A 233,522-nucleotide genomic window follows, 5' to 3' on the forward strand; every position below is an offset into this window, starting at 1 on the left:
GTGTGTGTGCACCCTTGCCAACATGCACACACACACAAGAAGAAGAAGTTGGCTGGCTGCTTCAGGTAAGCCCACTCTGTTGCCCACACCTTTACGAGGCTAATCCAGAGTTCATTGCATTACAGGGCTAACCGTGGAACTTTGTCACAGGACTTTAGCTCCACTCTCTGGGCTGTCCCGCTCCAAAGGAAGCAGAACTCAGCTTCTGACAGTGCTCATGCCTGTTAACAGCAAGCCAGGTTACACAGGGTTCCCAGCTCAGCCTTCCTGGTAGGTGCAAGTCACAGGTACAAACCACAGTCAGCACACCGAGCAGGGGGTTAGGACAAGGCTGCAGTGGTGGTGCACACCCTTGATCCCAAGTGCTGGGATTGAAGGCACACACACCACCACCACCACCACCACCACCCAGCTAAAATCCCTGTTTCTTCGCATTTAGAGGACATACAACCTAGGGCTGGAGAGATGGCTCAGAAGTTAAGATACATACTGTTCCTGCAGAGGACCCAAGTCTGTTTCCCAGCACCCATATCAGGCAGCTCCCCTTGGCCTGTGACTCCAGCTCCAGGAGATTGACACCTTTGGCCTCTGAGGGCACCGGAACTCACCTGTACGTACACACACACAATTAAAAATTATATATGGAGCTGAGGATCAAACCCAGGACCTTGCGCTTGCTAGGCAAGCGTTCTACCACTGAGCTAAATCCCCAACCCCCAAAAATTATATATATTAAAAGCTACAACCTGCTCAGACACAGGTCAAATATGTTAGGCAGTCTGTTACTGTCTATGACATCATTTCCATCAGTGTATTCCAGGTTTATGGACAGTCACTGATATCTTTGAGGAATTTCTCCATCTACATACATATGCCCCTCAGAGCCTCAGTCCACTTATCTCTATGTATAAATTGACTTACGTTTGAACTATTTATCCAAGGACTCAAAATATTTGACTTTATTGATTTTGGTATGTTTAATTTGAGAGTAATTTTTTTCTTTCTGACTTCAAATTCAAAGGGAAAAGTATTTAATGAAACCCTTCTAATATGACCAAATTATGAAAATTATCAAATAACTTTTTTTAATTATAGATTTTTTAAATTTATTTATTTATTATGTATACAGCATATATGACTGCAGGCCAGAAGAGGGCACCAGATCTCATTACAGATGGTTGTGAGCTACCATGTGGTTGCTGGGAATTGAACTCAGGACCTCTGGAAGAGCAATCAGTTTTCTTAACCTCTGAGCCATCTCTCCGGCCCCAAATAACTCTTCTAAACCAGGTGTAGTAATTAGCTCTTATAACCACAGCACTCAGGAAGCTGAGGCAGGAGGGTTTCAGTGAGTTCAAAGTCAGATTTGGGTTACACAGTGAATTCTAGGACAGCTTGGATCACAGTATGAAGTACTCTCTGAAAAAAATAAACTCATAGAGGCCGAAGATGTAGCTCAGTTGGTAGACTGCTTGCCTAATATACACAAAGCACTGGATTTGATACCCAGGACCTTGAAAATCAGATACAATGGTATAGACCTATAATCCCAGCACTTTGGAGATAAAGGCAAGAGCATCATAAGTTCAAAGTCACCCTCAGCTACATAGCAAGTTCGAGCCTAGCCTGAGCTGCAGAAGACCCTGTCTCAGTTATAATTTTTATTACAAATGTGTTCACATACATATTGTGTATATGGATGAAAAGCTCTAGGGAGAGAGAATAATGGGGCAGAAAAAGCACAAACTTAAATTTTAAGAATTCCAGCTGGGCCTGGTGGCACAGACTGGTAATCCCAGCTACTGAGAAGTTGAGGCAAAGAGTAACAAGCTAGAGACCTGCCTGGGCTGCAGTGGGTTTGTGGAAACTGTCTCCAAATACAAACATAAAAAGGGCCGGGGCTGACCTCAGTGGTAGGCCGTATTGTTGCTTCATCTACACCAGGCCTGTGCTCGGTCCCCAGCATGCAAATAACTAAATGGCACAAACCCCAAAGCCCTGAGACACATGGCGGGAAAAGTAATGCTTCCCTGCATGATGGATCCTGAGAAGCCGATCTCTGTCCCCTCCCGCCCATCTGTCTTCTCTCAGGGGGCAGTCCTCTCCCTGCTGTTCCTCTGAGTCTCTCCCTTCCATATCTATCACTGAGGTTCTCCTGGCCATCCCTTGTCTGTGGCTCCTCACCTGGGCTCCCTGGGTCCCTCTCCTCCCCTCTTCCTGGTCTCAGGCTGCCAGCCAGTAGCACTGGAGCAGAGACATGCAAGGCCCAAGCATTGGCTGCATGGAGTCCCAGCTTCTGCCCCGAGATCGCTTCCTGTTCAGTTAGACTTCTGAGTCTGGAGGGTCTCCCTGGGCTGCGGTGTTCTCTTCCTCTTCGGTACAAGCTGGTCCTCCTGCAAGTCCCTCCACTTTGCTCTTTATCTTCCTCCACAGTGTTTCCAGTTTTTGATGCACTCCTCCTCTGCACCCTTTACCCTCCTATGGCTCTGTCCCCATCCATGAGTAAGAGTCAAGGTACCAGAGTCTGGAAGGCAGGAAAGCAAATCACAGACAGCAAGGACAGTTTGTGGAGCACTTACCATATGCTGCTGCCCACGGCACCGAGAGCACAGCTCATAGCAAGAGACCAACCTTCACCCTTAGGGAGCTTCTGCTATAGTGAGTTCAAGGACAGCCAGAGCAGATTTCTGGGAGTTCAGGCCAACTTGGTCTACAGAGTGAGTGCCAGGGCTACACAGAGAAACCTTGCCTCAGAGAGAGAGAGAGAGAGAGAGAGAGAGAGAGAGATGAAAAAAAAGATGAAGGGCATAGATGGGATGTCAGCTAGTAAAAAACGCTCTGGGTTGGCAAGACAGTGCAACATGTAAGTTGCCAAGCCTGACAACATGAGTTCAAATCCCAAGATCCCGTGAAGAAGAACAAACTCATTCCCTCTAGTTGTCTCTGACTTTCACACACACCCTGGCACAGGATAACACCCCCATAAATGAATGTAATAAAGTTATTTGTTAAAGTTCTAGAGAGATGACGTCAGGAGTGAGGATGGCTGGTGAGAGTCGGGGAAAGCTGTGAGTTGGGGTTCTGCACCCTGGCACGAAAGTCGGGAGCTCTGTGAGCCAAAGAGGTGACTGACAGGGTGACCACAAAGATGTGGGAAGAAGATCTCGGGTGCCCCGGGAGCCTGACGTTTGGGGAGGAGCTGGGGTCCAGGGTGCCTTAGAGGAAGGGGGAGGGGAGGGACGAGAGAGGCGTTCACCGAACAAAGGCTGCAGCCACAGAACATGTTCTTCCTTCAGCTTGTTTCTGGAAAGTGCTGGGACGTTAATGTGCTGTAGGTTGTAAAATTGGAAATAAATATAACCACACACAGCCCTTTTCTATTTTCTCCTCAATCACAAGAAAGCAGCAGGCTGACTCCTCTCACTCCCATCCCCCAGTTTGGATTCAGTCCCCCCCAACAACAGCAAGGTAGCGAGTGTGTGCATCTGCCCGGGGTCCCCCCACCAGCCCTGTCCTGTCCCTTTATCTCAGGGGACACCTGAATGAAGTGCCACAGCCATCTGCCTGGGACTCTCACCAGGGGTTTGGAAAGGTGGCCATGGCATGGGAAAGTTGATTAGCTTGTGGAAATAGGCTGGGGGATGATCCATCTGTCTGACCTGTTAAAACCAGAGAGAGGCTTCTGCCCTTTCCCACAGCCAGCCGGGGTTTCTATGGCACCCGAGTAGAAATGGCAGCTTAGTGCCGAATGGATGTTGAGAGCCGGCCACCTTTCCGTGACTGTGGCTGCCTTCCCTGAGCGCCAGCAGTGGCGATGACCTGGAGGGCCTGGCGTGTCCTGCTGCAGGCTTGCTTGTGCTGCAGTCACACGCGCAGCCTCACTGCGGTGTGCTGCACCTCTGACTTCATGCACCGCTCTGCTCTGAGCCCAGTGTCCGCTCTGCTGGGGGGCTGGGCCTGAGTCTGGCTGCGTCTCTGCCGCAGCCTCTTTCCCGCTGGCCAGCTCACATACTGGCAAAGGAAAAGGGAAGCCAGCCCTTCACATCCGCCGGGGAGGGACTCTGCTCACTTAGCGTTTGAGGGTCATCCCTGGTCCCTCCCCCAGCTCCTCTTAGTCACCCAATAGCTCTGTGCCCCCTCCAGAGCTTCCTTTCTGCCCCTCCCCCAGGTGACCCTCCGTGGTCTCCAAAGACCAGAATAGCAGCATCAGTTGCTTTGTTTCCTTTAGTTTGAACAGCTAGGTTGCAAAATAGGGAGACAAGCTATTGTTTTCCCCTCGGGAGAAATTTAACTCCAGACCTTGTGAGTCCCCACCAGGGTACGCTTTCTACCTTGGAAGACCTTCCATGAAATACCATGGGCACTGCTGAATACTGCTGGAGTTATTTCTCCAAACTGGGCACTGAAGCAAAAGCCTTTCACACTGGGAATATAGCTCAGTGATAGAGGGCTTGCCTGGCCTGCATGAGGCCTGGGTTCAAATCCCAGTACACACAGACACACAGACACACGGGGACAGAGACAGAGACCATGATCATGCTTTCATGAATTTGAATGGCAAACTTGAGTGCTGTCCACCCCAGGGCCCTGTGGTGGTTTAAATGAGAATGGCCCTCATAGGTCATATGTTTGAATACTTGATCCCCTGTTGGAACTGTTTAGGAAGGATTATTAGTAGGTGTGGACTTGGAGGAGGTGTGTTATTTGGGACAGGCTTTGAGGTGGCTCAGTGGTTATGAGCATGGGCTGCTATTCCAGAGAACCTGGGTTTGATTCCCAGTACCCTCAACCATCTGTAACTCCAGTTCTAGAGGAGCTAATGCCCTCTTCTGGACTCCCCAGGTACACATGTGCACACACATACATGCAGGCAAAAATACACATAAAATTTTAAAACAGCCTCCTGCCATCTCCAGTATGCTCTCCACCTCCTGCTTGTGGTTCAGGGTGCAAGCTCTCGGCCAGCCCTGCCACTTTGCCTTCCCTCTGCCATCCTGGACCCTAACCTCCGCAACCATAAGCCCCAGGAAGCATTTCCTTAATAGAGTGCCTTGGCTGTGATGTTTTGTCATTTGTTTGTTTCTTTTGTTTTGTTTTTTCGAGACAGGGTTTCTCTGTGTAGCTTTGCGCCTTTCCTGGAACTCACTCGGTAGCCCAGGCTGGTCTCGAACTCACAGAGATCCGCCTGGCTCTGCCTCCCGAGTGCTGGGATTAAAGGCGTGCGCCACCACCGCCTGACTGGCCGTGATTTTTTTTTACAGCCATAGAATGAAACGATTACAGCCCCAGCATGAGAAGCCGCTTGAGTGAAGATGGCACTCGAGGCCTCACTGAACTACAAAGGGCCACTCCCCTGTGCCTGCCTCCGTCCAGGTGGAGAGGAAGTCCTGGGTGCCTCTGTCTGTGTGCACACCCGCATGGAATTGATGTTTGAATTATGAATTTAATGTAGCCAGGTGTGGTGGCCCGTGCCTTTAATCCTAGCACCCCACTGAGGAGGATGGATCTCTCTGAATTTGAGGCCAACCTGGCCTACATGTTGAGCCCCAGGCCAGCTAAGGCTACATAGTGAGACTCTGTCTCAAAAATAAATCATTTTAACATGTATATATAACAGAAATTTCCACTACCACTGACAAACCGGGTATGACCCTTCAGCTCTTTGCATGTATATGTGAGTATGTGTCCAGGTGCACATGTGTGCTTAGGGTAAGACCAGAGGATCGGGTGCCTTCCTTGACGGCTCCACCTTAGAGACTGAAGCAGGCAGGGTCCTCTTGAACCCAGCACTCACTCACTCACCTGAGTGGACTGATCTAGCTAGCCAGCCTTCCCCAGGGTCGATCTTTTCCTCCTGTGTGCTGCTTTACAGGTGGGCTACACACCCACTGACGTCCATATGAGTGAGTGCTGAGGAGCCAAGGGCCGGCCATAGAGCACAAAAGAAGACAGCCACCAACAGCCTCTGCCCCCAACACCTATGTACACACACACACACACACACACACACACACACACACACACACACACACGTAGGAGAGGTTAATGCTTGTTTGGATTGCACAGCAGTAAACAGTCGGCAAACCGGTGCTTGGACCGGGCAGTGTAGCTTCAAAGCTGTGCTCTAACCACCAGGCTTGCTGCTGTCCAGCTCTGTTCTCAGTGTCGGTGAGACTAAACAAAAACAAAAGTTCAGTGCTTATGTAAGTGGACTGCCTCTGTCAAGGCCAGCCTCAGCCACAGCTCCCTTAAAACAGTGCCATCTTTGGCTGAGTGGGGTAATGAGGGGGGCATGGCGCACACCTTTCATCCCAGCACTGGGGAGGCAGGGGCAGTCGGGTCTCTGTGAGTTCAAGCCCAGCTTGGTCTAAATAGCAGGTTCCAGGCCAGCCAGAGACCCAGAGCCTCACAACTAAATGAAGTAACAGTACTGCCTTACCTGTGAACCCAGCCTTGGATATCAGAACCTGCCAGTGCTGCTGTCCATCTCTACATTTTGACCTTGTAGTTTTTGTGGCTAGAGAGTGGACTTGTTAAAGTTCTCAGCCCCTTTCCCTCATGCTTTGGTGGCCTTTTTTTTTTTTTTTAAAACAGGGTTTCTCTGTGTATCCCTGGCTGTCCTGGAACTCACTCTGTAGACCAGGCTGGCCTCAAACTCAGAGATCCACCTGCCTCAGCCTCCCAAGTCCTGAGATAAAAGTGTGCTCCACTACCACCTGGCACTTTGGTGGCTTTTATTCATTTTTCATGGCGTGCTTAGGTAACAGAGTTCTGAGACACCATCTCTGGAGATCAAGCCACAAGTATACAACCAAGAAAAGCGTGACATGCTGAACGGGATGGTGCAAGCCTCTAAGCTCAGCATTTGAGACGTAGAGGTGGTGGATCTCTGTGATTTCAAGGCCAGCCTGGGCCACATAGTGAGACCCTGTCTCCAAAAAGGGAAGAGCTTGTAGCAAGTGTTTCTTTGTGAAGGTGGCTGGTCAACCCTTTCTCTCTTGTAAAGGAGCCTTGGTTCTCAGACTTCATTTTCAAAATGATGATTAATTTGTATGGGGGTGTTGGGAGGGAGGGGGAAGGGAAGTGGGGGAGGGAAAGAGGAAAGGTGGAGAAGGAGGGAGAGAGAAGAGAGAGTGTGTTGGCTTGCATGCATGTCTGGTGCCCAGGTAGGCTTAGGAGAGGGCATGAGAGCCCCTGGAGCTTGAGTTATTGGCAGTTGTGAGCTGCCTGATGTGGGTGCTGGGAGCCAAACTCAGGACTTCTTCAAGAACTGCAAGCGATCTCAACCATTGAGCTATCTATACCCAGTAAACAGTGTCTTTCCTTTAGAGAGAAAAGATGCTGGAGGAGCCACTTTCTCCTGGAGGAGGAAAAAAGATCCGGAGAGATAAGCTCCTTTCCCGTCTAGTTACTGGTTTGGGGTTTGTTGCTGCTGTTTTGTGAGACAAGGTCTCTTGTAGCCCAGGCTGGCCTCAGACTTGCTATGTAGCTGAGGCGGATCTTGAACTGCTGTGCCTCCTGCCTCCACCTCCCAAGTGCTGAGATCACAGACATTCACCACACACTCACCTTAAAGAGGCAAATTCTGCACACAGAGGCAGAAGAGCAAAGAGTGAAGGGGCAAAGGTAGGTGAATTGAAAAACCTTCTCCCAGTGGCCCACCAGCTGGACGGAGCTGCAGGAAGGTGAATAGCAGGAGACTTTAAGACAGGACAGTCAGTCTGCAGAGCAGCGGTGGCCCTGGCGGCCTCTCTCTGCTGGGACCTGGAAAAACTACTGGGCGTTTAAGTGGTTTATTTTAACTTAAAGTGAAGTTTATTAAATGATTAATGCTTCGTCTTCAGTGTGTACCTTGAGACCTGAAACCTGCTCAGAACAGTGTCTGCTGGCTAGGGCCTTGGGGAGGTGGGGCTTTGGGGAGGTGGGGCCTTGGGGAGGTGCGGCCCTGCTCATCTCACGCACAGGTGGCCACCTGGTGCTGAAGAACAAAGGCATCTATCCGCACCTCAGAGCCTCCAGCAAGAACTTCCCCCACACCCACAATGCACAGCCCTTTATTGGACCACACACCACCCTCAAAACTTCAAAACCCATAACCGCAATATGAATCTGAAAGAAAGGCCAGCCCGAGCCAGATGTGGTAGTATAGGCCTGTACGCCCAGCTCCTGAGAGGTAGAAGCAGGCGGATCGGGAATTTGAGGTCAGCTACATAATGAGTTCAAGGCCAGCATAGGGCTGCAGGAGGCTGTAACAGAAGGGGAGGGGAGGAGGCTGAGCTTGAAAAATAGGTTGTTTTTGCTTGAGGGAGAAAAAGTTAATGCTGACATTGAAAGAGCTGGGGTGAGATGACTCCCACCCCACCCCCACCAAAGAGTCATGTTCAGAGATTTCAAAGAACAAAGTTCTTGAGTCAGACAAGTGTCCATTTCCCCATGGCTAAAACCAGGTCCGTGAACGTGATTGGGCCGTCCCTTGTGAGCCTCTGAAGATCATCCTTCACCCATCCTTTGGATAAGAAATCCCCTGAATACAGATACCGAATGAGGTAGCTGATGAAAGTTACCAAAGCTTGTTTGAGCAGCTCAGTCGCTCCCTGGAAGAACTGGCTACTTTCCCAACTTTTAGGAAAAAAAAAAAAAAGGAAGCGTCGCTTTGCCAGTGGAAAGGTTGTTGGAATCCCACTTCCGGTGCATTAGCGAGGCCTGGGGACACAGGCCTGGGGACAGAGAGGCTAGGGACTGGTCTTGTCATTCCTCTTCTCCCTGGCTTACCTTCTGATTGCCAGTTCAAATTCTACCTTTTTACTTCCTTCTTCCGGCTCTGGAGCTCGTTTCCTCGTTGTTGTTTTATACTTTTTATACTTGTAAATTTTTATTTATTTAGTATGTCTGGTCTTTTGTCTGCATGTATGTCTGTACATCACATGCCTGGTGCAGCAGAGGGCATCCGATCCCCTGGAACGGGCATTCCAGACAGGTGTGGGTGCTGGGAGTTAAACCCAGGACCCGTGGAAGAGCATCCAGTGCTTTTACCCATGAGCCACCTCTCCAGCCCAGCGGTTCTCACCTTCCTAAGGCTGCGGCCCTTTACTACAGTTCCTCATGCTGTGGTGACCCCCAACCATAAGTTTATTTTGTTGCTACTTCATAACTGGAATTTTGCTACTGTTATGAATCATAATGTAAATACATGATATGCGACCCCAAGGTGGTCACGACCCCAGATTGAGAAGCTCTGCTCCAGTCCCTCGTCGTCGTCCTTAGTTTATTTTAGGTCAGTTAATTCCAAGAGGTACCTGTGTTGTGGCTGGTGGTGGCAGAGGACAAGGGGTGTCTGCCCTGTTCCTCTGAGCTCGAGAGCATACCACCGGAGTGGCTGGCTCCCATTTGCTTCTCGGTGCAAGAAATGCCCTTGCAGATCTCAGCTAAGGAGAACCCTGGGGATGTGCACTCAACCCTGGATGCATAATAGAGTCGCCTGGGAAATGTAAAATATTCAAGCCTGGGGCCTACCCCAGTGACTGAGAAAAATTGATCTGGGATGGGTTCCAGCCATTAGTGTTTTTTAAAAAGCCCCACGGGCTTTAAAAATCTAATTTATAACAGACAGGAGTGAGAACCTCTGCATTGGTGTGTGCTTGCAAGAGGAATGAATTTTGAGGAGGCCATCCCCACACAGCCATAGAGATGGCCGCTGTCCTCAGCTCTCCTCTGAATACATTTGGATGGTTCAGTTGTGGACCTCCCCTGTGACAGTGATAAATACTGCTCTTAAGCAAGAAAGAAGACAGACAGCAGACAGGCCAGCGCATTTAAGAGTTATAATTGATGAGCTGGAGACACAGCTCAGTGGGAGAGCCCTTACCTGCATGTGTGAGGCCCTGGGTTCAATCCCTGGTATAGGCTGGGTGGCGGCAGCAGCGGCGGCCTTTTATCCCAGCATTCAGGAGGCAGAGGCAGGTGGATCTCTGTGAGTTCGAGCCCAGCCTGGTCTACAGACTAAGTTCCAGGACAGGCACCAAAAACTACCCAGAGAAACCCTGTCTTGAAAAACCAAAACAAACAAAACACAACCGAACAAAATATCCACTATAGCAAAACCCACCACCAACAAAACATTTGTACTCGGTGTCCAGGTAACATAAACCAAATGATCTGAGAGGTTGACTGCACACAGGGCTGTGTTTCATTAAGGTTGGGGGCCATTAAGGTCTGGGGAAGTGTGTGTGTGTGTGTGTGTGTGTGTGTGTGTGTGTGGACTTGCACATGGAGAAGGTTTATAACCCCCAAAGGAGAAAAGACCCTTGGGTGAGAAGACACTGCCATTGACATGAGTTTCTTTAGGGGAAGCTTCCTCCTGGGAGATTCTTGGAGCCTCTGATTAGCATGCCTCCGGCCTGGTTGTTTTCTCCACCATCATAAACTATCTGGGAAAAAGCAACCCCAGTGGAGAAAATGTCTGTCTCAGATTGCCTGTGAGGAAGTCTGTGAGGTGTGTTCTTGATTAATGATGATGTGGGGAGGCCCAGCCCATGGTGGGTGGTACTACTTCTGGGCAAGGAGTGTTTAAGAAAACAAACTGAGTGCAGGCCATGAGGAGCAAGCCAGTGTTTCTCCATGGCCTCTACAGCAGCTCCTGCCTCCCGGTTCCTGCCTTGAGTTCCTGCCCTGACTTTCTCAGTGACAGAGTGCGACCTGAGAGTTGTAAGCTGAAAGAAACCCTTTCCCCCAAGGTGCTTCTGTTCACGGTGTTTTATCACAGCAGTGGAAACCACAACTAAGTAAGACCCTGCCCATCCCTTGTCCCCGATCCCTATGAAACCGTGTGGGGAGGACACAGGGGCTCTGAGCCCTGTATGTACCAGCCAGCCCTGTGTCCTGTGGTTCTCACAGGTGCCTGAAGGGCTGCCACAGCTCTGCACATCCCCCTCCCCCAACCCCCTCAACCGTTTTTTTTCATATGGCCAACCATGAAGTGTTTCTGCTGCCGCCAAGTTCGAATCTGCACCTCTAGACTTCATAACTCTCATTGCAGACTGAGGTTTAGACACTTTTCTCACCCACCTGGTGTCAGCATAGGAGGCATGTATTTAAACTCCAAAATCTAACCATTTAAAAATGACTTTTTGGGCTGGTAAGACGGCTCAGCAGGTAAAGGGTGACTGCTACAGATGCTATGGATCTGAATTTGATCCTGGGGACCCACGTGATAGAAGGAGAGAACTCTCACAAGTTGTCCTCTGATCCACATGTGCCGTGGCATACCCACACCCACATACACAATAAATGAATAAAAATGTGTTAAAGAAAAAAAAATAAAGGAGCTAGAGAGATGGCTTAGTGGTTAAGAATATTTGCTGCTCTTTCAGAGGACCCAAGTCCGGTTCCCAGCACTGATATGGAAACTTAAACATTGAGCCATCTTTCCAGTCCTGAATTCATATAATTCAAAACAAAACAAAACAAAACAGAGAAATAGTCATAGATAATAGAGAAATGATAATTCAGAGCAGCAACTTTGTGTTCTGTATATTTATTCAACAATGCACACGAACATTCTGGAGTAATTGTGTTCTCTTCATGAGCATAATTTTTAGTAGCTGATTGATGATAGGTGATAACTGCCTTCTGGGGTTTTCCACGTTCATTTAGAAGAAGACAGAAAGGAAAGATGACTACACAAAACCTTTTCTCTTAGGGCTCAATTTAAGGGAAAAGGGAAAAAAAGCATCCCCAGGTTGTTTGGGGGTTGTCAGTCTGGTCTGACCTAATCCTGACCTTCAAGGATGCAGGAAAGCACCTGGCCACCAGCAGAGCAGAGGGTGCTTAATTTAAAACGTGTGCAGTTCCAATTCCCAAAGCCAGAGTTGCAACTGTAGCCAGGCAAGGTGTCCACAGGAGAGGTGAGCTACAAAAGAACGGGTTTGTGGGGAGTAGCCGCCTCTCTGGGCTCAAGGCACACACTCTGCACTTTGAGTTACTACTATGTAGCATTGTGACTTACACTGCCTTCAAGAGAAAGCAAGCCCTAGTAGAGGAAACAGAACATGCTGCTACAATTTGAGAGCCGTTTTAGATTGTTTTGATTTTTTTTGTTTTGTTTTGAGATGAGAGACTTATATTTCTCTGTGTAGCTTTGGAGCCTGTCCTGGAACTCGCTCTGTAGACTAGGCTGGCCTTGAACTCACAGAGATCTGCCTGCCTCTGCCTCCCGAGTCCTGGAACTAAAGGCATGTACCACCACTGCCCAACAAGTCTTTATTTTTTTTTTAATTATTTTTATTTATTTATTTATTTTGAGACAGGGTCTCTTTAGCTCTGGCTATCTTAGAATTCTCTAGGTAGACCAGGCTGGCCTCAAATTCACAAAGCTCTCCCTGCCTCTTCCTCCTGAATGCTGAGCTTAAAGGTGTGCACCACCACACCTGACTCAGGCTAGTCTTGAACTCACAGGGTCAAGAGATCCTTTTGCCTCAGCCTCTAAGCAGCTAGGACTGCAGGTCCATGCATCACTTTAGAAAGGTGTTTTAAAATAACTGTGTATTTGTTTTTTTCGTCGTTGTTTTTTGTTTTTGTTGTTGTTTTTCTGTATATGTTTGGGGTAGGGCTCCACAGCGGGGAGAAAATCCCTTCTTTTTCATTATTCTTCATCTTTCCATCAGCTGTGCCCACAGTGGGTGACACGATTACCTTCGGAAGCAGCACCGACATCGCTGCCCCCCTCAGCCCTCTGTTGCCTTATTCGCCTATCAGATAGCTTAGGTCTTGTTTCTAGTCCTTAGCACAAAATGCTGCCTATGACCGAGCTTCGCCACTAACAATGCTTGTAGCCTGTTAGACAACTCCAGAGTCACACATGATCGTCCCTAGCCACCTTCTGTTCACAGCAGCTAGACTCCATCAGCAGGCACAGCTGGAGTTCTTGGGATAAATGTCTTCTTTTCACCCAGGCCTCCCTTTGCCATTCCTGGTAGCTTTTCTTCTTGTTTAGAATGTTCTCCAGGGGCCTCTGTCTAACTCATTCTAGCTAACAGAGATCTCTCTTCTGATGTCCTTGACTCTGGAGACTGAGGCAGAAGGAGCGCCAAGAGTTTGGGCTAGCCTGGGCTACACAAAATACACCTTGCCTCATAAAAAGGCAGAAGGAAAGAAGGAAAATTTTCAATTATGAACTGCCTCTTGGGACAACTTGATTTCGCGAGCCGATTCATCTTCAATATGGACAAACTTCCACACGGTGGTAACTAGCCCGAGGCTGCTCTGCAGGCTTCCCAAATGTGTTAAATGAGTGTGGCACAAATTTTTTTTTTTTTTTTTTTTTTTTGGTTTTTTGAGACAGGGTTTCTCTGTGTAGCCTTGCACCTTTCCTTGAACTCGCTTTGTAGACCAGGCTGGCCTTGAACTCGCAGAGATCTGCCTGGCTCTGCCTCCCGAGTGCTGGGATTAACGGCGTACGCCAACACCCCTAACACTCTCCACCCCCACCACCTGGCGACACAAATCTTTTGAGCCAGATTGAGGGACTTAGTGTCTAGAACCTGTGCAAAAGCTGATTCAGCAACATTTGAATGCACATTTGTAAGTGACTGGGTATGGAATTAACCCTATTTCTAAATCCCCAGTGGTACATGGAGAGAAACTGCAGCCCCTTTACGACTTTCCAATGAAGGAATAAATGCAAACAGGGCCCCTCAAACTGGATGCTAATTCCTGCAAATCCTCCCTGCTACCACCAGCTTTACAAAGGGAAAGACGGTTTTTATCTGCCTGACTATATGGTCCTGCACATCAGAAAGGGACAGTTCACCACTTAGATTGGAGCAAAGCCAGTTGGTATAGGCAGAGTGCCGACGGTCCTTGTGGTGATATTGTGTTCCCCCAAATATTGTGTACCCTAATAAACTTATCTGGAGTCAGAGAACAGAACAGCCACTAGACACAGAGGCCAGAAAATGGTGGCACACACGCCTTTAATCCTATCACTTGGGAGGCAGAGATCCATCCGGTTTAAAGTTTAAAGCCACACTGGAAACAGCCAGGCATGGTGACTCACGCCTTTAATACCAGGAAGTGAGCCTTGAATCCCAGGAAGTGCTTACAGAAAGCAGAAAGGTATATAAGGCGTGAGACCCAGGAACTAGAGCTGGTTAAGCTTTTAGGCTTTTGCACAGTTCAGCAGAGAGGCATCCAGTCTAAGGATACAGGAATCAGGTGAGGAATTGGCAAAGTGAGGTAGCTATGGCTTGTTCTGCTTCTCTGATCTTCCAGCATTTCACCCCAATACCTGGCTCTGGGTTTGTTTTTATTAATAAGAACTTTTAAGATTCATGCTACAGGTCCTTAATGTGGCATTTGGGCCCACTGTTCCTGTGGAAGGTCTTAACTGACTGGCAAGGTTGTGCTGAGCCAGCCCCACCCTAGAGTCAGCAGAGAGACAAGAAAACTGCGGGTCATAGTTGGAGTCTTAGAAACTAACTAGCATGTGCTGTCCCTGGAGCAGCTGCAGGGAAGGGAATGTGTACACAGAGAAGTCAGGAAAGGGACAGAATTGGGCCTTTTCAAGATGGCTGTCCCAATCCTTGAGCATCTAAACATTTACAAGCAGACAGTTGGCAGACAATGACTGGTGCATTTTATCTAACCTATGGAATGTTTGTTTTCAACTTCTGAATCAGCTGCTAACACTTAAAAACGAAGAGATTCCACATACAGGTCTAGATTTCTGGCTTCCTCAAGCAGCTAAGCACCTGGCCATGCTAGGCCCTCCCACCAGAGGGAGATGAACCTCTGTGTGGAACATCTGCTCTCCAGGAGGCCACTGCACCTTTGTTTGGCTCTGCCAACTCCCTGCTTGCTTTCCTTGATCTAAAATGTTGTGTACTGCAACTCTGGGAGGGAGGAGGGGAGATCAAATAGATCCCTAAGACCCTGGCCCCTCCAGATTCTGGTGCCTCTTGGGGTGGCATGGTGGCCCTGGGCTCCTAGGATCTGTAACGGAATCAAGACAAGATATTGTTTGTTTATCGAAACACCAGCTGGAAAGCTGCCAGTCACTGACCATCAGGATGGCCATGACGCCACCTCAGGCGGAGGCTGACTATGTACGGACTCTCTCAACTACTCTGCAAATCTTGGAAGAGTCCTCTCCCTCATTTCTAGGAGGGAGACCTTGAGGTTTACTGTCACAGCCAGTGGCAGAACAAGCCGACAGACTCCTGAACAATTCTCTTTACCAAGCAAACACTTCTCTATCCCGGTATTTGCTGATGGCTATTGCCGGGCCCCTCAGATGGTCTGTAGCGCAACACACATGTCATTGTGGATTCAATAGCAGCCTTTCTGTGTTTTATTGATTTATTGTGGACCTATGTATCACTTGTGCGGAGGTCAGAGGACTTGTGGTAATTGCTTCTCCCCTTCCAACACGTGAGTCACAGAGACTGAACTCAAGTTTGACCCAAAGTGTCTTTACTTTCTGGGCCGTCTCAACAGCCTTTAAGAGCACACTCAGCCTTTAGTCCCAGCACTGGAGAAGCAGAGGCAGGAGGATCTCTGTGAGTTCCAGGCCATCCTGGTCTATAAAGAGAGTTCAAAGACAGCTGGGACTGTTAACACAGAGAAACCCTGTCTCAGCCCACTCTTTGGAGGCAGGGATAGCACACAGTGCTTACCATGGATGTGCAAAAGCTAGGGTTCATGCCCCATTGTTGAATAAACTGGGTGTGGTGGACCTCACCTGTCTCTTCTGAGTTAAAGGAAGAAGAATAAGAAGTTCAAGGTTATCCCCTTGGCTACATAGGAAGTTCAAGCGCCCATCCTGGGCTAGAGAGATCCTGTCTCAAAATAAATAACAAAACAAAGCAAACTCACTGTGAAGCCTTTAACCCATGCAGCGATGTCCCCCAAAGCAGGGTGACACATAGTGATTTTGTCTGTCAGGATGGGACAGGGTGCAGAGGTAAGCCAGGTGCTGTGGTCAAGTGACTGAGGGACTGTGGACAAGTCTGAGAGGACAGCTTCCAAACTTCAGCTCACATGCTTATGAAATGGTGTCACCTGGCCAAGTTATCTCTGACACTTGAAGGACACATTGTTTTTTTTTTTTTTTTTTTTTTTTTTTTTTTTTTTTTTTTGTTTTTTTGCTTTTTCGAGACAGGGTTTCTCTGTGTAGCTTTGCACCTTTCCTGGGACTCACTTGGTAGTCCAGGCTGGCCTCGAACTCACAGAGATCCACCTGGCTCTGCCTCCCGAGTGCTGGGATTAAAGGCAGTGCCCACCACCACCCGGCTGTTGTTTGGTTTTTTTGAGACAGGGTTTCTCTGTGTAGCCCTGGCTGTCCTGGAACTCACTCTGTAGACCAGGCTGGCCTGGAACTCAGAGATCAGCCTACCTCTGTGCTGGGATTAAAGGTGTGCACCACCGTTGCTAGCCCCATAAATTCATTTTTAAAACTAATCTTTAATTATCATTTCTCTTCAAGTTTCTCCGAGATGTAAAAGCTCCAGGTCTCCGGCTGGTTCTAACTCCTGCTGATAGCACCCTCCTCTCCTGAACCCTCTCCACCTCACCTCACCCAAGTCTAGCGCCAGCGTTCAGAGGCCTGGAAACTATTAGGGAGGATGTCAGATGGAAACTTAAGAGGTCGGGATGTCGGAAATAAAGGTGTGAAGGTGGGGAGGAAGAATTGTCTGGGCTTTGAGACCGGAATCTCCTAGGTTCCTGCTAGACCAATCTGCAGCTTTTGCAAACAGCCTTAATGTCATCAGCGCCCCGCTGCGGAATTCAAAGCTCAGCTTGTCACGACTGTTAACACCTTCTTTGACCAGCTTCTTTTTATTTGACAATTTTTCTCTTCTGTTCCTCTCTCTTGCCACCGGGAAGGTTCCAGAAGAACATTGGTTTAGAAGTCGGGGAAGATACACTCTGTGCTAGCCGCTTGCAGGGTAGGTTTTCAGACTTCGGGACCGGGGTGTGGGGACGGGGATGGACAGGAACGGTTTTGGAGGTCCCTACGGGTCATCTGGAAAGTTAACGACGCTTCAGGCTGGGGACAATGGCCGCCTTTCCAAGGCTACTGGCCCGGAGGTCGGCGCGGAGCCGCGGGGGCCTTGGGCTGCACTGGGGGTCCCCCGTTTCCCAGAGTGCGCAGAGGCTGCGACTCTAGAGCCGGAGGGGCTGCGTCCACGAGAGACCCCCGGATCTGGAGAGCAGCAGCCGGCGCTCGCGGGCTCCACTCTTGTCAACTTTCCCGGCGACGGCGGGCGGGAAGAGGGCACAATACTTAAGGAGGGCGGCGATCATCAGTCGGAGCGCGCGGCAGCACGGTGGAAGCAGCGCGCGGCGGCGGAGCCGGAGGAGGGGCATGGAGCCGCCGCGGGCCTGCTGAGCACCGGAGCGCGGGCAGCCGGCGGCACGGTGAGCGCATCCAAGGGGCGGGCCGTACGGGGCTGCTCCTCAGGCGCCTCTTGCCGCGCCCTGGGGACCCTAGGGTTCCGGATGGTCAGGGCTTGCGGCCGTTCTAGGATTCCCGGCGGCGGTCCATGCCGCGGCTTCCCCACCGGTCTCTCTTCCTTTCTTCCAACATCCTGGGCTCCTGCAGCCTCTCCTTCTCCCTTCCTCCCTTGCGGCTCGTGTTTTGTGAATGAATAAGGAGGCGGGGGGCGGGGGGTTGGGGAGACTGGTGCGGGGCGCAAGGCTAGTGTGCCCCTCCCCCCACTCGCGCCCGCAGGGGCTTCGCACCTGCGGGGACATCACGATTTCCAGCGATCCGATCCCCACAGCACGAGTCTGTTTGATGAGCTCCCACTCCTTGCCGGCTCAGAGGGGTCCGAGGGCGCCTAGGCTCGAGCGGGGGAGCCGCCGCCGCCAGTGCAAGTTTCCGTGCCGCCGCGCGTGGGCCCCGGCTGCAGGGCGCACCTGTCAGCGTAAGAGGCTCTGCGAACCTTGCAGCCCCTCAAAGTTTCCTGGCAGGGTAGGGAGGCGTGCGTCCTTGCCTGGAGGTTTTCATTTCTTTCCTTCCGTTGTCATACGGGACATCGATCTTGCAAAGCACCCCAGCCTCGTGTCCTTGAACCCGAGTGCGCCGTCGCTTGCCTCGTCCGGGCTTTCTCGGGATGGGGGAAGCGGCCCAGGATGTAAGAGCACACTCTCGTCTACCGGCTTGAGGAAATACAGTCCCCTGTCTAGGCAGCGGACCTCAACCAGAGCCCGCGCCAGAGCCTGACTGCACATAGGGTATCTAGCTGCAGAACCTTCTTGGGTCTTCTGTGGGGAGGTGGGTACAAAGGTGGTGCCTCTTAATTCCTGAGGGGGGAGGGGTCCGGCCCGCGGATGGAGGGGACTGGCAACAGCAGGGATGCCGCCTTTGTTTGCAGGCACTCTTTCGCCAAGGTACCTGGGGCCCTGGGGAGCTGAGTAGGGCCTGGTTTGGCTGTTATTTCTTGGTGTTTTCCGTTCCTTCCCGGCTGGGTCGTGGGAAACCGGCACGTGGGTGTGGCCGAGTGGCTTTAGCTAGCCGGACGAAGCTCAAGCCGGGTCCGGGTTGGAGCGTGGCGAGAGCTTCGGTCGCTGCCTTGGACCTGACCGATAGCCTCCGGAACTGCGCCGAAGCGGGGCGCCAGGGCGCAGGTTGCTGGGCTGGCCGGGGCACCTCTTGTCCTTTCCCAGAACAAGGCGGGCAGTGGGGTCCGCAGCGCCCCCCATGCGTCGGCTGGAGGGGGACCGGGCAGAGGACGTAGGCCTGGGGCGTCCTGGGCTGGGTGTGTGCAGGGAGGGCTGGGGGGTCCTACAGGGGAATCATGCGGTGGCTCCCGGGGCTGGTGGGGCAGAGAGCCCAGAGGCCAGGCTTCCCGGAGAGGCCAAGCTGCCAAGAGCTCTTTCTGATCTACACTGCTGGAAGAATGCTTTTGCGGATTGAAGCAGTGACTGTCTGTTCCTCACCCATCCTATGTGAGGGGTGTCCTTGGCAGCAAAGTCTGTTCCTGTTGGGATGGGGCCCAGTTTCAGGGAGACCAGAGTTGAAGCAGGCTTGGAAGTGAGAGGTCATTGTCTGAGACAAGGGTGGAAACGAATTCTCCAGATGGGGCAGGTAGCCGAGAGGGGAGGGCAGCCTCTCCCTCCCCCTCTGCTTCATACCCTCTCCCATCTGGGAAGCCCTTGCGGGCTAATGTGCATCCATTTTCTAGGAAATCACCTAGATTTGAGAAACAAGGAATCATTAGCACCACTCCTAGGGACAGGGACACTAAGTCTTTGGGCAAGGTCAGGTAGCCAGGAGGCAGTGAAGCTTGTCCAACCCTTGGTCTCTGATGCCAAGTCCTGGGCTCCTCTCATTAATGCACAGCTGTTCCCAACAGGGCAGGTGCTAGGAACCCCAACTTCGTTACAAACGGAAACCTGCATTGTTTGCCCGAGTGGCTGGGCAGGGGACGTGCCGTGCCGTGCCGGAGAGCCTGCCAGGGCACTAGGACCAAGAGGGCGGGGCTCCCCGCAGCCTCGGGTCTCTGCAGTGCCTGCAGCAGTTCCCTCTGGCCCTCGGGGCTGGACTTGCCGGAGAGCTGGCCCCACCCCAACTCTACCCCCCTTCCGCCCCTCCCCCGTCAGTTTCCCCCTGGCCTTTCCCCCTGCCTCTCAACTAAGTAAAGAAAAAAGTGAAAGCAAACACCGGGCAGTTTCTTGCTGAGCTGGTGGAGGGAAAGGGAAATGCTGTGTCTGTCTACCTCCCACAGCCTTTATGTTCCCTGCCTTCTCCATGGGCCCTTTTGCTGTTACACAGGACAGTCCCCTCCCGACTGCACTCACCCGTTATAGGCGATGGCTGTCGGCCGTGGGTTGACACCTGACCCGCTTCTCCCACCATGCCTGGGTTGCCTCTGTGCCCAGTGTCCCTGCTGAGGCTTACCGATTAGGAGCTTTGGGTCAGACAGGTCACTCTACCAATCCCAGGGGACTAGCCTTTGGTTTATCTATGATCAGTGCTACTCTACTTCCCTTACTCGTCACCTATTCGCTACTGGAACATGCTGTGAGGTTTGTAGTATAACACATTTTACAGACCACACAGTTAGAAAGGGAGTGGGTTAAACAGACAGAAACGGCGGAACTGGGACTTGAACCCCAGCAGTCTAGCTTCTGAGTTTCCATGTGGTCTTGGTCAAGTTCAATAAGCGATAATGGTTTTTATTAGTGGGTCATTTCTCCTGTTCTGAGCCTATCTCTGGGGATGTTCTAGCTCCTTCAACTGGGAATGCTGCCCCTGCTGACCAACTGTCTCTTCTGTTCCCAGATGCCGGTACAGCTGACTACAGCCCTGCGTGTGGTGGGCACCAGTCTGTTTGCCCTGGTGGTGCTTGGGGGCATCCTGGCAGCCTATGTGACAGGTTACCAGTTTATCCACACAGAAAAGCACTACCTGTCCTTCGGCCTCTACGGTGCCATCCTGGGTCTACATTTGCTCATCCAGAGCCTGTTTGCCTTCCTGGAGCACCGACGCATGCGCAGGGCAGGGCGCCCACTGAAGCGACGTTCGGTGGCACTCTGCATTGCTGCCTACCAAGAGGACCCTGAGTACTTGCGCAAGTGCCTGCGTTCAGCTCAGCGCATTGCCTTTCCGAACCTCAAGGTGGTCATGGTAGTGGATGGCAATCGCCAGGAAGATGCCTACATGCTGGACATCTTCCACGAGGTGCTGGGCGGCTCTGAGCAAGCTGGCTTCTTTGTGTGGCGTAGCAATTTCCATGAAGCAGGTGAAGGAGAGACAGAGGCCAGTCTGCAGGAAGGCATGGAGCGTGTGCGAGCCGTGGTGTGGGCCAGCACCTTCTCATGTATCATGCAGAAATGGGGAGGCAAGCGTGAGGTCATGTACACAGCCTTCAAGGCCCTTGGCAACTCAGTGGACTACATCCAGGTAAGTCTGCCTCCCTAGGAGTGTGTGCACATGGCACATGTGGCCAACCAGGCATACTCTCTTCCAGCAACTTTAAATGTTGCGTGGCTCTTGGTGTTCTGGCCATGCCTGCTTGCCCATAAACAAGGCATAACAGTGCTAAAGAAACCCTGGAGGTGACCAAACCCGGGCAGTGGTTCTGATGGTAACTGGGCAGCCCCCTGAACTGATGTCCTCATAACAACAGCAAACGGGTGCACAGCACTGACTTCATACAGGGCACTGTTGGGGTGCCTCAAATATATCCATTCTTTTAACACTTATAATAGCTCTGCTTATAATAGAACTGCTCTTCTGAGTTCCCAGGTCAAACAGAAGTTTGGAGAATAACTTGCCTCAGGTCAAACAACAGACCTATCAGGCGGTCGGTCTATCCACGGCTGCTTTTAGCCCTTGCGTCTGTCTCACTACTGGCAACAGGGTGACTGAACAGGGACTAGAGAAACAGCTCAGCAGTTCAGAGCACTGGCTGTTCTGGAGGACCCACCTTCCATTCCCAGAACCCACATAGCAGCTAACAACATCTGCCAGCTTCAGTTCCAGGGGATCTGACGCCCTCTTATGGCCTTTGTAGGCAATGCATGTATGTGGTGCAGGCTTACATGTAGACAAAACACCTGTATACACATAAAAATAAATCTTTTCTTTTTTATTTTGGTTGTTTTGTTATTTATTTATTTATTTATTTATTTACTTATTTATTTATTTTTCCTTCCTTCCTTCTTCCTTCCTTCCTTCCTTCCTTCCTTCCGTTCTTTCTTTCTTTCTTTCTTTCTTTCTTTCTTTCTTTCTTTCTTTTCTTTCTTTTTGAGACAAGGTTTCTCTCTGTGTAGCCCTGGCTGTCCTGGGACTCACTCTGCAGACAAGGCTGGCTTTGAACTCACAGAGACCCACCTGCCTCTGCCTCCCGAGTGCTAGGATTAAAGGCATGTGCCACCACCACCTGACATAAAAATAAATCTTAAAAAAAAAAAAAAAAAAAAAAAAAAAAAAAAAAAAAAAAAAAAAAAAAAAAAAAAAAAAAAAAAAAAAACCAAAAAAAAAAAAGCCGGGCGTTGGTGGCGCACGCCTTTATAATCCCAGCACTCGGGAGGCAGAGCCAGGCGGATCTCTGTGAGTTCGAGGCCAGCCTGGGCTACCAAGTGAGCTCCAGGAAAGGCGCAAAGCTACGCAGAGAAACCCTGTCTCGAAAAACCAAAAAAAAAAAAAAAAAAAAAAAATTAAGCAGCCGGACGATGGTGGTGCACACCTTTAATCCCAGCACTGGGGAGGCATAGTCAGGTGGATCTCTGTGAGTTCGAAGCCAGTCTGGGCTACAGAGCGAGATCCAGGACAGGCAAGGAGAAACCCTGTCTCAGGGGAAAAAAAAATTAAGTATATTGAGTAAAAGGATTCTGCTAAAAACCACTCAGCTTTGTTTGAGTTAGGACCACAAAGTCCCATTCTTCCTAGTGTTAAGTCATGTCTAACACAGCAGCTGGAGGGACTCGGGTCTATGAATGACCAACTTCCTTTATCCAGTGTTGGCAGGTCTGGAACTCTAAACAGACCCTGCTCAGACCAAGTGGTGACTGGCACCAGCCTGGACATTCCATTAGACTGGCAAGGTTTACACAGCTCAAAATTCCAAATACAAACTAGAGAGAGCAGAAAAGATTGAAAGTGTACATTTCAGTACCAACTAGAAACGGGCAACTCAGTTGCCCAGGCTCTGGTCCAGAATCCCTCACAGCCTCTCGTCTACTTTTGCCGATGGCTCCTGCCAATTGTTTATGAACACTTGGAAGAACAGTGGCTGATTTGGTAGCTCACTGTGTACTGATTCCGTCTTATAGGCATCATCTTCAGTCCTTGATTGCTATTAAATGTTCTTTTCCTAACTCCATGGACCCAAGCATGTAAGGAGGGATGTGCCTAGAAGGCTGTTTGATTCTGCAGTTTCCCTGAGGACTTGGGGTCTTTGTTAAACTTTTCTTAGAACCAAGAAATACAAGAAAAAGCCCTTGGTCTTGACAAATGCTCAGGCGACAATGACTTTGTCAGCCATTCCCTGAAGCAGAGGAGCCAACCTGCGTTGCCTCTCTTGACTGTGTGTGTGTGTGTGTGTGTGTGTGTTCTGGTGGACCTTCACAGACTCCCACTAAAGCAGCCATGCTCTACTCTTGATGGTCCTGAGCCCTACCTAAGGCATCCCTGAGTTACATTCAGTGTGTGTTTGCTGAGTTCCAGCCAGCCTTCCAACAGCCCTGCTAAAGAGTATCTGCTTCTCTGTGGGGAAACCCTTGCCCAGGCAGTGAGGGCACCAGGCAGGCAGACATTACTCTTCCTTCCTTAACTGCTTAGCTAGGCCTTCCTGAAGTGGATGAAGCAAAGCAGCATGGAGAAGGGGTTAGAAATGGTCACTGAGCCGAGACCAGCAGTATGGAGGAGAAGGGGTTAGAAATGGTCACTGAGCCGAGACCAGCAGTATGGAGGAGAAGGGGTTAGAAATGGTCACTGAGCCGAGACCAGCAGTATTGAGCAGTTGGCCTTTTAATTGAGGAGGCTCTGGGATTCTGGAAGGAGGCTCCCTGGGACCTTGCCCAGCTCCAGCAGGATGGAAGGACGTCTGGTGGGAGGGCAGAGGAAGCAGAACTGGTGCTGAAGGCTGTGCGTTTCCCCCTAGCATTCTGCTGCTTGCTTGTGCGAGCCTGTCTTCTAACATGAAGAGAACCGGGAAGACTGGGGTGTCAGAGGCAGCCTTATTTATTTTTGCTTCTGGGAATTTAATTGAATTTAAAGTTGCTTATGCCAGCAACTTTAGTAAAAGCTTCGATGGAACAGGGTTTAAGTTCATCTGCTCTGAGAACAGTGATCATAGAGTCCAGTCAACGGGTTAGTAAACCCAGTTTCCCTGCCCAATGGAATGCCAGGACCATTTCAGTAATTTCAAAAAACAGACAGAAACGGCTGGTCATGGTAGCTCACACCTTCAGTCCCAGCACTTGGGAGGCAGATCTCTGAGTTCGAGGTCTTCCTGTTCTACATAGCAGTCCAGCACAGCCAGGGCTACATAAAAAGACTATCTCAAAGTGAAAGGAAGGAAAGAAGGCAGGCAGGCAGGCAGGAAGTCAGCCACCGTGGTGTGTGTACTCAGAGTTCAGGTGCAACTAACAGTGTTAGACCGTGAGGGAAGGAGCTACATTTGCAGACAGGATTTGTTGCAGGGTGTGATTGTTGGCAACTGCTGCCAGCTTTCAGCTTATTCAGAGTAGATCAGACCAGAGGGGCTGCTGGCCACATAGACCTGTCATAAGGACTTGGCCAAGATTCCAAGCACAGAATGCTTGGGGAGCAGCTTCGTCTCATGGAGGGGCTCTTGGGCAGGTAGACTCCTTGTCACAGGCCATAGGTTCACCAGGAGGTCAGGGTTGAAATCAGAGCACTGGTAGCAAACTACTTATGAGATCACCTCAGCAGTAGCCCCTGACATCATCTCCTGGGGTGCTCTCCTTCGCCTCATGGCACCTGAACTCTCAGCTAGCTGTCCATCTTTCTTTCTTCCCTTTGTTCCCCCGCCCCTTCTACCTAGCATAGAGCAGTTTGCTGGCAGTAAATGTGGAGGGGCCAGGTTCCTCAGACAGGAGCAGCTTCCTGAAGCGGGGGTGGGGGGTGGGGGGGCACGACACGTACAGAGAACCTGACAGTGAGTGCACTTCCCGCAGGTGTGTGACTCTGACACTGTGCTGGATCCAGCCTGCACCATTGAGATGCTTCGAGTCTTGGAAGAAGATCCTCAAGTAGGGGGCGTTGGAGGAGATGTCCAAGTAAGGAGTAACCAGGAGTTCCTGGCGGTTGGGGTTGACCTTTTCTGTTTCTAAACCCAGTGGAATATGCGTGAGAAATGAATCTCTGGACTTACCAGAATCTGGGGAGCAGTTTCCCTCATAGCTTTTGCTGGCCTTCAAGGGCTCACTTCTCTGACTGCTCAACTCATTTCCTGCTCTTCGTGAACATGAGTAAGGGGAGGGAAGCATTAGAAAAGCTGAAGTGGGAGGCTGGGGAGATGGCTCAGCTGTTAAGATTACTGCTGCTCTTGCAGCCCAGGTTCGATCACCAGCATCTACATGAGGACTCACAAGAGTTCACTACTACAGTTCTAAGGGATCTGATGCCCTCTTCTGGCCTCCACAGGCATGCATGCCAGTGGTGCACAGACAAACATGTAGGCAATACCTACACACATAAAATAAATCAAAACATTTGTATTCGGAAGGACATAGGATTTGGATACTGCAGGTCTCAGAAACTACTTCCTTTTGGACTGATAGTGTAGCTGATAGCTCCCAAGTAGGTTCCTTGAAAAGCCCATGCTTTAGGGACCACAGGCTAAAGAGCTATAGGCAGTATGCTCAGCACGCAGAACCAGAGGACACTGCAGGCCATGTCATGTCCTCTTAAAGGCTTACCAGCCACCGAGGAGCAAGACAGGTAGAGGTTTTGCTTTCTGCTTCTTCCTGAAGCCTTTTCTCTGCCACCACCAATGCCTCCCCTGAGACAAGGCACTGACCACTGAGCATCTTACTTGGGAATCTGTGGAGGTGCTGGCGTAAAGGTGGAGCTGGTGCGGAGACTGAGGTTTTATATGACCACTCTGAGTTTCAGATTCCTCAGTTCTCCTAAGTCCAGAACTAATGCCCAGGAGTGTGAGCAGTACTACTCAGGGTAGAAAGGCCTCAGATGAACACAGCATCTTTGTTCCCTTACAGATCCTCAACAAGTATGACTCATGGATCTCCTTCCTGAGCAGTGTGAGGTACTGGATGGCCTTCAACGTGGAGCGGGCCTGCCAGTCCTACTTTGGCTGTGTACAGTGTATCAGTGGGCCTTTGGGCATGTACCGAAACAGCCTCCTTCAGCAGTTCCTGGAGGACTGGTACCATCAGAAGTTCCTAGGCAGCAAGTGCAGTTTTGGGGATGATCGACACCTGACCAATCGAGTCCTGAGTCTTGGCTACCGGACTAAGTACACAGCACGCTCTAAGTGCCTCACAGAGACCCCCACTAAGTACCTCCGATGGCTCAACCAGCAGACCCGCTGGAGCAAGTCATACTTCCGGGAATGGCTCTATAATTCTCTGTGGTTCCATAAGCACCACCTCTGGATGACCTATGAATCGGTGGTCACGGGCTTCTTCCCATTCTTCCTCATTGCCACAGTCATACAACTTTTCTACCGTGGTCGCATCTGGAACATTCTCCTCTTCCTGCTGACGGTGCAGCTGGTGGGCATTATCAAAGCTACCTATGCCTGCTTCCTTCGAGGCAATGCAGAGATGATCTTCATGTCTCTCTACTCCCTTCTCTATATGTCCAGCCTCCTGCCAGCCAAGATCTTTGCCATTGCTACCATCAACAAGTCTGGCTGGGGCACTTCTGGCCGAAAAACCATTGTAGTGAACTTCATTGGCTTAATCCCTGTGTCCATCTGGGTAGCAGTTCTTCTAGGGGGCCTAGCCTACACAGCTTATTGTCAGGACTTGTTCAGTGAGACTGAACTAGCCTTCCTAGTCTCTGGGGCCATCCTGTATGGCTGCTACTGGGTGGCCCTCCTCATGCTCTATCTGGCCATTATTGCCCGGAGGTGTGGGAAAAAGCCAGAGCAGTACAGCCTAGCTTTTGCTGAGGTGTGATATAACCCCGAGTAAAGTGGGAAAAGTGCAATGGGTAAGGGAGGGGAGGGGAATGGAAAAGACAGGGTGGGAGGGAGGAGGGAGTGTTGTGTTCTAGTTTCATGGCTGAAAGGACAAATCTGAAATGCAAAGAACGGTGACTGGTGTGGCCTGGGTAGGTAGCTCTGCTCTGGAAGTGCAGCACTGATTCTTCAGGCACAGGGCAGATGGACTTGTTTTCAGGCTACCTGTCTGCTTGCCCTTGCACAGGCAGTGATCTCTGAGAAAAGATTTTACTTCCTTCTGGGAACTACAGAGAACCCAGAAATGTGCTAAACCAAGTGCTAAATTCCATCCTGTGAAAACTGGTACAGAAGCAACGACAGTCTTTAGGAAAGTGTCCTCCTAGTCCACTTGAACATGATGAGATATAAGCAAAGTTCCCATCAAGTCTGGCCAGCTATTACCCCTTTCCCCAACCTCTAATTAGCCATCAATGCATTAAGTTTGTGCCTGAGATAACAAGGCTGGGAAACCTGATCTTTGGTCAGAAAACAGGGTCTAAGAAATGGTGCTTTATGTAATATACTCCATTCTACACCAAAACATCCCAGAGATGAGCCAAGCCACCAGGAGTAAGTACTAAGTTTGGTGGGGTTTTATTTGTGCATATTATAAAGGAAAGTTTGGCCAGGTGTCATGGGTGTAATCCCAGCACTTGGAAGGTAGATATGAGATCAGAGGTTCAAGGCCAGGCTGGGCCACATGAGCTCCTGTCTCTTACAAAAACAGTTTGAGAGGAGGGACAGAGATTGTCATGGTGCTAAAAACATGGAGGCCTTGGACTGCATGTGTTCCAACTGGAAACTGCTCAGACTTTTACAAGGATTCCAAAACTGTCAAGAGACCTTGCTGGGCAGATCAAATCTACCAGGAAATTCAAATGTGTTCAGGGAAGTCTTAGTTTTTTGGCTCATTCATACCTGATTACTCTCAAATTCAGCTCTGATCGGAGGCTAGACATCCTACTCAACATTTCATTTTCTTCAACGGCAAATAATTGTTCTTAGTTGTTGTTTTCTATGGGGGGGGGCAGCAGTCCCCTCTCCATTTTCATGGGTAAGTTTCTTCACGTGGCAGAGAACTAACTCTTACAAGACCTACAAGACTTACAAGGCTGCTCCCTACATGCATGGGAAAAATATCACTTCCGATCACACTGCCCCTCATCTTAGAACGGTCAGTACCTGGGCAGCTGGTTAGCATGTGTGACCTTCAGATACCTGTTCTCGACAATCATCCCCAGTGGAAAGCTTTCTGGTGTTGCCCAAACGAACCCTCAAGTCCAAGTTGGTCATCTTTGAGACCTCCCATTCTCCTCAGCGGCTTCTCCAAGGAATCCTATGGCCAGGTAATGGATACTCCACCATTTGCTGCTTTGGTCCAGAAATCAAGAGAGCCGGGACTGGTCCAGCAGTCTCCAGTCACTTCAGCACTCCCTCACACCCCCTCATAGCTGCTTGATTCCCCGCTTCTTCTGGGGAGTGAGGAGGAGCTTTTTGTATCGTTTTGAAATCCAGACCAGACTTAGCTTTTGGATCTAAAACCTGGGATCATGACTAAGCCTTTGACTTTAGGGGTTGCTTCTACATTTTCCAAACATTTGTTCTCACAGGGGTCAGCTAACCCCTCAGAACCAACCCTAAGGTGGAGAGCAGTGTACACAGGTGCTTCCTACAAAGGAATGATGTGCACTCTCAACCACAGATGGGCAAACCCTAGGATTTCCCTTCCTCTCATGAACACAAGGGTTTTCCATGTGTAGCTTACAGTTGCCACAGCACACAGACCTCAAGTTTCCAATAAAATTGCTGGCTCACGTCAATCCCAATTAATGGTGGCCGGGAAGCAGCAGCCGTTTGTTTTAAGGTGTTTGTTCTGGGCCCTTCCGCTAAGAAGTGAACTATTTTGAACACTACAATGGAGGCAGTCCAGTCAGCCAAGCACAGGGCTGACTCCACTAAGGGTGTATCTCCTCAGCTTCTACTTGAAGGTTAGTGCAGGACAATGGACTCGGGACGAGAACTGGTTGTCCGACCGTCGTCAGCTCCTCTGTCTTGTACTGTGCTCGGCTCTCCTCAGATTAAAGACGCAGAGATAGTAGTGAGCTTACAACATTTGACCTCGACTGGATTTTCTAATTTATTTTGTAGGTTCTTCAGCAGCAAATCTAAACTGGCTCTACAGCTGGATCCCTGTTCTTACAAGGGAGGAGCCTTTCTACAGTGAGACTCATTTTGGTTTTTCCTCATTGACAATTTCAGCCTCTTTTGTATTGTTTCTACAATTTGTAAACATATTTATTTTTACCTGCTTTTTTTAAATAAGGAGGGAACTTTATTTAACATTAAGGGCGGGAGGGAATCAGAAGGGAGGTGGCTTTACTTGGTGACAATGTTCATATTATGTTCTTGGCACAGCCACTGAGCACAATGCATGGGCCTTTTGCCTCTTAGGCAGAAGTGTGCAGCCAAAGCTCTCTTCATTTTGTCCAGGTCCTTCATATCGAAGCAGCGCTATGGCTTCTGGAAAAGCTCCTCGGATTTGAGTTTCTAGCCTACCTATCCATGTACACAACCTTAACATGAGACTTACAGCCATCCCTCTTGAAGTCTTAGATGAAGCCATGGCAGTCCTTCTGCTGTCTGTACTTAATGATCTTGTTCTCAATGCCGTACACGGCTAGGGCTGGCAGCATGCTGGGGCCATACTCTGTACTACGGGACCCAGCCGAGGGACTGTGACCAGCCAGCCCTCTTTACAAGAAGCTCCTTGTCCAGGATGGTGGAGGAGATTGAGAACTCTTGTTGCTGCTTATGCAGGCTGCTCATGCTCCAGCTCAAGTTTCCCCTGACTATTTAGAAAGCATTCTGACTAAGGATGTGATCCTTATTTAACTCAAATCCAGGAGCTGCTCCTGTTCCTCCAGGTGGTCAGACATATCATAGGTGGGAATTCCTCATAGAGTGCAGCAGAACTCTACCAGGACCCCCTTCTCAGGATGATCTTTCTCCTGCTTCACAAGCTCCTAGCATCTTTCTCGATGCTGTCTTACAGCTGCTGTAGTCATTGCAGGGACCACAACCAATGTCCCTCACCCACCCCACCCCAGCCGCTTTAACTCTGCCTTCTCCTTCTGTACCTGCGGGGCTGATAGCAGAGCTCCACCTCTGTCATTCTTGCTGATGTCCATGTTCTCTACTCCAGCATCATCAGGTGAGGATGCAGACTGAAGCTACTGGCTTCCTCTTTCTTTCTCCAGGACCACCTCTCCACTCTGGGTAGTTGGTGCTGACCTTTGCCCAGCAGTAAGGAACTTAAGTCCCCCTTGTGAGTCTACTGTTCAAGAGGCTAAACAGCATTTTCCTTTCTGCTTAGTCATCTCAAAGGTCACCATCTCCTTGAGTGTGGTATGAGTACTTCAGATGAGCTAAGGCGCTGCTGAACTTGTAGTTGCAGGCTGACCCAGTTCTCTGCAGTTCTCATTCATGAGACCACTGGAGTATCACTCTAGTTCCCATGGAAGGTGTCTAGCCAGTTCTTCTCCAATTCCCCATCTTATCTGGCCACCAAAGAGCAAAGATTTTGCTGTGTCAAAACACCTGCATGGTGAGGCTAGGTGCAAAAAAAGCAGGTGCTAGGGCTCCTTCCACAGTTCCACATTCTTCTCAGCCAACTTTTTATCCCCAGGTTCACACCACCAGCAGCACATCTCCTCTGGCAGCACACCTTTTGTCCTTAAAGGTAAACATCAGTCTCTCCTCGGAATTAATGCATGCTCTTCAGTGAGGTCCTGCAGGTCTCAAGCACTGTCCATCCTCTACCCAAACTCCTCCACCAGCAATGATGCCAATCTCTCTCTTTTTTTGGTTTTTCAAGACAGGGTTTCTCTGTGTAGCTTTGGAGCCTGTCCTGATCTCCCTCTGTAGCCCAGGCTGGCCTTGAACTCACAGAGATCCGCCTGCCTCTGCCTCCCAAGTGCGCCACTGCTGCCTGACTTGATGCCCATCTCCTGATCTAGCTCCTCCACCAGCTGTCCTCTTCTCTGGCAAGCCTTCCGTAGCTCCTCACCAGCCAAGCTGGGGTGTTCCCACGCAGGGCACACCCTCCCCCAACTTCTGGCTCAGGAAGGCCTTTCTTGTAGCTCTTCTCTAAAGGCCATGGGATTGAAACACTGGCTGCTTTAAGCTCTTTTTTTTTTTTTTTTTTTTTTTTCTTTTTTGGTTTTTTCAAGACAGGGTTTCTCTGTGTAGTTTTGGTGCCTGTCCTGGATCTCACTCTGGATCCACCACTGCCCGGCAAGCTCCTCTTTCTTAACACTGACCTTCAAGAGTTTCAACCCCAATTTGGCTGGACCTGGCTGCTCCAATGCCAAGTAATAGCATCTCCTGAGCTGGATGGGCCTCAGTAGTCTTCACACTTTCTAGCTTCTCCACTGCTTAGAGTACTGTGCAGCACCATTAGGGACCTGAGTTTCCACACACACACACACACACACACACACACACACACCCCTCTCCACCTCTTGCTCACTACAGGTGCCATTCTGGTGCTGTTTCTTGTACTCCTAATGTTGCTATGGCAGCTTGATGGTGCCTTGTGCCAGTCACCACTGGTCCTAGCCACCTTTCTCTCAGAGAAGCTTGATGACCCCATAGTTAGTGTTAAATTGGCCTTATTGGGCCCACCAAGCCCTGATGACACAAAATGCAAACAATTCCAGGTGACAAGGCAGCTGCCAACCTGTTGCTGGCAACCGCAAGCGGCTGCTTCTGGCATTGTCATTTTCATTGTCCTGGGAGATTGGCTTTTTTGTTGTTTTCAGGTCAACAATTTTTTTACTGCACTTAACAAAATAAAAACCCTTACATAATGCTAGTGTGTCCGTTGCTGTGACAAAGTACCAAAGTGAACTTCAGGAGGAAAGGTTCACTGGGGCTCACATTTTGGTATCCTATCAATTGACTCCGTTCTGGGTGCATGGTGAGGCAGAGTATCATAAAAGGAGCCTGTCCTCAAGTAAATTGACTCACCTAGAAGCTGCAGGGAAGCAGAGAGCTAGAGGAAGCCAGGGACAAAACACACTCCTCAGGCTATGCTCACAGTGACTGACTGCTTCCCGCAGTCTGCAGCACTTCCCAGTTAGCTCTTAAAGCATGACTATCAACAGAGCTGCTTCTCCAGTGATGTTCAAGAATCCACCTCCTACCTCCATCAAAGAGCCTCGCTGGAGATCAAGCCTTCAACACATGAGGTTAGAGGCACAGATCAGACGTAAAGAAACAGCTGGGATCTCAGAACTATGTCCTCTTGTACTTAATAAACCCGGCTCCTTTTCTCTCGTTTTAAAAGGACCAATGGTAGAAATGGCAGCAGTAGAATTCAAGAGCAGGGTAAGAGGCCAGCAAGATGGCTCAGAGTAAAAGGTACCTACTCCGAGCCTGATGACCTGAGTTCCATCCTTGGGATCCACTGCCCCACCCCTCAATTGTCCTCTGACTTCCACACGTACATCACCAGCATAAGTGCACACACACCACTCAAAAGTTAAAAGTGCTGATTTAAAAACATTTCACAAATAGGGTACAGTGTCACAGGTGCACCAATTTCAGAAATTAAGCCACTTAGACCACCCTGATACGACCCTGCTCATGAGCATTCATGCATGTGCAGCATCAGTGAGTCTGAGTCTCATGAAATATCAGGTGAAACCTCTCCCAACCAAACACTGCCAGCTCTCCTCCGGTTACTCCCCAAAACAGGAAGAGAAGAACGGAAGCTAGAGCCAAGCTGGCTCCTCCAGTGCAAGCATGCTGGACGGCGGGTGACACAGCGCTGCTGTCAGCCCAGCACAGACAAGCGGGGACTGAACGGGCCGCTGTGGGAGAGAACAGAATGCGGTGACAGCAGCAGCCCTCTCGTCCCGTTTATTAAAGAAACAGTAAGAAAAGATACAATGCAGGAAAACACCAATCATCCTTCACATCAGGCTGAACGAAGCACAGTGATTCTCCCTTTCATCCCTCCACCCCCACCCCAATTCCCCAATGCCCCTCCACATCAGTTTCAGTTTTGAGGTTCTTTGATTGGGAGTACCAGTGTGAGAGGGAGCTGGATGATCAGAGGAGCCTTAAATCTGGCCACCTAAGTCCCAGGAGAAAGGAGCTGCAGGCCCAGTCTAGCAGAAACGTGGTGGGTCTGTGACTTGAGTGTCCACCTCAACATTCTGTGTTCAAGCCCCCAGGGAAAGGTCTGGCAGTAGAACATGGCCAGGTGCAGGGTGCCCAGGTCAGTACTGAAGCATGGTCCGCTCACCAATGCAGCATCACCAGACAGCAAGTGAGCCAGTTCTCCAGTGGTGAGCGGGGGAATTAGGACCTGCAGGCCAATGTATCCCTGAGGAAAAGTCCACAAGAACAAGTCAGGAAACTAGGAAGAAACAAGGAGCAGACAGCTGGGGGACAAAAGCACAGCAGGCTCCCAGAAGGCCAGGATCATCCCTATCTGCCACAGTCCGTGTCTCACAAGTAACATTTGCCTTCAGTCAAGGAAAAAAGCAGAGTTTGAAAAAGGCGGCTCATTTGAACCTGAACCCCAGCTGTGTTCTTCAGACTGTATGTAGTTCCAGATCTACTCTTTCATCTAAGAGACAGCCCCAGCCCAGAGCCACGGTGCTGGAAAACAAAGTGGCCCTGGAAGAAACATGGTATTTAAGGGGGTAACATTCCATTTGGGTACATCGCAGCCATTGGACCCCCTGGTCTGGGGAAAGCAGCTGGATTTGAACCAGGGAGGCTGCCTACCCTAGGAAATGGGACCACACTCTTGGCTACAGGGCCATTCATCCTTGGAAAGGAAGCTGGGTTAAGACCCAGGGTCCCTGTCGGCCTTGCAAAAGGAGCTGGGTTGATACCCACAGGGCCTGCTGGAGAAGAGCCCAGGTGCCCAGCAGCTGACCTTGGGAAAGCAACTTGACCGGGGCCTAATGGACCAGCAGACCTCGGGAAGGCAGCTGGACCTGGACCCTGCAGGCCAGAGGCCCTTGGAAAGTTAGCTTGGTTGGGGCCTAGTGGCCCAGAGGCTCTTGGGAAAATTGCTGGATTTGAGCCCTGGAGACCAGCAGATCTCTGAAAGGTACCTGGATTTGAAGCCAATGTGCCAGAAGACTGAGAAAAGGCAGCTGGGTTCAGTCCTCCTGATCCTGTCCCCCTTGGAAAGGCTCCAGCATTTACCCCCATTGGGCCACCTGGCCTTGAGAAATGAGCTGAATTAGGGCCCATGGGGCCAGGAGCCCTTGACATGGCAGAGGGATTTGGGCCCGGAAGGCCAATTCCTCGAGAGCTAGGACCCGTGTTTGGGCCGATGGGGCCAGGTACTCTTGTCATGTTAGGTGGGTTTGTGCCCATGTTTCCAGAAGCCTGCGAGAAAGCAGCTGAATTTGCTCCTAAAAGACCTGCTGCCCTTAGAATAGGGGCAAGATCTAAGCCTTGAGGTCCAGCCATTCTTAAGTTAAGACCAGATCCTGTACCCAAGAGGCCACCTGCTCTGGTGTCCAGATTTGGGCCTGGGCCTAGGCCACCAGCTCTCGGGTTGGGTCCAAGGCCTGGACCTAAGCCACCAGCTCTCGGGTTGGGCCCCAGTCCTGGGCCTGGAAACATACCCGACCTAGGAGCTGGATTTGTACCTAAAAAGCCCGATCTCAGATTAGGATTTGGTCCAGGGCCCAGGCCGACTGGCCTAGGATTGGGAGGACCAGTACCAGAGGATAAAACACCTGCCCTCAGGTTGGGTACACATCCAGGGCCCACAGGGCCACCACTTCTGGGGTCAGGACTTACTCCCAGGAGCCCACCTGCCCTTGGGTTGGCCATAGGGCCAGGGCCAGGAAGCCCCCCTAATCTGGGATTAGACATAGGCCCTGGGCCTGGAAGAGCCCCTGTTCTAGGGTTTAAACCTGGTCCCGGTCCTGGTCCCGGTCCAGGTCCCAAAAGGCCACCTGGCCTTGGGAAAGAAACGGCACCTGTGCCAGTGGGGTTCATCCCTCTTGGAAAAGAAGCCATGCTTGGGTCACGAGCACCAGCAGGAAAATGTGCTGGATTTGAAGCCAATGAGCCTGATGAACTTGGAAAAGAAGTTGGATTCCTTGGAAACGGAGCCAGGTTTCCACCAAGAGATCCTGCTGCCATAAGGAAAGGATCTGAGTTCACACCCATTGGGTGGCCTGTGTTCATAACAGGCCCTCCCTGTGGTCCCAGAGAACCGTCCAGCCGTCCTCGAGGTGGCAACGGCGCACGAGTCCAAGGAGTTGGCCGCTCTCTAAGGAAAATCCGGGGTTCTTTCATACTTTCTTGGGAACGTTGGTGATAATAGGCTTAGGGCGAGTTTTGAAAAGAATCTTGTTTTTGATGAGTGCCGTCACCAAGTACCGAGTGCCAGTCTCTTGACCAAGCTCATCACAGTCCTGCTCCCCAAGAGTGCGTTTGACAAGGACTGCAAAAGGTTTCTCCAGGTGGATGATTTTCCCATACAGGATGTGATGCCCCACGATCAGCACAGGGATTCCCTTTGGCAGAACAAGAAGGAGATGCCTGAGGTTGAGGGCAACGCCATTCCTCTCAGGTGCCTTTAAAAGCTGCTCTTGGCAGGAATGCTGGCACCTCTCAGTCCCTAATCTGTCCCGTACTGGACAACCCACCCATGTCCCTTTCTATTCTTTCTAGCCCCATGTAAAGAGCATTTCCACTTTTAGGACCCTTGCAGATTCCCCAAGGCTCCATTTCCCTGCCACTGCAGAGGCGGGGAACAGCAAGCAGACAGCTCTGCAGACCGGCTGACCCTCGAGCGACAAACCCGAGGACAGTCCTCACACTGGGGCCTGGGAGCACCACCTTGGTGTAGCTTACTTTACTGAGGCATACGGCAGGGAAAAAAAGACCCCTCACCTCAGTGGTGTAATGTAGGTCTCCCAGGAGGTTTCCAGCTAATCCGGTGCTGTAGCGAGCCTCGATCTCCCCCTGTAGTTCCATCAGCACCCATTCTGCCAGGCCTCCAGCCCCCGTACTGCAAGCAAAGGGCTGGCGGTTACAATATTTTTGAGTGGTGAAGGATGAGTAGTGTCCTACACCTACACCACCGTCAGAGGCCCAAAGGAGCTCTTTGTTGAATACAAGTTCTTGGGAAACTGGGTAGGTAGTGCTGGGAACTGAAATAGAGATCTTAATGCAACTATTTATGTAAGATATACCTGGGGACCCTAATTCTTCCAGAGTAGTGTGAAACCAGGATAGCCCTTGACACTCAAGCTAAGTAAAAATTTAAAACATACTCACCTGGAAATAACAATTTGCACCATGAGCCTTCCTTCTTTAAAAAAGCAACTGAAAAACTGAAGAAAAAAGAAAAAAACACCTTTAGGGCAACAATAATTATAGCTAGTATTTACCACTTAACTGTGTGATAGGAACCTTTTCCTCTTGAGAGGGGATCTCTAGTTCAGGCTGTCCATGTCATCTTCATGGAGTTGAGGATGACCTTGAATTTCTGACTCTCCTGCCTCTACCTCCAGCTTATGTGTTGGGCTTCACACATGCCAGGCCAGCACTCTACCAACCGAGTTTTAAAGGTTTTACACTCCCCGCCCAATGTGTGACAGGCACTTTTCTAAGGGCTTTTGACACGTTCTCTGCCAGCAATCCCATAAGGGCTAGGTCTCCTTGCTGACAACAGCTGGACTGTGATACACTCAGGCACACTCCACTCCAGCAAATCATAAGGTGAGCTCCTTTTTTTTTCTTTTTGGTTTGGTTTTTTGCAGACAGAGTTTCTCTGTGTAGCTTTGGAGCCTGTTCTGAAACTCGCTCTACAGACCAGGCTGGACTCGAACTCACAGAGTCTGCCTGCCTCTGCCTCCTGAGTGCCACCAACGCCCAGAAATTTCTTTCCTTTTTTCTTTTTTCTTTTTTTGAGAGAGGGTTTCACTAAGTAACTCTGGCTACCCTGGAAGTGTGCAGAGAAGGTTCTGCCTCCTGAGTCATGGAATTAAAGACATATGCCATTCTAATGTGACTTTCAACCAGTGACCACCTTTCTCTTAGATGTGAAAAATACTTATATTTTCACACTATACAACAGTGCCACCTGGTGGCAATTTTGAGTACCCTAAAAGCTTGGTGATATCTGGTTTCATTTGCCCTTGTGCCTGCCATTCAGGGAGAGAGACTGAGATTGATTGGACTGGGGGACCAAAGCTAGTTTCTGGTTGTCTCTTGAATGAGACAACATACAGTGTTACCAACCAAGGTGTAAAAGGTATTATAATTGTACTCAAACGCAGCAAAAACACTAATCAGGATTCTCCCCCATTTTTTTGTTTTTTCCTCTTTAAGCCAAGGGCTTACAACACAACTAAGGCTGGCCTGGGACTCTAGATCTACTCTTGCCTCAGCCTCCAGAGTTAGGACTACAGCTGGTACCAGCATGCCATTTAATACGTTTCTTTACTGGTTATCAGCCCTCTGGACCTCCAGTAGGCTGGTATTATGACAGAACCTCTTTCCAGAGCACCAAAACACTGCATCAGCAGCTAGCCGATTTGAATCGTCACTATGGACCACATGCTATACACATGCAAACATGGTATTTTAATCAACATGGCAACTCTAATAAGAGGTACTCATTCCTACTCTGCAGTTGAGGATACTGGGTCATACACAGACAAAATCACTTATTGATATATGGTACATATTCAACTAGAGTATAGGTAGTAAAGCCAAGACAGGAAACTGGGCCATCTAGTTACTTAAAAATCACTACTTGATTTTCCCTTCCCAGAGGACAAAACCAAGTGCTAGCAAGAATGAAAAGCATTTAGGCACTCAGTGACAACATATTTAAGTGCTGTTCACAATAGCAAAAGGGCACCAAGGCTAGAACTTTGAGTAAGTTAGGCTTCTGCACCAAAATAGGTTGCGGCCCCACCCAAGAAAAGGCAATTTATCAGCTTCAAACAAGACCAGTGGAAGACCCTAACCTAAGTAGTTTTTTAAGACAAGGTCCATCTTTGAATTTGCAAACCTTCTGTTTTAACCTCCTGAGCACTGAATCAAAGGCTTGTGGCACTAAGGCCTACTTCCAAAGCACTTCTGAAGTGAAAGGACAGCAATCCAAATTCAAAAGGCTCAAGTTCAAGTTCCGGCTTGTATAGTGGAAAGCTACTGTATGATCTCACACAGGTCACTAAATGACTAGGGGCTAACACCTAGGTTATGACTCACTAGAGTCATGACTAAATATAACACATGCAAGACTGCTTAGACTCATAACCTATTGAGGACAGTTAATTTTTCAGATTGTAAAGTAAGCAATTCAGCTTATGTGAGGTGGGTTGTCAGGGCAAAGGCTGGAGGGGCAGGAAGAGGAAAGAGAGGGGGGAATCTGTGGTATCTAAAAATGAATAAAAAAATTCCTTAATAAAAAAGTCTCAATAATTCATCAAGTATGCAATACACAGAAAGGCCAGGTCTGCACAGATCAAGTTCTTTCAAACAAGCTTTTGATAATGATGATGCAGTCAGGGTATGATGAGAAGTGTAAGCTACAGCAAACTAAGGTGGTCTAAGGAAACTGACAGATAAGTCATGTAAATGAAGAGCAGAGTCTAAGAAGAGGAAAAAGATAACCAACCCACTTCCTGGGACTAGGGAGATGGCTCAGTAGGTTCAACCATGCAAGCATGAGCACCTGCGTTCACATCTGCAGAACTCATGAAAACACTAAACATGCAGCATTAGCACCTGAAATGGCAGTGGCCTTGTGAGATGGGAGCACAGGCAAACGAACCCTTGAAAACTTGAAGGTATGCAGTGAAACCACCACCAAGACACTGTCTCAAGGCAGAAGACAAGGACTGAATTTAACGTTGTCCTCCATATTCATATTTGCATACATACATCATACATATGTACCAAAATACCACACTTCCTGAAAACTAATTTCAATGTTTATGTGCTTTTTATTCACAGGAATGAGATAAGATTAGAGACAATGTGGATGCAAGGTATTTTCAATGCATTCCCTGCTTCCTGGGTAAGAACTAATAACAATGGACTAAGAAGTGGCACTTGCATATCTACCCATGGGGCTTCAGTTGAAAACATACATCTTTATACACAGATGCAGAAGGCCTTGCCTGAGCTATTTCTATTGATACTGGCAAACATCTGGCAATGCCCTGGAAAATAGTAATTCTATAGCACACACTTGGACATTCTGTGGCTGTACCCCATCAAGCCTGTAAAAGCTTATGATAAATCTACTTAGGTGCTTTACGTACATAGAAAAAGAAATGCAAGCTCTGTGGGTCAGTCTAGCTTGGATGCACCTATGTACTGATACATAGGTTATATTTATTGATTTGTGTATATGAGGTTATATTTACCAAATAAGAAACACTGGGGAATGTTTAAATTTTGAAATTCTACTTTCATGCCTTAACATTTCCTGCACCATCTAAATTCTATTACTCCTTTGCTTGCTCCTTGAGATCACTAGACAACTATGCACAGGGCTAAATTAAGTGCTGAACTGAGGATACAGCTGACGGAGCTGACAGGAGTGTGAACATGTACTCCAGTCAGCATGTATTTTATTCAAAAAGCTATGAAAAGCCAGCTGTGGTGGTACACATCTGTAATCCCTGCACTTGGGAGGCTAAGGTAGGAAGACTGAATTCCTACCCAGCTACACAGTAAGATCCTGTTTCTAAAAACAAAAATGAGTATGACAGTGAGCATCTTAATTTGTATCTATCTCCTTGAGACTAGGCAAGAGAAAAAACCTGCAAAAGAGGAGGTCAAGTATAGTAGGAGCAGAACACCTCTAATCTGAAAACATGAAATGCTACCAAATATGAAAAATTTAAAGCAGGTCAGGGCACTAGTCTCAAATTTCAGATTTTTCAGTTTTATTTCTGCTAAGTTGATGCAAATATTCCAAAATCTGAAGTACTTCTCATGTGAATTGAATAATGCTTAACCTGTAACAAGCCAAATTCTGCTAGTAGTAACAAAGAACAAAAACATTACAATGAAAATTCTCTGTAAGGCATCAATTTCTGAGTCTTACTTCATCCTAACACTAAGAGACAACTACCATTTCTAGGTTGTCTAAGATTTGGCTCATTTAGAAAAGCAGCAGTGTTATCCAATATAAAAACAGCTCTCATATCGCTAATCTTTTGGAACATTTACTGATTATCTCTTTTCATCCTGACATGGTCATTACAATCTCGATAGGTAAGCAGGATTAGAAAAGCCAAAGGTTAAGCAACTGGTCACATACTAGTAAGTAGTAAAGGTAATGTGACACTAACCACTCCACAGTATGGCCTTCTTCAGTCCTCTCACTAGCCCCTTCTCATACAGAACTTCTGAGATCCAGTTGCCTTGCAATTGGCCTCCTTCTACAAAACTGCAACCTTGTAACTTGTCTCAAATGTAGCTAATAATTCAAACTAATACAACAAAGTAGTTAACAGTTAAGCTAGCTATTATCCACGTTTAGGTTTCTGAAACCTTTAAAAGTCAAATTCAATGCCACTTTCAAGATTCAAAATTATACCCTAAACCTCTGGCCCTCATTGAGGAAAAGAAGCCATGAGGACTGAGGACATTTTTGTCATAGGTTCCTTTAGAGAACAGCCTGATCAATGACCCTCCATTAACTTCCCAAAATAAAATGTGATTATGATATATAGCTAATCATACAAATAGAAAAACAAAGGACTGTGACTTAATGATTTAACAACATGCAAAATTTTCTAGGACTAAACAATGTTTCATAAAGGTCCATTATATCAACCTGGTCTACAGAGCAAGTTCCAGGACAGCCAGGGCTACACAGAGAAACCCTGTCTGGAAACAAACAAAAAAGTCCATTATAACACATCTAAACATCTTGTGCTGTCTTTCACTTTTCTGCTGTGGATTAAACCAATGTACAAGATAGGCATTACCTCTACCAGTATTTTTGGGTTTTCCTGTTTTAAAGGGAATCTTGTAATTTTACAAAACTACACTCTAAAATTCATTTCTTCAAAAATTAGGGAAAAATGATTTAGCCATTTTAAAGTATAAAAAAGTTAAACATATTTCTTAGTATATGTCAATGTCACTAATACCACATTGATAATTATTGTCAATGTTTACAATGAATAAAAACAGCCTATAAAAACAGGCCATCAAAATCAACTTTATAACTGGATGACAATTCAAACACTATAGTCATGGTTTACCAAACTGCTTCAGTAATTAAGCTCTAGAAGGTCATTTCTCTAAATATGACAACTATTTCTCTATGTGCCTTTCTGCCAAATGAACAACCAAGGAAGTTGTATATATGACTGAATACAAATCACTTTTATTACCAGTGTCATGGTGGTTTTGTGACTGAAGGGAATGTTTGATTCTAATTTCTAAGGGGACCTTGATGGGGTTAAAGTCTAAACTACTTTAAGTGAGACACTTGCTCCCCTCCAAAAAGGGGCTGTGGAGGGGAAATGGAACTGAATGCTTCCGAACTTTTCATTAGTGAAGAATGTTTTCAAAACGTGTTTAGATACTATGCATACACGTGGTACGTTCCCATCACGTGGTAGGATTCCTCCATGGAGGGAATCAATTACTGTTATTTGTAGACAATGGGTAGAAAAGATGGCTTCGGTCGATTTGAGTTACTCCGGTTTTCTCCATCTTCTGCTACTCTGCCACCCCATCTCAACCTTTCCTCCACTTCCTGGCATTACAGTCTCTTCCTCCCAACCCTTTCTGGCCGCGCGGCAGTTGTGAGGGAGGTTCCCCTCTTTGCTAGATTCTTCTCTCATTTCTTCTATCTCCTCCACCCTTGTACTCCCTCCCATCAACTGGACAAACTCTTTCTACTTGTAAGCCACTTTCGGGAACTCCCTCTCCCCCTTTCAACTTCCTTCCAATTACCCCAGACTACTAGTGGAACTGTTTTACCAAGGTGTTTAACCCTCCACCTACCTCCCTAAGAAACTAACTCCCCCCCAACACTCTTGTTTAAGCTGCTTTCCTCCATAGCCCCCACCAGTCTTCAAATCCTTTATCCTCCTCCCAAAGATTCCTCTTTCAACTAACTACCTTCCTCTACTACCATTCAATACTACCTAAAATTGATCCCAGGCCCGCTTCTCTAGGACACCACCCTCCTCAACTCTAGGCTTCACTCCACCCACAAAGCACCCGAGATCACTCTGCCACTACCCTCCCAATAATGTCTCCCAGGAACTTCCTCCCCCCCCCAACCATGATTTAAAATAAATGTCCCCTGGAACCAGCCTCCCATTTCTGTCAGCTCCGCCCAACACCCATTTAAGTCTCCTTCTGCCATTCCCGCTTCTTTCTGGGTTCCAAGTCCACTCTACTCTCGGAGGCCTCCCGACCGGGGACTGAGCCCCTTTCCCCGCACATACCTCGAGGATCCGGCCCGCGCCGCCCCCTGCTCCGTCCTCCGCCCGCGCTCCGCCAGTCTTTCCACCTTTCTCCCACTCCGCCCAGCTCGCTCGCTCGCTCCCTTCCTTCGGTCCTTGCACAGCTCACCGTCCCCCAAGCTGCCCCGGCCTGCTGAGGGCTAGCCTCGGCCCCGCGGCCCTCAAGCTCCCTGGCCCGGCATGCGCCCCTCCCCCGCCCGCTCCCCGCCCCTCCGCTCGCCATTCTTCTCCCCGAGCCGCGCGCCCCGCCCGGCCCCGGCTCCCTAGCTGGCCGCTCCTCCGCGCTCTCGCCCCGGCTCCCGCCTCCGGCCTCATTCCCCGCGGCCCCCCGCGCCCCCCACCCGCGGCCTGACCTGCAATGGCGGCCGCCGAGCGCGGCGCCGCGCGGCCAACGGGCGACAACCGAACCTCCCGCCGCCGCCGCCGCCGCCGCGAGCATTGCCTGCGCACTTCCGGCCTCGCTCCGCCAAGTACTTCCGGGACAGAGCTGGCGAGCGCGCGCGCGCACGTGGGGCCGGGGCGGAGAGAGGCGAGGTCCCGGCTAGCGAGCGAGTGCCGGGCGGTAGGTAGGTGAGTTCGGGAAGAACCTCTGGCGGCAGCTGGAACAGTGGGTTCTGGGGGGGGGGCGGGGTGCTGCTCACCCGGGGTCGGGGGCCCGCGGGCCTTGTCAGATAGCCGGTTCCGAGGAGTGGAAGTCACTCGGTGGACTTAGGAGAGGGCAGGGGTGGGGGACACCTCTCGCTCATCAGAACGTGCCCGCACTGCCTGTGCCTTCCTAACCTCGAAGAGTAGACGAGTGAGGCTCGAACAAGTTCCACTCCCAGTGAGTGTGCACGGGATAGCTGCTAGATCAGGCAGGCAGGGAAAAAAATCACCCAGTCCTGTCGCTGCCCACTTGTGCTGTGGGTTTCCTTCCCCTCCCCCATCAGCCTCGAGTCGCTGCCTTAGAGTGGATCTGTCATTTGCAAACTTAGTCAAGTTAAGAGTTTAGCATTCTTGCTAAAATGCCCATTTTCAAACTCTCTTCCTCCTCCAATGGGTTAGAAAGATAAGGAATGGAGTAGGCCTTTGGGGGTTAATTTATTGAAGCATCCGTATTGAGTTTCTGGAGGTTGAGCCTTGCTGGGGCACAACAGCATTATTAGAAATGAACTTAAGTGAGAGATCTTTGAAATCTCCCATCCAACAGTGACGATAATAAAATTGAATGCATGGTAGATTCTCCAGTTAATATTTAACAATGTCTTTTTTGTCCCTCCAGGAATGGGTGAATTTAAGGTCCATCGAGTCCGTTTCTTTAATTATGTTCCATCAGGCATCCGCTGTGTGGCTTACAATAACCAGTCAAACAGATTGGCTGTTTCGCGAACAGATGGCACGGTGGAAATTTATAACTTGTCAGCAAACTACTTTCAGGAGAAAGTAAGTTTTTAGGGAGCCTGGTGTGGAGTTCCTGATGTTAATTTTAATTCAAGTCTACAACTCACATGTATGTCCTATCTTCAGGTAGATCAAGTGACTCTGCTTGCTATGGAATTGTTTAGAATTACAGAACTTCGGTAGCTTATATGAGACCCCTTGACTGGTGAAAGCAGCTCTGGAGTTTGTCTATCTGAAGTTGTTTAGAAAGATCCTACCGAGGAATTGTGTGTCACTATATGCCATTTGGGGACTGAAGTTTGCTGGGTCTTTTGGCCACTACAAGAAAGAAAGGAACTTGTTGAGATCATGAGATTTTGGTAAAATATATATCCTGCTGGGGATCTTCGTATGCATTCCATTGTCAATTTAAAGTCTTCAAACGTAATATCAGAAATCTCTAGTAACATGACAGCAAGTAGACTCCCAAGTTCACCTGTCTCCAAGGACTTAATTGTCTATATTTGGGAGTAGAGGAAGTTTTTAATTAGATGAAATGTCTTTGGGTACACATAAAGAATCATTTGTGTGTACCAGTATTTTGCCTACTTAGTAGTATGTGCACCTCAAGTGTGCCTAATTCCCATGGTAGTCCGTAGAGGGCATTAGATCCCCTAGAACTGGAGTTAGACGTGGTTATGAGCTACCATTGGGTGCTGGGCCCCTCTGCAAGAGCAACAAGTGCTCTTAACTGTTGAGCCATCTCTCCAGCTCCAGAGACTTTCCTCCCAAGGGCACTGGTTCCTAATTTTCTTCAGGTGCAAAATGCAACTCAGTTCAACAGAGAAGACATGGGTAAATTAGTGTTCAGTGTCCAGCAGCCTGGCATTTGTTGAGACTTAGGCATTCTGTAAATGTTTCTAGAAGAATGAGTGAGTGTCAAGTACTGGTATTAAGACAAGTGTTAGAGCTTTTACATTCAGGAAGAAAGATCCGTAACAGTTTCTGACCTGTAAAATAAAGCTGGCAGAAGTGGTCTTGACATTTAGGGATCCTTCTCAGAGTTGATGTACTGAAGAACTAATGTGTGTATAACAGTTGCAGGCCCTTTCCCACAAGTGGGTCGTTGCTAGAAATAGGACAGAAATGCTTGGGTGTATACTTGTTGCATGCTGTGACTTTTCTGTTTGTCATTTACAACCACTATACTTGCATAATTTGTATATTTGCTTAGTGGCCCCTTCACTGCTTAACTTCAAATTGTGTAAAATGGGGAACTACTATGTTTGACTGTATTCCAGCTCTTTATCTAGTGCAAAGGCGCTGCTAAGTTACTGTTGAGTGGTAAGTCCTCCATTTCTTACCTACCCTCCCTTGTGTTCTGTCATTCTCCTGTGGGTATTTTTAATAGCTAACTAATTCAGGCTCATCTTCTGTTTTCCCCATTCTCCTTTCCTATTCACTAAAATTAGGCCAGGCGGCGGTGGTGGTGGTACACACCTTTAATCCCAGCAGAGGCAGGGGGAATCTCTGAGTTCAGGGCCAGCGTGGTCTACAGAGTGGACTCCAGAACAGCCAGGGTTACACAGAGAAACCCTGTCTCAAAAAAACAAAAAAAGGATTACTAACCTCTGGCTGGGTAAGATGGCTCAGTGGGTAAAGGCGTTTGCTTCCAAGACTGACGGCCCAGTTTGATCTCTGCTACCCCTGGGTAGAGGGAGAGACCGGCCCCTGCCACTTGTCCTTTGACCTTTATATACACATGCACATGTATGCACGGATACATACACATTAAATAAAAAAAACAATAAAGGATTGCTGACCTCCGTCACATCATTAGAGAAAGAAAAGACTAGGAGTAAGGAGAGCTGTGTTCCCTTCGTTCCATTGACGTCAGCCTTTTGGACAAGCCGCTTAACCCATGTGTCTCTTGGCCTTGCAAATTCAGATAGGAAACATAGTCTCTTTGTGTCAAAGAGGCATAAAGTTAAAATGCCTTGATATATATGAAAATATGGAATATCCAGAAAAAAGTACTTAGAAATCTGAGATTATGGCCAGGTGGGTGTGGTGCTGGTACACACCTTTAATCCCAGGACTCAGAAGACAGAAGCAGGCTTATTTCTGTGAGTTCTGGGCCAACTGGATAGCCAGGCTCTGCCTCACAAGTGTTGGGATTAAAGGCGTATGCCACCCGGCCTATTTTGGACAACTTCAGACACATAAAGTGAACACACTGGCCTTCAGCCTGTGTACAGTCCTGCGTCTCTTGTGTTTTTGTCATCATGTTTGATAAGGTATGTTTTGAGAAATGTATTAGTAGTTGATCATTAGAGAGTTGGCTTGTACAAACCCACCATTGTATAGCCTTATTGTATAGACATCTAAATCTGTATTGGAATGCTCTAGACAGTTGTAACATAATGGATAATAATTTCTGCCTTTAATCCCAACACTTGTGAGGCAGAGCCTGGCTATCAGGTTGGCCCAGAACTCACAGAAATAATTTGTGTGTTTAAACACAGAACAAGTACAGTAGAAATAACTACAAAAGATTAGCAATAATAGGCCTACAAAAAGGCATTTAGTTTGGTGGTTGCAAAACTGGAAGTTACTGTTGGTTAGTAAGCAAGTGATCAGTGAATTCTAAGGTCGAGGATAGGAGAGTACACTACTTCCGATTTTCTTAACACTATCCATTAGGGTACACTAAATTTACTGGCATTTCTCCGGGTTTGTGTGTGTGTGTGCCATGCATCTCTATAAATCAGAGGCCAGCCTGGGGGAATCAGTTCTTTCCCACCATATGGGTCCTGGGTGTTGAATTTGGGTCCTCAGGCTTGGTAGCAGGCACCTTTACAAATTAAACCATCTTCCATTCTCCAAATACTTATTTTATGTCCTTGTTCCATATGCCATTTTATTTTACTTTTAAAACTTGGTTGGTTTTGTTGTTAAAAACTAAATCATCCATTGTATGGCATAACTGTGGCTGCCTGGTTAAGTAAGAAGACCAAAATCCTAGATAGGAAAGCTGGTTTTGTGGGGTGGGGGTGGGAACGAATTATTATCTCTGTGATCCCCACAACCTGCAGAGAGAGATGATCTTCGGACAGCAAGAAGGCAGTTTGGGGTATTGTTCAGACATCTGGAATCTGACCCCAAGTAGCTTATTTTTGGCATATTTAAGCACAGCACAATTTAGTGATGACTAATCAACCCTGCATATACAGCAAAGCACACATAAATCTCCTTGAGAAACAAAGTAAGCTAAATGCAGATCAGAAAACTACACAGAAACTTTGTAAAATCTATAAAGATGGATTCTATAGATTGACTGAGAGAACACAAGCTTACCATAGGGTCTGGGAGACGATTAGGTGCCTAAAAAGTCTAGCCACACAGATAGCACAAAGGCTAGTAAGCTCCCAGCCTTCTAGGTTGATAAGAGGTTATGCGTTCCATCACTTGAAAGGAACAGCCCTGTGTACTAACATTCCAGGTTCCCCTAGTGCTTATCTGTGAGCACAGAGACCTTTGTGTCTTTTACAATCAACCATTCAAGAAGTTTACAATAGTTTTTAAGAAATTATTTATCTCACATCTAATTAGACACATTAAACCAGCTTTTTTTATGCATGGAGGCTCACTGTAGCCTACACTGGCTTCAGATTTAAAGTAATCCTCCTGCCTCAGCTTCCTGAGTGCTAGGATTAGAGTCATAAGCCACCACACCTGGCTAAATCAATCTTGAATATCTTAATTCTTAAATATTAGTTGAAAAGCTTCTTCCGAATTAGTCCTAGTTTAAAAGAGAATCAAACATAACTAAAGTACAGTAATATTAAGTAGCTAAAATTTGAAGCTGAAAGAAAGAAAAGTCTAATAGACATAAATGTTTGATAGTGACAAACTCTACGATAGATATTTGTGGGTAAATACTCGGCAAGAGCTGTTGATTGATGAATTCATGGCAAGTTGGGGTGTTACAATGTTTCTGTAGTTTTGAATTCATGGCAGGTTGAAAAGTTACAATGTTTCTGTAGTTTTTCCCAGGTCATGAATCTCGAGCTACAGAAGCCCTGTGTTGGGCAGAAGGACAGCGGCTCTTCAGTGCTGGACTCAACGGAGAAATTCTTGAGTATGACCTCCAGGCACTAAGCATCAAGTATGCTCTGGATGCCTTTGGAGGACCTATTTGGAGTATGGCTGCCAGCCCCAGTGGCTCTCAACTTTTGGTCAGTAAGCAGCTATGGGTAATTCCAAATAGAGTACTTTTACTCTCAAACTTCCTTCCCCATGCTTATATCACGTAGAAATCCCAAGCTTAGCAAGGTATCAGGACTCATAAGACAAAATATTGAAATTGGCGATGAAGGTTAAAAATCCCTGGCTGGAGAGATAGCTCATCAGGTAAGAGCACTGACTGCTCTTGCACAGAATCTGGTTTTGATTTCCAGCACCCACATGGTGGTGGCTCACAACAGTCCTAACTCCAGTTCCAAGGGTTCTGACACCTAGCCTCCATGGGCACTATACATAAGTGGTGCAATACAGTCAAAGCTCACATAGATAGACAATAATAAACCACTGCTCACTTTGCCCTTAGGCTATTAGCTTGGTATTTTGGAATATTTGTACACTGTGAAGATGCGTTGCTGTGATTGGTGTAATAAAGAGCTAAATGGCTAAGAGCTAGACAGGAGGTATAGGCGGGACTTGCGGGCAGAGAGAGGAGGAAGTCAGAGGAGACACAGAGGAAGCAGGATGGGCAGTACATGACAGAATGCAGATTAATAGAAATGGGTAAATTTAAGTTATAACAGCTAGTTAAAAACAAGCCTAAGCTAAGGCCAAGTTTTCTTAATTAATAATAAGTCTTTGTCATTTGGGAGCTGGCTGGTGGGACAGAGAAAGACTTATTACAGATTGGACCTTGTTTTCACTTGTGAAATATCATGGTTAATTAATTTCAGAATTTTCTAAACTTCTTTGGAACTAAGAAATGTAGAGACTAGTTTTGTTTTGGTTTTTAGGGGGCGGGGGAGGGTGGTTTCAAGACAGGGTTTCTCTGTGTAGTTTTGGTGCCTGTCCTGGATCTCACTTTGTAGACCAGGCTGGCCTCGAACTCACAGATCCACCTGCCTCTGCCTTCGAGTGTGGGGATCAAAGGTGTGCACCACCACCTCCCTGTGGTCACTAGATCTTTTATCTAGGCCATAGGTCTCTGGCAGGTATGTGTGAAGCCCTACTTTTTTTTTTTTTTTTCCTGAAGAGTTTGTTGCCTTCTATGTTTCATGGAAAATGTAACATGTTTCTTCAGCACAAATCTGAAAGGCAGAGCAGAGCTGGGTGAAAAGCCCTGCTTCTGTTCTGTGTCATGTGTAGAAATTCGGCCACTGGTTAGAACTCTTTGGGCCTGCTTTCTGACTAGACTGGAGTCGGCCAGGAATGTGCTTCTTGATTGTAGGTCCCTCCCCCCTCTGACAGGCTGTTTGGTTTGTTTTGATTTTAGGGCAAGTGATAGCTTTTAGAGAAGAAACAATGTATACATTTGTGTATGGGGTATTAGTCCTAAAAAGGTTCATGTGTCTGTTTTCTACCTCTGTCTCTAAATAGGTTGGTTGTGAAGATGGCTCTGTGAAACTGTTTGAGGTCACTCCAGACAAAATCCAGTTTGCAAGAAATTTTGATCGGCAAAAAAGTAAGAGTTGTTTTTGGTAGGGTAATGAATAGTTTCACATATGTCTTAGTTAGGGTTTCTGTTATTGTGATAAACTCCATGACCAAAAGCAACTTGGAGAGGAAAGAGGTTATTGTATCTCATAGCTCCATGGCACGGTCCATCATCCAAGGTAGTCATGGCAGGAAGTCAAGCAGGGCAGGAACCTGGAGGCAGGAGCTGATGCAGAGGCCATGGAGGGGTGCTGCTTACTCCCTTGCTCAGACTGCTTGCTTGCTTTTTTTGTTTGTTTGTTTGTTTTTTGTTTTTCAATACAGAGTTTCTCTGTGTAGCTTTTTGGAGCCTGTCCTGGAACTCTCACTGTGTAGACTAGGCTGGCCTCGAACTCTGAGAGATCCACCTGCCTCTGCCTCCCAAGTGCTGGGATTAAAGGCTAGCTGTGGTTCTTAACCCTGCTAGCCAATTTAAGTGTCTTGGGGAGTATCATGAGCAACTGCTGGTGCCTGGGCTCTGGGTGGTATTGGCACTGAGGTGCTGAGCAGGGATTGACAAGCAGTTTCTGTAAAGTACTGAGCACAACGGTACTTGAGGCTTGAAGGCAATATAGTCTCTGCTAACTCTAGGTGTAGGACAGAGACAGCCAAAGACAGTGCATGACCATATGCATAACTGTATGCTGGTAGAACTTGATTTACAAAAGCCAGCAGTGGGCTGTAGTCTGTTGGTGCCTGTGTCCTTCAGTAATAGTTAGCCACTGTAATCAGATTTTTGTTATTTCTTAATTGGAAAGGTGATAGAATAGTTTTTTGTAAATGTCATAGAGTTACTCTAGTATATGTCAAGTTGACAGAACACTAACCAGCACAACCAAAGAAAGAAAGAAAGACACTTAATTATGGTTGGTTAACATCAGGGATCTGTTCTGAGAAATATGTTAGATTATCTCATCGTGTGAACATCATCAGGTATGCTTACACAAACTAAGGTGACTGATGTCACTGGATGATGGAATCTTATGAGGTCACCATCCTATATTCAATGCCTCTTTGTTTGTAATGTTAATATTTATGCATGACCGTACGTGTCTCTTTAGTCTGACGTCAATGTCTGTGCACACTGAAATTTTGTAGAATGTATTTATTTACACATTTTCCTCAACTGTTTATATATTATTAAAGCAAGTTGTCAAATACTCCACTGTGGGTCCCAGGACAGTTTATCAACTGTGGTGAGTGAGGAAACTACTATTGAATTACAGAGCCCTGTAGGAAGCTGTGGAAGGAGGGCTCAGTTTGCTTTGGCTGCATGTTTATCTGTCACCTTTTTTATTGTTTCATTACTCCTAAGGTCGGATCCTGAGTCTTAGCTGGCATCCTGCTGGTACCCACATTGCAGCTGGCTCCATAGACTACATTAGCGTGTTTGATGTCAAATCAGGTGACTGTTTTTCTACTTAGTGCATTTGGGTTGTGGGTGTTGTCAGATTTACATTTCTTAGTTCCCAAGAGTGTGACTTTGTCATGTTTCAATGACCCTGATGACCTAACTTTTCATTAATCCCTCCTCATGTACACCACAGATTTTGCCCCATGTTTTCCATGTGTGTGTTCTGTGTGTGTCTCTGTCTCTCTGTGTATTCTGTGTTATATCTTCGTATACATGCCTTCATAGGTGGTGACCAGAGGAAGACTCTAGATGTCCTCCTTTCTCTTTTTGAGGCACAGTCTCTTATGAACCCCAGGGGTGGAGTTTGCTTTTTTTTTTTTTTTTTTTAAGCATAGGTCATCAAGAAGCTAGTTCCGGTGATCCTCCAGTCCCCGGCCCTTCCATGTTGGGGTGACAGGTGTGAAGGGGCCATGTCCAATCTTTACACATGTCCTGGCATCCAGACTTCTCCCCCTTTTTGACTTGTGTAGCAAGCACTCTTTGCACTGGGCCGTCTCTCTAGCCTCTCGTTCCTGTTTTTGATCACCACTGCTGCATTTGGGGGAATCTCCGTTCTTCAGGGGGTACAGCACTTTCTTCATAAGAGGGTATGACAGTAACATGCACTCTCAAGTAATACTATGTATGTCCTAGGAAAAATGGAATATAAAGTAGAGAACCATGACTTTTTTCTGTTCTTGGCCTGGAAAATTGGCTACTAGACTCCTTCAGTGGAGAGGTTCCCTTTAACTTGTTAGATGAACGTGTTTGTACATATGTAAGATACAGAGACAAGCCAGGCGGTGGTGGTGGGTGCCTTTAATCCCAGCACTCAGAAGGCAAGGCAGGTGGATTCTTTGAGTTCGAGGCCAGCCTGCTTTACAGAGTTCCAGGACAGTCAGAGCTACACAGAGAAACCCTGTCTCAAAAAAACCAAAAAAAAAAAAAAAGCTGGGCAGTGGTGGCGCACGCCTTTAATCTCAGCACTCAGGAGGCAGAGGCAGGCGGATCTCTGTGAGTTCAAGGCCAGCCTGGGGCTACAGAGTGACTTCTAGGACAGGTTCCAAAGCTACACAGAGAAACCCTGTCTCAAAGAGAGAGAGAGAGAGAGAGAGAGAGAGAGAGAGAGAGAGAGAAATAGAGACAAAATGGATTGGACATGTCTTTTTGTTTTTCTTTTTCCTCAATGCCTGGCTTGTGAGTTTCTTTCTTTTGTTTGCCTTTAGTTACACATGTCTATAACCAAAGAATTCTTAAGGCTTACTAAAAAAAGTAGGAATCCCTCTGTATCCCTTCTCCTGATCCCCAAAATAAGCCACTTCAACCCTTAACTGATTCTTTTGGGGTTTATCTCTGCTGTAGACGGCATGTTTATAATTCTACATTGTGATTTTTTTTTTTTAATTTTGCATGTTATTGACTTCAACATCTGAGTCTTCCCTGTGTACTTCTGCCATAGTGTCCATCACGCTGTCTCTTGGTCTGTCTGCTTATTTGTAACCGAGTTCCCATCAGTAGTCAGGTGTTTTTGTCAAGGCCATGTGTACTGCTCCCATAGGAAGTTACTTTCCTTCCTTTCTGCTTCCTGGCAAATATTCCCATTCTCCCTACATTTCTGCCTCCTCATCCATAAAGTCTTTCAGTTGTATGAATTAGTACAAAACACATCTGAGTATTTTGGTGTTTTTGTTTGTTTGTTCCTGCCATTTCTATGTCCTTAAAAATACATCTCTCTGTTTTAACTTCTTCCTTCCGGTCTGGCTTAGCCACTTGGTCCCTGCTGCACAAGTGTGAGGTTGGAAGGCTGGTGTTTCAGGCTTTCTGGGGTCCCTTTTGCTTCTGTGTTGTTTAGGATTCTCCCTTTCCCTGTTGGGGAGTCTGGTGCCCTGCTGATGGCTGACCTGTGAGCGTGTGCCTCTTTCCCTTTCCCTTTTCTTTGTGGGGGTTTTCTTTGTTTCTCTGGCGGAGACCATCCCAGGCCCTTTATGCACTAGGTGAACCTCTGCCTCTGAGCCCTGTAACACTTGTTGATGTGAGAGTCTGTTGGTTGTAGGTTTGTTTTTTTCTCTTTTGTCAACTAGTTGTGCTAGATATGTAGGAGATTGTTTTAATTCAAACCCTGGGTTTGGGGGACATTCTTACAATTACTTGGTAGATCAGTTTCTGTTTTCTCTTTCTGGAATTTCGTTACTTCAGTGTTGGGTCTTCTAACTTTCTTAGTCACTCTTTTTTTTTTTTTTTCTTTGTTTGTTTTTTTCCGAGACAAGGTTTCACTTGTAGCTCTGGCTGTCCTGGAACTTGCTTTGTTTGAACTCACAGATCCTCCTGCCTCTGCCTCCCAAGTGCTGGGATGAAAGGCATATGCCAACACCACTGGGCTTTAAGATTTGTTTATTAGCTGGGCGGTGGTAGCCGGGCAGTAGTGGCGTATGCCTTTCATCCCAGCACTTGGGAGGCAGAGGATCTCTGTGAGTTCGAGGCCAGCCTGGGCTACAGAGTGAGTTCCAGGAAAGGCGCAAAGTTACACAGAGAAACCCTGTCTCAAAAAAACAAAAAACAACAAACAAACAACAAAAAGATTTATTTATTTATTTATTATGTATACATGCCAGAAGAGGGCATCAGGCCTCATGATGATTGTGAGCCACCATGTGGTTGCTGGGAATTGAACTCAGGACCTCTGGAAGAGCAGCCAGTGCTCTCAACCACTGAGCCATCTCTCCAGCCTTATCTTTTTTACTTTTTACTGTTCACCAGCATAAATTTGTCATCTTTATATCTTAAATGTTTGTAGTAAAATTTTCACTTAGCCACCTCCAAAGACCTTTTCTGTTTTTAGCTGCAATAAATAGCCTATGCTAAGTTTGTGTTCTGTGGTTATGCCTGCAGGCTCTGAGGCTGTTCTTTCTTTCTTTTTAAAAGTTGGACCCGGGCATTGGTGGCGCATACCTTTATAATCTTAGTAGCAGGCGGATCTCTGTGAGTTCAAGGCCAGCCTGGTCTACAGAGCAAGATCCAGGACAGGCACCAAAACTACACAGAGAAACCCTGTTCGAAACCCTCACAAAAAAGAGTTGGGGTTTTGTTTTTTGGTGGTGGTGGTGGTGGTGGTGGTGGTGGTGGTGGTGGTGGTGGTGGTGGTGTGGGTGTGGGTGTGCAGGAACCTGCTAGAGCTATAGTTAAATGCTGTTGTGGGTGCTGGTAACCACACTCCAGTCCTGCAAGAGCAGCAAGTACTCAACAACGGAGCCGTCTCTCCAGCCCCTCACTCTGAAGCTGTTGGTGATAGTATTTGGCATGTGTTCTGTACTCTTGCTGTCCTACTGTTCATTTGTTTGCCTCTTCTGTTTGTCTTGCTTTTCTTATTCGAGGAGGCTTTCTCTGAGTGTGTACTGTTTGTTCTTGTTCCATCAGTGAGACTCTTGAGCATGCTGACCACTGAGAGTCATCTGGGTGGCCTGTTGGGGAACTTCTGAAGTCAGGATCTTAGAAAAAATTTTTCCCTTCTTGTGTGACTTGGTTCCCAGAAATCAATCAATCAATCAATCAGTCAGTTGGTTTTTTGGTGCTGGGGATCAGGTCAGCCCTGGGTATTGTACATCCCCACCACTGAGCTGCTTTCTCAGACTCTTCCATTCTCCTCCCTGGTGAGTGCAGGCCTCGCTGTCACTGTTCTGAGGATAAGAAATCTGATGTCCCCACATCCCGTCAGCAGTTTTCACTTGACCCCGTTTCCCCTCTAGACACCCTTGTCCTATACTTGGTTCCCAGTCCCTTTTATAGAAGAGTCTTCAGTTAAGACAGTTTGGTTACTGTCTGCTGCTTACTCAGGCCTGCAGCCTCTTAGATTAACTTCCAGCCACCTCCTCCTTGGAGGTCCCTCGTCCTCTTGTTTCTGAAGTACTGCAGGGCCCCTAGCTCCCGGGGGTTCTGTGTATAAATCAGGTTTTCCCTAAGGCTAACCTGTCTTGGTTCCTAGGCTCTACTTAGTTACCACTCCCTGAGTTTTTGTCTCTGTCTTCTTGTCTCCCTTTCCTATATACAGAGTGTGGGAAAGAGAGAGTGTAATGTGCGTGTGCAGTGTGCCTGCTTTTAAGTGAACGTTACACCTTTCCATCCATCTCCCCAGAAGGGATTTCTGGTCTTCTCTGCCTCCCTCCCTCTCACTGAACTCTTTCCTCTTCAGGTACCCTTTTTGGAGTTTTAAAACAGTTCAACACAGCTGCCATTTAATGACTTTCTGTGTTCAGGCATCTAACTCGCCACATTCTGCTTGTCCATGTAGTTTTAGAAAACTGAAACTAAACACCATCTACATGTGTACCTTTCTTGTTTTTCAGGGAGCATTATTCGTAAGATGGTTTTAGATAGGCAGCACCTGGGAATAACTAAGTCGAGGTGTATCGTGTGGGGTGTTGCCTTCTTGTCCGACGGCACTGTCATAAGTGTGGACTCTGTTGGAAAGGTGCAGTTATGGGACTCAGCTACCGGGACGCTTGTTAAAAGTCATCTCATCGCAAATGCTGATGTGCAGTCTATTGCTGTTGCTGATGTGAGTATGGTCCCAGCCAGGTAGTCCTTGAACTTAGGATCCTCCTGCTGATCTCCTGAGTAGCTACGATTACAACCTTCTGTCACCAAGCTCAGCTTCCAAGTCATTCTTGGGGTCTATCTTTTCTCATGTGTTGCTTACATGGTTTAGAAGGATTCAATTTTTTCTCACAACTAACATGTTTCTTATTTAAATCTATTTTAGGTATTTCATTTCTTGTACCGAGCATAGTTTTCTTTTTCTAAATTATTTTTTTAAGATTTATTTATTTATTTATTATGTATTCAATGTTCTGCCTGCATGTATGCCTGCCCACCAGAAGAGGGCATCAGATCTCATTACAGATGGTTATGAGCACCATGTGGTTGCTAGGAATTGAACTCAGGACCTCTGGAAGAACAGCCAGTGCTCTTAACCTCTGAGCCATCTCTCCAGTCCGAGCATAGTTTTTATATAGTAACATGTCACCTAATAGCAGGAACTCATTCTGAGAAATACATCAGTATGAGATTTCAGCCTTGTATGAGCATCAGGGTATACTTATGTAAACAGGTAGTAGAGAAAGCTACTCCATTGCACCCTAATGTACCAATTGTATGTGCTACTCTTTTACACAACCAGCAGCAGAGAAATTTAATTCTTTCTAAACCACGTAAGCAATGACCTAGCACCTACCGTGTTCTTTAATGGAAATGTTTAACTTCATAAAGAAGTTATTGCTAAGCTGGCAAGACGGCTTAGCAGGTAATGACATTTGCCACCCAGTAAGGAGGGAACCGGGGCTGGAAAGGTGTCATCTGACCTCCACACACACACTGATGCATGTGTGTGTGTGCACACACACAACAAATAAGTATTTCTTTTTTAAAGATGCTATGCCGGATGATGGTGGCGCACTCCTTTAATCCCAGCACTCAGGAGGCAGGGGCAGGTGGAACTCTATGAGTTCAAGTCTAGCCTGGTCTATAGAGCTCATTCCAGAACATCCAGGGCTACACAAATGAGCCCCATCTCGAAAAACGAAAAAGAAAAAATTAGTAATACTAAGGAACATTATGTTTTATGCAATCAAATAAAAATTCCAAGTGCTTTACTTGAAACTGTAAGAAGTTTTTGCTTTTGTTTTTTTAAGATTTATACTCAGGCAAAGAGAAACTCCAATGTAAATATATATATATATATGTGTATGTATGTATGTTTTTTTTGTTTGTTTGTTTTGTTTTTGTGGTGGGAGGTTATTTTGTTTTTCAAAACAGGGTTTCTTTGTGTATGTAGTCCTGGCTGTCCTGGAACTCTATAGACCAGGCTGGCCTCAAACTTACAGAGATCTGCCTTCCTCTGCCTCCCGAGTGCTAGAATTAAAGGCATGTGCCACCACTGCCCACCTTTTTTTAAAATGTGCATTGGTATTTTGCATGTATGTGAGTCTGTTGGATCCCCTGGAACTAGGGTTGCAGACAGTTGTGAGCTGCCATGTGGGTGCTGGGAGCTGAACCTGGGTCCTCTGGAAGAGCAGGCAGTGCTCTTAACCACTGAGCCATCTTTTCAGCCTTTTTGTTGTTGTTTTTTCTAATTGTGTGTGGATGTGGGTATGTGCACTGGAGTATAGACGTCAGAGGCTTCAGATCCCTTTGGAGCCGGAGTTATAGGAGGTTGTAAGCTACATTATGTGTGTGCTAGGAACTGAGCTCAGGTCCTCTGAAAGAGCAGTAGTGCCCTTAACTGCTGAACCATCTCCAACCCAGTAATTCTTAAAATCTTAATACAAACTAAAAGTCTCCACCCAAATCAAACTTTGAGTACAGTTAAAAGGTGTGTTGGCTCTGCCCACACCAGCATCATTGCAAATGGTGAGTAATGTTTGGTGCTCCATTTTGACAGCTGTGGTGTCCCTGGGTAATAGGAACTTTGGTTCATTAGACTTTTATTGACCATATATTTGGTTTGTCGTTGAATGTGTAGCGTATGACTGCATAGCACTTGGTGATACTAATTGTTAGCGTTGTCAGTAGTGGGCGATTGTTGCCTATGTCTGAGCTTGCTCCTCTGATGGAACTGCCTTCCCCGGGAAGCTCCCTTCTTTCTCTCCCTCCCCAGACATGGTTTCTCTGGGTAGCCTTGGCTGCCCTGGAACTCTGTAGATCAGTATGGTTTCAAACTCACAGAGATCCACCTGTGTGCTAGGATTAAAGGCGGGTACCACCTCCGCCAGACAGGAACATCCCTTCTAATTCAAGGCATGATTTTTGTTTTCCCCTGAGCTTCCCAGATAGAAAACCTGAAAGAACATTTTTCCATCTGGCCCTTGTTATGTTGACGTCTCCCCCTCATGATTTGATTTCTCAGCAAGAAGACAGTTTTGTGGTGGGTACAGCCGAGGGCACGGTATTCCATTTTCAGCTGGTCTCCGTGACTTCCAACAGCAGTGAGAAGCAGTGGGTGCGGACAAAACCATTCCAGCATCACACTCATGATGTGCGCACTGTGGCCCACAGCCCGACAGCTCTGATATCAGGAGGTAAGTCCTCCCCCAGCCAGCTGCTCTTGACTCTGCCCAGCTCTGATTGTTTTCTCTTCATGAAGGATTTCTCTCATTGTATGCCTTTGTTTCAGGCACTGACACCCATCTAGTTATTCGTCCTCTCATGGAGAAAGTGGAGGTGAAGAATTATGATGCTGCCCTTCGAAAGATCACTTTCCCCCATGTGAGTATCCCCTCTTACCCTCAGCATCTCCCCATCCCTCTATCCAGTCAGACTGAACACAGCTCACACTTCTAAAACTGTCTTCATTCCTCTCTGAGGCAAGCTTCCTCTAATACACTTGCTCTGTGTATGTGCGTGTGTGCGCGTGCGTGCGTGCGCATGTGTGCATGTATATATATGTGTGTGTGTGTGTGTGTGTGTGTGTATATATATATATATATATATATATATATATATATATTATATATATATATATATATATACACATATTGTGATAATGAGGTTGACCCAGTTTAGTTACTGGGGAGGTCTACTCAACTTGTGGGGATGATACCATTTACCTTGAAAGGAACACTACAAGCCTAGCTTCTCCACCTGAATAATAGAGCCTACCCTTAAAAACAAGCTAACAAAATTCCTATAAAGTACATACAGTTACTAGGGGTGATGTTTGTATTTAAAACATACACAGTTTGGGGCTGGAGGAATGGGTCAGTGGTTAAGAGCACTTATTGCTCCTTCGTATGACCTGGGCTCATCTGGCAGTTAGTAACTCTCTGTACCACCAGTTCAAGAGGAACTAACACTCTGTTCTGGCCTCCTCGGGCACTGCATGAATGTGATGCACGGACATTTCATGCAGGCAAAACACCCATACACATACATTTAAAAATATTTTTTAAAATTACCCACATATTTCATGTATGTGGTTTGATGAAGTCAGACATAGTCCTCATTCTTTCCCCCACCTCTCACTTGTAGCACTGGCTGGCTTGGAACTCTCTGTGTGGACCAGACTAGTCTTGAACTCACCAGCCATCAGATGCCTCATTATCTCTTGAATTGAGTCATTTCTGTGCTACTGTTGGCCTACTTGGATCATTGTCTCTTCTCATGGATTCCTTTTCAGTGACTTTTTAAATGATTTCCCTTTTTGTTTGTTGGTTTGTTGTTTCTGAGAAAGGGTTTCTCTATGTAACAGCCCTGGCTGTCCTGGAACTCACTCTGTAGCCCAGGCTGGCCCAGAACTCAGAGATGCACCTGCCTCTGTCTCCTGAGCGCTGGGGTTGAAGGCGTGCGCCACTGTGACTTTTATTAACGGCTGTGTCGTTCTGACCTGTTCTCCACGGGTCATTGTTAAAAGCACCTTGTTCATTCCTCTGGCTTTCGTTGCTATTGTTGTCCTCAGCATAGATCCTAATTTCTTCATGTGGCTGTAGAAACCTGTGCTGATCTTGGACCGGCCCATCTCCCCCTGCCTTTCCATTCTGAAGTCTCCTTTCAAGTGCTTTTGCATTTGACCTGTTCTGCATGTTCTTTCCTCCCTGGAACTTCTTACCGTTCCTTCTCTGCTTGACTAATCTTTACCAGTGGGCCTCATCTGATCTGTCTGTTCTGCAAGGATAGGTTAGGTGTCCTTTCCGTTCATCTGTCTTTGTCCATGTTAAGTCTTGTGGCACACTGTAACATGACTGCCTACTCTGTGTCACTTCTTTAGAAGCATGGTGAGATGAGTGGCTATTTCAGTCACCTTTGTGTTCTTGAATTCTAGTACAGTGACTAGATTGTGGTAGCTATGACTTAGGCTATATCTATCAAATAAATGGATTTTTTTTTTTTTTTTTTTTTTTTTTTTTGAGGCTGGGTCTCACTATTGTAGCCTAGTCTATCTTGGAACCCACTATGTAGTCTGGCCTTGAACTCACAGAGATCCACCTGCCTCTGCCTCCCAGGGCCGGCCACCATGCCTGCTAAGTAAATGGGTTTCCGCAGTAGAGAAAGGATTGTGTTAGGATGCTGCTGTTGCCTCTGGAACTGAAGCAGCAGGTGACCAGGTTGACCTATTTATGAGTTTTCAATTCTTGGATGCAGCGTCGTCTGATTTCCTGTTCAAAAAAAAGGCAGCTGCTCCTCTTCCAGTTTGCTCATCACTTGGAACTTTGGAGACTAGGATCTACAGTTGCAACAGGTAAAGTCAGCAGAGGGTTTGCATTTGCTTGTTTTTTTTTTTTTTTTTTTTTTGTTTTTTGTTTTTTGTTTTTAAACTTACTTTTAAAAACTGGCAAAATTTTAAAAATAGAAAAAGGTGGCGGTGGGGGGGTGGGGATACCAAGATGGGCTGATGTAAACCTCAAAAGTAAAGTGCCTGCCTGGGAGCACAAGTCCCCAGGTCTGAGCTACAGTATCCAACACCCACACAAAAGAAAACTGGAAGCTAGCCATAGTAGCCATTAACCCAGCACATGGGAGGCGAAGACCTGAGCCAAGAAAAGAAAAGAAAACTGGAAAGAGAATGCAAACCATCAAAATTACAGTTGAAATTCTGCCTGTAGAAAATAAGTCAGGCATGGTAGCAAATACTTGGAAATGGAAACAAGAGAATGAGAAGAAGTTCAGGACCAGGTTAGCAGAGACAAGAGGATCCCTGGACTTACTGGCCAGCCCAGTCTAGCCTAATTGGTGAGCTCCTGTCTCAGAAAATACAGTGGAGCTGGCCGTGGTGGTATGCAGCTTTAGTCCCAGTGCCAGCACTCAGCAGGGAGGGGCAGGGAGATCTCTGATTTGGGTCACTGGTCTACATGGTGAGTTCCAGGGCTACGTAGTCAGACCCCCACTGGGAAAAAAATAAAGTGGAGAGCAATTGAAGAAACACCTAATGCCACCTCTGACCTGCACACAGAGATATACATACATATATTTAGAAGGATAGATTTTTTTCCTGTGTCTGTGGGAAATTATGGTTTTCCCATATACAAGAAAAAAAATTACTGAATGTTCAAGTGTTGTTTTGGTTTTCTGAAACAGGAGATCACTCTGCAGTTGATATTGTTGATATTGGCCTTGAACTCACCAATTCTAAGTGATGAGATTATAAACTATCTAAAAATCTTAACCAAATACCAATGTTGTTTTTTTTTTGTTGTTGTTGTTGTTGTTTTTGTTGTTGTTTTGTTTTTTGTTTTTTTGGACTGTCCTAGAACTCAATGTATAGACCAGGTTGGCCTGGAACTCACTATCTGCATAAGCAACCATCACCTGGCCTTTGTTGTTATTGTTTCTTAAGAGTTTAAGTTTTAGCCAGGCAGTGGTGGCACGTGTCTTTAATCCCAGCACCTGGGAGGCAGAACAGCCAGGGCTACACAGAAAAAACAATGTGTCAACCCCCACTCCCAAAAAAGAGTTTAGGCATCTGTAAGATGCATGTAAGAGGTAGTTGAGATGACACTTGTGGCCTGACTATATGAAAGCAGGCTACTGAGAATAAGAAGATGGAATGATGTGTAGTGGCGGTCCTACATGGCTCTGGAATGAGTCACCAGTTTAGGAAATGCTTGAATTCTCTTCTTTAGAATGTGTTAAGATCTGCCTCTGCCCACCTGCATGTCTATGGGGTGAAGCTCTGGCAGGCTGTGGGCCTTAGAGCCATGTTCCTTTGCTGTCCTTCACATAGCTCTCCAGATTGTGACTACGCACGTGGGTAATGTGGGTAAACCAGATTTGCCCCTGGGAGAAATCCTCTCTTACTCAGATTGACTTTCAAATGGAAAACTGCACTTTCGATGAAAAAAAAAACTCAGGGAAGTTTCTGTTTTTAGGCAAGAATGGAGATATTCTCCCGCTCTCTAAAAATGCAGACCATCTACTGCACCTCAAGACAAAGGTAAGAAGGATCGTGTTCCCACCCAAGGTCCAGAGCACTTCCGCATTCTGAATCTGAGTGTCACTCAGTGTTTATAAGTTAGCTATTGAGAATTTGGTAAGTGAGTGTAAGAAATGTATATTATAAGCATATGTGTACTTTTAATAATTAAGAGAGTGAAAGACTGTATAATCAAATTAAGCTGCAAGCTCACCCCACATTTTATTGTTCCACTGTTCAGAGATAAGCACTTCCACAGTTTCCTGTATATCCTCCAAAAAAACAAAAGAACTTATGCTCATTTGTATGTGTATGTTTCCTTTTTACATTAGCAACGTGCCATGTAAATTGCTTTGATCATTTTATCTCTAACAAAAATGTCTTAGCTGTTTGTAATAATCCTGACTGTGATCCCAGTACTTGGGGCATGGAGGCAGGAAGTTTAGAGTTCAAGGTCATTTGGTTAGTAGGGAATTTGAAACCACCTTGGGCTAAGTTAAATCCTGTCTCAAAAAAAAAAAAAAAAAAAAACTTTAAAAGAATAAAACTTGGTCATTTATGGTGACATGTGCCTGTAAGTTCCAGCACTCAGGAGACTCGGGGAGGGGGGTTGCCGAGTCTGAAGTCAGCCATGGCTAGGCTATGTAGAGAGACCCTGCCACCCCTCCCCTCCAAAAGAAGACTTTGAAGAGGAGCTTCCTCTGTCATCAGGATCAGCCTTGAAGTTCCAACCCCCACGTCAACCTCGGTGCTAGGATTACAGATACGTATTCCATACCTGGCTTTATTTTTAACTCTATGTAAATATTACACTGCATTATTTTCCTTCCCCTTCTCCAAATATTTTTCATTTTTTCTTAGAGATCTTTTGGTGGGGGCGGAGTTTCTGGACAGGGTTTCTTGTAGCCCTGGCTGTCCTGGAACTAGGCTGGCCTTGAACGCAAAGATCCGCCTGCCTCTGCCGCCTGAGTGCTAGGACTAAAGGTGTGCGCCACCAAGCCCAGCTCTTAGAGGTCTTAATGTAGGTCAGCATGGACAGAACAGAAAATCAGCACTCCCAATCTTCTCTCCCCAGCGTTTGCATTAATGCCTTCCTGCCCATCTTTCTCAGGTTGAGGTTTTCTAAGTTATCAAAGACCTAAGAAATTATTGTTATCTGCAGACCTATGTTGGATTTAGAAATCAGAGTGCACCAGTGAGGTGTTAAGAATATGTGTAGGCATTTGTGGAAATGTCTGAGCACCGAGAGCTGGAAGAGTCCTAGGAACCTGGTTTCAGGAAGCTTTGCCAGGCTTGATGACTCATTGCTGTGAGCCCGGTTTGCTGTCTAATGTAAGGAAATTTGAGTGAGACTGTCTGAAAACAATTGGTTGATTTGTTTTGTTTTGTTTTGGGTTTTTTGTTTTTGTTTTTGTTTTTTGAGACAGGGTTTCTCTGTGTAGCTTTAGAGCATGTCCTGGAACTTACTCTGTAGACCAGGCTGGCCTCGAAATCACGGAGATCCACCTGCCTCTGCCTCCTGAGTGCTGGGATTAAGGGTGTGTGCCACCACTGCCCAACTAACAGTTTTTTTTTCCCACTCCTGTTGCTTCCTCCAATTGCCAGGGCCCTGAGAACATTATCTGCAGTTGTGTGTCCCCGTGTGGAAGTTGGATAGCCTATTCTACAGCGTCTCGGTTTTTTCTATATCGATTGAAATATGAGCGTGACAACATAAGCCTCCAAAGAGTAAGTGAGGGCAAAGTGTGTTCCTGTAAAAGAAGAAACTTCCTGCATGTGTAATTTTGTTTAGAGTGGAAGTGAATTGGATAAGAATCCTTAGTGAGGGCTGGAGAGGTGGCTCAGCAATCAAGAGCACTGGCTGCTCTTCCAGAGGACCCGGGTTCAATTCCCAGCAACCACATGGCACCTCAGAACTGTCTGTAATCCAGCTTACAGTGATTTGATACCCTCATACAGACAGAAATGCAGGCAAAACACCAGTGCACATAAAATAAAAATAAACTAATCATTTTAAAAAAAGAATCCTTAGTAAAAAGTTAGATGGTCGTAGCTGTTACAGAGCAATCTTTTAGGGACCTGCTGCTAAGTCTGACAACCTAAGTTCTATCTCCAGGACCCACATGGTAGAGGAGAGGCTCCCACAAGTTAACCTCTGACCTCTACATACATGCACACACACGTACTTTATTTAAACATTTTATTTACTTATGTGTATTAATGTTTTTCATGTATGCATATATGTCTGTTCACCATGCGTGTGCCTGGTGCTTACAGAGGCCAGAAGTGGGCAGGTCCTCTGGACCTGGAGTTACAGGTGATTGTGAGCTGCCATATTAGTGCTGGGAATCAAACCCTTGTCCTCTGGAGAGCAGCCAGTGCTCTTAACCACTGAGCCATCTCTCAACTCCTACACACAATTTGTTTGTTTGTTTTGTTTTGTTTTGTTTTTAAGATAGGGTTTCTCTGTGTAACCTTAACTCACTCTGTAGACCAGGCTGGCCTCGAACTCACAGAGATCATCCTATCTCTCCCACTCCAGTGCTGGGATTAAAGGCCTGTGCCACCACCCGGCTTTGTTGTTATGTTTTTTTCTTTTCTTTTCAATTTATTTATTTATTATGTATAGTGTTGTGTCTGCGTGTTTGTCTATACACCAGAAGAGGGTGTCAGATCTCATTATACATGATTGTGAGCCACCATGTGGTTCCTGGGAATTGAACTCAGGATCACTGGAAGAGCAGCTAAGTGCTCTTAACCTCTGAGCCATCTCTCCAGCCCTCAACTTTGTTTTTAAATCTTATAGAAGACTCTAGGTTCAATCTTCAGCACTACCACTGCAATGCTAAGTATTTGGTTTTTGCTATTATTTTGTTTTTAATTGAAATAGAATTACGTTTCTTTCCTCCATTTCCTCAAGCCTCCTCTCTCTAACCCTCTCATACCTCCTCCACTCTCAAATAGGTAGCCTCTTTTTCTTGTTATTATTGGGTGTGTGTATATGCACAAATATGTAAATATGGCCTGTTGAGTGCTTTTGTTCTTAGTGTGTGTGTGATCTTCGGCTGATGTATTTATTAAACACATAAAAAGAAAAAGAAATAGAGAAACAGTCTTAGCAAAAATGGTATTTTATTCCTATTTTAAGTGATTTCCAAGGCAGAGAATTGAGCAGTTGCCATCTGGATGAAGAGGCTAGGTAGGTTATAGGAAGCATGGCAGTGTTCCAGGCCCTCTGTGGGTCCTTGCCTGGAAGTTCCAAGAGTTAGTCTAACTTAAGCTGGCTGTGTCGCTTGTGGTGTGCTGCTTTCTCTCACTGGCTTTCACTGTTGATTTACCCAAAGGTTTCCAAAATGCCAGCATTCCTTCGCTCAGCCCTCCATATTTTGTTTTCTGAAGATTCAGCAAAGCTCTTTGTAGCATCCAGTCAAGGGTCTCTGCATGTCATCCGTCTGCTAGAAGGAAGCTTCAAGCACCTGCACACTTTCCAGCCTCAATCAGGTGGGATTTCTGACTGAACGGGGGATTCTCCGTGTCTCTGGTGACTTTTCCTCGGTAGACCTCAGTGCCGGTCGGGTGCCTGCTGCTCTTCTCACCTGGCAGATTCTCTCGCTCACATGTTTGCCATTTCAAGTAGGAGGAGATATCTGGCAGATGAAGACTCTCGATGAGGTCTGAAATGTTCCTCACACCTACTCCTTTCTCGCTGGGTTTTTGATTCCTTATTTGGGCCGGAGAAGTTTCATCATCCTTAGTTTTGTTAGCAGAGTTGGGGCGAAGGTAAAAGTCATCTGCAGTCCTGACATCTGATAGCTCCCCTTAGTGTTTGGTGTTTTCTGGGTATCTGGGTAGAGATTTTGGGAACCCGATACTTTGTTGTTGTTGTTGTTTATTCCTGTGAAATGTTTATATAAGATGAAAATGCTGTTACACATATAGTTTTGGGGGGTCATTTGTGCTTGTGCTGTTTTTCCTGCTCCGTGAGAACATAACATTGCCTCAGTAGGTGACTATATGTACTAGCTAATGCTGACTTAACTGTTGACTTTGACTTCTCCTCCAGTTTACGTTGGTACTTGGATACATTCCATGAACCTGTCCCTTGTCCCTTGCGCTGGCATTTAGCTACTTCATTGCCGTTTTAGACTCCCATCAGCCTGGGTTGTAAACGTTTAACATTAACTCATTGAAAAGCTGCTTCAAGCCAGACGTGGTGGCGCACAACTTTAGTCCCAGCACTGGGAGGCAGAGGCCAGCGAGTCTCTGTGTGTTTGAGGCCAGCCTGGGCTAAAGCGTGACTTCCATAATAGCCAGAGCTACAGAGAGAGAGAGAGAGAGATCCTGTCTTATACACCCACTGTGCGCGCGTGCGCGCGCGCGCACATATACACACACACACAAAAGGAGAAATAAAGAAAAGCAGCACACAGAAAGAAGCATTCAGAAGAGGCCTACCATTTAGGAGTCAGATATTCTAACCTGACAGTATTTTTTATTGTCAATCTTAGACTATCTTCCCTTAACATCTTTATCTACTCTTCAACAGATGGTTTATGACTTGTTGTAAAGCTTTTTTTATTATTTGGGATTGTTAAATGCAGCACATATTTTAGCATATAATGTTGGTGGCTGATTTTTATTCCACGTTCTTGTTGCGAATTGATTCGAACCCTTTGACAGAGGTAGCTCCTCTCTGGCCCGCACTGTTAAACAGACAGCAGGCACTCGGTAAATTAAAGCTGTGCTTCAAGTCTGTTGCACTTGCTGTGTCCATAACTAATCTGAAAGCATTAAGAGGGAAAAGGTAGTTTGAAAGCATTAGCTTAAGGTATGGTTTCAGTGCTTTACTCGGGTCTGAACCAGTGATCCCTCTAGTTTGACCTGTCTGGCCTCTCTTCACATGAGGGACAATAGTTTTTATATTTATTTATAATATATTTATTTGCACCATGTCTCATAATGTAGACCTAACGGCCCTTAAATTGCTATATAGACCATGCTGGCCTTGAACTCATAGTCTCTGCCTCCTGAGTCCTAGGATTAAAAACTTGTGCACCATGCCCAACAATAGCTAATTAAATTTAAACATCGGGAAAAGCATAGCTACCTAACATTTGGGAGGCTGAGGCACATGGATCCTAAGTTTAAAGCTGTCTTGCGCTACAAGAGTAATTTCCTGTCTCCAAAAAAAATTTAGGCCAGGCGGTGGTGGTGCACGCCTTTAGTCCCAGCACTTGTGAGGCAGGGGCAGCAGGATCTCTTTGAGTTCAAGGCCAGCCTGGTTTACAAAGTGAGTTCCAGGACAGACTCCAAAGCTACACAGAGAAACTCTGTCTTGAAAAAAAACAAAACAAAACAAAAATTAAAAATAGGTTAGCATTTAGAACTAATTTGTAAAACTCCAGTAAGGTCTCCTCTAAATGATTTATAGTCGTGTGGGTCTCATTGGTTTCTGCATATCTCCAGGGTAGGGCAGGCCCTGCAGCCTAATTCAAGAACTTGTTTCTTCTGTCCTCGCAGGGACAGTGGAGGCCATGTGTCTTTTGGCAGTCAGTCCAGATGGGAATTGGCTAGCTGCATCAGGTACCAGTGCTGGAGTCCACGTATATGATCTGAACCATCTAAAGGTGAGCATCAGATTTCATCCAGCAGTTTGAGTCATACAGGAAGGAGGCTCCTAGTCATGTTAAGATTCCAGGCCGATTAGAGTGACCTGGAAATTTACTAGACATTTTTTTTTTTTTAAGCAAGAATTTTTCCTGCTTTCGATTTCTGCTTTAGAATTCTTTAGAGCCTCAAAGCTGTACTAATATAATATTAAAATCACAAAATATTAAAAAATTAAAAGAATGGTATAATACTCAAAATTAGGGATTTGTGAGTGATGAATCCATTTTGTTGCTAGAAGATAGCTTAGTGGTAGAGTACTTGCCTAGTATTCATGGCACCCTAAGGTCAGTTCCCAGTACTACAAAGCAGACAAAATGATAAAAAAAAAGACAAAAATACACAGGTGTCTCTGCTTTGAGGAGGGAGGGAAAATTCTGTACATAGGTACCAAGCTGGAGATCATACCAGGTTTCCTTCCGTCACTTGCCTTATAAATCAGTGTGGTTTTAAATTAGATAGGAAATAAGAACGTAGTTGGGGAACCCTTCTGACCGATGAGCAATAATACTGCCAGCTATATGTTGAGTCTGTTGATGGTTTTAATGAGGCGCTGCAATGTGCGAGAAAGGCCACAAGGCACCACAAAACCCACTATCAGAGTTTTATTAGGAGAAGGGAGGGACAGGAGAGGGTGTGATTAGGCCTGTGGAAGACACGTGCAGGGGTGGGAAGAGAAGGAGGGAGGAGTCTGGGATCCGCTTCTTATGGATTCCCCTGCACATGTGCATATGGGTTTGTGGAGCTGCGCCACGCATGTGCACAGATTGCGTGATCACGCTGCCCAAGGCCCCTTACTTGGCTACTGAACTGTGCATGTGTGGTCATGTAGCTGGGGGAGTGGCCAGGAATTCCAACATCTGTCCCTAGCACCACCAAAAAGAATGTTTCTGTGTAGTGCCCAGATGCCTTAGAGTTGAACCCAAAGGTCCATTCTTAGGCAATCATTTTTTTAGGCACGGGGTAGAGCTTTGTGTTCTCAGTACAGTGGTATATTTGAGTGATTCATAGTGACACATTTACTCAGAGAAAACTGCTCTTGGGTTTTCTGGTAATGCTCCACTATATAAGCAGTTAAGCATAATTAGTTCATTTGTTTCTTTGAGAAAGGGTCTTATTGGCCTGGAACTCACTATGTAGTACAGGTTGACCTCAAACTCAAAGATCTGCCTGACTCTGCCTTCAGAGTAAGAGCATTAAAGGCATGCACCACCACACCCAGACATTTAATTTCATTTTTTTTTTTAAATGAAATTAATGTTCTTTGTTGTTGGAATGCCTGAACTTCCATAGAATGCTTTTGAATTCCAAAGAACCTTATTTTAAACTGAGTAGGCTTAGTAGTAGTAGAGCACATGTTAAGAATATTCAAAGCCCAGTACCAAGAAAACAACAAAATAATAATAATAATAAACTACCAAAAAATCACTGACATCTAGTTTTCTTTGTTTTGTTTTTGTCTCTCTCTGTGTGTGTGTGTGTGTGTGTGTGTGTGTGTGTGTGTGTGTGTGTGTGTCTGTGTGTGTGTGTGTGTCTGTCTGTGTGTGTGTGTCTGTCTGTGTGTGTGTGGTGGTGGTTTTGAGGTAGGTTCTCACTGTATAGACCTGGGACTGGCAGAGCCCGCCCCTGTCCCTGGAGTGCTGCGATTGAAGTTGTGCGGCACCACGTCCAGCCCATCTAACCTTTCTTGAAGGAAGATGGCTATAGAGTTGTCCCTTGTCTTTTTCCCCCAGCTTCACTGCACAGTACCTGCTTACAATTTCCCAGTGACTGCTCTGGCCATCGCCCCCAGTACCAACAACCTTGTCATTGCTCATTCTGACCAACAGGTAAGAGATTCTAGTGCTTTCCAGATCCCTTCTGCTAGATAGTGACCTGGAGCCTGAGATGATGGACAGTTTAGAGGAACTTTCCCTTGAAGATGTTGGAGGATACATAGGCAGGTTTGGTTTGTGCAAGTGAAGCTTTCATATGTGGCCTGTGCCCACCATAGGTCCACAGTATCCATTGGTTTGATGGGGCACAGTTTACAATGCAGCTCTAGAGCTAAGAAGTACAAAGGGATGGAAGAATTTTGAAGCATTCTGCTAATCCCAGCTGCCGCCGCCACCACTACAGCCTTGGCTGTCCTGGAACTAACTCTGTAGACCAGGCTGTCCTTGAACAAAGACATCTGCCTGCTTCTGCCTCCTGAGTGCTGGGACTAAAGGCATTTGCCACTACCACCTGGCTATACTCTGCTAATTTAAACTAGAGATGACACGGGCCCGGGTATTAAACTAAAAATGAAATACAATAAAATTTTGAAAACAACCTAAAAATGTGTGGCTTACTTTCATGAGGAAATTAGGCCTTACTAAAATTTAGGTATCTAATCTCAGCCAAATGAGAGCTAACTCCACAGCATTTTTTATGCCAAATTGTAAAGAGATAGTCTTTAGAAACTTGGGTTATAGAGCACATTATGAACTCATCAATGCTTGTATATCCTCATCTGTAAAATGGAGTTGATGACATCAACTACACCCCACTGAGCTGTTGGAAAGAGTCTAGATGTCTGGGAAGCACATTTGTTTAGATTGCTAAGCAAATGATGCTTACTGTTTTGAACAGTTTTTACACTCTCGTGCACACACACAGTATCCCAAAAATGCTCTCTCACTTTCATGGGTTTTCATTCTTGAACAAGACTATTCAAAGGTGTTACCTTAAGTGTGTTTGTCATTGAAACTGGTGCCCCCTGAATTTAATGGCAGTGACCTAAATCCCATGGTGTGGGATATTGAGACAGGAGGATCACAAGTTTCAGGCCAGCCAGAACTGAAATGTAAAGCTTATTTTAGGTGGTTGTAAAATGTAATGCTAAGCTGTGCAGTGGTGCATACCTTTAATCCCAGCACTTGGAAGGCAGGGGCAGGAGGTGGATCTCTGTGAGCTCGAGGCCAGCCTGGTCTACAAATCGAGTTCCAGGACAGCCAAGACTACACAGAGAAACCCTGTCTTGAAAAACAACAACGCCGGGTGGTCGTGGCAGTGGTGGCGCACACCTTTAATCCCAGCACTCGGGAGGCAGAGGCAGGCTGATCTCTGTGAGTTCGAGGATAGCCTGGGCTACAGAGCAAGTTCTAGGACAGGCTCCAAAGCTACACAGAGAAACCCTGTCTGGAAAAACCAAAAAGAGAAAAAGAAAAACAACAACAACAAAAATGTAATGCTAAATATGGTGCCTCAAGGTTTGCTACTATTTGTGGTTAGGAGAAGATAAAACCCAGAAGGAATAGGGGCCTCTGAACTCCATGGATACACATGTCCACTTGCCTGGTGTTGTGTTCTTCAGGTGTTTGAGTTCAGTATCCCAGACAAGCAGTATACAGAGTGGAGCCGAAATGTCCAGAAGCAGGGATTTCACCAGCTATGGCTCCAAAGGGATACTCCCATCACACACATCAGCTTTCATCCCAAGAGACCGATGCACATCCTCCTCCACGATGCCTACATGTTCTGCATCATTGACAAGTCCTTGGTGAGTTCTGTGATTTCTTTACTTAGGAATCTTGTGTGTATGCATCCCAACATTGATGTTGGGAACAGAACGCACATCCTCTGCAAATGCTCTTAACTGCTAGGCTGTCTTTTCCAATTCCGTTTTGTTTTGGGTTATTTGAGACAGGATGTTGTTATGTAGCCTGGCTAGCCTGACATTATATTCACAGCAATCCTTCTGCCTCTACTTCCTGAGTGCTACTGGAGTTAGTTACCACATCCTACTTTTACTTATGAATTTTTAAGTATAAATAATGACTGATTAGATAAAGGCAGGAGGCTCAGAATAAAACTTGCTGGTATGTACTTCAGAAGACAGGTGCTTTTGTTTGGTACTCTGCCTAACTTGGATTACTACTGTCAGGTAAGGGCTAGCCTTTGCTGCTGTGATCAGTTCTCTACCTGGCTGTTCAGCACATAAACCAAAGTAGAAAAGTGATGAAGTTGGTCTTCAGAAGATGTCCCTCATCAGGGAATACCTTTGAGCTGACTTTGAACTTTCATTCTTGGGTTACTGAGTAAAGTAGCTTCATTAAAGGAGACACCCACGGATATTTTGGCCACCCTGTCCCTTAACTGAAGACAATTTAAGAAGTTGATCTTTGTGTTTTAAGAGAAGTCTAGTGAGGAAAATTCCATTGTCAATGACTGTTATTTAGGTAGGGACACAACTGTTTTCTTTAGTTTGAGATACTAGCGTCTGTTTGGTTCTTCCCAAATATGCGTGTCTTTTCTGGGTAGGGGCTTTCTTTCCTAGGAGGCCTATGGACCACAGCCATGGCTGTCCTGCACTCTGGGTTTCAGTTATACCCAACACCAGCTGTTCTGTGGATCTGTGAGGGTGGGGGTGGAACGTGCGTGGGTAAGGCAGCAGATGGCTCTAAAGGAGGTGTGCACAGGGATGTGTCACTGAATCTCATCTCCTGGGTCCTGGGTCCGGGAATGTGGGAAGCAGAGCTGGCTGGCAAGTGACTTCTGTGAGATGAGTGGTACAGGAAGGGCCCCCTCCCACTCACTCGTCTCTCTGTAACTCAGCCCAGAAGGCTTTCTCCCAAGTGCTGATGATAAGTCCCTCATGTCCTTGTACTAAGTAGAGCTAGTTCCCAAGGAAGTGAGAGGTGAAGTGTATCATTTATCTGGCCATCTCTTGAGTGTCAGTGACATCAGTGGGGGTGGTTTGTTATTTTCCCTGGGGGAGAGAGAACCTTAGCCACTTGGCCAGTGTGTTAGAGATGGCCATGAGGGGGAGGTGTAGAAAGTACAGTGCCTGTGTGGGCTGAGATCCTGCACATGCCCATTTGTTCTTTTCTTACAAAGTATTACTGACAAGACTGACCAAAGGCTTGTGTGTCTTTAATCTTGCCATGGAATATGAAGCCCTTTCTTGCTTCATCCTGCCCATGAAGACCCCGTTTTTTTGCCTAAGACATTTTTACAGGACCTTAGGTATATTGATACCTAAGATAGGTATACAGATGAAATATTACCAACAATAAATGTTTTTTTAATGTATGTATGTGTGTACCTGCAAGAGTTTACATGCACCATGTAAGTGCAGTGCCTGTGGACACCAGAAGAAGATAGCAGATTTCCTAGAATTGGAGTTACAGGCAGTTATGAGCCATCTGGTGTGGGTGCTGGGAACTGAACCTGGGTCCTGTGCAATATCGGAAAGCAGCCGGGCGGTAGTGGCACACACCTTTAATACACCTTTAATCCCAGCACTTGCTCAGGAGGCTGAGGCAGGTGGATCTTTGTGAGTTTGAGGCCAGATTGATCTACAGAGTGAGTCCAGGACAGTCAGGGCTATTATACAGAGAAACCCTGTCTTGGGAGGGTGAAAAAAAAAAAACGGTTTTGGGGGGGTTGGGTTTTAGCTCAGTGGTAGAGCGCTTGCCTAGCAAGTGCAAGGCCCTGGGTTCTGTCCTCAGCTGGGGGGTGGGGTGGGAGTGGGGGATGGTTTTTGGGAGTGGCTGGGATGATGGCTTAGTAAATAATAATTACTTTTTAAAAGATTTTCTGTGTGTGTGTGTGTGTGTGTGTGTGTGTGTGTGTGTGTGTGTGTGTAGTTTTTGTTGTTGATTTTTGAGACAGGGTTTCTTTATAGACCTGTCTGTTCTGGAACTCAATCCGTAGATCAGGCTGGCCTCAAACTCAGAGATCCACCTGCCTCTGCCTCCCAAGTGCTGGGATTAAAGGTGTGCGCCACCACCACTACCACCACACGGAAAAAGTTTTTCTTTATACGTGTAATTTTCCATTTATTGAAGACTAAAGTAGAGGGGCTGTTGTTCCCAGCACCCATGTGATGGTTTATAGCCATCCTTAACTCCAGCACCAGGCACGCACATGTAAGCAAAACATTATTTTTTTAAATTTATTTATTTATTATGTATACAGTGTTCCGCCTGCATGCCAGAAGAGGGCACCAGATCTCATAGATGGTTGTGAGCCACCATGTGGTTGCTGGGAATTGAACTTAGGACCTCTGGAAGAACAGCCAATGCTCTTAACCACTGAGGCCATCTTTCCAGCCCCAGAAAAACATTATTACACATAAATCTGTTTTTAAAAGTGGGCTGGTGAGGGGCTGGAGAGATGGCTCAGTGGTTAAGAACACTGACTGCTCTTCCAGAGGACCCAGGTTCAGTTCCCAGCACCCACATGGCAGCTCACAACTGTCTGTAACTCCAAGATCTGACATCTTCACACAGACATCCATGTAGTCAGAACACCAATGCACATAAAATAAAAATAAATTTAAAAAAATTTTTTTTTCTTTTTTTGGTTTTTCAAGACAGGGTTTCTCTGTGTAGTTTTGGTGCCTGTCCTGGATCTCACTCTGTAGACCAGGCTGGCTCTGTCTCGGAAGTGATGGGATTAAAGGCATGCACCACCACCACCACCACCACCACCACCACCACCACCACCTGGCTATAAATTATTTTAAAAAAAGAATTTTTTTTAAAAGAGGGCTGGTGAGGTGGCCTTTTGGGTAATGGTACTTGCCTCCAAACCTAACAACCTTAGTTTGACCCCTTGAACCCAAATGGAGGAAAGAGAAAACTGACATGGTCCTACATTGGTTTCTATGACCCTCCCATGGGATGGATAGTGACCCATAGTTGAAGAACCTGGGGGCCTTAGACGTGCACAGTTATGCACATCTGTAACTCTAGCACTCTTGAAGATCAGGAGAACTACAGTGATACCTTGTCCCCAAACCAAAGCAAACAAAGAATGGATATGAGCCAGGTCCATAAAGGGCAATGCAAGTAACTTTTCGCTGTTTTGTTTTTATGGTGCTAGGGATCAAACCCCAGGTCTTAAAATGCTAGACAATAAAGTAGTAGTTGAAATGGTATATGTCTTGTTGGACCTAGTGGTTCAGGCCTGTAATCTCAGTCACACAGAAGACTGGAGCAGAAGCAACATAATTTCAAGGGCTGAGAGTGAATTCATGGCCAGCCTGGGCAACTTAGTGAAACTCTCTCAAGAAGTTCCAAAAAACTAAAAGATTGAAGACATTGTTCAGAGTACGTCTGTGTGTGAGTTCCTAGGCTTGGTCCCTTTATACTACCCCAGTAAATAAAATAATATATCTTTGTCTTTTTAGCCACTTCCAAATGACAAAACTGTGCTCTATAATCCACTTCCTCCCAAAAATGAATCAGATGTCTTCCTGAGGCGCACAGCCCATGCATTTAAAATGTCTAAGAAATATAAGGTAAAAACCTCTATTTGTATCCTGGATGGTTGCTTCCCTGTGGTGTTATCAAAATGTAATAACTAACAATTGGAAGACTAGTGTATCTTCCTTTTGCATGTAGAGACCCTGGCTTAGGGGAGACTAGTGACCTTGAAGTTATCTCTATCTGTACCTCTGTTTCGTTGTTTTTGACTCAGTGGGTTAGAGGCAGGCAAATCATACTACCCTGTGTGAGGGAAATTTATGGTAATCTTGGTGCTCACGTGGGGTCTTTGTTAGTATGAATATTCTTCTCAACTTCTCATTAAAGAATGTTTTGAGGAATAAAAGTAATGGAAGATTGAACTTACATGATTTTCTTTTTTCTGACTAATCTTCTCACCATCTACAAAACCAGTTGATTATTGAGCTTATGCTACCGCAGCTGTCTGGCCTACCTCAAGTTCCCCAGTCACACCCCTTAGGAGCCAGCTCCACTCCGGAGTCCTAGGGCAGGGAAGTCGTCAGGGATTTCTGTCCTTTGAGTCTTGGCTGACGCCCTAGGTAGTGTATCGAGTGGTAGAGAACGACTGCTGGTGATGTCCTGTCCTCTCTCTGCAGCCCTTACTCTTCATGGATCTTTTGGATGAAAGGACACTTGTGGCAGTAGAACGACCTCTGGACGACATCATTGCTCAGCTCCCACCACCCATCAAAAAGAAGAAATTTGGAACTTAAAAACAGGGCACTGTGTGTGTGTGTGTGTGTGTGTCCTTCCTTGAACTGTCTACCTGCCCTGGTTTTTGTTGTTGTTTGTTTGTTTGTTTGTTTCTCCAGAATCATGGTAATAAAACAAAGTTATTCTTTAAGACTAGTCACTATAAACATTATTTTCCAAAATAATGGACAGGAATATCCTTTCATTGAGTGAAACGGAATGGAAGGTCACTATAAATCTCCAAAGTAGGTGCAGCAGCATGGCCCTGGGTAAAAGCCCTGACCACTCAAGCCTGATACAGCACTTGATCCCCAGAACCCATGGTTGAAGGAAAGAACCTTCTCTGGAAAGTTGTCCTCTGACTTTTGATGTGTACTATACACAAGCACACAATAGTAATGAACTAGAACTCCAAGGTATTTGTAGCTGCAGTAATGAGCTGAACTCATACTGCCTTTTTGGAATCTTGTCTGTTCTTGGACTATAGTCTCAGGAAAGAAGATAGTCCAGGCTCTCTGTTCTCTTGTCTGTTCTGAGGTATCAAAGAACTGGGGCATCACTGTCGACTAGTCTGTAGCCTTCCAAATTACCCTGGAGGGTGCTACCTATAGCCATAATTCACTTCATAGTTCAAGGAAGAATTTCAACAGCACCATCATAAGGGATCATAAGGGATCAAACCCCAGGTCTTAAAAATGCTAGACAAGGGCTGGAGAGATGGCTCAGCGGTTAAGAGCACCAACTGCTCTTCCAGAGGTCCTGAGTTCAATTCCCAGCAACCACATGGTGGCTCACAACCATCCGTAATCAGATCTGGTGCCCTCTTCTGGCCTGCAGTCATATATGCTGTATACTTGATAGATAAATAAATCTTTAAAAAAAAAAAAATGCTAGACAATAAAGTAGTAGTTGAAATGGTATATGTCTTGTTGGACCTAGTGGTTCAGGCCTGTAATCTCAGTCAAACAGAAGACTGGAGCAGAAGCAACATAATTTCAAGGGCTGAGAGTGAATTCATGGCCAGCCTGGGCAACTTAATGAAACTCTCTCAAGAAGTTCCAAAAAACTAAAAGATTGGAGACACCGTTCACACTAACAAAGACCCCACATGAGCACCAAGATTACTATAAATTTCTCTCACACATCATAATCTATCTGAAAATTAGATGCCTGTGGCAATCAGAGAGCTGGAGATAGACAGGTAGACTACATGTATAGCATGTACAAGGCCAGGTTCAATCCTTCTGCCGGACATATGCCAGCTCTGGAGGGTAAGAAAGCCCTGGGCACGGAGTTTGCTAGAGAGGAGAAGTCGGGGTGGGGACCAGAGAGGCAGCCTAGTGTGTATGTCACCCTTTCTGCTGTATCTGCTCTGACATTGTTATTCCCAGGGGTGTTCTCAAATAACTAGTTTTGAGTGTGATCTTTAAATTGGACCATGAAAAGCAGTAGTTAACTTGAACCAAGCAGATGGATTTCTTTACCATCTCAGTGGTTGTATTCTGTTGCATGCTCTGGAAATCCAGTGTGTGGAGTTTTGTGTGGTTAGGAAAGGAGGGAGGGGTGAGGATGTGGGTTCTGACAGCATCGTGTAAAGTGCTGGGGGAAAGCATTTTGCTGCAGTGAACCCCACTCTAGTCTGGAGAGGCAAAAGTGAGAATTGAAGGCAGATCTGTGGGGAAGAGTCTAGCAGTGGTTGGAAGAGATCACTTACAATGGACAGTGTGTCTCGGGTTTGATGCAGTGAGGTTTACAGTAGTCACCCATTTCCGCTTTGCCCGTTTCGGTTTTACAGTACAGGACTAGTTGAAGCACAGTTGCAACTTCATGTTTCACTCTGTCTCTTCTTGAGTGAGTTTCCTTCTGCAAAAGGCGCTTGCCCGGTGTGTATTACACTGCACTGCTGGTCTTCAGCAGAGCAGTCTCATCCCGGCCTCCCTAGAAACAGGTTTTGAAACGTGGTGGGGCGCGCCTATGAGTCCTGGCACTTGGGAAGCAGAGGCAGGAGGATTGCAAATTCAAGGCTAATGCAGGCTGCAGGGTGAGCTCCTGTCCCGTAAAACAAGAGATACGTGGGTATTCCAGGCTAGCCAGGCTTTGCAGTGAGACACTGTCCCCATCCTCCCCAAAAAATGTGGTTAAGGTCAAAGTTCAAGGCCGATTGTAGTGGCACATGGCCTTAAGTGGAGGCAGAGACAGATGGATCTTTGAGTTCGAGGCTAGCCTGGTCTACAGAGTAAGTTCCAGGACAACCAAGGATACACAGAGAAACCCTGTCTCAAAAAACAAGACAGACCAAAGTTGAAGTTACTAGTCTGCACTGAATGCGAGCAGAGTCAGCCTAGGATGCCACAAGACTTAACTTCACTTGGTTCTCACTGGCTGGAGAGCTATAAAGTCAAGGAGTCCTTGTTAACTGGATTAGTTTATGACTCTACTTACTTAACTGTTCTTGTAGTGCTGGGGATGGAACCGAGAGCCTGAACAGCTCTAAATATGTAGTAAGTGCTGTGCCACTGAGCTCTACACCAGCCCGCCTGACTGTGGCTTGAAACCTCTCAGATTGTGGAGGATAATTTTCTGACAGAGGGCTCAGAGTGAAGTAATACTTCTGAAACTGTCAAGCATTCCTTTGCAAGGTTTCCAGCCAGCGATTTGGACTTCCATAAATGGTATGGGAAATAAGAGCTTTAGGCCTTGAAAATCTTCCTAAGTAGAAAACTGGATACAAACACATGAAGCCCAAACGGATTGGGGCAAGTCAGAGAAATTAGGGAAGATAAAGCAGTGTTAAACACCATTTCGGTGCATAGTTCCCACATGGGTTTTGTGTAACCCGGCTGTTGGGGGAGTTTCTCCTTTGGCATCATTTCTAACTTGGTGCTTTTACTTGAGTTCTCCAGAAAAATTTTGACTCGAGACTGGCCTAGACATGGTCCTTTTTGCCAACACTACTCAGAAGGTTTAATAACTCATTTCTCCCATATAATGGCAGGTAATATGATCCCTTTACCATGGAAATACCAAAACTTAGACTAAATATAACTAAAACTTTGGAATACTGAAAGTTAGAAACCATCCAGTCCTGGGGTTTTAGGAAGCATATTTTTTAGCATCAAAACTTTGTTCAGGCCAGGCGTGGTGGTCCACCTGAAGGGTACAAAAGGGCAGGTGGGGGGTTCAAGGCCAGCTTCTGCTATGTACTGAGTTTGAGGCCTGCTTTTGAACTCCTAGAGATCTGCCTGTTTCTGCCATCTGAGTGTTAGGATTTTTTTCCCTTTAGTGTGTAAGGGGGTACACATCATGTAGATGATCCCCCAAAGAGACCTGTGATTCTATTTTGTTTTTTATAAGTGCTTAAAACCTAATAAATTTTATATTTATTTTACCTGTATGTCTGCACCACATGCATGCTCAGTGCCCATGGAGGCCAGAAGAGGGTGTTGGATCCCCCGGAACTAGAGTTACAAGCAGCTATGCGCTGCCTTGTGGGTGCTGAGAATTGAATCAGGGTCTTTTGGAAGACCAGTTGGTGCTCTTAACTCTCTCTAGCCCCATGATCCTGTTTTAATCTTATTTTCCTATGATGCCATTCTATTTGCTTTGACAAATACCTTGGAAAAACAACCTAAAGGAGGAAAGACTTCTTGTGGCCCATACTATTCAGTCCTTGGTCAGCTGACTCCACTACGGGGCAGGGGGTGGGGGTTGGGGGGGGCTGTGGTGAGGAAGAATATAATGCAGGCAAGAGTGGGTTTGTGAGCAAACATGTTCACTTTATCATGACCAGGAAGCAGAAGACAGGAAGAAAGTCAAGTATGTCTTTCCAAGTCACACCCCAGTGATCTGCTTCCATCCCAGCTCATTGAAGAGCTTGGCAGTCTCATGATCCCATCCCCTAACAGCACCACCAGTTGGGGACCATTCCTCTAGCACATGAACTCATGTGGGGTACACTTAACATTCAAGCCATAACTCCCAACAGCACTAACTGAGACACCACAGGCACCACTAGGTATGGCGGCACATTTCTACACTTATAATCCCAGCGCTCGGGAGCTGAAGACAAGTTCAAAGTCATTCTCAGCATAATGGCAAGTTCAAAGCCAGCCAGGAACACTGAGAACCCTATTTTAAAACACTTTGGTGCTAGCAAGATGGCTCAGTGGGTAGAGGTGCTGGCCGACAGTCTTGATGACATGAGTTCAATCCCTATGATGGGAGGAGAGGACAAACTCTCCTGTGTGGTCTCTGACTTCCACATGCCTGGTGTGGCATATATATGACCCCCCACACACATAAATAAGTAAAAATTTGAAGTTGTAAAAAAAAAAAATCCAGTCGAGTGACTCACACGTGTGAAAACAGCGCAAAGTATCATCACCACAAGTTCAAGGCCCGAGGGGTCTACATAGTGAGTGCTAAATACATAGCTGGATTGTGGAGGTTTTTGTTGAATTTTTTTGTTTTGTTGTTTTGAGATAGGCGCTCACTATGTAGACCAGGCTGGCCTCAAACTTACTGAGATTCCCCTTCCTCTCAGGTGCTGAGATTGAAGGCGTGTGTCACTATGCTCTTATGGTTTTACAACAACAACAACAAAAAAAAAAAAAAAAAAAAAACAGGCTGTCAAGATAGCTCAAGAGCAAGGTGGTGGTAGAGAATCATTTTAATCCCCGCAGAGGCAGGCAGATCTCTGTGAGGTCCAGACCAGCCTGGTTTACAGAGCCAGTTCTGGGACAGCCAAGGCTACACAAAGAAACCCTGTCTTGAAAAACAACAAAATGCTCCGGAGGTAAAATAAAGCATTCATGTTGATTCAGTGGCTCCTGGGGAAATGAGAACTTACTAAGTATACAGGCTGCAGAGCAGTATGTGAGACACTGAAAACTTAGAACTGATGAGGACCAGGAAAGTGGACATTTATTTTTAGATCTTATTTGAATTTCATGGCAAATTATGTAATTTCCATAATTGTCAATAAAAAGCACTGGTGATTTTCCATAACTAAGTGGATTCAACGAAACTAAATTGCTTAGCCTGTCCTTGCTAATATTTTCCTATAAAGCAAGTCACAGAGTTACAACACTGTCCCCAGCTGCTTCCCATTAGGAATGTGGTTAGCAGATGTGGGTTTTCATAGTCCTAATGCAGGAGATAGTTAATCCATTTTTGTGGGTTTCAGATGGGTAGTGATTCATCTTGGTGGGATGGATCTTAAAAAAATGTGCCTGCATTGGCTGAAGGGTATTTTCTCTTAGTGTGTTTGTGTTGGATGAGAACTATATTGTAGAATAGTTCTAACGAAGGGCAAAGTGAAACTACCTCAAATGGGACACTGGCCTCTTGTGAGGAACATTTACCTGTGGAGGATGTTGGGATGGTAATATTACAAGCTCATTTCTCCCTTGGCGTCTTCCTTGGTAAGACTTAGGTTACTTTTGTGTGGCTTTCGCTTTTGTTCCCCTGACTTGGGGGAAGTGACCTTCAGGCTTGCTAAAAAGCTGCGATTTAGCCTGGGGCCCTCCTTTCTGATGAAATTACACAACACTCGAGCCTTGGAAGCAGCCCCAGATCCACTAATTCTTTTCTTTGACGGCTCTTGGCAACGTGTGTTTCCTTCCAGCCAAAGTGTAGCTTTATACCAGATCTGTTTGTCACCAAAATTAATTTGGCCATTTGTCCTTTATGCCTGGAATCAAACGGTGTTATGGCAGACTCATTCCTAAAGAAAGCAGAGACTCTGGGCTGGAGAGTTTCGACCATGGGTTTTATTTTTTGCCATTGCTGAAGGCCAACAGTTCACACCAGCTGGTGCTTTTTAATGCTCTGTGCTCCCCATTCATGTACACCTCTCAACCTTGGAGGCAGAAGCTATCTGAAGAAAAAAAAAACTAAGGTTCATGACCTCAACCCCGTTTGACCATGGTAAGCAACCAAACTGGGCTTTGGTTTTGTTTGTTTTTTGAGGCAGTCTCACCATGTGGTCCTGGCTAGCCTAGAACTCAAACTAAACTGGCCTTGAACTCACAGAGATCTGTCCGTCTTCGATTCTTGAGTGCTGGGATTGGAGGAATATGTTACCACCACCTGGTCCAAACTGGGCTTCAGGTTCTTTTTAAGAATTTTTTTTTCTTTATTTTACATACCAACCACAGATCCCCCTCTCACCCCTCCTCCATTATCAAGCTCTGCACAATCATTAGGGTTTGAAGCATAGAATCAGAGCCTGCCTCGGAATGTTAGGGTGAGATTACAGAACCCAAGGAGCTAGTGACATGCCCTCATTTTGAAGTAGTAGTGAGCTCTGCCTGTTCTGAGAAACAGTAAGATAACAATTGCTAGCAGAGAAGAGCTATTGATGTGACGGGAAGGAAAGGCTATAGGAATTACCTCAGCCATTTCCTCTTTTAGAGGTAGGTAAAATAATATGCTTGCCAGAAGAATTCTCCAAGCTTGTCTCCCTGTCCTTAGGAAGCCTTGGGAACAGATGTGTACCTATTTCAGATTTCATTATCCACAGTAAGTAGAGTTCACCGACTACTTGAGGTTTCCTAGATGGTAATTTTTACCCTGCAAGGAACCCATAACTTTCATAGGGATTATTTGAAAAGATGGCAGCACAGGAAACTCGGATGCCAATCACTCCCGTGTTTAATGAGTTTCCTCTCTGCAAGGCAGTATTTTTCAAATAGTGGGGAGCAAAAATAATTGATAAGTGGTCTATGCCTTCCTGGAATGTATAACTTAGCTAGGCACTCCAGCCTAGGCATAGAATTACATTGTTCAAAGGAAAAGTCCCAAAGAATTCAGGAGTCACAGAAAGCTGGAATGAGGTCTTGCTGGGTGGGAAAGAAGTTAAAAGTACCAGGAGTATCCTGAAGGCCTTGGGTGTGAATGTGTGAGGCATCACTGGAAGATACTGCCTGGGTGAGTAGCTGAGCTGCAAGTTGTAAAAAGAATGTGGAAATGCAACTATGAAGGGCGACTTTACGTTGGAAGCAGAAAATCAACTCAAGGTCATTCTTGGCTACACAGCAAATTTGGAGCTAGCTTGGGTTACATTGTCTGGGGCCAGGGGGCATTTTAGTGGCTTTGGGGGATGGGCCTGTAGGTAAAGTTCTTGCTGCATAAATAGGAGAACATGAGTTGGAATCTCTAGAACCCAAATTAAGCGCAGCGAGGTAGCTCATGCCTGTAATCCCAGGGCTCCTATAGCAAACTGGGAGGCAGAAAGACCTCCGGGAAGCTCATGGGGCAGCTAGCCAGCAGCAAACAAGAAACTGGCCCCAAACATGGTGGAAAGAAGACTGACATCTGAGGTTGTTCTCTGCCCACTGTGTGTGCGCCATGTCTTCTGTGGTCCTGCACGCACACATATGCACACACACACACACACACACACACACACACACACACACACACTATACTCAGTAGGTAGAGCCAAAAGGATTCAGTGTCAACCAGGCCTATGTAGTGAGGTCTAGGCCAAAGACATTGCTTCAAAATATTTTTTTTTTTTTAAGGAAATACTCTCAAGTAATCTCTATTACCTTCCCTGTTCCCAGGTTTAAATATTTTGTTATATAACTTGCTATCTTACATAAGTGTCCTCACCAATAATTTGTGACTTCCTCCAACTCCATTGACAAAAAGTTCTTCATACTCTTGGAAAGAATTTCCAGAACTTCCCTTTTGCTAATAAAGGTGTCCTCCGTCGCCCAACCCCCTGGTGATCACATATGCAAACGTGTTAAATGAGCGCTCGGACTCTGAGGACTCAGCTGCCAAGTGCTCTCTAACAAGCAGAAATTTCACATAACTCAGGCCTCTGGGGGCTCTGGCTCAGCTGGAGGACAGCCAGAAATGCCTGTGACTGCAGGTGCACTTGGGCACATTGGGACGTGCTGGAACAACAAGCCAGCCTTGCGTTACTGCAAGTTGATTTAGGAGAAGGCTAGAGGGTTGAGCTTGCGCAGACATTTGCAGCTTGGAAAATCATGCCCCACTTACTGCAAAGACCTGTTGTAACGATCTTTTTTTCTTGCTAAAAGAGATGTATTTCTCTTTTTGAATTCTTTATTCATTCGGGCTCTGAACGCTTAGCCCCTGTTCAAATGACTCGTTGGAAGTTTCTGTCCGCATGTGAATGCACTTTGATAGAGTGATGCATGGCTACAGCTTAGGCTCTGCAGCGTGTATTTCCTGAGGAATCCTTTGAACTTCCCCCTTTACAGGAATTGATGCACACTCCCTCTATTTGCCCCTGTCTCTACCCAAATGAGAGCGTGGGAATTTTACTTCAACTAATTAAGGAAAGTTAGAGGGCATCTTCGTCCTAATGGTTTTGCTGAGAACTTACCTTCTCAGCAGCGTGGTTTCTGGATTTTTTTTTTTAAGACACCATCTTACTGTGTTGTCCTGGCTGGCCTGGAAGTCACTTACAGTAAAACTCCTTCTTAGCGTTCTGAGTACCCTGAGTAACTGGGATTTCAAGTGTGAGCCACAATTCCTGACCAAACTCTTCTTTTTGAGGTGTGAGGTGGATAGTAAACAGAACACTAAACCAGGAGAACCAAATTTGTCTTTTTTTTTTTTTTGTGGACATTATGTCAGAGTCTTTAAGTTGGAGTCTTTCCTCAGTACCCCACAGGGCTGGAAGAAACCACGGATTATATATAGTCTTTGGTTATTGGCTCTGCAGTTAGGCAATATTGCAACTCCCCCCCAGACAAGGTTTCTCTGTGTAGTTTTGGTGGCAGTCCTGCACTCACTCTGTGGACCAGGCTGGCCTTGAACTCACAGAGATCCACCTGCCTCTGCATCCAGAGTGCTGGGATTAAAGGCATGCACCACCACCGCCTGGCAATCGAAGACTCTTTAGATAACAAATCTTTATAGTTTCTGAGATGTTCATCTACATATGCTCAAAAAAAAAAAAAAAAAAAAAAAGAAAACAGAAAGATGGACTCCAGACTATTGGCAAGCCTACAAAATCAAGAGTAAACTTTTCAGTATTTGGCTATATGAAGCTTTCCATACACACTACCCCTTCCTAAGTAACCATCATAGTTGGTTCCTTTTTTTTGTTCACTTGATTGGGCTGAAAGATGCCTGGATAGACAGATGTAAAACATTTTTGGGTGTGTCATTTGCAGGTGACCTGAGTAACTGAAGCCTGTCCTCACCAGTGTGAACAGATGAGGATTACAGTGGAACAATAAGGCACTGGGTAAATTCACTCTGAAAACTGGGACATCTCCCTTCGCCACACTCCAGTGCCCCTGTTTTCCACGGACTGGGCCAGCTTTCTTACATCATAGCTTTCCACTCTCATCCCCTCCTCAGGCCGCAGTCTCTGACCTTCAGACTCTACCACTGGCTCCGCTGCTTCTCCAAAGCATACCAACCAACTTTCCTGGGGCTGCAGATGACAGATTGTGGGGTTTAGCCTCCATAATCGTGTGGCTCCTTCTGTACAATCTATGTTTCTCTGGGGAACTCTAAAACATCACCACACTGCAAATCACCGCACACTGTGGCTTCCAGGTGCTTAAGAAGACATGGTCCCCTCTAATTACAGGCCAGTAAACAGGTGATTTAAAAAAAGCAGTGATCGGCCATCCTGGTCTACAAAGTGAGTTCCAGGACAGCCAGGGCGGTTACACGGAAACCCTGTCTCCAACACCCTCCCCTCCACCACGCACACAAAAGTAAGCAGTGACGGGCTGGAGAGATGGCTCGGCGGTTAAGAGCACTGGCTACTTTTCCAGAGGATCAGGGTTCATTCCCAGCATCCACATGATACCTCATAACTGTAACTCCAGTTCCAGAGGCTCTGATGCCAATACGTGTTAAATAAGAAAAATAAAAAGCAGTGACAAAGCCTTGGATTCACGCCTTTGGACCTATCCTCCGCTTGTGCTTTTCTCTCCACCGTCGTCTCTGTGCTACTCACCCAAGGCTAAACCAAATGTTCTTTTCACCCTGTCCTAGGGACGTTTGTACAGTCTTTTAACCACAGAGCATCACACCTAGTTAGTTGCCTCTGTTTTTCTTTCCCACTAGACCACAAGCTCTCTCAGCTGTGGTGCATTTTATTCAGCGTGTCCCCAGGGCCTTAAAGGGAGCCCCAGCACACCTCTGCGCGCCTAGAGCATTTGCAAAGAACCAATCAATGCGAGAATGAATGCGCCACCCGGCCCTGTAGGGTCGCGAAGTGCCTCTCCATCCTGACTTTGCTCTCTGTGCCCAGGCAGCTCTCGCAGACGAGGTCGGGAGTTCGAGGGGGTCGCAGAGAACCATCGCGAAAGACTGTGCGGAGCCCGCTGCGCTGGGTGCTTGCCCACCTACCGAGAAGAGCTTTACCCTGAACCAGGCTAACTTCACCTCCCGGAAGCCGCCGGGCCGGCCGGCCTCGCCCCGCCCCTCCGGAAAGTGGGCGTGGCCCTCATGAATAATGAATCGCCGGGGGGGAGGGGAGGGGCCCGCCCCCCTCGGGCGGGAAGGGGGAAGCGCCGAGGCTGCCTGACTGGAATCCAGGGAGCTGCAGCGACGGCGGCCGCGGGAGCAGGGCCGGCCATGGCGGTGTGGACGCGGGCCACCAAAGCGGGGCTGGTGGAGCTGCTTCTCAGGGAGCGCTGGGTGCGGGTGGTGGCCGAACTCAGCGGCGAGAGCCTGAGCCTGACGGGCGACGCGGCGGCGATCGAGCCCGAGCCGCCGGCTGCCGCCTTCAACGGTCTTCCGAACGGCGGCGGCGGCGGCGGCGGCGACTCGCTGCCCGGGAGCCCGAACCGCGGCCTGGGGCCGCCCAGCCCGCCCGCCCCGCACCGCGACCCCGCGGGGCAGGCGGGCGCCTCGCCGCCCGTGCGCCGAGTGCGAGTGGTGAAGCAGGAGGCGGGCGGCCTGGGCATCAGCATCAAGGGCGGCCGCGAGAACCGGATGCCGATCCTCATCTCCAAGATCTTCCCGGGGCTGGCGGCCGACCAGAGCCGGGCGCTGCGGCTGGGCGACGCCATCCTGTCGGTGAACGGCACCGACCTGCGCCAGGCCACCCACGACCAGGCCGTGCAGGCGCTGAAGCGCGCGGGCAAGGAGGTGCTGCTGGAGGGTGAGCGGGGCCGGCCGGGCGAGCGGGCGGCGGGCGGCGGGCGGGCGGGGGGCGGTGGCGGTCTGGGCTCGCCAGCGCGCACTTTGTTTCTGCCAGCCTGACGCCTGTGCAGGGCGAGCCGGTTCCCCTCCGCCTCAGCCACCAGACCTCTTCTTCTGGGGCTCCGGAGGGTGGAAACACTGATGCGTCCTGCGAGGAGAAAGTTGGGTAGTCTCCGAAGAGTGCCTTTGCCTCCCCACAGCGAGACTCAGAGGTTTAAGGGGGAGCAGCGGCAGGAGCGAGCGTGCGGAGCTCACCACCCCTCTTGCACGATAAGCTGACACTAAGTACTGAGTGCGGGGAGGGCGATCCGGCTCGAGTTCTGAAGTCTCCTTTTTGCCTGCTGGGAAGCGTCGGTTGGGCGCTTTCTTCAGTCACCTCGGGCTTCCCCGGGGCGGGCGGGTCTATTAAATCCATCCACACCGATGCCAGCAGTTTGCTTGGGCAAACCACCAAAGCACTGGTTAATTTATGGGAATTTAACCCATCATTGGCTCTCAACAATAACCAGAGGAGATCATAGCACTTCGTGGAAGGCAGAGAGCTGAAACAGCAAGTTTGTGTGGTTAATGAGCCTTGTTTAACAGGGGAGGCTCACGTGTTTGAGCATTTTACTGCCAACTAGAGTTTCGCCCCTTTTGCAAGAGACTGGTGCCAGCTTCCTACCGCTCGCGGGCGTTGCTGCCCCAAGACCAGTAGGCATTTATAAGAATCACGAAACCGTACCCTCACACGCTATGTGTGAATAGCCAGTTTTTTTTTTTTTTTTACCTTAAATGTAAATGTGATCTGTGTGTTACGTTTCATATGAATTGATGCAACTGAAATAGAGTTAAATCTCATCTCCAAAGACTCATGCATGTTGAAGATGATGGAGTATTGTAAATGAAAAGCCAGTTGCTTGCTTTAGAAATAATTGCACGACCAGCTTCATTTCCGCTGTTGAGTCAGTCATTCCAGGAGCATTCATTGCTGCCAGCTGTATAATAGAGAATAGGAAAGGTGCTGTCCCTCCTGTTCTCTCTCCGTGGGGAAATGATAGAAAACGCAAAACAACTTCTAGGGAGGAAAAACACTGAGTCCTTGATTCTCTAGTACAGACTACAAGGGGTTAAGGGATTACAAATTGAAGTCATGGTAGTTCTCACCTTTAATCCCAGCACTCAAGAGGCAGAGGCAGGCAGATCCTCTGTGAGTTGGAGGCCAGCCTGGGCTACAGAGTGAGTTCCAGACCAGCCAGGACTACACAGTGGGACTCTGTCTCAAAAAAAAGGATTTGATGGAAATGAGCTTAATCTGGGAGGGTTTCCCAAGGAGCCAGTTTTTGAGCCTGATATTCAAGGAAGTAATGGTCATAAATGTGCAGAGATGAGTCAGAAAGGGAAAGGCTTACTGGCCGGAGAACCAAAGGGAAGGATTGGGGTTGGGTAGAAGATCATCAAACTAGGAAGCCCCAACCAAGTCTAACTTGGCAAAATAATTTTCATCTGTTTGTTGTTGTTGACGTGGAATTCACAGAGATTGGTCTGCTTTTCTACTCCGTGTGGGGGCCGGGACACAGAGACAGCCTGGCCTCAAAGTGGTCATCTCACTGATTCAGCCTCATGAGTGCTGGGATTTACAGGCATGTACGTCCATATCCAGTTCAGTTTTCATTTAAAAATTTTAAATTATTATACCCATGTGCATACCTGGTGCCCTTGGAGGCCAGAAGAGAGTGTCAGATCTCCTGGGACTAGAGTTACAGGTGGTTGTGAACCACCTAATGTGGGTAATAGGAATCAAATCCAGGTCCTCTGTAAGAGCAGCCAGTGTACTTTCCCAGCCCTAGTTTTCACCTTTTTATAAACCTGTGATACTTGGAAAAAAAATAGCTTATAAAGAAATAATATGGGGCAAGGTGATGGCTCACCCCTTTAATCTCAGAGGCAGGTAGAAATCTGAGTTCCAGGACAGCCAGAGCTATACAGAGAAAGCCTGTCTCAAAAAACAAAACAAGAAGTAACATGGGCTGGAGAGATGGCCCAGTGGGTAAGACCCTGTGTTTCTTCTGTCAAGAGGACCCCAGGTCAGTTCCCAGCATGCACATCAGGGGCTCACAACCACCTGGAACTCTAGTTCCAGGGCATCTGACACTTTCTGTCCTCCAAGGGCACCTAAACACACATGTACATACTCACACACAGACATGTACACATAATTAAAGATAGTTAAAATTTTGTGGTTTTTTTTTAAGTGCTCTAATTGTGAAATTGCAGTGCCCCACTTTTATAATGTCTTATTTATGAGTCTAGTTTATATCCCAATTTTAGGTAGGGCCAGACACTGCCCAGAAATTAGTGTTAATGAAAGGAGTAAAAATACAGAAATATTGGCATAGGTTTGTAAAAATAAAGTACCTTGACACTGGTCTAGGTAAGTATTCAGGTATAAATTCTTAGAGCCAGAATATTGAATTTTATTCAGTTTTGTGGTATGCAGTAGTGATGAGTAGACAGTTCAACCCTTTATGCTATATTAAGATGCAAAATAAAAGGTGTTTGTTTACCAGACATTTGAATCTGGTATTCATAGCTGTAAATGACAACCATCTAGTAAATGCTTCCCAATATTCATTAGTTCACTCACAGGCCTTGTGTGCTTCTAGAAACAGTTTTACAGATAGTGGCATAGTGACATTTATTAGAAGCCTTTTTACCTAGCCTGTACACTTGTTTTCCCATTTTGTGTAGGACAAGCAGTTTTTGTCTGTATAGGTGTGGGTAGGTCAGTATGGTGAGTTTGTGGTGTTCCCTTTTTAAGCCAAGGGTTGTAAAAATAAATTACTCAAGTACAAAATCCCTAAAAGAGTCATTTAGTGATCCAGTCAAATTATTTTAAATTGAGAGCTGGTGTCTCCTCCAAGACAGGCTTTTTTTTTTTTTTTTTTTTTTTTTTTTTTGTTTTTTGAGACAGGGTTTCTCTGTGTAGCTTTGAGTCTTTCCTGGAACTCACTTTGGAAACCAGGCTGGCCTTGAACTCACAGAGATCCGCCTGCCTCTGCCTCCTGAGTGCTGGGATTAAACCACCACCGCCATCAAGACAGGCTTTTTCCCCCCCTTAAGCCAGAGTTTCGTGATTTCATGTAGTCATGCACGCTCTCTCTCTCTCCCTCCCTCGCTCTCTTCCTCTCTCTCCCTCTCTCCCTCCTCTCTCTCTCTCTCCCCCTCCTTCCCCCCCCCTCTCTTTTAGACATAAGTATGTGGTGAGTCTGATCTTGAACTTGTGATCCTCTACTTCCAAAGGGTCATAGTTATAGGCCTGAGCTACCATGCTTGGCTCCAGTAGGCCACTTGTAAAAGATATGATTTTAAAGCCCAGTACAATGGCATGAACCTTTAAGCCCAACACTTGTAAGGTAGAGGCAGGAGGATCTCTGAGTTCTAGGCCAGCCTGGTCTACATAGTGAGCTCCAGGATAGCCAGGGCTATGTAAAAAGACCCTGTCTCAAAAATCAACGAAAAAGAGTTTAGCCTGCTACATGGGAGGTTAAAACAGGAAGAAGGGTTGCTTCAAGGACAACATTGGCATCCTGATGAAACCACTCCTCTCGGGGCGCTGCTGTATGCTCAGAATCCCCACATTTGATGGGTGGGGCCAGGAGGATTGACAGTTGAAGAACAGCCTAGGTCACAAAATCGGAGGGAATATGAGTTGAGGGACATTACTCCTTAAACATAATGATTTGTCCCTCTGTTAGATGCCCGAAACCTTGCCTTCACATAGCATAATAATGTTCTTCTGGTGGTGTGGGCAGGGAATTTCAGGCATATTCTTGCCACCCACATATCAACAGCAGCCTTAGTGTCTTGTTGCCTGAGGTTAGTGTAGTGGGTAGCTGTTCTGTCTATGATCTTGAAGTACATGCCCCTGGAGCGTGGCCTCTCAGCATCTGAGATATACCTACTCTGTTTCCCCCGACCCCCTCCATTCAGTGGATTTCTTGTGTTATCTGGTGCCCAACGCAGAGAACTTTCACTCAAGCTAGTCTTTTACCCCTACCGGCCCAGATCTTGCTCACACCTCCAAGGGAGACAGAACACTGTATACAAAATAAGTGGATGGATGGATGGATGGATGGATGGGCTGGGAGATGGCTCAGAGGTTAAGAGCACTGGCTGCTCTTCAGAGGACCCGGGTTCAATTCCCAGCACCCATATGGCAGCACGCCTTTAATCCCAGCACTCGGGAGGCAGAGGCAGGCGGATCTCTGTAAGTTCGAGGCCAGCCTGGTCTACAGAGCGAGATCTAGGACAGGCACCAAAGCTACACAGAGAAACCCTGTCAAAGACAAAAACAAGAACACACTGGGGAAAGAGAAGACTATCAGCTGGAGAATGATTGCTAAAATGTGTCATTTGTTGAGATTTCTTTGAAGTGAGTAATCAGTTGGGGATGAATTGTTGAATGTGACTTCTGGAGGGAAGGGGAATTTGATCTTAGGCTTGAAGGACAGACAGCTTCTCTGTAGATGTAAGTCAATCCAAGATGAGAGGGTAGTTTGAACAAAAGCCAAATGAGCATGACATACGGTAGGAAACTGAGTGGAGAGCTAACTGCTACAGACCCGAGGGAAGAAAGTAAAATCAATTAGGTTTATGCAAGACTTGGAAAGAGCCTGAGGAATTGGATATTTTTCACTTTGTCCTCAGCATTTAACAGGTACCCGTAGCGAACAAGGTGTGTATGTGGTAGATGCTGGGAATTCCAAATTGGGAGTGATCCCTACCCTTAGGCTGATAAGGGACAATTATGGCTTGTTGTAAATACTTTCATAGAGGTGAGACTCTTTGCCCTGGAAACAGGTAGATGTGTAAAGGAAACAACATGGTGGCCATAAGAAAGTTGGTGCTGTGCTCATGTGTGTATACACACATTCTTTCACAAAGCATGACTAAGTGATCATTTTGAGACAAGATCTTGTACAGCCCAGCTGCCCTCCAATTCTTGATGCTTCTGCCTTAGTATCCTGACTGAGATGATAATAACCCGGAGTTAACACATGAGAAGGAATAGGAAATGTATGCTAGGAGAGAACACAAAGTAGACAGAGGCAGATCATCAGGGCTGTGTATACAGTGCTAAGTGGTGGTCTCTAACATAAGAAAAAATTGAGCTTTATGAATATTTAATAATATGCCAAGGGAAGAGAGGAGACTTCACAAAGGAACAGGAGTTGGTCCTGGTGACCTTACTCGTTTGCCTGCTGTTATCAGGTTGGAACTTATAGTGCTATAGTCTCTAGTTAAGTAGTTTCATCTTTTATCGTCTGCTCTGAACTAGTCTTTACAAGGTGAGCATATGGCTTGCAGCAGTTCCAACATGTGGATCATGAACCCTTTGGGGGATTGAATGATCCTTTCATAGGGGTCACATATCAGATATCCTGCATATCAGATATTTACATTATGATTCATAACAGTAGCAAAATTACAGTTATGAAGTAGCAATGAAATAGTTTTATGGTTGGGGGTCACCACAACATAGGGAACTATATTAAAGGGTCAAAGCATTAGGAAGGTTGAGAACCACTGGCTTAGAGGCTTGTATGAAGGGAACCATAGATTTGAAGTTAATTGTTAACACTGCAAACTCTAACAAAAAGACTGAGCTGACATCCTCTCCCACCCTCTCCGTTGTTAAAATAAAAAACAATTTAGATTTTTATTTGTTTGTTTGTTTGTTTTATTTATTTTTGGCTTTTTGAGACAGAGTTTCTCTGTGTAGTCCTGGCTGTCCTGGAACTTGGATCCTCCTGTCTCTGTCTCCATACCCAGCTTTTAGATTTTTATTTATTGTATATTCATGTTTTACCTGCATGTATGCCTATATACCATGTGTACACAGTGCCCTCATAAGCCAAAGAGGGCATCAGATCCTCTGGAACAGAATTACAGACAGTTGTGAGCCACTATATGGGTGCTGGGAACTGAACCCAGGTCCTCACCAAGAATAGCTAGCACTCTTAACTGCTGAGCTATCTCTCTTCTCTTCTCTTCTCTTCTCTTCTCTTCTCTTCTCTTCTCTTCTCTTCTCTTCTCTTCTCTTCTCTCCTCTCCTCTCCTCTCCTCTCCTCTCCTCTCCTCTCCTCTCCTCTCCTCTCCTCTCCTCTCCTCTCTCTCTCTCTCTCTCTCTCTCTCTCTCTCTCTCTCTCTCTCTTTCTTTTAAATACAGAGTCTTTCTGTATAGTCTTGGACTGTCCTGTAACTCCCTGTGTAGGCCAAGCTGGTGAATGAAAAGATCCTCTTGCCTCTGCCTCCTGAGTGCCAGGATTAAAGGTGTGCACCACCATGTCCAGACCAATGTTTCCATCTTAAAGCTTTTTTAAAAAATATTTATTTATATTTTATGTGCATTGGTGTTTTGTCTACATGTATGTCTGTGTGAGGATGCCGGATCCTTTGGAACTAGAGTTACAGATGGTTGTGAGCTGCCATGTGGGTGCTGGGAATTGAACCCGGGTCCTCTTGATGAGCAGCCAGTGCTCTTAACTGCTAATCCATTTTTCCAGCCCCCAATATTTCCATCTTAATATGAGCTCTTTGCCACATGATGAGGTCATTAGATCTGTCAGGAAGTCTATCTGGAAAGTGAAATTGTCAAGGAAACCATTTGAAATGCAGATATGCCCACATTATCATCAATAATGAACTTCACCCTAATATATATTGCACTTTGAGTCACTTAGCTGCTGATGCTAGAATGACTTCATGTATTTGTACTTCCTCTTTATCTCATTCTTTCTGGATTTCTGTATTTTATTTTTGTTATTTATTTTATGTGATGGACACTTTGCTTGAATGTATGTCTCTACACCACGTGTGTGCCTGATGTCTACAAAAGCCAGAAGAGGGTGTTAGAATTCCCTGGGACTCTAGTTACGGATGCATGTGAGCCACCACATGGGCACTAGGAGCCATCTCTCTAGCTGTAGTTCTGTATTTTTATGTTTTTATAATATATAGCATCATTAGATACTCACTGTTGAGAGTCTGCTCAAATTGTTACTGATTAGGGATGTGCTGTCAAAAAGGCTTAGGCCTGGGAAGCTGCACATGTTCTTTAAATGGAGGAGGGTTGCAGAAGGTGGGGATAGCAGATGAAGCTGAGAACCTCCACTCCTGAGGCTTTCCCAGTACCATTAAGTTAGAGACTGGGCGGGATAGTGTGAAACTGTTGTGTTGATATTGGTCAGGGTGGTGGCACAGTCCTGAAATTGTAGCTGTCTGGGAGGCTGAGGAGGGAGGATCACAAGTTCAAGGCCTGCTAGAGCTACAGAGGGAATCCACTCAGCCTTGGCCACTTAACAATGCACTCTTTGAAAATAAAAGTGAAATGGAAGAGCTGGTAAGCAGACGGATCTCTGTGAGTTTGAGGCCAGCCTGGTCTACAAAGCAAGTTTGAGCAGGCTGTTACACAGAAAAACACTTACTCAAAAAACCATAAAGAAAGAAAAAAGGAAAGGAAAGAAAGGGGAGACCTGGGGATATAGTTCATTGCCAGATCACTTGTGGCCTATGTGATGTTGTAGGTTTAAAAAGAAAAAAGGGGCTGGAGACATGACTCACTGGTTAAGAGCACTGGCTGGTCTTCCAGAGGACCTGGGTTCAATTCCCAGCACCCACATGGCAGTTCACAACTGTCTGTAACTCCAGTTCCAGGGGATCTGACACCTTCACACCAATGCATATAAAATAAATTATAAAAAAAGAAAGAAGAAAAAGAAAAAAGTTGAACTGTCCAGCTGTGATGGTGCTTCCCTTTAATCCCAGCACTCAAGAGGCAGAGGCAGGTAGAAGATCTCTCTGAGTTGGAGGCCAGCCTGGTATGCATAGTAAGTTCCAGGACAGCCAGGGATATGTAAAGACCCTGTCTGAAAAACACCAATTCAGAAAAAAGTTGGAAATAGGAGAGAAAGAAATGGAGCAAAAGTCAAGATTTCTGGCTTGGGAAGCTGGACAGTTGTGAAACCAGCAAGAACAGGGAGCATGCCTCACATGCTGTAATCCTTGGGAATCAAAGGTAGGAAGACAGACTTTAAGACCCTGTCTTTAATAACAAAAGAACACATTAAAAAAAAAAAGACCCCATAAAATGAACATGAAAGAACTAGTTTGAGGTCACAACAAAGAACTTCATTTCAGGGCATGTTGTACTTGAGTTACCTATGTGATATCCGTGTGGAAAAGGCCAGAAGAAGCTGGTTGGAAGTACATACAAGCCTGTACTCAAGGGAAATGTCAGAACAGCATTGAATATTTATGAGACATCAGGGTAGAGGTGGTAATTGTGGATGAAGTCATCAAGAGTAATGCAAATGAAAAAGAAGTAGAACCAGAGTGGAATCCTATAGAAACTCTGCTTTAAAGCCAGGGTAGAGAAGAATCTAGGAAGAGATGGCACAGGAAGACTGGGTGGGGAGGAGGGGAGGACGGTCACAGAAAATGGCACACTCGCATTCTGACAGGCAGGCACGTTTACAAAGGGGAACATTGTGAAGTCAGAAGTCCACTAGGTCTGATAGAGAATAAGATTGTTGGTGTCCCTGAGACCTGCTTCATCAGGGTGCAGGAGCAGAGGGCAGTGAGTGGACGGTAATTTTTAAAAGCTCAGCAAAATGAAAGCAACAAAGGTGACAGAATTGAGTGAGATACACAGTTTGACTTAGATTGTTTAAGTAGGGAAGAGTCGGGGCATATTTATGGGAAAGAAGGAAAGGCGAGTAGAGTGAGGGAGAGGTTGCAGAGATGGAAGGGGTGGTGCAGTCTGTTTCTGAGCCAGGAAGTGACATGATGGGAACAGAATTTTAGGTTGGCAGCAGTGGATGCACTGGATGCTGTGCAAAGAGGGAAGAACGGAGCTAGGAGAAACTACAGCTGTGCAGTAAGATAATTCAAACCATAGGTGACAGCCATGGGGTGAGGCCAAAGGACATAGCAGAACACACTAGGGACCTTCTCCTGCCCAGATGGCCTCTTCCTGACTGTCCACATCCCCACAGATTTGACCCTTGGGACAATACTTCTGCAGCAAGTTTCTGTTAGCTAAGCACTGGTGCTTCGATCCCAGAGATGTTGAGGCAGAAGAACGAAGTCATTATTGCAGAGGAAGATGTGACAGGATACAATGACGGGTGGACTATAATGACTTTAGCTGTGAGATTTCTATCCAGGAACAGTAGAGGAATGGTTACCAGTGAAGAAAGGAGTAGTATGGAGGCTGAGGCCCTCACACTGTTCAGCTTTGTTAGAAAGCAGTCAGACAGTGTAAGTCTGCTGTGTGGCGTTTGAAAGCAGAGTTTTGGTTTACAAACAGTATGGAGGAGAGGCCGAAGCAGGGGAAGAGCTGCAAGTTTACCACTGGCGATCCTCACAGGGAGTTCCAGGCCAGTAAGACCCTGTCTCAGGAGAAAAAGAAAAAGAAGAGAGAGATAGCTCAGCAGTTAAGAGCACTGGCTGCTCTTTCAGTGGACCAGGGATCCATTACCAGAACCCACATGGTAGTCTACAACTACCTGTAATTCAGGATCCAGGGGCTCCGATGCCCTCTTCTGGTCTATAGAGAGTACTAGGCATGCATGTACTGCACAGACATACACTCGGGCAAGACAGCTATCCATATAAAAGAGTATAAAATAATGTTGGGTTTTTTGTTTTGTTTTCGAGACAGAGTTTCTCTGTGTAAAAGCTCTGGCTCTCCTAGAACTTGATTTGTAGACCAGGCTGGCCTCCTACTCATAGAGATCCTCCTGCTTCTGCCTCCCAAGTGCTGGGATTGAAATCATGCACCACCACTACTACCCAGAATAAAACAATTTTGAAAAGGAAAGAAAAGAGTAAACTTTCTAGGCTAAGGAGATGGGAACATTGACTTTGTTGCTGACAGCATCTCACTGTGTGGTCAAAGCTGCTCTCTCTTGTGCAGCCAAGTTGGACTTTTGGTTTCAAAACAGGGTCTCCTAAAACCAAGGCTGGCTTAAACTCACAGTGTAGCTGAGGATGACCTTGATCTCTCAGCCCCCTGCCTGAGTGCTGGGATTACAAGTGTGTGCTACCATGCCAGTGTTTTTCTGGCTTTGTTTGCGACGATTTTTTTCTGTCCTCTCCCCTCCCTCTCCCGGGGCTTTTCTGTCTTTTTAAGAGAATGCCTTGTTGCAGCAGCTTTATTTGTTTCAGTCTTTTTATGGGACCGAAACACTGCCAGTTGTGCTAAGGAGGCTCTATGCTCTAGTCTCTAAAATTGTTTCACATTTACATCTACTTGTTCACTGGTTGATTGTGTGTGGGGCACGTGTGCCATGGGAGGTAATATGGAGAGTTCAGAGACAACTTACAGGAGTCGGCTCTCTCCTTCCTCAGTGTATCAAACTCGGGGTTATCAGTTCGTGACTAGCGCCATCTTGACAGCCCTGGTTTCTTCCTTTTCTCATTTCTTTTCTGTGTTGTAGGCCCCCCCCCCCCACTTTCTCTGTGTAACAATTCAGGTTATCCTGGAACTTGCTCTGTAGACCAGGCTAGCCTTGAACTCACAGAGATCTGTCTCTGCCTCCTGAGTGCTAGGATTAAAGGCATGTGCCACCACCGCCCAGCTATGTGGTTTCATTTTCTGTTTTAACTGGAGTGGGGTGATGCTTGTGGAGGAAAACTTTGTAAAGTCAGTTTTCTCCTGTCTTTCCTTGGGTTCTTCAGGATCCGAACCGGGTCACCAGCCTTGTGAGGCGAGAACCTTTACCAGTGGAGCCATCTGCCCTGTTCAACTTTTTATGTACATTTTATTTTGGCATAAAGTGTACAGTGGAGTGAAAATCTGAAGGGAAAACCTTCATTTTGTCAACTGATTGTCTCAGCATTATTGTCAGTCCTTTTGTACACTAAGTTTGGAGATCGATGGTGGTTGTCCTGAGTACCCTATGGAGAAAGACAGGTCAAAGCCTATCTGCATTCAGCTGAATGGCTGGTCTGCTTAGTTAGTACTGTCTGCTGCCCTAGGAGTGACCTGTCCTTTTGTCATTGATTTGACCTGCATCTTTTATGATTTTCATCATCGTCATCGTCGTTATTTTGAAACAGGGTCTCACTATGTAACTGGCTGGCTTTGAAGTCTCCGTGTAGACTAGCTGGTTTAAACCTCTAGAATTGGTCTACCTCTCCCCGGGATGAAAGCTGTTCCCTCCTGGGCCCAGCTGAAGTGCATCTTCCTTTGTGTGTGTGGCCTGATTCTGGATTGTCTTTTTTTTTTAAATTTTTTCCTACTTGAGGTTTTTAAAATAATTTATTTTATTTTATATACATTGGTGTTTGCCTGCAAGTATGTCTGTGTGGGGCAATCAGATCCTCTGGAAGAGGAGTTACAGACAGCTGTGAGCTGCCATGTGGTTGCTGGGAATTGAACCCAAGTCCTCTGGAAGAGCAGCCAGTGCTCTTAACAACGGAGCCATCTCTCCAGCCCTCCATTTGAGTTTTTTTTGTGTTTCAAGACAGGGTTTCTCTGTGTAGTTTGGTGCCTGTCCTGAATCTTGCTCTGTAGCCCAGGCTGGCCTTGAACTCACAGAGATCCGCTGGCTCTGCCTCCCAAGTGCTGGGATTAAAGGCATGTGCCACCACCTCCCAACCCTTTTGAGTTTTTTAATTTAATATATTGTACTGTATGTTGTAGGGTAACATTTAATATCTAGTAATTAAAGTACATTATAACAGTCAAGAAATTTTGAAAAATAACAGATAATTTTATATTGTTGAGACAGGGTCCCATGTAGCCCTGGCTAGCTTTGAACTCATGGGGTACCTAAATCCATTATCTACTTGGAGAAAACAAATAGTTTTGTAATTAAAGGTGTGCACCACCATTGCCCAGCTGTAATATCTCTTTTCAATGAAAAAAAAAAAAAAAACTAGACCTTACTTATCCATCCATTTTATGGCCAGTGAGTGTTCTATATGATGATTGACAGGTCAGGTACATACCTTGCACCTGGAAACACATAAACTGAAGGTGAGAGTTTCTCAAAGGATAGTAAAGGTGTTACCAAAGTTGAATGGATGGTTGCAGCTATAAACAATAGACAGCCACTACATTGTTCTAGAAACATCAGAAGTTGATATTAGAGATTTAGGAGTCTTACAGACAGCTGTAAAAGGAAAACAGAATAGATTTACTGGAGTACAGCAAATGGAGCTTTTGAAAAAACTCTTACCACTCTAAATGATTCTCAACCTTTATTTTAATGGTACTTTGAATATAATTTTCTATGAATTTCTAGAAACTTTGCAAATATTCCTTATCATCTATTTTTCCAGGTAGGCCAACCAAAATATGTAGCATTCAGGCCAGGGATTAGCTCAGTTGGTAGTGCTTGCTTAGCATGGACAAACCCTAAGTTTGTCCTCAGCATTCCATGAGCCTGGTGTGGTGCTGCATGCCTGTAGTCCTAGCGCTTGGAGGCGGAGGCTCATCGTCATCATGTAACAAGTCCAGCCTTGGTATAGGAGATCTGGTGGAGTTGGGAGAGCACTCTTAGGCTAGGCCTTTAAGTCAGAAATAGGCTTAGATAGAAATATTTGTCTATCAAAATAGAATATACAAGTTTATTTTTGCAAAGATTATTTGGTTACAGAAAACCAAAACACGCTGATTTAAGTTGAAGTGGCATGAGTTACCTCAGGTAACTCCTAAGCCTGGGGGTGGGTCTAGGTTTAGATGCAGTAGAATCCAAAAGCTCAAATTATCTTCCTTGGCCACAACAGTTCCTGTTGTGGAGAGTCTAATTCTGTACAGTCAGCTAAAGTGGCACCAACAATTCCAGGAATATCTAGTCCTAACTTTTTTTAAGCAAGATCTCTCACTGGGTGGCCAGGTTGGCCTTGAATTCTTCACCTCAGCCTCCTAAGTGCTGAGATTATAGGCAGGAGACACCATACTCAGCTCTATGTCATCCTGATCTAGTAACTCCCACCTGATAAGTAACTTCCTACTTATCAGCTTCAGAAAAGGATTCTAATTAGCTCCACGTTGCCCACTTCTTGAACTGTGCCACTGTTACCAAATGATAGAGACTATGGTCTAGGCCTAGGTCATATATATGGAGATTTGAAAATGCATCAGACTGAAATATTAATGGGGTGGCTGCTACACAAATTTATATCCACTGTAACAGTGCAAACAGGATGTCAGAAGAAGGTATCAGATGCCCTGAAACTGGAGTTACAGACTTATAGCCAACATCTGTGGATTCTGAGAACTGAACCCTGATCCTCTGCAATAACAGTAAATGGTCTTAACTGCTGAATTAATCTCTCCAGCCCATTTGTTTTTAACCCTGGCTGGCCTGGTACTTCAGAGATCTACCTACTTCTGCCTCCTGAGTGTTGGAGTTGAAGGCGAGAATGCCATGCCTGGTGAAAATATGACTTTTTTTTTTTTTTTTTGGTTTTTCGAGACAGGGTTTCTCTATGTAGCTTTGCGCCTTTCCTGGAACTCACTTGGTAGCCCAGGCTGGCCTTGAACTCACAGAGATCCGCCTGCCTCTGCCTCCCAGGTGCTGGGATTAAAGGCGTGCGCCACCACCGCCCGGCAAAATATGACTTTTTTTGTTGTAGCTTTTTTGTTTTTCAAAACAGGATTTCTTTATGTAGCCCTGGCTGTCCTGGAACTAACTCATCTGTAAACCAGGCTGGTCTTGAACTCAAGAGATTCACCTGCCTCTGCCTCCTGAGTGTTGAGATTGAATGTATGTGCCAACACCACTGGACTTTTTTTTATTATTATTATTTATTTAAACTTTATTTTATGTGCATTGGTGTGAAGGTGTCAGGTCCCCTGGTACTGGAGTTACAGACAGTTATGAGCTGTCATCTGGATGCTGGGAATTGATCCCAGGTCCTTTAGAAGAGCAGCCAGTGCCCTTAACCACTGAGCCATCTCTCCGCCCCCCCCTTTTTTATTCATCTATTTATTTTACGTCCCAGCCAAAGCCTCCCCCAACTAGAGTTATATAGATGATTGTAAGCTGCCATGTGGATCCTGACAAATGATCCTAACCCTCAGGTCCTCCGCAAGAGTAACTAGTGCTCTTGACATCTGAGCCACCTCTTCGGCCTCTAATTTATAAAATTCTGAAGTGTAGATCTTAAGACAGAATCACTCACTGTGATGGGGATATGGTTTCATCAAGGGACAAAGTGGTAAAATCAGAATTAGGGAGCTGGATCATTTAGCTGTAGTTCCTGCTGAACTCAGAATGCTGAAGAAAGAGGATCACAAGTTTGTTGGGTTGGGTTTCTTTTGTTGTTTTTGGAGACAGGGTTTCTCTGTAACTGTCCTGGCTGTTCTGGAACTTTCTCTGTAGACCAGCCTGGTCTCAAACTCACAGAGATCCACCTGCCTCTGCCTCCCAGATGCTGGGATTAAAGGCATGTGCCACCACCGCCCGGCTGAGGATCACAGTTTTAACACCCACCTAGGCTACAGAGTAAGTTCAAGGCAAGCCTGGGAAACTTAATGAGACCCTGGGTCAAAGTAAAGAGGACTGGGAATATAGCTAAGTGGTAAAAATTTTATCTAGGATGTGCCAGCCACTAGGTTCAAGCTCCTGTAGTGTAATACATGAAAATCCTTTAAATAGCCTTTAGTAAAGTATTAATTTGTGAGTTTTGTTATTGTTTCTAATGTTGTGTGTGCATGTGTGCATGTACATGAGTGAGTTCTCTTTCCCCCAAAGGCCTGAGGTACCAGATCCCCTTGGAGCTAGAGTCATAGTATTGTGAGCTACCCAGCCTGGTTGCTGGGAACCAGACTCAGATCCTCTGCGTGAGCAGCAAGCTCTATTAACCCCTGAGTCATCTTTCTTGCCCTAAGGTATTAATTTCAGCAATATGAAAAAAGAAAAAAAACTACAATTCTTTATGAAAGGAATGCATTTTTCAGCTTGGGGTGGGGAAGGGAAGTATTGCTAAATCACTGGGTATTACCCAGGTTTAGGTAGAGTCCAAACTGAAAGGAATGTTAATCCATTCACATTGTACTTACTGCAAAAACAATGAACTTCAAAAACCTGAGCAAACAGAAGAAAACCAAAAACACCTGAGAAATTATTCTTGTTGTAGGAAGGAAAGGTTTGAACAATATTTTGGACTTACTTGGAAAGTAATGATCTTGAATTTGACTAAAACATGTATGCGTAGTCTTCACCATTTATATAAAATTGATCAGTTCTACAGATAATTTTCTTAAAGTATTTTCCCTTAGGCTTCTCTTCGCCTATGGTTCTGGGTGGAAGATGAGTGACATACATGGGCTATGAGGAAGTAATGCACGAGTCTGTGTGTCGGGAGGAAAACAACAGTTTAAGTGTCAGTTCACTAACCACAAACCATCAACTAACCATGAAGGGTAACAGAGTACACAAAACTCCTGCCATGTAGATATTTTAAAATGCAAATTTCCTTCCCCTTTTACACTCCTTCCCAGATGGAAAGTGGATTTAGAATATCAGCCCCTGTCTGGAAAAAGTGATGTTAACTGATGTGGGAGCATGTCAATGTAGTGACATAGGGCCATGGTTCCAAACGCTCCTGTGCTCCTGATACTCTATAGCTTCATTTATTTATCGAATCCTTCCCAACTGCTGTATCCAAGTAGGAGTAACTCTGCTCTCTCTCTCTCTAGGTGTAATTTTGAACACACATTCCTACTGTGCTGGTTAGTTCTTATCAACCTAACACAAACAACTAAAGTCGCCTGGAAAGAGGGAACCTCAATTGAGAAATTTCCTCCATCAGATTGACTTCTGGTCATGTCTGGACTTTTTTTTTTCATTGTTAATTTATGGAGAAGGGTCTAACTCACTGTGGCAGTGCAAATCTCTAGACTGGAGGCCTGAGTTGTGTAAGAAAAGTAGCTCAACAAGCCTGAAAGCAGCATTTCTCTGTGGTTTCTGTTTCAAGTTCTTGCCTTGAGTCACTGCCCTGGCTTCCCTGGATGCTTCACTGTTGTGTGGAAGTATAAGCCTTTTCCTCTCTCAAGTTGCTTTTGGTCATAGCAACAGAAAACAAAGTAGGACACCTGCCTTTTCTGAGCTTAAAAGGCAAGGTATTATGTTATGATGGCTGTACTCAAATATAGGTTATTAGTGTTATACTCGGTTGCTGTGTCTAGAATTAGTATTAACTTGGATTTTTGCCCTTTCTCATTTAAAACTGTGTAACTAGTCACTCCTACCCCCTTTTAAAATTACAGTAAGGGTGGCGCAGCCTTTAATCCCAGCACTCGGGAGGCAGAGGCAGGCGGATCTCTGTGAGTTCGAGGCCAGCCTGGTCTACAAAGCGAGTTCCAGGAAAGGCGCAAAGCTACACAGAGAAACCCTGTCTCGGAAAACCAAAAATAAAAAATAAAAAAAATAAAACTACAGTAAGAATCTGTGATTTATTTATTCTCCCCTTAATTTTTGTTTTTTTAAAATGGGGTCTCACTAAGTATTTTTGGCTGTCCTGGAACCCACTGTGTAGACCAGGCTGGCATCAAACACAGAGATTTTATTATTATATTCTTAATATTCTTATAAGCAAGAGACTTTGCTTTGAAATATGAGAAAGCATTGCTACTCAGCTGTCATTACAGTGTTTCACCAGGAATTTCTCATCAGACACCAGGTTCACTGGGTTGTATATCATCAGGTCTTCCATATATGGAACTTCATTTCTTGTCAAACAGAAAAACATGCTGAGATAGTAGTTCCAACATCAGATTTTGCCACTGTCCCCTCTACATATCGGCACCTTGGGCCTTGTCTAGAATGGGCCAAAAATCCAAGACACCAACTCTTCACCAGGATGCCGACTTAGTAATCTCATTTTGTGGAAACAAAGGATCTCAACGTAGGCCATCAACCTAAAAAAACGTCTTCAGATATAGGTTTGGGGAAACCTGAAACGTATGTGAGAATAGTCTCAGGTGGGAGGAAGGTTTTTCAGATGACCTGCCAACATATGGAGGTTTGCAACACTGGCCCTCTAGTAATCCATCGCAGTTAAGTGCTCTGTGGCCAGACAAGTGTTTTCCACTCTTCAGTTGACCACGTTATTTCTTGGCATTCTGTATCTTTCTATGTATTTTAAGTGGAGCTTGCTTGTTCCAGTGGTGGGAGTGACTGTTTCACAGGAGATCAAATTCGTACTATTTTTTTTTTTTAAAGATTTATTTATTTATTATGTAGACAGGAGAGGGTGCCAGATCTCATTACAGATGGTTGTGAGCCACCATGTGGGTGCTGGGAATTGAACTCAGGACCTCTGGAAGAGCAGTCAGTGCTCTTAACCTCTGAGCCATCTCTCCAGCCCCGTACTGTTTTTATCATTTCAAATTAGGGTCTCATGTATTCTGTGGCCCACGCTGGCCCCACAACTGTGTCAGTACTGCCTACCCAGGTCTTGTTATTCTATACTGATGATCTTGCTTTGTTTCAGTGAATTTAGTTTTCATTTGGCTAGGAATACAATGAAGACTTTAGTAAAAAGGAATCTTCCTGTGCAGGCACAATTGACTGCCCTAGAGTTAAGGGAAGAAAATCAAGTGCTTTCTTCACAGTCCACCCTCAGTTCCACCCTGTCCAGAGACCATTTTATTAGAATTCTTATTTGACAGATACATCTTCTGGCCCCTTCTAACACAGGGAAAGGATCTCCTCTTTCATCTTTTTTCCTTCCCTCTCATGTCCACTGATCCTTGGATGTGCCTTCTGGCATCCTGTTTGGGGAGTGTGATATCACAGCCTTTTATTTGTATAATAGTCTTTCCATTTCCTCTTTCCTGCATCTGAAACAACACATTTCACATGTATGGCCCCTACTGACCCAAACAAAGAATGTTAAAACCTGGTAACATGAGATGGATTTGAAGGAGGGAAAACTGAAATGTAACTTTCACTAAAACAAAACTAAACTTTCTAAGGATGCTTCCTAAAAATGCTTTAATGCAACCCATGTGTTGCTAAACACAACCCATTATTCACTGTAAAAATCTTTCTATACACAACTAAGCTTTATTTTTTGTTTATTTTGTTTTTTGAGACTGGGCCTCTGTAGCTCAGACTGGCATTGACCTCAAAGTGGTCTTCCTGATTTAGTTTTCAGAGTGCTGGAATTATAGGTATGCATCACAACACTCTGCTCTCAACTGTGCTTGTTAAGAAGTGATGAGAAGGGGCTGGAGAGATGGTGCAGTGGTTAAGAGCACTGGTTGTTGTTCTTCCAGAGGACATGGTTCAATTCCTACCACCCACATAGCAGCTCACAACTGTCTAACTCCAGTTCCAGGGGATTTCACACCAATGTACATAAAATAAAGTTAAATTATTTAAAAAAGAAAAAATGATGAGAACAAAAACTGGACATACTAGCCATTCCTATCATCTCATCAGTTGGGAGGTGGAGGCAGTAATCTGAAGCTTGGGGTCATTTCAACTACACAACAAGTTAAAGACCTTGCCTCTAAATAAATAATACATTGATATAGATAAGGTGGTACATGCCTGTAATCCTAGCATTTGGAAGTTAAGGCAGCAAGATCAAGTTTGAGTCCCTGCTGATCTGAATCATGAATTCCAAGATAGCCTGGCCAAGACCCACAAAAGAAATATACACATAAAATTGGTCAACACAGAACCCTAGGTAGCCGGGTGGTGGTGGTGGTGGTGGTGGTGGTGGTGGTGGTGGTGGTGGTGGTGGTGGTGGAGTGGTGGTGGTGGTGGTCGTGGTGGTGGTGGTGGTGGTGGTGGTGGTGGTGGTGGTGGTGGTGGTGGTGGTGGTGCACGCCTTTAAATTATATATCTAGGAAAAGCGCAAAGCTACACAGAGAAACCCTGTCTCGAAAAACCAAAAAAAAAAAAAAAACCTAGGTAAAATGAAATTTTACTTAAAAAAAAAAAAAAAGCAATGCTTTGAATTTCTAAGAATTCGTGTGTGTGTGTGTGTGTGTGTGTGTGTGTGTGTGTGTGTGTGTGTGTGTGTTTTTGCTGGGGATAAACCTAGGGCAATTCTACATGTTAAGTAAACACTACTTCTGAGCTACATCCAAGCCTTTCTTAAACTGTTTCTGTTTCTATTGTTTAAGTTATTGTGTCATGTAAACCAGTGAATAGGGAAGCAGATTCAGCTATGCCCAGTTTTGACATGTTCTGAGAGGAAATCTCATCTTTGTGGAGTGACTGTAAAATGATCCTACAGTGTTACACAGTAGATTGAGCATGTTGTTCCCTAGCAGAGCTGAGGTCAATTCGAAATCTTCCTTGAAAATCGAAATACTATGACAAATCTAGAGAGATTCTAGAGATTTTTAAAGTATTTATTGCCAATCCTAGCACTTGGGAGGCAGAGGCAGGCAGATCTCTGTGAGTTCGAGACCAGCCTGGTCTACAGAATGAGTTCCAGGCCAGCAAAGGCTGCACAGAGAAATCTTTATATGTGTGTGTGTGTGTGTGTGTGTGTGTGTGTGTGTGTGTGTGTGTGTGTGAGAGAGAGAGAGAGAGAGAGAGAGAGAGAGAGAGAGAGAGAGAGAGAGAGAGAGAGAGAGAACAAGAGCACTTCTGTACCCCATATATATACGGACAGGATCCTGTGGAGTAGAATAGGCACCAGATCTCCTGGAACTGGATACAGACAGGTGTCAGCTGCTGTGTGGATGCTGGAAATTGAACCTGAGTACTCTGGAAGACCAGCCAGTGCTCTTAACCACTGAGCCATCTCTCCAGCCCTGGTTTATTTTCTATACAACTAAAGTAAAGCCGGGGACAGTGTAAATAGGAGTACTCTTAAAGAGATTAAACTATTTGACAAGTTTATAGATTTACAAGCTCTGTATTTATTTATTTATTTATTTTACATATCTTTGGATGGAGAAATTCATTCACTAAATGAAAGAGGAGAAAAGACCTAAGAAGTCACTAAGGAAGTTAAGAGTATGCTTACGAAAACAAGGAGGACTACATTGACTAGGAGTCTAGTTTTGTGTTGCTTTTCTACAAAGGATCTAATTTATTTAAGGTGAAACCTCCAGAGATACTCTTTAAACTTAGTTTTATTTCTTAGACCCAAAATATCTGTCGTATTTCAGAATACTACTATTCTTCAGAAGATGGCTGGTGATTAAAATAGCTAACATTCACTAAGCATAGAGAGCTTGCTAGGCCATGTTCCAACTGCTTTACAGCGGCTGCTTCTGACTTGGAAAGAGATATTCTTATTTCCCCCATAAGTAACTTAAGGCATTGAATCTACCCAAGAAGGAAATGCAGACAGCATGGCCCACGAACCTATACTGTTTACTGTGCTAGCTGTGATAAGTATTCATTCCAAATGTTGTTGATGCTAAGATAGTCACGTAAGTAGGAATACGTGCAACTTTGAAGAACAAAAATAAGCAACGTGTGACAAGACAAGGCACAGTGATAAGAGAGTATATTATTAGTCCACCCTTCTGGATGTATTTGCAGTACGTGCTCCTTGGTCATGGGGTAGCTATAGGAGAACATCCTGTATTTTCATACTGTTCATTCACAGTGATTGTTTAGGGACATTCACAAAGCCCTTTCATCTCGTATGTTATTACTGCTGCAGTATTACCGTTACTGAATGCTTAGTTCCTTTACAGTAAAAATGGATAACATTACTTAAATGCAATAAAATAAGAAATGTTATAGTTGGTCAGTGGTCTTTTAATTCCAGCACTTGGGAGGCAGAAGCAGGCATATCGCTGTGAGTTCGAGGCCAGCCTGGTTTACAAGCAAGTTCCAGGACAGCCAGGGCTAAAGAGAGACCCTGTCTCAAAAAAGACATCCAACCTATAACCCTCTTTAAACCTATAAAGCTGGTTAATCATTTTCTGTTACTATTCAACATAATCTTGAGATTTCAAACAAACAAGCAAAAAATAATGCTGGACTGAAAAAGATTTCCTGTGTGGCTTCTGTGTTTGGTTGGTTTTACTTGAATTTATGGAATAGGGCTAAACTGCAGGTGTTTTTAGAATGTATGGAAAACACTTCATTTTACTACTGGGCAGCTATCTTTAGCATATCTTACACCTGTATCCCTTCAGCAAGGCTATGTGGTGTGGTTTGAATGAGTGAGACTTGTCTTTTGTCTAAACTTTTTTTTAAAAGATTTATTTATTTATTTATTATGTATACAGAAGAGGGCACCAGATCTCATTTCAGATGGTTGTGAGCCACCATGTGGTTGCTGAGAATTGAACTCAGGACCTCTGAGCCATCTCTCCAGCCCTTGTCTAAACTCTTAAAAGTCTACCTTTATCTACTATCTTCTTTGTGTTTTGTTTTGTTTGGGGGAGGTGTTCTTTTGTATGTTTTGTTTTCTTTTTTTCTTCCTTTTTTTTTTTTTTAAACAGAAGTAAACTTTTATTTCCATGTTTCTCAAATTAACCTGGCTTAGTTGGTTGTTTTGAGGGGATTAGTCAAAGAGACCAAATCCCATATCCTCCTCTGATTCCTCCCACTTTTCCTTGGCTTGAGTCTTGGCTGGGGCTGCCGTGGTGGCGGCCACAGGGGCAGCAGCCATGAATGCAGATGGATCAGCCAAGAAGACCTTGACCTTCAGCAAATGGGAAGGTGTACTCAGTCTCCACAGACAAAGCCAGAACCTGCTTGTACCCATTGATGATAGAGTGCGGCACTGAGGCAACAGTCGGGAACCAATCTGCAGACAAACACTGGCAACATTTCGGACGCCCTCTAGGAAGCAGGAGTGCAGAGTCTGCTCTGTGATGTCGAGCACTTCCGGGTTGTAAATGCTGCCATTGTCAAACACCTGCTGGATGATCAGCCCAAAGGAGAAGGGCGAGATGTTCAGCATGTTCAACAGTGTGGCTTCACTAGTGCCTACTTGTCTCCAGTTTTTATCAGCTGCACATCACTCAGAATTTCAGTGGTGCCCCTGGAGACTTTAGTGGTGATGCCTAAAGCCTGGAAGAAAGAGGTCTTCTTGGGCCCCAGACCAGTGTTCTGGGCTGGCACAGTGACCTCACACAGGTCAATGGCACCAGCACAGCCAGCAGCTGGCACCTTATTGGCTGGCAGCATGTCCCTAATCTCAGTGAGGTCCTCCTTGGTAAACACAAAGCCCACATTACCTGGATATGAGGCAACAGTTTCTCCAGAGCTGGATTGTTTTCCAGGTGCCCCCCCCCCCTAGCCTTGTGTATCATGGTGTTCTTGCCCATCAGTACCACAGCTTTCCCTCGAAGGGACATGCGGATCTGCTGCATCTGCTTGGAGCCCACATTGTCTGCTCCCACAATGAAGCACTTTAGGTAATCATCCAAAAGTTGGATGATCTTAAAGAAGTAGTTGGATCTTCAGGTTGACTTGTCTTCCCCGGGCATCACGGCGGTGCGTCAGGGGTTGCCACACAGGGTTTAAAGACTATGTCCCTCTAATGAGGACACTGGGGAGAGCTTGTTTTGTTTTCTTTTGAGACGGGGTCAGCTATGTATTCCTGGTTTGCCCCTGCCTCCTGAGTGCTGGGATTAAAGGCATGCACCAACAAACGCAGCAGTCTATTATCTTCTAAAGTTGATGAAGTCTGTCTTGTTAGAGGTGACTTGAAGCTTTGCTCTGAGGGAACTGCTTTTTGATGTTTGGGGGAATACATTATTTTTTATGTTTGTATCTCCGTAAAGAGGAAAGACCCATAACAGGCAAGGCTATCTTTGATAATATCTGATAACACTTCAACTGGTGACTCAGCAGATGACTTCTTTTGACCTTGAACCTACATCCTAGACTTTCCTAGCTGCTTAGGTTTCTGTGACTTGTTACTTCCTCCTTGCCTCTCTCTCTCTCTCTCTCTCTCTCTCTCTCTCTCTCTCTCTCTCTCTCTCCCTCTGCCTTTGTGCTGTAAGTCTAGGTAGGATCGTTCATTTCTGTCTTTTCTGCTTAGGTTATATTGTCTTTCCATGACCAAGATAGACATGAAAGATTTTTTTTTAATTTTAATTTTAAATGTTTGGATGTTTTACCTGCATGTAAGTGCCCATTGAGGCTAGAAAAGTGCCTTAGATCCCCTGGAACTGGGGCTAAAGAAAGTTTTGAGCCACCATGTGGGTGCTGGGATTCAAAACCCAGTTCTATGGAAGAGCAACCAGTCAAAGGTTTATTTTTTAATTATGTATATGTGGAGGGGGGGCATGCCTGTGAGTGGAGGTCCCCACAGAGGCCAGAAGAGGGTATTGAATCTCTGGAGCTGAGTTACAGGCATTCGTGAGCTACCTTATGAGTGCTGGGAACTGAACTTGGGTCTCTTAACCCTTCAGTCCCAGACGATACTTCTTGCTGTACTGCATAAGTGTCTCTACTCACTGAGTCATCTCCACAGCTTTTCTTTTTCCTTTTTCAAGACAGGTTGTTTCTGTGTATTTCAAGGTGACCTCAAACTTACTACATAGTCCAGGCTGGCCTTGAACTCTTATCTACATGCTTTAGTCTTGCAAGTACTAGGGTTACAGGTGCGCCATGCCTGGCTTATAGTCTGCCCTTCCTCTCACTATGTAGCCTAACTTGGCCTGGAATTCTCTGTAGACAAGGCTTGTCTGGAACTCACAGAGACCTGCCTGCTTCTGCCTCCTGAGTGCTGGGATTAAAGGCGCCACTGGCTTTATAAAAATGAATTTGCTGGAGTGAATTATCGCCAGGGTTTCTTTTAGCTCTAAACTTATGTAAGTTATCTATTTTTAAGCATAAGACGTGTGTGTGTGTGTGTGTGTGTGTGTGTGTGTGTGTGTGTGTGTGTGTTATTACACATAGTATACCCTACTTAGTACTGGGCATGAGAACCAGGGCCTTTGCACATGCTGGGCAAGTTCACTACCACTTCAACTCCCCAATGTACTTTTAAGAACCATTTCATAGCTGGGCAGTGGTAGCACACATCTTTAATCCCAATACTCAGAAGGCATAGGCAGGTGGACCTCTGAAAGTTCAAGGCCAGCCTGGTATACAAAATGAGTTCCAGGCCAGCTAGAGCTGTTATACAGAGAAACCCTGTCTCAAAAAAAAAAATAAAATAAAAAATAAAAAATTCTTGACAGCCAAGAAGAGTAGTGGTGCCCACCTGTAATTCTACCATCAGGGAGACTGAAGTGGAAGGATTGCCATTAGCTCAAAGCTCTGTTTCATAAAACCAAAAAAAGAAAAAACAATCTTTACTATTTCAATAGATGTACAATTTATGTGCCCACTGAATCTCAACAAATAAGGATATTATCTTTAGCAGGGTTTCTCCGTGTAGCTTTACGCCTTTCCTGGAACTCACTTGGTAGCCCAGGCTGGCCTCGAACTCACAGAGATCCGCCTGCCTCTGCCTCCCAAGTGCTGGGATTAAAGGTGTGCGCCACCACCACCCTGCTGACACAGGCCTTTTATCCCAGCACTTGGGAGGCAGAGGCAGGCAGATCTCTGTGAGTTCGAGGCCAGCCTGGTCTACAGAGTGAGTTCTAGGGCAGGATCCAAAGCTAGAGAAACCTTGTCTCAAAAAAAAAAAAAAAAAAAAAAAGAAACAAACAAGAAGAATAATATCTTCTAATCCGGTGGTAGTGTACATGCCTTTAATCCCAGCACATGGGAAGCAGGTAGATTTCTGTGAGTTCGAGGCCAGCCTGGTCTACAAAGCCAATTTCCAGGACAGCTGGGACTATTACACAGAGAAACCCTATCTCGAAAAACCAAAAAAGGTGTGTGTGGGGGGCAGGAAATTCTTATTTTTTTTTTTCCTTTGTTTCAAGAGGCGGAAGTGCTTTTCAATATTTAGGACGTAGAAACATTAATGACAGTATTTAATATGAATCATCTGGTATCTTTAAAATATAAAGTGATTCTTATAGTACCTTTATTATTGTATCTTCTCTCCTCCTCCATCCCCTCTCCATTAGCTTCCTTCCTTCCCTCATCTAGTCTCATTTCACCACACACAAATCTCTTCTCCCTCTGAGACAAGATCTTGCTCAGGCTAGCCTTGAGCTTCTGATGACCTCTCTGCCTCCTCCTCCCCAGTGTTGTGATTATAGGCATGAATAAAATGCCTGACTTACAGATCTTTTCTAAAAAAATGTTTTTGGATTTTATTTTACTTTATGTATATGAATGTTGTTTGTTGTTTTCACAGTCCTTGGTAATTCTAATTGCTTCATTTCCTCAACATCAGATCAAAACCACAAGACCTGAAAGTGTGCTGTTGCCCTGTTCTCCTCCATGTCATTGTGGCTGGACTGTCATGAGGAAGCATCACAGACTGGGAATCTCAAACACTTTACTTCTCTTCTTCCCAGGGGTAACAACTCAAGGTCAAGGTGTAGACAGGGCACCTTTGTGCCAAGGTCTCTCTCCCTGGAGAGGCTTGCCAAGGCCTTCTCCTCAGTGTTCACATGACTTCCCTCTAAATGTGTCTGTGTCCTGGTCCTCTGTTGTGAGAGAATTGTGGCAAAGCTAGCCACTAGACAGAGAACCTGCCCTTGCCTCGACTGCTGACAGTATGCTGTACAAATTGGACACACAGAACACAAAAGAAGGCGCCTGCCAAACTTAGCCAAGACAAAGTAGGACGGTCCTTCAAAATTCCTGTTTCACAGAAAAGTCTGTCAGCTATTTTAGGCCTGTAGGCTGAAGATGGATGCCTCAACATTGCAGAGGAACTCTGGGGTGACTGAGTAGCCAGATGTCTCTGTTGTTTCTTTGTTTTGGAAGTTGCTTGCTCTGTACTTCCTGTTTACTTAGATAATATTATATCTTCCTTGGATCTTTGATGGGGTTGAAGATTAGATAGTTGTAGTTACAGTTTTCTGAAGTGAGATACTGATACAATGGACCAGGTAAAATTTATTAGGGAAATAAATAAGGTACACTCATAGTACAAATAGAGTAGACACTGCTGCTGATCTAGCTGTCCTCTTCCTGCTGTTCTGCCCAAGGGCAATGAGAACCATTTGCCTGCATGTATCTATGTGCACCACATGCATACCTGTTGAATCCCCTGGGACTGAGATTATAGACGATTGTGAGTCACCATGTGGATACATGCAATCAAACTCAGGTCCTCTGCAAGAGCATCTCTCCAGACCTGTGACTTATACAGGGTTTCTCTGTGTAGTCTTGGCTGATTTGGAGCTCACTCTGTAGACCAGTCTGGCCTCTAACTCACAGAGATCCACTAGCCTGTGCCTTCTGAGTGATGAGATTAAAGGTGTGCACCAGACTCAACCCACAACTATTCTCTTTGAAGATCTCAAATTACTACTGAGAAGACAAAGAATTTAGATTTTCTTTTAAATCTGTGGGCTGTGGTGGAATAAGTCCAATAACCAGAAATAAGTTAGAGAGGAAATTTGTGTCCAGTAATTACAAGTTCAGGATTTTAAAAATCATGGCCTTTTTAGCCAGGCATGGTAGCAAACACCAGTGACACCAGGGTGGCAGAGGTAGGTAGATTTCTGTGAGTTCCAACCCAGCCTGGTCTACATAGTGAGTTGCAGGCCAACCAGAGCTACATAGTGAAACTGTCTCAAAACAAAACAAGGGTGGGGTAGTGGTGGCACATGCCCTTAATCCTAGCACTCTGGAAGCAGAGGCAGGCAGATCTCTGAGTTCGAGGCCAGCTTGGTCTACACAGTGAGTCCCAGGACACCCAAGGTTACACAAAGAAACCCTGCCTTGAGGGGAGAGGAGACAAAGAAAGAAATAGCAAAACAAGGCATTTTTGTTGTTGTTTTTAGGAGTTTATGCAAATTAGCCAAAGGTTTTTCTTTCTTCAGTTGGATTCTAATGGGGATGTCTGTTACATTAGCACAGAAGTATCAGCTTTCACAACTTTACATATATATAAACATACAAATACCAACTATACTGAAATAATTGGGGCTTTGGTTTACGATATAAATTCTCCTTAGTAGAAGACTTTTAACTACTAATCTAATATTGTCAAGTAGCTGTGGGTTGTCCATAAAGTAAATACTTCTTAAATGGATTTTTAAATTTTTTTCTTTGTAATAATTCCCTCAAACTGTAACAGAATACGTGAGTTTATTTTAAACATCCTGGGTTTGCATTTTTAGGTGTTTTTTGTTCGAAGACATCCACTAGTAAATCTGCCGTACAATAAATGTGATTATTTAAACCCTTACATGAATAAAGAAACAGGAAATGGCTTTCTTTTCATACTGATTCAAATTCACTCATTACCCCTCCTCCTCTTCCTCCTCCTTTCTCTCTCTCTCTTTCTCTCTCCCCAAATCATTTTATTTAAGAGAATTGAAGATGAGAAGAGGCAGAAGAGGACCACAAGATCTGTTGTCCTCTTCAGCAGGGCAGATCTTCCTGACTTCCTCTATAGAGATTTTTTTTTTTAAAGATTTATTATGTATGCAATGTTCTGCCTGAATGCACCAGATCTCATTATAGATGGTTGTGAGCCACTGTGTGGTTGCTGGGAATTGAACTCAGGACCTTAGTAAGAGTAGTCAGTGCTCTTAACCTCTGAGCCATCTCTCCAGCCTGAGTTTTGCTTTTTTTTTTTTTTTTTTTTTTTTGACAGGTCCCAGGCTGCCCTTGAACTTGTAATGATCTTTCTGCTTCTGCAGGTTAAGTGCAGGGATCATAAACATAGGTCACCACACCCACGTCAATTTATACTTATTTTCTATGGCCTTCCTGGGTTTCTTTTTTTTTTTTTTTTTTTTTTGGTATATAGTTAAGTAAGTTCTTCCTGTTTCTTTCTCTACAAAGAAGTGCTGTTACATAAGAAACAATGGCGCGTCCTGTGTGTTATTATCATCCACGTGTCCCAGTCCCACCCCTGCCCCTCAGCCCCCATCTTGAGACAGGGTTTCTCTGTGTAGCTTTGAAGCCTGTCCTGGAACTCACTCTGTAGAGCAGACTGACCTCAAACTCACAGATCTGCCTGCCTCTGCCTCCTGAGTGCTGGGGTTAAAGGCGTGTGCCACCACCATGCCCAACAGTGTATTGTTTCTTTTTCGTTTATCTTTTTTTGGGTGACATACAAGCCATGCTTGTCTTGATTTTGCCATCCTCCTGCCTCAGCCTTCTGAGTATTGGGGACTATAGATCTGTGTTACTACACTTAGTGAAAAGTTCTGATCATGTAAAATATTTTTTAAAATTTTTTTTCTTTTAAATTTTTCTACAAAGTCTTGCTGTGTAGCCCAGGCTGACCTCAATTTTGAGATCTTCTTGGCTTTGATTCCCAAGTGATGGTATTACAGCTATGTTAGGAATCACCACAGCTATCCTGCATATTTTTCCCCCTCTTCTTTGAAACAGAGTCAATGAAAAAGGGATTATGCAAAAAGTCTTGGAACAATACTGTCTCTCCTAATGGAACTACGCGGCACCACATCTGGCTTTGCCACCACATCTGGCTTTGTGTGGTGCTGAGGACAGAGCTCAGTAAACCTTGTGTGTTAACACGCACTCTGCCAACAGATGGTCTTGGTTTTGTTTTTTCAAGACAAGGTTTCTTTGTATAGCCCTGGCTGTCCTAAAACTCACTCTGTAGACCAGGCTGGCTTCAAACTCAGAGATCCACCTGCCTCTGCCTCCCAATTGCCTGGATTAAAGGCATGTGCCACCACTACCTAGCCGAAATATTTTCTTTTAAAAAATACAATGTGCTGTGCTCTGCTGGCACACACTTTTAATCCTAGCACGTGGGAAGCAGGCACAGAGAAACCCTGTCTTGAAAAAAACAACAGTGTATTCTTTAATTTCTATTGTATGTGTATGTTTGTCAACATGTATATATGTACCACATTTACATGCCTGGTGTCTGCAGAGACCAAAAGAGGGCACCATGTCCTCTGGCACTGGATTTATTTATGGTTGTGCGCCATCTTAGGAATTGAACCTAGGGCCTCTGAAAGAACAACCAATGTTCTTAACCACTGAGCCATCTCTGCAGTCCCCTTCTTTCTTTTTGTTTAAGATCTTATTTTGTAGGCTAGGTTGGCCTCAAATTTGCATTGATCCTTCTCCTCCTTCAGCTTTTTGATTGCCACCAACAGCCTGCCTTCTCTCCCACCTCTCTAAGAGATGAGGTGTCTGTCATACTACAGCCCAGACTGGACCTTTGAGTAGCTCTCAGGCTTTAGACTTCTAAGTGCTGAGAGTACAGGTGTGAACCAGACCCAGCATAACAGGCTGAACTTGCAAAGGATTGCAGTGTAGTGAACAGAAACTTACTATTCCATAACCCAGTGTCTTGCATATGCTAGGCAACTGTTCTACCACTAAAAAACACCCCCAAGCCCAGAATCTAAGATTTGAATTTAGACACAGATGTGAATTCTAGTTCTGCTAGTTATAAAACTTTGGGATTTGGGAAAATGACTTCACACACACACAAAACCACCATCAACTTTTTTTGTAAAGGATCTCCGAAGCCAAGGCAGGGTTTGAAGTTGCTGTGTGTCAGAAGATGACTTTGGATTCCTGGTCCTCCTACCTTCACCTACTTAGTACTGGGACTCCAGGCATGTGCTCAACAGTGCTGGGGATCAAACCCAGGCCTTCATGCGTGTTAGGCAAGCACTCTACCAAATGTGCTACACTATATTCCCATCCCTAATTTAATTCACTTAAATATATTTTTAATTTTTTTTTCTTTTTTGAGATAGGGTTTCTGTGTGATAACAAAATGTTCTCCATTAAACAAAAAAGTTCTAGCCATTTAAGTGCAAGGAAATAAATACATCTCTTTCCTTGCTGCTAAGTGGATGTATCTTGGACTAGCTGGACAAACCGGATGGTTTGTTTTAGATCAGCACACTGAGTGATACACTATGAACGGAAACACAGTATTAACCCAGCACAATAGCTGCCTTCACGGGGTCAGCAAACACTCCATCCTGAGCATCCAGTGAAAGCCACCACTGGGAATAAGAACTTCGTCCAAGTTTCCATGTCTGCAATCACTTTTAAATTTGTACAAAAGGCCTGATATTTGTAAGTGCCAGGCATTTATTGTCATTAGAGATTTTCTGAACAATTTGGAGGAATAACCAAGTTCAGGAAGAGGAGAAAAGACAAAGATATGATTGATTGTGTTCTCTCCTTCCTTATGTAACATAACTAAGGAATGTGGCTGCAGTACACTGAGACCAACACTGAACATTGAGCTATAGTGTGATATTTATATATCAAATAACAATGTTTTGTTAGTTTCCTTGATTAAATTATAACTAAAACAAAGAGTAGAACAATTCCAACATCAAAATTATTAGCAGAATGTCAGCGATTATAACCCATAAAATAAAAACCATGAATTCATGCTGATATAAACTAAGTAAAGACAGGAAAGAATCAACTCTTTCTTACAGAAGAACACTAATTTAAAAATACAGAGGGGGCTGCTGGGGATATAGCTCAGTGGGTAGAAAGACTGCCAAGTGTATGAAACCCAGGTCCAACCCCAGTACACCCCTGGAAACCCAGAACTCAGGCGGGGAAGCAGGAAGTCCAGAACTTCAAGGTCATCCTTGGCTACATGGTGAGTTTAAGCCTAGTCTGGGATGTATGAGACTTCCCTAAATAATACCAGTGATAATAATAGGAGCAAAAAGAACAAAAACATCAACCAAGCATCTTTCTTGTAGAAAAAAATATATTTGTTAACATAAAACTGTCAAGAAGCTTAAATAAATGATCAGGTTTCTTAGAATTATGGTTGGTATAGACTTTTTGCTTGCTTTTTTTTGTTTGTCTTTTGAGACAAGGTTTCTCTGTGTAGCCCTGGCTGTCCTAAACTGGGATTAAAGACATGCACCACCACTCCCAGCTGGTTGGTACAAACCATTAAATACTAGAAAAAAGATAGAACCAAATGAGAGGGCTCTTCCTAGTATACCTGGAGCACACACATCAGTGCCTCAGAGATCTGAGGTCCTCCCTACTCTGACCTGGCTTATTACTGACTCACGACCCAACCGTAAACAAATTACTTAATCTTTAGGCTTGTATTGTAATCATTTGTGTAATGACTGTTATATTGCTATTACATGCTATTAAGAGCCTCAGCTGAATATAAATCATCATACACTGCAGTATGATTACTCATTCAGCCTTTGGGGAGACCTTATAATTCCAGAGGTATATATGAATACTCTTTGATTTGACATCTGCAGAAAGCTAGACACTAAACAAACACATTTTTACACCCCAGCTCCTCCATGATGGCCCTTCCAGGTACTAATCTGATTTTCATTAAGCCAATTAATTTTTCATACTATCAAACAACTATAGTTCTGTTTGGGACCCAAAGCTAAATAATGAAGAGTTTCTCATTCTTATCTGAGATTCATTCCCGCTCCCCAACCCCCACAGTGTTTTTTTTTCTTTTCTTTTCTTTTTCTTCTTCTTCTTTTTTTTTTTTTTTTTTTGTTTGTTTTGTTTTTTGAGACAGGTTTCTCTGTAGCTTTGGAGCCTGTCCTGGACTAGCTTTGTAGACCAGGCTGGCCTAGAACTCACAGAGATACACCTGCCTCTGAGTTCTGGGATTAAAGATGTGTTGCCTTTAGCATAGCCTGGCCTTATCTAAAGTTTTACAGATACTAAAAATTTGAGTTCATCACAGATACTTGACTGTGTAACCTAGCATCTATTTCTAATCCTCAGCTCTTTCTACCAAAATTAATCACATACTTCTCCAATCTTCGCTGCAAGCTCACTGTTGGCCAGTTAGAGAGATTTCATGCTGAAATATGCTGCATTTAAGAAAGCCATCACTCCTTCCTTCCCTTCCATTGTTTGAGACGGTCTTCTTCTGTAACCCAGCCTGGCCTCTCACTATATAGACAAAGCTGACCTTGAATTTGAGGTGATCCTCCTGCCTCCATCTCCCAAATGATGGATTATAGGTATGAGTCACCATACTCAGCTGGGAAAGCTTCTCTTGATATAGAGAACAGATCGCACCAGCAACTCTCTCTCTTTCATTCTTCCTTGAACTGACGTCTCCAGGCAGCTTTAGATGTGTCAGGCTCTACAACTGTAATGTAAATAAACGCACTGCAGATAACATAACAAACATGACATCATGAGGTGTTTCTTCAGTCCTTTAAGAACCAACTTCAGACCTGTTAAAACATTCTTTGATGCTTACACCATTCTTGGTTGTGTCTTCTTTTGCTTGTAGCCAAGTGCACTAACTTACACGATGTCCAAACTCAACTCTTTCCTCCAACCTTCAGTGTTTAAATTACTTGGCACAGGTGGTGGGATCACCAGTTGCCCAAATTAGAAACTCAGTGTTAGCTTCAGTCTATACTAACCCTTCAAATATAAACACACAGACAGCAGATCAGCAACAGTCATCGAATCTTTCAGAATGTTTGCTCTGGACTTAGAAAGATTGCTTAGCAGCTAAGAGTGTGAACTGCTCTTCCAGAGGTCCTGAGTTCAGTTCCTGGGACCCATGTTGGGAGCACAACTAACTGCCTTTAATTCCAGCTCCAGTGGATCTTATGCCATCTTCTGGTCTATACACATGTGGTAGACACACACATATATATATTTTTAAAGCTGTGTGTAGTGGTACATAACTTTTTTTTTTTTTTTTTTTTTTTTTGGTTTTTCGAGACAGGGTTTCTCTGTGTAGCTTTGCGCCTTTTCCTGGAACTCACTTGGTAGCCCAGGCTAGCCTCGAACTCACAGAGATCCGCCTGCCTCTGCCTCCCGAGTGCTGGGATTAAAGGCGTGCGCCACCACCGCCCGGCTGTGGTACATAACTTTAATCCCAGAAGTAGAGGAAGAAGGATCAGAAGTTCAAGGTCGTCCTCAGGATGTCCGCCTGGCATATATGAGAGACCCTGCCCAAAGAAAGGAAGGGGCCAGGGATCAGAATTTAAGTGACTTGATGCTCTTCCAGAGGACCAAAATTGAGTTCCCGTCACCCATATAAGGTGACTTACAACTCCCTTTAATTCCAGCTTCAAGGGATGGACAACCTCTTCTGGCCTCTGCAGCCACACACACAAACACATATACACACATAAATAAATAAAAAAAAAATCTTTAAAACCTTTTTGGTTTCTCAAGACAGGGTTTTTCTGTGTAGCTTTGGAGTCTGTCCTGGAACTCGCTTTGTAGATCAGGTTGGCCTCTACCTCCCAAGTGCTGGGATTAAAGGCATTCACCACTACCCAGCTAAAAGTTTATTTTTAAAAAACAGAGATAACGAAAGAAACATCACTTTTTTTCCACTTTAAATGCATGCTTACGTGCATGTCTGTCTATGTGTGTGTCTGAGTACCCACAGAACTCACAAGAGGGCACCAGACTTCTTAGAACTGGAATTCCAAACAGTTGTGAGCACCATGTGGGTTCTTCGAACCAAACCTTGGTGCTCCACCTGAGTGCTGGGATTAGAGCCGCACCAGCATGCCTGACTGTTTCCACTTCTTTGAACCGGTTTCCCTATGGCATCTCTGTTTGTTTTTCCCCCTATGGCGTCTCTGTCTGGCTTTTCACTTGCAATCTCCCTGCTTCTGCCTTCAGAGCAGTGGAGTCACAGCATCCACCACTTCTTTCCATCTCCCTTCATCTCATTCTTAGAAAGCCAGGGTAAATTTGAGATGTCAGAATAATGAATAGGCAATGACATTTTTTAACTTATTTATTCATCTGTCTGTATACTTAGATATATGTACATACCACAGCATCTCTCTCTGGAAGTCAGAGGACAACCTGTGGAAGCACACTCTTATTAGCTGAGCCATTTCTCCAGTCCCTGTTTGATTATTTTGAGGTGGGTCTCACTGTGTAACTGAGGATTACCTCAAATTCACTATGTAATAAATCCTGGCTTTGAATTCTCCATCTTCCTGTCTCAGTTTCCCAAGTGTTAGGACTGCAGGCATGTACCATCATGCCCAGCTCTGGAATAGCTCTGAATGTGTTCAGGTTTGTCCTTGGAAGTGACAGCCCATTTATGTTAATATCAGCATCAGTAAGAGCGCTTATCCAGAGATTATATTTATCTCTGTGCATGGCAAATCCTCCTCTGCTTCCAGGAGATTATTCTAAGAAAGGAGAAAGATTCACCACTGCAGTTAAGTACATATCTAAACTCCATGTAGTCCTATAAATGATCACATTTGATAAGATTAATGAAATGATTTTTTTTCTTTTTGGTGGTTTTTTTTTGTTTTGTTTTGTTTTGTTTTGTTTTTTTGAGACAGGGTTTCTCTGTATAGCTTTGCACCTTTCCTGGAACTCACTTTGGGAGACCAGGCTGGCCTCGAACTCACAGAGATCCGCCTGGCTCTGCCTCCCAAGTGCTGGGATTAAAGGCGTGCGCCACTACTGCCCAGCAATATAGTGATGTGTGTGTTTGTTTTTTGAGACAGGGTTTTTCTGTGTAGCTTTGGAGCCTGTCCTGGTACTTGCTATGTAGACTAGGCTGGCCTTGAACTCACAGAGATCCTCCTGCCTCTGCCTCTAAAGTGCTGGGATTAAAGGTGTGCACCACCACCCTCTGGCGGTGATTCTTAAATAATACTTAAGAGTTGATGTAATGTGGAAAATATAACACTAGAAAGTTTAAAAGATATAGTAAAATTGGGAATTTTTTAAAATCTTTTTTCCCTTTAAGCATTTTTTATTATCTTGTAGGGAAGAAAAGGGGCTGGAGAGTGGCTTAGTGGTTAAGAGCAATTTAAAACACAAAATTATATATTTAAAATCAGCATATAAAGAAGCACTGTAATATCTGATAAATATCTTTTTCAATATATTTATAGGTACATGTATAGGACAGATAGTTTGTTAATTACAATTATTTACTTTGTATGTGTGCATGCAGCGGTCAGAGGACAACTTTCTGGAGTTTTCTCTTTGTCCACTCTGTGGGTCCCTGGGACTAAGGTCCTCAGGCTTGGCAACAAGCACCTTTACCAGCTGAACCATTTCATACCAGCCATGTTTTTGTCATTTGAAAAAGGAAAAGGGGCTGAGCAGTTGTGGCACATGCCTTTAACCCCAGCACTAGGGAGGCATAATCAGGTGGATCTATGTGAATTAGAGGCCTGTACAGTCCCAGGACAGCCAGGGCTATACAGAGAAACCCTGTCTGGAAAAACCAGAATAAGGAAAAAGAGGAGTTCCACTGATACTTTTCAGAATGGATAGACCTCTTTCTTTTGGATTTTTTTCTTGTGTTTTTTTTTTTGTTGTTGTTGTTTGTTTGTTTTAATTGAACCTAAAGCCTCAAGTCCTAGGTAAGAACTCTACGACTACCTAAGCCCTCCCCTTTATCTTACTAAGCGTGATCAGTGCAGGTAAGACAGAAAATTAGTTCTAGCCTCTGAGCGCTTAGAGCAGTTGACAAACATTAGTGTGTGGTTATTTTGAGGGTGATTCCTCCCCCTCCCCTGCACCCCAGCATTTCTCTGTGTAGTCCTGGCTGTCCGAGACTTGTTCTGTAGACCAGGCTAGCCTCAATCTCAGAGATCCACCTGCCTCTGCCTCTACCTGTGCCTCCCCAGTGCTGGAACTATTTTGAGGGTGATCTTTAACTATGAGGGGGAAAAAAATGAGCTGAAAGCTAGTGGGTTGGTTGTAAAGGTGTTTCTTTTCAAGTTGTCCAATTTGGTTCTGTGACAGCTGGGAAGGTATTAGCATAAGATAAAAATATCAATTTACAGACATTAAACATTATGGATAGCTAATTAGCTGGATGTACAAGGCAGTGACATCATAATCTTAGGTGAAATTTAACACTTTTTTTTTTTCATTTTTTTGAGTGAAGGTTTCATATAGCACAGGCAAGCCTTAAAATTGGTATGCAGCCCAGAATGACCTTGAACTTTTAATCTTCCTCTTCCTACTCATAAACCACCATGTTTGGTTTGTGAGGTGCTGAACATCAAACCAGGGGCTCTGTACGTGCTAGGAAAGCAGTGTGCCAGCCTGGCTGTCCTGAGCCCACATTCATTGCTCTTTTAATACAGTGGCCCTTAGGTTGGATGTGTGTCTGCTTTGCTTTGGTTTTAGCGTGTTTATAGTAATCATATTAGAGATGCTAATTCTGAGTAGATCGTTAAGGACTCTTCTAATCATTGTACTTTTCAAGGGTACTCATTAGAACGGCTTTGTTTCCCCCCAGTTGGTAAGCTAGTGGCTGGCATGGTGCAGCAAGTGTTTCAAAGCATGCGGCTGCCATTGGCATTGATTGAAAACCTTGAGAATTTCTGCCAAGTTCTCGTGATCTAATCCTCTCCTGAAAGCACAAAGCTCATGTGTATTGAAATGCCTGAGTCAGCTGCTTAAGGGATATATTGGCTACACTCCTGCTCATTCTTCTAGGATGAAAAATCTCCTTGGTGACCCAAGGCAGCAAGCTTTTGCTCTCTCCACCCAAAAATGCATTTATAAAAACATACAGGAAAAATATGCCCACATATGCAAGTGTCTGTACATGTCTAAATGGCAGTGTGAGAATTATGTTTCCAAGTATTATGCTTGATTTCAGCAGATACTGGTATGATGTTTTTTGTTTGTCTGTTTCTTGCTTTTTTTTTTTTTTTTTTTTTTTTTTTGTTAGTTTGTTTGTTTTCTGAGGCAGGGTTTCTCTGTGTAGCTTTGGAGCCTGTCCTGGAATTCACTCTGTAGCCCAGGCTGGCCTTGAACTCACAGAGATCCACCTGCCTCTGCTTGTCTGTTTCATTTGTTCATTTGAGACAGGGTCTTACTTTGTAGCCTTGGCTGACCTGAAACTCCCTAGATAGAACTAGCTGGCCATGAACTCACAGAAATCCACCTGTCTCTGCCTCTCAAGTGCTGGGATTAATTTAATAACATAAGACAATGGCTTCTACTGATTAGGGTTAATTTTATTTAATTTCTCCAGCTTTCTAAGGAAGTCAAAAGAAAGGCACCTGCTGTTTATTGAATATTCACTGTGTGCCCGGAGCTTGCACTTGTTCAGAAACACTCTGGTATTTAGGGGAGAACCTTAGAAGTAGCAGGTAAAACTATAGAGCTTTGAAGCAGTGAGAACTGAACCAGTCAAGTCCCTTCCCAAAGATGTCTCCATTGTGTTGTAGAAGTGTTGGGTGTTCATAAAACACCATCATTGGGTGGTATGGAGGGGGGCGGGGATAATGACCGACTGACTGCTGTCAGCATTGCTGAATAAAAATACAAGTAGTAAATAGTAAGCATAATATACTACCATTGTGTGAAATTGGTGGATAGACAGACATATAAATGTGTCTGTTCTTATATTGCACTTAGCATATGTAGCACCTCAACATACATGCTCACATAATAGTTACCTTTAGAGATGGAAATCTATCATTATTATGAAATCTAGTACTTCTGGGTTTTGTTTTATGTGAATGTGTACCAATTATACCTCATTCAAAAACCTAAAACCTGAAGCTTTTCGAACACAACCATGACATAAGTGGAAAGTTCCATACCTGACCTAATACAGCAGTGCAAATGAAGATGCTCTTGCCTAAGTTGCCTTCAAGCATATGTATACTATTTATGAAAATGGACTTCTTGTTCATCCTCCCATGTATATATGAATATTTTTATCTCCATGTATATGCAAATACATCAAAATTTGTAAGGCTTCTGCTGGCAAGCATATCAGATAAGGGATACTCAGCCTATATTATGTATTCAAAGAGGACTTAATGGTGATGGACTGTTGTGGAAAGGCGAGGGGTTTCCTTTGTGCTTGTATATACTTTGACACTTTTTTTTTTTTAGCACAGTGATAATGTTTATGTAGCTTCCTCTACCCCATCCAGGTGAAGCGTTCCTTTAGGGCAGGGACTAAGCCAAATAAGCCTTGTATCAATTGAGCTGAAGTACTTGCCTTAGTATAGAGAAGAAAGAGATATTTTTCTGCCATTTGAAAGGTTCTCTTGCACAAGAGATTAAGATTGTCGTGTGTATTTCTGTGGGTAGAAGCATTAAGGTGAGCCCTCAGTGCAAGCTCAGGAGATGTGGGGTAAGCTCAAGGACATGGATAGCCCTGGGTTCTGCTCTACACTTCACTCTAGATGGTGCATGTATACAGATGTTCTGGTTTTCATTTGATCAGAAACAAGAAAATATTAACCTTTTGTTTTTGTTGTTTTTTTCATAGTCAAGTTCATCCGAGAAGTAACACCGTATATCAAGAAGCCATCTTTAGTATCAGATCTGCCATGGGAAGGTGCTGCTCCCCAGTCACCAAACTTTAGTGGCAGTGAAGACTCTGGTTCTCCAAAGCATCAGAATAGCACCAAGGACAGGAAGGTCATCCCTCTCAAAATGTGCTTTGCTGCTAGAAACCTAAGCATGCCAGATCTGGAGAACAGGTGAGCCGTGACTGTCGAGAGCATCACACTCAGCATTACCAACTCAAGGACATACCACAGTATCAGTGACTCCTGTCGAGTAGATTGTTGAGAAGAAAAATGATATTCTGAGATCAGAGATCCGTCTTTATTTTTGGAGCCCTGGACAGCCTCAAACCCATTTTCTTTTCATAAGGATATTTCTTTCTTTCTTTTTCTTTTTTTTTTTTTCCCTCTGTTTTTTGAGACAGAATTTCTCTGTGTAACAACCCCAGCTGTCCTGGAACTCACGTAGACCAGGCAGGCTTTGAACTCACAGAGATCCACCTGCCTTTGCCTCCTGAGTGCTGGGATTAGAGGTGTGTGCCATCAATGCCCATCTATGAGGAAATTTCTTAATTGTGAGTAATGTTATAGTTCAGAGGCCACATTGTAGATCTGGGACATCAATTGGCAATGTGTCTCTGACAAGTTGGCTTCATGGACCCCCCTGTCTTCTATAAAATGTAAGCAATGGAATGAATAATTTATAATTTTTCCTTCTTGTTCTATAGCAATTTGTGTTTTATATTGACTTTAATTTCATTGACTTTGTGAAAAAGTACTATTAGACTCAGTGTTAGTTAGGCCAGGGGTTTGGCAGTGGTGGTGATTTATTTAAAAAAAACAAAAAACAAAAAAAAACTTGTCCAAAGACCTAAAGACAGGCCTAATATGCTTTCATTCTTACTGTCTTTGATCTGAATGCACCCCTGTGCCTGAGCAGAGTAGGATAGAACATGAAACACAATAAAAAACTGAAACCAGGCTTTTCTTGTCAGGTATAGTAGCACATACCTTAAATTCCAGCACTAGGGAGGAAGAAGCAGACAGATCTCTGAATTCAAGACCCAACTGGTCTACATAGTGAGTTGCAGACCAGCCAAGAATGACCTTCTTAAACATGTAAGGCTTTAACTTCATTAAAACCTTGGGGCCGGGCATGGTGGTGCACGCCTTTAATCCCAGCACTCGGGAAGCAGAAACAGGAGGATCTCTGTGAGTTCGAGGCCAGCCTGGGCTACAGAGAGTTCCAGGATAGGCACCAAAACTACCCAGAGAAACCCTGTCTCAAAAAAACCAAAAAAAAAAAAAAAAAAAAAAGAGAGAGAGAGAGAAAAGAAAAGAAAACAAACAAGACTTGTACTTGGAGTGTTTTATGTAGTGTGTCAAGAAACTATAGCTTATTTTAAAGTCTATAAATTTTTTTATTCATGTGTATGTTTATGTGAATGTATGCTATGTGTATGGGTGCCTGCAGAGGTCAAAACTGGAGTTACAGGCAGCTGTAAGCTGCCTAGTGTGGGTGCTGAGAGCCAAACTCAGGTCCTTTGCAAGAACATAAGGTGCTCTTAACTTTGAGCCATGTCTTCATCCTAAGAAACTGTAGCATAAAATGTCACAACTAAACAATGTGGTAGCTCTCACCTAAAATCCCAGTGCTTGGGAAGCTGAGGAAGGAGGATCACTGAATTTAAGGCCAAGTTGGGCTACATAGTGAGTTCCAGATTAGTGTAGGTTATAAAATAACTGAGTAAACCAGTTTCAGAAAAAGTCACAAAGGGGCAAAAAGCCTTCTATTCATCTATTGGTCAGTCACATACACACACACACACACACACACACACACACACACACACACACACACACACAAAACCTCAGGCCAAGGAGGGCAGAAATGCTAAGCCCTTCCATTATAAATCACTTCTAGAATAGGTGCCTATGGCATTGCTGATGCAGCTAGAAGAGTGAAACATATACAATTTCTGGAGAACAGGGTTTGCGGGGATAGGAAAAGAAGGAAGGATGAAGGTGCTTATGATTTGACTGTATAGCTCAGAGTTCTTCTACCTTTATCATCTACTAAGACATCTGTTAGAATCCATCACCTTAACTTTACTTAAAACTCAGTCATAAGCTGCAAATATTTTTAAAGATTTATTTTATGTGTGTTATGTCTGTGTACCGCATAAATACTTGCTGCCCATAGAAGTCAGAAGAGGGCATCAGATTCCTCTGGAACTGGAGTTACAGACATTTGTAAGCCACCATGTAGGTGATGGGAATTGAGCCTGGGTCTTTGGTTGGTTGGTTGGTTGGTTGGTTGGTTTTGTTTTGTTTTTTGAGACAGGGTTTCTCTGTGTAGTCCTGGAATTCATTCTTTGGAATAGGCTAGCCTCAAACTCAGAGATCCACCTGTCTCTGACTCTTGAGTGCTGGGATTAAAGGCGTGTACCACCACTGCCAGGCGTGAGCCTGGGTCTTCTGCAAAAGCAACAAGTGCTCTTAACCACTGAGCCATCTCTCTCTGTCTAGCCCCATATGCTGGGAACATTTGATAACTGTCAGGTTTGAAAGAGCTCCTCAGAACAAGTGTAGAGAGCAATGTGGAACCGCTAAAGTCAGCCGACTATCTGTGTGTGTGTGTGTGTGTGTGTGTGTGTGTGTGTGTGTGTGTGTGTGTGTAGCTCAGGAAAGAGGACAGGGATCATGAGAGGGAGAGCGTAAGGGGGACATGAGGTGGCGATGGATCACGTGTAAAAGGAAAGCAGAAAGGGAACCAGCAGCGGGGAGCGAAAGGGGGAATGGAGGAGGGAGTGATTGAAAACAAAGTATGAAGCTACAAAGATGCTATGGTGACCCCCAGTACTTTCAGTTTAGCAAAAGTCAAAACACTGCAGAATATTTGGGGCGGGGGCATGTATCACACCCTTCATTCCAGTCAGCTGACCCTCACACTTGGCCACGATGTGCTGCACAAGGCTGGATCTCTGGTGGCTGAGGCTAGTGTAAAGATTCTCAGTCTCACTGCTAAACAGGAATTTGTTCCTACCTGAAATACCACATTTGAAAATGACTCTTTCTGTAAGATGCAAATGAAAAGAGACTGAAGGTTATTCTGTGAGGGGTAATGCTTTAACTTGCATTGCAGTGTTCTCTAGAGAAAAGCAAGCAGCAGAGGAGCTGGCGGGGATCACACGTAACTTTGCTTATTTCCAGGACTGAACATCTGTCCTGTGTGTCTTGGCAGAAAAAAAAAAATTACAGACTCATCACCTAAGCAAACTTCAGTTGTAAGACTAGAAGACAGAGCTAAGCACCTGGGCTGTGGCATTTAGGCCAAGCTATTTGTTTTCTATGTGCCTCAGTTTCCTCTTGAACAAAATAAAAGTTCTATGAGGATTAAATAAGAAAATGGTCATAAAATTGGCATAGTAAGTTCTTAAAAGTGTGTGGGTGCTGTCAATTTCCCTTGGTTAAAATTGTTTATATAATTTCTCTGTCATATTTTCTGTCTATAAAATGAAAATACAGCCTGTTCAGATGCATCTTTTAGAGCCCCTTCAGGAAAGCTGGGAAGATGGCTTTGTGGGTAGTTTTTGTTGTACGAGCATGAAGACCCAGCACCCTTGTAAAAAGCCAGATTTGGTGGTGTGCACCTGGAATCCCAGTGCTTAGAGACAGGAAGATCCTAGGGTTTGCTGGCCAGCCTAGCCAGTCAGTGAGCTCCAGGATCAGTGAGAACAAGATAGAGAGTGCCAGAGGAAGACGACCAAATTGACCTGGCCTCCATACACATACACAGCATCCACATGTGCATACACCATACACACACACACACACACACACACACACACACACACACACACACACACGAAGGGGAAAGGAGATAAGATCTATAAATCACTGGGAGCTCTTTATCCTTAAGATTATCTAAGTCCCGCCAAAACACACGTCAATTTATTTATTTTTTAAAAATTATTTTATGGATGCTTTACCTACATGTGTGCCTGTGCCCCACATGCATGCCTGGTACCCCACAGAGGCCAAGAAGTCAATGTACCCTCTGGGATTAGAGTTATAGATGGTTGATCCACCATGTGAGTGCTGGGAACCAAATCCAGGTCCTCTGGAAAAGCAGACAGTGATCTAAACCGATGAGCCATCTCTCCAGTCCTATCTGTGCCTTCTTGATGGTCACTTGAGCAATTTTCAGTTTGGAGTTGGTTGTCATGACTATTTTGCACATCATTTTTGGTCATGCATTTTCATTTTACTTGGGTGAACTTGGTGGAGTGGAGTTGCTGTGTCAAATGGTAGGTGTGTCGGGGAATGGTGGTGCAGGCCTTTAATTCTAACACTAATCTGGAACTCTTAAAGCAGTGGCAGATGCCTTTCTGTGAGTTTCAGACCAGCCAAGGCTATATAGCAAGATCGTCTCCCAAAAACAAACAAAACAAGCTGGGTGGTGGTGGTGGTGGTGGTGGTGGTGGTGGTGGTGGTGGTGGTGGTGGTGGTGGTGGTGCACGACCTTTAATCCCGGTACTCAGGAGGCAGCGGCAGGCGGATCTCAGTGAGTTCGAGGCCAGCCTGGTCTACAAAGAGAGTTCCAGGACAGCCAGGACTGTTACACAGAGAAACCCTGTCTTGAAAAACAAACAAAAAAATCAAAGAAACAAATGGTAGGTGTGTGTTTTATCTTCAAAGGAACTTCCAGGGCTAGAGAAATGGCTCCTCGGTTAGGCTCCTCTTCCAGTGGACCGTACTTTCCAGCAGCACATGGCTTCAGGTGTCTGGAACTCCAGTCCCGAGGGATCAGACTCCTTCTGACCTCCATGGGCACCAGGCACACACATGGTCCACATACATATATGGAGGCAAAACACTCAACACATTAAATAACTAAAGTAAATCTAAGAAGAAAAGAAGAAATTTCCAGGCATTCTTCCAAAGTGACTGCCATTTTATGCTAACACCAACAGCAGCCAACCATGAGTTTCCTTTGCTCCATGTTCTTGCCAGCATTGTCTGTAGACCAGGCTAGCCTCGAAGTCACAGAGATCCACCTGGCTCTGCCTCCCAATCATCTTTCGTTTTTTATGTAAAGGTTTCATTAAAGCCAAAAGGGAAACAGCCTTTTTGTTGTTGTTGTTGTTGTTGTTGTTTTTCGAGACAGGGTTTCTCTGTGTAGCTTTGCACCTTTCCTGGAACTCACTTGGTAGCCCAGGCTGGCCTGGAACTCACTGAGATCTGCCTGGCTCTGCCTCCTGAGTACTGGGATTAAAGCATGTGCCACCACTGCCTGGCGAAACAGCTTATTTTTATTATCATTATTTTACTACTTTGATTTGGTTCTGTATTTATAAAGCTGGTGGGGTTTCTAACTGTCAGAATAAGTGAGTAAATGAAGGTTACTGCCTTTGCCTCTCTAGATGCTTCTGTTAATTATGTGTTGTGTTATGAAACTTGAAAACTAATTAATTAGTGATGAAATCCAGTGAGAGAACATGAGCCTATTCCTTAGCAAACAGCACGGTGTCCTGTAGGAATGTAGCAATTTTAAATCTGTCTTTTGCATTGGCTCATAGTTTTTCATCTTCATTCTATTTTTTAGTAAAAGATTTGTGACATAAAATCCCATGATTATTACTAAATTTAACTCATAAGGTATGTCAAAGACATAACCAAGCAGATAATATAGGCTGAGCTTACAATTCCATGCTTCTGTCTACCTAAATATTGATTTGACTTGTCTGTTCAAACTGTGATTAAATTTCCCAGGAAATCCTCAGTGCTCTGACTACAATCCAAAACCTTTAACCTTGTAGCTGCCTCCTCTCTCCTATGGGCTCAATTACTGGCAGACTGCCTCCATGTTTGCTATGGGCAGGGTTTTCATTTTAATTTTTCCTTTAAAATAGCTCATTTTAAGCATTACTATGTTTCTGTGTCAGTTTTGAGAACTGCTCCAAGACAGACTCTTTTGGATCCTAGACTCAGTTCTGCTTGGGAGTTTACTGTTTTCTTCATTGACTTTTCCATAGCCTCTTTCCAAGAAGCGACAATCTTCATAAATGCTGATGACCCCACCTACAAAACCACTCCCTGCCCATTTCATCATTTGAGCCCTCATGTCCTGATTAGTATCCACTCCTGACTAGTCAAGCTTAGTTTTATTTTATAGCAGATTTATTTTCATTCTTCCAAGTTATTTATAATTAGGGTCTAATACCAGGATTTTTAAAAGCTATTCTGTGTTAATAGGATACTCAGTGGCCGATGACTGCCATGACCTATCTGAGAAACTGTCTGAGGACTGTATACAGTGTAAAGTTTTCTTTTTATTTCCTCCCCAGAAAGTAATTGTTTTGTGCCTAAAGAAGGATGAACTGATTTCTATCTTTAGTGCTAAGTAGGTCAGTAGGAGGAGTGAAGGAAATTTCTTGTCTGGTTCTTGCCAGTAAATTTGAGCATGTGTTTAAAGAATGTTATGCTGGCTTCAGTAACACAGCAATGGGGGTAGAAATAAATGAGCCCTTCTAGAAAATGGTCAGCCTAAAGACATGCAGTCTGAACTAAGAATTGCTTCTCCCAGCCAGTTTGGTGGGAATGAGAATGGCTGACTCTTTTGCTGGGATGAAGTCATGGCAGTCATTGGCCACTGCGTATGGAGAATTCTGTTTGTTTGCTTGAGACAGTTTCACAGTGTATCTTAGGCTGTCTTAGAGTTTACTATATAGCCCAGGCTGGCCTCAAATTTCTTGCAATTTTGCCTTAGCTGCCAGAGCACAGGAGCCACGATGCTCAGCTAGGTGCATTTTTGTTTGGGGGTGGATTTTGTTTGGCCTTTTTGGTTTTGGTTTTGTCTTTGCAGTGGTGGGAATTGAACTTTGAGGTCAAACACTCAACTGAGGCACATTCCCAGTTCCTGTTTTTGTCTTTTGAGATATAACTTACTAAGTAGCCCAGGCTAGTGTGGCACTCACAGTCCTCTGGCATCTCTTTGTAGTGCATGCTTTAGTTTCACTTTCAGAAATAAGCTTGCCACCAATTCCCTACCCATTTAGGGATATGTGGAAGAGTGGCTGGGATTTGGCTTTTCCACTCGTTTTAGTTAGGGTTTCTATTGCTGTGATGAAAAGCTATGACCAAAAGCAACTTGGGGAGGAAAGAATTGATGTTATCTTAGAACTCTCCAGTCATATTCCATCACTGAGATAAGTTAGGACAGTTCAAGGCATGAACTGAAGCAGATGCCGTAGAGGGATGCAGCTTGCTGGCTTGCTTCCTATGGCTTACTCAGCCTGCTTCCTTTTTTTTTTTTTTTTTTTTTTTTAATTTTAAGATTTATTTATTATGCATACAGCATGTATGATTGCAGGCCAGAAGAGGGCACCAGATCTCATTACAGATGGTTGTGAGCCACTGTGTGGTTGCCAGGAATTGAACTCAGGACCTCTGGAAGAGCAGTCAGTGCTCTTAACCTCTGAGCCATCTCTCCAGCCTCAGCCTGCTTTCTTGTAGAACCCAGGACCACTGCCTGGGATGTGACAGTGCCCACAGTGGGCTGGCCTCTTCCACATAAATTATCAATCAAGAAAAGGCCCCATAGACTTGCCTATTGGCAATCTGGAGATACAATTGAGGTTCCCTCTAAGTAGATGACCCTAGCTTGTGTAAAGGTGACAAAACCAACCCCGAGACCACTTTTCTAAGACCTATGGCTATTTGCCAGCTTCCCAAATTTTATTGTGGTGAGCTCTCTGAGCTTATAGAATTATTCTTTAATTTTTTAATTAATTTTTTATCTGAGTTTGAGTATGCCACAGTGAATGTGTAGAAGTCAGAGGAAAACTTACAGGAATGTGTTCTCTCCTTCTACCGGGGGTGGGGGGTGGGGGGGGTGTTCAGATCAAAGTTTTTTAATGCAAGATGAAAAAGTAAAAACAAAAATAAAAGTAGACTAGCAAGATGACTGAGCTTGTAAAAGTACTTGCTGCATGTAAACCTAATGACCTGAGTTTGACCTTGATTTCACTGTAGAACTAAAGAGTAGGGTGGGGATACCTAATTAATGTCTGACTGTTAGCTGTGGAGGCCAGCCTTGGAACTGCTGATCTAAAGTTAGCTTTAGCCACGTGGAGTAGCAGCAGCAGCAGCACATGTCTTTAATCCCAGCACTCGGGAGGCAGAAGCAGGTGTATCTCTGTGAGTTTGGGGCCAGCTGAGTCTATACAGCAAGTTTCAGACCAGCCAGGACTACACAGTGAGACTCAGTCTCAAATATGTAAATAAAATTCATAAGGAATGATATTCACAAAGAAAAGTAATATCCTGCTAATATCCCTTTATTTCAAACAATATGCATTTCAGTTCATTGTTAGGCTTTTTATGGCTTGTACCAGAATTACCTAATTAAAAAAATTATAGATGTGGTTTTGTGTGTGTCTGTTCACATAAGTATAGGTGACCACAGTGGCCAGAGACATTGGCTCTCCTGGAGCTGAAGTTATAGGCAATTTATATATTAAATATAATAATATAACCCCCTAATTTAGGTGCTGAGATTCAAACCTGAGTCCACTGGAAGAACAGCAAGTGCTCTTAACCACTGAGCCATCTCTCCAGCTCCTAATTATTTTTAATTTTTTTTTTAATTTTTAAGATATAAAATTCTTTTAGCTTTGTGTGGTAAAATTCACCTGTAATCCCAGCACTTGAGAGCTGAAGGCCAGAGGGGTGGGCATTCATGGTCATCCTCGGTCACATAGCAAGTATGTAGAGTACGTGGGATACACACAGCCCTGTCTTTTATATCCATAATATACGTGTGTGTGTGTGTGTGTGTGCGCGCGCGCGCGCGCTCGTGGCAGGGCGGGGTGGGGTGGGGGTTAGTGTTCCTGCCTGCAGGGTCCCACAGGCACTAGTTCTGTGTCTTTGACATGGAAATTAAGGCAAAGTGAAGTGTCCCATTATTGACCATCCCATAGGCACAGCACAAAGTCCACCCATTAGTCCCAATTATTATCCAAACATTTGTGGTCTCCTCTGGAATTGGACTCTGGGGAATTCAAGTGTCTCTACTTGAAAATCACAATATTAGACTAGATTTGTAGTTAGTATGTTAACTCTGGTGGTGTGATGACTTGGAACCTAGTTCATTTTTCTCTTTTCTCTCTCCACACAGATTGATAGAGCTCCATTCTCCTGATAGCAGGAACACCTTGATCCTACGCTGCAAAGATACGGCCACAGCACACTCCTGGTTCGTAGCTATCCACACCAACATAATGGCTCTCCTCCCACAGGTACTGGCTGAACTCAATGCTATGCTTGGTGCAACCAGTACAGCGGGAGGCAGCAAGGAAGTCAAGCACATTGCCTGGTTGGCAGAACAGGTAGGTGGGACAGGTTTTACTCATCGCCACTCAGAGTTAGTGACATATATCTAGACTATTTATAGCTATACCTATTTACATAATTTCTCTCTCTCACTCTGTTTCTCCTTCTCTCTCCCTCTCTCCCTGTCCCCACCCCGTGTGTGTGTGTGTGTGTGTGTGTGTGTGTGTGTGTGTGTGTGTGTGTGTGTGAGAGAGAGAGAGAGAGAGAGAGAGAGAGAGAGAGAGAGAGAGAGAGAGTGAGTGTACACCATGTAGACCAGGCTGGCCTTGAACTCACAGAGATCCACCTGCCTCTGCTTATACAGTGCTGGATTAAAGGCGTGCGCCACCATGCCTGCCTGCAGATACATCTATAGATTATGTATCACTCAGTTCCTGGATGGCTGCATTGCAACTCTTGTTTGTCTTTTGTTTCTCCTGCCTCCCTTCTTTCTATACTTTAGCTACTAATTTCTAATCATCACCTCCAGCAGCAGAATTAACCTTTGTGGTATCATCAAGGAGGTTCCTGTTACCATCTCTCTAAACAACATGGGGTGCCTTTTGTGATTTAGGACTAGAGTCAAGAGCCCGGAGAGATGTCTCAGTGGTTAAGAGTGTTTTCTGTGCGATCATGAAGACCAGAGTTCAGACACCAACACCTTCATAACAAGCTGTGCTGCACAATTGCCTATAACTCCTGTTCTAAGGAATCCAACACTTTCCTATCCTCCATGCTCCACCTACACACACATAAAACACAAACACACAAATACAATCTTTAAATGGGTGTCTGGGTCAGTGAACTGTGTGTATTAATAGCACATAGCAACATGCTTTGACTCTGCTGAAATAGCAAGCAAGAAGTCTTGGACATCATGGGAATAAATGGACTGTGTTTTACTAAAACTTTAGAAAAGCAGGTTGAAGAGTGGATTTGACTCAGAGGCCCTAGTTTCTCCACTCTTTGTAGACTATTGGCAGTGTTCTCACGGGCAACAGTCTCTGGTTTATGTCCCTGACTTAGAACTTACAATATGCAAAATACAGGGTTGGAGATAAAACTCCATTGTAAAACACTTGTCTGATACATACAAGGTCCTAGGCCTAATCCCAATACCAGAGGAAGAAAATATATAAAATATTTTACAAGCCATCAAACAAGATTCAATTTAGTCCATAACTGAAAAGTGAAAAGAAAAGAGCCACGAAAGCCTAAGTGGATGCCGAATGAGGGGAAGGGAGAACTGAAGAGCACAAGTCTTAGATCCCGGGTTCAGCACACAGGGAAAAGGGTCATGGACTATCCAGTTACATCCCTCACTGTCAGCCACACAGAGAAACCCTGTCCTGGGGGTGGGGGAACGACAAAATTCTTGCCCTTATTACTTACTGTACTGTTCTTATCACCCTAATTCATGTCCTTTTCCCCAGTAAATCTTTAGATATTTTCTTTATGCAAATGAAAGAAAAATATGAGTATATATTCTTTTCCTCTTAAAAAAAATGTGTGTGTATGTGTGTCTTTGTGAGTGTGGGCCTGCACGTACCACAGAGAACATGTGGAGGTCAGAGGATAAAGGCCAACTTTGTGGAGTCAGGCTTGGTTTTTTTGTTGGTGGTGGTTGGTTGGTTTTTTTGTTTTGTTTCCTTTTGTCTGTCTGTTTGTTTGTTTTGAGACAGAGTTTCTCTGTGTAACAACCCTGGCTGTCTTAGAACTCTCTTTGTAGACCAGGCTGGTCTTGAACTCACAGAGATCCACCTGCCTCTGCCTCCTGAGTGCTGGGATTAAAGGCGTGCTCACCACTGCCCAGCCTGTGAAGTCAGGTTGTCCTCCCACTTTTGGTGGTCTCTAGGGATCAAGCTCAGGTCACCAGGCTTGCTCATGGAGTACTTTACCCACTGAGCTACTCGTTGGCCCCCTTTTCTCATATATAGAACTTACATCTTTCTTTTTCTTTTTCTTTAAACAGTCTGTCTGGAGAGCTTTCCATACAATACATAGAGAGCTACCCTATTCTGTAAAACATTCCATTCTTGTAGCTAATAAGAGTGTCCCCAGCTTTGTTGTCCTGATATTTTATCATTACAAACAATACTGTAGTAGATTCTTGTGTTTATCTTGTCATACATGTATTATCTAAACTCTCTGGTCTTTGCTCACATGGATCAGATAACAAGGGAACCTATATTATCTGAATATATTTGGGCCCTAAGATTATATCTGGGAGCAGGGTATAATGGCACACACACACCTTTAATTCTAGCAGAGGCAGGAGGACCTTTGAGTTCCAGGTAGGGTTACACAGAGAAACTTTGTCCCAAATAAATAAATAAAATACATACATACATATATACATGTACATACATACATACATACTTTGTTGGCCAGGGTCCATGCAGTGGCTGTGGATTCAGTGTTTGCTGCCCAAGCCTGATGACCTGGGTTTAATCCTCAGAGCCTCATAAATGTAGGAGATAGCCAGCTCCACAAAACTGTCCTCTGACCTCCATATACACAAGCAATGTTTTTTCAAAACCTTTATTTGATGACTTTGTCAAAATACACTGCCTTGAATGAAGTGTTTTGAGACAGGAGAGGTGGAAGGCAGAAGGGGCATGGACAGAAGCTCACCTGTCTGCTTCGTTAGCCCTCTGTCAGATAGAATTGTTTCTTTAAACATTTGGAGAGGCTGGAGAGATGGCTCAACAGTTAAGAGCTCTTGATGCTCTTGCAGAAGACGGGGTTTGATAACCAGCGCCCACATGGCAGCTTACAGTGACCTGTAACTTGCCTTCCAGAGATCTGATGCCATGGGCATGCAAATGCATAGGCATAACTCAGGCAGAGCACTCATACACATAAGAGAAATCAAAAAGAAAAATTCCTTTTATATCAGTTCTGATGTTTGGATCATGAGAGTTTAGAGATTAGGGAATTTCTCTGTCTGAAGAGTAATCTCCAGAAAATGATTGGTATAAGAAATGTTAGTTACCCACCTGTAGATCTCAAATGTTTCCAAGATTTACTGATTTAAAATAACAGACATTGACTTCATATAGTTTCGCGGGTTCAGGGCCTTAGCTGGGTAATTCTAACCAAGACTATCTCATGAAGATAAAGTCAAGCCATCAGCTAGCATGGCATTCATCTGTCGGCTTAGAGACAGAGATTGATTAATAGGATCATGGGGTTTTAGAAATATTAATTTTTTTTAGTAATATTTAGTGTTGCTTGTTTATTAGAAAATAAATTTAGAAAAAGCTGATATTTCTCCAGGTGTGTATTGTGGATATAGAAATACAAGCAAACAGAAACTCTCATTAGTATCTCCTTTTTTCTCTAGCTAGAAACTTAGTTATAAACCCTCAAGGCTGTGCTGATACCACAACTGAAAACACATACTGTGTACACAGGCAGCATTTTTACTTTACTGAAAACAAACAGTATCCTTAAACATTAAGGCAAATAAGCAAACAGAAGAGAGAAAAAGATATACTTTGAAAACCAAGGACTTGAGCCTGGTGCACGACTTTTATAAATGTCAGCACTTAGGAAACAAAGGCATGTGGTAGATTTCTGTGAGATCAAGGCCAGCCTAGTCTACATTGTGAATTCCAGGACAGCCAGGGCTACATAAGACCCTGTCTCAAATCAGTAAATAAATATTAAGAGCTTGGGCTAGTGAGATGGCTTGGTGGATAAAAGTGCATGGAACCTGCAATGGAAGCATCCACACTGGCCCTATGGCATGCTCATACGCAACATATATACTCACACACTAATATTAATAACAGTTTTTAAAACTACAGACTTGAAATCGGGTGTGATTATTCATGTCTGTAATCTCAGGACTCAGGAGGTATAAGTAAGAGGATTGAGATTTCTTGGACAACCTCTAATACAGAGTGAGTTCTAGACCAGGCTGGGCTACGTTACGTTAGGTCCTGTCTCAAAAACCTAAGTGCTCAGAGCTGTCGATGTAGCTCAGTTGGTAAATTGGGTTCCATCGCCAGTATACTATATAAACCGGGCACACCTGTAAACCTGTACTCTTGAGGTATAAGCAGGAAGATTAGGAAATTTAAGGCCTTTGGCTGCTTAGGGAGTTGTGGATGCTAGGAACTGAACAAAGGTCCTCTGCAAGACCAGTAAGTACTCTTAACCACTGCACCCTCTCTCCAGTCCTAAGAATCAACACTTTCAACAAATTGTGAATTAAACAAAACGTTTTCTCCCCCTTCTTTCTCTTTCTCTCTGTCTCTTGAAATTGGACATTACTTATTGATAATAACATATTTTCTTTTAAGGGCCTACAGTACCTTTTTTGGGAAGAAATATGTTTAATTTAGATTTTCTAAACGTATATAATCTGGACTAGCCTTCAAAATCTCATTCTTGTAACTCAATGGAAATTTTTATTTAAAAAAATAAGATTATTGACCAGGTGGTGGCGGCACATGTCTTTAATCCCAGCACTCTGGAGGCAGAAGCAGGTGGATCTCTGTGAGTTCCAGGACAGCCAAAGCTACACAAAGAAACCCTGTCTCAAAAACCAAAATAAATAAATAAGATTGTTGGAGTTAGGATGTAGCTTAGTTGGTAGTGTTTTCTTAGCCTTGGGTTCGAACCCCAACACTACGTAAACTCAGCATGGTGATGACTGTCTGTAACCCTGTACTCTGGAGGTAGAAGCAGGATAAGAAGTTCAAAGTCCTCCTCAACTAAATAGCTAAGTGTGAGGCCATCCTGGGCACCTGAGACTGTAGACAGAGAAAAGTAATCTTAGTATCAGTTTAACTAATTGAGAAGATAAATTGGATAATGTCTTCTCTACTGTGATTTGAATATTATCCATAACAGTCTTGCGACACACTTAGTACTAGTAATCTAGAAATCTCTTTGGGGGCTTTATGATCCAAAAAAAGTAAGAATCTCAGACTTTTCTCTCTTCATTATTTTTTAACATTTGTCTATCATGTCTGTGTTTGTGTATGTACACATATGTGTGCAAGTCAAGGGCCATTTTAAGGGAATAAGTTCTCTCTACCATTGTGGGTCTTGTGGATTGAACTCAGATTGTAGGATTGACAGCAAGCACCCTCCCTGCTGAGCCATGTCCCTGGCCCTCACTGTTTGTTGAGGCAGGGTTAGCTTGAACTCTCTGTGTAGCCGAGAGTGACCTTTAACAGCTGACCAGTGCTCCGCCTTCACTTCTCAGGTGCGCCTGGGCTTACAGGCGTGCACCACTGCGCCTGACAACTGACAGTCTTCCACCAGAGTGCAACTAGCCAGAGATGAGAGTCTTAGAAAACTGGAGTGCATTGGTTCTCTCACAGGCTAGACTTCATTTCCACTCCTGGAATCAGACTGTAGCTTTGGCTAGGAGAAAAGAGACCCAAAGGTGTGTGGTGGTACATTCCTTTAATTCCAGCACTCAGAAGGCAGAGTTATACAGATCTCTGTGAGTTCAAAGCCAGCCAGGGCTACAGCGTGAGACCCTGTCTCAAATGAATCTGAGACCCTGAGTTAAATGTTTTTAGTACATGCCAGGCATGGTGGTACACACCTTTGATCTTGGCAATTGGGAGACTGAGGCATGTGGATCTCTATGAATTTGAGGCCAGCCTGGTCTATATAGACCCAGTCTCAAAAAAAAAAAAAAAAAAAAAAAAAAAGACAACACAGAACCAGATGACTTAGGCCTCTTGTAGATTCTAAGTGTGTCTTTAAAATGTTCTGCCACATCCTAATTACCTTCAGAAGTTTTTTATGTTTTTTGGTTTGTTTGATTTAATGTGTTTGGATGTTTTACCTACATTTGTATCTTTGCACCACACTAATGACTGGTGCCAACAAGGCCAGAAGGGGTCATTTTGGGATCCACTGGAATCAGAGTTACAATTGAACTCTTAACCACTGAGCCATCTCTTCAGCCCCCTTCAGAAGTCTTAAAGAAAAGAAAGAAAAAGTGATTCTGAAGACAGGTATCAAAGAGACAAGTGATTCACCAACTTGAGTTCTCCTGGAGGCAGTCAGGGATGACTTGGAGGGGCAGGGGTAAGGTACAGTGCTCTTCAGCAGCCTTATCTGCAGAGGACCAGAGTTTTGATGATGACAGGACTTTTCTGATCATAGTCCTTTCCATTTTGGCCCTGGATCCTTGACATATGAAATAAGTAGTAGGTGGCTATTTTCCTAGATTTTTAAACTTCGTAGATAACTCAGCTTTATGCAGATAAAAATATGTATATTTGAAGCCAAAACATGTACTTCCTAAATAAAGTGAAGAACTCTTGCATTTGTGTTTTCCAAAATAACAGTGTAGCACTGGGGACCTAGTTCAACAGGATAGCCATTGCCTAGAATGAGGCCCCCTGTTTAAATCAGAGTATCAGAAAGACAAACTGCATCGTATCCAAATGTTTTATACTTATTATTGTGTATACATTTGATGTGTATGTGTGTATGAGTGCAGGCTTACGCATTCTACAGTGCAGGTGTGGAGAGTTCAGAGGAAAACTTTCGAGAGTTGGTTTTTTCCATCCACCATGGCCTCCAGGGATCAAACTCAGGTTGTCAAGCTTATATGGCAAGTACTTTTTAAATGATGAGCCATCTCATTGACCCATGGTTAGCAATTTTTTGAAACAAAATAGGCTATAATTTACTATAGTAAGTTCTACAACATACAGAATTGTGTTATTTTAAAATATATTGTTATAAAATATTCAAAATACGAATTAATATACATTTTCTGTGTTGGATTGCAATGAGCAGTGTCTGTCTATCTTTATTTTTTTTCTTTCTTTTTATTTCTTTTTAATGTACATTGGTGCTTTGCCTGCATGTATGTCTGTATGAGGGTATCAGATCCCCTGGGACTGGAGTTATAGATAGTTGTGAGCTGCCATGTGGGTGCTAGGAACTGAACCTGGGTCCTCTGGAAAAGCAGCCAGTGCTCTTAACCACTGAGCCATCTCTCCAGCCCCGAATAATGTATTTCTTAACTGTAGGTTGAATTTTTTGTTTTGTTTTGTTTTTTGAGGCAAGGCCTCACTATATAACTCTGGCTAGACTTGAATTCACAGAGATCTACCTGCCTCTATCTCCTGAGTGCTGAAATTACAGGCATGAACTACACCATACTCAGCTTCCTTACTGCAGATCTTAGTCAAAACATTAATTATAGATTCTCCAGTAGAAGACATGAGTTTCCATCCTGTTCCTAAAAGATATCATACATTAGACATACACATTTTGAACATAACAGTGTATATTAATTAGAATTGGAGATGCTCAGTTTTTAAGGAATAGGGTAAAATTGTCATGTCACTAGATAATGCCTGTGACTTGTTAACTTTTCAAATATACCCCACTTCACACTTACCAGTGGGGAATACCTACCTATGGAAGTAACCTCATGGGGATGATTCTGTATCTCAAATGTGTTAGGGTGGGGAGCAAAACAAAGACCCCCAGTATTAGGTCAAGTCACTTCTGCAGAAAGCACATCGTTCTCATAGTTAGCTCTGACTCTGGATCTCACCATTGTAACAGGCAAAACTAGATGGTGGAAGACAGCAGTGGAGGCCTGTTCTCATGGCTGTGACCGAGAAGGACCTGCTGCTTTATGATTGTATGCCATGGACAAGAGATGCCTGGGCATCGCCATGTCATAGCTACCCTCTAGTTGCCACAAGGTAAGACAAAAGGAAAAAAATTACTCTTAAGTCAACTATAAAGTAAATTCTACTGCCTTTGGTGCCTAAAATAGCATTTAAGAAGCTAACATAGACAAAATGATTTTTCCCCAACTCATCATTTTGCAGCTCTTAACAGAATAAATTGCTTCAGTCACTCTGTGTCTCTGTGTGTGTGTGTGTGTGTGTGTGTGTGTGTGTGTGTGTGTGTGTCTGTGCCTGTGTGTGTGTGTGTGTGTGTGTGTGTGCCTGTGTGTGTGTACTGTTTAAATTGGTGAGAGTAGCTGTTCCTTTTAAAACTTGCTCAGTCGTGGAGATAGTAGGGGTTTGGGTGGTTTGGTTTTCCTGTATTATTGACTGTGACTGGAAAAGCACTGAAATTGTAGCAGCCTTTTGAGTAGGTGATGAACTGGTTTAAACCAGACTGTGGTAAGTGGATAAGCCACTCCACTTAGCCAGAATATCTGTGCAACAACAGAGCACATTGCAATGAGCACGGCTTTGTCCTGAAGCCACAGAATGTCCCCACCATCACAAATCTGTGGAGTTAGGCGGGAGAACAAGAGAGATGGAAACTTGGGGTGTCTTAAGAGACAATAACTACAGCTAGAAACAGACTCAAATTCCGTTTCATGTGGATTTTAGAGTCAGATGTTGCGTAACTGAAAAGCCCCACAAGACAGCTTTCAGGATTCATTTACAAGTCTCTCTCAGTGCAGTAAACAATCCACGAGAAGTCCGTGTTCTCTCGAGCTGGAGCTGCCTCTTGGCGATGCTTTGTTGGAACTGCCATTTGCCCTTGATGGAAAGAGCAAGTGGAAGGTAATCTAGTGGCTTCATTAAATGGGGGAGCCGCTCAGAAAAGTACTTGGTAGTGAAAGAGGGAAGTGCTGGACCATCTGCTGGGCCCCACACAGAGAGAACACCGAATGCTTTCTGTTCTGAACAACCGCAAATTTGCTTTTGTGACAGGGCTTCATTATGTAGGCCTAGCTGGCCTAGAACTTGATATCTAACCCAGCTAGTCGTGACCTCAGAGATCCACCTGCCTCTGCCTTCCAAGAACTGAAGTAAAGGTGTGTGCCTCCACATGCAGCTGGTATCATTCTTTTCATGAAAATAGATTTTAAAATTGTCATAGAGCTTTCCTGGGTTTCATTTACAGAACAGAGTTAAAGCATGTCCTGAACTTGAGAACAGAAAGGTGTGCTTTCCTTAATTCCTTGAGGGTAGAAGCATCTTGTAGAAGACATAAATATCAGTACCCATGCCCTCACTGAAGTAAAGCTAGTCTGACATCAAAAACTATGATGTCATCTGGGAACGTCCCACGGTGCTTGTGTATAATGCCCCACTTACTCTACTTTGTCTCGCTTTCACTGAGAGCAGGACAGGAATTCTACAAAAACAAGGACATGTTGCCACAGTTACGGTTAGACCAATTAACCTGTATCCCAAAGATATAGAACACTCTAAATAAACCTTCATTCCATAATGCTAGAAATTACACCGCCTCATAAACAAGCAATTTCTATCCATTAGATGTCGCTCATCAAAGGACCTTAGTAGTAAGGAAAACGGGGCAGTTGTGTATTTAAAGGAGTAGGTCTACCCAGAGCCTTCTAAGGTATGACATGAAGAACAAATGCAGCTGGGCAATGGTGGTGCACTCCTTTAATCCCAGCACTCGAGAGCAAGAGCTAGGCGGATCTCTGTGAGTTCGAGGCCAGCCTGGTCTACAAAGAGAGATCCAGGACAGGCATCAAAACTACACAAGAAACCCTGTCTCAAAAAAATAAATAAATAAATACAAACAAAAAACAAACAAAGAAAACAAATGCAAAGCCAAACGTGGCCCCACGTACCTGTAATCCTGGCACTTGAGAGGGAGAAACAGTAAAATCAGGAGTTCAGGATTGGGCTGGGCTACATGAGAGCCTATGTGAAAAAAGAAAGAAAAGAAAACATGCCACATGAGAAAAAGGAGTAAGAGTTAGTGTTTGTGCTTCAAGTAGCATCAAGAAAATGAAGCCAAGTGGAGCTGGAAGACGACTCAGTTGGTAAAGTACTTGCTGTATAAGCATTGAGACCTGAGTTCAGATACCCAGAACCCCTGCAAAAAAACCAGGTATAGATGCAGTCCCAGTCCTGGGGAGGCAGAGACAGGCAGATCCCTGGAGCTCACTGCCTGTTAGTCCCCTGGAATCAGTAAGCTCCAAGTTCAAATGAATAGACAGGAAAAAAGATAGCAGAAACATATAGGAAAGGAAAAGAAAGATCTTGATTATCTACAAAAATAAGTAATCCCAGGGCGGTGGTGGCACACGCCTTAATCCCAGCACTCAGGAGGCAGAGGTAGGTGGATTTCTGTGAGTTCAGGCCAGCCTGGGCTACAGAGTGAGTTCCAGGAAAGGCACAAAGCTACACAGAGAAACCCTGTCTCGAAAAACCAAAAAAAAAAAAAAAAGGCTATAAAAGCCGAGTGGTGGTGACGCATGCCTTTAATCCCAGAACTCAGGAGGCAGTGTCAGGCAGATTTCTGTGAGTTCGAGGCCAGCCTGGTCTACAAAGCAAGTTCCAGGAAAGGCTCAAAGCTACACAGAGAAACCGTGTCTCGAAAAACTTAAAAATAAATAAATAAATAAATGAATGAATGAATAAATAAAAAATAAGTAATCCCTGGTAAATTTTTTTTGAAGATTTATTTATTATGTATACAGAAGAGGGTACCAGATCTCATTACAGATGGTTGTGAGCCACTACGTGGGTTGATGCTGGGAATTGAACTCAGGACCTCTGGAAGAGCAGTCGGTGTTCTTATCCATCTCTTCAGCCCCAATCCTGGTAAATTAATAATTAATCATGTTTCAAATTTCAAGATCAAGTAACATTGTTAGATTTGTGTAAAGTAACAGCTACAGTTTATGTTGGATTACATGCACATTTAGGTTTGGTGGTGGTGGTGGTTTGGTTTTGGTTTTGGTTCTGGTTTTTCAAGACAGGGTTTCTCTGTGTAGCCTTGGCCATCTTGGAACTCACTCTGTAGACCAGGCCGGTCTTGAACTCACAGAGACCCACCTGCCTCTGTCTCCTGAGTGCTGGGATTAAAAGTGTGCACCACCATGCCCAACTCACATTTAGATTCTTAGAAATCAAAACTCTGGGGTGTGTGTGTGTGTTTTCTCCGAATACATGATGTTTTTGGCAATGCCTGGAGGTGTTGAAGGGAATTTTTATTTTAGGTCTTTACTAATATCAAAGCTAGGTACACAACACAGGCAGAAAGACTTGATGTCCTAGGTGCTGTGGATTTTGCAGTCTTTTCCTGTAAGCTTTCTCTTTGACTGAGAGAGACAGAACCCAAGGACAGCATGGCACCTGTGCCATGTGGACAATTGAGTAGCATTGAGCTTGTGGGACTGATGTGGCCCAAACTGCTAAAGCTCATCTTTTCATGAGCTTACTTGGCTTCCTCACAAAAGTGGGGGTGGGGGGCATTTGGCAATGTGTCCTAACCAAATGGTTCCTCCCCAAGTCCAGCAGCTGGTTTGAATTAGATCCCTTCTGCCAAATATTTCAAAGTCACGTCCTAGATTGATGTTTTGTAAAGTCTGACATGGATTAGCAATCAAACTGAGTGTGGTAGAATACCCTGTTGCTTTCCTCTGTGCTCCATCTCACTTGGATCATATGTGGAGTGATCTTAAAACTTGAAGCTTTCTGAGCTTGCTCATGGTCACCTGGCATGTAAGTTCTGCAGGAATCCGTTTAATAACACAGTTCTCGGGTAACTCCATAGGACAAGTCTGTAAGTTCAAACGTATCTCATAGTAATACTGTATAATTATGAAATGTTACTTGTGGTTTTCACTGTGCTAACAGCTGCCCTGGGGGTAAGTTAAGTGTGGATACCTTTACATGTTTCAGGGCAATTGGCAACCTGTCACATGCACAGAACACCCCTGTGTCAGCAGGCATGGTGTTCCCTAATGGCCTTTGCAGGTGGGGAATGAGTTTACTTTAAAATGTCTTTACTGAAGTTGTAAACACTCAGTTTTGGGTAGAGGTTGCTCGATCAGTGGGTAGAGTGCTTGTTTCAAGCACACGTAAGTTCTGGTCCCAGCACCCAGGTAGAAAGTCAGGCATCCCACACATGTGCCTATAGCTCCAGTGCTATGGGAGCTGAGGCAGGAGGATTGCTAGGACTTTCTGGCCATCAGGCTCACTCCAGATTCAGCAAGAGACCCTGTCTCAAGGAAGGAAATAAGGCCACAGAACAGGCCATCATAGAACAGGACACCTGACATGCCTTCTGTCCTCCACATAGGGACAGGTGCTCACACCCACACATGCCACATTGCCAGCACAAACTATCACTTTTATTTCATCTCAACCTGTGAGTATTTATCCTTTCAATGTTCTACATGATGAAATAGGAACTATTGAGCTGAGAAAAAAAAAAAACTTGTACTTCCTTCTGAAGTACATCTGATCCATGTCTCAAGATAAAGGATCTGTGTCATTGAGTTGTGAGCTGAGCTTGAGCTCCTCCTCATGAACCACCAGTTTCCACTTGGAAGAGGGCTGATTAGCAAGCCACCATGCTCACATCTGTTTGTTAGGAGCCTCCTCTAAAATGTCCAAAGGTATTCGTTACCTGATGAGGGGACTGGCCCTAATTGTTGCCCTGATAAAATTCTAGTTTTCAAGAAAAATTATAATTCTGGATCAGGTTGGGTGCTGCATATAAGTTGAACCATGTGCATGTTGGATTTTTTTGTGACTTGTTTATTTCATTTAACATAAAATCCTCAAAGTTTATCCATATGGTAGATAATCATAGAACTTCCCTTTTTTAAAGATTTACTTATTTATTATGAATACAGTGTTCTGCCTACATGCCAGAAGAAGGCACAAGTTTGAATTACAGATGTTTGTGAGCCACCATGTGGATGCTGGAAATTGTACTCAGGACCTCTGGAAGAGCAACCAGTGCTCTTAACCTCTGAGCCACCTCTCCAGCTCTGGACTTCCTTTTCTAGTCCACTGAGTAGAATATGCTGTGGTTGCAATTTTGTGTGGTGTTTTGTTTCATTCTGAGAGGTCACTCTCTGTACCTTGGGCTGGTTTAAAACTTAGAATCCTCCTGCCTCTACTGCCTGAGTGTTGGCATTACAGGCATAAACCACTACATTTAGATGAATTCATTTTTCTTTTCCTTCCTTCCTTCCTTCCTTCCTTCCTTCCTTCCTTCCTTCCTTCCTTCCTTCCTTCCTTCCTTCCTTCCTTCCTTCCTCTCTCCCTTCCTTCCATTTCTTTTCTTGTTCTTTGGGCTTTGTTTTTGTTTTTTGTTTTCTTTATATGAATGTTTTGCCTGCATGTATGTCCATGCATCATGGTTGTACCTGGTACCTGTGGAGGCCAGAAGAGGGTATTGGAGATAGTTGTGAACTGTCATATATCAAACCCAGGTCCTCTGGAAGAGCAGCAAATGCTCTTGACCTGAGTCAGCTCTCCAGCTCCTGGCAGAATTTTCTGTATCTCTTTTTCTGTTGGTAGGTTTTTGTTTTTTTAATGAAGAGAATAAGTAATATCCTGCCTCTTGTGACACCAGGGATTATTCTGTAGGATTAAAGAATAGTATTTATTTCAAAATATCACAATCTGGTTTTGAAATGCATTTATCTAAAAACTGCTGAAGGTTTTTTTATAAGTTTCTGCTTACCAATGGGCATAAATTCCTGACATTTTCTTCCAGTAATTACTTTAGCTCTCTGTTCTATTTGTGGTTCTAGATTGGTTCATTCAGGTTCTGGATGTCGGTCACCCTCCCTTGGATCTGACCTTACCTTTGCTACAAGGACGGGCTCTCGGCAGGGCATTGAGATGCATCTCTTCAGGGTTGAAACACATCGGGATTTGTCGACCTGGACCAGAATACTTGTTCAAGGTTGTCATGCTGCTGCTGAGCTGGTCAAGGAAGTCTCCCTAGGTAGAGATACTTGAGTTTGTTTCTTTCCGTTTGTTTGTTTGTCTGTCTGTTTGTTTGCAACAGGGCCTCACATAGCCTATCCTGGACTGGAACTCAGTATGTGGCAAGGATGAGAGGATGACCTTGAACTCTTGATCCTCCTGCTCCGCTTCTCCAGTACTGTGGTTACAGGTATACACTACATTCCTGGCCCTGACCCTGGGTTTCTAACAGTAATTATAGTATCTTTCAGGATTTGTTTTTATTGATGTGTGTGGGCATGTGTTTGTGTATATGTGCCATGTGTGTGCAGGTGCCCCTGGAGACCAAAAAAGGGGCAGCTGGAGAGAAAGGATTTGCTTCTGTGGTTGCTGGGAACCAAACTGGAGTCCTTCAGAAGACTGATGTATGTGCCTTTAAAAGCTGAAGCATCCCTCCTGGCCTCTGACATGAATTAAATGGGACTGCTCAGCTTTAAAGTAAAACCACCGCTGTGTGTGCCGACTGTAAACTGTGTTAAGACATTAGGTAGCTCAAGTGGTGATGGTGGGAAGAAATCTGGTGTCTGTCTCACTGGCAGAGCTTTCCCTTCCTTGCCACATGGCATTAAGAACCCTACTACCATGTGACTTTTTTTTTTTTTTACTGTTCATCATTTTAATCTACATTTAATAGCGTAAGAACCCAGGCAATAAAAATTAGATGCACTGACTATAGATAAGAAGATTTGGCATCTAAGGTATGGCTAGACACCCTTAAATACAAGCATCTGGCGATATTGTAGCTACAGAAAATAAAGTGTTTGGAACAGGAGTTTCTCTTCAAAGGTTTGAAAATAGTCTGTCAACACTCTTAGTACTTCAAGGAGCTGGTTGCCATGTTTCCGCTGTGGACGCGCCCCCTGGTGGCTAGTCCCTGCTAAAGCGCGCCCTGGTGGCCAGTCCCCATGAACCTGGTGGTGGTTCACTTACACTGGAAGCACACAGGTTTAATTTCAGTTTGCCTTTCGGTTTCACAAAGGCTAGGGTTGGTGTGGCTGGGACTTGAGTCACAGTTCTTTTAGAGAGTCAGTGCTTTCTGCCCCCCTGTCTCTCTCCAGATGACTCATACTCATGCCTGGATTCAATGCCTGGAGGATATGCAGTGTGGATCCCCTTCATTCATTAAAAGAGCAAATATTTGCTGTGTGCTTTAGTATTTACCAAGAGCTATGCTTTTTAATGAGAGGGATAAAAGTAAATAAGCCCTTATTTCCTGTCCTTGACTAAAGCAGTGAGAAGAGTGCAGTGTCCTGTCAACCTCTGTAATTAGCTTGTTGATTAGACTTAATAGGGTGGCTTCTTTTCTTACTGTTGAGCACCAGCCTTTCTCTGACAGTTCTAGGGATCTGCTCCCTTCAAAGTTGCCCTGAAATTCTCAAAAGAGCTTGGGTCAGTGCCTGTCTCTCTGTCTGACTCTCCACCCCTCCCCATCTCCCTGCTTCATTCTCACTCTGTCTGTTCTGCTGTAAGGTCAGGTCAACTTTGCAGACATTGAAACCCTCTAGAACTACAAGTTAACAAAGGAACTGATCCCAGAGTAGAGTAGAAGCAGGATTTGTGGCATAAAACATCTGTGTCATTAGGTCTTCACCCTCTTAATAATACCAGTCTTTGGTTTTAGGAAGTAGAGCTCAGTGGTACCATGTAGGGGTCTGAGATTCAGTCTTTGGCACTACCAAAAGAATAAATAAAAAGACATGGGCTGGGAAAAGTGCTTGCCACACAGCAGGAAGACTCAAGTTCAATCCCTAGAACTCATGTCTACATCTAAATCCAGCTGTGCTGACTCGTGTGTGTAGCTCCAGTGCTGGGAAGGTAAAGATGGATAGAAACTGGGGAGGAACAATTTCCAAGGTCTGTCCTCTGGCCTCTACACACATGCACCTGTACATGTACCCACACATACACATAAAGGTAAAAAGTAGGTAACATGCTTACATTCATTTCAGTACAACACTGATTGACCCCTTAGTGAATAAATCACTTCTCCTCCTGAACTTTACTAAAGTGTGTTAATATTAGGGACATCTTTAGAAGTTAACCTTTAAGGCAGGCAGTGGTGGCACAGCCCTTTAGTCTGAGGCAGAGGCAGGCAAATCTCTGAGATCAAAGCCATCCTGGTCTACAGAGCTAGTTCCAAGACAGCCAGGGCTACACAGAGAAATCCTATCTTGGAAAAAAGAAAGTTACTTTTAAAAGGTTTGTCTTTCTATTCAGTAATTCCCCATATGATGTGAAAAAGCCAATGTCCCTTCATGATTTTAAGACATAGTTGTAGATGTAACCAACCGTCTTATTAAATAAGAAACACAGAACCAATGCAAAGAAGAAAGCCAAGAGATCAGAGCTTAGATCCTTACCCTTCCTGCTGAAGCTAGCCTCTTCAGCCAAGAGACCTCTCTGAAAGAGAGCTACTTCCTGTGTGTTTGTCTTTATATAGTCTTTCTCATTGGTTGTAAACCCAAACACATGACTACCTCGTCACTGCCTGTATGTACAGCCCTCCAGGTTTTCTATGGTATTGAGATTAAAGGCTTGTGTCTCCAATGCTGGCTGTATCCTTGACCACACAGAGATCTACCTAGCTATTCTACCAAGTGCTGGGATTAAAGGCGTGCACCACCACCGCCCAGCTCTGCTATGGCTTGCTATTAGCTCTGACCCCCAAGCAACTTTATTTATTAACATACAAATAAAATCACATTTCAGTACAAATAAAATACCACCATACATAGTGACCAGAGCAGTGGAAAGAAACCCAGATTTGTGGGGATGGTGAATGCCATGGACACAAGAGTGTGTCAGGGAGAGGACTGGGAATAATACCAGCTGGCATGGATTAGACTGAGGTTAGCAGTGTCCACCAAGACTAAATTAAATGTTTTAATATTCTTAAAGATCTGTTTATTTTTATGTGCTTTGGTGTTTTGCCTGCGTATATGTCTGTGTAAGGGTGTTAGGTCCCCTGAAACTGGAGTTCCAGACAGTTGTAAGCTGCCATGTGGATGCTGGGAATTGAACCTGGGTCCTCTGGAAGAGCAGCCAGTGCTCTCAACCCCTAAGCTGTCTCTCCAGCCCCCATGTTTTTAGTTTTTTAACAAACATACAAATTAATAGATTTCACTGGGCAGTGATGGTGCACGCCTTTAATCTCAGTACCTGGGAGGCAGGGGCAGGCAGATCTCTGTGAGTTCAAGGCCAGCCTGGTCTACAGAGTGAGTTCCAGGAAGGCTACAAAGCTACAAAGCAACCCTGTCTCAAAAAACCAAAAAAAAAAAAAAAAAAAAAAAAAAAGTTAATAGATTCCATTATAACATTTAACTGTTTTATGTATGAGTGTTTTGCCTACGTGTATTTATGTGTACCACATGGATGCAGTGCCCATGGAAGCCAGAAGGTGTTGAATAACCTGAAACTGGAGTCACAGACAGTTGTGAGCTACTACATGGATGTTGGGTTAGAAACAAGAACAGCCAGTGCTCTTAACTACTGAGTTCTCTCCCTACCTACTCATTGTAACATTTTCATACATGCATATCACTATGTTTTGCTCATATTCATCCCCCATTACACTCACTTGTACCCATACTGTTCCTCTTCTCTCCCCCAAATAGTCCTTGTCTTAGTGTTACTATTGCTGTGATGGAACACCATGACCAAAAACAACTTGGAGAGGAGAGGATTTATTTCACTCACAGCTCCATGTATCAGTTTATCATTGAAATCTGTGAGGGCAGGAACTCAAGCAGGGCAGAAACCTGGAGGCAGGAGCTGATGCAGAAGCCATAGAAAGGTGCTGCTTACTGGCTTGTTCGTCATGGTTTCCTCAGCCTGTGTTCTTACAGAACCCAGGACCACCAGCCCAGGGATGGCACCACCCACCATGGACTGGGCACTCTGCCATCAATCACTAATTGAGAAAACATCCTACAGGCTTGCCTATAGCCCAATCTCATGGAGGCATTTTCTCAGTTAAGGCTCCTTCCTCTCTAATAACTCTAACTTGTGTCAAGCCTGGCCCACAATGCCTTTTTTTTTTTTTTTTTTTTAATAAACTAAAATGTATTTTGTTTTGTTTTTTGAGGTAGGTTATTCTAAAATCATGCTGGTCTTGAACTTCATATATATACACACAGTACTCCTGATCCTTCTCCCTGAGCCACACTAAGACTGTCTCTAAAGTTAAATAAATAAGGGGCTAGAGAGAGAACTTCTGGAAGAGCAGCCAGTGCTCTTAACCACTGAGCTATCAGTTTAATTCCCAGCACCCACAAGGAGTCTCACAACTATCTGTAATTCCAGTCACAGGGGATCCGATTCCGCCTTCTGGACACCAGGCATATACATGGTCCACAGACATAAATGCAGACAAAACACTTATCTACAAAATAAAAATAAATAAAACAAAAAATATAAAATAAAATAGGGCTAGTGAGATAGCTCAGTGTGTGTATAAGGATCCATGATAGCCTGAATGCAATCCCAATATCCAGTTGGTAGAGTGAGGGAGCCAACTCCCAAACTTGTCCTGTGTGTGTGTGTGTGTGTGTGTGTGTGTGTGTGTGTGTGTGTGTGTGTGTGTGTGTGTGTGTCTCCCACATACCACAAAATAAATGCCCAGTGTCTAGTCTAGACCTGAACATTCATATGATCTTCCTGCTCCTTTTCAAGGTTGAAGCAACCATAAACAAGATTCTGTTTTTCAGCCAGGTGGTGGTGGCTCATCCAATCCAGAGGCAGAGGCAGGTGATATCTGAGTTTGAGGCCAGCCTGGTCTCCAAAGTGAGTTCCAGGACAGCCAGAGCTACACAGAGAAACCCTGTCTTGGGAAAAGGAAAAAAAGAAAAGAAAAGATTGTGTTTTTCAAAGTACCTCTTCTCACATAAGTGTTTGCTTTCATTTTCTTACCTCCTGAGGTAACACAGCTCAAAATAGAACGTGTGAGAAATCTCAGGGCCTGGGAACATAGCTCAGTATTTGACTACCATATTGTTGTTTGTTTTTGCTCTTTTGGGGGGCCGCCACCCAGCTTCCAAATAAATCACACATGGAGGCTTATTCTTTTTTTTTTTTAACTATTTGTTTGTTTGTTTGTTTGTTTTTAATAATTTATTTCACTTTATTTTATGTGAGTTGGTATGAAGGTGTCAGATCCCCTGGAACTGGAGTTAGAGACAGTTGTGAGCTGCCATGTGGGTGCTAGGAATTGAACCCTGGTCCTCTGGAAGAGCATCTAGTAGTCTTAACCACTGAGTCATCTCTCCAGCCCCGGAGGCTTATTCTTAATTATAAACACCTGGTCTTAGCTTGGCTTGTTTCTGGCCAGCTTTCCTTAACTTAAATTATCCCATCTACCGTTTGCCTCTAGGCTTTCCTGTTCACTTACTTCTGTAAATCTTACTCTTACTCCATGGCTTGCTTGTGTGGCCTCTGGAGTCCTCCTCCTTCTCTGGCTACTTCTTTTCTCCCATATTTCTTCTATAGCTTCTCTCTGCCTACCAGCCCCCCCCCCCATCCTTTCTCCTGCCTCGCTATTGGCTGTCCAGTTCTTTATTAGACCATCAGGTGTTTTACACAGGCACAGTAACACAGCTTCACAGAGTTAAACAAATGCAACATAAGCAAAAGTAACACCTTTAAATAACATTCTACAGCACTACCGTGTGAGAGGGCTCTCCCACCAGCCCACTGTTAGGTTGATGGCCTGCCTCACTGTGACTGGCCCTCACTCACTGGCTGCCTGCATGGCACCTGGTACAGCCAGGACTGTAAGAACTTGGGCCATCTTTGAACTTCTCTAGATTAGAACTCACCTGCTCCCTTTTAGACCCCGGCCCTTCACTACACACTGGCTTTAGTGATGTTAATAGGACTGTAATCTGGGTGCTTTGGTTAGGGCGTCTGTTACCCCCCCCTCTCCCTCAGCCTTTCATTTAGAGAAAGGGCGTGCACTACTTCTGCTGGAAGCTGATTGCATCCATGTTTACTCCTTACCCACCAGGGTCCTCCCCTGAGGATGACTACTGGTTTGTTGTCCAAAACTCATCAAATAGTGCAGAGAAGGACTCCGCCAATATTTATCTGCTTTTCTTTTTCCCAGTTTCCTAGACATACAGCTGCATTAACCAACTGGAGCCTATCCAGTGAGAGAATGTGTTGGTTACATGTGATGACCTGCTTCAAGAGTCTTTCTTGTTAAAATGGAAGCAAAGCTCAGCTCTAACCTGTAGGTGTCACTTTGTAGCCCAGGCTAGCCTTAGGTGGATGATTCCAGTCTGTTTTTTAGTTAAGTGCTGAGAATACAGGCATGTGTCCCCATACCCAGTGATCAGTTTCTGTCAACTCACACGTAGTATCTTTGGCTGGTTGCGCTTCTAATTTTTTTTTTTTTATTACATTAGCCTGTGAGAGTGTGCGTGCATGTGTTACATTTGTGAGTCTGTCCTCTTCCTTCACCATGTGGGTCTGGGGATAGAGCAGGCTTGGTGGCAAGCCCGTCTTTGTATGGGGGGTGGGGCTGCAGTATTTGTTTTGTTCTAGTCTCTGTGGGACTAAGGATTAAACCTAGGGCCGCATCTCCTGCTAGATGAGCACTCTACCACTGCGCTCCATCCCCAGCCCCTTTGAAAGCATCAACCTCAATACTCTGGCTGATCATAAACTTTTTGTTTGTTTGTTTGTTTGGTTGGTTTTTCAAGACAGGGTTTCTCTGTGTAGTTTTGGAGCCTGTCCTGGATCTTGCTCTGTAGACCAGGCTGACCTTGAACTCACAGAGATGCGCCTGCCTCTGCCTCCCAAGTGCTGGGATTAAAGGTGTGCACCACCACCACCACCACCACCACCACCACCACCACCACCACCACCACCACCAACACCACCACCCAGCCCTAGAAACCTTTCCTGACTTGAGCCTTAGCTCAGTTTCGAGTGTAATTGTGTCTTACACATACTACCTTGTATAGTTAGGGATTTGTAAAGTCTTTTGAGAACAGAGAAATCCCTCTTTGTTTCCCCCTCACTACATACTGTTTTAAAAATGATAAGCAGCGCTGTTAGGAGAAAAGGTCATGAGACACAACAAAACCCAATATCAGAGCTTTATTAGGAGGAAGGTGGTGGGGACGACGACAGAAAAGAGTAACCAGGCCTGGGAAGAAGCACCTGCAGAAAGAGAGGGGGAGGGGGAAAGAACAGAAGAGAGATGGGAGTCTGTGTCCAGCTTTTTAAGGATTCCCGTGCATGTGCACATGCACAGGTGGGCTTACGGAACTACGACACGCGTGAATCAGCGAGATTGTGCAAGTGTTCACGCAGTACACTGATGATGTAAGATGTAAGACCCCTTGCTTAGGTACTGAACTGCGCATATGCGGTCATGCAGCTAGAGGAGCATCAGAATCCTAACACATACAGTTGAACTGAGTCAAACAGAGGTCAAGGAAAGTTAGGCTGTACCCTGTCTCATCTCAGTCAAGATGCTCTTGCAAAGGACCCAAGTTCAATTCCCAGTACCCAAGTCAGATAACTCACAATCAACTGTAACTCCAGCTCCAAGGGGATTCAGATCTCTTTGGACCCCTGCATTCACATGCACATACACCCACACAGATATATACACATACAGTTAAATATAATACCAGGTGTGGTGGCGCACGCCTTTAATCCCTGCATGCTGGAGGCAGAGGCAGGTGGATCCCTATGAGTTCAAGGTCAGCCTGGTCTACATATCAAGTTCCAGGCTATCCAGGGCTGCATAGGAGGATCCTGTCTCAAAAAGAAAGAAAACTCAGCCTGGCTTTGTAGCTCATGCCTCTAATTCCAACACTGGGAATACCCAAACAGGAAGACAGGAGGAGTAAGTGCATAATGACAGGCCAGCCTGGGCTACACTGAACCCTGTCGTAGTTCAATAGGAATGGTGATAACAGGCCTTTAAAAATACACGCTGCTTGGTGAATCTCCAGGGGGTCCTACTGATCCTCCCTGGATCATTCCAGTTTTAGAGTTTGTGCTGTCGAAGTGAATGCAGAGTAATAAATCTTTTTGGTTTTTCGAGACAGGGTTTCTCTGTGTAGCTTTGCGCCTTTCCTGGAACTCGCTTTGGAGACCAGGCTGGCCTCAAACTCAGAGATCCGCCTGACTCTGCCTCCCGAGTGCTGGGATTAAAGGCGTGCACCACCACCGCCCGGCGTAATAAATCTTTAAAGACATTTATTTTAGGAAATTTTAAGCAGTTTAGGCCTCATATTCTCAAGAAAAGATTGTTTTTCTTGTTTGAAACTAGAAGAATCCTTTTCTATTTGGTAACTAAAACAGGATTTGTATTATATATGAGTTTTTCTTATCCTTGATAGGCTGCACCTTAAGTGGCCAGGAGGTAAGATTCACTGTCCACTATGAACATGGGTTTACTATCTCCAGAGACAGTGGAGGCTCCAGCAGCATACTGTACCGCTATCCTTTTGAACGGCTGAAGATGTCTGCTGATGACGGCATCAGAAACCTCTATCTGGATTTTGGTGGTCCTGAGGGAGAACTGGTGAGAGTCTTTTGAAAACCATGAGCATGTCCATTGGACGCCACCCTGCTCCAGTTGTCTCTTTCACATGCTCCTCGTTTGCTTGCTTGCTTCCCTTTCTGTTGCTGGATGTTGAATCCAAGGCCTCTGCATGCTGAGCGGTGCTTTACTACTGAGCAGTATCCCCAGCCCTCTCTCAGCTTCTAACCTCCTGTGGCCTAACATTTGATGTTCCATTAGAGCTAGAACATTGTTCACTGGTTTTCAGGATGGCACTGGGATTGGGTTAGTTTTGTTTTTGTTGTTTATTTGTAAGACAGTTTCTCTGTGTAGCCCTGACTGTCCTGGACTCTATAGACCAGGCTGGCCTCAAACTCAGAGATCTACCTGTCTCTGCCTCCTGAGTGCTGGGACTAAAGACTTGCACCACCACCGCCCAATGGTATTGGATTTTGTTTTCTTTTCCCCACGTTAGGAAACCAATCTCTTTTTTTAAAGTGTTTTTTTTTTTTTTTTAAAGATTTATTTATTTATTTATTTATTATATATACAGCATGTATGACTGCAGGCCAGAAGAGGGCACCAGATCTCATTACAGATGGTTGTGAGCCACCATGTGGTTGCTGGGAATTGAACTCAGGACCTCTGGAAGAGCAGTCAGTGCTCTTAACCTCTGAGCTATCTCTCCAGGCCTCTTTTTTTTTTTAAGTTTTGTCTAAGAACTGGGGAGAGAATAATGTGTTTGCTCTACATGTGTAAGGACCTGAGTTCAATCCCCTGCAAAAAAATCTACATTAAAGAAGCTGGATGTGTAGCATACATTTGTGATTCCAGCATTGGAAAGCTGCATCCATCCAGCAAAGATGGATGGATCCCTGGGCCTTGTTGGCCATCCAGCCTAGCTTAAGTGCCAAGTTCCAGGCCAGTGAGAGACCCTGTTCAAAAAAAGGGCATGGAAAGAGCCATAGAAGTGGTTTAGCAAGTAAAGGCGATTGCCACCAAACCTCATGACCTGTGATGGATTCCTAGGACTCACGTGCTAGAAGGAAAGAACCAGCTTCATAAACTGTCTTTTGACACATGTGCTATGGCACTTGTGTGCTCACTTATACACAAACACATGCACACACACGTGCACAAGTGTACACACACAATAATAAATATAATTTAGTAATGAATATCATGTGTAATTAATATCTTGAATGTAATTCATGCCACTGAATTGTGAACTTAAAAATGGTTACAATTGGGGCTGGAGAGATGGCTCAGAGGTTAAGAGCACTGACTACTCTTCCAGAGGTCCTGAGTTCAATTCTCAGCACCCACATGGTGGCTCACAACCATCTGTAACAAGATCTGGCACCCTCTCCTGTCTACATAATAAATAAATCTTTAAAAAAAAATGGTTACAATTGCAAATATTATGTTCATTTAAAAAAATAAGGTGGAAAAGAAAATAAATAAGGTGGAATGTAATCACCACACATTATATGTGTGTGTGTGAAGTTGAAGACAGCGATGTTCTAAAATAGAAAGTGGTGATGGTGTCATGGGCCTATGAGGATGCTGGACGAAAGTCTATCAAATTGTGCAAACAGGCAAATTGTATACTATGTGAATTATTTGTCAATAAAGATTTTATAAAACATAAACAAAAAAGAAATGTAATTTAGGCATTTAAATGTAGCTCAGTTAATAGAGTGCTTGCCTAGCATGCACAGAGCTCTGTGTTTGATCTCCTGCACCACATAAATCTGGGCATGGAGTCACATCCCTAAAATCTCAGCACCTTGGAAATCCAGGCAAGCAGACCGGGAATCAGGGTCATCCACAGTTATGCAATAAATTTGAGGCTCACCTGGCCTACAAGAGACTGCAAAAAAAAAAAAAAAAAAAAAAAAACAGAAGTGGAGCCGACGGAGTGGTGCACACCTTTGATCCCAACACTCAGGAAGCAGAGGCAGGCAGATCTCTGGGAGTTCAAGGCCAGGCAGGGCTGCACAGAGAAACCCTGTCTCAAAAAACCAAAAAGGAAAAAAAAAAAACATGGAACATCATATCTAAATGCACTTAATGCCCTTGTTTATTAAAGTGTGTGTTAATTATAGTCACTATTCATGTTTTTTCTCCACAGACTGTGGACCTGCATTCTTGTCCAAAGCCGATTGTATTTGTGTTGCACACGTTCTTATCAGCCAAAGTCACTCGAATGGGGCTGCTTGTATGAGCAACGAGAAGTAAGGAATAGCTGACGGTCACAAGAAGTATTTCCACCTCCGAAAAACGAAAATTAAAACAAGCATCAACAACAGAGAAGCACAAAAAGCAGCCCTTGCTCTCCTCCATCATAGTGCCTTCCCAAGGACCTGCAGATCACTGCTGAAACCACAGGGTTTGAAGAAGGGCCGACCTCTCCCGCACAGCCTTGGCCAGAAGTTCTAGAACTGAAATAAGCTCCAAATTGAAGCTGTTGATTTATCGTCTCATTTCACAATGTGATCGCTAAGTAATTACGTTTATTTCTAACCCTGTTATGAAGGCTGGCTCTTTGGGTTTCTCTTCGGATATAAACAAATAGCCAAAAGAGGTTCTTCTTTTCTTCCTGGAGGATTTGTTTGGGGCTTAGCCCGAGCTCTTAATAGGGTAACTTGCTTCCCAGAGGCGAGTGTGCAGCAGCCCAGCCCTCAGACTTCCCACGCAGGTCCATTGCACGCAGTGTTACTCTCCCTACCTGTTCTTCCCCAGAGGTTCTCGGGTCCACCCTGGCTCCACCCTGCCCCACACCCCACCTCTGACACCAGCCCTGACACCAGTGCTACCTAGAGTCTGGCCACCTTTGCCTTCACTCACCTTTTTTTTGTGGTTGGCCAAGTTGAAAAGCAAGTTGGAAACGGCTGCTCTGAAAGAGGAGCTTTGCTTCCTTGAGTTTTGAGTTTGTATTTGGGAGAAGCCAGGGGATGGTCTAAGGTTTGAAAGGAAGATCCTCATTTAAGCTAAGCCATGTCTTACTGCTTACCAAATGTGCCTTTGGTTAGGGTCAGTGGAGCTTTATTAGTGACTGTAGATGGTTGGATCTCACTGCCATTATAGGAGTCATCCTTGAGGTCAGTTCCTTAGTGGCATCTTTCGGTGGCAACTTTGTGGGTCACTAGCTTTGCAGCACAGATGCCATGTCAAGTGGCACAGGGCACTGTGAGCCCAGGAAAGATCCTGGTACTGGACTTTTGTGGCCCCAGAGTAGTGAAGACAAGTCACCTCCAGCTCAAGGTTTCCCAGTGGCTGAGAGGGCCGAGTGATGAGACAGACCTCAGCAGTCATCTGCTTTTGCTCAGGATGGCCAAGTGTCATCGTGACTCAGCATCAAGGTGCTTTCTGATTTTGTGGCCTGGAAAATCATACTCAGCTTGTGTTTCCTGGGTTGGAAGAAGGAAATAGATGTGTGTGTAGAAACATTTGAAATATCTCTACATAAAATATCCAGATTAGCACAGTCCCTAAATCTGAACAAAAGGCAACATTGACTTGGAATTTTCTATGCTCTCTGAAAAAATATCTAGAAATAGCTCCCATGTTCTAGATTTCTCTGGAGTGTTATACAGGGATATGAGGCTTCAGATGGGGTAGGGGAGGATAGGAAAGAAAACAGTGCTGTTCATGCGGAACTTGAGCTGTGTTGTGGGAGCGCCTTGACTGACAGGTTGGCCAGAGGAAAGAACAGATACCCAGGGAGAGGTGGTGACTCCACAGTCCTCTGCTACCTCTTAGTCAGGTTCCCTCCTGCTCTCTGCAGTCAGACTAACAGTGTACAAAGGCTGGGGAGGAATGTCCACCCCCACTTCAAATAGGTGTCGGAGCACCAAAGACCAATGTTGGGATCCACTTTAAACCAGAAATTAAAATCTGAAGAATGTCTTTCAAGAACTTTTTATGTTTTAAAAAGTTGTAACCCTGAGCCCATCTTCAACTCAGAAAGAAAGGAAGGAAAGAAGGAAGGAAGGAAAGAAGGAAGGAAAGAAGAGAAGGAAAGAAAGAAAGAAAGAAGGAAAGAAAGAAAGAAAAATTTTAAAAGTCCACCTGAGTTCAGAAAGCAGAACTACAACAGATAACCTCAGGCAGAGTGCTTGGATGCTCTTGTTACGAGGAGATAGACTGGTTCAGGCTTCAGCAGTAAAGGTGAAGTCTTCCATAGTGGTATGAAAGGCTAAACCTCCAAGAAGTTTGGTAGGGACTTCTGCCACCCTGTCCCTTTCAGGAGCTGTAAACAGTGTGGTGGCTTGGGCAGTAAGGTGTGCTTCCGTTTGTCTGAGAGCTGTGGCCTGTGGGGTTTTTAACACTATCATTTGGTTCCTGGTGTACAATGGAGGCTTATGGGTGATTCCTTTGTCATTCACAGCCCCAGAGCGAGGGCCCTAAGCCGCTTGTTTCAGAAGCTGCAGTAGCCCTCCCCCCAGGCATGTGGTCAGCTAAGTGTGTCAGATTTTTCAAACCACAAGTGAAATGCTTTTTGTGAGTGGGACACCTTGATACATGACTGTATTACCAATTTTGTACTCAATACCAAAACATGGTAAAGTATTTTCAAATAACTAAAAATGGACATCCTTGATAATTCACCTCTTTTATAGAATCAGCTAAATTGTCTTTTCTTTTTCTTTTGAATATTGTTGGGGATGTTGTGGGATCCTGGGTATCAAGAGGAAAGGAAACCACAGAGCACCCAGTGCTGATGGACCACTTCCTGGGTACCTTTGCCTTCCATACCTGGATAGCCGGCCCTGGGCACAAGAAGTCTCCTCCACCACAAGACAGGGGACTAAAGGAGGCTGATGTTATCAACAAGCCTTGCCTAGAAATTGGTATCAAATATTTTATATAAAGAAATGCTCATGTGTGTATGCTGTATTTATTAGATAATTATAACTAAAGTCATCAACTTGTGAACAGTTTCAGGTTAAATTTGGGGATATGTATGGGCAACCAAAAGTGTTACTTTAAATGCCATCTGCCTATTTTGAAGCCATGTTTAGCACTTTTTTAGACTAGGGAAGTCTGATAGTGCCTGGTGGGCTTTTTTGTCTTTTGTTTTTGTCTGAATTCTGAGTTTGTTACTGGAAATTATTTGCATGGTAGGAGAGATTGAATTATTTATTTTTTTTATATATAGAAAAATCTCTCTATCCAACAAAAAGCTAACATTGTTTCTGATTTGTTTTCCTAACTTATCCTCCTGAATAGAATAGTAGCAAAGCTTTTGTTCAACTGAATAAATGCACTTAGCTGATAAACCAAAATTTATTCTTTCAAAACAAGAAATTATTATCACCAAAAATTATTAAGCTATGTAGAATCTAAACACGATTATGCCTCCCCCCAAAAAAGGGTTTTACTGTGAGTGGTTTGGATGAACAAAAGTATATAGAGAAAAATGACTGGTTTCTTAAAAATTTGTAAGAAACTCAGTCTTCCTGTTTAATTTAAATGCATGTGGATTTGTTTTCAAATCCATCAATGAATCTGCCCATGCGTTTTAATGCAGATCACCTTCCAAGCTGCTGTGCAACTTCTGTTGAAAGCCCCACCTGCTAAAAGAGCTCAGCAGTTTGGAAGTGTTCAGGGAAGAGACTCCAGCACTTTCTCTGTTCTTTGTATCTTTGTCAGACACCTACCTAGATCATAATTTATTATTCTCATTGGTTCAAGCTATTGAGTGTACATTACATTTAAACTATCCAAACATTCTGCTTCCATTCCCAAGTGGCTATCAGCAGCTCTAGGTGCCAAGAATGAACTGGCTCCTTACAGAGCTGGGCTCCGGACAGTGGTGGTGCACACCTTTAATCCCAGCACTTGGGAGGCAGAGGCAGATGGATCTCTGAGTTTGAGGCCAGCCTGGTTGCAGAGTTCCAGGACAGCCAGGGCTGCACAGAGAGGAAAAACAAAACAACAAGTACAAAATTCCTTTTGGGCTCAGAGTTAAGAGGGCTTGTCACTCAGCTATGAGGACTGGAGTTTGGATCCCAGCACCATGGCCAATGACCCAGGAAAGGAAAGAAGCAAACAAACTCTTCATCTTTAATGAGGAAGTCAAATGCCAGGTCATTTAGTTCTTAAAAGCACATTGCTCTGGATGGATTTTAATATGTAGCACTACAGTGGTAGTCTGAGTACTTGGGAAGCTCAACTGGGTTTGCCAGGCACCAAGGCTACACAGCAAGACTGTTTCAAAACAAGATAAAATTCTAGTACTTCGTAGCTACAGGTAGGGAATTAAAGATTAGCTGTATAGCCAGTTTAAGGCCAGCTAGATTATATATGATCCTGCCTCAAAAAAATAGATATATTTGAGATTGCCTAAACTTTAGTTGAATTTTACTTTACTTGAATTTTACAAAAGTCATATTCATTTTTTCAAATGTTTCTGTCAAGCACATGAACCAGGTGTTAACTATAGTGTACTGTGAGCTTAGTAGTCTTTCCATGACATTACAGTTGTTTTGTGGCTTTTCCTCTGCTGAAGATAAAAGAAACTGCATTTTCCCATTATTCCTTCTCCATGCCCTCATTTTAATTACTTAGTAATCTAGAATGATTTTAATTTCTACATACACTCCTTAAAAGCTGATAGCAGTTACCCTGAACCATCTTTAAGCTCTACCTTTCACTGTGTTGGGCATCTGGACATTGACTGAGTGTAATGATAGGTGGAAATCACGCTGCATGTCAGAGTGAGGTGTATTTGAGCAGCATAGTTGTTCCACACTGTAGTGACGTGAGTGGAAGTTCTTCTTTCCAGCAATGGACTACCCAAGTAGCTCATCTGAAACTTGTTTTGTCTTTTTTAAAAAATGTAATGACCTGGAGGGGTAGCTCAATAGTAGAGCACCTACCCAGCATGTTCAAGGCCCTGGGTCCCTCTGGAACACAGCTAAAAACAAATGCAAACCCACATCTGGCTGATCAGTGACACAAGTTTATCAAAGGTGAGAATCATAGGTTGAAGTTCAGGGAATAGCCACAGGAGGTATATTATTTTCTTGTCTCTTTCCAGCAGTGGCCAGATCAACTGGGAAAAAGGTTGTTATATTAACTCAGAAAAACATGAATGCTTTCTTATTCTTTTTTAATGCTAGGCATTGACATTGACCCCAGGCAGGACTTTGGGCATGCTAAGCAAATAGTCAGTGCCACCGAGCTATATACTCATATATTCCCAGCCCCTTTGATTTCAGAATAACAAGTTTTGGTTTTCTTCTGGGTTTTTAGACATACTCTCTCGTATGACCCACCTAGGTCAGCCTCAGATTGCTGATCCTCCTGCCTCCGAGTGCCAGGAACCACAGCTGTGCACCAGCCTCCAACTGTAAACTTGAGCATCATTTCCACCACCTCTGTTTCTTCATCCCGCTTTGGGTGACTGGATCAAAGCATTTCCTAAGATCTGTTTATTTTTATTTGATGTATATGAGTGTTTGCCTCATGTGGATCGTCTGCACACCTGGCGCCTGAGAAAGCCAGAAGGCGTCAGATCCCCAGAACTGAGTTCACAAAGGTGGGTGCTCGGGACTAAAACCCAGGTCCTCTGCAGCTGCAGCCAGTGCTCTTAACCATGGAGCCATCTCTCCAGTTACAGTGTGTGAAGTGAAATTCCACCACTTGGGAGGAGTGAGGCAAGGAAGATCAAGAGTTCAAAGTCATCCTCAGCTATATAAAGAGTCTGAGGTCAACCTGGGATACATGAAACTCAGCTCAACATTCTTTTGTTTGTGAATTAATGTAATATATAAATATGCTTTTTGCAAATTATTCTTTGCTCTCAGATACCAGTTGGTGTGTGTGTGTGTGTGTGTGTGTGTGTGTGTGTGTGTGTGTGTGTGTGTTGGTTGGTTTTTCAAGGCAGGTTTCCTATGTGTAACAACCTTGGCTGTCCTGAAACAGCCAGATCTGATTCAGAGATCGGCCTACCTCTGCCTCCTAAATACTAAGATTAGAGGTGTTTGCCACCATGCTTGGCTTATTTTTTTTTTATTATTCTTTTAAATAGGCAGCAAAGCTTATTTCTAAATATTGTTGACCTATTCATTTTCATACATAACGTTTAAGCATCTTTTTGTTTTGTTTTGTTTTTGTTTTGTTTTGAGACAGGGTTTCTCTGTGTCCCTTTGGAGCCTGTCCTAGAACTCACTCTGTAGCCCAGGCTGGCCTCAAACTCACAGAGATTCGCCTGGCTCTGCCTCCTGAGTGCTGGGACTAAAGGTGTGTGCTACTACCACCACCACCTCTGCCGCCGCCGCCGCCGCCCCCCCCCCCCCCCCCCCGCCGCCCCCCCCCCACCACCACCACCACCACCACCACCACCCACCACCACCGCCACCACCCGGCCAGCATATTTTTAAGGTCCTTATACACATGATAGCTGGACTGTTTCTCCATTAATAAGCACCCAAATTACATTAAAAACTGGCAAGATTCCAGGGCTGGAGAAATGGCTCAGCAGTTAGAGCACTGGCTGCTCTTCCAGAGATCCTGGGTTTAATTCCCACAACCCTCTATAACTATAGTCCAATGGGATCCAATGCCCTCTTCTGGTATGCAATGTACGTGCAGACAAAACACCCATATACATACAATACATAAACAAGTCCAGGGCTTGGAGAGATGGCTGAGAGGTTAAGAGCACTGGCTGCTCTTCCAGAGGTCCTAAGTTCAATTCCCAGCAACCACATGGTGGCTCACAGCCATCTATAATGAGATCTGGTGCCCTCTTCTGGTGTTCAGGCATACATGCAGACAGAATACTGTATACATAATAAATTAAAAAGTCCTAAAAATTAGCAAGATACCACTTATTCTAGGACACACTGGTGTTCAAGTTCAGTGGAAAGAGACCTAGAAAAAGTGAGAGGTTGACTGAATTTTCCTACAGTGACAGTCCCTTTCAATCATCTTGCCTTCAATTATTAACCTGTCAGGTCAGCTTTTCAAACCTGTTTAATCATTCCCAGACAGCACCTGAGCTCTCTGGGGTGGGGGTGGCATAAGGATGTAGTTACATAGGCTTCTCGTTTTCAAGTGTAGCAAGTCGTGTGAAAATGAGGTCACCCTTCGGTGTCTTGCTCTTTAACCCTGCCCTTTGGCAGTCAGGTGCTAATGATTGTATTTTCTCAAAACCAGCACATGGCATTGCTGCCTGTCCAGTCCTGCAGGACAGAAGAAGTGCTTTCCCTCTGTTGAGTCCTGTTAACAGTAGGTAGTTGTTGCGTGTTGCTGATGTTTTCTGAACTAGTAGGATTGAGGAGAGAAAAAAGTTCAGGTTTGCCGTCTCCAAGACCTCACTTACATCATATCCTAGGCCCTGGGTTCAGATCTCCTTCAGTACAGGATGCCTGTGTTATGGTGAGTCTGTTAGGTGAGTGGAGTATGGAGATCTCAATGCCCAGGCAAGCTCTCTCCTTCCTGGTCCAGATTTGAAGTAGTACAGAGCGTAGCCTATTTTTTTCTCCTATGCACACTCTGATATGACCCACATGTGTGTATTATTTCCCACACTACTTTTTTTTTTTTCTAAGTGTGAAGACTTAGAAAGCAGCGTAAGTAAGGCTGGTGACATAGCTCAGCTGGATGAAGGCTTTCCTCACATACAGGAAGCCCTGGGGTCCATCCCCAGCACCCCGTAAAACCAGGTGTGGTGGCCACATTGGTGCACCCAGCACTCATTGGGGAGGTGGAGGCAGGAAGAAGATGTCCTCAGTTACATAGTGAATATCAAGCCAGCTCAAGTGTGTGAAACTGTCTCAAGAAAGAATACATTTCTACCAATTGGTTGTTTTCTCTTTTTAAAATCCTGTATTAAAAGTAAGACCTCTGTTCAAGTCTTCTTTAAAGTGTCTCAAGTTTCTGGCTACCAAATCAAAGACCTATGACATAAAACAGAGCAGTATGTATTCTCAATTTTTAAAAAAGCTTTATGTATACTCTATTAATATTGATGCTTTGACAACACTTCCCTTGGGTTGCACATCAACATATAGCATTGTATATTACAATGAAAACTTGTAACTTAAGGGTATTATATATATATACATATACATATATAAGTATATATGCCTTTGTAACGTTTATATTGTAAATAAAAAGTTGCTTTTGGACATCGTCTCTTGTTTTTTTAGAAGGTGGACAGTTTCAGACTTACAGGAAAGTTTCAAAAACACTGGAGAAACTTGGTGGTGGCAAGCCCAGCACTGTATTTCCAAAGCTTGTCTCCCCTCGGCCACCGTTCCCAGTTGTTAGCATTTTCACACTTGGTCCATTATCTTGTGTCCGTTGCAGGCACTCTTACCTTTAAACTCCCTCATGAATGTCTCTCTTAGGATATAAGGCACTTAGGGTGGCCCTGTCTGGCCCTCCTTGTCAGGAGATCAAGACCAGCACCACAACCAGCCAATGCAGATGGCGCCGCGCATCCCCTGCAGGGCCTGCCTTCACTTTCTGGCCGGTTATGCCTAGTGCCGTGTGTTATGTTGTCTCGTCTCTTCAGCCCAGGACAGTTGTGTAGTCACTCCCTACTCAAGTGTTGGAGGGTTAGCGAACACAGCTGCTTGGACCTCCCCCCTGATGAGTCAATCCCGGGGATCCCACGTGACAGAAAGAGAAAATGACTCCCAGAAGTTGCACACAGGTGTGCGCACACACACCCCCCCACACACACATGAACGTAAATGTTATAAATATATATATAGCCAATGGTAATGGTGCACGCCTTTAATCCCAGCACTCGGGAGGCAGAGGCAGACAAATTCAAGGTCAGCCTGATCTACAGGACAGCCAGGGCTGCACACACAAACCCTATCTCCAAAAGAAAACTCAGTGTGCCCAGTCATTTGGGTTTTAGTTAAATCCAGATGTAGTCAAGTTGACAACCAGGAATAGCCGTCACATTCGCTTACTGTGACAATACCTCAGTCACTGAAGCCACTACTCCCACTTGCCTGCCTACCACCCCACCCACGCACCCTCAGTCCAGGACACCTCAGCTGCCTCTTCTTGGAAACAAGTTTCAGTAATGGCACAGTTGGTGAACAAATGGATTTGGTGCCATTCGGAAGCAGATTCAGAGCAGCTGCGCTCTGTTTTTCAATACGTATGGGTGTTCTGCCTGCATATTTAAATGCACCATGTACGTGCAGTGCCCATGGAGGCCAGAGGAGGGTGTTGGATCCCCTGGAGCTGAAGTTATACACGGTTGTGAGCCATCACATGGGTGCTGACTATAATAACCCCAGGTCCTCTGGAAGAGCAGCCATGCCCTTAACTGCTGAGCTGTCTCTCCAGCCCAGCAACCCCACTCTTAGAACTAGTTTTGGAGCCAGGCATGGTGGTAACACCTTTAATCCCAGCACTCGGGAGGCAGAGCCAAGTGGATCTCTGTGAGTTCGAGTCCAACCTGGTCTACAGAGCGAGATCCAGGACAGGTACCAAAACTACACAGAGAAACCCTGTCTCGGAAAAAAAAAAAAAAAAAAAAAAAAAAATGATTCTTGTGGACCTGGGTTTGGTCCCTTCCTTTTTGTCCTGGGTGTGCTCTCTACTTAACCTATTCCACTGTTTTTGTGCAGAGCTGGAAGTCAGCCTTAAAGCCTCACCAATGCTAGACAAGGACCCTACCCGTGCCCTGCATAGTCAGCTGTTCTGTTGTGGTGAGACTCTGGGGACCAGGTTGACTTCAAACTTGTGATCCTCCCACCCCTGGTGTTACAGGCAAAAAAAAGCCCAAGGTTCCTTAACAAGTTCTTAAGAGTATGTGTCTCTGTATGAGCCCCAGGACACTACTATTTTCATCCTCTGATTTTAATGGGTTGTTTTGGCTAATTGAAGTGGCTCACTGGTCCAAGCTTGGGTTCACAGAAAGAAAAAAAAAAAAAGCCACATTCTTGGAACTAGCAGAATCCAATCTAAGACAGAGAGCTGTGAGGAAGAAATGGGATTAACTGCATTTAAAAGTCAGTCTTGTTCTGCTGAAAGTGTGGGAGCTAAGAATCAATTACTACAGTGAGAAAGAACGTGAAGTTATTAAGTCTAAACTTGTCATGTGGGCCAGCCCCCCAAAACTTAAATTTAGTGCCTGCACCCCCCTTCCACCTCCTTGTACTTCCATCCCAGCAATAGCAGCACTGACTCCAGAAGCCAGGGGTGTCGCGGTGTCTTGAGTTCAGGCTGTCACCCGGCTTCTCGGGAGCGTGCACAGTGGGAGACAGCTGAGATGAAATCTTTGTCCCTCAGAAGCAACTGAGTAGGACAGAATTTTCTTGGGATGTGTTGAAGGTGAGGTGTGTTTCCTGGGAAGCCACCTGGCTAGCAGGTTCTGAGAGTAAAGCAAGTCACCAGAGAATACTGGGTGGGCCAGACCAAAAAAAAAAAAAAAAAAAAAAAAAAAAAAAAAAAAGGCAACAGCCCGAGGGTCTCAAACCTAGCATTTGACTGAGTAGTGTCCCCCAAAATCCATATGCTAAATCTCAGAAAGTGAGCGAAGGACCTTCAGGATGGGTTTAAGTTAAGTTAGAATGGAGCTTTTTGAGTAGGCTCGAATCCAGTGTGGCCACTGTCCTTGTACAATGAAGAGATGTGGGCATAGATCCTGAGCTGGCTGAAGGAGACCACGTCAGTGTCTGAAGTGTCAAAGGGGCCCTGTTCTTGCATGTGTTCTGCGGACTGTAAAGGCAGGTGCTGATGTGAGAGGGTCTGGCCACCTCCCTCCTTTGAAGACATTGAAGCAGAAAAAGAAAATAGGGCTTGGGAGGCAAGGAAGGTACCAGTTAGAAGTCAGTTAATGCAGCCTCCAGCAGGACTGTGTTTACGTATTTATGCATATTCCTACTGCTTACAGGCACGATGCAGACAACTGGGCATTGTGTGAGTAATAAAATGTCCAAGCTCCATGGAGTCCTTCAAATCTTTCACATTTCAAAACAATCCTCTGAGGCCTTGGATTTGAGTGACAAGGGCATCCATAGAGAGGAAAACCACAAAATGATGTGGCAGAGAGAGAGAGAGAGAGAGAGAGAGAGAGAGAGAGAGAGAGAGAGAGAGAGAGAGAGAGGCCACTACAAGTCAAGGAGATACCTCCAAAGAAACAATGAGGCTGGACCAGAACTGTGAGAAAATGACATTTCTGTTGTTAAAGCCACTTTGGAACCAGGGGGTGATGGTGCACACCTATATAATCCTAGCTCTTAGAGGGTGGAAGGGGGATTGTGGGAATTCAAGGCCAGCCTCAGCTACATAACCCTTTTGAGGCCAGCCTGACCACCAAATCGATAGATAGATAGATAGATAGATAGATAGATAGATAGATAGATAGATGATAGATAAATGCTTTATCTGGGGCTGGAGAGAGGGCTCAGTGGTTAAGAAAGCTTAGCTTGCCAGGCAGTGGTGACGCACGCCTTTAATCCCAGTACTAGGGAGGCAGAGGCAGGCGGATCTCTGTGAGTTCGAGACCAGCCTGGGCTACAAAGCAAGTTCCAGGACAGCCAGGGCTACACAGAGAAACGGGGGGGGGGGGGGGGGGGGGGGGGGGGGGGGGGGGAGGGGCCGAACTTAACTCACTTGGCGGTGACACACGCCTTTTGATCCAGAGGCATGTGGATCTCTGAAGTTGGTCTTTCTTGTTGGATTTTTGGATCGTCAGCCCCCAAATAATGACATGGAGACTTATTATTGATTATGAAAGTTTGGCCTTAACTTAGGCTTGTTCCACTAGCTCTTAATACTTACATTAACCTGTTTCTATTAATCTATGTTCTGCCATGTGGCTTTTTACCTCTCCTTCATTCTGACATCTGACTTCCTCAGTGTCTCGCTGGTGTCTCCCATGTGCCTCAGATTCTTCCCAGTTCCCCTCTCTCCCTGGACATTCTGCCTATCCTCTCCTGCCTAGATACTGACCACTCAACTCTTTATTAAACCAATCAGAATAAAACAGTGACACATTTTCACACAGAGTGATCAAATATCCTGCAACAGATTTCTATGAGTTCCCGGCTAGCCTGGTCTACAAAGTGAGTTCCAGGACAACCAAGGCTACACAGAGAAACCCTGTCTTGAAGGAAGGAAGGAAGAAAGAAAGCAAGTGTGGAGGCCCACAGAGACTTCCTAGTGAGACCTTCCTCAAGGTCAGAGAATCTGAGCTTGCTTTACCCAGCAGGGCTGTATAAAGGAATTATTTGGCCATGAGTGTGGTTATCAGGTGTTTTGAAGGGTCTATATTTGGCTGTACGTTGTGCTTTGATCTTGAAAGGGGGACATCTTTTGCCTCTCCCCTTGGCATTGTACAAAAAGCCCTTTAGAATAAACCTCGAGGCAACTGGGTATTGACCCAGGGCTCCCAAAGTTATCCTGTGTCTCTGTCTTTCTTATTGTCTCTTTCTATCTTTCTACCTAATATTTCCTCATTCCTCTCTCCTCCACCCAAGAACCCTTTGATAGATTGGAACTGGACTTCAGCAGACTCCCACAAGAAAGAAAGAAAAAGAGAGAGACAGAGACAGAGGCAGACGGAGAGAGAAAGTAAGTTTAGCTCTCGCAGAGAACCCAGCTTTGTTCCCAGCACCCGTATCAGATGGCTCACAGCTGCCTGTACCTCCAACCTCTGGCCTTGGTGGCTCCCTGCACACATGGTGCACAATACACCTTTAATCCCAGCACCGGGTAAGGAGGAGGCAGGCGTGTCTTTGTGAGTTCCAGGCCAACCTGTTCTCCCTAGTGAGTTCCAGATCAGCCAGAGCTACATTGTAAGATCTTGTTTCAAAACCACACCCATTCACACAGTCTGTGATGTTTCCTTGCAGCTTTAGCTGTAACACTGCCTCTTTCTCATTGCAGGGACTTTCCTTTCTGTTTTCATCTCCTGCAGGCCACCCGATTGGGGGAGGGGGGGGGCTCGGGGGAAGACACGGGACATTATGTTCATGCCTCACCTCTCTCACAGTCTCATTCTTTACGTAACCCACTAGTGAGTACTTCATCCCGTAGCTAGTGTCTTGCGCTTGGTTCCTTAGTGATGGTACCAACAGCAAGTATGCCCAGCTCTGTGGCTACCCAGCCCAAGACTGGCTGCACAGGCAGGTCAGTTAGATGGAGAGAGGCGGCTTCCAGGTGAGGGAAGAAGCTATTGGAAGAAGCTGGTTGACTGGGAGGACAGAGGTCCGAAGCCCAGTTTGCAGGGAAGTTAGGTTAGGCGTCGTTTATATAGGCAATCGGTGGGCAAGTTTTTCACAGGGAGATTCTAATCCCCCAGCCATTAATTGCTTTTTTGTTTGTTTGTTAGTTTGTTTGTTTTGCTTTTCAAGACAGGGTTTCTCTGTGTAACAGCTCTGGCTGTCCTGGAACTCAGAGATTCTCCTGCTTCTGCCTCCCAAGTGCTGGGATTAAAGGTGTGTGCTACCACCACCTGGCACCAATTGCTTTTCATTTTGTCAAATCTCCAAAGCAGAGGTTTTTTTCCTTTGGGCTCTCATTCATTTCCTGACAAATTCCATGGTAGACGGGTCAGAAGAGGGTGGCTGCTCTGAGGCCCTTCTGCTGGTGACCAAACACAGAAAATAATACTTCACCTGGTTATTGGGAAGGCGAGTGTCAGGTGTGCGGCAGCCAGGAGATCTGATTGTCATGCTATCTTCACTGGCAGTGCCTAGAAGAGCAGAATGTTTAGGTGAAGCTGAGAAGCCATAAAGATATGAAATGTGTTCCTCCAGACACTTCAAGGTCTCTGACTGTCCAGTGTGTTGCTTTAAAAAAAAAAAAAAAAAAAAAAAAAAAAAAAAAAAAAAAACGATAAGTGGCCAGGCAGTGGTGGTGCATGCCTTTAATCCCAGCACTCGGGAGGCAGAGCCAGGCGGATCTCTGTGAGTTCGAGGCCAGCCTGGTCTACAGAGCGAGATCAGGAAAGGCACCAAAACTACACAGAGAAACCCTGTCTCAAAAAAAAAAAAAAAAGATAAGTGGCACTGGTTATGAATCAGAAAGGTCATGAGGCACAAGCCACAACAAAACCCAGTATCAGAACTTTATTAAGAGGAAGGCAGGGCAAGAGAACCAGGCCTGGGGAAGAAGCACATGCAGAGAGCAGAGAGACAGAGACAGAGAGACAGACAGAGAGACAGACACACACACAGAGAGAGAGAGATAGTAGGGGAGGAGAGGACAGAGAAGAGAGGAGTCTGTGTCCTGCTTTTTAAGGATTCCTGTGCGCGCACACACACAGGTAGGCTTATAGAGCTTTGCCACACATGCGCTGATTGCGTGACCAAGATTATGCAGTGCGCTGAAGAGGCAAGACTAAGACCCCTTACTTAACTACTGAAAACTGCGCATGTGCGTTCATGCAGCTGGAGTAGTGGCAGTAACCCTAACATTTCAGACTTTTTGTTTATTATAAAGAAACCGGGTGAACAGGAATAGGGGCATTGTTTCTCCCTGAAAAACTGCTTCCAGATGACTTGGTGGGCGTTGGTTGACTCTTAGGGGGTAGAGAAGGGGGCTTCTGAGGTAGACAGGTGTCCTGGGGTCGTCTGCTGCCTTGGAAATCGTCTGACAAGGTGCTGTCCAGGTAGATTCAAGCCTGGAAAAATTTTGAACATATTAAGAAGAAGCCACTAGAAAATTAAAGTCTTGGGCTGGTGACCATTGTAGTGTATAGTACTCTGCTTATATTGGTTAATGTTAATGAGAGAGAGAGAGAGAGAGAAAATCATGTTTTTAATTTTTAACTGAGATAAGTTTTATCAGAGACAGATTATTTTAAAGCATCTGTTTCCTTTATTAGTTTAGCATCAGGAGACACAGGTGATCAAGTTGAGAGCATTTAACAGTAATAGATTGCTATACTAAGGTCTGTTTTTTGCAGAGCCCAGACCCTTTTTGGCCTGGGGGTGTAAATACCTTTTAACTGTTACTGTTCCTTATCACCTGGGTATATCTGATGGTCCTTGGACTCCAGCTCTATGGTGATCGTGTTTTTTTTTTTTTTTTTTTTTTTTTGTTGTTGTTTGGTTTGTTTGTTTGTTTGTTTGTTTGTTTTTCCGAGACAGGGTTTCTCAGTGTAGCTTTGCGCCTGTCCTGGAACTCACTCTGTAGCCCAGGTTGGCCTCGAACTCACGGAGATCTGGCTGCCTCTCTATGGTGATCTTGTAACAATTAGCTGAGTAGTTAATTAGAAGAGGGAACCAGGAAGAGAAAAGCTTGTGGGGTGAGACCTCATTCTTCTGGAATTGGGAACAAGGTCAAATGAGAGGAAGAAGGACCTAGAATCAATTAAGGAAAATCAAAGAAGGGAAAAGGGGGGATCCGTATGTAATACTGCATTCCTAAGTGTGGTTAGATAGTAAGCTTTTAGTAAACCAAGTTGAAAGTAAAAGGAGTTAGGAATTTGTTAGTTTGGCCGGGCGGTGGTGGCACACACCTTTAATGCCAGCACTCAGGGGGCAGAGGCAGGTGAATCCTCCGTGAGTTCAAGGCCAGCCTTTTCTACAGAGTGAGTTCCAGGATAGACTCCAAAGCTCCACAGAGAAACCCTGTCTCAAACAAACAAACAAACAAACAAACAAACAAAAAAGGTTAGTTTGGGGCAGCATTTTCCTGTCTGCTGGCAGGGGAAGTGTTCTGGGTTGCTAGGCAACCTGAGTCACAGCATGATGCACCTGGTTTGTAGAAGCCCTTCTGTTCTAAGGCTAAAGGGGGAGTCTTTGGAACTAAGGATAACATTTGGGCTATGGGAAAAAGAAGGAATTAAGCTTCATTTGCACAAGAAACAAAACTTTGTATCTAACATCTGCCTAGCCTTGGCGGTTGTCTCAGGGTAAATGTATCTCAGGAACTAGCAGATAGTCTGAATGCTTATCTATCTGCAGTCTGTCCTTGGGTGTTTGAGAAGTATCTCAGATAAAATACTTTTGTCCAGAGATGGCCCTGGCCAGATGTTTGCTAATGAAGATAATTACAGAAAGTCAGACTTCTAAGTCTAATGCCAAAAGGGAGAACAAAGGCCTGAAAAAAAGAGGTCTTGACTGTGTGACTGCTGTCAACACAGTCAGGGAATGTTATCCAAATACCCCAATAGCACAGGGGAAATTGTGCCCAATGGATGATCAACCACACTATTAGAAGTTCTTGGGGAAAGAATCAAATGGAAAAGCTACAATAGCACACAATAAATTCGCTGCAGGATATAGCTAATACATTAAAAAGCCAGGATCACCAATACCCCATTGAGTTTTGGCATTATCCTCTGGAATACCCCTTGGCTCTTCCAGGTACAGCTTTGCTAGTTTTAACTGAATTCCTACTTCGTATTTCTGTGGCTTGCAGCAGCCTTGAACTCACAGAGAGCCACCTGTCTCTGCCTTCCAAGTGCTGGGATTAAAGGCGTGAGCCACCACCGAGAGTGTAGATTTTCTAAAGACACTTGTGCCTTTCACATCTGTTATCAGATTATTGAAACAATGGTCTCCCAGGAAAAGACATTTCCCTTAGAATCTCCTGCTCGAAGAAGGACAAGACTGGCACTAGCTTGTCTCCCAGGGAGAGATGCCACACAGTTCAGACAATTTACCAGGAGAAACTGGAGGCTAAGTCAGTGTTAGGCAGTGATGGGCAGAACCTCTTGTGGACCTGGACTGCTTAGCTATACATAACTCTGCCTTTTATTTAAACCTAAGCCTAATGTCAGTACCCAGAGGATCCAGGGGTCACTGGAGCTCTTTGGTTTTTTTTCTTCCCAGTGTGGCCACATCAAATAAAGTTCATTCCTCTGATTTTCTATTACCTGTCAGTTTATTGGCCTATTGCTGACCAAGCCTCGCTTGTTAGAGTTCCTCTGAGGTCTGAGTTCCAGGTATATGTTTCCCAGTGACCGATAATTGATTGTTTGGTTTGTTTGTTCCATTGGTTTTTGTAGTCCTGGGAATAAGCCCAGGGTCTTTTGCATGCTAAGGAAGCACTCTGCCATTGAGCGATAGCCACAGTTTCAATGTGGCCCTACACCATGGAGAAGCCTCTTCCTACCTGAGAAGCAAGAAACATTCTGGCACAGTTAATAACATTTGCTGTTAAAAAAAAAAAAAAAAAAAAAAAAAAAAAAAAAAAAAAAAAAAAAACTATTGAAAAATCAGCTGGCAGCAGCACACCCTTTAATCCCACCACTTAGGAGGCAGAAGCAGGCAAATCTCTACAAGGTTCGAGGCCAGCCTGGTCTAAAGAGCAAGTTCCACGACAGCCAGAGCTACACAAAGAAACCCTGTCTCAAAACAAAACAAAACAAAAACAACCCCAAAACCAAAACCAAACCAAAAACCTGCCAAACAGAGTCATATTCCTTCTGTATATTTAGATTTCTTGTGTCACAATAACAGTGAATTAGGCTTAATGTCTGAATGTGTTCGACCTTGGATGGAACCTCTTGCCTTTCCCCAGACAACACCTGATAATCTTTGCTTGCAGTAAAGATGGATCCCTACTTCTGGGGATCTTATCTATAATCCTGCCCAGTGCCTTCTAGAGCGGCCCTGTGGCCTCCCTTGTCGTCTTTTAAAGATAATTCAATCCCTACCAACAATCCTGTATATGGTTACATAAAAACAGTGAGGGGTGACTCTCCTTCAGGAGTCTGTATCTGCCCTTAATGTCTTCTTTCTCTCTCTCTCTTTCTTTCTTTTTTTTGAGCTGAGGATTGAACCCAGGGCCTTGCACTTGCAACTTTCAAAGACTCTTCTTTAATCTCTGCGTGCGTGCGTGCGTGCGTGCGTGTGTGTGTGTGTGCGCGTGTGTGTGTGTGTGTGTGTGTACAACAGCGTGGGTGTGGAGGTCAGAACACAGCTTGCTGGAATTGATTCTCTTCTTCCACCAGGGGTCCAGGACATGGGATTCAGGTCGTCAGGCTTGGTGACACGCACCTTAACCTCCTGAGCCATCACAGTGGGTCAGCAACTCTTGGAGAGGCTCACACTCATGCTCTTGTGTGTCTTACTTCCTTCTGAGCGCCTCGCGCTCTCTAAACTCTCATATTTAAGCCTACATTTAAATATCTTTGCTGTGGGACTGAAGAGATGGCTCCAGGGTTCAAAGCCCTTGCTGCTCTTCCTCAGAACATGACTTTGGTTCCCAGCATCCACATGGCAGCTCACAGCTGCCTGTGACTCCAGCCCCAGGGGATCTGTCATCCTCCTCTGCCCGCCACAGATCCCCACACACAGGTGGCATATATTCACACAAATATACACATAAATAAATACGTCCTTTTTTATTCTCCTCATATACAATACATCCCGACCACAGTCTCCCCTCCCTCCACCAGCCCTGCCCCCCTCAACTCTCCCCCAGTTCCACTCTCCTCCCTTTCCCTTTAGAAAAGAGTAGGCCTCCCAGGGATATCAACCGCACTGTTAGGAGTCCCACAAAACACCAAGCTAACACCACAGCATACATGCAGAGGGTCCAGTGCAGACCCATGCAGCGGTGGTTGCCGCTTCAGTCTCTGTGAGTCCTGCTTAGTGGATTCTGTGGGCCACGTTCTCCTGGTGTCCTCAACCCAATCTGGCTCCTACAATTCCCACCCGGCCGCTTCCAGGGGGGTTCCCCGAGCTCCAAGGGAAGAACCTGATGAAGATCTCCAATTTGGGCTCTCTCTCCGCCTAATGTTTGGCTGTGGGTCTCTGCATCTGCTCCCATCAGCTGCTGGAGGAAGCCGCTCTGATGATGAATGGGCTAAGCACGGATCCACGAGTATAGCAGAACATCATTAGGAATCATTTTACTGATTATTTTTTCCCTATCCTAGGTCTCTGGGCTATCCAGCCTCTGGTTCCTGGCCATCCAGGCAGTGCCTGGATGGCTTCCTCTTGTGGGACAGGCCTCCAATTAGACCAGTCATTGCTTGGCCACTCCCACAAGGTCTGTGCCTCCATTGCCCCAGCACATCTTGCAGGCAGGACAGATGGAAGGTCTGGTGTGTGGGGTGGTGTCCCAGTTCCCACATTGGGAATTGCCTGGTTACTGAAGATGGCCGCTCAGGCTCTGTATCCTCTTTGACTAGGAGTCCTCGCTAGGGTCACTCTTACAGAATCCTGGGAGTTCCTACTGCTCTACCTTTCCACATTTTCCCCCAAATGCCCTCCAATTCCAGTCCTTTCTTCCTGTATTCTCTTCCCCATCCCTCCAAAAATAAATATTTGTTAAAATATTTCTGTATCTTTTTTTTTTTTTTTCTTGGTTTTTCGAGACAGGGTTTGTCTGCGTAGCTTTGCACCTTTCCTGGAGCTCACTTGGTAGCCCGGGCTGGCCTCGAACTCACAGAGAACCGCCTGGCTCTGCCTCCCGAGTGCTGGGATTAAAGGCATGCCACCACCGCCCGGCAAAATATTTCTGTACCTTTATTGAGCCCAACTTTGTTTCAGAAACTGACTGGCCCTAAAATTCTTTTTTTGCATTGATGCCACAATTCTGGTTTGGTCCATGTCAAGGGGAACAAAAGTCTAGGGGACCCCCTAAGGCTGCTGAGGGTAACAGTGGGAAGCTGTGCCTAATGCCTCTGCCACCCTAAAATTCTGAAAACCTCATTGGATTTTTTTTTTTTTCTTTTGAGACAGAGTTTCTCTATGTAACAACCCTAGCTGTCTTGGAACTTGTTTTGTAGACCAAACTGACCTCAAACTTACAGAGATCCGCCTGCCCTCTGCCTCTGCCTCCCAAGTGCTGGGATTAAAGGCGTGCATCACCATGCCCGGTCAACCCACTGGATATTTTTATGGGAGTATTTCAAAAGTGCCTCAAACTGGGCCAGCGGTGGTGGCGCACGCCTTTAATCCCAGCACTCGGGAGGCAGAGCCAGACGGATCTCTGTGAGTTCGAGGCCAGCCTGGGCTACCAAGTGAGTCCCAGGAAAGGCGCAAAGCTACACAGAGAAACCCTGTCTCAAAAAAACAAAAAACAAAAAAAAGTGCCTCAGACTAAAAGCCTCCTCATTCTCTGCTGCACGCCCCCATCTCTCTGCGGCATCTTCATCTAAGAAGCCCACCCATCCTAGGGCTCAGTCGTCCTTGTCAGGTTCCCTGTAGCCTATATTCAATCCATCCCCAAGTCCTTATGATCGGGTCCAAAAGAAACTCTGGACAAATGGCTACCGTGGTGCCTATTAGCACACCAAATCGAACGCTGGTCTCAGGCTCTCTCAGCATTGGAAAATGACTGTACAGAATCCATCCTGGCTCTTCCCAGCCTGCCGCCTACCCTAAACTTCTCCATCTCATGGGCTTCCCCAGCTGTGGGGAGGGAAGCTTCTCCACGTGCTCTCTCTGTTGGTCCTCTCTTGCTCACCCCCCCCCCTCGTGGCCCTGTCCAATCTGCTGGCCATGTGCAGTCCACTACTTTCCCTCCCTGCTCTGGAGTCTCCCAGATGCCTCTGGCTGTGCTCTCCCTCACATCTACAATACAAACCTTCCCCTCAACCATACTTTGGAGCGCTCTTGTCCTTACTTTACACACTTAGGATTCACCTTCTCACACCTCTCCCACTGTGCTTCTCCATGCTGCTCCAAATTTCCTCTCTCTTCTGAACTATAGCTTTGGACTGCCACAGCCATCCCTGCATGCTGTTTCCTAAATTAAGGCTAGATTCATCTATTTAAAATGCAAAAAATCCACACCAAACCCTGGTGTGGTGGTGTGATCCCGACATCTGGGAGATGGTGGCGGGAGGATCCGGAATTCAAGGTCATTTTCAGTTATATCAGGAGCTCCAGGCTGGAAGGAGGAGGAGGGGAAGAAAGAAAGAAGGAAGGAAGGAAGGAAGAAGAAGACAGAAAGAAAGGAAGGAAAAAAGAAAGAAAGGAAGGAAGGAAAAAAGAAAGAAAGAAAGGAAGGAAGGAAGAAAGAAAGAAAGAAAGAAAGAAGGGAGGGAGGAAGGAAAAGACAACCTTGCTTTTCCTTTTCTTTTTAATAATTTTAAAAAATTATTTTATTTTTGTGTATAGGTGTTTTGCTACATGCATGCCTGTGTGCCTGGTGCCCACAGAGGCCAGAAGGCAGTCTTGGATCCTCTGAACTATAGTTATAGACGGTTGTTAGCCGCCATGTGGGTGAGTCAGGGTCTCTGGAAGAACAGCCAGTATTCTTAGACACTAGGACATCTCTTCAGCCCCTGGCCTTGAAAAAAAAAAAACAAAACTATCGTTTTTGGACAGACAAATGGCACAGCAGGTTAAGGTGCTTGTCACGAAGCCTGCCAACCTGAGTCTGATCCCCAGGATCCATAGGTGGAGGAAGGGAACTGACTCCACTGTCCTACACACACACACACACACACACACACACACACACATACACACACATACCACACACACACACCACACACACACACACACACACACATACACACTCACACACACATACACACACACAATGTGTGTGTAAAACAGGGTCTCTCTACGTAGTTCTGTTGGTCTTGGAGAGGATGGCCTCGAACTCACAGAGATCCTCCTGCCTCTGGCTCCTCGGTGCTGGGATTAAAGGTGTATGCAGCACCATGATATGGTCAAGGAAAGGTTTGTATTGTAGCTATGAGGGAGAGAACAGCCAGAAGCATCTGGAATCCAGAGCAGAGAGAAATCAGCAGACTGGACCTGGCCAGCAGACTGGACCTGGCCAGGAGAGAAGCAGGAGCAGAGCAGAGAGGGGCCAAGAGGGCACACAGCTGAAATCAGGAGAAATGAGTAGCTTTGGGGAGGGAAGCCTGTGAGCTGGAGAAGTGGAGGGGAGGCGAGGGCCTGGATACCAGTATGCACTTTGTGTGCGGACAAACACCATAGATAACCACTTGCTTCTTTGATGATGACAAGGGAAATGTCTCTTTTTTGTTGTCGTTGTTTTGGTTTTTTCGAGACAGGGTTTCTCTGTGTAGCTTTGTGCCTTTCCTGGAGCTCGCTCTGTAGACCAGGCTGGCCTCGAACTCACAAAGATCCGCCTGCCTCTGCCTCTGGGATTAAAGGCGTGTGCCACCACCGCCCGGCTGGGAAATATCTCTTTTGGTAAAGAGGAACCAGCTTTGCAAGTTCCTGAGGAATGCTGGCTTTTATCTAACTGCCAAAATTTTGGGAAATGAAGTTTCCTTTGGACCTGACACAGTATATATAGAGAGACCCTGTCTGAAAAAATAAATAAATAAATAGCTGGGCATAGTGGCCCACACCTGTAATCCCATCACTCGGGAGGCAGAGTCAGGCAGATTTCTGAGAGCCGGAGGCCAGCCTGGTCTACAAAATGAGTTCCAGGACAGCCAGGGCTGGAAATCCTGTCTGGAAAAACAAAACAAACAACAACAAAACAAAACAAAAAACTAAAGGTCATCCTCAGCTCTCTACTGAATTTGAGACCATACTTGGCACCATAAGAAAGTGCCTGGGGAAAAAAGAGAGAGAGAGAAGAAAGGAAGAACTTTTCAGTGCTGCGGGTTGGCACAGTATTGCTGAGAGAGGCCCTGAGTTCAATTACAAGTACCACAAAAACAAAAATGAACAAAATACCAGTTTCCTAAGAGAAAGGTAGAAAGGTTAACATCTTGAAATAAAAATTTATATTTATTTGTTTGTTTGTTTGTTTAGTTGGGTGGGCAGGGAGTGTGGAGATCAGAAGACAATTCTAAGAAGTCAGTTCTCTCCTTCCAGTCTGGTGGGAATTAGAGACGTTTTAGATCATTAGGCCTGTGCACAAATTCTTTTACCTGTTGATCCATGTCTCTGGCCAGAAAGGTTAACATTTAAAAACTAGGACAAGCCTGGCAGTGATGGTGCACGCCTTCAATCCCAGCACTCGGAGGCAAAGGCAAGCGGATCTCTGAGTTTGAGGCCAGCCTGGGCTACAGAGTGAGTTCCACGACCGCCAGGGTTACGCAGGGAAACCTTGTCTCGAAAAAACAAGACAAAAATAAACAAAAAAATAAAAACTATCACCAAACTGGCGGAGTCATTGTAGCAGAACCGTTACCAAGGATAGAGCCACAGTGTAGCATTCATTGAGTGTACACGAGCTAAAGCCCGACGAGGTAAAGGCTAATATATCATTATATTATCATAACCTATTTAATAGCCAGAAACACAGCTCCAGGAAGTTAGATTTACTTTTCTGGTGATATTAACTCAAGTGGGGGTCCTGATTCTACTAGATCCTTCCGCCCCGCCCGTCACTCCCGCCCCACCCCCGCCCCGTCCTCCAAGCCCCGCCCTGCTCCGTCCCGCCCCACTCTGGCCCTTCCAAGCACTCTGCGGCCCAGCATTGCCCTTGTCCGGCCCCGCCCCTCAGGTTTCCAGTCCCGCCTCTCACCCGGATCCCACCAGGCCCCGCCCCTCCGGCCCCGCCCCTCACCCAGGTTTCCTCCCCTCTCCGCCACTCCCCCCTCCCATCCTCACCCTCGCTAGGCCCCGCCTCTTACTCAGGTCTTTACTAGGCCTGGGCCTCGCCCCTCACCCGGATCTCACCAGGCCCCGCCCCCCGACAGGCCCCTCCCCTCTCGGAGGTGAGATGCCTGCAGTTCCGGGCCATGGCCGCTGGGTGGCAGCCGCGTAGCCCCGGCTGGGCCGCTCTGGGCCGCGCTCCTCGCTCACCCTCGGACTAGGCTCCGGCTGCTGGTGGCAGTCGTGCCCGCGCCGAACGCCGACTCGCCGGGCTCCCAGCGCCGGACCCACCACCTCGGCTCCTCCGGGCCGGACCGAGGCCGCAAGCAGCGCCGCGGGGAGTGGGGCGGACCCAGGAGATGAAATGACAACGTCAACCCTCCAGGTACCTGGGCGCGGCGCGACCGCGGAGGCCCAAGGCGGCAGGGCCTGCGGGCCGCTGAGCCGGCGGGCGGCGGCCTCCTCGGAGCCCGGCCTGGCGGTCCCGATAGGGCCGCCTCGTCCCACCCGTGCTGCCGCCTCTCCCACGCTCGGAGCCCAAGGGATGTCTCCACCGGGCCCCGGCCCAGGCCGAACCGGCGTGGCCCCGATCTTGCTACGCGCAGGCGGGGCTGAACTGCCGCCTTGCAGCGGCGCCGCCTTCCCCGCGAGCGCGCCCGGGTCCGGCCGGTCGCTCCGGGAACGCCGCTCACTCGCTCCTGCAACGCGCCCCGGCTGCCCCCTGACCTTCTGCCAACGAGCCCCCGGTTTCTCGGCCAGCTACCCTTCATTCATTCCCTAGATCGTGCAGGGCGATGCTGGGGTGGCGCCGCCCGAATGAAGGAAGGGCTCATTCTAGAGCTGTCAGCGTAAACAACGTTCAGGCCTCAGGCTTGGGTTTAAATCCCAGCCCTGCCACTCACTAGCGTGCCTAGGTTTTTGATCTTGGAATGTTGGTTTCCTCATCGGTAAAATGGGCAGTGCCCTTGTAGGGTGGTTGTCAGACGGCCCGAGACTGAATAATTCAAGGGGAAAGCGTTTGTAACATGGGTTCAGCACATCATGTGCTCCGTAAGCCTTTACAAATAAAAGTCAGCGCTTAGGTGGAACCAATAATACTTCATGAAGGAAGGGACTTTACTCAGAGCATCAAAGAGTGGGTAGCTTTCACATACCTGTTGGAGAGGGGGATTGGAATGGCTGCTCCAAATGGAAATACAGGAGTGGGAATCAGTTGGAGTACAAGGTTTGGAACTAGATGGAATCCAGAGCCAGAACCCACCATCCACCGGCAGAATTCTTACTTGTTTGTTTACTAGGGATTAAGCCAACTTCAGCCCGATCCCACCTGTCTGGCCAGTGTTAGCACTACCTATGAACCAAGAATGTTTTTTTGTGGCTTTTTTGAAACAGTTTTAGTAGATCAAGCCCTTGTGCTATTCAGTACACTCATTTAAAGTGTACCATTCAGTGCTTTTAGAGGTTTGTATCATCCCCAAAGAAACTATGGCGTCAGCCATAGTTCCCCAGCCATTCTGTCCCATGTAGCACACTCTGTGGAGTTGCCTATTCTAGACACTTTATGTTATTATTATGTGTGTCTGTGTATGGATGGTGTGTATATGTGTACTAGTGTTATTATTATGTGTGTCTGTGTATGGATGGTGTGTATATGTGTACTAGTGTTATTATTATGTGTGTCTGTGTATGGATGGTGTGTATATGTGTACTAGTGTTATGTGTGTCTGTGTATGGATGGTGTGTATATGTGTACTAGTGTTATTATTATGTGTGTCTGTGTATGTATGGTGTGTATATGTGTACTAGTGTTATTATGTGTGCCTGTGTATGTATGGTGTGTATATGTGTACTAGTGTTATTATTATGTGTGTCTGTGTATGTATGGTGTGTATATGTGTACTAGTGTTATTATTATGTGTGTCTGTGTATGGATGGTGTGTATATGTGTACTAGTACACCAGCGCCAGCACACCCATTCCCATTCCACTGCCTGTGTAGTCAGGTCAGAGGATAACTTTCAGGAGTTGGTTCTTGCCTTTTGGATGTTGAACTCAGGTTGTCAGGCTTAGTAGTAAGCAGTTTTGTTTGTTTTTTCCTTATGGAATTTCTTTTCTTCTTTGGCATTTCACATATGTAAACAATGCATCTTGGTCCTGTGCACTTCCAGCTCCCACCAGGAGCCCCCAGCTCCTTCCTCATCCCCTCAGGCTGCCACCCCCCCCCCCTTCTGCGTCCTCTCCTCTCCTCTCTTTAGTAATAACCCCTGAGTCCAGTTAGTGCTTCTTAAACGCTGAATGCTCTTGTCCAGGTGACCATAGCTGCTGCGGCCATGGTATTCCAAAGACAGCACTTTACAGCACTCCTCCACATCCTCTGGCCGCTTTCCTTCCTCTCTTCGAAGTTCTTCCTTTAGCCTTGGGGACAAGTGTCGATATAGTGTTCCACTTAGGGCTGAGCCTCAGTAGACACTCACTCACTCTGTTAGGAGTCTGCATTAACTGCTGACCACTGCGGAGAGGGAGGCTTCCCTGGCCTAGGGTCTATCTGTGGATATCAGCATAACTGTTTAGAAGACAGTTCAACAACATGCCATCTAACAACAGGGATAGGTTCTTCTCTAGGGCCTGTGGTTCCTGAGCCGCGTGACTCTTCTGAGCAGGTTTACAGTGCCAGTCCTGAATTCCCTCCTGCAGAGCAGGTCTCAGGTCCAAGGCAGACACATTGTGAGCACAGCTTGCCGAGCAGGTCAGTATCATAGCAAGTGTGGTTGACTTCAGGGGTACTCTATATGTCTTTTCTCCCCCAGGACCTACGTAGCACCTTCTAGCACTATGAAAGCTAGTTGGCAGGTCAGTTTCAGCTTGGTTTTTGTTTGTTTGCTTGCTTGTTTTGTTTGTTTGAGACAGTGTCTGAGTATGTATGTAGCCTTGGCTGGAACTTGCTATGTAGACCAGGCTGGCCTTGAACTCATAGAAATCTGCCCGCCTCTGCCTCCCAAGTGCTGGGATCAAAAGTGTGCAACGGCTGGGCGTTGGTGGCGCACGCCTTTAATCCCAGCACTTGGGAGACAGAGGCAGGCAGATCTCTGTGAGTTCGAGGCCAGCCTGGGCTACCAAGTGAGTTCCAGGAAAGGCACAAAGCTACACAGAGAAACCCTGTCTCAAAAAAAACAAAAATAAATAAATAAATAAATAAAAATAAAAATAAAAGTGTGCAACACCACTACCAGGCAGGATTCTTTTTTTTAATTAATTAATAAAAATTTTTTGAGACAAATTTTCTCTGTGTAGCCCTGGCTGACCTGAAGCTTACTTTGTAGACCAGGCTGGCCTCGAACTCACAGAGATCTGTGTGCCTCAGCCTCACAAGTGCTGGGATTAAAGATGTGCACCACCACCCAGCTGAGATTTTCTTTAAATAGACTCATACAGTGTGTGGTTCTCTGTGACTGACTTGGCTGGCTTAACTTAATGTCACAATCTTTTACACTGCTTAAATGGCTTGGGGGCCTTTCATGACATAATTTGAAATTCAGATTTTGGAGCCTATAAATAAAGGTGTATTGGACAGCACCCCAGCTCATTCTTCTGTGTACTGTCTGTGGCTCCTTTTGTGCTGCAGATACTGTATGGCCCACAAAAGCTAACGCACCTGCCGCCTGGGTTTTCATAGAAGTCCATCGGTCCCTGCAGCACACCTTGTTGCTCCTTCATCTCAGCCTTTGCCTGCCATGGTGTTACTAGAGATGTGGCAGGGCTGGCAGTTTAATTTGTCACCTCACTTCAGCTATGCGAAGCTGTTTCTCTCCTTTGAAACTAAGATCTTCTTCAACTGAGAGACAGCATTGGTTGCCAGAAATATGCAGTGCACCAGTAGGTGTCCTGATAGTGGTCAGCAGGATGAGACAGGCCTGTGCTGCGCTGTGGGGACAGAGGAACCTCAGATACTGTTCTGAGCCTCCACTTCATTTCTGTAATTTTTTTTTTCCCGAGACAGGGTTTCTCCGTGCAATTTTGGTGCCTGTCCTGGATCTCGCTCTGTAGACCAGGCTGGCCTGGAACTCAGAGACCCGCCTGCCTCCGCCTTCCGAGTGCTGGGATTAAAGGTGTGTTCCACCATCGCCCAGGTTATTTTTTTAATTTTTGTACATGTGTTTTGCCTGCCTGTATATATGTGTACCTCGTTGCATGCCTGGTGCCCAGAGTCCAGAAGGAGGTGTCGATCCCTTAGAACTGGAGTTACAGACAGTTGTGAGCTACCACATGGGTGCTAGAACTCAAACCCACGTCCTCTGCAAGAGCAGCGAGCGCAGTCAGGCTTGGTGGCATACACCTTTATCTTAGCACCTTTCTGGAGGCAGAGCCAAGCTCACTTAGAGAGTTCCAGGCCAGTCAGAGCTCTATAAGAAACCCTGTCTCAAAATAAAACAAAGAGCTGCAAGTCCCTTTAAACACGGAACCGTCTTTCCTGTAGTTTTTATTTTGTGTAGGGTGGAACTGCTGGACTATCTTTCTTACCTTATGTTTTAAGTTCTCCTTGAGTGTGGGGTCTCCTTGGGAATTAGGTGTCTCCTTCCTCCATGGGTTCTAGGAATTGAACTCAGGGCTTCAGGTTTTCACAGCTAGTGATTTTACCCACTGAGTCATCTCACCAGCCCTGATCTTCCCCTCGCTCCCCCATTTTAAAAGGGGAGACCAAGCAAGTCATAATGAGTGGAAAGTCCAAAGAACTGAGGGTGTTGACTGTAGAGAAAAGAAGCCACCAAGACCAGGTACTGTCTTGTGGCTCTGAGGAGCTGCCGGGGAGACTAGTATGTTCACCTGCAAGAGAGTTCAGCCTGGCCATGCAGTGTGTAGACAGCGGGGATCGAAGGTGACCATGGTCATCCACACTCTCACCTTTCCTGTTCTTCTTTCTAGTGAGTTCCTCTCGTGTAGTCTGTCTCCTCACCCCGGCCTGGCCGCCTTACAGAGCTGTCTGTGTGCCTTTTCTTACAGATGAGGATGGCTAAACAAATGCCCTGGCCCTGCCAAGAGCTGGTCAGGAGGTTATTGTTTGCTGTGGCCGAAGCAGGGTCTGCAGTGGATCTGCCTGCCAGGCGGCTAGTGCCACACCAGATGGAGAGAGTTCTGGCCAGGCTTTGCCGATGGGGAAGCCGCAGGGTTTGGAATTGGCGTGTAGGGCCTCCAGTTCAGCTGGGAGCATGGGCCTGCAGAGCCTTTGAGACTCCAAAGACATCACTCGGGAAGTCTGAGAGAGCCAGAAGGCAGTTCCCCTCCATTGGGACTTTGTTCCAGGAGCTTGTAGTGTGGTTGAGTCCCCCTCTCAGGCGTCAGCTTTAGACAGTTCAGGAAAATTCTCATCTGAGCCTAGAGTGATCTGGGCATAGAGAGGGCTAGAGCTGTCTTAGAATCGATTAGATTGAAGTGATCAGGTCCATGAAGGACTTTCTTAGATGGCTGCATCTTTTTGGCCCCTGGCCAAGTGTGGTTTCTGGCTTTGATAGCTCCAAGAGCCAGTCCATGTTTCCCTTGGGGCGGTGACATAGAATGTGGGCTTGCTCCATGGGCCTGCTCTTGGAGTCCAACCCCAGACATCAGTCAGTTTCCATTTGCCAAGCTCCAGAACAGAATGAGGAAGGGGTGGCTTCTGACCATTAAGCTCCCTGGGAAGGACAGCCGTCTTTTCTTTTCTTTCTTTCTTTTTCTTTTTCTTTTTTTTTTTTTCTCCGAGTTTTCGAGACAGGGTTTCTCTGTGTAGCTTTGCACCTCTCCTGGATCTCATTCTGTAGCCCAGGTTGGCCTCGAACTCACAGAGATCCGCCTGGCTCTGCCTCCCAGTGCTGGGATTAAAGGCGTGCGCCACCACTGCCCGGCGACAGCCATCTTTTCAAGCTCTTCTAGTTGGTGTCAGGAAAGTAGGACAACACAATGGCCTGCCACCAACAAAGCCACAGGCCTGGCACTAACTCTCATCTCATTCTGCTGCTCGTGACCCCAAAGGCTCCTTGGATCCCATAGGGAGCACTGAGCTATGTGCTCTGCCTTTCCAGAAAGCCATCGATCTGGTGACAAAAGCCACAGAAGAGGACAAAGCCAAGAACTACGAGGAGGCTCTCCGACTCTACCAGCATGCTGTGGAGTACTTTCTCCACGCCATCAAATGTGAGTCACACTCAGGGTCCCCTGGCTGCAGTGCCCTGGGAAAGGGGGGTAGGCACATTGGACTTAGGAAGACCACACTGGGTTTCTGTTTTGCAGATGAAGCACACAGCGACAAGGCCAAGGAGAGCATTCGAGCAAAGTGTGTGCAATACCTAGACCGAGCAGAGAAGCTGAAAGATTATCTACGAAACAAAGAGAAACATGGCAAGAAGCCAGTCAAAGAGAATCAGAGTGAGGGCAAGGGGTGAGTGCTGGAGCACACAGCTTCTGGGCCAGAGTCCCACGTGCAAGTTTCTGTTTCATGTTGTTGTCATTCTGGATGCTAAGGCTGCCCTGGACCTGTACCCCTCCTACAGGGTGTCTACATCCTGACAAAACACCAACAGCTGCTTTCATAAGCAGCTCACAGTGTCTGATTCCCGAGTGTGACAGACAGGTTGGGAAGGACAGGAGACGGGTCAGCAGGAGGGGCTGAGGCTGGAAATAAGCGATGCGGATCTGGGCAGCAGACGGCTGTTGGCATCAGAGCACATTCTCCTTTAATGCTTTGGTTTAGTTTTGTTTTGAGACAAGGTCTCACTATGTAATTTTAAACTTAGCAATTTTAATTTTAGACTTGATGTTTTCTCCACCCTTTGAATTCTCTGGGGTCACAACTCCATGTTGTCTGTTGCCTGTTTTTGAGTCCATCTGAAAAGTCTGAACATTTGCCTTGGTGCTCTGTAAGTCCAGCCGAAGCTCACTCACTCACCAGCCCTTGGGGGGAGGCGCCTGCCTCTTCCCTTATTCCTTTAATGAAGAAGCAAGGATGGCAGTGTGGTCCTCACATTCCGAGATCTCTGCTTGCTCGTCCCTCACCAGTGCTGAATTGGGAACACACACACACACACACACACACACACACACACACACCATACACCCCTAGCCTTCCAGAGTCCCCTTGCTCCAGAATGGAGGACCAACTTGATCTTCTGTTTCCTTCCGTAGTAGCGACAGTGACAGCGAAGGGGATAATCCAGAGAAAAAGAAATTACAAGAGCAGTTGATGGGTAAGAGGCCTGAGGTCATGGCAGTAGGGGTGTGTCAGGGTCCTCTTTGGGGTCCACTTGTGTCAGTCTGGGCCTTCTTGCAGGTGCTGTTGTGATGGAGAAGCCCAACATACGGTGGAATGATGTGGCCGGACTCGAGGGGGCGAAAGAGGCTCTCAAAGAAGCTGTCATTTTGCCAATTAAATTCCCACACTTATTCACAGGTAGGAAGGAGTGTAGCATGGCACACACCTTTAATCCCAGCACTCAGGAGGCAGAGGCAGGCGGATCTCTTGAGTTCAAGGCCAGCCTGGTCTACAGAGTGAGTTCTACGATAGCCAAAACAACACAGAGAAACCCTTTTTGAAAAACTAAACAAACCAAAGGATATAGCCCACTAGCCCAGGTATAAAACTGTCAGCCTAGGAATCTAGCTTGGGGTTCCACCCCAGGTGTCCCAGAACAGATGGTAGGTGGCCTCCTGTCCTCAGCAGACAGCTCACAGGGTAGGTCCTGGCCTTTGTATGTTGTGTCTGTCCTTGCTGGGATGGAACCTGAGACCTAGGCAAACCCTCTCCACCTACCTGACCCTAACTCCCTGGTGTCTTGCCAGCATCAAAAACATTTTTGTGTGGATCTCTGTGAATTTGAGGCCAGCCTGGTTCACAAAGAGAGTTCCAGGACAGCCAGGGCTGTTACACAGAGAAACCCTCTCTCAAAAAAAAAACAAAAACAAAAACAAAAAAAGTTTTTGTGGGCTGAGAATACAGCTTGATTTGTAGTTTTTCTGACATTTGTAAGGCCGTGGGTTTGATCCTCAGCACCACATAAATTGGATGTACTGGTATAATAGCCCTGTAATCTCAGTGCTTGGCAGGCAGGATGATCGGAAGTTCAGGGCCATTCTTGACCTACAGCATGAGTTCTAGGTCCACTTGAGATCCAGGAGACTTGAACTGCCTTCAGTGAGCAGGCAGGGTCAAGAGCCAGTGCTGGCCAGTACTCTTGTTCAGGACATGGGGGTCATTAACAAGATGAGGTCTGAGCTCCCAACAGGTGTTTGGTTCTCTTTACTTCTAAAATCAGTGGTTTCATAGAAGTTTCTCTTTCTGTTTTGACAGTGACTAAGGGCTTTCCATTTTATACATTTATATAAATTTTATAACTTTGTTTTTAATTTTTGTTTTTGTTTTTTCAAGACAGGTTTCTCTGTGTATCCTTAGCTGTCCTGGAACTCACTCTGTACATCAGGCTGGCCTTGAATCCACAGAGATCCACCTGCCAGGTGCTGGGATTAAAGGCATGGGCCACCACCACCAGGGCAATAGCTTTGTTTTGAAATTGGTTTATTTTATATGTATGGGTGTTTTACCTGCATGTGTCTGTGCACCATATTCATGCAGTTCCCTGGAAGGCCAGAAGAGGGTGTTGGATCCCGTGGAACTAGAGTTACAGTTGTGAACTGCCATGTGGGTGCTAGGACCAAGCCTAAGTTCTCTGGAAGAACATCCAGTGCTATTAACTGCTGAGCCACCTCTCCAACCCCACAACTTTTTATTTATTTATTGTGTATGTATGGTATGTTCATGCATAATTATATATAAATGTTCCCTGTGTGGGGATGCATGTATGTATACATGTATATGGAGGTCAGAGGAGGATGTCAAGTATCCTCCTCAGTTGCTCTCCACCTTATATATTGAAGCAGGGTCTTTATGCAGTGATTCAGCTACTCTAGCAGCTTACTCTAGGGATCCCCTCACTCTGCTTTCCAAATACTGGGGTGACAGGCAGGCCACCACTCTTGCCTGGTGCTTTCCTGGGTGCTGGGGAGCTGCACTGCTTGTAGGGCAAGTCTTCTGCCTCCTGTGCCGCCGGCTTCTCCAGTTCTGCCTTCAACTTTTCAGCTTTTCTCAGTCAGGAAACAGCTGACTCGTGTTCATTCTTTGTTACAGGCAAGCGTACCCCTTGGCGAGGTATACTGCTTTTTGGGCCCCCAGGCACAGGCAAGTCCTACCTGGCCAAAGCAGTGGCAACAGAAGCCAACAACTCCACCTTCTTCTCTGTGTCCTCCTCGGATCTGATGTCTAAGTGGTTGGGGGAGAGTGAGAAGTAAGTCAGCCGTCAGCTGTGCTGTGGCAGCTGCTGGTAGTCCAGCTTCCTGGCCCCGGAAATCACTTCCCAGAGACGCTGCCATGAGATGACCAGGGACAGGAGTCAGGAGACAAGCTCTTACTTCTTGAGGTGCTGTCCTGATACACAGATGTCAGGGGACTTGGAAAAGATGGAGCACCCCTGTAATCCCAGCACTCAGAGGCAGAGGCAGGAGAATCCCTGAGTGTGAGGCCAGCCTGGACTACAGAGTGAGTTCCAGGACGGCCAGGGATACACAGAGAAACCCTGTCTCGAAAAACCAAACCAGAAAAGAAAAGGAAAGGGAAAGCAACCTGTTGTGAGTATATATCGTTTTGTTTGCTTTCCTTTTGGTTTTGTGAGACAGGATCTCATGTACCTCAGGCTAGTTACAAACTCCTTCTGTAGCAGAGGCTGGCCCCGAACACCTGATTCTCCTAGTACCACCTCCTACGTGGTGGGGTTACGGAAATGTGCCACCAAGCCTACAGAGTCAACTGCAGTTGTGTGCCTCTTTGGGGCATTTTATGGGTTTAGCTTATTCTTCAAGCTGACCCCCATTCTTTGATATTCACTGAGGCTCAGAGGAAAGGAAAGGAGCTAGTGAATGGGGCTCCCAGGACTTGAGGCTATGCCACAGCAAGTTCTTGGTTCACTACTGTTGGAGGACTTGTCTGCCCTGTTTTCCCTGTTAGCATTTCCAGCCTCCCTGTGGGAGAGGCACTGGATGTAACAACTGGGTCTCAGGGTGGGCGTGTTTGGGAGTGTCCAGGTTCTGACCCCTTTCTCACTCTCACAGGCTAGTCAAGAACCTGTTTGAGTTGGCCAGGCAACACAAGCCTTCCATCATCTTCATTGATGAGGTGGACTCCCTCTGCGGGTCACGGAATGAAAATGAGAGCGAGGCTGCCCGAAGGATCAAAACGGAGTTCTTGGTCCAGATGCAGGGTGTGTGCTGGCACCTTGTCACTCCTGGGCTGTCTTCCTCCTCAAGGCAACCCAGGGCTCCATTATGTGGCTGCACTGGGCACGACAGAGGAGAGGCACTGGCAGCCTTACATGGGCTTGCATCAGAGGGTTCTGAGACCTTTGCCACGTCGCCTCTCCATCCCACCCAGAGCGGCTGGTGCTGTTGGTCTCTAGCCAGGAAAGCCCCGAGACATGGTTAGTTTCCGTGGGTTCTGGCTGCCTCTGCAGGCATCTTCAGTTGCTTCTTTGTCTCCCATTCTCCACAGGAGTGGGAAATAACAATGATGGGACTCTTGTTCTTGGTGCCACAAACATACCCTGGGTGTTGGATTCAGCCATTAGGAGGAGGTGAGTCTAAACTAGGAGCTTAGGGCTGGTATCTTTGTCTAGCAATGGTCATTTGTTACTAGCTGTCCGTCCCCGTTTTTTCTGGAATCTTCCCATGTCTGCTGCGTGTCAAGCAGAGCCCTTGGTAAAGTTGGGTATTGGACCTTGGTCACTCATTTTAATATGCATGCTGTGTTTTCCCTTCACATCATTCTGTGATCAGCTCTCGCTTGATATGCATCTATCTCTCCAGGTTTGAAAAGCGAATTTATATCCCATTGCCAGAGGAAGCGGCCCGCGCCCAGATGTTTCGATTACATCTGGGAAGTACACCTCACAACCTCACTGATGCTAACATCCACGAGCTGGCCCGGAAGACAGAAGGCTACTCAGGAGCAGACATCAGCATCATCGTGCGGGACTCCCTCATGCAGCCGGTTAGAAAAGTGCAGTCAGCAACGCACTTCAAGAAGGTTGGTGGCAACAGTGCTCGGCAGTGTCACCAGTCAAGGGGGGTGGCCTCTGGGTTTTTACCAGCCTCCTGACTGCTAAAGGTACCTTCTCTCTGAGAGAACCAAGGGTAGATTTTTTTTTTTTTCCAGACAGGTTTTCTCTCTGTAGTCCTGGCTGTCCTAGAACTCACTCTGGAGACCAGGCTGGCCTCGAACTCACAGCGATCCGCCTGCCTCTGCCTCCAGAGCGCTGGGATTAAAGGCGTGCGCCACGACCCGGCCCCAAAGGTAGATATTATGTACCCTTTTGCTCTAGGACTGGAGCTGTGCTATACACCCTTGCTGCAGTTGCTGCTGGAAAATAGTGCTTTTCAGCTGCGGGAAACAGAAGACAGCAGCCAGCACCGTGCTGGAGGGCAGGGCACACAGACCAAACACTTGCCAAGTGCCAGACACAGCATGGGGAAGGGCTTGCCCACTCGTTCAGGCACATCTCTGTTGTGTGTGCTGTGGCTCCTGTGTGTGCCAGCACTGTCCTGGGTGTAGGGAAGGCAGTAATGGAGACAGATGCCCAACAAGAGAAATGCTGGTTCTTCTTTAGCAAACAGCTGGAGGCACTAGGAGATCCAGAAGTTTGGAGGGCTGAGTGGGTTGCTCTGTTAAGAAAAGACACACTGTAGTGACCAGAGCCAGTTCTTGGAGATGGGGGAAGTAGCCTTGGGATGTTGGGGTGTTTCCCCATTGCAGGAGGAACATTTTTGCTGCAACTACATTTATGGGGATGAGTCTTGGTGGCATTATTGAGGAAGATGAGATGGGGCTACAGGTAGATTCTAAAGACCAGCAGCTAGAAGAACAGGCTGTCCATGCACCTCTAAAACCAGAAGAACCCACTTGGACCTCTTAGCCTGTTGATTGGTTGCTCTTCATTGTTTTGTGTGCGTGCGTGCGTGCGTGCGTACATAGAGGTCGAAGGATAACTTTTACTTGGTTCTTTCCTTCCATCATATAGATCTGGGAGATCAAACTCAGGTCATCAGGCTTGCTTACAGATGCCTTTACCATCTCACTAGCTGGAATTCATTTTTCTGAGCCAGTTTCAGTTAGTCCAGGCCAGCATCAAACTCCCCCTAAACTCAAATATCCTGCCTGTACCTCCTAAGTGCTGGGATCACAGGTGTTTGCCACCAGAGGGTTATTTTTTTATTGTTATGTGCATTAGTGTTTTGCCTACATCCATGTATGTGTGAAGTGTCAGATCTTAGAGTTACAGACAGTTGTGAGCTGCCATGTGGGTGCTGGGAATTGAACCCAGGTCCTCTGGAAGAGCAGTGCTCTTAACCGCTGAGCCATCTCTCCAGCCCCTCCAGAGGGTTCTTATTTGTCTTGTTTTAAATTCTGCGGTGGGGGTGGGGACAGTATGTATGGGCGCCATGACATGTTTTGGAGGTAAAAGGACAAGTTTGAACTTGGTTCTCTTCTACTTTCACATGGGTTCCACAGATGGAACTCTGCTGTCAGGTTTGCATGGCAAGTGCCTTTACCCACTGAGCCATCTTCCAGACCTCAGACCTGAGTTCTTAAGGAGCTTTGCCCTCCTCCAACCTTGATGACCTAGAAACCCTAGTGTTTCCTTCAGGCTATCCTTAGGTCCTGACGTACACTACTACCAGGGACAGCCACACCAGCCTGACAGTCTCTGATTGGTTTCAGGTCTGTGGCCCTTCCCGCACCAACCCTAGCGTCATGATTGATGACCTTCTGACCCCATGTTCTCCAGGGGACCCAGGGGCCATAGAGATGACTTGGATGGATGTCCCTGGTGACAAACTCTTAGAGCCTGTGGTCTGCATGGTAAGTGACCCACTGGGAGAAAGTCTGGAAAACTGGGAGTCTGAGCCTAAGAGTAAAAGGGAGTGTCTTCCTCTTGTCCTGGCTCACAGTCCTCCCAGAGAGCATGAAGCCTTTGGGGTTGTGGGTAGCTGAGATTTTTGCTGAGACTCTGGAAACCTTTAAGAGGAAGTCCAGAAGGAGCCAGTGAAAGTCTTCTCACCTGGGTCTGACCCGAGCAGTCTAGAGCTCTTCTAGTGCTGTCAGTTGTGGTACTGTTCTCTCCTGGCAGCTGTCTGCATAGGGGTGAATACGGTAACAGAAGCTGCTGATGGGAAGGGAGGGATGAGTTATGGGGGAAGTAGTCTTTCAGATGATGTGCACTCTGCCCTGGGAGGGACCTCAGAGGCAGGCCTCTTGTCAGTCTAGACAGCACAACTAGAGGAGGCGCTGAGGACCTGGAGTCAGCTGTTTTCAGCTGCATGCTTGTGTCTCTGCAGTCAGACATGCTGCGGTCTTTAGCCACTACCCGGCCCACAGTGAATGCAGAAGACCTCCTGAAAGTAAAGAAGTTCTCTGAGGACTTTGGACAGGAGAGTTAGAGCTTCATGGGAGTCTGACCGGAGCAAATTCATGGACTTCCTCCACCAGTGGCCAGGCAGGCCTCAAGTCCCCAAGTCACTAGTCCCCTCTGCTGCCTGGCTGTCGACCTAGGGGGCTGACGGAAGGGTCTGCACAGCTGCAGAGATGTAGGACATCACCGTGGAGGACACCTGGACACTGGTTCTGCACACTTCACTCCTGGATGCTCACACTCCTTGCCCTGATACGTTTTTCTTGTTTTTTTGTTTTTAACTTTGGTTCCCCTAAATTAATGCTGCTTTGATTTCTGTCTTGTTTATAAATAAAGAGAAAACTCATCTGGAAGTGTTAGGAGTGGGGGCCACCAGGCCCCTATTCCCACTCCCTTCCTCTTACGTTGGCTACTTGAGAGCTGGCCGTGGGAAAGCTGGAAAAGCATCCATCCCACTTCCTAAGTTTGCACCCAGAGCTTCACCTTGCAGGAGCGGATGGCTTCTGTGAGCACAGAGCGTTTCCATCAGGAGAGATGACACTCAGGCAGGTCTTTATTGCTGCCTTCACGACTGAGAACTGAGCCCAGCCTCTGCTGGTCCTGTCCCGGAGATATCTAATAAACCCTTTTCCTCTCTTGAGCTACTGGAGTCCTCTGGATTTTGATTCTAGTGTGGGGCTCTTTGGGAGTGGAGCTTACTCGTGGTAAGGCTCTCTTCATTGTTTTCTTTCCTCAGCAGGCCTACCATCCAGGCAGGTGACAGGTCCCACATGCCCTATGGCTCAAAGTGTGGCTGGATTTTGGTTTCTTTTTTGCTTTGAGACAAGGTTTCAAGAAGCTTAGGCAGACCTTGAACTCACTATGTAGAGAAGGACCTTAAACTCCTGCTTCCAGCTCCCAAGTGCTGAGATAGGAGTGAGTGGTACTGGTAGGTCTCTGTTCCCATGGTAACTGTTACTGAGCAGATGCTGCCCAGATAAAGCAGCCCTGGAGATGCTGTCTGACAGAACACAGAACAGGCATGTTCACACATTGGAGGAATCATTCTAACCTCCCCCAAACTGGTATTGTTGCTCTATATTTTAACTTCCTAGTGCTAGGAATCAAACCTAGGTCCCTCCACTTTAAGTACTGTTGTACCTATGAGCTTTACACAGCTGTAAGTCCTCTAACTTGAAAACCTGAAAGGGCCAGAACTGATTCTGTAGCCAAGACTTGGTTGGCCTTTCATTGTTTTCTTTGCTGATTGAAAGTGGCTGTTAGAAGCTTTGGTTTTTAGATTTTATTGTAACTGTGTGTGTAGCTCTCTGTAAGTTTGTACATAGAACAGTGCCTGTGAAGGCCAGGAGACACTCAATTCCTTGGAGCTGGAGCTGGAGTTACAGGTGTAGTGAGTTGTCTCAGAACTGCAGCCTTTTGCAAAAGCAAATACTTTTTAAAAATTTTTGTTTTGTGGGGTTGGGGATTTAGCTCAGTGGTAGAGCGCTTGCCTAGCAAGCACAAGGCCCTGCGTTTGGTCCTCAGCTCCGAGGAAAAAATATTTTTTTGTTTTGTTTTTTTAAGACAGTTTCTCTGTGTATACCTGGCCATCCTGGAACTCACTCTGTAGACCAGGCTGGCCTCAAACTCAAGAGATTCAACTGCCTCTGCCTTCCAAGTGCTGGGATTAAAGGGGTGTGCTACCGTTGCTTGAAAAGCACGTACTCTTACCTAACTATCAAGCCATCCCTCCCTGATTGACGTCTTGTTGTTGTTTGTTTTTGAGAGTCTCACTATGTACCTCTGGGGTGGCCTCAAACATCAGCCTGTCTCTGCCCCCAGAGTGCTGGAATTAAAAGTGTGCCACCACACCCAAACTTACCTGTATTTTACAACAACTTCCAGACACTGGACTACATTATTATCAAGCATTGGCTGTGTGGGTAGAACGTGTGTCTCATGAAGTCATTTGTACTGAGAATGTTTACCTGCCCACTTCTTTCTATGCAGAATTGTCAGAAAATACCCCCGCTCCTTCTTTAAGGGTGTATTTCTACTCATGCTGTAACAGGATTCTGTCCAAATCAGATTTCAGGACAAGCATTTCTGTCATCTTCCTTTATCTCAGTCCACTGTTTACTGTCAGATGGGAACCAATTCGGAGTTGAAGCACAAAAGATGTGCCCATCTTAACCTGAAATGTCTCCAGGCCAGTTTTCCAGACCCTCAGTCAAGCAAGAGAGCTTCAGTCATTCACCTCCATCCAGTGGAGATTGGTAAATGTCCCACTGTCCATTTTGTCAATGAACAGGCAGCCCTGCAAATGATCCATCTCATGCTGGATGATTCGGGCTGTCCACCCACTTGCTGACCACACCACTGGCTCTCCTCTTGGGTCCAGTCCTGCAAAGGAAGTTACAGGCTGGCTGAGGTGAGGGTCTGCTGAACGTCCTTGACCTCCTGTCCCATTTCCTGATTCCTGCCCTGGCCATGCCTGTTTACATCCCATCTACAGAGGCAACGTCTGAAAGGGAATGCGGACAGCAGCCCTATCCCTCTAAAAAGGATGCCTCAATTTCATTCAATGCCAACTTTTGTTCAGCCTGATTCCCAGCTCTACTACAGGGCAAGGATAAGAAATCCTCTTGCTGAGGCGCTTCCCTCCTCAAAGTTCTTCTCAGGCGCTGTTTATCAAAGCTATTTCAGCTTGGCACAGTAGCAAATAATAACCCATTCTATAAAACAATGTGGACGATAGGCATGGGATGATTTGTTGCCCTAGTGTGGATACAGCTGGGTCCCACTTTCTTACACAAGCCCACCATGACAGGTAAAATAGGAAAAACGTGTGATACAGACACACATACAAGGGAATCTGTACATACCTATAAGAGAGGAGGGACAGACCCTGACAGACTCCCCGGTTGGCACCCTGCCATCCATCTAAGCGGGTTTTACCCTGCTCCTCTGTCCGCCCTGAGTTCCGTGTGCTCCTGGGCCCTGCTGTTTGCAGTCTCCGGCTAAGGAGAGCACAGCCACCCTGCCGCCACCCCGTGCCCTGCACCTGAGATCTGCACGGCCTGGAAGCGAGGCACACATGCCAGGAAACCGGAGACGCTCTCGTAGCCCTCAGGGAAAGTGACCAAGCGGCTGTCCAGCACCCTCAGGCTGGGGTTCACCAGCACCCGAAGCGGGAAGGGCTCCATCTGACGCAGTTCGCGCAGGCGCGGTGAGAAAGCGCGGAAGAGCGCGTCGGGGAACTCGAGCGCCAGCACTTGCAGCGGCACCCCCAGCTGCGGCGCACTGAGGCCCAGGCAGCCGCGCCGCCGCATCACCTGCACCAGCAGCCCCACCAGCCGCTGCAGCTCCGGCCCCGCCAGCTGCGCGGGTTCCACCGGGGCCGCCACGGCGCGCAGCACCGGGTCCCCGACCTGGCACACGCGCGTGTATGGCGGCTGCGGCGCGCCCCACACCAGGCGCCTCAGGTACCGCCAGTAGGAGCGCGTGCGTGCGGGGCCCTCTAGACCGGCCGCCGCCGCCGAGCTGCAGCCCCGCGCCCGGCTCAGCGGGAGCCGCGCCGCCACCCGCAGCCCACCCAGCAGCCCCATGGCGCCCGGACCGCGCCGCTCCTCCTCCCGCTAGCGCCAGGCACGCCGGGAAGCGTAGTTCCCGCGCGACCTCGGGCACCCGTCCTCCGGGAGAGCAGCCAGGTGGCGACAGTCGTCGGATTTATTACAGATCCCTCGTACCCCACACAGAGCCGCGATACCCCAGGCAAAGCAGTCTCAGCCTCGGCACACGCGGCCGCCTTCCCTCTCAGGATAGCCCCGCAGCTCTGCGCCCTTAGTGCTGCTCCCCGGCCTGGTGCAGGGGACACTGCCTAGGGCTCCTCACTGGGCGGCTGCGCCGGCAGCGGCTCCCCCTCCACTGGCTCCCCAGGCCGCGGCTCCCCAGGATCGCTCGTCTCTGACCCGCCCTCAGGGGCCGCTGAAGGAGCTGGCTCCAGGCCCGGCTGCTCCGCAGAAGGCTCTAGCGCTGGAACCACGAGGTCCGGCACTAGCTCCTGGTCATCTAGGCAGAAGACGGTCTCTCTCTTAGGCAGGATAAAGGCGAGAGGTTCCTGGATGGCGCTGATGTTCACATGCCCAAGGGTTCCGTGCTTGGAGAGCTGGGTGGGTGAAATGCCTGACCCAGATGGTAGGAAAAAACGAAATGGAAAAAAACAGTCATTAAATTCAACGCAGAGACCACGGCAGGGGTGGGAGTGGGCACACTCGGGTAAAGAACTGACACAATTACATACTCCAATACAGCAAGAAGAGCATGTCTGGACTAAGGGGAAGAATGTTGTTATACTGGAGCCCACGGTAAGGGGGTAGGGGGTGGGGCCAGGAGACACTGGAGTCCTGGGCTAGACACAAGAGAAAGGGCTAAGCCACGGTGGAGAAGAACAGCTACCCTTATCGAAGGTCATGTGCCCCGCCTCACCCCACTCCAAAAAATATCTATAACTGAAGAAAAAAATATTTTTTACTGGTCTTATTTTTATTTTTTGAGACAGGGTATCTCTACATGGCACTGGCTGTCCTGGAATTCACTATCTAGACCAGGCTGGCCTCCAACTCACAGAGATCCACCTGCCTCCTGTTTCCCAAGTCCCGGGATTAAAGGCCTGTGACACCAAGCCCAGTGAGGGAAAATTTTTGTTGTTGTTTTCAAGACAGGGTATTCTCTCTGTATAGCCCTACCTGTCTTGGAACTTACTCTGTAGACCAGGCTGGCCTCAAGTCAGATGAGCCTGCTTCTGCCTCCCAAGTGCCTAGAAAAATATTTTTTAAACCACTTCTCTAGCCAGGCATGGTGACACACGCCCTTAATCCCAGCACTTGGGAGGCAGAGGCAGGTGGATCTCTGAGTTTGAGGCCAGCCTGGTCTACAAATCGAGTTCCAGGACAGGCACCAAAACTACACAGAGAAACCCTGTCTAGAAAAAGAAGAAAAAAGTAAATAAATAAAACCACTTCTCTGCCACACTTGTAACCCTAGTACTTAGGAGGCTGAGGCAGGCAAACTAGGAGTTCAAGGTCATCCTCCAATATACAGCAAGGCCCACCTAGACTAAATAACAATAGAACCACTTCTCTGGTATTTTATTTAAAGGGAAGCACACAATAAGTGGTTCTTTTGTGACTGGCTTCTTCCACCTCCCCAGATAATCTACACAGTGTATGATTCCCTGTCTATAGAATGTTCAGAAACCAAGGGGATCTTAAGGGTGACAGACTTCTAAAACAGGTGCTAGTAATGGTCCTCCACCTTTGTATATTTTCAGGAAAACACTGACTTATACTGACGCACACATCACTTATTTATGTAAATTGAACGTCTGTAAGGCAATTTAAAACGTCTCACTCCTGGACAGGAGTGATGGTGCATGCCTGCAGCTCCAGCCCCTGGAAGGTAGAGGTAGGATGACCAGAAAGAAGTTCAAGAATGGCTTTAACTACATATTGAATTCAAGACCAGCTACGTGAGACGTAAATTAAAAATATATTCACATGTACCTATCCCCACATAGACGTTACATGAATACATGATTAAAAATAATAAAAATAGGCCAGGCAGTGGTGGCACACACCTTTAATCCCAACCATTCAGGAGGGTCTCTGAATTCGAGGCCAGCCTGGCATATGGAGCGAGTTCCAGTACAGCCAGGGCTAAATAAGACCCTGTCTCAAAACAACAATACTACTACTAATAAAAGAAAACCAGAGCTAGGTGTTATGCTCATGCCTTTGATCCCAGCACTGGAGAGATAGAGGAAGACAGATCTCTGAGTAGCCTGGGCTACACAGACCCTATAAAAAGGTAAACAATTAAAAACTCTTTCCTGCCAGGCGGTGGTGGCACACGCCTTTAATCCCAGCACTCGGGAGGCAGAGGCAGACGGATCTCTGTGAGTTTGAGGCCAGCCTGGGCTACAGAGTGAGTTCCAGGAAAGGTGCAAAGCAACACAGAGAAACCTTGTCTCGAAAAAAACAAAAAAACTCTTTCCTTTTTCTTACCTAGAGTCTGGGCTATCTGAGCTGGTGGGAAAAGGACTTGAAGACAGCGGTTCAAATAAGGAACAAGGTCTTCCAGGAAGGCAGTGCAGAACTGGACAAAGATTTCATGCTCCCCACTGCTGAATGCGGCCTCTTCGGCACGATGGAATGCCAGAATTGTTTTGGTTACCTACAAGACAAGAATGCCAACAATCAACCACAGAGGAAGTCTACTGCTGCTGCTATGTGGAAGAGCACAAATGTGCAGCATGAAGAAAGTTTTCATAGCTGAGGAATGAGGGTGCACGCCTTTAACCCCAGCACTCAGGGGACAGAGGCAGGCAGATCTCTGTGAGTTCGAGGCCAGCCTGGTCTACAGAGCTAGTTCTAGGACAGCCAGGGATACACAAAGACACCTTATCTTGAAAAACAAAACAAAAAAAGAAAGTTATTGATTCCCAACAGTACATTTCATTGCTATCTTGTTCAAATTCAGCACTGTGGTCAATAGTCACTATTGTGTGACTTCATTGGTGGATTTATGACCCAACTTGTTATGTTCTGATATGGTTTCCAGTTCCAGTAGAGGAGCATCACGAAATACAGGGAGATGCTCTCCTGCCAGCGCTGAAGAAGAAACAGCCATGTTGTGAGCTATCTGGGTAGATGGTCTCTAGGAGCTGAGGACCTCAGCTCTGTACATTTTCCAATGGCACGGAATAACACCTGACAACTGGATGAGCCTCTAACAGCCCAGAGCTCCAACTCCAACAGACGCCTGGACTCAGCTGACACCTTGAATACAACCTGTGAGACCCTGAGCAGAGGACCCAGAGACAGTGTCCTGATATATAATGTACTGTTTCAAGCTGCTGAGTTCATGGGCATCTGGTCTCAAGCAATAGACTATGCATGCCGAATGACTGCCATAGGTACTCTACTTCACAGCTTCTTCCAGGGTCATCTCTGCTGTGGAATAATTCTTTTGTACACTGTGAAGATTTGTCACTCTGATTGGTTTAATAAAGAAGCTGACTGCCCAATAGCTGAACAGGATAAGGTTAGGCAGGAAAGCCAAACTGAGGATGCTGGGATGAAGAAGGATGGAGTCAGAGGAGTGTCCAGAGATGGCAGGAGAAGCAAGATGGGCATGCCGTACTGAGAAAAGGTACCAAGCCACGTGGCAGAGTGTAGATAAGAAATATGGGTTAACTGAAATGTAAGAGTTAGCTAGTAACAAGCCTGAGCTATTGGTCAAACATTTATAATTAATATAAGCCTCAGTGTGTTTATTTGGGAGCTGCTGGCAGGATAGAGAATTCTGCCTACACATCCCCACAAAGAGTCATTAATCATCAGAGCTGCTCAATCAGGAAAACCCTTAAGACCACACTAAAGCTCTGAAAGTCAGCAGGCACCTGGTTATATGGTTTAATACAAAAGCCTGGTTGGCTGTTAACAAAGGCAGATAAGGCAGCAGAAAGTTACCCACCTTTGCAAGGCCATCCTCCAAGGCCCGAGTCACATCCTGTGCTAGGGCCACAGGACAGCAGAGACGGAGATCATTGAAAGCAACCGAAACGTTGTTGAGGAAGCAGGCAAGGGGCGGGAAGTCCAAGAGCGCCATCGGTGGCTGCAACGCCCCTGGCTGTGCGGCTGGCACCGCAGCAGGCATGCTACTGCTACCCAGGATGGCTGCCGCCGAGAGGAGGGTGTAGGAAGTCATTTCATCCTGGAATTTCTCCACGGCTTCCTCAACTGCTTTCTGGAAAGTGTTGATCGCCACCCTCTGGAAAACAGGAGCCAACTGGCCCCGGAAATCAGCCCCCACTCGGCTAAAGGACAGCCCAAAGTACATGCACTGGCCCAGCAGAGAGTCCAAGCGACCACCTATACCCCGGTTAAGGTCGGTCTCTAGCACCTGCAGGAACTGTGAGATTTTCTGCAGCACCCAGCCATGGAAGATGGCACTCTCATTCACAGTGTACTCTCCCATGGCAGGTGGCAGCAAGGGGTCCTCATCTGAGAAGATGGCACGGTACTGGGTGATGATATCAAAGAGGTGGACCCGGCAGGCCTCAATGGTTTTTGTGATATGGAAATAAGGATCATCATTAGGGATAACAGTCAGGATGGAGCGAAGCCAAGCATCCCGGGCCTGAAGAAACTTCACCCTCAGCTCAGCCTCAGTGAAGACATCCATGCGCCGAAGATAGCCAATGACACGCAGGCAGGCCGGGAGCTGGATGTTGGTCCTCAGTTGCTGGATCAGCTGGCTTAGCATCAGCTGCATGGACTGGCGCACTTCATTCACAATGCCCTGACAATACAGATACACTGAGTCACAACACACTGGGAAAAATACTTTGGAACCCATCCTACTAACCCTGGACACTGGAGGCCAACATTCTTATGGCTTTCCTGACACACAGTGGATTTCTAAAGCTTACACCTGCAGGTTTACAGAGATCTGCTTGCATAACTAATTCTCTTGCTCAAAAATCCTCCTAGGATTTCCCATCACAGTCAACAAACTCCCAACTACTCACCACGATCTCCAGGCCTGCTTCCTAACGCCGCAGCCTTTCTCATGATAGTGCAGTAAGAGTGCCTGGTCTGGGCCTCCTGAAACACTCCAACTTCTTTCCACCTCACCCTGTTTTACTTCTCCTACTTCTTGTTTTGCTGTCTCCCTAGACCTTCAAGTGCCAGTTCTTCCTCAGCCTGACCATGCCAGCAAAGCAGTACTCTAAAAACCAGCCTCTACCCTAGTCCCCAATTCACTTTACTTTTGGTTTTTTGAGATAATCTCAGCAAGCTGGCTTCAAACTCACTAAATAGTTAAGGATGGCCTTGAACTCCTGATTGATCCTCATCTCTACCTTCCAGGTGCTGGGTTTACAGGCACATCCCATCATGCCTGCCTGGCTTTCTCTGGATTATTTCAGGTATTTACCAATATCTGCAATATTATTATTTGTCAATTATCAGACATTCACTACAATAAAAATTTCATGAGAGCCATGGCCTTGAATGCTTTGTTCACATGGTATTCCTAGTACCTAAGTTAGTGTCTGGCACATGAGTAATATGAACTTTGGGTGGTAGTGGTGCTCGCCTTTAATCCCAGCACTAGGGAGGCAGGGGCAGGTGGATCTCTGTGAGTTTGAGGTCAGCCTGGTCTAGAGTGAGTTCCAGGACAGCCAGGACTACACAAAGAAACCCTGTCTCAAAAAACAAACAACAACAACCAAAAAGATCTCTGAATGAGTGAGCCAGTATCTTCTGTTCAGCTTACCTGGCTGGCAGAAATCGGTAAGAAATATGCAAAGGCTTCTACTTAAAAGCTTAGTCACAATCACCAAACTAATAATTACAAGATCACCAGCTTGAGGGCCCTCTGGGCAAGTTGACTACCTGGATGACAGGGATGGAGGAGTATTTCCTTTCCAGACGTCGTACATAGGCAGCAAGCTCCAGGGCCTCTTCATAGTAGCTGTTTCGGACACAAGTGTCCATAAGCTGGGGAATTTCTAAAATCTCCAGGATTTCTGTGTGCCGATTTAGAGTCAGGGTGTTCATCCGCCGGTTGGAGCTGATCTCCTCGGCCTCCTTCACAAAGTTCCTAGAACCAATTAGGAAAACAGATCTCATTGTTTTGCACACTAGGTAGTTACCAAGCATTTACCGGGCACTGGCTTGATGGTTTACCTGGTTTATTTAAAGTCTTCACACAGGGCTGGGTGTGGTGGTATACTCCCTGATTCCCAGCCTTCCAGAGGCTGAGGCTGATATGAGTTCATGGCTATCTTTACCTACATAGTGAGTTACAGACCAGCCAGGGATACATAGGAAGAACCAGTCTAAAAATCCTCACATCAAACCTATATCTCCTATTATACTTGAAGATTTTTTTTTTTTTTTTTGAGACAGGGTTTTTGTGCATAGCCCTAGCTATCCTGGAACTCTTGCTGTAGACAAGGCTGGCCTTAAACCCACAGACATCTGCCTGACTCTGCCTCCCAAGTGCTGGGATCAAAGGCGTGCACCACTACCACCTGGCGAAAGAAAAAAAAATTTTTTTTAATTTTTAAAATTTATTATATGTAGAGCATTCTGTCTGCATGTACATCTGCATGACAGAAGAGGACACCAGATCTCATTACAGATGGTTGTGAGCCACCATGTGGTTGCTGGGAATTGAACTCAGGACCTCTGGAAGAGCAGTCAATGCTTTTAACCTCTAAGCCATCTATCTCTCCAGCCCAAGAAAAAATTTTAATACTTTATGTGCATTGGTGTGAGGGTAACAGATCCCCTGGAACTGGAGTTATAGACAGTTGCGAGCTGCCATGTGGGTGCTAGGAGTTGAACCTGGGTTCTCTGGAAGAGCAGCCAGTGCTCTTAACCGCTGAGCCATCTTTCTAGCCCCTTGAAGAAACCTTTAACTCAAGGTTTAAGAAACCTTTTCAAGATCATATCATGAATCGATGGCTTACATGGAGTCATCAAGATGGCTTAGTGGGTAAGGGTGCCTGGTACATGCCAACAAGCCTGCTGACCTGAGTCTGATCCCCAGATCCCACATAATGGAAGGAGAGAACCCACTCCTACAGTGCACATGGCGACACTCATCTCCCTCCACGTAACTTTTAAAATGGCCTGTAGATCTGGACTGGCTGCAAGGACTATCACATTTGGGACTGAACTGCTCTGGATCTCATGAAGAAGGACTAGTTATGGCAAGACACTTGGCCTCTCTGGACCTGTCTCTTTATTGGTTAAATAGTAAGAAGACCCATCTCACAAAGGCATGAAAGTTAGAGACACGTAAGATGACTTGTATGAGGCTGGGTGGCAGCGGTGTCCCACCCCTTTAATCCCAGCACTCGGGAGGCAGAGGCGGGCAGATCTCTGAGTTCAAGGCCAGCCTGGTCTACAGAGGGAGTTCCAGGACAGCCAGGGCTACACAGAGAAACCTTGTCTTGGAGGGGGAAAAAAAAAAGACCTTTATGAAGTGCACAGGACCTGACACAAAGTAAATGTATAGAAAGAGCAGACAAATTCCTCACTAGCTATTACTGGAGCTGCAGAGACAGTCAGCAGTCTCTGCTCTTGCAGGGACTCAGGTTCAGGTCCCAGCACACCTATCAAGTGGCTCATAACCACTCCAGTCCCACGGGAATCCGGCACCCCCTTCTGTCATCCTTGGGCACACATGGTGCTCAGACACACACACAGGCAAAACACTCATACACATATTTTTAATAGCTATTAATATTTTCCTAATGGAGTACTAACTAGCCTCCAAGGCACACGCTTGCCCTAAGATCCCCTCAGGCCTTAATGTAACATGCTGCGTCCAACCTTTGCTCTTCTTAACTTTCTCCACTTCTCTGAAGTAATTCCAGAAACTGGCTTTATGAAGTCCTGAATCTCTTTTCAGGCACAGAGGGTACAAAAGCTGTTTTAAATATCCAAAAGCTCTAAAGGAAAACTGAGCTAGAATCACATAAGGCTGTATAGGAGAACTAAAGTATTAGATTGAGGACCTAGGAAGGCAATATAGCTCAAAAAGGAAACTTTTTTTGACGACCTATGATGGTCCCAAATAGGATTTCCATGTCACTTAGCCTCATATCAATGGAAGTTTCAAAGCCGATAGCCTCCAGCCCAATCTGTTGAATATTCCTAATTATAAAGGTGCATATATATTAAGCTGACATTTATATAGTGTTAACTATGTCGGGCCCAATGAACTGCTTTACACAGATTTTTGTTGGTTTTGTTTTGATACAATGTCTCATGTAGCTCAGGATGGCCCAAACTCAATACTCAGACTTGGATGATGAGCTTGCGCTTCAAGTGCTGGAATCACAGCTTGTGTCCACAAGACTGGCTGGATTCTTATCATCATTCAACACAACAGCCTATGAGGGAGTGGTGGACTCCTGGCTTCCAATTCTGACTTTGGTAACTTACTAGCTGTGTTCTTGGACAAGCCACTTCGGCTTCCTCGTCTATAAAATAACAATGCCCTACCTACCTAGACAGCTGTGGGGGAAATCTAAGTGGATTCATAAGGCGCCGGGAGAGAGCTCTGTACTCCCCGTATGGCTCAGCTACGCCTAGCATCCTGTGGGTCACAGATACTGGGCCTGTCGGCATCAGGCCGGCCGCACCTGCAGCTCTGCTGAAAGCCGGGCAAGCGGTCGAGCAGGTGCCCGAGGGACGTCTCCACGTCGCCAAAGAGCCGGTGGATGCGCTCGGTGCACTCGGCCCCGCGAATGAACGTCTTGTAGTTGGCGAAGGCCAGGTCGCGCGTCTGCTGCAGCAGCTGGGCCCGCTCCTCCGCCAAGCGCTCGGGCTCGCGGCGCAGCCGGTCCAGCCCCGAGCCGCTCAGCTCCCGGAGGTAGCGGCCCACGTCGGGTCGCTCACGCCACTGGGCCTCGGGGAAGCGGTCGCGGAACAGCGACGCCAGGAGCCCTTCATCTTCGACCTCCCCCAGCGCGGCGGCGGTGGCTGTCGCCGTGGCCGAAGCCGGACCGGAGGACGGGAGAGTCACGGCAGCCGCCATCCTCCCAGCAGCGCCGTCACTTCCTCTCTCCAGACCCGGGAGGGCGCTGGTTTCGCGCCTGGGACCGGAAGCAGTGGGGGGAAAGAGTTCCTTTCTCTATGGTTTCTCACCCAGCGGGCTTTCCGGTCCCCGGCGGTCCTCCCAGCTAGGTGGCCCTAGCGCAAAGAACACGTGGCGTCGGGCTAGAAAGGCACGCTTTGGCATTGCCAGGAAGCGGGGGAAGGTGACTTCCGTCTCCGCCTCTCCCGGCACGAGGGTCCCGGGAGCCCAGCCGGTGGGAAAATGCGGCCCCTGACGGAAGAGGAGACCCGAGTCATGTTTGAGAAGATTGCGAAATAGTAGGAACCCGAGAGGCGGACGAGGGACGGGCGAGCGGGGAGCGGGGCACCGGGGCGGGACGGTTCCGGCGTGGCCTCCAGTCTTCTTTCTACCCTCAGCATCGGGGAGAACCTGCAGCTCCTGGTGGACAGGCCCGACGGCACCTACTGTTTCCGGCTGCACGACGACCGCGTGTACTATGTGAGGTGAGGTGGGGCTTGGTGCGCACCGCGCAGTACCCGGCTGGAGGCCTCCGTCCTTGAGCCGTCGTCACCGGGTTCCTTCCTCCCTCCACCTTGTAGTGAGATGATCCTGAAGCTGGCAGCCAACATCTCCGGGGATAAGCTAGTGTCACTGGGGACGTGTTTTGGGAAGTTCACCAAGACCCACAAGTTCCGGTTGCACGTTACAGCCCTCGATTACCTTGCACCCTATGCCAAGGTATGTGGGGCTGGTCGGTCTCCATTTGGCCGTCGGGGATGGTGTCAAGGATGACGGCTCGGTCAGAGCACAGATTCACTGCCATCGAGTTCCTGACAGCGTCAGCACAGGGCGATGTTTGTAGGTTTAGCTGCCTGGACGTGCCTACGAAGGTATATGGGCCTGAGAATGCCATGTGGCTGCATAGCCTAGTTATCTGTAGGAAAACAGCAGCCTCCACAGTGCCCGCCGGTCATCAGAAAGCAGATATAAGAGGCTGTGATGAGAATGATCCTGGGGTCCAAAGAACCCCGTTCAGCTGTCCGTTCTGTAAATCGCTTGTAGAATTGAGAGGTGGAGCTGAGGAAGGAGCGCCATGGCGAAAGATGAGAAGATCAGGGTCCAAACAGTTTAAAGGGAACGTGTCTGCTTGTCCGTTTCCCACCCCTCCTTAAACACAGAAGCAGCAGCCACGCTACCCACAGGGGTATAACTTGCATTTCACCTCTTGGTTTTTAACCCTCTTTCAGTATAAAGTGTGGATAAAGCCTGGAGCAGAGCAGTCCTTCTTATATGGAAACCATGTGTTGAAATCTGGTCTGGGCCGAATCACTGAAAACACTTCTCAGTACCAGGGCGTAGTGGTTTACTCCATGGCAGACATTCCTTTGGTGAGTAGAGATGGTGGCCATCACAAATACCAGGTACCTTTTGGAAAGGATGTTGTTTGAGTCGGTGCACCTGTGAGACTACCTTCTCAGCACCCTTTGAGTTTCTCAGAGATGCAACTGTTTTAGCACAGGTTTTTTTTTTTTTCCTTTTATTTTATTTTACAATACCATTTAGTTCTACATATCAGCCACGGGTTCCCCTGTTCTCCCACCCCCTCCCCTTACTTCCAGCTCACCCCCCATACCCACCTCCTCCAGGGCAAAGCCTCCCCCGAGGACTGCGATCAACCTGGTAGACTCAGTCCAGGCAGGTCTAGTCCCTTCCTCCCAGACTGAGCCAAATGTCCCTGCATAAGCCCCAGGTTTCAAACAGCCAACTCATGCAATGAGCACAGGACTTGGTCCCACTGCCTAGTTGCCTCCCAAACAGATCAAGCCAATCAACTGTCTCACCTATTCAGAGGGCCTGATCCAGCTGGGGGCCCCTTAGCCTTTGGTTCATAGTTATGTGTTTCCATTCATTTGGCTTTTTTTTTTTTTTTTTTTTTTTCAATAATTGAGTAAAACCGAAATTCATTATAAGCCACAGTTGTCCTAGGGACCTCCATGCTATATATATAGCCTCCATGGTTCTATGGGTTGTGGTCTGATTGTTCTTTATTTTATATCTAGAATCCACTTATGAGTGAGTACATACCATGACTGTCTTTCTGGGTTTGGGTTACCTCACTCAGGATGATTTTTTCTAGTTCCATCCATTTGCCGGCAAATTTCATGCTTTCATTGTTTTTCTCTTTAGCACAGGTTTTTGTTTGTTTGGTTGGTTCTATTTTGTGAGTAGATTGGTGTCTGTCCTTTCAATTCTAGGGTTTTGGGGTAGCAGCAAAGTCTACTCAAGACTGCAGAAAAGTGGACCCCATGGCAATTGTGGTGTTTCATCAAGCAGACATTGGGGAATACGTACGGCATGAAGAGACGCTGACTTAGGATGGTCATCCCAAGACCTTTTTTGCTGTGTGAGAGGACATCATCACGTTGAATGTGGAGAACACGAATACATGCACCTTGGATTCTTACTCAACAGAAATGGCTTAAAAATAGGGTTTCAGGCCCTCCAGAGGCAAAAGCAAGTGGATCACAAGACCCACTTGGGCTACTTGGCAAGTTCAAGGCTAGCCTGGGCTATCTAGTGACCTTGTCTCAAAAATCTAAAACAAACAACCCCAAAAGCTGTCAAGTGTTTGTATAGTAATAGTATTTCTGTTCTCTACCTGTGTCGACCTTGTTTGCATCAGCAGACTTGATCTGATAACAGGTTCTAAGTCACTGCACTGAGGACGGGGCAGTTTTATTGTTATCTGTGATAACACTCTTTTCCAGCCTAGTGATAGCATATCAGACTTTCTACTATTTTTTTAATATCATTAAAGATAGAAACGGCCATATAAGGATAGTAAGCTATGCCTGTGATTTTACAGATGGAATTTAGTAAAAAATAATAGATGCAACTCAGCCATTTTTCTTGGTGGTAAATGGTGTATGGTGTGGAAGGGCCTATACTCAAGCCTCATTCCTACCACCTGCCGGTTGTGTGGTGTTGGGCAAGTTACTCCACGAGACAGGCTCCGTTTTCTTCCTTTGTTAGGGGAAACATGAGACTGCAGAGTGTAGTTGTACACACCTTTTAATTCCAGCACCGGAGAGGCAGAGCCAGGCGGATCTCTGTGGATTCGAGGCCAGCCTGGTCTACAGAGTGAGTTCCTGGCCAGCCAAAAAAACAAAACCCACAAAACTGGAAAAAAAATGCCTTTAATCATCAATGTAACAGCAGTATTCAGAATTAATGATTGTAAAGCATATAACATAGGATCTGGCAAACAGATGTGAATAAATACTGAAATGTTTTTAAAAGGGTTTTACATTTATTTATTTTTGTATGTGAATGTTTTGTCTGCATGTATGTGTGTATGTGTATGTATATGTATGTGTGTGTATATGTATGTATGTGTGTATATGTATGTATGTGTGTATATGTATGTATGTATGTATGTGTGTACACCATGATATGGAGGCCAAAAGAGGATCTTGGATTCCCTGGAACTGGAGTTACAGGTACTTGGAAGTTTTCCTGTCAGGATTCGTGTAACAGTTACAGATGTGTGTGAGCCACCGTGAGGGTGCTTGGGACCAAACTGGGTCTCCTCCAAGAGCAGCCTGTGTTTTTTCAAACCATTGAACGTCTCTCCAACCCCCATTTTTAAAAATTGCATGAGTGCCAGGCATGGTGGCACACACTTTAATCCCAGCACTCAGGAGACAGGCAGGTGGATCTCTGAGTTCAAAGCCAATATAGTCTGTATAGTGAGTTCCAGGACAGCCAGGGCTATGTAGAGAAACCCTGTCTCAAAAGAAACGCTGTGTGCGTATGAGTGTATTCCACTTGGATACAAGTGTCCTCAGCCAGAAGAGGGTTGGACTCCTGGAGCTGGAGTTGAAAGCAATGGCGAGCTGCCCTGTGTTGGAGTGTCAGGAACCACAGTCCTGTCCTCTGAAGCAGTGGCTCGTGACTTCTGAGCCATCTTCTCTGTGTTGAAATATTTTTGTCGCATTTTTTTCGTTGAAATAAGGTCTCACTATGTATCCATGACAGGCTTGGAACTTGCTGTGTAGACTAGGCTGGCTTTGAACTCAAGAGATCCATCTGCCTCTTAAGTGCTGGAATCAAATGGGTGAACAACCACTCTGGGCTCAAAACAATTTTTTTTTTTTTTTTTTTTTTTGAAACGGTTTCTCTGTGTAGCCCTGGCTGTCCTGGTCTTGAACTCAGAGATCCACCTGCCTCTACCTCCTGAGTGCTGGGATTAAAGGTGTGTGTCACCACTACCCAGCATCTTTTTTATTTTAGATACAATTTTCTCACATTGTATCTAAGTTGGTCTGAAACACTAGTCGGCCTCTCAAGTGACGGATGGTATTATAAGTCTGTTACCACACCTAGTTTCCAAAGGTGACATCCTTTAAAGAAAAATATTTTGAACCACAGAAAGGCACTGTGAGGCCAGCAAGATAGCTCAGTGGTAGGCTGGTAGAGTGGATAAGGATGTCGGTCACCAAGCCTGATGTTGAGTTCAGTCCCTGGGACAAGGTAGAGGGAGGGAATGCTGACCTTTTCAGCCCTATACAATGGATTAAAAATTCTTAAAACCCTTAACAAAATTAGACTTTGTCCCATGGTTTTCAACTCTTCCTTCAGAGCATTCTAACTTACTTTGAGATAGGGTCTTGAACTGGCTGAAGCTGATCTTAGTGCTTCCACCTCTGGAGTGCTCGGGTTCAGACCTGTGTGCTACCACTCTGATTGATGTGGGGGTGCTAAGGATCAAAGGCAAAGCTGCTGCAGGCAAGGCGGGTACTCGGGAACTGGGCTACATCTTCAGAACCCCCTTCCAGGCTCCTCTGTTATCTTCTAAGTGGAGTCCGTGAGGGAAGGGACAGTTGTGGAGAGAATGGTATTTTAGGCCGGGGGGTGGGGGGTGGTAGTACACACCTTGGCAGCAGTGGGGAGGCAGAGGCAGTGAATCTCTGGAGTTTGAGGCCAGCTGGATCTACACAGCAAGTTCTAGGCTAGCCAAGGCTACATGTTGAAACCCTGTCTCAAAAAATGGTATTTTAGTTTAGCACTTAATACATATTTTAGAATAATCAGCATCAGCACTCTTTTTATTATTGCCATTTGCATTTATTGATGAACACAAATAGGATTTAAATTGACTTCCACCCCCACCCCCCCAAAAAAAGCTGATTTGATCAAAGCTTTGGTGAAGATGCTGTGTATTAGCATCTTGGCTTTGTGTTAGTAGTTGAGACAGTGAAAAGGCGTTTCAGGAAATACAGCTGAAGGACCCCAGAAAGAACAATGGCAAGGCTCTGAGCTGCGGACCACCAGTTCACATAGGTGTAGTTGGACTGGAGAAGGAAAAAATCAGCCACTTTCCTCATCCTGGCAAAGTTGTAGTAGCGCCACATGTGGAAAACATTGTTCTGTACCTTCCGTGTACTGTGCTGTGGGAAAGAGGAAAGCTGCGTTGGCTGCCGGCCAGGCCTCCCTTGCACTAAGTTCCCAAGTCCTATTACTCATGATTCTGACATCCATAGCGCCAGAGCAGTTGATAATAAAGAACACACTCCTTTAATCCCAGCACTTGGGAGGCAGAGGCAGGTGGATCTCTGTAAGTTCAAGGCCAGATCCAGGATAGCCAGAGCTGTTACACAGAGAAACCCTGTCTTGAAAAAAACCGAAAGAAAAAAAAAAAATGGTACTTTGGCTGTATTTGCAAAACTTTGCTGGGGTAGTTTTAAAGTTGGGAGGTGTGGGTGGGGGCTTGGGATGTACCTCAGTAGTAAGAAGGATTGCCTACTACCCAGAAAACTCAGCACCCTAAACACAGCCTTGCACATTTGAGGTAAACGTTCTTATTGAGCTCAGACTCTGTGTAGCCAAGGATAGCTTTGAATTCCTGATCTGCTCTGTTGAGGTTACGAGTATAAGTCCCTATTGGTGCCAGAAATAGTTGTAGAACAATAGATTAAGATGTACGTTCGAGGGGGGGCTGGAGAGATGGCTCAGAGGTTAAGAGCACTGACTGCTCTTCCAGAGGTCCCGAGTTCAATTCCCAGCAACCACATGGTGGCTCACAACCACCTGTAATGAGATCTGGTGCCCTCTTCTGGCCTGCAGTCACATATGCTGTATATATGCTGTATACGCAAATAAATAAATAACTCTTAAAAAAAAAAAAAAAAAAAGATGTACGTTCGGGGCTGGAGAGATGGCTCAGCAGTTAAGAACACCGACTACTCTTCCAGAGGACCTGGGTTCAATTCCCAGCACCCATATAGCAGCTAACAACTGTCTGTAATTCCAAGATCTGACACCCTCACACAGACATACATGCAAGCAAAACACCAATGCACACAAAGATAGATAAATTATTAAAAAAAAAAAAAAAAAAAAGATGTATGCTCAGACTGTCATTACCCTCCTAACTGATGTCTTCTCCCTACAAACTGTTAGGCTTATAAAGAAATACCTCTGGCGAGATGTGTCTTGAAAGTACTAAATTTTTCCATTATAGCCCAAAAGCATAAATGATGTGTAACTGTCAAGCGAATGTGGCTCTGTTCCAATAAGATTTAGGTTTACAGAACACAAGATTACCTCAATGGCATCCAGAGTGTCGTTCAGCTGTTTCCTTTGGTTCTGTTTGTGATCCATTTCAGGTCCTTCATAGAAGACTCCAAAGTTGAGATATACTTGTATAGAACTGAAGCGATTGTGCTCATTTTTTAGACAAAGTTGATAGTAACCTGTGGGAATTCCTAGATCTTATTACCATGTTTTAGGTGTCCCACCCTGTCTTAAGGTTCCCCTAGACAGCTGTTCACCAGTTTGTTTTATTTATTTGTTTGTTTGTTTGTTTTGTGTGTGTGTGTGTGTGGTTCAAGACAGGGTTTCTCTGTGTAGTTCTCGCTGTCCTGGAACTTACTCTGTAGACCAGACTGACCTTGAACTCACAGAGACCCACCTGCCTCTGCCTCCCAAATGCTGGGATTAAAGGCATTTGCTACCACTGCGTGGCTTGTTTTATTTTTTAATTTGATGCAGGGTCTCACTATGTAGCTCAGTCTGGCCTTGAACCCAGAATTCTCATGCCTCAGCCTTTGAAACACTGGGATGATAGTCATTCACTACCACCTCTAGTTTGTTCCTTGGTTTCAAAATAACTACAGTAGCACCTGTTTAGGAAGTAATAGAACTATTTTGACACAAAGGGCACTGTTCTTAACAGTAATTACTTATAATTACATTTTGTTAAATGATAACTCCTGTACTGGATACAAAAATGTTTTTCCTAGCTGGGCAGTGGTGGCACATGCCTTTAATCCCAGCACTCGGAAGACAGAGCCAAGCGGATCTCTGTGAGTTCGAGGCCAGCCTGAGCTACCAAGTGAGTTCCAGGAAAGGCAAAAAGCTACACAGAGAAACCCTACCTCCAGAAAAGAAAAAACAACAACAACAACAACAAAATGTTTTTCCTCTTCCAACACTAATTGGTTTTGTTTTGTGTTGAGATAGGGTTTCAATGTTTAGTTATGCAGACAAGTGTGGTGGATTGAATGAGGATGACCCCACAGGCTCCTATATTTAAATGCTTGATCCCCAGCTGGGAGAACTATTTGGGAAGGATTAGGAGGTGTGGCCTTGCTGGAGGAGGTATGTCACTGTGGGTGGGCTTTGAGGTTTCAAAAGCAGTACCAGGCCCAGTCTCTGCCTCATGGTTGTGGGTCAGATGTAAGCTCTCAGCTACTGCTCCAGCACCATGCCTGTCTGTCCACCGCCTTCCTCCCCACCACGGTGGTCACAGACACACCCTCTAAAACTGTAAGGAAGTCCCCAGTTAAATGCTTTCTACGAGTTGCCTTGGTCATGGTATTTTGCCACAGCAATAGAACTCAAACCAGGCTGGCCTCGATCTTACAGGGATCTGCCTGCCTCTGCCTCCTGAGTGCTGAGACTACAGACCTCTGTGGGTCACCCCAGGTATGTGTTGAAGTTGAAAGCATTGTGTCTTTGCCTATTCCTTGTAGGCTATGAGAACTGGAGGGTGACATCTTGAACTTGAAACTAGGAAAAATTGCTGGGCGGTAGTGGTGGTGCACTCCTTTAATCCCAGTATTGGGGAGGCAGATGCAGGTGAATCTATGAGTTTTGAGGCCAGCCTGGTCTACAAAGTGAGTTCCAGGACAGCCAGGACTACACAGAGAAACCCTGTCTTAAAAAGCAAAACAAAAGAAGGGTTGGGAATTTAGCTCAGTGGTAGAGCACTTGCCTAGCAAGCGCAAGGCCTGGGTTCGATCCTCAGCTCAAAAAAAAAAAAAAAAGAAAGAAAGAAAAGAAAGAAACCTGGGAGAAATTGACACATTATGAACAAAAGTGTCCTAACGAGTAATTCCCTACAAAGTGTTCTGCTAGGTGACTGAAAGTTTGAAGTTTCTTTCTTTTTTTTTTATTTTATTTCATTATTTATTATTTTTGTTTTGTTTTGCTTTTTTTGGGACAGGGTTTCTCTGTGTAACAGTTCTGGCTGTCCTGGAACTCACTTTGTACATCAGGCTGGCCTCGAACTCACAGAGATCTCCCTCCCGTCTGTGCCTCCTGAGTGTTGTGATCAAAGGTGTGGGCCACCACTGCCCGGCTCTTATATCCAGTTTCATAGAAACTTAACGATTATTATCATAGCCTTGCGAATGAATACAGACCTGTCTCTTGTGTAGCGAAGTTAATCTGGCCCCGAACATCCTGGGAAGTGTCAATAAGGAAACCCTGTGGAGTATGTGCCGTGACTGCAATGTGGCGGTCCTGTGACATCCCGAGAATGAGCTGAACCTTCCATCACCATTTAAAAAAGAAAGAAAAGGCCCCTACTACGTCACTCAGACACCAGCAACGTGGTAAGCCTGGCACACCCACGGCATCAGCACAGCAGTCCGTGTGGTGGGTCCACCCTCCCAGCCCTCGTCTGGAAGCTCAGAACAGGTGGCTCTTTTAGTTTCCACCACGATGGTGCTGTGGAGTCACATCAACACTGAGCGTTCTTCAGTGTCACACACAGATTGTAGGATAGAGTCACCCAAACCATCCCCCTGATAAGGAAGAAACCAGCTCTCCTGCCACACAGGTATGGATGGCTCAGTGCCATATGCAGCTGCCTGTGGGGTTCCTGGCTGATACTGGGGTGGTTGATCTCCCTGGGGTGACCTAGATTTGGGTGTTTGCTGTGTGAGAGTCCCCTACCCAAAGCAAGCAGCACTTCTGGACACTTGTCCACAGTAAGCTCAGTAGCAGTTCTGGTCTAGTAAAACATAAACCATAAAAGACTAGTAAATTAGGAGCCGGGTGGTGGCGGCGGCAGCAGCGGCAACGACGACAACAACGACGCACGCCTTTAAATCCCAGCACTTTGGGGGCAGAGCCAGGCAGATCTCTGTGAGTTAGAGGCTAGCCTGGGCTATAGAGTGAGTTCAAGGAAAGGCGCAAAGCTACACAGAGAAACCCCGTCTCAAAAAAAAAAAAAAAAAAAAAAAAAAAGAATGACTGGTAAATTAGGCTGGATGTGGTGATGCACACCTTTGATCTCAGCACTCGGGAGGCAGAGGCAGGCAGATCTCTTGAGTTGAATTGGCCAGCCTGTAGAGCCAATTCCAGGACAGCCAGAGCTACACAGAGAAATCATGTTTTGAAAAATAAAAAAATAAGCTGGGTGGTGGCGCACTCCTTTAATCCCAGCACTTGGGAGGCAGAGGCAGGCGGATCTTTGTGAGTTTGAGGTCAGCCTGGGCTACAGAGTGAGATCCAGGAAAGGCGCAAAGCTACACAGAGAAACCCTGTCTCAAAAAAACAAAAAATAAAAATAAATTTAAAAAAAAAAGAGTAAGTTAATTTTAGTGGAGTAAGAGCAATATAGCTTACTACTATGTAAATCAATATTAGAAAGTCATGGCTGGGTATGGTGGCACATACTTTGGTAAACACAGGAACCTTGCATAGTCTCACCCAGTAAGGCCCACATATTGAGATCCTATCTCAAAAAATTAAAAAGAAAAGAAAAAAGCCAAAAGGTTTCTAAGATAAAAACAGAGGAGAGACAGTTCACAGCTCAGCGCAGTACCTGCCTAGTGTACACAAGGTCCTGGGTGTGAACTGAAGCCTGCTGGTGTGCGTCTGTAGTCCTAGCACCTGGAAGGGGGAGGAGGGAGATCACCAGTTCAGGGTCATCCTTGGCTGTATCTCAAGTGTGAGGCCACCTCCTTGCTGTATCCAGGGCTACATGAGACCGTGTCTCCCCTGAGAGCCTCCATAACTTAAAAAAAGAAAAAAGAAAGAAAGTACCTCTGTCTTTAATATTAACCTCAGAATCTTCAGATGGCATTAACCTCTTTGGGTGTACTTGCCCGAGGGATAGGTACCTTCCTAAAAGAAATAGGTGGCTCAGTGGCTGAGAGCACTTAGCTGCTCTTCCAGAGGTCCTGAGTTTAATTCCCAGGAACCACATGGTGGCTCACAACCATCTATAATGAGATCTGATGCCGTTTCCTGGCATAAAGGCGTACATGCAGATAGAGCACTCATACATAAAATAAATAAATAAATAAACCTTAAAAACAAAAAACGAACTAGAGTTGTCTGATTGCATAGACAAGCTTTGAGCTGGTTTTTCTCCAGTTTGCTGGGGTTAACAGAGGCAGGAAGAACTGACGTGGCCCCTATCCCATTGACTGAAGTGGTTTCATTTGAAATCTATTATGTGACTTTTCCATCTAACTCTGTGCTGCATAGGTAACTATTTTAGAAGGTATTGGCTCTCCTGTCACCTCAGATCAGAGGAAAGGTGGAGACTGCCTCTCCTGAAGAAGCATGGTGTTGCCCCTTGGATTTGAGCACACTTCTGTAGTCGCCAGGTCTAGACCGACCCATATGCTTGAGCCCCAACTCATATGCTAAAGCCTCCAACTCTCATCCAGAGTTGCCCTCTAACTGCAGTTCACAAGCGACAACCACAGCATCATAGATAACCAGGCCTTGGCTCCATCGAAAACCTGACTCACTTTATCAAAGGGATGGCCAGAGGCCTCCACGCACCTCATAGCTGAAGTAGAAGTAACCCATCCGTTCAGCAAATTGCCAGAAACATTCTGTGTCTCCTGGTTGGATCATGATGGCAAAGTCATGTTGTTCAGCTTCACGGAAGAGTGGTTGGTCCTCAGAGCCAGTTAGAGGGCCTGTTGCCTGGCTCTTAGAAGTCACTAGGCTCAGAACCATCAGCCTAGCCACAAGGAGCAAAGGGAACATGCTGCTTTCTGTGACTTCTTCTACAGGTGACCGCTCACAGTCCTGTGGGAAGATTAGACCGCATCTGGCTAATCATTAACCCCACGAGTCACAGTTAGCACCAATTTCAGGGCCATCAGAGATACTCTGCAATACAGGTGCTGTGTCTGCCTTCCCCTCTGCCCCCCACCTTGGCTCACAGATAGATTTTGCTTTCACCTCAAGAAAGTGCCTTGCTGGATCTAGTTAATGGGTTCTAGAAAAGCACTGTATCAGAAGAGAGGTTTCCATCCATTCTTTGTGCTGTTTTCTCAGTTCTTGCCTATTGTAGATTAAATGTGTGGCAAGTTAATTTATAGCCATTGCGCATACTGACAAAAGCTGGCCAAGGTGAGGTTTCTCTTATATCAAATGGCTAGGTGCCACTTACTTACCCTGGTTATTCAACACCAGGGTAGCATCTGGCCAACAGATTTTGTGGCTAGAGCGAAGCACAGCACTTGTATGCATACAAAAGGTATTTTTCTCACTTTTTTTGGGGATAAGATGGGGTGCATGGGTGTCCTATGTAGACTAGACTGTTTTTTAAAGGGGTTTATGTATATGGGTGTTGTGTCTACATGTATGTGGTGATATACTGTGTACCCTAATAAACTTGCCTGAGGATCAGAGGACAGAGCCAGCCACTAGATCACTAGATTAGACACAGAGGTCAGGCAGTGGTGGCACACACCCTTAATCCTTTCACTGGGGGGGGGTGGGGGGTGGGGGTGGGGTGGGGGGTGGGGGGGGAGGGGTGGTGGTGGTGGTGGTGTGGTGGTGGATGGATCCGTCTGGATCTGTGTAACTTCAAGGCTACACTAGAAACAGAGCCAGGCTGTGGTGGTGCACACCTTTAATCGTAGTATTGGGAAGCACACAAGCCTTTAATCCAAGAAAGTGATGTCTGGGCAGAGAAAGGTATATAAGGTGTGAGGAGACAGGAACTCACTCTTGTTAGACTGAGGATTACTGCACACCAGAAGAGGGCATTGGATCCCATGGGCTACAGTCATAGAAGGTTGTGAGCCTCCATGTGGGTTCAATTCCTGCACCTAGGAACTCCAAAAGAGCAGCCAGTGCTCTTAACCACTGCTCTCTTTAGCCCCTAAACTAGTCTTGAACTCCAAGATCTGCCTGCTCCTGAGTACTGAGATTAAAGGCATGTTACCAAGCCCAGCTACATAAAAGTTTTCATATATGAAGAAGTGTTGGCTAGTTTTATGTCAACTTGACACAAGCTAAAAAAAAAAAAGAGAGAGAGAGAGAGAGAAAGCCACTAAGAAGCACTCCTCCACAGCCTCTGCATCAGCTCCTGCCTCCAGATTCCTGCCCTGTGTGAGTTCCTGTCCTGACTTCCTCTGAAGATGAACAGTGATGTGGAAGCATAAGCCAAACAAACTCTTTCCTCCCCAAGTTGCTCTTGGTCATGGTGTTTATCACAGTACTAGAAACCCAGACTTAAGACAGTGAACAGGAAGGTGGTCTACCCTCTGCCGAGCCTCTCCTGCTGATTTCCACCTACTGGTCTATATCTAAAGCTCTCTAAAACCCTCTGAAAGATATTGTTTAAATCTTCCTTCTCTTCTTTTTTTCATGACTTCTTCAGCACCCACAGGGAGGGAAAGGCTGTCCAACATCCACTTGAATACCATTATATATTCCAATCTTAAAACTGTCATATATCCCAGTCTTCAGTCTCCTATTCATGGCTTCAACACCCACTGACTCTGTGACAGGCACTGAGCTCAAAACTTCACCATCATTTTCTTTCATCCTCACAATAGCACTCCAGGGAGATACTGTCATCTACTATATTCGAGTTGAGGACAGTGACGCAAACCTGAATAGCTCATGGTCCCACAGAAATAGTTGGCATAGCTGGAGTCCTTCCTTATGTTCCAAGACAGTTTCTCAAGCTGTTGGGTCCCAAATTCTGACATCTGTAACATGGGGGCAGGTGAAATAGGATCTCACAGTGTAGCCCAGGATGGCCTACCATTTATGATTCTGCTGCCTCCACATCCCAAGTCCTGGAACTTTAGATGGGTACCTCTGGGCTTCTTAATGTTTTTATTTCAGGTGGTGGTGTGAGCAGTAAACGTCCCCCTGATAGTCCTGGGCATTTGAATACTTGGTTCCCAGTTGGTGGCACTGTTTGGGGAGGCTTATGAGGTGGTGTGGCCTTGCTGGAGGAAGCATGTCACTAGCAATGAACCTCTCCTAGGTTTCTTTTTTTCTTTTTGAAACTGGGTCTACCCTGGAACTCACTCTGTAGACCAGGCTGGTCTTGAACTCAGAGATCTGCCTGCCTCTGCCTCCCGAGTGCTGGGACTAAAGGATTATGCCCGGCTCTCTGCTTGGTGCATTGTTTTTCAGGATGTGAGCCCTTAGCTTCTGCTCCAGAAGCCATGCCTGCTCTTTGCTGCAATGCCTGCCTGCCGGGATGGACTGTTTGGTTTTTTGAGACAGGTTTCTCTGTGCACCCCTGCCTGTCCTGGAGCTCAACTCACTCTGTAGACCAGGCTGGCCTGGAACTCACTCTGTAGCCCAGGCTGGCCGGGAACTCAGAGATCCGCCTGCCTCTCCATGCCAGTGCTGGAATTAAAGGCGTGTGCCACAGCTGCCTGGTCATGATGGATTCTTTTTTTTTCATGATGGATTCTTTATACCTCTAGAACCCTAAGCCCAAATAAACTCTTTCTTCTGTAAGTTGCCTTGGTCATGGTGTTTTCCAGCAACGGAAAAGTAACTAATACAGAAATTAAAAAACTACAGAGAAGGGGGATCATCTTCAGTAGGGACACTACTGGGAAGTTGCCTTGCTCTAGAACAAAGGGAGGAGGAGGAGGAGGAGGAGCAGCAGCAGCATTTAAAGCATTTAAAAAACACTCTGCCAGGCGGTGGGACACCTTTAATCCCAGCACTGGGGAGGCAGAGGCAGACAGATCTCTGTGAGGTCAAGGCCAGTCTGGTCTTCAGATCGAGTTCCAGGAAACAAAAACAAAATACACTGTATTGGCACCTTTAAACTAAGAATTTCCCAGAATTCATTCCACTGGCCCCAAGTATTAGCAAGCAGACAACAGACTTCAGTTCCACTGAAGCCACAGCAACCATCTCACCATCTGGGAGGCCTGGTTGCTCTGGGGGCAGTTTGTAAGGCAGGGGAGCCTGGGACTACCTCATTCTACAGGGACACAGATTTCTCTGTCAAGTTCCACTGCCAGCGTGGTCTTAACATCACTTATGTTACAAGCAGCACCCATAGAAAATTCTATAGTTCAGAAGAGAGGAAAGCAAAGTTGTTTCGGGAGCCCTGTATAAACAGTGAAGTCCTGTGGAAACACGACAAATGCTAACTGAGAATTCACCAGTCTCCCTGGAAAGAGCCTCTAAGGGCAGGATTTGAGGGCAAGGTCGTGACTCTAATCAGGGATGGAGGGAGGCACAGCACTGAGCAGCTGCGGGTCTCACTTCCCTGTGGCTTCATGTGTTGGCTGGTTAAGAGGGCCACACACACAGCGACAGGTTCTGAACCCGCACTTTCCACACTTCAGTTAGGTTAAAGACTTAATGGAAACTTCCACACATCTCTAAACCTGCCTAGCACTCACTCAGAAGACAGGAAGTAAGGACTGTTTAGTCCCTAGATAAGTGATCCTTCGAGGAAGGGACACATAGAGAAGAGACAGCCACAGCCTGTGTGACAGGGCATCCAAGGACTGGAGTGGCTTCACAGCAGCTCAGGAGGTGAGGCGGCCTGTAGACTCCACTGCCCACACCTGAGTACATGGTGCATTACAATTAACCAGCTCCGGAAGCTTGAGAAGCAAGACTTTAATGAAGAACGCTACAGTAGGAACAATTCATTCTCATAGTTAAAAAAAGATTACAGAAAACACTTTACTGAATTTTTTTGTTTTTTGTTTTGCTAAAAAGACAGTTTTAAGGGTGTCTGAAAGACAGCAAGCACAACACTGTACAAAAGGGAAGGGTGTTGGATTCCGGTGCAAGACACGACCACAGCACGACCAGGGAAGTGTGGGAGCAACCACTTCACAGAGGGTGAGTTAGGCATTGGATTCAACCAGGACTGGTTCTTAAGCTTTAAAAGTTCAGCATAAGGAAGGGCTCTGAGGGGGAGGTGGATGGGGGTGGGGAGCTAAGCTTATCTACAATCACCACTTTACCAAAACACACACTTGTAACCACATGAGAAGTGTGGAGGATAAACCTGCCATGTAGCCCAGCACACGTTAGCAGCGGATGCCCAGGCAGTCAGGTCCAGGGTTGATGATGCAAGTGGTTAAACAGTTTTCAAAGGAATCGGTTCCATGAGGACTGACCTCTCAACACACAGAGTCCCTTTGTTCTCGAGTCAGGAGGCCAAAACTCAACACGGATTAAGTTCATTCCAGATAATGCTCACACTGCTGGTTTGAACAGGTCATGGGATCATAAGTACTCCTAATGGATTCCATCATTTCTCAGGAGAAGGTTCTATGGATTACTGGGGATTCAAATCGAAGCAAACCACTAAGGGGAACGAACGCTAATGATATTCTGCACTGTACAAGCTGGGTGCCTGTTGCCTCTGCTGCAGACATGGGTAGACTTGGCTTTGCTTCTCAGCTCCATGATCTCCAACAGTGATGGGAGTGTACATGGGACCTCCCTGGACAGAAAGGCTGCCCACAATTCTCATCTCAGTCCAGCTTCTGAAAGAGACATCAGAGCATCAGCAACGACTATTCAGAACCATGTTCTTGTGAATCCTGTGGAAATGAGAGGCATTCCTTTTCAGTTCATGCCAAGTTTTTTCATGGTCCGCCAACGATCTTTGATCATCACAGCTGTTCGGTTAATAAAGGGGTAACTTTTGGAAATGGCAACCCAGTTTCCTTCCCCATACTTCTGCACTCCGGCCTTCACCCACTCGCTTTCTTCTATGGTCCACTTCTGCAAAAGGAAACATAAAACCTGTCAAGACTTGTCACTTACCTCTTTCCCACATATTGATGAGGTAATCAAAGCAAAAAATCCTACGAGAATACTCGGAACCCAATAACACAGTATGAGCCGGGCAATGATGGCGCACACCTTTAGTCCCAGCATTTGGGAGGCAGAGGCAGGCAGATCTCTTTTGCAAGGACAGCCAGAGCTAAAGAGACAGATGTGGTCTAAAAACCAAACCAAACATTGTGGGTCTGGATAACTAGCAATCATCAATGTTCTGACATGTCATTCTTTATTGATAATCACTGCTGGGGGGCTGGAGAGATGCTCAGTGGTCATGAGCACTTGATGCCCTTGCAGAGGACCCTGCATTTGTATGGTGGATCACAGTCATCTGTAAACTCCAATTTCAGGAGATCAGATTCCTTTTCTGGCTTCCTGGGGTACTGTACACACATGGTACACAGCCATACATGCAGGCAAAACACTCACACACAGAAAAAAAAAAAAGCTAAAACACTAAAAAACACTGAAATTTAAAAATGAGAAAAGTAAAGGACTAGGGTACAGCAGCTCAGGGGCACAGTGCTCACCAAGCATGTGCGAGGGCTTAATCCCCAGTACCAAAAACCAAACAACAAACCCACTGTTGACCTTAGTTTGAACTGTCTTAAGAGGTCTTTTTACCAGGTATACGGGTCATCTTGGCCTGAGAAGGGAAACTTATTTTACCTGTTCCCATCAGAAAAGAGTCTTAAGGGCTGGAGAGATGGCACAGCACTGGCTGGCCTTCCAGAGGACCTGGTTCCATTCCCAGCAGCCACATCATAGCTCAAAACCATCTATAATGTAACTCCAATTTCTGGTGATCTGATGCCCTCTCTGGCCTCTGCAGACACCAGGCACACACATGGTACAAAGATACACCAATTTTGGCTTCCAGCACCATCATCAGGTAGCTATCGGTCATTTGCAACTCCAACTCTAGGGGAATCTGACACCCTCATCTAGATTCCACAGGCACTGCGGTCACATGCACAAGCACGCACACACATATAATTAAAAATAAAATCTTACACGTAGGCAAAACATCCACACACACCAAGTTTAAACAAGTTTCTACCTACCTGCTTTCTTGTTAAAGAGGCTGACTTGTCTTCATCTGGCGCTGTTGGAAAACATGAAAAGCACACTCAGTTTAGAGTTCACATGAAGGAAACAGAACATCCCCAAAGGGAAAACTTGATTTCAATTCCACAGGCACTGAAGGCTGGGGAGGCAGCTCTGTGCTAGAGTGACTGCCCAGCTTGAATAAGATGGAGTTTGATCTCCAGAATGGCAAAACCAGAACAAAACAAATTTCACTGACGCTGAGAATTCAAAGGACATCATGAAAGAGTAATTTCTTCTGTTTTTTATTTGCAGTCACTTCAGGTTCTGAGAATCTGTACAAAGAAGTGTTTTACAAACAGACTTGCAAAAGCTGTTTGTTTTAAGGTGTTTTTGAGACAGAGTTTTACTGTGTAGCCCTGGCTGTCCTGGAACTCACTCTGTAGACCAGGCTGGCCTTGAACTCAGAGATCCACCTGCTTCTGCCTCCCCAATGCTGGGATTAAAGGAGTGCACCACCACCTCCTGGCCTATATCAAACTTTTAAGTGTGATAGTCCCTCAGTGGTTTTAGAAAATAATGGTTTTGGGGGTTGGGGATTTAGCTCAGTGGCAGTGTGCTTGCTAGGCAAGCGCTAGGCCCTGGGTTCGGTCCTCAGCTGGGGCAGGGGGCGGGGGGGAGAAAATAATGGTTTTGGTAAAGAGTTTGAAGTCTGTTATTAATCAAAATTTATTGGAACTGGGCAGTGGTGGCACACACCTTTAATTGCAGCATTTAGGAGGCAGGGCAGGTGGATCTCTGAGTTCAAGGCAGCCTGGTCTACAGAGTGAGTTCCAGGACAGCCAGGGCTACACAGAGAAATCATCTTGAAAAAAAAAGTTTAGTAAAGGGCTGAGACATAGCTCAGTGGTAGTGTGTTTGTCTAGCATGCACAAGAGGCTAAATTCCATGGCCAAAATATCAAAATACAAATTTAGGGCTGGGGAGATGGCTCAGCTCTTTGAGAAGACCCAAGTTTGGTTTCTAGTACCCGCCCCAAGTGGCTCTCAATAATTTGTAACTCCAACTCTGGGGATCCGACACCCTCTTCTGGATTCTGTGGGCACTGAAGTCACATGCACACGCCCATACACACATACATAATTAAAAATACAATCTTACAAAGGTTTACCACATATGTGCATATATACACGGCTGTATATACTCCCTGAGTTACAACCCCTTGACAACTACTGCTTTGAAATATCATCACTTCACTGTTTTCTGCTGAGAACTTAAATTCCTTGGGAGCTGGCAAGATGGCTCAGTAGGTAAGAGTGTGTGTGTGGCCAAGTCTGACGACCTGAGTTCAATCCCCAGGACCCACATGGAGGATGAAGAAAGCTGACTCCCTCAAGCTGTCCTCTGACCCTCACACAATCCACAGCATGTGTGTGTACAAATGTTTTTGGTTTTTTGAGACAGGGTTTCTCCGTGTATCCTTGGCTGAGTCTCACAGATCGGCCTGCCTCTGCCGCCTGAGTGCTGGGATTAAAGGTGTGCACCACCACCGCCCGGCTAAAATAAATGTAGTTTGTTTTTTTCTTCTTTTTCACCCCACTGAAACAGCCTCACTGTGTAGTCCTAGCTGGCCCCAACTCAGAGAACCTCCTGTCTCTGCCACAGGAGTGCTCACATTAAAGCACATATCAGCCATGCCCAGTCTCTATGAAGGAACTTTAAAACTTTTTTTTTTAATGAAATTTTAAAAAATCTTTTCACTTTGTATGTCTTTGTGTGTGGTGCACTCACAGTAAAGCAAGAGCGTGGAGAACAGAGATCAAGTTGAGAGCTGCTGCTCTCTTTCCACCATGTAGGGTCTGAGGATTGAACTTGGCTCAACTGACGTGGCAGCCGGTGCCTTTACCCAGAGTCATCTTGCTGGCCCTATGGAGATACTTATTAAGGCCGACCTTTGGCCCTGGGAAAGAATTACTGTCGCTATTACAAGTCTTTACAATCCTCCAAATGAAGGTTAGCATTCAGCTATTTCTGTTAGAATGTAAAATACGTAGTGGGGAAGACTCTAAAACAAACGCTGAGAGCTTCAGATGTAATTACATAAAGTAAATTCTCCTACCCCATACATGTATGCACAGAAACTGGTCAGACATCTTTTCTTTTCACTTGGACTGGGGATGTAGCTCAGCCCACACACCAGAGACTTATTTTAAGAAATACAGAGGCCAGGGAAATGGCTCGGCAGGTAAAGGCACCTGCTGATGACCTGAATTTGATCTCAGGGACTTACAGGGTAGGAGAGAACAGACCCCTGCAAGTTGTCCTGACTCCCACATGCCACCTCCCCACCCACACAAAAAATAAATAAGTAAAATGGAATTAAAAAAATTTAATGCAGGAGACCTAGCACTCAGGAGACAGGCAGGTGCATGGAACTGTGAGTTTGAGGTTAGTCTAGTCTACACAGAGTTTAAGCCCAGCCAGGACTACACAGTGAGGCCCTCCAAATTAAACAAACAGAAAAAACCAGGTGTGATAATGGATGACCATAATCCCAGCACTTTGGAAGCAGGGGCATGAAGGCTGGAAGTTCAAGACCATCTTCAGCTGCTACCCAGGAAGTCCAAGGACATACTGGACTACATGAGACCCTGTCTCACCAATACCCTGCCAAGGGAAAAAAAAAATACAGGGAGCCAAATGCGGCTACATGCCGTGATCCCAGCAGCTGGGAGGCTGAGGCAGGAAGATCCTGAATTGAGACCAGCTTGGGCTCCACTGCAAGACCCTGCTGCAACAAAACAAACACAATCTGACCCCTGATGACTCAAAATGAGACCAGGTAATGGGACAGAGGCCCTGGAACACGAACGTAACAGATACATGTATCGCACACCAGCAGACATTTGCAAGAGGGCAAGGGAAGTCTGGGACTTACCCCGAACTTCAAACAGCTGGTCCTCTTCCACCCAAATTTCTTTTTCTTCAAGCCCGTTAGGGCCGTTCCACTTGTCTTTGGACACTCTAGGGGAGAGCAATGAAGATAATAAGCATGAGAGACCCCTTTCACGAGCTCTGACCTCAGTCCTTCAGTGCTCACTCAGGATTCACACCACACAATGCTCAAATTCGCTACCATTCCTCCTCGGCCCGCCAGGCATCTCCACACATGAACACCTCCCAGGCTGCAGAGCCACGCCTCAAACTGGGCACCGAGTAAAGTACACCATATCGCCATCTCCCTCCAAATCGCTTTCATTTCCTCATTTGTTTAGTTTTCTTTTTCTGATGTTTTTAGATAGGACTATACTCTAAGCACATGCTGGCCCTGAGCTCAATCCTCCCACCTCTCCCTTCTGAGTGCTGGGATTACAGGCATGCCTCGACATACCCAGTCACTCGGGGTCCTTTAAAGGTCTCAGCATTTCTCTGACTTAGAGGTGCAAACTCCAGCCTCTCCTTCAGGGCCACGCTCTACTGCATTTACACTGACTTTGGTAACCCTGCCTATTCCTGGAGTTAAACTCAAGATACCTTGCATCAGTGTTACACTAGCCTTTTTTCTCCTCCTAAATCCAACATCGCAAAAGCGTATCGACTGGGCACTGTGGCACATACCTGTAATTACAGCATTTGGGAGACTAAGCTGTGAGAATCCCAAGTTCAAAGCCAGCCTGAAATACGCATGCCAGACGACATAGACAACAACAGTCTGCACATTCTCCTCTATGCTCTATGAATCCAGGCCATTCCCTACCTCGGCTCCACCACACCACTACACACTACATCTAATGCTTTGATCCTTTAATACAGTTCTTCATGTTGTGGTGACCCCAAACCATAAAATGATTTCATCACTACTTCATAACTGCAATTTTGCTAGTTGTGAACTGTAAGTATGATTGACATGTGACCTCTGGGAAGGGGTCATGGCCCACAGGTTGAGAACAGCTACCCCTCAGCAACCCAGGCTGTTCTGCTCCTCTTTACCTCTGCCCAGGAGTACCTTCCCTGCTCAGGAGAGTTATAGGCCTTTCATACTGTAAAAACACATCTCTTTCTTTTTTCCTTTGAGGCAGGGTTGCCCAGACTGGCCTCGAATGTGCTGTATAATCAAGGAGACCTTTATCTTCTGACCCTTCTACCTCCACGCAAGCTCCAACAGGCACGTGCCACCAGGCTGGATGTAGTGCTGAGGGTCAAATGAAGGGCCTCACACACGATAGGCAAGCATTACCAGCTAAGCGGCATCCTCAGCCTAACACTGTCATCCGCGAGGACACCTGTACCTACTGATCCAGCACAGAAAGCCTCTGCCCCATCTCTGCCAATCTGAGGCCATCCACAACCAGTCAAGGCCCCCCAAATTCCTCTTGTCATTTTCCTAAGTACCTAACTAAGTAGCTGAGACAAATGGGAGACAGTGTGTGCTGTTAATTCCGATTAGATCTCGAGAGGAACTTCCTTGAAACGGAGTGGTACCACAAGCCTTTTAGTTTTACTGCGGACCGCTATTTACAGAGGCAGGTAACAACCAGGCTCCGGTTTTAAGTTTTCTGCTTTCCCCGTCCTGACACACTCAGTTTGAACCTCGCTTCCTGCGGCTACCACTTCCCCTGCGCGGCTGTTCTGCCCTCTGCCCTTTTCAAAGGTAGTTGCTAGTGACCTGTCTTTCTTGAACTCTCCCTTTGCACAGATGTTTCAGCGGGGACTGCCTGAGGCCTAAGCACCGGTGTGGTGCCCGACTGCCGATGGCCGTTGTTCACTGCTCACTTGGGGAAGGGGCTGAGCACAGTCTTCCTAGCTGTCGGGGGGCCTGTGGTCCTGGGCAAGTCAGGCCACTTCTGGATCTCATATTCCTCACCAGCTAAGTTACAACTTCATGCACTCTGTCTAGTAGGGACTTGTCAAACAGCCTGTGGCTGCTGGGTTTGGTGTCTCCCTCCTCTCCAAGGGAAACCGTGACCCTTAATGTATGTATGGCCTACATACATTTAGGGGGTATCATGCCTTACATACAAGTTCTAAGAGTCCCTTTTACTTGATTAATAAACTCCTAGCAAATCCCGAAGGTGCTGTGGGGCCTAGACAAATCCAGGCACACTGGCCTTGGCCTTGCCTTTCAGGCAGTTCCCACGAGCCCTGCCTTTCCCTGCTGGGTCCTTCTGCCTGTCTCCCCAAACTCTCCCTGTTCATCTGTAGCTGTCTCCAGCTTCAGACCCCCTCCCCTGCCCCCTGCAGTGGTGCCCCCCAGGCCTGGGAACATACACGTTAAAAAAAAAAAAACCCTTTAAATGTGACTCCTGCAGTTTGAGAAGCTGCTGCCCGACACGACAAACTTAAGACCTGGCCAGCTGTCGGTCCTGCTGCTGCTCTGTGCTGCAGTCTCCTGGTGTCCCAGGCCCACGTACAAGCTACAATACTGTCTAGAAGTCCTCTGACAAGGCACTTGCTACCTTCCTACTCCTTCAAGGCCAACTCAACCTTCGTTCTTCTCCAGGACGCAGTCCACCCAAGACTTGTCTAAGCAGGCTCAGGAACTCTCCCCCAGCTCACAGGGCACCTCACGCACTTCCTTCCTCAAGCTGGGCTCACTAGACAGTGTGTGGGGCTCTGCAAGTCTTCCCACCTCGGCTGCCATGACTCAAAGTTCCACAGCCGGAACGCTTCAGGCAGCCATGGACAAGCCCTACTGCTGGGTGTGGCTTTGTTCCATTAAATTTTATTAACAAAACAGGCAGCAGGTGGTTTTGCCAACTCTTGCTGCTCAGCACCCATCACACTCCAGACCCCGGGCACACTACAGTGCTGGGTATGTCTGCAACTGTCCCACACACTCCCGTTTACAATCCTCCTGGCATCCTGAAAGCCCCTGTTTCTTCGTCTGCTCATGGGGCAGTATCTACACAGGGCTTCTCTGAGAAATAAACGGATCATGATCAAAGGAGGACAAGGTATGTAGAGCTGCCATTAACTATGTCTGCCAGGGACTCGTTTCTCATGGCGAGAGTGGTACATAGAGTGCAAATCTGTCCGGAGGAAACCATGTCACCACACGCCATGGCCTTCACACTGTAGATCAGAGCAGGTTCTCCAAACAATCACAACACACAGCAGCGCACAGAGACGGCAATGGCCTTGGGAGATCAGTGAGGTAGATGACATACAGCAGGGCCAGCCGGGGGAGAGTTCACCGAGGAGCTAAGAGCTTCAAGAGAGGCACCTGATGTCTGTGTCCCGGCTGCTGTGTCAACACCACACGGATTAGGAACCTGAAAAGCCCCGTTTGCTGTGTGACCTCCTTTTCGAGCCTTCCTCATCTACACAATAGGGCTAACATCACCTCAGAGGGCGCTGGGGGTTCAGGAAGACACACAGGAAGTGCTTGGCCCAGAAAGCCCTTCGAAGCACCAATGGAATTCTGACAGGCAGTGATGGAGGAGGGACAGTCCACCGTGGGAATGAGGGGGTGTACAGCAGGGAGAAACAAACGGCATGTTCCAGGGAGCAAGCAAACCAGTGTCTGCAGGGTGGGTCCCTGCAGGGCACAAGGTGGCCAAACTCAAAACCTGGGGTGGAGTCACAGTGGGGAATAAAATTAATAGAATTAACATATTCTAACTCTGCCCCGAGCAGCTGGCAGAAACATGGAAGATTAGGAAATCTTTACTGAATTTTGCTGAGTCTCAAACATCTATGAAAAGGTACAAAACTAAGTATTCATTGCTCTCCATAAATATCAAGTATAATGAGGCCCAACTCAGACAGATTTCACCAAGAAGGCACTTCAGGTGGCCGGCAGAAGGCTCCGAGGCCCTCCTCCTTACTCCTGCCCGGGGCAGTTGCCGTCAGCCTACAGTGGGGCTTGGGGACTGGCAGGGACCGCTAACATTGTCACTCTGGCCAGTCTCCTTCTAGCAGTCTGAGCAAGCTCGGCGGCGGAGAGTAACTTAGCTGACGGTTACTTCATTCACGGAAGGAAACCAGGCCCAACCCAGGACCGCCAACCAGCCCCAAAACTGCTACAAAGAAGGTCTTCATACTTGGGATTCTTCTCCCCTGTGAGGGGTTGGCTGAGAGCTCTGGACTTGGATGGTGATGCTGACATGGCCTCCGGGGAGGAGTTGAGGCCTGGGCTGGGCTCAGTAATCTGGCTGTCCTCCTCCAAAACCAATCTGCTTATCGTCATCCGACTGTTCTTGGGCTGCAGTTCTGAGCCTCCTCACCCTCAGCAGGAGCTGAGTTTTCATGTTCATCTTTCCTGGGTCTCTTGTTTTTTGTGGGTTGGTGATGATGGGGATGCTAGTTTAGGAAGTACCAGATCTTTCTGGTCCAGTTTTGCAAAAGCCGCCTCTGAGTCTTGTGCAGTGGACAGAGCTTTGAAAGCTGCCTTCAGAGTTCTGATCCCAATGGTGGTTGGAGTGTTCCGAGGCTGTCTGCAAATAAAACACGCACAGGAAGAGTCAGTCTCCCCAGTGTGGAAGCACATACAAGTAGGCAGGATTCTGCAAAGATTAACCCTTCCAACAGAGGCCTCTTCAGACTCTCCATCAAAATAATAAATAAACACAGGGTGGGGGGTGGGGCAGTGCCTGCTTCCTTTAAACAGCTGTTGTTTATACATGCCTTCACTTGATGAGCACAGATCTAAGTTGAATCAATTTTAAATTCCAAACAAGAGAACCTTACAGGCGGCCAAGGCCAATGCTATTCTCTGCAGAGGTCTCCAGCCTGTGCGCTATCAACCCTTTTAGCCTGTATGATCAAAGCAATGGTTTTCATCATGTAAGAGCTCTGAGTAGTACCGGCCAACCTCACATCTACCTGGGCAGCCAACTGGTAACACCACAGTCTCACTGAAATCTCCACTCTTTCAGCCATCCCAGTCCAACCCTCGTACGAGAAGCAACTAATGGTCTATACCCACAATACATTTAGAAACCGTGGCTTGAGAATTCTGAGCGAGTGCTGTGCCATGTGATCTGGAAGCATGAGACTGACTTTTACAGAAAGTTTATCGATCCTCTGGAACAGCTAATGAGGTTAGAGTAAAATCTGTCAGGAAAAGACCAACCTCCCCTGACAAGTATGTCAGACTGTCCAACATATACAACGCTGCTTTCTTTTCTTTTCTTTCTTTTTTTAAAGATTTATTTATTTATTATGTATACAGTGTTCTGTCTGCTATACACCTGCAGGTCAGAAGAGGGCACCAGATCTTCATTACAGATGGTTGTGAGCCACCATGTGGTTACTGGGAATTGAACTCATGACCTCGTGGAAGAACAGCCAGTGCTCTTAACTCTGAGCCATCTCTCCAGCCCTACAACACTGTTTTCTAAAATCAACAATCAAAAGTTGCAGAGGACCCAATTCAGTTACCAGCACCTACACCAGGTGGCTTAATAACAGCTGTGTATAACTCCGGCTTCCAGAAACTCCAATGCCCTCTCCTAGATTCCACAGCACCCATATTCACC

The 233,522-nt window shown here is 45.8% G+C and overlaps 10 protein-coding genes and 1 pseudogene across 19 annotated transcripts in view; 5 read left to right on the forward strand and 6 right to left on the reverse strand.

The window, feature by feature from the left end:
- Positions 1–16,758: 16,758 nt before the first annotated feature.
- Has3 (hyaluronan synthase 3) lies at positions 16,759–33,051 on the forward strand. Of its 3 annotated transcripts, XM_028857723.2 has the most exons (4): positions 16,759–16,943; positions 20,285–20,905; positions 24,649–24,750; positions 25,693–26,653. In XM_028857723.2, the coding sequence occupies exons 2-4, from the start codon at positions 20,285–20,287 to the stop codon at positions 26,614–26,616; spliced, it is 1,647 nt and encodes a 548-aa protein (XP_028713556.1). In that variant the 5' UTR covers positions 16,759–16,943; the 3' UTR covers positions 26,617–26,653. The 3 variants fall into 3 exon arrangements, with proteins under 3 accessions (XP_028713556.1, XP_028713555.1, XP_037062139.1); XM_028857722.2 differs by lacking the exon at positions 16,759–16,943 and having other exon boundaries at positions 19,789–20,905; XM_037206244.1 differs by lacking the exons at positions 16,759–16,943; positions 25,693–26,653 and adding an exon at positions 32,893–33,051 and having other exon boundaries at positions 19,801–20,905.
- Positions 32,557–42,604, reverse strand: Chtf8 (chromosome transmission fidelity factor 8). Of its 2 annotated transcripts, none has more exons than XM_037206248.1 (4): positions 42,146–42,604; positions 35,985–36,040; positions 35,598–35,715; positions 32,557–35,218 (listed from the first exon to the last, which is right to left on the reverse strand). In XM_037206248.1, exons 2-4 carry the CDS (start codon positions 36,005–36,007, stop codon positions 34,994–34,996), a joined length of 366 nt encoding a protein of 121 aa, XP_037062143.1. In that variant the 5' UTR covers positions 36,008–36,040; positions 42,146–42,604; the 3' UTR covers positions 32,557–34,993. The 2 variants fall into 2 exon arrangements, with proteins under 2 accessions (XP_037062143.1, XP_028713560.1); XM_028857727.2 differs by having other exon boundaries at positions 32,567–35,218; positions 42,517–42,604.
- Positions 32,557–42,604, reverse strand: Derpc (DERPC proline and glycine rich nuclear protein). Of its 3 annotated transcripts, none has more exons than XM_037206246.1 (4): positions 42,146–42,604; positions 35,985–36,040; positions 35,598–35,715; positions 32,557–35,218 (listed from the first exon to the last, which is right to left on the reverse strand). In XM_037206246.1, the coding sequence occupies exon 4, from the start codon at positions 34,995–34,997 to the stop codon at positions 33,366–33,368; it is 1,632 nt and encodes a 543-aa protein (XP_037062141.1). In that variant the 5' UTR covers positions 34,998–35,218; positions 35,598–35,715; positions 35,985–36,040; positions 42,146–42,604; the 3' UTR covers positions 32,557–33,365. The 3 variants fall into 3 exon arrangements, with proteins under 3 accessions (XP_037062141.1, XP_037062140.1, XP_037062142.1); XM_037206245.1 differs by having other exon boundaries at positions 32,567–35,218; positions 42,517–42,604; XM_037206247.1 differs by lacking the exon at positions 35,598–35,715 and having other exon boundaries at positions 32,567–35,218; positions 42,517–42,604.
- A 29-nt stretch (positions 42,605–42,633) lies between these two features.
- On the forward strand, positions 42,634–75,294 carry Utp4 (UTP4 small subunit processome component). 3 transcript variants are annotated; one of them, XM_028857719.2, is made up of 17 exons: positions 42,634–42,729; positions 43,425–43,585; positions 47,569–47,760; positions 49,142–49,226; positions 50,553–50,642; positions 54,971–55,182; positions 57,529–57,700; positions 57,796–57,887; positions 59,760–59,856; positions 61,484–61,548; positions 63,133–63,255; positions 64,872–65,028; positions 67,048–67,154; positions 68,928–69,023; positions 70,532–70,717; positions 74,354–74,464; positions 75,047–75,294. In XM_028857719.2, the coding sequence occupies exons 2-17, from the start codon at positions 43,427–43,429 to the stop codon at positions 75,161–75,163; spliced, it is 2,061 nt and encodes a 686-aa protein (XP_028713552.1). In that variant the 5' UTR covers positions 42,634–42,729; positions 43,425–43,426; the 3' UTR covers positions 75,164–75,294. The 3 variants fall into 3 exon arrangements, with proteins under 3 accessions (XP_028713552.1, XP_037062138.1, XP_028713551.1); XM_028857718.1 differs by having other exon boundaries at positions 42,646–42,733; XM_037206243.1 differs by lacking the exon at positions 47,569–47,760.
- A 10,342-nt stretch (positions 75,295–85,636) lies between these two features.
- Sntb2 (syntrophin beta 2) lies at positions 85,637–160,114 on the forward strand. Its single transcript, XM_028857733.2, has 7 exons — positions 85,637–86,253; positions 124,500–124,713; positions 133,700–133,910; positions 141,454–141,596; positions 147,392–147,588; positions 155,963–156,147; positions 158,261–160,114. The coding sequence occupies exons 1-7, from the start codon at positions 85,725–85,727 to the stop codon at positions 158,351–158,353; spliced, it is 1,572 nt and encodes a 523-aa protein (XP_028713566.1). The 5' UTR covers positions 85,637–85,724; the 3' UTR covers positions 158,354–160,114.
- Positions 107,729–108,720, reverse strand: LOC114683428 (annotated as a pseudogene).
- A 21,613-nt stretch (positions 160,115–181,727) lies between the features above and the next one.
- Positions 181,728–195,676, forward strand: Vps4a (vacuolar protein sorting 4 homolog A). Its single transcript, XM_028857730.1, has 11 exons — positions 181,728–181,944; positions 187,612–187,723; positions 187,820–187,967; positions 188,711–188,772; positions 188,856–188,975; positions 190,707–190,863; positions 191,684–191,832; positions 192,120–192,201; positions 192,434–192,653; positions 194,346–194,486; positions 194,963–195,676. The coding sequence occupies exons 1-11, from the start codon at positions 181,924–181,926 to the stop codon at positions 195,062–195,064; spliced, it is 1,314 nt and encodes a 437-aa protein (XP_028713563.1). The 5' UTR covers positions 181,728–181,923; the 3' UTR covers positions 195,065–195,676.
- A 1,371-nt stretch (positions 195,677–197,047) lies between these two features.
- Positions 197,048–207,722, reverse strand: Cog8 (component of oligomeric golgi complex 8). 3 transcript variants are annotated; one of them, XM_037206250.1, is made up of 6 exons: positions 207,242–207,722; positions 204,477–204,684; positions 202,552–203,379; positions 201,081–201,249; positions 199,024–199,200; positions 197,048–197,418 (listed from the first exon to the last, which is right to left on the reverse strand). In XM_037206250.1, the coding sequence occupies exons 1-6, from the start codon at positions 207,634–207,636 to the stop codon at positions 197,261–197,263; spliced, it is 1,935 nt and encodes a 644-aa protein (XP_037062145.1). In that variant the 5' UTR covers positions 207,637–207,722; the 3' UTR covers positions 197,048–197,260. The 3 variants fall into 3 exon arrangements, with proteins under 3 accessions (XP_037062145.1, XP_037062144.1, XP_028713562.1); XM_028857729.2 differs by lacking the exon at positions 197,048–197,418 and having other exon boundaries at positions 198,731–199,200; XM_037206249.1 differs by lacking the exons at positions 199,024–199,200; positions 201,081–201,249; positions 202,552–203,379; positions 204,477–204,684; positions 207,242–207,722 and adding an exon at positions 198,080–198,899.
- An 83-nt stretch (positions 207,723–207,805) lies between these two features.
- On the forward strand, positions 207,806–210,956 carry Nip7 (nucleolar pre-rRNA processing protein NIP7). Its single transcript, XM_028857732.2, has 5 exons — positions 207,806–207,974; positions 208,074–208,160; positions 208,257–208,395; positions 208,905–209,045; positions 209,913–210,956. Exons 1-5 carry the CDS (start codon positions 207,919–207,921, stop codon positions 210,030–210,032), a joined length of 543 nt encoding a protein of 180 aa, XP_028713565.1. The 5' UTR covers positions 207,806–207,918; the 3' UTR covers positions 210,033–210,956.
- Positions 210,957–212,829: 1,873 nt separating this feature from the next.
- Tmed6 (transmembrane p24 trafficking protein 6) lies at positions 212,830–219,309 on the reverse strand. The gene is made up of 4 exons (XM_028857748.2): positions 218,746–219,309; positions 216,366–216,492; positions 214,264–214,412; positions 212,830–213,107 (listed from the first exon to the last, which is right to left on the reverse strand). The coding sequence occupies exons 1-4, from the start codon at positions 218,953–218,955 to the stop codon at positions 212,880–212,882; spliced, it is 714 nt and encodes a 237-aa protein (XP_028713581.1). The 5' UTR covers positions 218,956–219,309; the 3' UTR covers positions 212,830–212,879.
- Positions 219,310–222,798: 3,489 nt separating this feature from the next.
- Positions 222,799–233,522, reverse strand: part of Terf2 (telomeric repeat binding factor 2) — a 34,409-nt gene continuing 23,685 nt past the window's right edge. The window contains 2 exon segments of the mRNA XM_037206251.1: positions 222,799–223,935; positions 225,060–225,100. Of these exon segments, the coding sequence (XP_037062146.1) occupies positions 223,777–223,935; positions 225,060–225,100 (200 nt within the window). The 3' untranslated portion in view covers positions 222,799–223,776.

This window comes from Peromyscus leucopus, chromosome 5, assembly GCF_004664715.2.
Source record: "Peromyscus leucopus breed LL Stock chromosome 5, UCI_PerLeu_2.1, whole genome shotgun sequence".
NCBI classification, from domain to species: Eukaryota; Metazoa; Chordata; class Mammalia; order Rodentia; family Cricetidae; genus Peromyscus; species Peromyscus leucopus.

What these genes read in the sequence shown, in the direction of transcription:
- Has3 (XM_028857722.2), top strand. Translation starts at nt 20,246, where the DNA reads ATGCTGCCCCTGCTGACCAACTGTCTCTTCTGTTCCCAGATGCCGGTA. An exon ending in ACTCAGTGGACTACATCCAG is followed by an intron (nt 20,906 to 24,648) that starts GTAAGTCTGCCT and finishes CACTTCCCGCAG; the next exon opens with GTGTGTGACTCTGACACTGT. An exon ending in GCGTTGGAGGAGATGTCCAA is followed by an intron (nt 24,751 to 25,692) that starts GTAAGGAGTAAC and finishes GTTCCCTTACAG; the next exon opens with ATCCTCAACAAGTATGACTC.
- Derpc (XM_037206246.1), bottom strand. Translation starts at nt 34,997, where the DNA reads ATGAAAGAACCCCGGATTTTCCTTAGAGAGCGGCCAACTCCTTGGACT.
- Chtf8 (XM_037206248.1), bottom strand. Translation starts at nt 36,007, where the DNA reads ATGGTGCAAATTGTTATTTCCAG. An exon ending in GTGCAAATTGTTATTTCCAG is followed by an intron (nt 35,716 to 35,984) that starts GTGAGTATGTTT and finishes CTTTGCTTGCAG; the next exon opens with TACGGGGGCTGGAGGCCTGG. An exon ending in ACCTACATTACACCACTGAG is followed by an intron (nt 35,219 to 35,597) that starts GTGAGGGGTCTT and finishes GTTCTGCCAAAG; the next exon opens with GGAATCCCTGTGCTGATCGT.
- Utp4 (XM_028857719.2), top strand. Translation starts at nt 43,427, where the DNA reads ATGGGTGAATTTAAGGTCCATCGAGTCCGTTTCTTTAATTATGTTCCA. An exon ending in CCAGTGGCTCTCAACTTTTG is followed by an intron (nt 47,761 to 49,141) that starts GTCAGTAAGCAG and finishes GTCTCTAAATAG; the next exon opens with GTTGGTTGTGAAGATGGCTC. An exon ending in AAATGTCTAAGAAATATAAG is followed by an intron (nt 74,465 to 75,046) that starts GTAAAAACCTCT and finishes CTCTCTCTGCAG; the next exon opens with CCCTTACTCTTCATGGATCT.
- Sntb2 (XM_028857733.2), top strand. Translation starts at nt 85,725, where the DNA reads ATGGCGGTGTGGACGCGGGCCACCAAAGCGGGGCTGGTGGAGCTGCTT. An exon ending in CAAGGAGGTGCTGCTGGAGG is followed by an intron (nt 86,254 to 124,499) that starts GTGAGCGGGGCC and finishes TTTTTTTCATAG; the next exon opens with TCAAGTTCATCCGAGAAGTA. An exon ending in ATGCCAGATCTGGAGAACAG is followed by an intron (nt 124,714 to 133,699) that starts GTGAGCCGTGAC and finishes CTCTCCACACAG; the next exon opens with ATTGATAGAGCTCCATTCTC.
- Vps4a (XM_028857730.1), top strand. Translation starts at nt 181,924, where the DNA reads ATGACAACGTCAACCCTCCAG. An exon ending in ATTCCCACACTTATTCACAG is followed by an intron (nt 188,976 to 190,706) that starts GTAGGAAGGAGT and finishes TCTTTGTTACAG; the next exon opens with GCAAGCGTACCCCTTGGCGA. An exon ending in GTTCTTGGTCCAGATGCAGG is followed by an intron (nt 191,833 to 192,119) that starts GTGTGTGCTGGC and finishes CATTCTCCACAG; the next exon opens with GAGTGGGAAATAACAATGAT.
- Cog8 (XM_037206250.1), bottom strand. Translation starts at nt 207,636, where the DNA reads ATGGCGGCTGCCGTGACTCTCCCGTCCTCCGGTCCGGCTTCGGCCACG. An exon ending in GGCTTTCAGCAGAGCTGCAG is followed by an intron (nt 204,685 to 207,241) that starts GTGCGGCCGGCC and finishes AATTGGTTCTAG; the next exon opens with GAACTTTGTGAAGGAGGCCG. An exon ending in GCCTTCTGCGGAGCAGCCGG is followed by an intron (nt 197,419 to 199,023) that starts GCCTGGAGCCAG and finishes CTTCCTTTGCAG; the next exon opens with GACTGGACCCAAGAGGAGAG.
- Nip7 (XM_028857732.2), top strand. Translation starts at nt 207,919, where the DNA reads ATGCGGCCCCTGACGGAAGAGGAGACCCGAGTCATGTTTGAGAAGATT. An exon ending in TTTGAGAAGATTGCGAAATA is followed by an intron (nt 207,975 to 208,073) that starts GTAGGAACCCGA and finishes TTCTACCCTCAG; the next exon opens with CATCGGGGAGAACCTGCAGC. An exon ending in CCATGGCAGACATTCCTTTG is followed by an intron (nt 209,046 to 209,912) that starts GTGAGTAGAGAT and finishes TTTCAATTCTAG; the next exon opens with GGTTTTGGGGTAGCAGCAAA.
- Tmed6 (XM_028857748.2), bottom strand. Translation starts at nt 218,955, where the DNA reads ATGTTCCCTTTGCTCCTTGTGGCTAGGCTGATGGTTCTGAGCCTAGTG. An exon ending in CTTCGCTACACAAGAGACAG is followed by an intron (nt 214,413 to 216,365) that starts GTCTGTATTCAT and finishes GAATTCCCACAG; the next exon opens with GTTACTATCAACTTTGTCTA. An exon ending in ACACTCTGGATGCCATTGAG is followed by an intron (nt 213,108 to 214,263) that starts GTAATCTTGTGT and finishes TCTTTCCCACAG; the next exon opens with CACAGTACACGGAAGGTACA.